Source organism: Oncorhynchus kisutch, linkage group LG2 (genome assembly GCF_002021735.2).
Source record: "Oncorhynchus kisutch isolate 150728-3 linkage group LG2, Okis_V2, whole genome shotgun sequence".
In the NCBI taxonomy this organism is placed as follows: Eukaryota; Metazoa; Chordata; class Actinopteri; order Salmoniformes; family Salmonidae; genus Oncorhynchus; species Oncorhynchus kisutch.
In genome coordinates this window covers 46,911,480-47,199,837 of record NC_034175.2, presented here as the reverse complement: position 1 = coordinate 47,199,837, position 288,358 = coordinate 46,911,480, and the positions used below count along the sequence as shown (strand labels likewise).

The 288,358-nt window shown below is 42.4% G+C and overlaps 2 protein-coding genes and 1 long non-coding RNA gene across 8 annotated transcripts; 2 read left to right on the top strand and 1 right to left on the bottom strand.

Moving 5' to 3' along the window:
* Positions 1–116,723: 116,723 nt before the first annotated feature.
* On the bottom strand, positions 116,724–180,289 carry LOC109867395 (uncharacterized). The gene is made up of 5 exons (XR_002251797.2): positions 179,420–180,289; positions 158,231–158,293; positions 157,899–158,079; positions 117,297–117,547; positions 116,724–117,138 (listed from the first exon to the last, which is right to left on the bottom strand). It is a non-coding gene; the product is annotated as an uncharacterized LOC109867395 (long non-coding RNA).
* Positions 180,290–180,350: 61 nt separating this feature from the next.
* On the top strand, positions 180,351–227,988 carry zeb2a (zinc finger E-box binding homeobox 2a). 3 transcript variants are annotated; one of them, XM_020456516.2, is made up of 10 exons: positions 180,351–180,587; positions 182,201–182,365; positions 214,110–214,385; positions 217,188–217,256; positions 218,383–218,580; positions 218,866–219,080; positions 221,004–221,112; positions 221,472–223,507; positions 223,940–224,117; positions 225,885–227,988. In XM_020456516.2, the coding sequence occupies exons 2-10, from the start codon at positions 182,293–182,295 to the stop codon at positions 226,466–226,468; spliced, it is 3,738 nt and encodes a 1,245-aa protein (XP_020312105.1). In that variant the 5' UTR covers positions 180,351–180,587; positions 182,201–182,292; the 3' UTR covers positions 226,469–227,988. The 3 variants fall into 3 exon arrangements, with proteins under 3 accessions (XP_020312105.1, XP_020312121.1, XP_020312114.1); XM_020456532.2 differs by having other exon boundaries at positions 180,430–180,587; positions 223,940–224,039; XM_020456525.2 differs by lacking the exon at positions 180,351–180,587 and adding an exon at positions 181,276–181,842.
* A 1,404-nt stretch (positions 227,989–229,392) lies between these two features.
* Positions 229,393–275,182, top strand: gtdc1 (glycosyltransferase-like domain containing 1). Of its 4 annotated transcripts, none has more exons than XM_031796095.1 (10): positions 229,393–229,490; positions 234,406–234,602; positions 241,986–242,153; positions 242,909–243,082; positions 261,153–261,410; positions 270,152–270,261; positions 271,366–271,510; positions 273,962–274,032; positions 274,434–274,525; positions 274,721–275,182. In XM_031796095.1, exons 1-10 carry the CDS (start codon positions 229,452–229,454, stop codon positions 274,802–274,804), a joined length of 1,338 nt encoding a protein of 445 aa, XP_031651955.1. In that variant the 5' UTR covers positions 229,393–229,451; the 3' UTR covers positions 274,805–275,182. The 4 variants fall into 4 exon arrangements, with proteins under 4 accessions (XP_031651955.1, XP_020312076.1, XP_031651958.1 ...); XM_020456487.2 differs by having other exon boundaries at positions 229,394–229,490; positions 261,150–261,410; XM_031796098.1 differs by lacking the exon at positions 261,153–261,410 and having other exon boundaries at positions 229,394–229,490.
* The last annotated feature ends 13,176 nt before the right edge of the window (positions 275,183–288,358 follow it).

Sequence of the window (288,358 nt, the reverse complement as noted above, 5' to 3'; positions counted from 1 at the left end):
AAATTAGCGGCTCCCATCACCCAAGACAGCCAGAAGATTTGCATATACCCGGACTGCACAGTTGCAGTCTTGAAGAAGAGGTCTGCAAACCAAGTTTGGCATTCTCAAACTAGCAGTGTTGCAGATCACTACTCCCTTCGGCGAGCAGAAGACATTCATGGACCCAACCAGGGCCAAGGAATACATTGTCGCGCATCTACATCCACAGGACGACAGGCGACATACGACTAACTAGCCATCGTAGGCCCATACTCTGCCCCTGACCCTACACTAGCCATGCTAACGTGACTAAGGACCAACTAGTGAACTCATCTTTTGATTAGAAAAGTGCCTCCACCCTGCTGCCAAAAAAGGACAATTATTCCAGTAACGTTATGAACAATGATGGTATGTACAGGTATATGATGACATGTTCTCACAAGAACATTAAAGTTAGAATAGTATTTTATTTACAGTACTGGGCACGGTTGGCTTTTGCCGACTAGCTGGGGCTGGACATCCTCGGTGCTGGGTGGCGCAGTACTGATTAGCCTAGTCGCTAACTAAGGCTAGCCACTGAGCTCTCTCTTTCCATGCCTTAGTGGGATGCCCTTACTAGCATACTGTGGGCATGTTTAATACCTACAAGTTTGTACTACCAAAGGACCAAGTGTATTATTGTTATATAAATAATTCTAATATCGAGCACTACTAGCAGACCAACACTCTGGTTAAACCGGATGCCCTCAGATAACTCTGAGCCCAGTGTCCTCAGTCAAGTTTAGAGCCTACGTGCAATAACATGAATATCCGAAGGACACACAGCTGCCATCACGCAAATATACTCCCCTGTAAAACTACAAAGAGCAGCCTGAAACACTAACGAGCTTAGAAGTGCCAAGCTAACCCTACATGCACTCCTGCATAAACAGGAAACACCTGAGCCTAAAGCAGACATTACCAGTCCCTAAAATCCACGCTTCCTTGACACGCATACATTTCATGAGCATCTGTACACTCACACTCTACCCCCCCTACTGGTCGGGTGCCAAGAGCAAAGGACTTTGCTGTGCATCAATGGGGCCCGCTCTGGCTAGAGCAAGGCCCGCCTTCAACCCTTTGTGACCAGTCAGAAGACCAACTTTATTCTATGTATAAAAATGATTGTAACCTTTGTATAAGGCCTCTTTTTCACCTGACTCCTTGCCGAGTTGTATGAACTAGATCCGTGCACGTAAAACTGCGGGACAAGATATCTTTTAACTCATTAAAACGGCCTTTTGTTACAACTGAAATCCACTCTGTCCAGCGTCCGTGATTTGGTCTCAACTCTCCAGTATTTAAACACTAACATTATTCTTTACTATTTGACTGGTTGGTCCGCATTGGTGCTTAGTGGCTGCTAGCATGGGATACGTAGGTTGTACAGCTGGTAATTCATACCGCAGGATGGGCGTTAATTACCATGCGTTAGTTAGCCAGTAATTTTTTGGTGTTCTGATGTGTTAGAATGTTTAAATACAAATGTTGGATTTGGTTCGTTTTCCAATAATCTTATATATATATATTTTAAAGTGATCCCAAGTGGATAGGTGGCTCACGGGAGCGGGGAGGGACGAGAAATATACCTCCTTTTTTTAAATATATTTTTTTGTATCCTTCAAATATGCAGTCTCGGAGAGGTAGATGCAGCCTTCCAACAAGGGAAGGCCAGCATAGGGGTCTAAGGTTTTCTTCTGAGTATTTTGTTGTTTTTAGCAGTTTTTTATTTTCTTTATATTTTATTACTCTGACCTTTCAGCACACTGGCCATGTGATTGTACTAACATTCATGTCTAATTACTGTGACTATGCCTAATTAACATACTCTATGCTCCACTTGCTTTATCATCTGGAACTTAAAAGGAATTAACCAGGTGGTCAAGCGTAGCCGAGTGTATGCTCGTCTTAAGTCTAAGTCCGGACATTGATTTTCTCCAAGAGACTCATCTCCGGTCCAGCGACTATGATAAACTAAGGAGAGGATGGGTAGACCAAATATTTCACTCCAACTTTGGTGCTCAGGCCAGAGGGGCACCCTTCCTTATCAAAAAAGGAACCCGTTTGTCTCCTCCAAAGTAATTTCAGATACTAATGGCAGATATATTATAGTGATAGGGAAATTGTTTACCACACAGTTTGTTCTGGTTAACCTCTATGGTCCTAATAGGGATGACACTCAATTTTTCTCAGACCTCATTGCAACACTTCCCGACCTTAACTCTCATCATTTGATACTGGATGGAGATTTCAATTGTGTATTACATCCAAGTCTAGACAGATCCAGACCGAAGCCCAACAATGTAATTTTAAAATCAGGTGCAGTAATCAACTCATTTCTAGAATCCTAGAATTTGTCTGATCCATGGAGGAGGAGCAATACCACTGCTAAACAGTACACCTTTTTCTCTCCAGTCCACCACTCACACTCTATGATTGACTTTTTCCTGCTGGACAACACAATTCTTCTTTTTGTAACTAATAGCTAATATCACAGCATCTTTATCTCAGACCATAGCCCTGTCCACCTAGATGTCCACCTTTCCAGCCCTGTCCATAGCCCTGTCCACCTTTCCAGACAGTACTGCGTCACAAAGCGTGTGGCCGACTTGACCCACTACTACTATCCTGTAGTGCCTTTTAAAAAATACATATCAACTCACATTTATGTATTTATTTTTACAGATCAACGTCACCCCTGACATATCTCATTCTACTATGTGGGAGACGTTAAAAACATGTCTAAGGGGCCAAATTATTTCATACATAGCGTATGACAATAAACAGCGCACTAAGCGCTTATCGGAGCCATCTCAAGTCATTCTAGATGTAGACAACAGATATGCCTCTTCTCCTACTCCTGGACTCTACTAAGAGAGACTACTACAACAATCGGAATTTGACAATCTTTCCACTAAACAAACAGAGCAGCTTCTGTTTAAGTCGAGACAGACATTTTATGAACACAGAGAAAGCTGGCAAGTTGTCTACCAATCCCAAAGAAATCTACAATCAATTTAAGCAATTCTACTCTGCTCTTTACTCGTGCATTCCTAGACAATCTGGACATCCTCTGTCTCAATTCAGATGAACAAACTAACATGGATGCCTCGATGATGAAGCTCCTCTGGCAATCCAGTCCATGCAGAGCAGTAAAGCTCCTGGGCCTGATGGCTTCCCTATTGAATTTTATAAAGCATTCTCCCTATCCGCAGCTCAACTAAATCCTTTCTAGTCAGAAACTGCCCCAGACACTTACCTAGGCAGCTATTTCGGTTTTGCTTAAAAAGGAAAAGAATCCCCTAGACTGTGGCTCATACCACCCTAAGAGCCTTTTGTGCTGCGATTAAAAAATTCTCAATAAGGTCCTCTCGTTGCCGTTTAGAAACAGTAATGCCTAATATAATTAACTCTGACCAAACCGGATTTATCTCAGGTAGGCAATCTTTCTATAATTTGTGCCGGCTATTTAATGTTCTTTATTCTGCCCACTCAATTCAAATCACATACACATGGGCAGTGTGAGTGTTGCGAAATGCTTGTGCTTCTGGTTCCGACAGTGCAGTAACATCTAACAAGTAATCTAACAGTTCCACAACAACTTCCTAATACACACAAATCTAAAAGGGGTGAAATTAGAATATGTACAAATAAATATATGGATGAGCGATGGCTGAGCGGCATAGGCAAGGTGCAATAGTTGGTATAAAATACAGTATATACATATGATATGAGTAATGTAAGATATGCAAATATTATTAAAGTGGCATTGTTTAAAGTGACTAGGGATCCATTTGTTAACGTGCCCAGTGATTCGGTCTCCATCTAGGCAGCAGCCTCTCTGAGTTAGGGATTGCTGTTTAGCAGTCTAATGACCTCGAGATAGAAGAAGGGTTTTGACCGGGTTGAGTAGGAATATCTATTTACAGTACTAGAGAAATGTGAGTTTGCCCCCACATTCCTTTCCTGGATTAAGATTTTGTACTCGTCCCCAATGACTTCTGTTCGCACCAACAATGTTACCTCCAGCTTCTTCCCTCTCCACATGGGGGCCCGGCAGGGTTGCTGTTTGTCCCCTTTCATCTTTGATATGGCTATTGAACCTCTTGCTATTGCCCTGCGAGCAGAAGAGAGTATTAAAGGAATACTAAGCAGCGACATAACTCACAAGGTGTCCTAATATTCAGACAATCTCCTTTTATACATCTCTAACCCTGTGGAGTCCATACCCTAACTCTTGGATCCATGATACAAGGTTTTGGGACATTCTCTGGTTATGTAATGTCTGCTTCCAACTCAAACTCTCAAACACCGAGATCTCCTGAATGCAGCTCACTCTCCAGATCCCAATCTGGATTCTAATCACCTAATCATCTAATCACCTATGTCATTATCACACACTATTTACTTCAGTTCTTTGCACCCCATCACTGTGAGGTATTGTTTGTTTTGAGACACAAGTTGTTCAGAGCACTGGGTTGCCTGTGAATTACACTTCCCGTGTATGATAGTTTTTGCCTGCCTCAGTAACAATGCATTTTGCCTATTCCCTGCCTGTACCTTAGCCTATTGGACTTTCTGTTATCAACCTGTTGCCTGATCACCCGGACAACGTTACTAGCCTTTTCCCTGCCTGTACTGTTGCCTTTTTGGACCCCCTTTGTATGACCTTCTGCTTGCCCCTGGACCCAGTTACCTGCCTCCTCCTGTGGTCCTTTCCAAATTAACACCTTCTGCGCCCTGCGCTTGAAACCAGCTCTCGGTCTCCCATCGTGTTCATTACAGGTTATAAGTTAAACCCCAAAAAATTGTGCTCCTACTCAATACCTCCTGCTGATTTAATGGGGGATGTCAATTTCCCATTTAAGGTGGAGCATCAGGTCTTTACCTATTTGGGGATAAAGGTCAAACACTTATTTAAGGCTCTGTTTAAAGATAGTTCACTCCAGGAGTGTTTTGAAGTTAAGTAGGAGTTAGTTCATTAGCAGGTTGGATTAATTCTGTTATGACTGTACTACCTAGGTTTTGTACTTATTCTGCCAAAGTCAATGTTCAAACAACTGGACAGCTACATTTCCAACTTCATTTGGAATAAGTCAAATCCACAAATTCACATTTGAAAACAAGGATGGTCAAACTTGGGCCATCATGGAGTTACAGTACAGTCAAGACTTTCAACTTCTCCTGTCTCACTCTTGTGCTCCCCACTGCCCATGAACCTTGGTACCCATGTTTTGGATCCCATTGTCAAGAACTCCCTTTCAAATCTGGTCCCAATCCTGAAATTAGCCTTAAATGAGCAAGCTGCTTTTCTCCATTAACATCTAATCATCTCTTCCCAGCGTCGCAGACTGACACAGCATTCCAGTTCTGGCATAAATAGGAATGGTCTGGTGTTTTTTTGTGACATATTTGTTGATAACAATTCGTCTCATTCGATACTCCGAGGGTTGACCATAATATTCCCAATACCCACTTTTTTTATATCTGCAATCTCGCAGTTTTGCCCAAAAAAATATTTCCCTTAATTTCCACTCTAGCCCACTAAGTGTCCAGTCGACAGGTGCTTAGATCTTAACCCGTATCTGAAGGGCACAAACTCCAGATTATACGATATAATACAGAACACTAATCTGCCTTCCTTGGCAAATACAAAATCTGCATGGGAGCAAAACATGGGTGGCGAGCTACCCAATGATATATATAGCAATGCCATATTGAACGTATCCACACCTCATCATTTTGCATAAGGCATGGGCTCATTCAGATCAAAGTTTTTCACCATCTCAATTACTCTAATGACAGATTGTCAAAAATATTTCCACATTTTTACCACAAGTGTTTGAGAGTCCAGCGACTGTGGGACACATGTTTTGGTCATGCCAATCTTTGAGTGGCTTCTGGGACTCAATTCTTGAGGCATTCTCACATATGTGTAATACAACTGTTAGCCCCAACACGATCACTGCCATTTTTAGGGTACTTTCCCTAGACAAGAATGCGACCACGCATCAGGTGAATGCGATAGCATTTACCTTGTTGCTAGCTCACCGCCTTGTCCTCTTTCACTGGAAGTCTGCAAAGCTGTCCTCCTTTATACAGTGGGTTAAGGAAGTTGTGCCATCTCTGCCTCTGGAGAAGGTTAGTGTAACTTGCAAAATGTTAAAAAAGTTAAGTGGTGTGAATACTTCCTGAAGGCACTGTAAGTATTGACAGCCAGTGCCAATATGTAACGTTATAGGCTAGCTACTGTAGTTCTAATGATAAACGCATACAACATTTTGTAAATGTATCAACTTGATTGTTTTGGAATTATATGTGTCATTGTCATTGATATTCCTTGACGGTAGGCTTTCACTATTGTAGCTAACAGACAATTTTTTTTTTTTTTAAATTAGCAAACATTTCTAAAAACCTGTTTTTGCTTTGTCATTATGGGGTATTGTGTGAAGATTGTTCTGAAATTACAATTGAATCCATTTTAGAATAAGGCTGTAACGTAACAAAATGTGGAAAAATTCAAGGGGTCTGAATACTTTCGGAAGGCACAGTATAGATATGGGGGGGGGGGGGAGTCAGTTCTCAACTTACTATTGAGAGTTAGAATAGTAGAATTTCGAAATGTGGTTGTGCAGCAGCAGTTTCTCTTTTTATGTCAATCACTAACAGTCACTCAATTAGCCATTTCAGTTAAATGTGTAGATAGCAGGAAATTGGCTTTTAAACTGAAAACAAATCTCTCCACACATGGCAAAATTGGTAGAATTGCTGGAAATTAGCTGTAACTACAATAGGTTTCTCTCCGCACCATGGCAAAATGTGTAGAACTGCGGGAAATTAACTTCAAAACATACATTTTTCTCTCCACCGTCAAGTAGGTGACCACAAAAAGGGCTATTGCTAGAACTTGCAAAATTCTGAACGGATTTCATAATGAACCAAAACGTCCATTGCTATGCTGATATCTTGGCTCTATTTTACATAGTAGCGATCGCAAAGTAAGGAGGACGTGGGCAGTTCTAGTTCACCTCATACGCGCTCCCCCATCCGCACAAAATTCCTACCTCAGAATTGCTCTCCAAGGATGGTGTTTTTGACGGTGACAACCTGCTGACTACCTGCTGCTTCAGAGGACTGAAAAGACTGGAAAGAGAACACTATTTCTTTACCATATGTTTGTCTTTATATAAGAAACTATTGTTAAATAGGAATAAATGATTTAAGCTGTTTTTAGATAGATTTTATATTGACAATGCTAGCTACTTAATTACCTCAGCCTGCCTAGTCAGTGAGTTAGCTAGCCAGACAGTTTTATTTAGCTAACATTATCTAGCTAGCTAATTGTTATTGTAGCTTTCTGTTTGTATGTAGCTTGCAATTTAATGACATCCCTCAAGGAGATTTCCTTTTATCTTTCCAACCAGGCAAAGTACTATGAAGGCACCACTGATCTCAACAAGAGGCACAACATTCTTAGGGGGGCAGAGAAATTCACAATTCAGGGTAACGTTAAGCAGTTCATTTCTATTAAATAACTGGAAGGATTTATGTACAACCATTTAACAACTATTTTCCATCTAGCTAGTTGGTCATCTACATGTCGCTAGCTATACATTTAGTTATATGTCTGTCATATTGAGTTATCTAGCTAAAAGTTAACCCTGATCAATCAAATTGATAGGTGTAAACAATTATGGTAACTCAAACTGCCAATAAATCAATGTTTTCGCTAGACTGAGAGAGACCCATACAGAGAGAGAGAGAGAGGCAGAAAGTGACCGAGAGAGAGAGGCGGGAAGAGAGTGAAAGACAGAGAGATTGAGATAGAGAAAGACAGCAGTGCAAATTTACTTAAACTTGAGTATTTCTATAACTTGACCATCGACTGTCCGAGCCACCCAGGAGGTATCCCGTCTACCAAAGCCAGTGAGTTTGGATCAGTCTGATTCTCTGTGCTCAGAAAGGGACCAGCTTGAGGTAGGCTATACTTTTTTTTTAAACGGTTGAAAAGTACATATCTCCCCTTCATAACACTGCACAAATCCATCAAAATGTTTTCACAGGTGGCTTGTGTCAGACTGGAGGAACAGGGGCAGGTAAGTCCAGTCACTGGGCTAGAAGACACTAGTGTCCAAAAGGGAAAATTCTGACAGCTAATCTCTGTGGCTGGATAGAGGAGCCTTCGGGGGGTCATTCTTCCGTCACACTCCTGGTTAGACAATTTCACAATTGATCATGCTCAAGCTCTTTTGCAGGTTTAGCATCCAGAAGTAGGTGGCCTCCTCGCGGTGGGTGACATCGCCATGCAGTCAGCAGTACCAACACTGGCCAAGGGATTTGTCCAGATAGTCAATCTCAAGGCTAACCACTGGTTCAGGGTATAAGTAACCTCCGCTGCCATGTAGGTACTGTTATTAAGGTGTATGACTCCAGTGGTCATGACACCACCCCAGAGTTTCTCTCACAACTCACCTCTCTTATCTTTTCCAGGGACCTCTGTGACTGTGGAGTGGCCAGCAGTCCAGGAGCAGAAAGGGGGCACAGATTGTGGGTTGTTTGCTATTGCAAACAGTCTTACTCTCTGCAGAGATTAGGAACCCTCCATGGCACGATATCATCAGAAATCCATGAAAAAATATTTTCAGGCTGGGTGCCTGGCACCATGTCCCAGTCCTGATTCCAGTCTCCGTCCTGGGTCTAGGCCTCCCAAGGTGTCCACACCCTACACAACAGAGGTCAGCGTCCACTGCTTCTGCCGAAAATATGTGAGAGAAGGTAAGGAGGTGGCCCGGTGTAGGAGATGCAGCAAGCATTTTCATGTGTCTTGTTTGTCTCGTGTGAATTTGTCTGTCCATCATCTGTCATCTGTTTTGACTGATGTTTTCCCCACCCTTGTTTTCTCTGCTTGTTCTAAATTGTATGTTATTGTAAATAACCGTAATCATGTTTTAATATTGTTTTTCATTTGTATAATATGTGTTTTCTTGCTGATGTTGACTGTGAAGTTGGTAAGTATATAGCATATGTATCTGTCTTGTATTGCATGTAATGTTTACAAGCATGTAAATATTTTTTCTTTTTCCATTTGTTTGCTGTTCAATTTTTGAAACTTGCTCAAATTGGCTGTAAATGTATATATTAGCATACTAAATGTATTCATTGCAAGTTACATTTTCAATTGACTGTTCAGTTGCCCAGTTCCTTACTGGTCCTTAAACACTAAAAAGCTAGAGTAAGGGTTAAAGGCCTTAATTGAACTGGGTAAAAAAAACGTATCTCGGCCTGTACCTTGACGTGGTGGCTTCCAACTAAACCAGGCCCATGTTATTTAAAATGAAGTATCCTTTATCTCTGCTCTTCTATCCCACCACCCCTGACTGAGACTGGCTGCCTGTCGAGAACAAGTGACAGGAAGAACTAGCTGCAGCACCGGTCTCTTGATTTAGCCTTTTCCCTCTCTCCTCATCCTTTCTCTCCTCTCCCTCCGGACGTTGTTCTGCATCTGTTGAGCAATCAGACGTCACTAATCTGCCCGCTCATCCCATCCCCTCCTGCATCTCATTACATCATCTAAAGCTACTGTTATTGTCATTATCTGCTAATACAGTTTGCTAGCCGTTTCATACTGGGCACATAATATGTGAGATACACAGATGAACTAAAAACACTAGCACTGCAAACACTCAGAACAAAGAGAGCATCAGTGCATGGACTTCGCAATCTCCCTCTTCAAGTCCCCCTTCCAAGACTGGCTGCCTGTTGAGAACAAGTGACAGTCAGAACCTCCCAACCACACAGCACCCACCTCTCTATTCCACACGCCAGAATTAAGTATCTCAGTCTGATTGCCATGTGAGTGTGCAAAAAAAAAAGTGATAATAAATGAATGACATGACAGTATCACAAAAATATGAAAAGTTGATATATTTATATCGTAAATATTGCCAGCTTGGTTTTCACAGCTGTTTCACAAGGTGTTCATTGCTGTAAACTGTAACGTATCCCTTTATGGTATTTGTTAGTTCAATATTATTCATTGTTGTGTACTAGGACCTATAATATGTACATATATATTCAACCACAGGGGTGTACTAATGAGCTATGTGAGATAGAAAATGATCATAATAGAAGACTACTGAAATAATATTAGAAAAAATAAGGGAAGGGAAGCTCAAAATAAAAACATGCCAGCCAGACAAGCCAGTGTCTGAATCAAACTCATTTGCATATGAATGTAGTGGAAATTAGCTGACTTTGATCTGTAAGATGAGTAACAATGTGTCAAGCAGATTACACGTTATCTTTGCTATTTCCCGAAACGTAGCAACGTTTAAGACGTTGATTTCATATTGTTGAAATGTTAACAAGGTACCCAAAAGTGGTTTGAAGTAATGTTTTCATCTTATTAGCTAAACAAAACGAATTTAAAACAACAAGTCTCGCGGGATGAAAATAACAATTTAGGCTGTAATGATCACCAAAAATCGATGCATTAGGTCATCACACTTTTGAAATAGCAATGGATGCTAATAGTTTATCGAATCCCATTGTGACGCAGAGGGGGACGCTTTTTTGCTGGGGGACATTGTTTGTCATGACAGGCCCCCCCAACCAAATCTTGTTTTGGGCCACCAAAAGGCTAGAGGTGTAACTTTACACATCACAACATTCAAGTCAAGTCTATTCCTCATACGCACGGAATACACTGGCTATATTCTGTGCCCAGCCAGTGTATTCTGTGCGTATGAGAAATCGACTTGACTTGAATTACCAGCCTGTTCAACCTCTCTTTCATATCGTCTGAGATCCCCAAGGATTGGAAAGCTGCCGCAGTCATCCCCCTCTTCAAAGGGGGAGACACCCTGGTCCCAAACTGTTACAGACCTATATCCATCCTGCCCTGCCTATCTAAGGTCTTTGAAATCCAGGTCACTGACCATCTCGAATCCCACCGTACCTTCTCTGCTGTGCAATCTGGTTTCCGAGCCGGTCACGGGTGCACCTCAGCCACGCTCAAGGTACTAAATTATATCATAACCGCCATCGATAAAAGACAGTACAGTGCAGCCGTCTTCATCGACCTGGCCAAGGCTTTCGACTCTGTCAATCACCATATCAGCGTTTTCCAGCTATGATTCTCCCATGCCAAATTGATAGATTAGCAGTCAAAGAATAAAATCGACATTTATAGACTAGGAAACAGATCTTGCGCAAAATAATTGGAATTCACCAACTCTGAGAGTCACTTAGACAGTCACACAGACACACAGAATGAGGTCCTTCTTCCAATAGGGCTTCACCAAGTACCATGTTTCACACAGAACACACAGTCACCCTGGCCCCTCACCCTCACAGACCGCACCAATCCCCACTGTGATGAATTCGGTGCTGGGACGGCTCTAAGTCACCCGCAACCGGACAGTGGCAGAGTATCTTTGTGTCCACAAACTCTCAGATTACTCTCCTCTGACTCGGCCCTGTTTACACTTCCAAGGTGTCCTCCTTACAAAGGAATTCACACTCAGAGTATACGTAACAGAGGCATATTTAAAAACTCGACTTCAAGTGTGTGTGGTTCGCTCACCTCTTACTTAAAAAAAAACTCAGTTCGAGATGTGGTATCCACTCGGCTCGCTGCCTCTCAGATCAAAGGTTGGTCCATCTACTTCGTTCCCGAAGTGTGGTTTCCCTGAGATCCCAAGTTTGAGGGATCCCTCGTGCACAATTTATTTACCTAGATCGTCAGGAACGGTCACCGAGTGAAGATTCACATCCTGTTTGTGATGCCAAATGTCGTGGTAATTTCCTGTATTACTAAACATTGAGAGAGCAAACCACACACAAGTCAGAGTTACATTATAAAGTCCATCTTTAATTATATACAGTGCCTTGCGAAAGTATTCGGCCCCCTTGAACTTTGCGACCTTTTGCCACATTTCAGGCTTCAAACATAAAGATATAAAACTGTATTTTTTTGTGAAGAATCAACAACAAGTGGGACACAATCATGAAGTGGAACGACATTTATTGGATATTTCAAACTTTTTTAACAAATCAAAAACTGAAAAATTGGGCGTGCAAAATTATTCAGCCCCCTTAAGTTAATACTTTGTAGCGCCACCTTTTGCTGCGATTACAGCTGTAAGTCGCTTGGGGTATGTCTCTATCAGTTTTGCACATCGAGAGACTGACATTTTTTCCCATTCCTCCTTGCAAAACAGCTCGAGCTCAGTGAGGTTGGATGGAGAGCATTTGTGAACAGCAGTTTTCAGTTCTTTCCACAGATTCTCGATTGGATTCAGGTCTGGACTTTGACTTGGCCATTCTAACACCTGGATATGTTTATTTTTGAACCATTCCATTGTAGATTTTGCTTTATGTTTTGGATCATTGTCTTGTTGGAAGACAAATCTCCGTCCCGGTCTCAGGTCTTTTGCAGACTCCATCAGGTTTTCTTCCAGAATGGTCCTGTATTTGGCTCCATCCATCTTCCCATCTATTTTAACCATCTTCCCTGTCCCTGCTGAAGAAAAGCAGGCCCAAACCATGATGCTGCCACCACCATGTTTGACAGTGGGGATGGTGTGTTCAGGGTGATGAGCTGTGTTGCTTTTACGCCAAACATAACGTTTTGCATTGTTGCCAAAAAGTTCAATTTTGGTTTCATCTGACCAGAGCACCTTCTTCCACATGTTTGGTGTGTCTCCCAGGTGGCTTGTGGCAAACTTTAAACAACACTTTTTATGGATATCTTTAAGAAATGGCTTTCTTCTTGCCACTCTTCCATAAAGGCCAGATTTGTGCAATATACGACTGATTGTTGTCCTATGGACAGAGTCTCCCACCTCAGCTGTAGATCTCTGCAGTTCATCCAGAGTGATCATGGGCCTCTTGGCTGCATCTCTGATCAGTCTTCTCCTTGTACGAGCTGAAAGTTTAGAGGGACGGCCAGGTCTTGGTAGATTTGCAGTGGTCTGATACTCCTTCCATTTCAATATTATCGCTTGCACAGTGCTCCTTGGGATGTTTAAAGCTTGGGAAATCTTTTTGTATCCAAATCCGGCTTTAAACTTCTTCACAACAGTATCTCGGACCTGCCTGGTGTGTTCCTTGTTCTTCATGATGCTCTCTGCGCTTTTAACGGACCTCTGAGACTATCACAGTGCAGGTGCATTTATACGTAGACTTGATTACACACAGGTGGATTGTATTTATCATCATTAGTCATTTAGGTCAACATTGGATCATTCAGAGATCCTCACTGAACTTCTGGAGAGAGTTTGCTGCACTGAAAGTAAAGGGGCTGAATAATTTTGCACGCCCAATTTTTCAGTTTTTGATTTCTTAAAAAAGTTTGAAATATCCAATAAATGTCGTTCCACGTCATGATTGTGTCCCACTTGTTGTTGATTCTTCACAAAAAAATACAGTTTTATATCTTTATGTTTGAAGCCTGAAATGTGGCAAAAGGTCGCAAAGTTCAAGGGGGCCGAATACTTTCGCAAGGCACTGTATGAGCTTCACCATAGCCCTGTGACTCTCAGATGAATTCAGTGTCTACAAATGAATTCTCTGAGAGTCCTTACAAAACAATTCTTAGTATCATTTATAGCCAAGACACACCCCTCTCAACTCACATGACGAATAACAGAGCTTAGGAACATTACAAAGGAAGACTTTACTTGAGAGAGGAGTATCCCATAGCCAGACAGCATTAGCTATAAATTATCGTTCAGTTTGCTCTCTTAGACAAGGTTCTACTTCTCGTTCTTGGTAGTTCATATTACCAAACCATTACCTCATCCAATGTCATATATCAATTGTCAATTCTAGATACTCCCATCTCAAATACAACACTTCCTGGACAAGCTCACAGAGACAGTGAGCCTCTTAGGTCATATACTAGGGCAACATCAGAGGGGACATACAATAGTTCCAGACACTGCCATACTCTTCCCCCAAATGGGAAAAGTAGGGAGTGACTAGCACACAGACATTGTGGAGCCAAGAGATAATTGGTTCCCTCTCAATCATCCCTTCACATGGTTTAAAAGATACGTTCACATATGAAGACAAGCCTGACCTCTCCCCTCTCTGGGCCCAAGTGATTTTTCCCACATAAGTATACTTATGAAAATCGATAAAACATCTTATTTATCAATGTTACCTAACTAATTCTGATTCTGCCACGACACTCCTTTTCTGCAGCAGTAGCTTTGACTGGCGCACGTGGCAACGTGTCTACAGTCCACAGACTCTTTCCAGGGACATGAGCAATCATGTAGGAATATCTCATCCTGAAGCGTTGGATTCGTGGGGGAAGGGTGTCCAAGTGTTGGTTCCCCAGAAGGCTCAGGAGCGGATTGTGATCAGTTTCCAGCTGAAAGTGTTGACCAATGAGAAATTCTCTGAATATTTCACTTGCCCATGTCACCCCAAGAGCGTCTTTTTCCACTTGAATGTATCTCTGCTCAGTCAGTGTGAGAGACCGGGAAGCGTAGGCAACGAGTCTCTATTTCTTGCTCTTCTTCTGCAGCAGCACTCCTCCTAGTCCGTAGGAAGACGCATCGTCTGACACCTTGATCTCTTTGTTTGGGTCATACAGGGCTGGCACAGGTGTGGATGTCAGCTCCTCCTTCAGCTCTTTGAAGGCTCTGACTTGGTCGGCCTCCCAGTACCAGTGGTTTTTCTGAGAGGTTTGTTATTTTCTGCTAACTGAGGGATGAGCTTTCCCAGTTGTTTCACCATTCCAAGAAAACTCTGTAGCTCACTGACGTTGGATCGTTCCGCCATCTCCTTGAAAGCGCTGTCTTTGTCGGGTCGGGCTGTACTCTTTTGTACGTCATCTGCTTTGTCGCCCATATAGTACATGAGAGCTTACATGTTTCTCCAAGGTAGATGTGTGAAGATTACTCGCCTGACAAAAGCGCTCAAACCTCCTGGCTGCTCCATTTCTCCCACGACGTCTACCATGCTGATTAGCCTCCTCAATTTTCTTCCCAAAAGCTAAACTCTGTTAGCAAATACACTTGTTCTATCCCACTTCTGACAACATGTCGTGTAATCAAACTTGTTTGTACGGGAGTAAAATAACTACAAACGGTGTATTCTTTTCTGTAATCTTTGGCAGCGATTACAGCCTCGAGTCTTCTTGGGTATGACGCTACAAGCTTGGCAAACCTGTATTTGGGGAGTTTCTCCAATTCTTCTCTGCAGATCCTCTCAAGGTCTGTCAGGTTGGATGGGGAGCGTTGCTGCACAGCTATTTTCAGGTCTCTCCAGAGATGTTTGATCTGGTTCAAGTCCAGGTTCTGGCTGGGCCACTCAAGGACATTCAGAGACTTGTCCCGAAGCCACTCCTGCGTTGTATTGGCTGTTTAATTAGAGTTGTTGTCCTGTTGGAAGGTCAACCTTTGCCCCAGTCCGAGGTCCTTAGTGCTCGAGAGCAGGATTTAAACTGGTTGTTTGCTCCATTAATCTTTCCCTTGATCCTGGCTGGCATCCTAGTCCCTGCCACCAAAAAAACATCCCCACAGCATGATGCTGCCACCACCATGCTTCACTGCTTGGCATTCAGGCCAAAGAGTTCAATCTTGGTTTCATCAGACCAGAGAATTTTGTTTCTCATGGTCTGAGAGTCCTTTAGATGCCTTTTGGCAAACTCCAAGTGTGCTGTCATGTGCCTTTTACTGATGAGTGGCTTCCGTCTGGCCACTCTACCATAAAGGCCTGATTGGTAGAGTGCTGCAGAGATGGTTCTTCTGGAAGGTTCTCCCATTCCAGAGAGGAACTTTATAGCTCTGTCAGTGACCATTGGGTCTTGGTCAACTCCCTGACCAAGGCCCTTCCCCCCTGATTGCTCAATTTGGCCGGGCGGCCAGCTCTAGGAAGAGTCTTGGTGGTTCCAAATGTCTTCTATTTAAAAATGATTGAGGCCACTGTGTTTCTGGTGACCTTCAATGCTGCAGACATTTTTTGGTACCCTTCCCTAGATCTGTGCCTCGACCCATTCTTGTCTCGGAGATCTATGGATAATTCCTTTGAGTTTATGGTTTGGTTTTGCACTGACATGCACTGGCAACTGTGGGACCTTATATAGACAGGTGTGTCCCTTTCTAAATCATGTCTAATCAATGGAATTTACCACAGGTGGATTCCAATCAAGTTGTAGAAACATCTCAAGGATGATCAAAGGCGGCGCTTCCGGTGACGCAACTTAGAAAATGGCTGCCTAGTTTTTCATACTGCACATCGGTTGGGTATTTCCCCCCCCTAAATTCAAGTATTTACTCTGAGCATTGTAATAACTTACGCAAAATGGAAAAGGGGAAAATAGGAAAAGGTTGCGGAGCTTCAACAACAGCCCGTAGCAAGACAGCAGAAAATATATTAGTTGATGAACCCGAGATGGCTAATGCTAGCGCCAATAAGATAGCAGCAGCAAAATAACCCTCATTTCGTGAGGTGATAAAGGAGGAATTGCGCGAGGCGCTCACAGGCTTATGAGTGGATCTTCGAGAAGATGTAAGAAAATAACTTTATGAGTTCAAGAAGGATATTAACCAGAAACTTGAAGAAGTTCAAGAAGGACATTAACCAGAAACTTAAAGAAAACAAATAAGAACTTCACAGCATATCTACAAGAATGGGGGATGTAGAACAGCGCATTGGGGAAATGGGCACATGGAACTCCGCAGTCAAGGAAATACTTGAACAGTCACTGAAAAACCAGCACGCACTACAGGCAAAAGTGACAGAACTCGATGGTTTCTCACATCGAAACAACATTAGACTTTATAATGTAGTAGAAGGCGCAGAAAAAAACTTGATGCCTAAATTCATGGGAGGGTCTATTCAAAGACATACTTGAAGACGACACTGACCTGGGAATCGAGAGAGCACACCGAGCTCTGGCCCCAAAACCCCCCAGTGGCGCCCCACCAAGATCCATAGTAGTACGGTTCCTAAAATTCTCAGTCAAAGGGAAAGTCTTACATGCAACCTGAAAAAAGCCTGTTAACTTCCAAGGCCAATGAGTGTTCTTTGATCATGACTACATGGGAGAGATACTGAAAAGAAGGAAAAAATACACCCCCATTAAGAAAGCACTTAAAGAGAAGGGTATTCGCTTCCAAACACCACTCCCTGCAAAAATGTGGGTATTTCTGGAAAATGGCACGGTTACTTACGAGCATGCAGACCAGGCAGCCGAGAACCTGAAGTCGAGGGGCATATCAGTGGAGTATACCACCAGGAGAAAGGCGTCATCACCGGCGGAAAGACTCGAGCAGGATCTTCCAGGGATCGTTGTCGACAAGCAGAGTCATGGAGAAAGAGGGAAACAACCTCGGCGAGAGGATGTTCATATCTGAGAGAGACTCAGGCATTTCCAACGGGAAGATGGAAGACACTGAATTGAATTTAACAGAATTAATAGTTACAATAGGTAAAATATCTCCCCTATTTTCCCCCAATGCTGAACAAGGGTGAGTAGCCAAAAGTGTGTTCTTTATGAACACACTAAGTAGTGTCACGTTAATAACATATATATTCGCTATGGATTAATGACACATTGACAACGGGGTGACAGAAGGGCATATTAAGGAGAAAGGATTCATGATATGCACGCATGACAGATATAGTTTTGACTTGTAATTAACCGATGTGTATAAGCGACGAAATAGGCGCCCTTATTATTTTCGGTTCCAACAGGTCTTGTTTGTGACTACGTCACGCAATTTCATATCTGAGCGAGGGGCCCCTCCTGCGCACAGGCAAACCCCAGAGGCAAGAGACAGTCCTCTGACATGGGAGTCCAAAATACCAAAGTATTTTCCCACTTTGGTTTACTTTATTATCATTCTTGATTTTTCGTTAATTTTTAGGCTCAAGATAAGCAGGCAGATATGGTGCACAGGTTTTTTATTTTTTATTTTATATCGATGCATCATCAGGAATTTAAGGTCATAAGTCTCAATGTGAACGGACTGGGGACTGCCATCAAGAGAAGTAAGGTCATAAGTCTCAATGTTAACGGACTGGGGAGTGACATCAAGAGAAGTAAGGTCATAAGTCTCAATGTTAACGGACTGGGGAGTGTCATCAAGAGAAGTAAGGTCATAAGTCTCAATGTTAACGGACTGGGGAGTGCCATCAAGAGAAGTAAGGTAATAGCAAAGATGAAACGGGAGAGAGTTGACATACTATTCTGTCAGGAAACTCACTTATCCACACCTGAACACGAGAAACTCAAGAAAATGGGATATAGGAATATATATTTTTTCTTCTTACAAAATAGGTAGAAGGGGAGTTGCAATCTTGATCCCAAATTCAGTTAATTTAGAGTTTATGTCAGAAATAAAAGACAAGGAGGGTAGATTTATACTTGTTAAATGCAAACTGGATAACAAGGAGGTTACATTATTTATTGTATACGCACCCCCAGGGAGTGACATGGTCTTCTACAGGAAGGTGTTAATATCCACAGAAACCTCTGGCACTCTTTTCTGTGGAGGGGATTTTAACACAATTTTAAACTCAAAATTGGACATCACAAATCAAAATAGGAAAGAGTCTAGTTGCTAAAAAGATCAATAGGATATTGCAGGATCTAGGACTGCTCGATGTATGGCGTGACACCCACAAGACCGATAAGGAATATACTTTTTACTCAGCCCGTCACTCTGAATACTCCAGGTTAGACTACTTTTTCATGTACAGTGCAGATAGACACAGGCTAAAGGATTGTAGGATCGGGCAGAGCGACTTATCAGGTCATAATGGAGTTTACCTTACCAATAAATACTATATGGAGACATAATACAAGCATGCTGAATGATCCAGCATTCAAGGAATCAATAAAGACAGAATTGAACATCTACAGTGCCTTGCGAAAGTATTCGGCCCCCTTGAACTTTGCGACCTTTTGCCACATTTCAGGCTTCAAACATAAAGATATAAAACTGTATTTTTTTGTGAAGAATCAACAACAAGTGCGACACAATCATGAAGTGGAACAACATTTATTGGATATTTCAAACTTTTTTAACAAATCAAAAACGGAAAAATTGGGCGTGCAAAATTATTGAAATATCCAATAAATGTCGTTCCACTTCATGATTGTGTCCCACTTGTTGTTGATTCTTCACAAAAAAATACAGTTTTGTATCTTTATGTTTGAAGCCTGAAATGTGGCAAAAGGTCGCAAAGTTCAAGGGGGCCGAATACTTTCGCAAGGCACTGTATCTGGAGAATAATGATAACGGGGAAGTATTCCCTGCTACATTGTGGGATGCAGCTAAGGCCGTTATTAGAGGAAAGATTATAGCCACATCATCTCTAAAGAAAAAGATTAAAGCACAGGAATCGCTGAAATTACAGGAAACCCTAAGAAATTTAGAACGATCTCATAGTCAATACAAAGACCCTCTTATATTACGAGATTCAAAAGGTAAAACAGGAAATTGACCAGATTTATAGAGAAGAAGTAGAGAAAAAGCTCAGGTTCCTGAAACAACGATATTATGAAGCAGGCTCAAAGGCAACCAAATTGCTAGCATGGAGACTCAGGAAACAACAAGCACAGAATACCATTATCAAAATAAAAGAAGAAGATAACATGCAAAATAGATGAAATACAGAATGTATTTGAATCATATTACACAAATCTATATAAGCAACCAGAGAAGGCAGATGCACAGACAATAGAGCATTTTTTTAACTCACTTGATCTCCCCTCAATTGGGACAGAGCAAAATTATAGACTAGCTTTAGAAATATCCACCGGAGAAATTAATAAAGCAATATCTCACCTAAAAGTTAACAAGTCTCCAGGCACTGATGGCTTCCCGTTCAGAATGGTTCAAGACCTTCAGAGAACAACTAACATCTCTACTTAAGGCTTGTTTTAACGGGACTCTGCAGGAGGGAGTTTTCCCACCGTCATGGAGAGAGGCCATCATATCGGTAATCCCAAAAGAGGGTAAAGATAAGAAGGAATGCAGTTCATATAGACCTATCGCAATTCTTAACACGGATTATAAACTATATGCATCAATAACAGCCAAACGTATGGAGAACATAATCCCAGAATTGATTGACAGAGATCAAACTGGTTTCATACAAAATAGACAGACACAGGACAATATATCGGAGAACACTACATGTCATGGACCACATTACTCAGAATAAGACAAGTGCAATATTAATCAGTCTAGATGCAGAAAAAGCATTTGATTCAGTGGGATGGGATTACCTATTACAAGTTGTGGAAAGATTTGGTTTCAACAAAGAAGTGATACAGTGCATCAAAACACTGTATTCGTGTCCGACCGTTAGAATGAAGATAAATGGACATTTGACACGAATTATAAAATTAGAGCGAGGGGCAAGACAAGGCTGTAATCACGCTCTTCTCCTTGTACCTTGAACCATTATCACAGGCATTAAGACAGGACCCAACCTTAGAGGGAATAACAATACGAGGCAGTGAACATAAGATATATGCATGTATGCTGATGATGTTCTGTTATTCCTTGAAGACCCAGGCTCAAGTGTACCTTAATTGATGGTTATTTTACAAACATTTGGAACATATTCAGGGTATGTGCTTAACGTACACAAGACCCAAGCCCTAGTATATAATTATACCCCACAGGAAGAGCTGAAGAGTAGGTATAACTTCCGCTGGACCTCTTCATCCATTAAATATCTGGGAGTATATCTACCAAAAGATACACCCAAACTTTATTGCATGAATTACGATCACATCAACAAGAAAATAAATCATGACCTAGACAGGTGGAATTCACTTCCCTTAGATCTTAGTAGTAGAATTGAAACAATCAAAATGAACATCCTGCTGAGGTTACTGTATTTGTTCCAATCACTGCTCATAGAAATCCCTCCTAAACAGTTTAGAAAATGGGATAAACCGATATCAAGTTTTATGTGCCCAATTGAGACCTCTGGTGTGTTGGTGCAATCCAGAATATGAATCCAAATGGAAAGAAATCGAGACTACTTTGACAGAGATACACATACAGCCAGTTTTGGGAAATAAGGACATGATAATAGAAAAATACAGTAGACAAAATCAGTGGATTAGTTTCTCTCTGAAGACATGGTTTAGGGTAGTTAAGCAAAATCATTTAGACAGAGCGATTAAACTGCTGAGTTGGCCCTCATACGACCCCAGCTTCATCCATGCAACTCAGGACAGCAGATTTAAACAATGGACGCAGAAAGGCATCACATCATTCAGTACAATTATAAGGAATGGGGACCTGAATAACTTCCAGGACCTAAGTAAAAACATGGTTTGGATAAACAAGATTTCTACAGATACCTACAAGTTCAACACTATTTCTTAAGGGAGATAAAAGTGACTGACCCTCGAACACCTCCAAAATGATTCCAAGTATTCACTAATGCATACAACTAGGGGAGTAACAAAAATACTATCTCAAATCTCTACTTGGGTATTCAATCCTCAAAGAAACATTATACAAACTATATTATAAAGAAATGGGAGGCAGAACTTAACATTGAAATAACTGATGAAACATGGTTGAACATATTAGAGACTCAACAAAGCTCCAACCAACTCAAGGTCATGGAGAGAATTCTGTTGGAAGAATATGGTACGCACACCTAAACTGAAATCAAAACAGACTGGCTCCCTACATCCTTGTTGGAGAAAATGCGGTCTATTGAGGGGGGATCACTCTCATATCCTTTGGACTTGCCCCTCAATCGAAACTTACTGGGGAGAAATAAGATCTAACATTGGAAAAATAATGGGATTTGACAAAGAACAAGCATTAATTTCTTTGTACTTGGGTGAAATACCTGATAATTTACACAATAGAGAAAATTACCTCTTGAAGGTCCTACTGGCAGTCAGTAAAAAGGCTGTCACTGGGAAATGTTGTTTTTATTTTTAATACATTTGCACAAAATATATATATATAATATGATGAAGAGGGCCGTTTCCCTTTGAAATGCAGACCTAACTTACAGTGGGGCAAAAAGTATTTAGTCAGCCACCAATTGTGCAAGTTCTCCCACTTAAAAAGATGAGAGAGGCCTGTAATTTTCATCATAGGTACACTTCAACTATGACAGACAAAATGAGAATTATTTTGTCCAGAAAATCTCATTGTAGGATTTTTTATGAATTTATTAGCAAATTATGGTGGAAAATAAGTATTTGGTCAATAACAAAAGTGTATCTTAATACTTTGTTATATACCCTTTGTTGGGAATGACAGAGGTCAAACATTATCTGTAAGTCTTCAAAAGGTTTTCACACACTGTTGCTGGTATTTTGGCCCATTCCTCAATGCAGATCTCCTCTAGAGCAGTGATTTTTTGGGGCTGTTGCTGGGCAACATGGACTTTCAACTCCCTCCAAAGATTTTCTATGGGGTTGAGATCTGGAGACTGGCTAGGCCACTCCAGGACCTTGAAATGCTTCTTACGAAGCCACTCCTTTGTGGCCCGTGCGGTGTGTTTGGGATCATTGTCATGCTGAATGACCCAGCCACGTTTCATCTTCAATGCCCTTGCTGATGGAAGGAGGTTTTCACTCAAAATCTCACGATACATGGCCCCATTCATTCTTTCCTTTACACGGATCAGTCGTCCTGGTCCCTTTGCAGAAAAACAGCCCCAAAGCATGATGTTTCCACCCCGGCGTAGTGTGTTACTAATGGTAGGCTGTGTTACTCCTGGTCCCAGCTCTCTGCAGGTCATTCACTAGGTCCCCCCGTGTGGTTCTGGGATTTTTGCTCACCATTCTTGTGATCATTTTGACCCCACGGGGTGAGATCTTGCGTGGAGCCCCAGATCGAGGGAGATTATCAGTGATCTTGTGTGTCTTCCATTTCCTAATAATTGCTCCCACAGTTGATTTCTTCAAACCAAGCTGCTTACCTATTGCAGATTCAGTCTTCCCAGCCTGGTGCAGGTCTACAATTTTGTTTCTGGTGTCCTTTGATAGCTCTTTGGTCTTGGCCATAGTGGAGTTTGGAGTGTGACTGTTTGAGGTTGTGGACAGGTGTCTTTTATACTGATAACAAGTTCAAACAGGTGCCATTAATACAGGTAACGAGTGGAGGACAGAGGAGCGTTTTAAAGAAGAAGTTACAGGTCTGTGAGAGCCAGAAATCTTGCTTGCTTGTAGGTGACCAAATACTTATTTTCCACCATAATTAGCAAATAAATTCATAAAAAAATCCTACAATGTGATTTTCTGGATTTTTTTTCTCATTTTGTCTGTCATAGTTGAAGTGTAAGGGGAACCACTACTTCAAGGTCTCAAAGCGAGTGACCTGGAGGTCCGTGGGGCGATGAAACGTCCGGGTTAGGGAGGGTTTGGCCGGTAGGGATATCCTTGTCTCATACTTATTTTCCACCATAATTTGCAAATAAATTCATAAAAAATCCTACAATGTGATTTTCTGGAATTTTTTTCTCATTTTGTCTGTCATAGTTGAAGTGTACCTATGATGAAAATTACAGGCCTCTCATCTTTTTAAGTGGGAGAACTTGCACAATTGGTGGCTGACTAAATACTTTTTTGCCCCAGCAGTGACAGGTTGGCACCTGACAAACTAGGAAAGTAGATCAATCATGATGGTACTACAGTACTATCCCTCTTCAATGCCACTCCATTCAACCCATCCATGCTCACACACAAAGTACACACTTGCAAACACTTAGGAGCGACGCACACACAAACATGCACACACACGCACAATCTCTCTCTATTTTCTAACCACTACTCTGTAAATGTTCTCTTCTTTTAATAATAAAAAATATATCAACAAAACATTCACCAAGCACCATCAAAACAAAGAACAAAACAAAACCACATTGTAGCAATGTCGTTGACTTATGTTCTTCCAGTTGATGAGGCAGCAACCTGCCCGCTGGCCTCCACATATGGGCACCTTGAGTTTATCACCACGGAGACAGAGGGACACAAGTTACAGCACTGCCGGCTCTTGGGGTGGGTCTGGTGGAGCCAGATGCACATTGGGATATTGTATGTGCCACCTGCTTGGACGACATATTATTTTCATGGGTCACTTCAACAGGGGGGGGGGGGGGGGGGGGGGAAGAGTAGTGAAAATGTTCTCAAAATGACAAGTTAGCCTACTAAACAAACAAGTTATTATTAGCATATGCCAGTCGGATTACCATCATGTGAAACAGGAATAATACCAATTTATTATTTTCCTTTTTGGGGAAACCTGTGGTTGTGACAGAAATATAATGTTCAATAGCAACTGACACTAAAAACCCACTTCTCATTTAGAAAACAGCCTGGCATCGATATGAGTCCAAAACAGTTATTCAACTGTCAAAATTGATTACAAAGTGTAAATATGCAAATTTTTGTAAAGAAGTCAGTCTTGTCCAAAACAGAGTTTTGTACTGGAGTTTGTCACAACATGAATTAAGTTTATTTTAAATCCTGCCCACATATGACAGCACACATGTAATCATCAATTTGGAGTTTAGCTGCACACGACCTGATCCCAATGCCCATGGTAAATATGGTTTGACTTTGTTTTGACTAAATGTGGGCTGCGGTCCAAACACTTAAAAGACACACCCTCGTCCACTTACCCTCGCCTTATGGCCTTAGGGGAATCCCCGTCGCCATCTTGGAGGGTGGTCCAAGCAAGGGATGTTTGCAACATAAACCCCTCAGCCCTCGCTTTTAGTTAGCTTTGCGAGTGTACAATTCTGTTCTATCCGGGACCTGAAACTTCCTATAATTCAATTTGCGACGATTGTACTGTACATCTGCTAAGAAAAGTCAGCGAAAACTTAAAAACAACATCAATGGAGAAGTCAACATACAGTTGAAGTCGGAAGTTTACATGCACATAGGTTGGAGTCATTAAAAGTCATTTTTCAACCACTCTACAAATTTCTTGTTAACACACTATAGTTTTGGCAAGTCGGTTAGGACATCTACTTTGTGCAGGACACAAGTAATTTTTCCAACAGTTGTTTACAGACAGATTATTTCACTTATAATTCACTGCATCACAATTCCAGTGGGTCAGAAGTTTAATACACTAAGTTGACTGTGCCTTTAAACAGCTTGGAAAATTCCAGAAAAATGATATCATTGCTTTAGAAGCTTCTGATAGGCTAATTGACATCATTTGAGTCAATTGGAGGTGTACCTGTGGATGTATTTCAAGGCCTACCTTCAAACACAGTGCCTCTTTGTTTGACATCATGGGAAAATCAAAAGATATCAGCCAAGATTTCATCCTTGGGAGCAATTTCCAAACGCCTGAAGGTACCACGTTCATCTGTACAAAAAATAGTACGCAAGTATAAACACCATGGGAGCACACAGCCGTCATACCACTCAGGAAGGAGACTCATTCTGTCTCCTAGAGATGAACTTTGGTGCGAAAAGTGAAAATAAATCCCAGAACAACAGCAAAGGACCTTGTGAAGATGCTGGAGGAAACAGGTACAAAAGTATCTATATCCACAGTAAAATGAGTCCTATATTTACATAACCTGAAATACCACTCAGCAAGGAAGAAGCCACTGCTTCTTATAGTACGCAAGTATAAACACCATGGGAGCACACAGCCGTCATACCACTCAGGAAGGAGACTCATTCTGTCTCCTAGAGATGAACTTTGGTGCGAAAAGTGAAAATAAATCCCAGAACAACAGCAAAGGACCTTGTGAAGATGCTGGAGGAAACAGGTACAAAAGTATCTATATCCACAGTAAAATGAGTCCTATATTTACATAACCTGAAATACCACTCAGCAAGGAAGAAGCCACTGCTTCAAAACCACCATAAAAAAAGCCAAACTACTGTTTGCAACTGCACATGGGGACAAAGATCGTACTTTTTGGAGAAATGTCCTCTGGTCTGATGAAACAAACATAGAACTGTTTGGCCATAATGACCATCGTTATATTTGGAGGAAAAAGGGGGAAGCTCGCAAGCCACGGGGGTGGCAGCATCATGTTGTGGTGGTGCTTTTGTAACCGTATAACTTTTGTCCGTCCCCTCGCCGGGCTCGAACCAGGGACCCTCTGCACACAGACAACAGTCACCCACAAAGCATCGTTACCCATCTCTCCACAAAAGCCACGGCCCTTGCAGGGCAAGGGGAACCACTACTTCAAGGTCTCAGAGCGAGTGACATCACCAATTGAAACGCTATTAGCGCGCACCACCGCTAACTAGCTAGCCATTTCATATCAGTTACACTTTGCTGCAGGGGGGACTGCTGTACTTCACAAAATAGATGGCATCATGAGGTAGGAAAATTATGTGAATATATTGAAGCAACATCTCAAGACATCAGTCAGGAAGTTAAAGCTTGGTTGCAAATGGGTCTTCCAAATGGACAATTACCCAAAGCATACTTCCAAAGTTGTGGCAAAATGGCTTAAGGACAATAAAGTCAAGGTATTGGAGTGGCCATCACAAAGCCCTGACCTCAATCCTATAGACAATTTGTGGGCAGAACTGGAAAAGCTTGTGCAAGCAAGGAGGCATACAAACCTGACTCGGTTACACCAGCTCTGTCAGGAGGAATGGGCCAGAATTCTGCCAACTTATTGTGGGAAGCTTGTGGAATGTTACCCAAAATGTTTGACCCAAGTTAAACAATTTAGAGGCAATGATACCAAATACTAATTGAATGTATGTAAACTTCTGACCCACTGGGTATGTGATGAAGGAAATAAAAGCTGAAATAAATAATTATCTCCTATTATTCTGACATTTCACATTCTTAAAATGAAGTGGTGATCCTAACTGACCTAAGACAGGGAATTTTTACTAGTATCAAATGTCAGGAATTGTGAAAAACTGAGTTTAAATGTATTTGGCTAAGGTGTATGTAAACTTCTGATTTCAACTGTACAAGTGTAAATAAAAACAAATGCAAATTAGTTAGCCAATTAATTAGCTAGCGATCATACAATAGGCGCATATGAATAATTACACAATTACTATAAGTAGATGCAGTTATAATTGAATGTAGTGCATATAAAGCACCCACAATCCACAGGTAGCTGAAAACACAATCATCGCTGGATGAACGAGTGACGATTTTCCGGCGAAGGGTGGTTCATTTAAAAATCCTTCCTTCTTTCCTCCCTCATCCCTTGCCCTGCAAGTGTATTCTCGTCAGATGTCATGATACGTCATCAGAAGTGTTCACTTAATTTGAGGGTTGAGGGGGTAGGGTGTGTCTTTTAAGTGTTTGGATCACAACCTTGGTTTGACTTCAGGGCTAGTTAGGGACCATCGGTAAATTACACAATGTATGTACATGACAATATGTACATTTTTTATTTCATGCTTAAATACCTCAAACCAACTATAAATTGTTAAAATTCATATACAAATATTGAAAGTATTTAATGAGAACTAAAAGGTGTGTAACATTGTGTAATTAATTAATGGTCAGTAACATGCCCCAGAGAAAGGCTATCCAAAGTCAAATCAATTTTGACATAGTCGCCAGCTGAAGCTAATTGCCAAAAGAATTTGGCTAACTCTTCCCACTTGTGAACACGCACACGAGACACCCACATCAAACCACACCCTGAAACCAACTCGTGTTTGAATTCAGTCATGGCCGCTAGTATTTCTTAATGAACCAAATCAAGAATGTCAGCCACCTTTTAAGATTCTGCATAATTTAAGGCATACACAGGGCACTCAAGCTGTAAAACAATGGTCTGGTCCAGAAACAAACCCTACAATACAGCAATTTGCCCACAGGTCTTTGCTTAGCACTAGAACCTCTTCCAGCAAACCTGTCTAATCCACTTTGCTGGTGACTTTAGGTGTCATGACTGATGACCACTACAAAAGTAATGCCACCAAGAACACAGTTTCTAACAGTCTTTCAGAGGGACACAGGATCGATAATAGGACAAATGAAAAAGTCTACATACTGATGCATGTCGCTGTAACATTCTTGATAGCACTGACAACTTCAACAGAGAAGTTGTATTTTCCCTGAAGTGTGAAAAGAGAGAGAGGGGGCATGTAATCAATAATGGCACACTAGCTGTAGTCTTTTGTCTGTAATAGTAGTCATTAGAAAAACGGGTTCCAGCTATTTTAGACATCAGCAAGAAATTTGTGAGTTTGAGCTATGTTGAATATATTTACAGATCATGGATTTATTTGCGATTTATGGTGAATATATATATATATCTATCTATATATATATATTTGTTTACATATTTATGGATTATGGTTTTATTTACAAAATATTTTCATATGTTCACAGATCATAGTTTTATTTGATAGTTATGTTGAATACACGCACGGAATAAAGAAACAACGAAGAAACAAATCTCACTCCATAGATTAGCTGTTATGTTTCCATGTGGGAGCACGGTGTCCCCTGCTACATTAACCAGCGCGGGCCTGGGGGAGAGATGCAGCCCAGCTGATTCTGTGCAGTGCATGAGCAAACACCCCCGCACTCACCCTCCCTCGTTCTCTTACAGCTGGTCACGCTACTCCAATGTGACCAACCAGCCTCCCTCCCTATAGACCTCTCCACATTTCCTCCCATCCCCCACAGGAGCCGCAGCACACACAGCCCCACTGCATTCCAATGTTCTGGGTGTAGTTGCATGCCACACCAGAGCCTAGGTGGAGGACCAACCTGGCTTTTAACCTTATTTTGCCGTGCCATCGTATTCAATAGGCCGCGATCAATAGGAACGAGATTCAATGGGAGAGATCATGGACCCTGTATACAGTGAGAGGGAAAAAATATACACATTCACATTAGACTTCCTTAGAGTGCTGTAGTCACAACTGAGGTTGAATCTATAGAAAATATTTCTGGTATCATAAAGTCCTGGATAACAGGTTTTCTTTCATGTTTGGGAATAAGTCCAAGACTGCCAGTTTAGAAAGCAATAGGGCCAATACACGCACGCACACACACACACACACACAATGAGTGACTGAGTGTGAGAGGCGAGAAGCTGTCCTCTGTGTCAGAAGCAGGTAGCATTAATGTCAGGGCAGATGGCTCAATCCTCTACAACTGAAACTGCAGTCCACCCATGGCTCCTAACCCTCAGACTACATACCCATGGTCGATGTGTGTGACCTAGAAGGCAACTGTCCCTCACACATGTCCTCGGTGAATTTAGAGTGCATTCTCACTTACAGAAATAGCCCAAACGAACACATGCTCTCAAACTCAGGGCACTCTAATCCTTTGACCCAGCATTCATCGAACTGTATTTGCAAACAAGCCCTATTTCCAATTTAGAAACATTACATTTTCACAGGATAGAAATAGATACAATGCCAATTTAAATAGTTGGCAGGCAATACTGTAAACAGCTCATCTTGAGGTCACACAACCTCCATTTACTCTCTACAAGGCCTCAACGTCCATAGGCATAACATGTAGGTAGCAAAACAAGTATGATAGACGATCCTAGATTGGCGAGTAATTAGTCTTTGAATTGTACAGCGAAACACTGATTAATGTGGATTGAGTTGGTTTGGAGGTACAGAACAGTGAGGCGTAGGTATTTGATGTTGGGAGGAGAGATTGTTTGTGTCCCCAGCTGAATGTCAGATACCTTTGACAGAGTGGAAGGTGAGACCAGAAGGACAACTTCCTTTGATCTCCTAAAGGGAGATGTGATGTACAATACCACTCTCACAAAATCTAGATCAAAAAGACATTAAAGGTAGGTTTAAAATGGGAACAGGTGCAAATGTTTCCTCCACCCTCTCCCCATCCCTAAGTATAAACAGTATCAATACAGACAGGTTACCTCACTACCCCTGAATGTCACTGGGTAATAGGGAGACAATCAGATGCTATTACTGAAACAGTAAGGGACAGTTTCCCGGACACAGATTAAGCTTATGATCTTGCATTACAAAGCAGAGAATCTCCATTAAAATGGACGAGGCTGGAAAACCAACCCTAACTTAATACAGAGGGGAACAACAAGCCGGGAAAGTTGATGCTGATATGAAAACAATTATATGACATAACCAACCATATGAAACAACACTTGATGTAGATATAGATATTGTATGAATCATTAGAATGAGCTGCACCCCAATTACAAGGGAAACTGCCCAACCCCCTCTCCACACCACCACTCTCTGGTGTCATCTATGCATAGTCACTTTAATAACTTTACCTACATGTACATACTACCTCAACTAACCGGTGCCCCCGTACATTGACTCTGTACCACCACCCCCCCCCCCCTGTATATATTGTCATTTATTACTGCTGCTCTTTAATTACTTGTTACTTCTATCTTTTATTCTTATCTGTATTTTTTTGAAACAGCACTATTGGTTAGGGGCTCATAAGTAAGCATTTCACTGGAAGGTGAAACACCTGCTGTATTCGGAGCATGTGACTAAATCAAATCAAATCAAATCAAATTTTATTTGTCACATACACACATGCACCTGTACTGACCTCGCCTTCTGGATGACAGCGGGGTGAACAGGCAGTGGCTCGGGTGGTTAGCAGATGTTAATGCGAGTGTAGCGAAATGCTTGTGCTTCTAGTTCCGACAATGCAGTAATAACGAACAAGTAATCTAACTAACAATTCCAAAAAAAAACTACTGTCTTATACACAGTGTAAGGGGATAAAGAATATGTACATAAGGATATATGAATGAGTGATGGTACAGAGCAGCATAGGCAAGATACAGTAGATGATATCGAGTACAGTATATACATATGAGATGAGTATGTAAACCAAGTGGCGTAGTTAAAGTGGCTAGTGATACATGTATTACATAAGGATGCAGTCGATGATATAGAGTACAATATCTACGTATGCATATGAGATGAATAATGTAAGGTAAGTAACATTATATAAGGTAGCATTGTTTAAAGTGGCTAGTGATATATTTACATCATTTCCCATCAATTCCCATTATTAAAGTGGCTGGAGTAGAGTCAGTGTCATTGACAGTGTGTTGGCAGTAGCCACTCAATGTTAGTGGTGGCTGTTTAACAGTCTGATGGCCTTGAGATAGAAGCTGTTTTTCAGTCTCTCGGTCCCAGCTTTGATGCACCTGTACTGACCTCGCCTTCTGGATGACAGCGGGGTGAACAGGCAGTGGCTCGGGTGGTTGATGTCCTTGATGATCTTTATGGCCTTCCTGTAGCATCGGGTGGTGTAGGTGTCCTGGAGGGAAGGTAGTTTGCCCCTGGTGATGCGTTGTGCAGACCTCACTACCCTCTGGAGAGCCTTACGGTTGAGGGCGGTGCAGTTGCCATACCAGGCGATGATACAGCCCGCCAGGATGCTCTCGATTGTGCATCTGTAGAAGTTTGTGAGTGCTTTTGGTGACAAGCCGAATTTCTTCAGCCTCCTGAGGTTGAAGAGGCGCTGCTGCGCCTTCCTCACGATGCTGTCTGTGTGAGTGGACCAATTCAGTTTGTCTGTGATGTGTATGCCGAGGAACTTAAAACTTGCTACCCTCTCCACTACTGTTCCATCGATGTGGATGGGGGGGTGTTCCCTCTGCTGTTTCCTGAAGTCCACAATCATCTCCTTAGTTTTGTTGACGTTGAGTGTGAGGTTATTTTCCTGACACCACACTCCGAGGGCCCTCACCTCCTCCCTGTAGGCCGTCTCGTCGTTATTGGTAATCAAGCCTACCACTGTTGTGTCGTCCGCAAACTTGATGATTGAGTTGGAGGCGTGCATGGCCACGCAGTCGTGGGTGAACAGGGAGTACAGGAGAGGGCTCAGAACGCACCCTTGTGGGGCCCCAGTGTTGAGGATCAGCGGGGAGGAGATGTTGTTGCCTACCCTCACCACCTGGGGGCGGCCCATCAGGAAGTCCAGTACCCAGTTGCACAGGGCGGGGTCGAGACCCAGGGTCTCGAGCTTGATGACGAGCTTGGAGGGTACTATGGTGTTGAATGCCGAGCTGTAGTCGATGAACAGCATTCTCACATAGGTATTCCTCTTGTCCAGATGGGTTAGGGCAGTGTGCAGTGTGGTTGAGATTGCAGACTAATAACATTTGATTTGATTTGAAGTTGCATAACACAAATTCTCTTGAATAGGAGTAATTTTCTTCAAATACAGTATCTCTGAGGCACTCTACTAATAGATTCGAGGCCTTACATATGCTTGCATCATGCATTATATCACAGCTTTGGCAGCAGCAATATAGGAGTACTTTGGCAGTAACTCGTTTTTTATGTGAGAAACAAAGATACCACTGAAACCTCCCTGGTTTGATAGTGGTGGTGGTATGTTATCTACTGCTGCACTCTAGTGGTGAGTTGTATACACTACTACTGTAAGAACAAGGTACTAATGGGATAAACCATTACTCTGTGTGAGTAATGATTGCAATCTCATCTTGAAGGAATTGGGGAGCCGCCTGTACAATTTTGTTCCTTCCTTTCTAGCATTCTAATGTCACAACCTCAACAACCTAAACTATTAGCAGGATAGATAGAACACTAATTATTGACAGATTGATTCTGCTCCACAATGATCGTACATATTATGAAGTGACAATAGTCTATCATCAGTGGAAACCTTTGTTCAGCATGTTGGACAAAGTAAGACAAAATCATTGTTTATAATGTAACCTCTGTGGAATTACATGCTGAGATTAAGATGAATTCTTCACCAGTAAGTGCTTCCTAACTTGATTTTCCTGTTGCAGGTCTATACATTTCTGGAGAACAGAGTTTATTTACTTTAATTGTATAAGATGCAGTAGTAACACGACAGATACAAAGCATGATGTGCTGTTGAATGGTGTCATTCGCTGCCATGATCTTGCTAATGGTTCCATTTGGGAAACACAACTTCTCTTTATTAGATTTTACCTCCTTTAAAATACAAAAACGACATGTGGCATTTGTCACTAATGAAGCCAACTTCTGATTTGTTGGGCATTTAGTTTGCCTTTTTACCTGAGATATTTCTTGCTCACTTCTTGTCACCTCTTACTTGTGATGAATGACTGATGATGAGTGGCTGAACAATGATGTATGAGAATAACAATATAAGGCTTGGGAACCATACTTTCAGTGTCTGCTAAGAACAGAAGCTTTGATTTCTAATCAAATTCATTCCAAACTGTAGCCTATCATGACAAAACCACAGTCCACATCTAAAAATGTTTTACTCGTCTTTGTTTTGTTAATATTTTTAGTATGACACTAGAGGGCGCTATACCACTGTATCACATTTGTATCAGTATCAAATTCTAACATATACTTTTTTTTAATACATTTACAAACAAACATAACTCCAGACTTTCATAACACTTATGATGAAAGCGTGACTCCACTTGGTGTCACATTAACAAGCGCCCTATGGCTGCTTTTCAAATGACAGATGAAAATACTGTACTAGAAAGCCTTATAACCAGCAACATTCTGAATGATTTGTGATATCAGCTGAAATGCCTCCTCAGTAAGACTATGTGCCTACAAAGACATATGTCTAGAAGAATGATAATGGTGTAGTAACTAAGTGTAGTGTCAAGAAGATCAAATTACGTAGATCTACTGTGCTTGAGTAAGTAGGTAGTTACAGACTTGTCCCATCACTGCAACTCCCCAACGGACTCAGGAGAGGCGACGGTCGAGAGCCATGCATCCTCCGAAACACGACCCTGCCAAGCCGCACTGCTTCTTGACACACTGCTCGCGTAACCCGGAAGCCAGCTGCAACAAAGTGTCAGAGGAAACCCTGTCCAACTGGCAACTGCTGTCAGCTTGCAGGCGCCCGGCCCGCCACAAGGAGTCGCTAGAGCGTGATGGTACAAGGAAATCCCAGTCGACCAAACCCTTCCCTTCCCTAACATGGTGGAGAATTGTTAATGATGTTATTTCCTCTTTAGTTCTAGTATGAAAAAGAGCAGAGGTGTCATTCCAATAGGTGGGCCGGCAGGTAGCCTATTGGTTAGAGAGTTGGGCCAATAACCGAAAGGTTGCTGGCTCAAATCCCTGAGCTGACAAGGTAAAATTCTGTTGTTCCACCCCTGAACAAGCCAGTTAACCCACTTCTCCCTGCTAGGCTGTCATTGTAAATAAGAATTTGTTCTTAACTGACTTGCCTAGTTAAATAAAGGTAAAAATGTTGGTGGACTCTAAGACTCACATTCCTTTCCTTTTTTAGCAGTTTCTTAACAAAAATAACCACAGGTCTGGAGGATACAGATAGCTCAAGGGGTATGCTTAGATATGCAGAAAAATAGAATTAACCATAATGATTATGTCTCTAGATTGTATAAAAAAGCTGTTTCAGGTGTTTGAAAAATGCCCAATTCTTAACCACCCCCAGGATATCCTTGCTTACTTTGTGCCCCCTCAAATTTTTGGGGTGCATGACACCCCTGAAAAATAGTAAAATATTCTCATCTCTATTTGAGCTTGGCAGTCTTAGTGTGTGAGCGGTGTCAAGGGATCTACACACCCACTTCCACACACCCACACTTATATACACTGTGAGAAACAGGCTGTACTGTAGGTGTATGGTCATAGTTTCCCATGACTTCTTGGCATGTAAAGTATTATCAGGGCTCAGGATGCCTGCTTAACATTACTCACCATGGATTCTTGTCTGTTGAAAACAACACTTCTCAGGAAATGAATAATAATATGAGCATCCAATTTGAATCCAATTGAGATTGATAAACACAAGATCTTGAGGAATTCATAAGGGCGCTGTAACCAAAAACATGTCTTAAGTAGACAACGCATCTCATCTAACGACTAATAGCTTACAATTAGGCTATGACTTTGGTCTGATTGTTGCAGGTGTGGTTCAAGAGAAACCACTAGAGGGTTTGGCAAGTTATATAATTTGAGGCCTACAGTAAGTGGTCTGTAATTGAGGCAGATGTTTTATACTACAAAATGGTCTCAATTGCTTGTTGATTCCCCACATTAATTTCTGTCATAGAGGGTCAGTTCAGAAAACACAATGAGAGATCAGTGTATGGTCAATGTATTGGTACACAACAAAGGGCCTAAACAATCCTTCGACATCGAAAACTCTTCTGGGCAGTTTTCTTAACATCATTACAGGCTGTCAGGGGAAAACTAGCATGTGTTGCCTCCTCCCCCAGGCTGTTGTGTTGGGTCTGAACGTCAGTGTTCTAGAATGTGTTCTACTGACAGTCGGTTCTAAGCACACCACAAGCTACCACACTTTTCCCCAACACTTATCCAGTCCCAGAAATATGGTAGTCTAGTCTCTAGTCCAGGGCTGTTCAATTCTGGTCCTGGATAGCCGAAACACTTCTGGTTTCTGTTTTTAACCGGTAGTTAATTGCACTCAGCTGCTGTCCCAGGTCTGAATCAGTCCTTGGTTAGAAGGAGAGGATGAAAACCAGAAGTGTTTTCGCCCTCCAGGACCGGAATTGAACAGCCCTGCTCTAGCCTGTGACAGACTAAAATCAATTTTAAATTTGCTGCCAATGTTAGCTAATGCCTGGTCTCCATTGCATAGTGGTCTTTTAGACAAACATAAGGCTCTGTCATTTTAGTTGCTGTAACTGGCTCATAGTTGTTCAAAATCATTGTTTTGCTTTGAAATATTAACATGTTAGAATTAGGGATGAGAATATTATACAAAAATAATACATATTTGAAAATTCATGTCATATGGATACATGTCATACATTTTCCACCGCAGCTAATAGACATGGATAGGCTATACCAGGGGTAATCAATTTATCGGCGTAATAACCCATGTGACCCCAAACTGTTCACACCCCTCTTGTTGGTGGAGAGAAAATCTTGCCGTTTTAAAGCTAATTTCCTGCAATTCTACACATTCTTCCATGTCTTATGTGTGTTTCAACCATGGGTCGAAGCCCAACCGAGTAACAATAAATACAACATTTGGGTCTGGATCCGGTCCACGGTCCGCCAGTTGAGTATGGGGGGGCTATACAGTACTAAACCAAATCATCATTAAAACAGACATGGCATTTATTTTTATTGTATTGTATTTTATTTATTTATTTTACATCTTCCCATTCTAAATCAACGAATATGCTAGCTTAATGACTTTAAGTATTTGTTTTACTGTTATGATAGCACTGTGCCACCAGTAGGAGTAGTAACACCAGTGACGGTAACAACAATGAGACATTATAAGTTAAATAATGATTCATCATTTTGCTATTGCTAATGTTATTCACTTTCATTTAGATTGACTAACACCAAGTGACACTTTGGATTTATAAACACTAAATTATCAATGGAATCCTCACAATTATGACATACTACAAGGGTGTGATTAGCTAATAACAATGCTACTGTACTTGTAGACTTCCTGTCATTGTGCTAACACTAGTTAGTTTTGGCTTGCGAAACTACCGCTAACTTCCTTCATACTGCACGCAGAAACATAACATGGTATCCACAAGTTAATTTGACTCTGGGTAAGTAGAACAATTGTATCTTATAGTATCCTTTTATTATAGACCGGGGCTACGGTTTTGGTCCAGCCCTTTTTTTGGTCCAATAAATAGGGTGTCCAATCAAAAACACATCTTTTGACTAATGGGTAAAATCACATGTTAATTGTGTATATCAGGGATAGGCCGATTCCAGTCCGCGGGCCGGAGTGGTGTCACACTTTTTTCCCATCCCTTGCGAACACAGCTGATTAAACTAATTGCGTTCTAAACTGAAGATCATGATTAGTTGATTATTGGAGTCAGATGTGTTAGCTGGGCTAATGCTAATAAGATAGCGCTCAGCATCTATAAGCTATTGGTTGTCAGTCATTTGTGACTCATTTGTGATAATGAGTGGACTGGACATGCCTTGAGATCGAGTTTTGAAATTATTAGAGTATGATAGCTAAGGAGATGGAGAAAACAACTGTCTCCGGATTACATCTTCAAACTAAGAGCAGCCATGGCATCCATGACAGAGAGGGAGAAGCGTCCATCCATGTATATGGGCAAGATAGTCTAGCTAGCTACATTTTCAGATACTACACGACAGAGGTGGGACCAAGTCATTGTTTTACAAGTCACAAGTAAGTCTCAAGTCTTAGCACTCAAGTCCCAAGTCAAGTCGCAAGTCAAGACAGGCAAGTCCGAGTCAAGTCTCAAGTCAAGACAGACAAGTTTCAAGTCAGGTCTCAAGTCCTAAACTTTGAGTTTCGAGTCCTAAGCAAGTCATAATGTGCTCTTCACCAAATGTAATACCATTTCATATTTTTATCAAGAGTAATAGTTAGTATATTACATTTACGCAAATCATGAATGCTTCTAAAAATATCTATACATTTATTACTTTCTAAATAAACATTATATTTTCATGGAAATACATGGGTAGCCATGAGAAAGACTCCCCCCCCCCCCCCCAACCTCCCATAGTGAACGACTATCGAGGATTGCTATGGGGCGCAATTGGGTGATGTCGGCTTGTACACAATCGCCCGACCTTAACACACACACACACACACACTCGCTGTGTGTGGTTACAGTAGGCTAACATATGTCAATGGTTTTAGGAACAGCAGTAACATCAGGCAGGATTTAGGCTACCAACTGCCTAGCCAGTTGTAGCTCAATCTTGGGTGCAATCATCACGTTCCCGCACTGACTGACTGTGTGGAGGCTCATTGATTTAACGTTACGTTAGCCTACATGCAACACTAGCAAAGTTAGAAATGATATAGCTGTCGGCTATATTAGCCACGACTTACCGTTCTTTGTGCAGCTTCAAATGTCGAACAAAGTTGGAAATTGTTGCATCTCCGTCTGTAATTTTCTTCCTGCATGATTTGCAAGTTGAAAATCAGTTTTTTGTTGTTGATACAGCGTCGTCTTTAAATCCGAAAATAATAATTTGGGGTATCACCTTTCCAAAGGCTCCATCTGACTTCATCTGTTGACGTTCCTCTGCACTGCCACACACAGCTTTTTCTCAGCTGGCACAATTTGATTGGCTGCTGTTCGATTCAAACTGTAGTCCGTTAAATGAAGAGTTGATGCGTTGCACACTTTTAAATAGCATCCTTTTTAATATTTGGGCTTGGGGAGGGTATCAAGTCAGGTCGAGTCAAAAGGTTAAAGTCCAAGTTAAGTCACGAGTCATTGGTGTTAAAGTCAAGTTGCAAGTCATCATATTTGTGACTCAAGTCTGACTCGAGTCCAAGTCATGTGATTTGAGTCCACACCTCTGCTACACGAACAGTGCTGAATGGCTGTTGACAAATAAGAGCTCTCCAGTGGGTGTACCAAAACATTCAAAGGCCATTTTGTGAGGTTACAAGTTTATCAACTTTCAAAGCAGAATTACTTTACCATTGTTCCTCAACTGTAGTGTATGATATACAATTTTCTAGCTCTGAGTCTCTACTTTTATCCAATATAAAAAACACAATTTCAAATAAGACTGCATCGAGCCGGTCGTTCACGTTTGTTTAACAGTATATTTAGTGAATGGGCGAGCTAAGGATGTCGATACAGTGCCTTGCGAAAGTATTCGGCCCCCTTGAACTTTGCGACCTTTTGCCACATTTCAGGCTTCAAACATAAAGATATAAAACTGTTTTTTTTTGTGAAGAATCAACAACAAGTGGGACACAATCATGAAGTGGAACGACATTTATTGGATATTTCAAACTTTTTTAACAAATCAAAAACTGAAAAATTGGGCGTGCAAAATTATTCAGCCCCTTTACTTTCAGTGCAGCAAACTCTCTCTATAGAAGTTCAGTGAGGATCTCTGAATGATCCAATGTTGACCTAAATGACTAATGATGATAAATACTCCATCTGTGTGTAATCAAGTCTCCGTATAAATGCACCTGCACTGTGATAGTCTCAGAGGTCCGTTAAAAGCGCAGAGAGCATCATGAAGAACAAGGAACACACCAGGCAGGTCCGAGATACTGTTGTGAAGAAGTTTAAAGCCGGATTTGGATACAAAAAGATTTCCCAAGCTTTAAACATCCCAAGGAGCACTGTGCAAGCGATAATATTGAAATGGAAGGAGTATCAGACCACTGCAAATCTACCAAGACCTGGCCGTCCCTCTAAACTTTCAGCTCATACAAGGAGAAGACTGATCAGAGATGCAGCCAAGAGGCCCATGATCACTCTGGATGAACTGCAGAGATCTACAGCTGAGGTGGGAGACTCTGTCCATAGGACAACAATCAGTCGTATATTGCACAAATCTGGCCTTTATGGAAGAGTGGCAAGAAGAAAGCCATTTCTTAAAGATATCCATAAAAAGTGTTGTTTAAAGTTTGCCACAAGCCACCTGGGAGACACACCAAGCATGTGGAAGAAGGTGCTCTGGTCAGATGAAACCAAAATTGAACTTTTTGGCAACAATGCAAAACATTATGTTTGGCGTAAAAGCAACACAGCTCATCACCCTGAACACACCATCCCCACTGTCAAACATGGTGGTGGCAGCATCATGGTTTGGGCCTGCTTTTCTTCAGCAGGGACAGGGAAGATGGTTAAAATTGATGGGAAGATGGATGGAGCCAAATACAGGACCATTCTGGAAGAAAACCTGATGGAGTCTGCAAAAGACCTGAGACTGGGACGGAGATTTGTCTTCCAACAAGACAATGATCCAAAACATAAAGCAAAATCTACAATGGAATGGTTCAAAAAGAAACATATCCAGGTGTTAGAATGGCCAATTTAAAGTCCAGACCTGAATCCAATCGAGAATCTATGGAAAGAACTGAAAACTGCTGTTCACAAATGCTCTCCATCCAACCTCACTGAGCTCGAGCTGTTTTGCAAGGAGGAATGGGAAAAAATGTCAGTCTCTCGATGTGCAAAACTGATAGAGACATACCCCAAGCGACTTACAGCTGTAATCGCAGCAAAAGGTGGCGCTACAAAGTATTAACTTAAGGGGGCTGAATAATTTTGCACGCCCCATTTTTCAGTTTTTGATTTGTTAAAAAAGTTTTAAATATCCAATAAATGTCGTTCCACTTCATGATTGTGTCCCACTTGTTGTTGATTCTTCACAAAAAATACAGTTTTATATCTTTATGTTTGAAGCCTGAAATGTGGCAAAAGGTCGCAAATTTCAAGGGGGCGGAATACTTTCGCAAGGCACTGTATATAGTAAGGCATGATATTAGGAAAAGTGTTTATTTCAAGCAAGTGTATTTGATGGGTTTTGTTTCTGTTGTAGCTAGCTTGACTGGCTAGCCACTTTGGTAGCTACTGGCTGAGAAGAAAGAGATGAGAGAAAACATTTCTGACTGAAGTACAGATCTTTTGACGGTGATACCGAACTTTACTACAAATAGATTCTAATTAGTATTATTTATTTGGGCAAATTATAACAGGTGAACTACAGATAGTGAAAAGTAAAACATGGTTTACAAAGAATTTGCAGGTGAGGTGTAAAAGCCTGTTAAATAACTATTGAAACAAATGTTTACTTTTACACTCTTTACAACCAGGACAGGTCGAGGGAGGAGACAAAAAGAGACAGAAACATAGAAGTCTTAACGACAGCAACAGAATAGTGCAAATAAGAGAGACAGCTACTTTCCTGGACCCCAGGAAAAATAACTGCTGCTTCTGCAAAAACAAATGTGGATCAAAATAAACAAAATAATAACAACAGACGATACAGAGCGAGCGATGGAGAGAGGCAGAGGAGGGGTGAGCACACTATAGACTGTATCACTTAAAGCTACTCTATGGATTCTAATTACAGCACTATGTGCATGTGAGAGAGGGTGTTTAGGCACAGTTTGGCTCATTGGACAGGTCCGAATCTTTGTTTGAAGTTGTTGAGTGGTATGGAGGTTTTTGGCAGTACACTGTACTGCCTTCAGAAAGTATTCATACCGCTTGAGTTATTCCACATTTTGTTGTGTTACAGACTGATTTTTTTTTATTGATAATGAAATACAGAAATATGTCATGTCAATATGTCAAGTATTCACACCCCTGAGTCAATACATGTTAGAATCACCTTTAGCAGCGATTACAGCTGTGAATCTTTCTGGGTAAGTCTCTAAGAGTTTTGCACACCTGGATTGTACAATATTTGCACATTATTCTTTAAAAAATTCTTCAAGCTCTGTCAAGTTAGTTGTTGATCATTGCTCGACAGCCATTTTCAAGACTTGCCATAGATGTTCAAGCCGATTTAAATCAAAGCTGTATCTAGACCCCTCAGGAACATTCAATGTTGTCTTGGTAAGCAACTCAAGTGTATATTTGGTCTTGTTTAAGGTTATTGTCCTGCTGAAAGGTGAATTTTGTCTCCCAGTGTCTGTTGGAAAGCAGACTGAATCAGGTTTTCCTCTAGGATTTTTCCTGTGCTTAGTGCTTGCTGATGACAAGCATACCCATAACATGATGAAGTCAACACCATGCTTGAAAATATGAAGAGTGTTACTCAGTGATGTGTTGTATTGGATTTGCCATAACGCTTTGTATTCAGGACATAAAGTTAATTTCTTTGCTACATTTTCGTCAGTTTTACTTTAGTGCCTAATTGCAAACAGGATGCATTTTTTTTAAAAATATTTTTATTCTGTACAGGCATCCTTCTTTTCACTCTGTCATTTAGGCTAGTATTATGGAGTAACTACAATGTTGTTGATCCATCCTTAGTTTTCTCCTATCACAGCCATTAAAATGTGTAATTGTTTTAAAGTCAAATTGAGATAGGAAGGACATCTGTATCTTTGTAGTGACTGGGTGTATTGATACACCATCCAAAATGTAATTAATAACTTCATCATGCTCAAAGGGATATTCAAAGTCTGCTTTTTTAAAATGTTGCCCATCTACCAATACATGTAAGGTGCCCTGGTCCTTGTGGCTGTATCTGTGTTTGAAATTCACTGCTCAACTGAGGAACCGTACAGGTAATTGTATGTGTGGGGTACAGAGATGAGGTAGCCATTCAAAAATCCTGTTAAACACTATTATTGCACACAGAGGTGTGAACACTATCTGAAGGCACTGTATGTGTTCCACAGTAGAGAGTAAGGAGTGATCCAGAGTAAAGAAACCCACAGCAGCTACTGTAATTGAGTACTGGCAGTGTCTGCAGTGTCTGCTATTATTTTGACAAAATTCTTAGATCTTAACTAAAATAAATACGAACTGAAAATATGATAACTGAATATATGAATTGATATCAGTCTAAACATTAAACCAGCACCTGTGTAACACCGCATTGAAAACATTTAAAACTAAATAAAAGGTTGATCTAATCTCTCAATCTTCATCTCAAAGTGCACCAAATTAATGAATTTAGCTGTTTAAATTCCTTATTTATTCAATTTTACAGGGGAGGATGACCCCGGACCCCACTACTGGCTTTGGTCTAAGCCCCAAATGTCTTTAAATCCTAGAAACACCATTAAATGGACCCCTCCACGATAACAGTTTGTCACTGGAGAGAATGCTCCAATGACATAAAACTGAGGGACACACATTATACTCGTAAAAAAACATGCCACAGGTGCATGTTCATTAATGGTTCATGGTTCATTGAACAAGCATGGGAAACAGTGTTAAAACCCTTTACAATGAAGATCTGTGAAGTAATTTGGATTTTTACAAATTATCTTTGAAAGACAGGTTCCTGAAAAGGGGACATATATTTTTTTTTGCTGAGTTTATATATGACTTAGTTCACTGTCTAGCATTCACAATAATGTATACGTCTCTAAATCCTCCCAAACATGTCACTACACCTCTACACATCACCAGTGGGACAAGCCAATTTGCAAGCCCCCAGTAGTTTCTACAATGCATGCAAATATACAGCATGTTTTGCAGTATAAAGAACTTGCATATGTTTTCTTATTAAATATAACAGAAAATGTATGTATGTTTCTGTAATTTAAGTGTTTTTTTCATGATGCCAAAGTCAAGGTACAGCATTTACCTCCACAATTCAATGCCACACATGTAAAGATACCAAAGTGTCTGAAAAGTTGGTGCACTTATAAAAAATTTAAAAAAAAGATTTGTATTCAAACGATGTTCCACAGACCGATACACTTTTCCTTTCAATGAACACTAACTGAATGGGACTGAGGGCCGTCAATGTAAAGAGGCGAGAGGAAAATATATCAGAGAGAGAGTACATTAGAGTCCACTTGTCTTTTCACAGGAGGCTGTAGTTGAGAGCAGACCAGGGCCCTGTAATGACAGGTTGTCACAGCATGCTATGTAGGAGCCCTGCTGGGTAAAACCCTCGGTCCCACCCACATTGAGGACAGACTGGCAACCTGTAATTCCTCCACATGGATCCCGCCCGCCCAGGTCTGGCTTAAACAGCTTTTAGCAGGGAGGGAATGAGGAAATTGGTGAATGATAGTGTTGATTTCCTGTGACATGCAATAGACTGAAGTCAAAGCATTTGGCATGTTCGTTTGCACTCAAGAAAGGCACCCACTCAATTCTCAATTGCATTTGTGTAGTGCAAATTTGGGCATATAAAATAAAGAATTGTATGTTGGGCAATCATGAGATTATGCTTTCATGCAAGCATTTTGTTTCTCAGTTTTGTTATGCTATGAAGTACATTTCAAAATCCCAAATCCACCCACTTTATTTAGTGATATTGAGTAGAATACATTTTTATTCTGTATTTGAAATAGCAGCAAACATTCACTCTACACAATTATTGTAGGTGGAAAACTTGTTTTTAAACTTTCTCTCTCTTCTACATACAGAGCATATTTGCAAGCACTCACATTATCATCACAGCAGTTGAAAATCAGATAGAAAACACCTCTGTTTACAAACTTCTCTGTGATATTGTGAATTGAGATGAAGCCAGAGGATCACCAAATTAATCTAGAACCCTTGGGGAAATTTTTGAAAAATCTGCACAGTTGCAGAAAACTCAGGAAGCCATATATTAAATGTCATCTTCTCTACACAATCTAACAGAGTATCTGTGAGACGCTTGGCAGTGAGGCAGTGATAGTCATTGGCGCACACTGAGGACACCAGTGGGGAGAGACTAGGGAATATTTGTCAAGCAGCATGCGGATTGGATGCATCCTATGGCACATATTACACAGAATATCCCACTCTCACCATGATAAAGGGGTCATCCTCATTTCAGCTATAGCATGAGATGGCAGGTAGCCAAGTGGCCTAGTAGCCTAGTTTCGTTCTGCCCTTGAGCAAGGCAGTTAACCCACTGTTCCCTGGTAGACTGTCATTGTAAAAAAAAAAAATTGTTCTTCACTAACTTGCCTAGTTAAATAAAGGTTTAAAAAAATCTGACATCAAATGGAAAGAAATGTCGTTATTTACGGTAGCTAGTCATGTAAGGATGGGAAAGCACTGCTGTCATTTTTGCACGTACAAAGCAAGTAAAAACGGTCTGAGCAGGGACAGTGGAGTTAGTCAAAGGACTGGAGACAGAGGAGTTGTGATCCTGATCCTGACATTTGGAGAGGAATCCCCTCCAGCAGGCTTTTGTTTTCGAGGTTCCTGTAATTCACCAAGACGATTAGTGGAGGAAGAGAGGCTTGAGTGGCGGTAGAGCAGAGGAGGAATCGCCCGTCCACTGAGAGAGAACTCTGTTCTGAGGTTCTGTTGAAAGAAGCTATAAGCTTTAATGCCTCCTTAGCCTTCGTAAAAGGAGAGTTGTAATTTGTCTCGGAACCCACCACAGTTGATCCAATCCTCCTTTAACAAACCTCAACGAGGAGGACTTAGTGAAATGTCAAACGCCATGTTGGCTAATTTTGTTGGGTACTTTGCCGATGACCAACTCTCCAACAAGGGAGACAACAACCAGTCTTTTGTAGTGTGATAATTCTAAACAACAATTCTATTGGACATTCAAACTCTGACAGTTTTTTTCTATGTTCAATGCTTAACTATTCCATTTCAATGTATCTACATCTAGTTGTCACAGGGCCTAGAACCAGGGTCAGTAGCATACAGTAGGAAGGATGGGATTTCAAATCAGGGTGAATGAACCGGAAACTCACTTCTTTTTTTTTAAACCAATAAATAGAACACTGTAGTCTATATAAATCCCTCTGAATATCCCACCAGTACAGCATGACCTCACTTTCAGATAAAACATGAGGTAGGAATGAGGTTTACTGGGAACAATGCATTGTTATTGCTAAGGCTAAACAGTAGTCCAATTCCGTAGAAATATAGGGTCATTGCCAAGAAAAACGAATGTGAGTTTCTCTGCCGGTACAATGCAATCGTTCCCAAACACAAGGATGCAAGAGTCCTTTCGGAATAAACAGTGGCCAGACATCCAGGCATCTGTTACCGTTAATTTGCTCACTTCTCACTATACAGTTGAACTTTGAACTTTAAACAGTACTCCTTGACCTCCCTTTTGTTCAAACACCCTCTTCTCACGATACCTGCAACAAATATACATTTACTGTTTACAGTAGAACTACATCAAATTCTTTACATGCTGAAAGCCTACTATAGCAGCTATTTGTAGCCAAACGCTAATGGTCCTGTGAATACCTTCATGTGGACAGGAGTCACAGGATGTCGTCCTGGTTGGTTGGTCGCTGATTCCCCCTGTATCAGATAAATAGCAGGTGTGTCTTGTAATTTTGTAATGTGTTTAGTCTCCGTCTAACCCAAACATTTGTGTATCGACCTCAAGCACAATGAAACAGGAAAAGAATCACCATATCTGGACCCATCAAAACGGCCCAACCGACCCCTCCCTTTGCCTCGGTATTCAGTTGTGTAAGCAATGACACCCACCTTAGAACAGAAGGAAGTCGGATTCCAGGGGCACTGAACATCTGTTCACATAGCAGTGAGAAGTAGACTCAGTCCATTATGTCAGAGGTATTAAATGGTCTACCTTCAGGTGGCACAGACAGAAGGTGTAAGCGGTCTATTGATAAGTCATTATTCAGAATGTAATCTGAAACTCATCTACTGAACCCTGTGGATCAGTCAAGTGTGCCCAGGTCTTTGGCAGCAGGCACTGTGACCTATGATATAGTCACAGTATTTGCCATAATGTCATTCTGTAGTAGTGTCTTATGGGAATGCTGGTGAAGGCCCTAAAGGGTGTTTCATATGACCTCAACTTTCTGAAGTTGCATGATGTCATGTACTGTAATTAGGTTGGGATAGAACAGTTCTGTTTTGCCTTGGGTTTTCCCACATTTAGCCTCACTACTCAGTGGTAATGGAGTAATAAGGAGAGTGATGCAGGAACCTATTGAGATGGACCAGATCTGATTTGTCTCAGATAGAGATCAGTGTGTTTCTAAGCCTGTCTAGTGACTCATGTTCTTATCGCTCGATTTGCTCATAATCCATATTTTCTGAGGTAAAAGTCCAATATTCCAACCCGAAGATAAAATAAACATTGTTAATTTATTAATTACAGTTGAACATCAATAGATGCTTCCATCCTTTACAACAGCCAGATGTCTCAATAAGCTTCCTGAAGACCAAAAGACCTCGGCAGAGAGGAAGAAACTCTGAAACTACATAAAACGTCTCCTCCGTTTCAGGCCAATGTCATCTTATCGATCTGTTATATCAAGTCTGAGTAATTGGGAAGCCATTAAAAACAGTGAGAGGGGAAGTTAGGAGGGAAGAGATGCTGCTGATAAAGAAGGTTTCGTCATCTGAACATTCAACTTTCTCTCTCTGTCTCTCCGTTTCTCTGTCTCTGTCTCTGTGTCTATCCCCCCCTAATAAGAAAACTATTCTGTTGAATTTCTGTCACTTTATTTTTAGCCTGCTCCCCACATAGACCCTTTTAAACATACCACAGCTCGCCTCACTCCACAAGGAGCTGCTCTCCAATATTTGTCTACCCCCCAGCAGGAAGAAAAACCTTAACATCCTTTGCAAGAAATGCGCCCCCTCAACTCTAAGATTCCCAGTAGTCAGTCATAAGTAAGTGAGGGTCAGGCCAAGAGCAGCTGGGTAGGGTATGGGAGAAAAGCATTTAGAGCTGCACCAATTATATCATTTCCTGTTCTGTTTCCTGTATAAAAAATAAGTAAATGACCAGAAATCCAGGAGAGACTAAAGTATTCTATTCCCTTCAATAGAATGAATAGAATAGTACCTCATCATTGGGTTCTGGTACAAATCCATTACATAAAGTTGTCATACTATAACTACCATGGCTTGAGAGCAGCTACTGCATAGAATCCATTTAGTTTATGTAACCTGAAAAAGTTCTGAAAAGTGAATGGTAAAAATTAATCGGAACAATTCTCTAAATATAGCTAGATAATATGACTATTTTGCTGTTAATTAATGACCGCAAAATATATGTGTCTTCAGAAGCAAAACCTGTTGTTTTTTAGAGTGAATAAATAATTGTTAACACTAACCGAATTTATAGTATTTGTGTCAAAATATAAATCTGATTGAGCTGGAAAATTATATTCTTTGAACCAACAACAATATCAGCTCAATCGAACTTTCTCGGTGACGCTTTCAGATAAGAAGTACATTTCATGGATTTTGTGTAATTTCGGGTTAAGGAGTCAGCCTTTCTTATTAAAACAGACATCATTTCATTCAAACATTTAATTTCCGCTCTGAAAATACAAACATTTAATGAATTATTGGGACCCACGGTTCTAATTGATTACATATGTAAAGAATCAGCACTTTGACATGATGTGTCAACGATAGCCTTTTCTATTTCACACTCATAAATGAACTTTCATAGATAACAACAAATGCAACTTAGGAGTGGAAGAACTTGGGAAGAAAAAATCCATCAAAGAATTCAAAAAATTGAAATAATAAATGGCAGGCTAATCTTAATGAGGTAAATGCACTATTCATACATTTCAATGTCTATATTTACATACAGTGTAGGAATGAATGCCCAAGTGTGTATATCTGAATAAATATTTCATCAAAGCCATAGACTCCCTTGACGATTGCAGGTTAGTAACTCTGTCTAGCACGCCTCACTTCAAAATGAACCCAGAGCCAACCATTCCTCGAGCAATTTTACATAGTAGTTTGTCAAATCCATAATTATCAAGAGTTTTTCGACAGAGATCCTACTACACCAATGAGGGTTCATGGAGCCTCCATTGGATAACCTGATGAGAAAGTTGAGCATCTTGACTTAAGTTATCTTTGTCCACAACCTGGCTAATTATCCCAGTGGTGGTCCTTAACCTCTGGTTCCTCGTTCCGTTCCATAATCTGGATGGAAGCTCCAATACGAAGTCCAAGGCAACCCCCTCCCCTTTCATTCCTTCACATACCCAAACTCTTTCAGAAAACCTTGAAAACTAATTTCAGAATAATTTGTGCTAATTCTAAACATGTGTACACCTTAGAAATGTCTACCTTACAGCAAAAACGAACAATGATTTAACATAGCCATGAAAACACGTTGACACTGTTTATTTAGGTAACACCATCGTCCACAATATCAAATATTTTGCTTGATTACTTTTTGGCTTGACGATATAGACCCTTTTCCTTTAATCAAATGTGGAATGACATGTTCGCTTTGATTTTCTGCTCAAGTCAAGGTTTCATTCGTTACCCTTTCGACATCTGAGGTGTTTCCTTTGTCCCTTCATGTTTCAACCACATCAGAGAGAAAAAAGTGAAGTCATCTGGCCATGATTGCGATTTTCACCACCCAGATATGGGAGCTTTAAAATAAACAGAGTGCAAATCAAGCTTGGCTCATCACAGAATTAATAATACGAAACACTTTCAACACAATGGTCACACATTTGTGTTGGTTGGTTCCACGCCATACTAATGTGTACGGATCTTTCGTCTCAAAGTTCTCAGAATATAGCTATTGAATAAACATTTCGTGCTGGCGGTTCAAACATCCAGGTATACGTCAGGACACAATGTGAGGCCATTGGCTTGTAACTAAGATACCTTTTATGTAAATTCAATCGTAAATTATTAGCCAGAACTCTTATTGAAAGACATTTCCTTCTATACTTGTTAGTTTCCTGTGCTCCTTATCCTACAGGGAATGTAACATTTTATTGGAGAAAATGCAAGATTCTGTTTCTCTGCCTCTAATCATGGAGGACCTAAGAGTGTTCCATAGGGAGATTCCAAGAATTCCTGTAACATCTTTGCCAGCGAGCGTTCCTCTTTAATTTTCCTCACCAGCATCTCTTATTTTAGCAGGCCTACAGTGATTTCCCCTTAATGTGTAATTTCTAAAGATTAAGAAACTTGATCACTTCAAGATATAGTCTCAAGGAGTTGATTTAAGTGGGTACCCTAACCGGAGAAATACCGTGCCTTCGGAAAGTATTCAGACCCCTTCCCTTTTTCCACATTTTGTTATGTTACAGCCTTACTCTAAAATGTAATAACACATTTTTTTTAAGTCATCAATGTACACACAAATAGCCCATAAGGACAAAGTGAAAACAGGTTTATAGAAATTTGAGTGTGAATTTATACATTTTTATAAAAAAAATAAAACAGAAATACCTTATTTACATAATTTTTCAGACCCTTTGCTATGAGACTCAAAATTGAGCTCAGGTGCATCCTGTTTCCATTTGTCATCCTTGAGATGTTTCAACAACTTGATTGGAGTCCACCTGTGGTGAATTCAATTGATTGGTCCAAATTTGGAAAGGCACACACCTCTCTATATAAGGTCTCACAGTTGACAGTGCATGTCAGCGCAAAAAACAAGCCATGAAGTCGAAGGAATTGTCCGTAAAGCTCTGAGACAGGATTATGTCGAGGCAGTGTACCAAAAAATGTCTGCATCATTGAAGGTCCCCAAGAACACAGTGGCCTCCATAATTCTTAAATGGACGAAGTTTGAAACCACCAAGACTCTTCCTAGAGCAGGCCGCCCGGCTAAACTGAGCAATCAGAGGTGAAAGGTCTTGGTCAGGGAGGTGACCAAGAATCCAATGGCCACTTTGACAGAGCTCCAGAATTCCTCTGTGAAGATGGGAGAACCTTCCAGAAGGACAACCATCTCTGCAGCACTCCACCAATTAGGCCTTTGTGGTAGAGTGGCCAGACGGAAGCAACCCCTCAGGAAAAGGCACATGACAGTCGATTTGGAGTTTGCCAAAAGGCACCTAAAGGACTCTCAGACCATGAGAAACAAGATTCTCTGGTCTGATGAAACCAAGACTGAAATCTTTTGGAGGAAACGTGGCAACATCCCTACGGTGAAGCATGGTGGTGGCAGCATCATACTGTGAGGATGTTTTTCAGCGGCAGGAACTGGGAGACTAGTCAGGATCAAGGCAAAGATGAACAGAGCAGTGTACAGAGAGATGCTTGATGAAAACCTGCTCCAGAGTGCTCAGGACCTCAGACTGGGGTGAAGGTTCACCTTCCAACAGAACATCGACTCTACGTATCCAGCCAAGACAACGCAGGAGTGACTTTGAGACAAGTCTCTGAATGTCCTTGAGTGGCCCTGCCAGAGCCCGGACTTGAACCTGATCAAACATCTCTGGAGGGACCTGAAAATAGCTGTGTAGCAACGCTCCCCATCCAACCTGACAGAGCTTGAGAGGATCTTTAGAGAAGAATGGGAGAAACTCCCCTAATAGAGGTGTGCCAAGCTTGTAACGTCATACCCAAGAAGACTCAAGGCTGTAATCGCTGCCAAAGGTGCTTCAACAAAGTACTGAGCAAAGGGTCTGAATACTTATGTAAATGTAATATTTATGTTTTTCATTTTTAATAGATTTGCAAAAGAAAATCTAAAAACCCTTTTTTTACTTTGTCATTATGGGGTATTGTGTGTAGATTGATGAGGAGAAAAAAATGTTTAATCAATTTTAGAATGAGACTGTAACGTAACAAAATGTGGAAAAAGTGAAGGGGTCTGAATACTTTCCAAATGCACTGTATACCAGGACAACACATCAGAGATATGATAGCAAATCAATGAGCACATCTTGAAGAAATGTGATTTGACCCAGACAGTTCTAGATTACATGACTTCAACTCTAACACAAAGAGATGTTTTAGAGTGTGCCCTAACTAATCCACACCACACCTAGCTCACCCAAGCCTTACTCACTGAGCTGTTCCATCCAAAGCCCCACCTAGCTAATTCTCTTCTGACCATTCTCATGCTTTCCACACGTCACACTAAACCCATTGGGATGTTCCACCTAAACCACACCAGAGTGACCTGTCTGGGAGCTATATTGTACAGTACATTAACTTGATTGATAGGATAAAGCTATGAAAATGTATCTTAAAAGTAGTTATAAACAGGCCAAATTGGCTGCTACAGTGAGGATTGGCCTGACAATAGGTAATAGATAGTAGACATGTGGTGGGTGACATCACAAGCAGCAAACAGCATGGTGAACATTCCAATGATCCTCCATCTCCCAGTCAGTCAGGGCATCTGCCTCCCAACGATCCGAGACGTACGGGGAACAACCATTCGCTCATCTCCCCATGGGGCGGATTGAGCATGCTCACACTGGGGCTGCGTCCCAAATGACAGCCTATTCACTATATACTTTACTATATGCGTTACTTTTGACCAGAGCTCATAGGTAATAGGGTGCCATTTGAGATGCAGACTGGGAGAAGGCAATGCACCCGAATGGGTGAGGTGTTATGAGATACTTCCCACGATGTCTTCATGGCAACATTGTTAAACTTTTCCTGAACCTGCCCTCTGGACTAACTACATATGGTCATCATCTGTTCATCAGGGTTAAGAGGATAACACAACAGGAATTGCTTGACTTGCTTGACTTTATTGCATCCACCCAGTGCAGGATCAAGAAACAAGGATTCAGCCTTCATGTTCCATGTCTATCTCAGCAAGACCAGACTATGTATTTTAGCATGATAGAAATCAGGAAAACACAATTGTCATTGATCAATGTTATATTAACACCAGATACTATATACACTGAGTGTACAAAATATTAGGAACACCTTCCTAATATTGAGTTGCACCCCCTTTTGCCCTCAGAACAGCCTCAATTCGTCAGAGCATGAACTCAAGGTGTCGAAAGCGTTCCACAGGGATGCTGGCCCCTGTTGACTCCAATTCTTCCCGCTGTTGTGTCAAGTTGGCTGGATGTCCTTTGGGTGGTGGACCACTCTTGATGCACACAGGAAACTGTTCAGTGTGAAAAACCCTGCAGCGTTGCAGTTCTTGACAAACTCACCTACTACCATACCCCATTCAAAGGCACTTACATTTTAAGTCTTGCCCTATCACCCTTTGAATGGCACACATACAAAATCCATGTCTCAATTGTCTCAAAATCCTTTAACCTGTTTCATGTACACTGATTTAAGTGGATTTAACTAGTGACATCCATAAGAGATCATAGCTTTCACCTGGATTCACCTGGTCAGTCTATGTCATGGAAAGAGCAGATATTCCTATTGTTTTGTGCACTCAGTGTAAACCAATCGTTTGGCAGACAGGTGTATCACCTCGCCTAATATACCGTGAGGGAAATAACACGTACTGTAGTTAAACATCTGGGACCATGATGCAGGTTCTGTTCTGTAGCAGCACGGTTTAGGAGTGCCAGCCAGTTCTACGTGCATCTGCTGGGAACTCATAGAATCTATTTAATCTGGCATGGAAATATCTGGAATAACTGGTTTTACTGTGAGCTCATCTGGCTTTAGTGGTCCTGACAGGACTTCCAGGCTCGTTCCACACTGCATTCTATCTCACACACACACACACACACACACACACACACACACACACACACACACACACACACACACACACACACACACACACACACACACACACACACACACACACACACACACACACACAGACTCTTGGGCGTAAGCATGCATGGACACACACACCCTCAACCATTCGCTGTCCTTTACAGTAGAAAAAGAAGTAGAAGATTCAAAATCAATGTGAGGAGCACACTTCATTTACACAGGCTTCTCAATAATAAATGCAGTGAATATAATGTTGTCTATATAGTTTTTAGTTATTCACTGTCCAAGCTCAGGGTAAATATTTATTGCAGCAGTTAGTTAGCCAAAAGCTTTCCTAGACATTTCAGGCAATATGGAATGCTTTACAGCTGTTACAGACTCTTGTGAGAAGTGCTTGGTGATTAAACAAGCCCCTGACCCAGAAATGATACCGCTCATTCCGCAGAGACACACACACACACACAGATACCAAAGACAATCTGTTCTTTAAACATCAGGAAGATGAGACCCAGCTCTGGGTTTTCACCCTCTCCTCTGGAGCAACTTGAGTCTTCATTATAGACTAGAAAGCCTCTCTTTTCACCTCTTTTGTTCTGTGTAGAAGTGAGGGATCTTATAGGCTTGTGAACATATTGACAGAGAGAGGAGAGAGGGTTGTACTACTGTAATCCTGGGTGGGAAAGGGACTAGATATAATAAGCTTGGGCTCTTTTTCTGTTTAGATATTTCCCTCTGTCTTGGCTCCAACAGACTAGCCCTCTGATGTTAGCGTGGTGGTCACAAATAATGGTGCATCATGGGACTGTTATCAACTCTGCCAAGGAGATGGCTACAGGGAGTTTGTGGAAAAGCGCCTTTGTAGCCTCTCTTCTTTTACCCTCTTCATGTTGGAGCTATTGGTGAATCTGGTGTCCACTGGGTCGGTCTATAACATTCTGAAGTCCTCTGGAACTGGCATTGTATTAGACCCAATGACATGTCATCCTCAAACAGATCTTGTTTTTAGTTTGAGTGTTAGGACTGCAGAGTGGGCTCACTTTAGCCATTCATGTATTTTCAATGTCAAACAAAAGATCCCTTTTTCTTCAGTGCTAGGGGGTTTGGATTGGAGTTAATATGATTCCAGCCCCGTCTCTTTGATGTAATTGAACCCTACAGGGAGTACATTTTTTCTCTCACTGCGGTCTTCTCTATTAGAGAGCTTCAGATGTCAGACGCTTATTTGAGCTTCATTGCGGGGCTCTCATAGAGAACAAATTGATATGATGGACCTTCTGGTTTTTTCATGACCCCTTTCCACCTGCAAAGTCTTGGATGGCTTTTATTGAGAAGATACATGGGAAGACAATGCATGACTTTTATTGAGAAGATAAATGGGCTGGTAGTGGGTTCAAATACCAGGCATGACACAGCCATGGCACTTTGAAAATTGAAGTCGATATACACATTATTTTGCTAAGGCAATAAAGTGTAAGCAAAATGTGCAGTCTGTCATAAATATTCAGATAGTGTTAAACATTGTTCTGGCACATGCGTTTACATGTTTGTTTACCTGGCTTGTAAATGGAATGGAACAACACTCTCTTGAAGATATAAACAAACAAAAGTAAAGACTGCCCAGTGGAAAAAAATGAAGTGGATGAACCAAAACCATCCATTTACATTCTGCTTCACAGCCTATTATTCTGTCATTATACCATATTTTTACATAATGGTTCATGTCTGTTAGACCACAGAGCATAATATTGAATATCATTTTATATTAAAAGGTAGCATGATTGTCAGAACATTACAGTACATATATATAGACAGAAACATAAAAATAATCAAAGACGATTTTTACTGTTGAGGCAATTCATGGAGTTTTAGTCAGTAAGTACGGTGGTCCTTATAGCCTCTTCTTAGACCCAAATACTTTGTGATAATGAATTCACAAGTATATCTGGACAAATGGTGATTGTTTAGTGGCAGGTTATGAGCCAATTCTCTCTCATAGTTGGCTGAGAAGGCTGCTCTGCTCTCAACAAATGTATTTACTGGATAATCAGTGTGGGTGGGGGGTTAAACAAGCCTAAATGCAAGCCGTCAATCTGATTGTTTAGTAATGTCACTAAAAGAATGTATGGGAACAAAATATTTCTCCCTCGTTTTATTCAAAACCTGTTTGAAATTCTACAATTGGACAAAATGTATGAATTTCATATGAGTTAAACGTTTAAGGTGTAGTCACTTTGCTGATCCTATTGCTCACACCTCTTTCGTGGATTCATTAAAGGGACATTTCACTGCTGCTTTTTCACTGTATATGTCCATTAATGTGTCATTAATATTTATATATCGGGTGGGTCTAGTCTAGTTAAAACTGCATTCCAGCCAGTGTCTATTCCACAAGTTATCACCGGCTAAATCTATGACGTTGAAATGCCTATTTACTCTGTTCCATCTCACTGCGCAATCCACTGTCTCATCAGCCAGCCAGACAATTTAAACTTGATCTCCACTGTAAAAAGCATCTAGACATTATCTCCCATTTCTTTTAGACTTGTAATTGGTTTTCAAACGCCGGAGATTTGTATAAACCTTGCTGTCTGTCTCTCTGACATTTGCAACATTGTTTCAATATTGCAATTGTCCTATAGCTGTCCTATAGTAATGTGGGATTGGGATGTCGATAGCCAGTCGAAATCATGAATCAGCATCCTTTTTTATGGATACATGTCAATAGCAAACAGGTAAAATGAAATGAAATGCTGCTAGTTTGCAGTTTTTCCAGCTTCAGTTTGAAGTGATTGTGTTAGCTGAACAACAGTGTCCTGACAAGAGACCACATTTTCTATGCCAGGTGAAATCGCGCATCATTAGCTCATTGTTATGGATGTATCCAAATAAACATCACTAGAAAACAGCTTAAACAAATGCAAATGTAGCTACTTCTCAGCTTTTCTGGCTGCACTGTTTGACGTGACTGTGTTAGCCACAGTTGGCTAGCTAGCAAAAGGGAAAACAACGTTGCCAGCCATCATGACAACAGAACATTTAGAATGAACAACTTTGTTGCGTCCATCGATTTAGAACAAAAATACTTAACTGGGTCGCGTCTCTGGCAACCAAACCGATAGAACGAACGACCAGCTGGCTTGGGTAGCAAACCCTAGATTTGTGTCGGGACTATATCTCATGGAAGGATGAAATAGTATGAATAAATTCATCAAAATCAAGATTCTGAAAATATGTCAATCATTATTTGAATATGTTTGGGAACCTGTTGTAAAAAAAAGTGATAATGCCCTCGAAGCCAGAGTTTGGAGGATATATTGGCACGGTTTGCCAGCCCTCGACAAACACCCGTGCCAATATATCCTCCAAACTCCAGCTTCGAGGGCACTATCGCTTAAAGATGATGTGTCATAAAAATCGAGAATTTCTACACGCAAATAGAAGTATTTCTGCATCTCACTGGTAGAAACGGTCCATATGCATTTCCTGGTTGTAAGCAAACCAAGGCTAGTGTAATGATGTGCGCTGAGAGTCGGAAAGGAAGTTCAGGGAGTGAGTGTTTTAACCCTTTCATGCGTGAGTTCCAAATATCTCTAACGGTCGGCCCAGAGTTTTTTTATGCACGTGATGTTAGAACGTTCTCTCCATTCCAGAATGTAATTGTTACACAACAGTACATTTAATCCGTGCTGCCCTCAAACCAAGGCACGCAGCCTGTTTTTATTTACAGACTGTTTTAAACTTCTCAATCTCAAATTCTTTTCTAACAAGTTTTTTAATTTTCTAATAACAGTTTAAATTGGAGATGTGTTACGACTCATTCATTCACATAAAAGTAGTCATTTTTGGCCTCCCGGGGGGCGCAGTGGTATATACTGTGTAACAGTATAGCTTCCGTCCCTCTCCTCACCCCAACTTGGGCTCGAACCAGGGACCCTCTGCACACATCAACAACAGTCACCCATGAAGCATCATTACCCATAGCTCCACAAAAGCTCCGGCCCTTGCAGAGGAAGGGGAACCACTACTTCAAGGTCTCAAAGCGAGTGACCTGGAGGTCCGTGGGGCGATGAAACGTCCGGGTTAGGGAGGGTTTGGCCGGTAGGGATATCCTTGTCTCATCGCGCACCAGTGACCAGTGCACCAGTGACTCCTGTGGCGGGCCGGGCGCAGTGCACGCCAACCAAGGTCGCCAGGTGCACGGTGTTTCCTCTGAAACATTGGTAACCTTTAGGGTGTTATATTCAATCGTGCTTATGTACAGTGGGGCAAAAGAGTATTTAGTCAGCCACCAATTGTGCAAGTTTTCCCACTTAAAAAGATGAGAGGCCTGTAATTTTCATCATAGGTACACTTCAACTATGACAGACAAAATGAGGAAAAAAATCCGGAAAATCACATTGTAGGATTTTTTATGAATTTATTTGCAAATTATGGTGGAAAATAAGTATTTGGTCACCTACAAACAAGCAAGATTTCTGGCTCTCACAGGCCTGTAACTTCTTCTTTAATGGCAACTGTTTGAACTTGTTATCAGTATAAAAGACACCTGTCCACAACCTCAAACAGTCACACTCCAAACTCCACTATGGCCAAGACCAAAGAGCCGTCAAAGGACACCAGAAACAAAATTGTAGACCTGCACCAGGCTGGGAAGACTGAATCTGCAATAGGTAAGCAGCTTGGTTTGAAAAAATCAACTGTTGGAACAATTATTATGAAATGGAAGACCTACAAGACCACTGATAATCTCCCTCGATCTGGGGCTCCACGCAAGATCTCACCCAGTGGGGTCAAAATGATCACAAGAACGGTGAGCAAAAATCCCAGAACCACACGGGGGGACCTAGTGAATGACCTGCAGAGAGCTGGGACCAAAGTAACAAAGCCTACCATCAGTAACACACTACGCCGCGTGGGACTCAAATCCTGCAGTGCCAGACGTGTCCCCCTGCTTAAGCCAGTACATGTCCAGGCCCGTCTGAAGTTTGCTAGAGAGCATTTGGATGATCCTGAAGAAGATTGGGCGAATGTCATATGGTCAGATGAAACCAAAATATAACTTTTTGGTAAAAACTCAACTCGTCGTGTTTGGAGGACAAAGAATGCTGAGTTGCATCCAAAGAACACCATACCTACTGTGTTTTTCTGCAAAGGGACCAGGACGACTGATCTGTGTAAAGGAAAGAATGAATGGGGCCATGTATCGTGAGATTTTGAGTGAAAACCTCCTTCCATCAGCAAGGGCATTGAAGATGAAACGTGGCTGGGTCTTTCAGCATGACAATTATCCCAAACACACCGCCCGGGCAATGAAGGCGTGGCTTCGTTAGAAGCATTTCAAGGTCCTGGAGTGGCCTAGCCAGTCTCCAGATCTCAACCCCATAGAAAATGGAGGGAGTTGAAAGTCCGTGTTGCCCAGCAACAGCCCCAAAACATCACTGCTCTAGAGGAGATCTGCATGGAGGAATGGGCCAAAATACCAGCAACAGTGTGTGAAAACCTTGTGAAGACTTACAGAAAACGTCATTGCCAACAAAGGGTATATAACAAAGTATTCAGACACTGTAACGGCTCTCTTCTATCTCCTCCTCTGACGAAGAGGTAGAACAAGGATCGGACCAAAATGCAGCGTGATGATGATTCATATTTATTTAAATGAAGGAAAACCCTATACAAGCAGAAACTACAAAAATAACTAAATGAAATAACGAAAACCGAAACAGCCCTATCTGGTGCAAACACAAAGACAGGAACAATCACCCACAAAATACACAGTGAAACCCCGGCTACCTAAATATGGTTCCCAATCAGAGACAACGAGAATCACCTGACTCTGATTGAGAACCGCCTCAGGCAGCCAAACCTATGCTACACCCCTACTCAGCCGCAATCCCAATGCCTACAAAACCCCAATACGAAACACAACAAAATAAACCCATGTCACACCCTGGCCTGACCAAATATATAACGAAAACACAAAATACTATGACCAAGGCGTGACAGACACATTTGTTATTCACCAAATACTTATTTTCCACCATAATTTGCAAATAAATTCATAAAAAATCCTACAATGTGATTTTCTGGATTTTTTTTCTCATTTTGTCTGTCATGGTTGAAGTGTACCTATGATGAAAATTACAGGCCTCTCCCATCTTTTTAAGTGGGAGAACTTGCACAATTGGTGGCTGACTAAATACTTTTTTGCCCCACTGTAGCTAGTTACATTCTTCTATTAGCTCTGTAAAACAACGCTAATTGCATCAGAGAAGTTTTGGCTTGTTGTATTTTGAAGCTACCCTGGCCTTACGACTCCCAAGTGGGGCAGCCGTCTAAGGCACAGCATCTCAGTGCTAGAGGCGTCACTACAAACACACTGGTTCAAATCCAGACGGCGTTTCTATCAAAGTAAGTGTCTTATTATGTTAATAGTTTCTGTATGTGATTTGCATGTGAACTGTACATCCAATTACAAAAAAATCCCTTGTTCAGTAATCATCTCACCTGTTAGTTGGTGGTGAACTATTTGACCATTGAGGGCTGCGTCAATCAGATGGAAAAATATCTTCTTATACCACTTGGTCGTTTTCTGAGTGCATTCCACACAGCTTTTTATCATGTCCGCTGTATCCACTGCCCCCATTTTGAGGTTATAGTCAAGCACGCAGTCTGGTTAGATTTTTTCCCTCTCCTGTCAGGTGGTCCACCTTCCCTGTGGCCGACATGGTTGCTGTATGGACAGTGGAGACGACATGTACGTCTCGTTTGTCATGCCACTTTACTGCCAGCTGTTGACCGTTCTGCTTGAACTCCGCCTCCCCTCTCAGCATCTTCCAGCATCCTAATGCCGGCATCCCCTTCCTGTTTGACCTGACTGTGCCACAGGCCCCTGTGCTGGTTGAGAGCAGATGCTGGAAGAGTGTGGGACTGCTGTACCAATTGTCCACATACAAAGTGTGTCCCTTGCTGAGATGAGGAGCCAGCATGGTCATCACCACGGACCTGGACACCCCAAGCCCCTCATACTCATCAATGCATAGGTCCTTTTATGGCACAAAGACTCAACCAAATGCTATTGTCAGGCTGGTAAGAACATTTCTTATTTTGTATAACGGGTCATTTAGGATGTCAGTAGCATTGTTGACGAAATGCAGGCATCGCAGCACAACTAGGAAGTGGTCTTGGGAAAAGAGGGTGGCAAAGAAGGGAGTTGCAAACATAGAATCTGTACTCCAGTATTCTTTTAGGAAGTTCTTCTTTTACTATCCCCATGAGAAGGTCTGTCACCAGGAAGATATACATTTAACTTATTTTGGTTGACCCCCCCCCGCTCCTGGCTCTCTCTACTCCTGTAGCTCCAAGGCATAGTGATTGGTCTCTACTATGTCTCCCACCAGCTACTCTGTCAGAAGCAACTTGAAGCACTCTGCCTCAGATGGAAATGGCAAGGGCCGTTGCACTCCAGACTGGGACTCATCAAAGCAAACAGCAGGGCGAGGAGAGGTGAAATGGCTGGCAGCCTTCCAGCTACCACAGAACTCCTGTACCTCATCCACTGTTGGTCTTCCTCCATCACCACCAGCATCTTCAAAGGGAACTGGGACTTTGTCAGTGGACCAGGGGTCCTCAGATTCAGGGTTCTCAATGGCTGGGGGGCAGCTCCTCACTGTCACTGTCAAAATCAGATTTCTGACTTTCATACACAACATATCCAGAATTTCCGCATTTGTGATTTGTCTCCTTTTGAAAGACATTGCTGATGCTACAGCTTAGCTCACTAGCTACATACAAAAACAACACTGAATGGCTCAGAGTGGGAGGTTACGTGATTGACTGCCGGCATGCACCACTTGTATCAACAAATCACTATCAGAAAATGTTTTGTGTGGTAACTATTGATATATTTTCTGTTTTATTCACGTTTTCAAGTAACGGTGATAAATCATGTATTCCGATTCTTGCATAGATTTTAATGGGCACATATGTGTGTAAAATACTTTTTTTAAGGTTGTACTGATTATGATGAGCTAAGGGTATTCAAATCAAATCAAATCAAATTTTATATGTCACATACACATGGTTAGCAGATGTTAATGCGAGTGTAGCGAAATGCTTGTGCTTCTAGTTCCGACAATGCAGTAATAACCAACAAGTAATCTAACTAACAATTTCAAAACTACTGTCTTTTACACAGTGTACGGGTAATGTACATAAAGTGTAAGAATATGTACATAAAGATATATGAATGAGTGATGGTACAGAGCAGCATAGGCAAGATACAGTAGATGGTATCGAGTACAGTATATACATATGAGATGAGTATGTAAACAAAGTGGCATAGTTAAAGTGGCTAGTGATACATGTATTACATAAGGATGCAGTAGATGATATAGAGTACAGTATATACTTATGCATATGAGATGAATAATGTAGGGTATGTAACATTATATTAGGTAGCATTATTTAAAGTGGCTAGTGATATATTTTACATCATTTCCCATCAATTCCCATTATTAAAGTGGCTGGAGTTGAGTCAGTGTCAGTGTGTTGGCAGCAGCCACTCAATGTTAGTTTTGCAGCTATGTGTGTGGAGCCATGTTTGTTGACATACAATGCATTCTGGGTTTCACATAATCGTCTGTCGGACCTAAGATGCTATAACAAAATGAGGTGAGTAAGGGTTCACTAATTTTTTGAGAACTTCAGGATGTCAATGGTGGGATGTGAACGATGTTAGACGACACACCCCTTCAACATGCATACTATAAATCAGACTCATCTTGTCTTCTCTTATTATCTTTGGTTTCTGTGAGGAAAAAAAGCATGGCAGAGTGCTGAAACTAATCATCATCGGGTTCCTTTCGATTTCTAGAAAGTGTTTTACTCAATTATTTCTATGAATGGTGAGCTCACCCGTGATGTGATTAATTCCGCTTGTGTTGCAACAATCTTTCCTCAGTTAGTGAAAGGACAAATGTAGCCTACGTTCTTCCGGTTTGGATGATTGTGTTATGCTATAGATACTTCTGTGAATATCTGAACATTGCATCCAAAAATAAACTGCTCACATTCTGGACATAACTTTGTAAGGACTGTGTTTGTGTAAAAAGTTTCTGAAAAAAGTGTGGCCAGCTCAAATGCTGATTGTTGCGTCATTCGAAACTGGCCGTTCTAAATAAGCGTTGTAATCACACGGCTGTGACACCATGTGATGGTACATGTGAAAGGGTTAATAAATAAACTCAACCTAAAATAAAACAACACAAACAACACACAGACTTAACACTGGAACAGAAACAATAACGCCTGGGGAAGGAACCAAAGAGAGTGACAAATATAGGGAAGGTAATCAGGGAAGTGATGGAGTCCAGATGAGTCTGATGATGCGCGTCACAATGGTGACAGGTGTACGCCATAACGAGCAGCAATGTAATTTGCCAGTTGCTATCTAGCTGTCACGGCTGATTTCCTCCTCTTTGTCTGAAGAGACAGCTGCCTCTAATTGAGAACCAATCTAGGCAACCATAGACTTCCAAAATACATACAAAATACCTAGAAAGGAGACAGCCCATAAACATACAAAACCCCTAGACAAGACAAAAACACATACATCACCCATGTCACAACCTGACCTAACCAAAATAACAAGGAAAACAAAGAATACTAAGGTCAGGGTGTGACACTAGCGAAGTGATTTGTAACTTTACAATTTAATGTTAGCTATAGCCTACCAGAGCGTATCTAAACGTTAGCTAGCTAACTAACTACTGCACAGGGTAACGTGACTGGCGTTAGTGTTCCATTTACAGAGTCAAAGGCATTTAAATCTTTTGTCTTGCCTATTCACCCTCTGAATGGCACACATATCTCAAGGATACAATTCTTCCTTTAACCTGTCTCCTCCCCTTTATCTACATACACAATCCATGTCTCAATTGTCTCAATCTTAACCTGTTTCCTCGCCTTCATGTACACTGATTGAAGTAGATTTAAAAAGTGACATAAATAAGGGATCATAGATTTCATCTGGATTCACCTTGTCAGTCTATGTCATGGAAAGAGCAGGATTTCTGAATTTTTTGTATACTCAGTGTAAGTTGGCTACAACTTCTACGGTAGTCTTGTCTGTCATATGGGGGCTTAGTTGATTGTTTATGCAAAGCTTGAAGTTTAAATTGGAGAAAAGCAGAGTTATTAGTAAGGAGGGGATGGTGTGGGTGACTGTCGGCCTTCTTGCCGCTCCAATTTAGCTCCAGTAGTGCTCACTTCATGAGCTCAGGGCATGCCAGGCCCAGCATGCATTTGTAGTCTACTTGTGTGCTTCTGTAGACCCTTTCATTATCTGCTGTCATGGAGTACGCTAAATATTTTCATAAAGAAATTGTTCAAACACACAGGTGCAAAATCAAGGTGACTTACAAAGTGTCCACAACTAAATAATCATTGTGGAACACTTATCCTGAAAGCATGACGGTTTAGGCCTACGTACTACATGTACATGCTAAAAGAAAGGAACGAGGTGGGTAGATAACTATTTATAAAAATAAATAAAAAACAAATCTCTTAAATTAGTTTATTTTTGTTCTATTACCTTTACCTTAGGCCATAATTGATTTTTGGCCTGATGGGCCATGTCACGTTCTGACCTTTATTTCCTTTGTTTTTGTATTTATTTAGTATGGTCAGGGCGTGAGTTGGGTGGGCAGTCTATGTTTGTTTTTCTATGATTTGGGTATTTCTATGTTTCGGCCTAGTATGGTTCTCAATCAGAGGCAGGTGTCATTAGTTGTCTCTGATTGAGAATCATACTTAGGTAGCCTGGGTTGCACTGTTTGTTGGTGGGTGAAGAGGAGGACGGCCGTGACAGGCCAGGCATATTTCCACTTTCAAGGAGCTTTCTGTTTTGATTGGGTTGTTTTGCCTAAAAACCTTTTAGGACTACCTATATAAAAAAATATTTAAAAAAATACTGCGTCTCTGCCCAGCCTGGCAAGAGTGACCAAAAGGGTGCTTAGTATTCCTATTGGCTCTGCAAGCGAGGAGAGGATATTCTCTGCTGCCGGGCTTCTCTCCAGGCACCATCGCATGAGCCTGAAGCCACAGACTGGCCAAACTCGTGTTTCTAAAAATGTTTTCAAAGGCACTGTAGACAGAGCCTAATAAGGCATTTTTCTTTAATTAAAAGTTACACTGGAAGGGAGTCAGCCCGGTGGAGGAGTGACGTGACAATTTCTGGAAGTACTCCGCTCATGTATAAGGGCTCAAGACAAGACCCATATGCAGACACAGGAGGCAGATGGTTGAGCTCCCTTATAACACAAGGGGTAGGCAAAAGTCCGGTTGGGTACAGGCGAGAGTTCATAAACCAGGATGACATGGAAAAATAGAGACTGGAAAAAATAAGAGCTAGGAGGTAAACACTGGTTGACTTGGCAAACAAGACGAACTGGCACAGAGACAGAAAACACAGGTATAAATACACCGGAGATGAGTGATACCTGGAGGGGGTGGAAACAAGTACATGGACAGGTGAAACAGATCAGGGCTTGACACCATGGAAGGAATCGGGCCCACTCTCTCTGCCGATCCTGGCAGTGACTCCTCAGAAACCTCCCCAGCTCCTGGTTCATCCGTACCACCTGCCCATTGGACTGAGGCCTATACCCGTGAGCGAGACTGACCGTGACCCCAAGCTTCTCCATAAAGGCTCTCCATATCCGTGATGTGAATTGGGGCCCACAGTCGGAGACGATGTCCTCCGCAAGGCCATCATGCCGAAAGACCTGCTTAAATAGTGCCTCAGAGACCTGCAGAGCAGTAGGGAGACTAGAATAAAACGACAGGATTTAGAAAATCTATCCACAACCACCAGAATGGTGGTAAAACCGTCAGAGGGGAGATCAGTGACAAAGTCAATGGATAGATGAGATTAGGGACACTGAGGCACTGGAAGGAGTTTTTCTGCTGGGGCTTCTCGGGGAGATTTAGTTTGGGCACACACAGAACAGGAGTTGACATAGCGAGTAATATCCTGCGCCAAAGTGGGCCATCAATACTTCTTGGAGAGTGATTGTACAGTACGGGTGATCCCAGGATGTCCAGGGACGACAGCTGTGTGTTCCCAGGTCAACAAGCGCTCCCTGTTCCCCGTGGGAACGTAGGACAGGTAGACTCCAGAGACTGGCGAATGTCCACATCTGCGTCCCAGACCACAGGGCCTACAACATGAGAGGGACCAGGGAAACAGGTCCTCCGGCATTCAGGTCCGTGATTCTTATCCTCAACCATGAGATGGTGGGGTTATGGCGTTGGAGCCATGGGAGGCCGAGGATGATCTTGTGAACTGGTGTACTGGTGATGTTTTCCTGATGGCTGGACTCCACCGTGAGGGTGAGTGGTGTGGTACTGTGTGTGATGGTTCCGGATCCTAGTGGCTGATTGTCAAGGGCTTGCACCGGAAACGGAGAGGAGAGTGGGTATGAGGGAATGTTCTGAGAGGAGTCAAGGGTCTGGTCAATAATGTTCCCTGCAGCACAGGAATCCACTAGCGCTGTAGAAACAGCACGAGGGACAGCCAGCTAGTGTGAGCGACACTAAAAAGTGTCTATCAGAAACTGATGAAGATGGGATACTCACACCTGTCCCGGGCGGTGGAAGATCACGTGACCGTTCCTCTGCTCTCGTAGATCCCGAGTTGGGACTTATCGGACACTGCTGGAGCTGGTGCCCTCCTTTAAACACAATAGAGACAGAGCCCCAGCTGTCTCCGTCTGCTTCGCTCCACCGCGGGGAGGCGTGTGAACCCTACCTCCATAGGTTCAGACTCTTCTACAGATTGTTCACTGAGGGAGGGAGAGAAGCGATGTGGGTATTGACGCTCCCCAAGTAGATTGTTCAACTGGATGGTCATCGCAATGAGTGCGCCGAAGGAGAGGTTGTCGTCTCGACATGCCAGTTTTGTTTGGACCTCCTCGCACAGTCCTCTTCAGAATAGCGTACGGAGCGCCGGCTCATTCCATCTGCTGGATGCTGCTACTGTCCGGAAGGTGAGTGCATACTTGGCAGCAGTCTGGTCATCCTGTAGGCACTCACCCCCCTCTATGCCCTCCAGTGGATGATCAAAAATACCTCTGAACAGAGCCATGAACCTTCATACGAGGCCAGCTCCTCCTCTCCTCTCGCCCAGATGGCCCACTCCAATGCCCGCCCAGTCAGCAGAGAAATAACCGTGGCAACCTTGGACCTCTCGGTGGTGGGGACTCCCATCTGATGCGCAAAATAGAGGGAGCATGGCATTTAGATAGGGTTCCGGCGTATTTATCTGGGAGGAACAAACGGGCATCGCTGACCTGGGCGGACTGCTGAACGGACTGATGTGCTGGCTTGCTGGGTTGACTGGTGAAAGAGTATCTTACGCTAGTGGAAGGCAATCTCCTCTGGGCATGTTCGAGACGTTGAAGACGACTGCAAAAAACCTCTTCCATGGCCGTCCCCAGTTGAGCCAGCTGGTTGTGATGTTTACGAAGTAGGTATCTCTGTTCGTCAACTGTCTGGGAGATGTTCTGATTACCTGCTGCTTCCATTTGGTGAGGCAGTATTCTGTAACGTAGACGTTGGGAGTCGAGAAGCAGATGGTAAGTTTAATATAACAACAAACATGGACCGACACATCATCGGAGTAGCGTCTAGACATGAACAAACAGAAACAATACTGCCTGGGGAAGGAACCTAATGGAGTTCCAGATAAAGGGGAGGTAATGAGTGAGGTAATGGAGAACAGGTGTGCTTGATGATGAAGCGCAGGTGCACATAATGATGAAAGCCAGGTGCGCGTAATGATGATTCCCAGGACCGGTGATTAACGTGGAACGCAGGAGGGGAGGAGAGGGAGTAGACGTAACAACATGTAGCCTATTTGAAATGATGAGCATTTTAGGGCCTCCCGCGTGGCGCAGTGATTAAGGGTGCTGTACTGCAGCGCCAGCTGTGCCACCAGAGACTCTGGGTTCGCGTCCAGGCTGTATTGTAACCGGCCGCGACCGGGAGGTCCGTGGGGCGACGCACAATTGGCCTAGCGTCGTCCGGGTTAGGGAGGGTTTGGCCGGTAGGGAAATCCTTGTCTCATCCCGCACCAGTGACTCCTGTGGCGGGCTGGGCGCAGTGCGCCCTAACCAAGGTTGCCAGGTGCACAGTGTTTCCTCCGACACATTGGTGCGGCTGGCTTCCGGGTTCGATGGCGCTGTGTTAAGAAGCAGTGCAGCTTGGTTGGGTTGTGTATCGGAGGACGCTTTACTTCCAACCTTCATCTCTCCCGAGCCCGTACGGGAGTTGTAGCGATGAGACAAGATCGTAGCTACTAAAACAATTGGATACCATGAAATTGGGGAGAAAAAGGGGTAAAATTCAACAACAAAAAAGAAATGATGAGTGCTTCTTACTTGTTTATTTGAATACTTTTCATTCAAATCATATGATTGGTTTCAATTCAATTCAAGTCCAGGTAGTCATAAAAATAGACGGGTATTGGTTAAATTGTGATTTTAATGAGTAGAGCGAATGTTGAGTTTTTCCCCCCTGTGTGTGTGAAGCGGTTTATAGTGGAGTTGTTGGAAAAGACGCAGAGTGCCTGAGCTCCATGAGTGATGAGCAGGATGTCTGACCACCCAACTCCGCTCACATACTCTGGTTGTGGGTGGGTATTGTGTGTGAAGGTTAGTATGCATACTCTATTGACACGAGGGGGGTGGGTGGCTATAGTACCTTGTTTGAGTGTGTATTGATGGGGACAAAGTAGTAAAATGTTGGCCAATCACTGACTAGTGTGTCCTACAGACTACTGCTGCTACTGCTGATGACTTTGACACCAGCTTTAGTAGTACAGATCCTGCAGGCCCATTGGATGAATGCTTTCAGCTGGGAACAAGCTCAAGCTCAACATCATCTGACTCGTTAGAGGAAAAGACTGCACGGGGCTGGCAAGAGTCAAAGTGTATAGTCTATGAGTCCAAGGTCATGGAGCTCATGAAGTTCTGCCAGACCAGCTGCCATTGCCCATAACAAGACTAGGTTCACCAGCTGAAGAACATTCAGGACCCTGCCTGGAACATTCAGCCAACACAACATCCATACTCAGCTAGACTGATGTTGTAGTATGCCTAGCTCACAACTGCATTATGGTATAGATACTGCTAGCTTTTGTACATATGTATATGATGGAGTTTGATAAAATATTTTATCTAATCTTTTTTTACGTGTACTTGCAAGTGACTAAATGATTCCAGCTGCATCAGAAGCCAATAGTGTTCACTTCTAGATCAATTTATTGTGATATTCATGGGATGTATTTGGAAGTAACTAGCTACAATCTTACTGGTATAACAAAACATTTCAACTTTCATTTTGTTGGCAAGTAAACATGTTTTAATGAAATAGTAGATTAGTCTCAATGTAGCAAGTAGACATGGATTGTATTCAAGACAAAGTTAATTTGCTCTTGAGACTGAGGTGAGTTTACACAGCAGTATGCAGGAACAGTTATGGCAATGCATGACATATATACAGTAGAAGAAAAACATACTACTAACGCCTATAATAAATACTACAGTTCTACAAATGGAATACTTGCATATGGTGTGTTTGGGAGGTGAAGGGAGGTGTTCGAAGTCACTTTGATACAAGGGAAGATTGTTATGGACCTTTCACATCTCCTTTTGAGTCATCAGCTTATTTGTATCCAACATACTGTCCATTGTGTGAGGGATAAATTGCTCAAATGGCCCCAACAACACACAACCCTTACGAAAGAAGATTGCAGTCAGAGTGCAGTACACTGCAGTATAGTTACAGTTAGACTGCAGTATGCTGTAAATATTGCGTCCAAAGTAACAGTTTTCTTTTTTACTGCAGTATAACTGCAGTTCAACTGCAGTACACTGCAGTTTATTCTGCATTTACTGCTTCCAAAATACCACAGACGACGGCAGTTACTGCACTTTTACTGCTGTGTCAAAACTGCAGTCTCTTTTTGTAAGGGGCAGGCAAGGGGATTCGGTGTCTTGTGCCTAGCTTTTCCCACGTAGAACAAACTCCAAAAAGAATCTGCAGGCCACCAAGATGTATTGTCTGTAAGAGAATGACAAAAACCACCATTATACTTTCATGGGCAATACATGTGTACTGTCTGTATTCCTACTGTAGCAGCATGGTGTAGAATATTACACATCTCACAGTCACACATTAGCTAGCTAGCTACAACACACAGATAGTTACTCAGAAGACTAATATCAGTTATAAAGCCAAAATTATTCCTTTACTCTTCATCATTATCATCAAAAAAAGTATCCAGTTTTGCTCATAATAAGATGCACTGAGGCTAGCTAGGCTGATATTGCTAGCAAGCTATCGACAGCAAAACAACTTACTCGTTTGTCATTTGCCCTCCTGGTCCAGCTGGTCTAGGCTGTCGCTGCCAGTTGATCTTGATCCTTGAGGTTCTGAAGAACGTCTCCAGCACGTCTCTATCCATATGTCCATTGGAACTTTGGTGGTCACAGATCCATGGGGTCTGCAGTGACCCTCTCCAGTAAGAACTGTCGGTGATCTAATTAGTTGCAGCACAAACATCCCTCTTCGGTCGGCATGGCTGGACAGCACCCGCACAGTCGGAGTCTGACTGGGGCTCCCCATCGCTGGTCTTGCAATTCTTGTTGTCGCTGCCTCAACTCCTCTTCAGTGATTTCCGGCTCAAATTAATTGGGCAATATGCCCCTTATTTTAGTTTGTAAAATAACATTAAAATCTGTTTCGCCATCCAGCAATCGGCGTAACACAAAGGTCACGGTAATCGCTACAAAACTTGACTGAAAACATTTTTAGATCAGACAGCAGGCTCAATCAACCAATGACGTCATTGGTTGAACTCTCCCGGTGTGAAAATTCTAAAATAGCGCTATGGTGCATAATTATGTCTGAAATACCTCTCATCCCTCATAATTATGTAGGGAGACTGGAAAAACACCTCAGATAGTGTCAGTGAAGTTTCCCTTTCAGATCAAAATCACTTTTGTTTGGAGAATATGCAAAACACATTTGAAGAGGATCTATAGCATATCAATAGAGTTCCTATTTCCTAATTGATCCTCTGTATGGATGAAACACTGTGGAAGAGAAGCCTTTAGTGAGTGATTCTGTGAGAGTGATTCTGTGAGCAAACATGTTCAGTTCTGACATCTGGTCTCTGACAGCTTACTGGGTTTGTTCGCTCTGATGAAATGGTGTGTATACCATTGTGCACGGTCTTGCCTGCTTTAATAAACATATCTGCAGTTTTATTTGACAAAAGCCTTTCTGGCATTTTCCTGAACATGTCATGCTCGCTCATGGAGTTTAAAGCTGTCTCCCTGAGCAAAATTCTAGAGGCGAGCTCAGAACTACAATGAAACCATGCCAAGTGTGTGCAGTGAATGAAACAGATCAAGGAAGTCCCACGAGAATGTTCAAGTTAAATATTAATAAACATACCAGTAGAAACTCATTCGCATACATAAAATGGAATTTTATTTGCAATTAGCGACTCTCCGAATTGACTGCGCTTCGGTTCATTGCAGGGATAGTCATGCAATTAGGGGCCAGTCTTTCAAGCTATTATACAATTCATATAATTAAAACTACAGTTTATATAAGATATACAGCCATGAGCCATGATAGTATCATAAACTACTGTGGTGAAGTTTTCCAGTATTTAAGAAAACCAACCCATTACTTATTGATACCAGGGCCGGATTGTATCAAGCCATGAACTGATAGTTGAAATCTGACATTGCCCCTTTATGTTTTTTAACATTTCAAAGAGAAGACAATCCGATAAACAACATCTCGAGTGTCCTTGCTAGTTGTGAAGTGAACACAACACATAGCTCTCAGTTCAACAGCCTTTCAACAGCCTTTTATTCCCCTTTATTAGTCCTCTATCTCCACTATACAACACACACCATGAGGACCAGGAAACAGATTTCCATCTCAGGCCCAATTCAATGCACCTCAGAAAAACATCCCACAATGCGATAACAGCATTATTACAGTATAATTCCCTGTATCTGGTCCTACAAAGCAGAGAGGACCAGACGAACTCTCTGAATGTCCTCAATAATGAGAAGAGATCCAAATAACTTGATCAGTCCACTCTACTGATAAGCCATTTCCTCTGCTTCTTTGAAAGAGAGTCTAATGGTCATTAGCGGTAGTGGCAAATTGTGTCCACCCCAGTACAATGGTGTTTCAGATGGGGGCGATGACATGGCCAATGGAGGCCAATAGCCCTGTCAGAAGGTCAATGATAAACTCCCCATTACTGCGTGAGGTAGTCTTTCCTCTGCTTTAATTAAGTCTGAAGAGAGGTTATCAGGGAGATATATATGAAACAGACGGTGACCTTCAAGGAAACCATATTCAGATCAGGAAGTTGGAGTTGAAGTCCAGGAAGTTAATTGTTTGATATAAGTTTAGACTTTCAGCCCTGTGCAACAGCTTTAATACATTCACTATTTCACCCCGACCTCATATATAACAATGAGGTGAGTTCTCAAAAGTTGTCCTCTGTCTGCAGCACTGTGACTTTAGCTTTATACAGTATTCCATGCATCATTATCACATCCCAGTTGAGCAGTGCATTGTGGGAGGTTCCTGATGCTTACGCTTCCTTGTTCTGTGTTTGTTTACAGAACATTCCCATATGGTTCTTCTCAGGAGGGACTATGGTTGTTTGATAATATAAGTGCTGCCTGAAGACCACCATTCACCACTATGTCCAGCCGATTCTCCTAGCTGCTATTTTCATCAGCTAAGTGTTTATTCATAGTTTTTATGTCATTGGATCGTTGTCACATTGCCATCTGAATTGGACACTGGTACAGTATCTTTGCCAAGTGGGGGAGAATGACATAGCATGATGTCCAAAACTCAAGCCAACAGCTTTCTGATGTGTTAAATGGACACCAGGTCAGTTTTGTAACTGCCTCTTTTCTCCTAAATTTGCTAAGTGTCCATTGATTAGAAGGGAGCAGAAAGGATTAAATGGTGCCCAAAACAAAGCTCTCATTGAGCCGCTACTCTATCAAAGCAGGTTTACATGAAGATGCAGTGTTCTCTAAAGACTTAGAGGAGAAAGCGAACTAAAGCCTCCCTCCCGTGTTTGGACAGTTCAACAGGAAATGTTGTTGATAAAAGTGAATAATTAAATCTTTAGCTTGTTTGGATGCACTTGGCTAGTTTTAGTTTGAGAGGCCAGTAGGAAGGAGAGTGGTTCTAGTGTTGAAGACCAGTCACTTAGCAACGTCACCTTCCTTCCTCTTCCTCTCTCCCCTCTGGCTTCTGAAGCAGTGGGAAGTGATTTCTGTGTTCCTCTTTGACAGAGCTAAGTGGACATTGGCAGAACAAGTAAAACAAATGATGAGTAAACGTTGATTTTACGAAATGTAAACACATGTAGAACCACAACTGGATTGTCTATGCAAGTATTGCAGTAATATAGATGGCAAGCTCTATCGTTGACTTAGTGTAATCAAACTTGCAATAGTAAAGTTTATGGCTATCTTCAACTACTGCCTGTGTTGCTAGCTACTCGTGTCTTATTCTGAATGCTAACAGCATCTACCTGTGAGGGGCTCTATTTGCTTATTCTACAGTATGGATACAAAAAGTGTATGTTATTGAGTCGATATTGTAATAAGAGTTTGAATTGAGCCCTACAGTCTTCTACTATATTCAATCTTGACATCATTGGCAAGGGGAAAACCTTCTTCCTGGAAGGGTTTACAATAAAGAAGAGAGACAACCTTATGAAGAAAGAGCGCCTCATCTTCTTTCCCACCATTTTGACAAGTATTTAAAATGTCTTATTCAGTACTGTAACTCTCTCTGTTGCTCACCGAGTGGAATTTAGCTCCCTATCGGTCCGCTCAGTGGGTCAGGGAACTGTCTTACAAATAGTTATCCCCAGTTCCGGTTCCCATATCGAGCCCCTGTAAGAGAGAACGGAAAACTGTCACCATAGTTTTGACACCAAACATTATGCAAATCAACTCCTGAATGAATGGCCTTCATAATCTCTGCCCTCAGGGCTAAATGGTGAAACAAAGACGAAAAGAAAAACACCCTATCCAAGTTCAGGGTCTGTCTTATATTATATAGAACAAAAAGTGGCTATGATTTAGATAATATTCCTCATTGTGCCTTGGGGATTGCCGTGCCTTAACATCTTTGAGGAAAAATGATTCCAAACCATGATATTAACATAATGTGTTGTGTCTATAGGACGACATAAGCCAGCAGAGAGATGTGACTTCAGAAGGTATTTTGAGAGGCTTGTTCATTTTCAAAGAACTCTGTGTTTAATAGTCCCTTTATTATCAAACAGCCTAAAGACACTTTAAGTGCCACCGTGCCCAGAATTAGAATTAGATATGGTAGACAAATGATCTCTTCGATATGCCATTAGCAAGAGGTCAATTTCTATTTCCAAAGAAGCTACTGTTCTTTACTGCCATTAGTTTGCTGACTCAAATACAGAATGTGAAAGTCTCTCCAAAGAACATCATACACAGAAGGCCTAAAGTGGTTTTGCGAGTGGTTTATAACATTCTAAAGTGCTGTATGAAAAGGTTATTACACCGAACCAAAATAGTCTTAAATTCAAACAAAATAAAGAGGAAACGCTTAAAATGGAAGAAATTGTATACTTATTACAACATGTCCCCTCTGGAAATGTGCCTACTGGAAACGTAGTAGATTCAGACCACAAATCTGATACTCAAATAATTATAATGGCCTCATACTCACATTGATAGGTGTGATGAATTCTTATTTGAAACCAATCAAAGGCTCAAATCAACCTTTTAAATCCTTTCTGAAATACAAAATAGTGGTGGTAATTGTCATGAATCAATTCTTAAAGTTATCAAGATTCTTATCAATGGTGCAATTTTCCACTGCTCAAAGACTTGCCCCAAACCTGCTCATTAAGAATGTGTTACACCAGGGACATGTGTTTGCCATTACATTTTTTCTTATGGCCCTGTCTGTGTGTGTGTGTGTGTGTGTGTGTGTGTGTGTGTGCGTGCGTGCACACATTCACTGTGGATCTCCTTCCCTTCCTCCACAGTGGAGTTCCTCCTGGGCTGAACACTTCAGTAAACCCAACCTACCCTGGCCCTCCCCACCCATGTGACAACATCTTCATTTCCTGCCCATCTGAAATACATTGAAGGTAATGGAGCCCCCACAGGAGATCAAACACTGATATTTCAGCCTGGCATTAAAAGAGATGGTTCTTTGATAGGGAGGTGATTATGTACTCTTTGATTAATTGTTGATGAAAATGTATGGTGCGTCCTTCTCTAAAGACATGCGTTTTCGGGTGATGCTTTGATGTGGTGGTATAGTTTCAGTGCTCTAAGCCTGAATCCTGATATTTTAGTTTTCATTCAGTTTCAGGAATAAAGGAACACCTTGAAAAAAGATTGAACGACAAAACCTGGAAATGTACAGTTTGCTGGTATCTGTGGTCAAATTTGAATTTTGTTGATGGTGGATCTGCCTTAAAAATTGGAAACATATCAACAATAACTCCTGAAAGAAATCTGTTCAGTTTCCACTGCATGGGTATGCAGCCTCCCATCCCAATGTGTTTAGCCCTCCACACAAATATCTCTGAGATCCTCTGCCAATATTTTGGAGGTTTGGCATGTGAATTGCATTTGGGACCATATCTAAATAACTGCAGACACTACGAACATTTGAAGGGCACAGTTTCTGATTTGCCTCACCGAGAGCTGCGGGTCTTTTGTTTTTGCCGCATAGCGTTAATAAGGCTATTATAGTAGAGTTTCAGAGTCTATTTCTGACAGACGACTGTGCCCAGTTGGGGTACAGAAAAGGGGGTGCTGGTGTTGCAAAGACCAAGGCAAGGAGGATAGCGTGGGCCCCTGGCACAGTGGAGTAATGGCTGCCAGGCCTTATTGGATAATCAGACTGGGACCAGCCACAGTCAGAGAAATTGAGGTTGAGATCATACTGGCTTTGTGATGCTGTCCTGGTAGCAGCACCACAGCAGAGAAGCATATGGGGTTTGTGACTACTGCAGCCTAATGCCTAATCTCTGTCTGTGTGCATTTCTTTGTATGATGATATTATATTCTACCAAGGTTGTTGTACTCCAGTCAGTTTGGTTAATACTGCCATTTCTCCTCTTCGACTTAAATAAACGAATCCAAAGACAGTTAGTTCATCTTTCTTATAAAACAGATTAACTATTGGCTCAATAGGGTCAGTTAGTATATGGAGAGCGCAGACTTACTAGACTGATGCATTCTTCAGTAAAGCAGCAACATACTACATGTAGAGTACCAGTCAAAAGTTTGGACACACCTACTCATTCAATGTTTTTCTTTACATTGTAGAATAATAGTGAAGACATGAAAACTATGAAATAACACATATGGAATCATGTAGTAACCAAAAAAGTGTTAAATAAATCTAAATATATTTTAGATTCTTCAAAGTAGCCACCCTTTGCCTTGATGACATCGTTGCCTCACTCTTGGCATTCTCTCAACCAGCTTCACCTGGAATTAATTTCCAACAGTCTTGAAGGAGGTCCCACATATGCTGATCACTTGTCGGGTGATTGAGGAGGCCTGGTCATCCGATGCAGCACTCCATCACTCTCCTTCTTGGTCAAATAGCCCTTACACAGCCTGGAGTTGTGTTGGGTCATTGTCCTGTTGAAAACAAATGATAGTCCCACTAAGTGCAAACCAGATGGTATGGCATATCGCTGCAGAATGCTCTGGTTGCCATGCTGGTTAAGGGTGCTTTGAATTCTAAATAAATCACCTACAGTGTCACCAGCAAAGCACCCCCACACCTTCTCCTCCATGCTTCACTGTGGGAATCACACATGCGGATATCATCCGTTCACCTACTCTGCATCTCACAAAGACACTGTGGTCCAAATCTCAAATTTGGACTCATCAGACCAAAGGAAAGATTTCCACCAGTCTAATGTCCATTGCTTGTGTTTCTTGGCCCAAACAAGTCTCTTATTATTGGTGTCCTTTAGTAGCGGTTTCTTTGCAGCAATTCGACCATGAATGCCTGATTCACGCAGTCTCCTCTGAACAGTTGATTTTGTCTGCAATTTTTGTCTGCAATTTCTGAGGCTAGTAACTCTAATGAACTTAACCTCTGCAGCAGAGGTAACTCTGGGTCTTCCTTTCCTGTGGCGTGAGAGCCAGCATCCTCATGAGAGCCACTTTCATCATAGCGCTGGATGGTTTTTGCGATTTCACTTGAAGGAACATTAAAACTTAAAATTTCCAGCATTGACTGACCTTCATGTCTTAAAGTAATGATGGACTGTCATTTCTCTTTGCTTATTTGAGCTGTTCTTTCCATAATATGGACTCAGTCTTTCACCAAATAGGGCTATCTGTATACCACCCTACCTTGTCACAACACAACTGATTGGCTCAAATGCATTAAGGAAATACATTTAACAAATGAACTTTTAACAAAGGCAGACCTGTTTATTGAAATGCATTCCAGGTGACTACCTCATGAAGCTGGTTGAGAGAATGCCAAGAGTGTGCAAAGCTGTCATCAAGGCAAAGGGTGGCTACTTTGAAGAATCTGAAATATAAAATAGATTTAGATAGATTTAAATAGATTCCATATGTGTTATTTCATATTGCTGATGTCTTCACTATTATTTTACAATGTATAAATTAGTAAAAATAAAGAAAACCCCTGGAATGAGTAGGTGTGTCCAAACTTTTGACTGGTACTGTACATAAATTGGAAATCTACTGTAGCCACCATCCCTGATTACTCCCTCTCCAAGGACAGTGACTGGGCACCAGAATAAATTATTACCACAAGATTAACATCACACCAAATAATCATCTAGAGTGGGTATCAAGAGCCCTGAGTATGATGGGAAAGAATTTGAAGGAGTCAAGTTAGATCACTGATGGATTTGTAATGGGTAATTTTCTGTTTTTTTTGCGCAGTCATTCATGTCAGCCTGTGGTCCAGTGTGGTTATCACTGGGAATTTCAAGATGAGACTTGCTTAAAGAGCCATGGCACTTGCTAGAGAAACCTCACTTAGTCCAGCGCTCTGTCCCCTAACTATAATTGGATCATTTTAAGTGAATTAAACTTTGGCCATCATGAATTACATGTATTTAGAGGATCAAGAAGTAAAAGAAAAACACAAACTGTTTTCCAGTGTGTCTGCTCTTTGCTATGTGTCTATGTACCCTCTTTGTAGCTCAGATTGTAATAATACATCAACTGTAGCCAACTGACCGAAGCCAAGGAAACTAGTACTATGACAAATGGCATGCTTAACAGTTGTTAGGCGTGTGTGATGTGTTTTCCCCTGTTGCCTGGCTCTGGCCTGGGCCTTTAAAAACACAGTATAACATGTTGTGGAAAGGAGGCCAAACGGTGTGCTCCATACACGTACATGTCATTGCAAGTATCAGAATGTTTTTTTTACGATGAAAAGGTAGAGCAGTTTTAGTCTCGATTAGACTGTGTAGCCAAAGCTCTTTAACGATAAACACAAAGCCCTTCGGAGAGGTTTTGGATGGCTACACAACAATAGATCACTAACACTGCAATTTAAACTGGAGTAAAATTGTGCACAAAAGTCACATGGTCTACCTATGTGCTACGTTACTGTATGTATCTATGCCAGTTACATCATATATGGTGTCTAAGTTCTTCTATGGCACCGTGATTCTGCAAATATAAATGTACAGAAGTTACCCTTCTCCTGTTCCCTTCCAATGAAAGAGACAGTTGTTTCATCTGGTTGCATTCCCCCTCCCTGAGGCCATATTGACAGAGACATCTCACACCAGAGAGGAGAAATGCCATACGGTGTCGTACATCTCAGATCACTTGGCAACCCTTTGGGATGGAGCATCCAGATGTGTTAGAACAGAGGTTCTGTTCCCCTGTTCTGTGTTCCGTCTTTAGATACCAGCCTTTGGTCTCCCTCTGCCATTTAGGTTTGATCTTCCCTTGCACATGTTTCTAGTTGACGTAACAGCACACCACGGCAAATACCAGGATTTTGTATTCGTCTCTCATTTTAAAGAATGCCTCTATAGTTGTTGTCCCTTCTGTTGTCTAAATTGTACAACTTGGGAAAAAGGAAAATAGTCTGACTATTACACGTAATGATTAATGTACCAGATTTTAATTACAATCTAATGATCTTTTACCATCTGTTATTCAATATTCCTCCTATAGGTCTTAAAAATGATAATTCCAAATGCATTGTTAGGCTCAATTTCAGTTACATGTTGTACTTCTAAGTTAGAGCAATTGAAGAGAGACTGATACCCTGACCACGCCTCCAGTGACCCCTAGTGATGGTCCAAATGCCAGTTGTCACAGAAGCAGGAAAAAAACATATGCAAGTCAGGCTTGAGTTGAATTCCATCTATAATGGCACTTCACAACCACTCAGCAAAGTGAGGATTGTACAGCTCTATTTTTCAGAACAACACTGTGAAATTCAGAAATCCTCCTAGACAAACGGGCTTGAGATTCAATGAGCAAAAATGTGCATGTGATGGTGATGCATATTTCTGGGTGTCCCTCGGGGGTCCGTGAATAGAGTTATTCAGTAGGCTTAGGGATGTCAGGAGAGGCTTAAATCCCAGGGGGGTGAGGGGGAGGGGGGGGGCGACAGAGTTCTACACTGCTTCACCCAAACGCCATGACCCTACACAAGTCACATGACCATGCTTAACGGGGCTGGGGCCCATGTCCTAGAGTAGTCAGAATAAACAGCTTCCGGCGATGTGGAGACTCCCCTAGACTCCACTGGCTATCCACCACCACTCTCAGCCAGCAGTCAGTCCAGATTATTTGTCTACAGCATGCTGGTGCTCAAAGCTTTCTACACCCTTAGAAATAGGAGCATAGAAATAAGATAACATGACCACAATTCAAGCAGAAAATGTATAGCCTTTTTCATAATGGAATGAATAATAGTAGACTACTGTTTTCTCAATTGTGGTGTGACATGGGCAATTGTCACCTTTATTTAACTAGGCAAGTCAGTTGAGAACAAATTCTTATTTTCAATGACAGCCTAGGAACAGTGGGTAAACTGCCTTATTTAAGGGGCAGAACAACAGATTTTCACCTTGTCAACACAGGGATTTGATCTTACAACCTTTTGGTTACTGGGCCAACACTCTAACCCCTAGGCTACCTGCCACCGCCAAAGTGCCTTGTGCACTTCAAGGCTTTCAAAGTAAACTACTATTAATTGTGCAAATGAGCAGGTTGAAAAACAGACTGGCTGTTCAAAGGTCATAAAATCAACTTCTCACCTTTCAGACATGGCTCTCCAGAACATTCTTCCTTCTTCTTCTTTGTGGTTTAACAGAGGTTGGCATCCAATATGTTGCATTACAGCCCCTAACTGGACTATAATATAAATGCATTATACTTCCTGATCCAAAATGGGGGAAAAATTATAAAAATAAATAAAATAAAAACCACCCTTCCAACTAACCCTACATTCATTAAAGATTCACTACACCATTCCACTACTTTGATCCTATCTGCTCCTCTGCATCCTGCCAACGGTCTGAGAGGACGGGACACCACCACTCAACACACCCTGTAGCTCTGAGGTCAAATCTCATATACCCAAATACTTCTCTGCAGCTGCCACCAACATCTATTTTCTGTGACTTACGTTCCATTTCTGTGGTACAGTTGATAACCAGTTCTGTGAACGCTAAGAAGCCAACCTTACTGAAGCACATATCACTCATTGGCTTATCCCTCTGTGCTGGCCCAAATCTACTACTCACAGGGATCCTCTCAGGATCCCTCACCCTTGACCCATCCTCCTCTACTTTCTTCACTGCCTCAGCATACAACACTTTCTGCACTACTCTGACTCTAGCCACCTCAACCTGCCTCTCTCGCACCGGACACTTCCAATCTGCAGCAACATGAGCACCCCTACAGTTGACACAACTTTATCCACTGAAACTACACAATCCTCTATCCCATGCCCTCTGGCACACTTCCCATATCTTGGAATCTCCCTCCTACAAACTGTTGCAACATGACCATAAACGTTGCACTTGAAACACTGCAGTGGATTCGGCACAAAAGCTCTAACAGGATAACTAAGTATGTCCTAACATGATTTTGTCGGGTAACGACTTTGATTCAAAACTCAAAAGGACTGACAGTGACGCCTCTGTTTCACCACTGTCACACTCTGACCATTATTTGAGTTGTTTGTTTCTATGTTTTGTTTGGTCAGGGTGTGATATGAGTGGACATTCTATGTTGCATGTCTAGTTAGTCTGTTTCTGTGTTTTTGCCTGATATGGTTCTCAATCAGTGGCAGGTGTTTGTCTTTGTTTCTGATTGGGAACCATATTTAGGTAGCCTGTTTTGTATTGTGGTTTGTGGGTTATTGTCTATGTGATGTTGCATGTTAGCACTCAGTTTCTATAGCGGTCACGGTCGTCTGGTTAGTTTATTTTGTTTAGTGTACTTCATGTTTTATTTGTCTATAATTAAAAGTACGCTGCGCTTTGGTCTCCTCAATCCTCAATACGACGATCGTGACAACCACGCTCACCACCGGGTCTACATTGCACTAAACGGCGGGCATCACAAACACCAGGTATCTTTTACTTCAATTGTTCTGATTCAGAGGGGTTGGGTTAAATGCGCTAGACACAATTCAGTTGAATGCATTCAGTTGTACAACTGACTAGGTATCCCAACCCTTTCCACCTCCACATTTTAACGCTGCACAAGAAATCACCCCTTTCAATGGTGCCCTGTTCCTAAGAGCAAAGCAAGAAACAGATCTTGACCCAAGTTGCGTGACACAGAGTGCCCGCTCCCTCAGAAACAAAAACAAATATCACAAGTCCACTACAGGTTACCTTCACTGATTCAACTGCACCCAACTCCTTTCCCACCCACCCTGAAACCACAAATGGATCCGTCAAAAGGCAAGAATCCACTTTCTCCAAGAATTTCCCTCCTACTGGACCATATTCTTCTTTATCATGTCCATTTATGCCAGGCTCAGGTTCCGAGCTCTTCGCCATACCCCCCCCCCATTCCTCCTCAGAAATTCACCTTTCGGTGTCCCTGTCCCAATATTCTTCTTCTCCCGACGTTGCTTGCGGCCCGGTGGCATCCTGAAGTAACTCCATCTCAGAATCGTCCTGCTCATCTCAGAAACGTGTCTTCTCAGGACGCCTACATTTTGAAGTGGTCGGAACCATAAAACACAAAACCTCTCCATTAAACTTCGGAAACCGTGATTGAGGAAAGGTCGCTACCCTTCTTCACCCAGATCTTGTTTTCGCTCCCTACAACAGGCTCAACACAGCTGCTTTATACTGTGGCTTGAGTCATTTACTAATTGGGTAAAGTGACCTGCCTAAAAAACTGAGCCAATCACACATAATTTAAGACATGTGACACGCTTAACCAAACAATGAACTGCTAAGTATTGGGACTGATAGTAAGCACTGAGTTATGCTGAGAAAATTAGGATGAATGAATCAATACAAAACATACAAAACACTAGCTCTATATAATAATTTGCATACACAATTAAGGAGCTTCTCCCTCACAGATGGTAGTTAGCTCCCCTTAATGTTAGAATGTGTATTGTGTGTTTACCATATTTGTATTCCTGCAGGAATGGTAATTGTTTGACTAGTTGTCAGAGGGTATACAGACATTGTGCAGATGTTTTGCAGTAGGCGAAGGTGTAAATACAGTATAAACGCTGCAAGGAGGACTAGCTCCTCTCCACACAGTTCATTTGAGCTGAACACGCCTTGCCGGACCGTAGGCTTTCCAGATGCTGTGGTAGGAAGTGGTAGAACTCCAATAAATACATTTCCACTTTTAAAACTTTGGAGCAGGAAGGAGAACTCGGATCAAAGATATGACACTTGAGCCAGGTACCAATTACACAGAGCTGAGGATACATTCTGGCTCCATAATATTTACTGTGAAGTCATTCCTCGGCTCGTGTCGGTTTCATATCATTAACTCCTGTGAGACAACTATTTTGAAGAGATTGGACACTTTTGTAAACATGCCAGTTCAACCTACAAACACACATTCTGTAGGCCGACTAACACATACACACTCACGGAGCCACATGTGCAAGTAGATAGCGAACAGAGGAATTGAACTGAGCCACACGCTACATCTTGGTTTGACAGTTCGCAAACTTTTCAACAGGCAGCCACCCTCAGTGCTTTGTGTTAGTTAGAGTGAGAGTATAGAGACCTCCAGGGTTGGACTGAGGGGATCCAGGCAACAGCCTCCCTAGCACTCCAGCACTGTCAGTGTGGAGAATACTCATATGTTCACCTGGCTGGTTCTCAATGAAGCTGTTCTTGTGTGGGATTTTGAATGATGGATAGGATGTGCCTTCCTTTAATTTATACTATATACAATTCAGTTATAGGGAGGAGGACACATTCAAGTGGGTCTACTGTAGACCTATTGCATGTGCCTCGATATGGGAGATTTAGTCAGATGATCAGTTACTCTTGAAGACGAAAGGAATGAAATAGATAGAGTACAGGGTCATATTATACCTTATGTCATATGACCATCTGGTGATATTCCCCAGTTGCAACGTGACACCCAACAGCCATGCTATGCTCACATGGTCAACAGTTGGACGATGGGCCCCTCTACCACTCTACCACTCCCCTCACCTCCACATCCATAAACTAGAAGCTTACCCATTGATCTGTTTCTGCAGTATCAACACAGTCTGCAGTTTGGTCCTGATGTTGACCTCCTTAGTGCCCTCTCACAGCTCTTTCACATGAGAGGACAACGTTCCCTAATCCCAACAAGCCATTTGAATGGTTATCAGCTCAAAACTGTCTCGATTTGCTCCCTAATCTGGCCCTTTTATCAGATTATAACAGATTTATCACGCTCTCCCCTCTATCTCCGTTTTGGCTTTGGCATGGCAACGACTCTTAGCAACAAAGTGGTGTGGGGTACTGAACACTTTTTGTTTCATATCCCAACCAGGTTTATTGGTGATTATACAAAAACAAGTGGAATTTATATTCCAGGGGTTTTACGATGGATTTGTGGGCTCATTCCTTTAAGTGGAAGTTCTAATCGGATAAGAGAGGAGATGCTAGATTATGATAAATCCATTCCACACGCAGGTAGATGTCGGCAGCTGTACAGACGATGTTGTTTACTTTTCAATGTAAGCATACTCCTTCTCATCAGAAAAACTTGCTTCAATCTGGAGGGAATGGGCCCGTATTCTGTTAATCGGGTCCAGAAACTGAACCGCCATAGAGTATTACCATAGCAATACAATTATTTTACATCTAGCTACAGTACAAACATGCAGCATACAATCCATATATACAAAAGCCAGGGGACCCCATTTGGTGGTGCTCTCCATCCATTTTCCTCTTAGGGGCAGACTTTTAGTCCTGCTGATCCCTAACTAACTGGCAGACCTCGGGGAGCCCCCACCCCCCTATCCCTCTCCATGGATCACATTCATAGCCATCTGTGCTCTCTACCCATCATGCATCTATCTGAGGGTACAAACATAGCCATGCTAATAGACCCATCGTAAGTGGGGTTGCACTTCATCACAACGGGGGGGGGGGGGACGACAAGATATTGCCCGTGTACTAGATGTTGTATAAATTTGTTGAGCTTTCTTTCCTCTGAATTATTTTCTCTGAACAAGTTTACTTTTACTTGAAACTTAAAAATCAAGTGTACAACAATTGAAGTTTGCATATACTGTACAGTAGCTTACTGTGTATAGGTGATTGTTTACGAATGTATTGGAGATGGCTATCGACAAGGGATATAGGCATACGTGGGGCCAGGAGTTTTCCCGGTCAGGTCACATGGTCAGGAAAAACTCAGGGCCCAAATCATATGTTCTGTACTACCGAGAGGTATGGAGTGAGAGAGAGCTTCACCCCATCGGTGCAGTATGCTCTGAGAGGAGGCGACCATAGTTGCAAGAAGCGCAACACGCAGGGTAAATATTTGCCTCTCTGTGGTAGGCATGCTTCACTGAGGCCAAACGTCTGGGTTCCCTGGGCTTTGTAATTCTCTGTTGTTACAGTTGGTATTGTGGAGAGGGAGGACAAAGTCAGAGGGCTGGGAGACAATGGTGGGAAATGCAATATGATATTGATGACAAATAGCAGGGCACAGCTACAGTATGAGTGTTATTTTTGTAGTTTTATATTAAATATAAAAATATATAAAATGTTTTTGATCACTCACATCTGCTCTCACATAATCATTCTTTGCTCATGCAATGAAACTGTTGAAAACACATACTGAATAAATCATGAATAAACATTCAATTAAATTCTTCAATTTTCAGGGAATAACATTTACAGGGAAAGAATCCAAGAAACGTGACTGTTCCCACCCAGGTAGAATTGGGAATGTCACAAAGAATTTCCTGGTTGGGTAGATCTTTGAGGTGGGAGTAGGAGAGATGGGTGTATTAACTAGAACCAGCAGGTAATGAAACGTAATGGTCCCATATGGCTCAGTTGGTAGAGCATGGCGCTTGTGGTTTCGATTCCCACGTGGGACCAGTATGAAAATGTATGTACTCACTACTGTAAGTCGCTCTGGATAAGAGCGCTGCTAAATGACAAAAAATACACAGGTGGAGAATACTATCATAGCACTTGCCTGATGATAGTAAGACCACAATGGCATTTTACATATATGATAATACACATAGTTCATCACAATAGTGCTTTGTGACATATTTTCTAAATAGTAGTAATGTGATATATTGAACTAAATTATATGAATGGTTGCTTATGTCGAGTTTGACCCATATCTTTTGCCGACTACAAGTTAATCAAATTATAGCAGATGTATTTTGAATTTTTGGAGATTTGGCCTGTAGATGGTGCTGTTCTCTGCAGATCTCTCTCTCTCTCTCTCTCTCTCTCTCTCTCTCTCTTTCTCTGTGTTTCTTTCTTTCTCTCCCTTCATCCCCGCTACACAATCAGCTCATTGTCTCCTCCTCCTTCAGTCTGTCTCTCTCGCTCTCTTCACTGGATCACTCTTTCTGGTGTCACCATTACTTTCTCTCTCTCTTTCTTTCTCTCTGTCCCTATGCCATATTATTGTCTCCCTGCCCCCTCTCTCCTTTTCCTCTATTTTCTCCTAACTGGGGTTCTCCCCTTCTTTCTCTGGCTCTCTCTCTCTATCTCACTCGCTGCCTCCTATTCTCTATCCATCTCACTCTGTTGGCATGTTCTGTTGATTGCAGCGTTTCTGTGGACACTGTCTAGGGCTGCATAGCAACATTGCCTGTAACTATTCTGCAGCAGGGGCAAGAAGTGAGGGCAGGGTATGAGGGGAAAGGGTTTGGGTGCGGTAGTGGGGCACACACTCGCCATTCCCAAGGCACTCTGGGGTATTGGGGGAGCCAAGAATTCTTTCTTCCCTGGAACACCTAATCCTTGGGCAGGGGCCAAGGACCACAATCTCCATGCACAACTGACACTGGCCACCGGGGACATTTTAGGGTTTTAGGCGTGTCCTGTTCTCTCTCAGCCTGACCACAGCCAAAGCATGAGAGAAAGGAACAGAAAAAGAAGAGAAAATACATGGACATTGTGTTTATGCAACTCTAAGGTGTACTATTTGAGGGCTGTTTGAGAAGTTAAATGGACAAAACTGCTTGTCTCATGTTGCTATGCAATATATCAAATGATTTTATGTGAAATGGCAAGCGATCCAGACAAAAATGTATTGTGTAACAATATAAAACTGGCAGTGCTGATATGGAGATAAACACAACGTAATGTAATGTACCTAATCTCCTTAGGTAATGACTGCAAGGGGCGGGGGCCCAATGAATCAGCCATCCTGTAGATTCACCAGATACCATTTGCCTCTGATGGCTGTCATTAATGTCCCCCCAGAGACGGCACAAAGTACACATAAGGGAGGGGGGGGGGGGGGTTCAAAGTGGTAAATACATGTCAAATAAAATCACACCAGGGATAAATACTGTACTTTTACATTCTGAATGTGCCCTGTTAGTGAGTAGAAGCCAAACCATTCTGATTGAGGGAAAACGGGTATCCTATCACACGTCGGTGGCCTGCTAAATTAAACACACTGTTGCAGTTTATGTCAAGCAGGTAAACTTTCGACAGCTGCTGCATCCTGTATGGCAGTGAGGGTTTACACTGCATAAACGCATCACTTCCCTGCTCTGTTTAAGTCGAGTAAACCAAGGATATGGTCGATTACAACGAGCAAAAGCAGGAAATGTCAGGTGCTTACCTCTGGCCCTGCAGGGTCAGTGTAGCTTACGTCTCATGTGTTGAGCGTCTAAAAGTGGCCATACTCACTCCTCTACTTAGAACCAGAGGTTAAAGGGCAGTCATCTAGTAGTGGAAGGGGGAAGAATGTCGGAAACGTACAGAATAAGTCAAACTACCTAAACATGATGGAGACGTATTGTATTATTTGTGTGTGCTAGAAAAGTATGTACTTTGGAATTTTAAAACAAGGTAACATGATTAAGAATTTAATTGCAGAGTATAAGATTGAAATATATATATATAATTGAGTTAGCACTGACCTCTCAATGAGGTGCCTTCCTGTCAAAAAGTAAGAGGAATCTGAAGACAAATGTTCAGGGGTCATTTTTTTCACGGATTTTGGGAATCAAGGAAACCAATCTTGGGAGTAGATGCTAAAGTGAGAAGTCAGTTAAAGATGGAATCCGCAGTAAGGGGAAACAGTGCCACTGGCCACTCCATCACCATTGTTACTGATTTTGTTGCTGAGCTGAGGAGCATCGTGCAGCATGGTAAAAAAATGTTGCAGTACATATTGTGCTCTTCTATCACACGGGCAATGATGTCCGAAGGGGAAAAACGGTGTTCGTGGTTTGGAGTGTTTGTGTGGCTTCTTTGTTGTTGTAATATCGCAAACGGACGTGGCTGTTTCAACATGAAGGATTCCAGCTTTAAGGTTGTAAGTGCAGAGGTGTTTATTCGGGAGAGAAGACTTGAATTGGTCTTAGTCACCTCTTGTGTGACCTGAGGGGAACCTGAAAGGGTGAGGTATTGAACCAGTGGAGTGATTAATGTAGTTCTCCTTACTAAACAGGCAGGGGAACAATGGACAGGACCTGGACTAACCCTCTAACTACACTGATCCTGTTCAGCCCCCTAACCAGAATATGACCCTTGTAGCTGAGTCAGTAGTGCACTGCATTGCCTCTTTGAAGGATTCATGGATATTGTTTGGGGGCAAATGCTTTCTCTCTTTCAAGTCTGACCTCACCCAAGTCAATGGCGAGGCGATTGTTTTGTTGCCTGAGGTGAACATTAAATTAATATCCCCAAATTCAGTTCCCAGAAACAAAGTTCACGTCTTCAATGAATCATTTGAAAGATGATGATGTTTGACGTTTTTAGAAGATTTAGATAGATTTTATTGTCGTGTTAATTGGCAAATCAACCAAAAATAATCTGCGATGAAAAACTGAAATTTCACTGATTTTAAGACTAATTAGCCAAACAAATTGAACAATTTATTTCCCCTGCTGATTGACATGAATCATGTTTGATTGTATGACTATGAAGACTATTTTTTCAAAGAAAGTTGATTGTTTTATAAAGTTGCTATATTGACACGTTAACTGCTGTCTTGTACTGTAAAGCTCTGCTCATCTCACTGAAGGACAATGGAGGCATTCACTTCACCGTGTGATGCAAGGCTCTTTTACTGTTTGGGGTACAAGGGGAGGTCCTAACAGGATGTCATCTCTCCTTCCCTGGGTGTATCCAGTCCTGGACAAGCCCTGTAGGTCTGCCAGAGCTTGTTAGAGAGAAAACAGTGTTCCATTTGCAAGGGCAGCGACAGTGCACCAACTGTCCTGCCTAAACCTTTGAACACACATACACACACGCACGGCCGGTGTAGGGAGACGTCAGGTGATGTTAGCTCAACCTTGGTCCCACAGGGCCAGCTCATGGGTAAGGGAATCGGCAACAGACCTGATTGCGCACTTCAGCTGCTAAGTGCTAACCAGACGCTTCCTATTACAGAGCCAAATACCTCTGCCTCAGGCCCAGGGGAGAGACGAGTCTGGCGGTGAGATGCTTTCCCACCTAGTAGAGTAGAGTAACTGTGGGTAACACACAAAAAATGTCATCGTCATCCTGAAAATCTTCATGACACAGCGGTCATTTCACTAAAGTCAGGAGTTATGAAAACGTCAATGGCCGTTTCGAAAGCGTCATTGGCTGCCTTGTGTTCAAAACAATTTAATTCCACTTGACACAGAATTACGTGCAATGGCAACAACAACATGAATTCCGAATATTTAGATTAGGGGCCTGAAGACAAGGAAAGATGACATTTCAGTTATGTAAATTAATATATTCAAATTGCTGTCAGAACTATGAAATCACGTTGGGGTATTTTGGGCCAAATCACTGTTGTCCCCATGGACATGCCCTGGGTGGTTATAATTTGACAGTAAACATGAATGAATAATGCAGGTGCATCAAGATTATTCCGTTTAATTTATGACATTATTAAGATAAATATATGCTGGGTTTATTATGCTTCAACATGGTTATACAATATCACTTTTTGTAGTCCTGATATTATGTATCGTTTACAAGAAAGAGTTGTAAGAAATGTTCTAACAGTAATCTAGATAGCTATAGCTATTTAAGTAGATGTACACATCCATCTGAGAAGACCAACATATAGGCCTAACTCTGAACTGTATGCCAGGATATGCCCCATTACACACGTTACTGTACATCTGGAACACATTAGATCTGAGTGATTCTCACTTCGAATACATTACCATGTTTTAATAACTCATCAGGAAAACTGTCCATTTCTGCCATGCAGATTTTGAATTCTGTCTGTGTTATAAACAAAGGAGCAGTTCCAGTACTCATCCCAGCATACAGACATCAAAGCTGAGCTGCCAGGAGAGATTCCCACAATGCCTTTTGTGTCAGTGTGAGTGACAGGAGACACATGCCTCTGTCAGGTCCCATCATCAACTCCTGCTTCCGCGTGTGGAATATCTCCTTCTCACAATGATAGATGATACCAGGGCTAAGACTTGTGGATGAGAGTTAAACAAACAAGAATCAAATCTCAGAGAGACATGTCCTTCTTAGTGGTAAACGTTCCCATGAAAATGTTGCCTTAAACAATTCACTTCCACTCCCACTGGCTCCATCAAACTCAGTCCCCTCTCCTTGATGATTTAGGGCAATTAACGATAACAAATACTAGCCAAGCTTTTGGTTTATCAGAGAGAAGTAGCCCTTGGCACTACCTTAATCAGTCCTAATAGAAAATTAAGTGTTTCAAGTACCTCATCTGTTTCTAATCAGAGGATGAGGGGTTACCTTAAAGAGACCAAATTGTACTCTGTAATTCACTTTAATGAGCTAGTTATGTTACAGCGATACTTTTTTCAGATAGGAGGGTCGAGGAGTAACAAAATGTGAGCAATTGATGCTACTCTTAATGGAAACTACAGTCAACCACTTTACATTATATTACACCACCTCTTATTGTGTTTGGGCGATTACTGTCTATGTATCTTATCTTCATAAATAATGGCATATCATGACAAGAAAATGAAGATGCATAATGGTTCTGATTGTGTGCTATTTTTAGTTCTGAAATCTACAAGGTGTGCGGCAGTAAATTGACATATTGTAGTTTAAATATAACAGGGCCAGTTCTCAAATCAGTCAAAGCATTTGTTTATCCACTTTTGTATGCCTCATCTCCTTCTACAATGCCCAAGGTGAAAGTTAACAGATACTTATGTCTAGTCCCTCCTTCCCCTTTCCTTTCCTGGTGAAACTGTGAGAGAGGGGAACTTTGTTGTGTTAGGTCAGGTCAGGTCTTGTCGCAACACTGTTTGTTGGCTACCTGGAAGAGTCCTGTCAGACCATGGGATGATGAAATCTGCAGAGGCTGCACTTTATGTTCACCGGAGTGAAGACTTAGTCATGCAACTTTCCTCTGGTTGCTCAACACTTTAATCACAAGGGAAAGACATTTCACCTCCCCTTTTACCCAGTTCCCCTTTTTCCAGATGCAGTTAAGAGGTTTGAACCGTAACTACAGTTACTGTATGTTACAGGCTAACACCAGTGCAGTTCATGGTAACTAACTAATTAAGCTAACCTTGCATGCACAGTAGGCTGGCTATTTGCAATGTAGCACAGGAACAGGGTGGACTTGGGTGTTTAATTGGGAATCCTGAGTTGAAATACTAGCTGAGAAGTTTAGGAACTGCGTCTACAAGAAAGAGATGTCTACGAGAGCTATAGGAAAGGCAAACAAATAGGACTGGGCATATAGCGGCCTCAAGCAGGGGAAAACTAGAAGGTAGCACTACATGGGATTTGGCTCAGCTGTTAGACTTAACATGAAATACTTCATTGTGCTGTATTGGGAGGGAAATCTGGGGCACCATGAAGGAAAGCTATGCAGTTTCATCTTAGAAATGTAAAAAATATGTGTAATCAAATTTTAAATAAAATTTAATATGCACATATTCAATTGAGCATAGTCCATCTCTTTGACACTGACGTCTTTTACTGAGACACTGCGTCCCATGGAGTTGACTTGGTTGGACTTCAAACAAATAGATTTTCAAACCCAGTTTATCCGGAAGATACGTTTGCTTCGTGTTTTTGAGTGACAGGTGAACGCATGGAAATGATCATAGAGGAGAGAACTGGCTGCGGTAAGGAGATGTTACCATCATCAGCCTATGAAGAGTTTGTTGCAGTTGTCCAGCTGTGTTTTGTACCCAATGGGAGTGCCACCCTTTTAGTGTGTGTGAAATGGTGGGCTGGTCTCTCTACTCAGGAATTATATGCTTCACTTTTTGTCATGCACAGATGCTTTGCTGTGCTTCTGTGCCCTACTGTACCTTGTCTGTCAGGCCCCAAACTGGAATCACTTTTAAGTCTCGGAAAGCTTTAGAACCATCCACATTTTTACAGTCGTTACAGACCCATTTTTTCCTTCAACACTTGTTGGCCTCCTTGGTGAACAATTACAGTATAGTTTCAGGGTGGCAAGAATCTAGGGCTTCCTTACACACAACCATCAAAATGGCCTAATCCAAGTTGCTGTAGTTGAATATCATGTTTCACAGCATATGGAAGTGCTAGTCTACTGGATCATGTCTAATATGACAAGTGTAGTAGCCAATTACAATTGCACCTGTGTAGCAGGATGTGGTTCAGGGGACAGAGACTGGGGGCGGTGGGGAGGGATGGATCGTGGGTGGTTCTGGGAGTACACTGACCCCACTCAGCAGTCCCATTGGCCCAGCTATTTCCTCCATATGCTCCTAGTTATCGTTTTTATTCTGCCTCCCTTCACTTCCCAAGTCATACCAGCTGTCAATGAACTAAGGCTAGGAGCAATCTTTACGTGGGATGGGAAGGGGTCTAGGTCTACTCTGCTGTTTGAAAGACTAACCACACATTGCCAGACTTTGGCTCTGAATTCTCAGGTGACCCCTGGAACTGCCCAGGGGCAGCGGTTGCACTTGTAAACCCAGGCAGGGAAATCAAGATAGTCTCACCATGCCTTCCTCCGGTGCTGCTGTGTGTGAGTTGCTCCATGCACTCCCGTACCGTGGGACTCCTACTGTAATCATACAGATCTGATTTAGATCCTGCCTTTGATCTATGTGACATATAAATATTTACACTCATGTACAGGCATGAGGTTCCCTTATGGAGGTACAGATTAGATAGAAGGTAGTGATATGAAAGAGGAGCCCGTTTCATCAGAATGGAAACTACTGTAACAATAATTCAATTTGAAAAGGATAAGGTTCAGCTACTGTTAACCAGCAATATGAATTGCCCAAAAGGACCATCAAAAATGATACTTTTGCTTGTTCAATGAACGGTACAAGAACAACATGTTTTATAGAGGAAAACCAATAGAAGAGCAGTGTACAGTAGAGCAATGTTCCCAATAAATCTGAAATGATTTGATAATATATTAATGATATGACAAGAAATGCAAGGCTATAAGACTTTGCAGCTGCAAGACTTTGCAAGAGAATTCTCAGAATGTGAAGCCCTTGCCAGATAGAGAACTAAATTGGACTGAACGATCAGGCCTCTCTAGTCTCCTAATTCACCGCAATGCAATATAGGTTACATCCAATTCCCTGCAGAGCGTCAACAATGATACATCAGCCCCTATAAGTAGCTTTTTAGCATGATCTTTTACTCAATTTAATGACATCTTCAATTGGGCAGAATGGGTCCAGAGAAGTATCTTTTCATATTTTATTACAATCTTTGTATAATCTCAAGATAAATGTATTTGTACAGTGTGAGGAAAACCAGCTTTGAGAATGGTGACCCATCATTGGGGGCGGTCAAAATACTGTATGTGCAACTTAGTAGAATTGTGTCGAATCACAAAGTGGACTACCCAACAAAATAAGCAAGTACAGCATCTTTATCTAAGCAAGACTACTCCTCACTCTTGACAGTGCAATAACAAGAATTCTCTATTTAAGTGTATAAAAGTGGACTTACACCCTGTTCCTAGTTCCAGAGCATTATGTAGATGAACGGCCCACCGTGGTAACAACCTTTTGGAAGTATCAATTTTGTTAGCAGAAGCACATGTCTGATGCTTAACTTTTCAAAATGAGCACATTGCTTCCTCCTCAACACATTTAGAAGTGATCCGGAGAGGTGTTTTAAAGGTTTATTAAGGATATGGAGACGCAGGCAGGAGAGTAAGAGTGAGAACAGGAGAGGGATAGAGTGTCCCCTTATTTCCTATCCACAGCTGGGAAAACACTAGCTGGTTTGATTCACTTTGCACATTTGCTACAGGCACAGGTATTCACTCTATCTATGAAGCTCATGTTTGCTTCATGTTTAGGCATAAAGTATTGGGACCTCTAGGAGTGTATTTATTTGAAGGACCTGTGTGGAAAGGAGACCTGTCAAGGTCTGCGTGGCTAAACTATTCCCTACATTTCACATTCCAGGGACTCTGTCTTCTTGTGGTTCCTATTGGAGGATATGGAGGCACAGGTCCAAGGCAGTCTTTACACAGCCCAGAGAGAATTAAATAAATTATGTTTTTGTCACCATGTGGTTTCCTCAGAAATGCCAAACATTGTGAAATCATCTAGGCCTTCGTCTGCCATAAATTAATTTTCACAGGTTTTGGATGGGAGTCATCGAACTTTCTTGATGAAATGGGAAGTCGTAAAATAATTGAAATACCAGACCAGTTCACAATGGTTGTTTACATGTGCAATATGGTGACACACTTTGCTTTTACGTATCTGAGGTAGGATTTTGTACGCTCATGGATAAATAACTTCCATAGAGCACTTAGTTACTCACAGTGATCTTGCATTGCTATCTGTAGAACAGAGAATGCTTTGCTTCGGCTGTCTCTCAAAATCTCCTCCTGTCTTTGTGAGATGGTTAGTTGTCGACACAAGGCTAACCTTGTGTTATCCTACACATACCTCCCCCATAGTGCCACCATGAAGAGATGTCACGCAGGCAGAAACACACCACACACTGTAGCTTCCATTTTGTCTTTTAACAAAGCTGTGGGCATTGAATGCTACTGTGTGTTGTAGGTATTGCCATTGTAAGCAGTGGCGTTGCCATGACTAGAAAGTGAAAAGCAATGGTGGAGATTAGATCTATACAATATCATCGTTGTTATTCGCTGGTCGAATACAATGTTGGTTACTGTGCTTGTACATGTTCATGCCACTTGTGAAAGTATAACTCTAATGATTTGAATCGAAATAACATGGAAAGTAGTCACAGAGCGACCTGGTCCCAATTAAATCAATTAGGTAAATCTTCTCAGAAGAATTCATATGTCCTGACATTATGCTATGAAAGAGACTGTTCATTCACTAGCAACATGCATTGCAACAAAGGCTTGTCAGATACCAAACAGAGACTGAAATCCAAAATTGTCACTTTTTCCAAAAGTCTCCAGTAATCCCTCGGGATGTCAATTTATGACACTTTCACTTTCATACTGTGTTCTATATTCCTCCATGTTTGAACATAAGAAATTATATTCAGCATTGAATTTCACATCACCATCTGAATTGGAGAGGTACATGTTTATCTTGGTGTAACGTGTGTCTCAACAAAATGAGCATTTCACATGTTTGAGCATGACTGTTTTCATGCAATATTTACCAACACTGCCATATTTAACATACTGCTATAAGTACTTTGAATCCTTATTATTAAATATTGATAAGTTATCGACTGTATGCTGAAATGCACGCATCAATATTTCTCTCTTTAGATACTTAACACATAGACTTGATGCACAACTTTCAACTTTAATTACAATCTAAAAAGCGTGACCATATGCAGTCGGGGGCAGCTCTGATCTCCAACTCAACGGCACTCTTTCATTTGAAGAGATCAAATGGTGAATGCAATGGCATGCAAATCAAGACCTGTCAAACATGATGTAATTCGCCTGTAAAGTCATGATGGAGGTCTCAGGCCATCTTAACTCTTCCACTAGTTTATAGGAGGACTAGATAGAGAACTTTAGATGATGTGCCTTTGAAATGTATTGAAAATGACGATCAGATAAATAGACTGTAAATAATCCCTAAAAAAAATGGCCTTTTCAGGTAATGCTTAGTAATCAAAACCTTTGAATGTATAACACTACTCATCTTATTATAACAGCTGTTGATATTAATTCACTGTGGACACCAAATTATGTCTCTGAAAGTGTACTCATTCAACAAAGCCAATGGCATACAGTATTTGGTCTAATTACAATTCTACTGCAGTATGTTTCACACGTTTTCTCATCCCATGTCAACACAACACACACAGTCATCTCAAACATGCAGCAGGGAATCCCCATCCCAGCAGGGAATCTCCATCCCAGCATGCCACAACAACACAAGCCCTGATGCCATACAGCACAAAGGATTATGTCATCGTTCCTCAATTAGTTTCACCTGCCCCGGGACTCACTGTGCCTGGCTGTCAAAGCAGGTATACCCTCGCGGGTGACTCTTGCCTGAATGCAATGTGGTTCAATAAGGGCGAGCTCTCTCTGTACTTTCTCTCTCCTTTCTCTTTCTCTCTCCTTTCTGTTTCTCTCTCTGTCCTCTCTCTGTTTCTCTCTGTCTCTCTTCCTCTCTCTCTCTTACTCTAACCCCTCTCTCTCCTTTCTTTCTATCTTTCTCTCTCTCCCCTCGAATGTATGTGTTCCCCTCTCTCTCTCCCTTTCTCTCTCTCTCTCTCTCTCTCTCTCTCTCTCTCTCTCTCTCTCTCTCTCTCTCTCTCTCTTACTCCAACCCCTCTCTCTCCTTTCTTTCTATCTTTCTCTCTCTCCCCTCATGTATATGTGTTCCCCTCTCTCTCTCTCTCTTTCTCTCTCTCTCTCTCTCTCTCTCTTACTCCAACCCCTCTCTCTCCTTTCTTTCTATCTATCTTTCTCTCTCTCCCCTCAAATGTATATGTGTTCCCCTCTCTCTCTCTCTCTTTCTCTCTCTCTCTCTCTCTCTTCCCCTCGCTCTTTCTTTCTCTCTTTCTCTCTCTTTATCTCCCCCGTCATGGATAAGTGAGTTGCAGTCATCCCAGTAGACACTGAGCACCTGGCACACGCCTGCACCTGGCTGAGGGCCAGATAGCTCACTGAGCATGTTCCTGAGGGTGGCACTGTGCTGCCAGCCTCCCCTTTCCTCTACCTCCACATACAGCTCCTGCCTTCTGATCTCATCTGACTTCCCCTGAGAGGTGCTCGGTGGTTCGGTGCGCTCAATTACCTGTGGCAGGGCTGTTTGTTCAACAACACGTTTACATCACCTCTCATTATACTCATTATAATACTCTCTCTCTCTTTCTCCCCTGTCTCTCGCCCTCTCTCCCACGTGTATTTCTCTCTTGCTATCATGCTCACTGTCTCTCTCTCCTTCACTGCATTACTGTGCTCTAGTGAAAAGCATTTCATATTATTACAAAATGTCAGTAATCTTTTTTTGCAAAATAATGTAATATCCAACTGAAGAAATATTTTGGTTTGAAATTAAATAAAAAACGTCCCAGGCACTAACACTGAACCTGAATCAATCTGTTTACTGTAACATCATAGTGAGCGCCAGTAGCAATGAATGTATGCCTGAACGAACATGCGCATGTGTGGTCTGGTAGTCTTACATACGAAAAAACAAAGGGGGTAGAGGGCCAGCTTACCAGGGCAGCCTGCCCTACGAGCCCCCGCTCTGCTCTGCATGGAGTCCTCCAGCTGTGCAGCACTAGATGAAAAAGGCCTGGGCAGCGAGGGAGTGTGTGTGTGCGGCTGAAGGGATGTTTGTGCCTTAAGCCATCCTCTCCTTTCTGACCATATAATGTAAATGCCCTTATGAAGGAAGCAGAAATGAAATGATGAAGCAGCCAACAACTCACTCTGCAGGGTTTGTGTCTAAAACAGAACAAAAACACAAACAATGAGTACCCAGTATGAATACATTATAAACTGTGGAAATAATCAATATTTAACCTTGCAATTACGTTTTATTATATTTTAGCTTGGGGATAGTTGTGGATACTGTAGGCCTACGTGGGTGGATGAGACCTTACAGAAACAAAGACATTTTACTCACAGATTCCTAGAGCTGGTTGATTATGTATATTTGTAACCTGCATAGAGATACAGTACAGAATTACACATCTCACCACTGAATGTAAAAACTTTTAGGGAGCAGGTGTGGTAAAACTAAGAGGCATTTATTTCATAAATGGATATGCAGTATATGAAGAAGAGTCGGAATCTGCATCATGTGACATACAGTAGCTCAACAGACAAGTGTCATCTTTCCTCTACATCTTCCTTTGCATCTGCTGTCACAGAGACACCTGCCTGAGCACTCACCCAGGACAGATGGCATAGCATAGAAGGCGGGCATGCCCAGGCATGTCTGATGCCATCTGCGCTAGGCAGGTGCCTGAATACACCCAGCACCCACTGTCCCTCGCTTAGGGGCGGGTGGGTAGCGCGCCAAGCCCTACCTGACTAGGGACAAACATCTTCATTTACACCCCCCCATCCCCCCGTACCTCTTGTTGTCTTTAGAGCAAAAAGTTACCCCGATCTGGGAGGTCAGTGAGGACCATGGCGACCCGTCAGAGCAGGGAGGCGCCTCGGCATCACAGGCATGGCATTGTGGGAAAAGAGAGACGGCCACTGTTCGTGGCCGCTGGTCACAGCTGCGTACTGCGAGACCAGGGACAACTGACAACGTATATCAATGTGGACGCTGTAAGGATGTTCCTCAGGGCTAAAAGGCTTAAAGAGGCTCACTGTTTAAGGTTGTACGTCTCGCTAAAAGTATCCCATAAATCACAGAGATGTGCTGCGGCTTTTATTGGTTTCACCCATGAGGGAAGATAGGATACAAATGAAGGCAACAACACTTCTGGGAATTTTCCAGTGTGTGAGGTTTGTGTGTAAGGCACTACCACTACCACTACTACTACGACTACTACTACCATGAATGATTAATTAAAACACTGAGATGTAACAGTTGTTGTAGAATTGTTGAGTTATTATATTGGTTTATAGAAGTCAGTAAAAGCAGCCTTTGAGGCTAAGGCAAGAAGATGAGGCAGATGACTGTATGATACATGGCACTTGGTTGTATACAATATTATAAAAAATCAACAGGAAGTTCAGTCTCTCAAAATGGTTTAAAACTGAGGTCCCAGCAGGTTAGGATTATGGTGAGGCACCACACCTAATAGAGTATTTGTCCCCCTTATTCATATCACAATGAACTTTACCAGTTTAAGGAAGACACAAATATAATACTTTTTTGTATTACAATTTTTCTGAAATATAATAATAATAATTGACAACATATGAGCAATTATCTCTATACAAGTCTGGATAATATATCTAAGGATATCCACACACAATTTGGTGAATGCAGATGTTTCTGAAGCTGAAAAAAAAGTTGACATGTGGGAACGGTCTGACTTTCCGGAAATTACAGTTAAAGAGAAGTACAATGAATTTAGTTTACCAAATGCCAAAGGCCTATTTAGACCCAATCATGATCTCTTCAAAATAAGTTACTATTACAAACGGTCCAGTTTGTAACATTCTCTATGCAATGGGCTTTTAAATGATATATGATTTAAATAGTAGCTTCACAATTATGGATTTCTGTCCATTTGAATGTAGTTCAAATTCATGACATTCGGGCGACGGTAGTACGTCAAGCAAAATAAAATAAAACATACATATGTATTAAGTTTAAAATAAATAAAAAATTACTTTTAGAGGCACCAAAATACCACAAAAAAAATCACAAAATTGAGAAATAGATGAAAAAATGTCATTTCAGCCTGTGGTGCCCCGCCTTAAGACCATCGACATATATGAGCATTTGTCTTCACTGACCCACCGGAAGCATGGCCTGTAAAAAGACCAAAGCCATTAGTTGCTGCTGAATCTTCCACGCGCAGCATGCAGCTCCTCTCCTGTGAAGCATTAAATGACCATCTCATGTTAACTTTCATGCTTTATTCTCAACGTTTGCCTCAAGCATCATCCAAGGGTGAACTCCTTGCCCTCACAACTAGGCCAAAGCAAAACTTTGAAACACTTTAAGAAAGAGAGAAGTTCTAGAGGATGTCAGGTCTTTAAGGTCTTCACTTTTTGTTGTTGATATTCTACATCGGAGATTGCATGCAATGACACTGATTCTCATGGGTTATGTTAAAACAGGTGAATAAGGATAAAAAACAACTTATGTAATCAATCATTTGAGGAAATGTGTACATCGTGATGTACATTCAAATGATTGTGAGGACACCCATGGGTACTAAAGCATTGCCTTATTGGTAAAGCAGCACAAGTGTCAAGTCTCGTCACAGGAAGCTGGATAGTCCCCAAGGCTTCCCTGTTGCTTAAACAGCCTCCTTGCTGTGATTTACTCTTATATTCCTTAGAAGAAAAAACACACATCTCAAGGAGACAAACAAACATGTTTTTCAAAAGCATAGAACAGATAATGATTTGATCCTCTCCTCTCCCCCCGAGGAGACGATTTGGATGTGAAAGGACCGAGGAATGGGGACAGAGGAGAACCACAGGCAGTTATGAATGTGCGTTTGATTTCATAAACGAAGGGGGATCTGTGGAGGCACAGTGGGCTGCTTGTTGAGCTTTCGCCCAGATGTGCGCCCGTTCAGATAGCGCTAATCAATGACGCCCTGTTTGCTGGGTCTGGTCTGGGTGGGCTCTCCTTGTTCTGGGATGGAGAGACACTGAGGGGCCCTGATCCCCACCTCACCCCAGGGGATGGCACACAGCCCTAAGAGACCAGACAGGGCCTTGGAGCGCCCGCAGGGCTGGGCTAAAATGGGAAGGATTTAGCACCATAACAGATCATTGTGAAGCGCTCTCTGCTCTCACTGACTGGAAATGTACTATAGCAAATAACTAGTCCATACCAGACCACGAGGGGTTTTATTTTGTGTATGACATTATGTCACATTATGTACCAATGCCTTTTATTCACAATATATTTAGAATTCTTGGAACATATTTTTTACACAGGCTTTTACAAGTATTCTGCACACGAATGATCGACAGGGATACAACAACATGGCCAACTACATTCCTATACCGTAGTAGCTCCATTTTTCTAAATCTACAACTTTTCAGGACTACCTTGGTAGTGAGGGAAGGACTTTTGAGAACACTTCAAGTTCTGTAGACAGCTTAATATAAGCTGACAAATTCCAAGATATATGGGAATTTGCTGACAAGATTTGCCAGAGTGGGTAAGAGTATGGGCCTGTAACGCTGACAGATAGACACTATAATGGGGGAATCTCTATGTACCACCACTCATTTAAATAGGAGAGGAAACGGTGAGCTGAAGTGATATCTCAGTTTGTATGCTTCTGGTGTCTTAATTAGTGACACAGATATATATAAATCAATTTACTAACTAAAAACAGCATGGTTGCAAACCTATGAGTTACCTCAGTAAATTGTATGCAATGGCCTGAGCATGGCTCATGTGTGTGTGTGTGTGTGTGTGTGCCATTGGACATTAAATGCTACCATTGTTGAATGAAATCAAAGATTTCCTGTGTAGCTCTATGACAAATTCACTCTTAAGGTGTGTTAAGAGGGGAACATCCGTGACATCACAAGCTGTGAACATAGAGCTCAGGCAGAATGTCATTTTATTGAGTGTGTAAGTCTACGTGTACTGTACTTTATTGTCTTTACCCCTTCCTGGTATCTTACAGAATCTCTACATCCTGTATTAAATCACTTCACTTCTCCCTCCTCTCCCTCCATCCAGCTCTCTTCCATTCAAAATCACCACCATCCATCGCTTTTCTTGGTAATCTTCACTAGTAGATGCTAATGCTAAAACACCTGTCACTAAAGCGGAGGGAGCACATCCCGTAATGTCCCCGGTAAGCAGATTACACACTGTAATGCCAGGTATTTGAGAAATATTCATGTAGCTAAGTGCTTATGCAATGTCTCAAAGCCTCCCTGGCTTTTAGTTTTCACCATCCATCCAGCCATCCCTCCCTCCTATCCTCTTCTCCTGACAGAAGCCTGAGGCCTGTCATAAACATCAAAGGCCCATCCCAGACTCGGCTCAGTGTGAAATCACATGCTTGTTCTCTGTTGACAGTACTAGATACACAGAAGAATGAACTCTTTATCAGAATTCTGTCTATGTTGACAAGATCTGGTTATGTGTTTATCTTGTTGATGATCCAGTAGATTTGATCAAATACTGTTAACACTGAGACTAGTTATACAAATAAACCATATAGCCTATAGATCATCTGTCGTATTCAGTATTGCTTATTCCATGCAAAAGTATGCATTACAGTTTAGAATGTCATTTCAGTCATTACAGCGTTATTACATAGGTATAAGAGCAACTTAAATGTTGCAATTTTAAGTGCTACCAAGTAATGTTTATGAATATGTCCAGAAAAACATTGATTGATGGATTGAATCATTTAGGCCTTTCGTATTTAAATACTTTTCAGCAATATTCTGTATATTTTGTTGATATTAACCGCATCCTCTTAGCTGCCAATGAAATTGTAGTGATTCTATATAATTCAGTTGACAGGTAGAGACACAGGAAATAGCTGTAAAACCACAGGGGAGTGCCTCGGCTCCCAGCATGTTGTCTTCACCATTTCAACAAACAGGAGAGAAGAGAGATCAAGGATACACACAAGTATGTCTAACAACTGGAACAGATTTGATCAAATTACTGTAATTAGAGCATTACGGTGAGCCACCGACCGACCGCTTGCTCATTTGCATCCAGCCTACATCTCTCTGGTTGGCTGCACCATTTAATGAGAGGAAAAGATTAGAATCATTCAGGAGACTGCTCCACCTTGCTGCTCCACATCTGAGTCAGGTTAACAGCAACACAGAGGTTTATTAAATAACTGTTGAGACACCATTACAGAATGGTTATGGAGCACGACTGAAACAGTTGTTTGACCGGACAACTTGAGAGAACATGAGAATGGGAGTTGCTTGTTGCAGGAAATGCAGCTCAACATTAAACAGAATGATTAATAAGTTATACAGTACAGTACAGAACTTGGTCTGGCCCTGTTGTTAAGTCAGGTGCAGCTCACCAAACAAGGATTCTAGACAATATTGAATGGACTTTATTGGTAATATTGTTGCCTCCTGTTTTGGGTTAATTTGGAGTTCATAGATGAGAAGCTTTATCAGAGCACTCATTCCAGGAGAGGCCAACAATAGTGTCTTGGCAAGAGCCTAAAAGTAAACATGAATGTACAAAGTGGTGTAACTGTGTTTTGAAAGTGAGTGTCCAGTGAAGCATCCGTTCTTTTTGTCCTCTCCTCCTGCACTCTATTGTGCTAGAGAAGATGAGGTAATGACGTTATCCAAGCCAAGGTGTGTGTTAGTATTCGTGTTTTCTATTTCTCCATTTCCAGGTTTTGTAGCACACTCCTGATAGAGACAAATCATTAACTTCCCTCAACCGGTGAGACTCTCAATGTCATTGGGACACACACATCTTTGCTCACATACTTGACATATTGCCATATCAATGGTTCTTCTTTCTTGTTACGTGACAGTTTCAGCATCCTCTCGTCAGTGTTATTTTATTTGTCTGTGTCCAAATCTAATATTTCCAACTTCCCTACATTTGTTTTACATCTCCGACGATAGCATCCCTTTCTCAGATGTCAGTTTCTTTGAATGACTCCCTGTAGCAGAGCTCTCTGCATTGCATTTTTATCCATGCGTGATAGCCAGGATGTGTTATACCGTTATACTGAAGTCTCTCCCCTCCTCTTCTCTCCTCTACTCTCCTCTCCCCTCCTCTCTTCTTCTCCTCCTCTCTGCTTACCCAGCAGTCTAACTACTGTAACAGTGTGAAGTAAAGTGGCTGTATGGTACGTGTGGATCCCCAGGGTCAGCCCCACGTGTCTCCACATGACAGGGGTCAGGCCGCAATTTGACAGCCAGATTTATGGTCTGCTGACAGGATCATCTGGGACCAATGGGCTGGGGATAAGCTGTGTCTAAATCAGTCATTTGGTCCAGTCATATCAGAGTGGCAGACTCAAGATGTCCTCCGCAGCTAAGCTGACCATCTCCAGCCTCCCTCTGTGAGAGATGGCTGTGTTTGACTGTTGATCTATGGGTGGGTATGTTGATGTATACTCCCCCCAGACTGTAGAGATGTAAAATGAAATGGTTGAGATGCCTTGACTGTGGCAGCAGGGGGCAGGGGTAGAGTGTTGAAGGGCTACAGTATGTCCTATTTGTGCAGGGAGGAGAGGATAAGGTGGAAGAGATATTACATCGAATTTACTTTTCACAAAATCTATTTATGGGATTTTTACATCTGGTCATCTGGTCATCTTCGACCTTTGACCTATTGTATTGAGGATAAACATATGTGCAGAATGCACAGTGAGGACAGTGTGTGTGTGTGTGTGTGTGTGTGTGTGTGTGTGTGTGTGTGTGTGTGTGTGTGTGTGTGGGACAAATAGAGTTTGCACATGCTTTCTCAGGGGCCCAGATAAAGCGAGAGACATTCTGAGGAGTTCATGCAGCCGGTAACAGGAAACTACGAGTGGAAGAAATAAAGAAAGAAAGAGGGAGAAAAAGACTGGTCGGATGATTCCAGAAGGGAGGCAGAGTGTGTGTCATTTTTTACAAGGTAATTATCACTAATGATAGTGAGGGCGGGCGGGGTGCGAGTTGAATATAACTCACTGGTCATTTGAGAAAGTGACAGGGGAAGGGAGCCAATCAGAGCTCTCCAAACACTCATCAGGCTCAGCGAACTCTTGGTTGTTATGTAAACACCGGCCTGTTTCTTCCCTTGGTTCTAGTGATAAAGTAAAGGGGTGAGCCATTAGGCTGTGTCATGTCGCTGGTCTTTGTCTGTTTCCCTCAGAACAGTGAGGAGCAACACTACAGACACCTTAAGTGCTGTTAAGCCATCGGAGTGGGAGCAGACATGGGATAACGTAATTTAGAATGAAAAACTGTTGAGGGGGAGACATTTTGTTTCAGATAATGGGTCTGTAAATGCAGGACATTAATCCACATAAACATTAGTCAGATTCCTGTCCAACACCGGATGTAGCACTACGTTCTGTGGGAGAGGGGTTGTGGCCTGGGGTAAAAAAAAAAAACACCACAACCAGTTTATCTCTTTTAGCAAGAGGGGACGGTTGGGAAGATCCAAGCAGTCAAATTAGTCATCTAACTGTTGTTCATACCCTCAACAGCATTTGTTGTAATTGCAGCAGCTATGTAGGGTACACAGCACTGTACAAACATGTACAGATTTAGGATCATAATTTGAGCCAGTTTGCTAAAGCAGGACAAATATTCTGCAGCCACAGGAAATGTGTAGTATTTTCTGGATTATAATTCATATTCATTTTTTGTAGGGGTTGATACATTTTACATTAGGGCAAATCAAGTTTGACATTTTAAAGTGGAAATTACAAACTTTAGAAGCCTTTTTATACTTGGAATGCACTTTGCATTTCCTGCTGTGCAGGAAACTTCTCATCAAAAAATTAAGATCAAATTAAGATCATACATCTGTACTATAGATTCCTGTAAAGTTCATACTCATTTTGTTTGAATCTAATGGTAATAATGCATAATAATCACAAACAAGCAACATACACATTGCTAACTCTTAATGCCAAGCTTTAGTTAAGCCATTATGTACTATGGATTGACTTCATCAGTTTTCTTTGGCTCAAAGAGGAAAACTTTGTTTGAGTTTGAGTTTGAGTTTATTTTTATTTTTACAGGGACAGTGCACATTAATCAACATTTCAGTAAAAGTGCCGGTTTTAGCCAACCGGCTAATTTTCAACCGCAGTCCCTGGGCAGGTTATTAAAAACAATTACAATGTAGACAATAGCAACATAGAACAAGCAAGACATAGCATACAGACAGAGCAACATAGGACAAGCAAGACGTAGCATACAGACAGAGCAGCATAAAACAAAAAGCAGCAAGACAAAATTCATAAAAGCAACAAAGTGTTTCCAACACCTCACAAGCTACAGACAACAGACAACATGGAGTGGCAACACACAGCTAGGGACCATGTTCACAAATCTGATTGACCTTTAGCCATGTCTTCAAGCATTTTGTGAAATTGTGATATGTGGTGCAGTTATGTGTGTCTGATGGCAGTGTATTCCAGACATGGGAAGCTCTCACAGAGAATGCAGATTTACTAAAGGTGCTTTTCCTTAGGGGAACTATACAGTCACCTCTCATGGCAGACCTTGTGGATCTGCTGCCATATGTCTGGGTTTTCTGTTTAACAAAAATATTGAGTGGAGGGGGAGCCAGGCCATTGAGGATCTTGAATACAAGACATGCGTCGGTGTATTGCACAAGATTTTCCCAACTCAAGAGCTCATGCTTTCTAAGGATGTGACAATGATGATGGCTATTGGGCTTCCTATCAAGCACTTTGAGAGCCTGTTTGTAGACAGACTGAATAGGTTTTAATGTTGTACAGCAAGCTTGGGCCCAACTAGTCAAGCAGTATGTTAAGTGGGGGAGTATCATAGATTTGAAGTACAGTTTTGCTACCTCTGTAGTCAAACAATTTCGTATAAATCGGAAATTAGCTAGGTTGAATTTGGTTATTTGAATTACCTTTTTCACATGCTTTTTAAAAGAGAGGTTGGAATCAAGTATGATGCCAAGGTACTTAAAATCGGAACATGTATTGTGAACATGTATGTGAGACAAAGAATTAGTTGGAAGTGGCGGTCCTCTTTGTATGAAACACTGGGGGTCAAACAGTCAGACTGTAATTGGTACAAAGTGGCGGCCTGTCTACCATTAGCCACTTGAACCCTCAACATCGTCTGTCAGTAGGGGGTCCTACAGGGGTGGGTAAATCTGCAAGTGTGTGTGTGTGTGTGAAGGGGTTGGAGATGAAATGATCCCCCTTCATCCTCTTTTCCCACCAACTACCGATGTACACCTGAGACCCTATTGTTTATGCAGTGAAAAGGTTCTGCCCAGATGTGAGTGAAAGTTGATGGAGGAAGTGTTCCGTATGCCATTTCCTATAAAAGAAAATCTATAATGTTTGGTGATATAGACTTCCCTTATTCTCAAACAAATTTGAGGAACATAGGCCTACTTCTGTTCTAAAGAACACAATTCATCCAAAGAATGTTTAAAAGCCAGTGCGTTAGAGGATAACTTTGTGAAAAAGTAATGTGGACATAGCTAATACCCTTAACAAATGCAATAAATATGTTAACAGAGAACGTTTCTCATCAACTGAGAGTTAAGTGGCGCCGTTATTTTCTGGGCGACAGACTCGCAGATGTTTTTATTGAAATTAGATATTTTTTCTCTAATCTAAGACACTGTATCATTGTGCATTAATCAAATTGTGTGAGAGAGAATGGGCTTGAGAAGGGTTGTGACACAGGTAATGCTTTCATATTGCATGAGAAACCACAGGACTTGACTGGAGGGGCCCTCCTTTAAAAGTATGCCAGAGAATGCTATCAGAGACAGGAAAGGAGAGTTTACTACATCTCCTGCAAATGGTCCAAGTTAAAGGGACATTCCAAAATATTCATAATTTCCAGCACCACCCCAACATCAACATATGTGAAAATGACGGGTTTCTATGTTTTGTAGTAAAAAAGATAAAGGAATGACATCATCAACCAATTGGTTGACAATTGGTAGGGAATTAGTAGGCAATGCATACTCATAATTGGTTAAAATCACATGATGCACAGTGATGATGTGATTGGAAACACCTACTCCCTCTATGTTTTCCACAAAACGTGCCATTGTCATATATGTTGATGTTAGGGTGGTGCTTAAGATGATGAATATGAAGTGAAATGTCGCTTTAAGCAAGAAGGTTAAACTAATGTGATGGTATTTGTGTTGTTATGTTGATACTGTTGGGGCCATTATGTTGCAACCTCCTCACTTTATGCATTTATGCAGATTTAAAGCTACTGTATTAGGGTTGGGTGATATCCAGAACTATCCATACTGTTCCTGTATGGTTTTACCCGCAATACACATAAGGGGCGCTATTTCTTTTTTTTAAAAATGTAATATTACCCCCTTTTTCTCCCCAATTTAAAGATATTCAATTGCGATTCAATTACGATCTTGTCTCGGGAGAGGTGAAAGTCAAGGTATGCGTCCTCTGAAACATGACCCACCAAGCCGCGCTTAACCCGGAAGCCAGCTGCACCAATGTAAAAGAAAGACACAGTTTAACTGACGACCAAAGTCAGATTGCAGGCGCCCGGCCCGCCACAAGGAGTCGCTAGAGCGCGATGAGCTAAGTAAAGCCCCCCCCCCCCGGCCAAACCCTCGCCTAACCCAGATAACGCTGGGCCAATTGTGTGCTGCCTTATGGGACCGAACCCCAGGTTTTACTGATGCCACAACACTGGGATGCAGTGCACTTAGACCACTGCACCACTCAGGAGACAAGAGACGTTATTTCTTTCCAAATACATCTTTGTAATTTATTTGAGATAGCTAAACGAAAAATCAGCTAGCATGAGGCAAGGCAGAAGCAGCTCAGCCAAAGACCTGAGCCAGCTAGTTGTCATCGATGACAGATCAGGTTTGAATAATCTCTCGAGGACAGATTCACTTGTAAAGTGTGACCAAAAACAGCATCTGATATCAGAATAGCGATTACTAACCTTGAACTGGATGAAGATCTTTTCTTTAATGAGTCCGACGCGAAGGATATACTGCTTCTCCGAGACTAGGCACAAATGCCTGTCATTCGCGTGAAGAAAATATGGAAATACAGGGGGCGAAGATCAGGGTGCCATGTGAGAATTTGTCAGTGAGTGGGTAATCTGCCTCTACCATCCATTTTATTGGACAACGTGCAATCACTGGAGAATAAACTGGATGATCTCCATTCAAGACTATCCTACCAACGGGACATTAAAAACTAAAATATCTTGTGTTTCGCCGAGTCATGGCTGAACGATGACTTGGATAGTATACAGTTGGCTGGGTTTTCCATGCATCGGCAGGACAGAACAGCTACGTCTGGTAAGACGAGGTGTGGGGGTGGGTGTCATTTTGTCAATAACAGCTGGTGCGCGATGTCTAATATTAAGGAAGTCTAGAGGTATTGCTCATGATAAGCTGTAGACCACACTATCTACCAAAAGAGTTTTCATCTATATTTTTCGTAGCCGTCTATTTACCACCACAAAATGATGCTGGCACTAAGACCACACTCAACAAGCTGTATAAGGCCATAAGCAAACAAGACAATACTCATCCAGAAGCGGTGCTCCTTAATACAGGCAACCTTAAATCCATTTCACCTCATTTCTACCAGCATGTCACATGTGAAACCAGAAGGAAAAACAATCTAGACCACCTTTACTCCACACACAGAGACACATAAAACGCTCTCCCTCGCCCTCCATTTGGCAAATCTGACCATAATTTTATTATCTTGATTCCTGCTTACAAGGAAAACCTAAAGCAGGAAGTACCAGTGATTTGCTCAATACTTTTAATTTAAATTTTATTTATTTCACCTTTATTTAACCAGGTAGGCCAGTTGAGAACAAGTTCTAATTTACAACTGCGACCTGCCCAAGATAAAGCAAAGCAGTGCGACACAAACACCACAGAGTTACACATGGAATAAACAAACGTACAGTCAGTAACACAATAGAAAAATATATGTACAGTGTGTGCAAATGTAGTAAGATTAGGGAGGTAAGGCAATAAATAGGCCATAGTGGTGAAATAATTAAAATTTAGCAATTAAACACTGGAGTGCTAGATGTGCAGAAGATGAATTGCAAGTAGAGACACTAGGGTGCAAAGGAACAACAAAAAATAACAATATGGGGATGAGGTAATTGGGTGGTCTAATTACAGATGGGCTGTGTACAGGTGCTCTGACAGCTGATGCTTAAAGTTAGTGAGGGAGATATAAGACTCCAGCTTCAGTGATTTTTGCAATTTGTTCCAGTCATTGGCAGCAGAGAACTGGAAGGAAAGACTGCAAAAAGAGGAGTTGGCTTTGGGGATGACCAGTGAAATATACCTGCTGGAGGGCGTGCTACGGGTGGGTGCTGCTATAGTGACCAGTGAGCTGAGATAAAGCGGGGCTTTACCTAGCGAAGACTTATAGATGACCTGGAGCCAGTGGGTTTTGGCAACGAATATGAAGTGAGGGCCAGCCAACGAGAGCATACAGGTCGCACTGGTGGGTAGTATATGGGGCATTGGTGACAAAATGAATGGCACTTTGATAGACTACATCCAATTTGCTGAGTAGAGTGTTGGAGGATATTTTGTAAATGACATCGCCGAAGTCAAGGATCAGTAGGACAGTCAGTTTTACGAGGGTATGTTGGGCAGCATGAGTGAAGGATGCTTTGATGCGATATAGGAAGCCGATTCTAGATTTAATTTTGGATTGGAGATGCTTAATGTGAGTCTGGAAGGAGAATTTACAGTCTAACCAGACACCTAGGTATTTGTAGTTGTCCACGTATTCTAAGCTAGAGTAGTGATGCTGGACGGGCGGGCAGGTGTTGGCAGTGATCGATTGAATAGCATGCATTTAGTTTTATTTGCGTTTAAGAGCAGTTGGAGGCCACGGAAGGAGCGTTGTATGGCATTGAAGCTCGTCTGGAGGTTAGTTAACACAGTGTCCAAGGAGGGGCCAGAAGTATACAGAATGGTGTCGTCTGCGTAGAGGTGGATCAGAGAATCACCAGCAGCAAGAGCAACATCATTGATGTATACAGTAAAGAGAGTCGGACCGAGAATTGAACCCTGTGGCACACCTATAGAGACTATCAGAGGACCGGACAACAGTCCCTCCGATTTGACACAGTGAACTCTATCAGAGAAGTAGTTGGTAAACCAGGCGAGGCAATCATTTGAGAAACCAAGGCTGTCGAGTCTGCCAATAAGAATGTTGTTATTGACAGAGTTGAAAGCCATGACCAGGTCGATGAATACGGCTGCACAGTAATGTCTCTTATCGATGGCGGTTATGATGTTGTTTAGAACCTTGAGCGTGGCTGAGGTGCACCCATGACCAGCTCTGAAACCAGATTGCATAGCGGAGAAGGTATGGTGGGATTCGAAATGGTCAGTAATCTGTTTGTTGACTTGGCTTTCGAAGACCTTAGAAAGACAGGGTAGGATAGATATACTGTAGGTCTGTAGCAGTTTGGGTCTAGAGTGTCACCCCCTTTGAAGAGGTGGATGACCGCGGCAGCTTTCCAATCTTTAGGAATCTCAGACGATACAAAAGAGAGGTTGAACAGGCTAGTAATAGGGTTTGCAACAATTTCAGCAGATATTTTTAGTAAGAGAGGGTCCAGATTGTCTAGCCCGGCTGATTTGTAGCAGTCCAGATTTTGCAGCTCTTTCAGAACATCAGCTATCTGGATTTGGGTAAAAGAGAAATGGTGGGGGCTTTGGCGGGTTGCTGTGGAGGGTGCCGGGCAGTTGACCGGGGTAGGGGTAGCCAAGTGGAAAGCATGGCCAGCCGTAGAGAAATGCTTCTTGAAATTCTCAATTATAGTGGATTTATCGGTGGTGACAGTGTTTCCTAGCCTCAAAGCAGTGGGCAGCTGGGATGAGGTGCTCTTATTCTCCATGGACGTTACAGTGTCCCAGAACTTTTTTAGGTTAGTACTACAGGATGCAAAGTTCTGTTTGAAAAAGCTTGCCTTAGCTTTTCTAACTGCCTGTGTATATTTGTTCCTAACTTCCCTGAAAAGTTGCATATCACGGGGGCTATTCGATGCTAATGCAGAACGCCACAGGATGTTTTTGTGCTGGTCAAAGGCAGACAGGTCTGGAGTGAACCAAGGACTATATCTATTCCTAGTTCTACATTTTTTGAGAGGGGCATGCTTATTGAAGTTGGTGAGGAAGGCACTCAGTTAGCAGGCCAATGCTAACAAGCTAACAGTTAGTAGGTCGGGGCTAAACAAGCTAGCAGCTAGTAGACCGGGGCAAGCTAGCAGTTAGCAGGCTGGGTTAGCAAGCAAGCAGTCCTCGGATGGGGCCACAGTGTCTCCTGACCCCTCCTGTCTCAGTCTCCAGTATTTATGCTGCAGTAGCTTATGTGTCGGGGGGCTAGGGTCAGTTTGTTATATCTGGAGTACTTCTCCTGTCCTATTCGGTGTCCTGTGTGAATTTAAGTGTGCTCTCTCTTATTCTCTCTTTCTCTCGTTCTTTCTCTCTCTCGGAGGACCTGAGCCCTAGGACCATGCCTCAGGACTACCTGACATGATGACTCCTTGCTGTCCCCAGTCCACCTGGCCGTGCTGCTGCTCCAGTTTCAACTGTTCTGCCTTATTATTATTGGACCATGCTGGTCATTTATGAACATTTGAACATCTTGGCCATGTTCTGTTATAATCTCCACCCGGCACAGCCAGAAGAGGACTGGCCACCCCACATAGCCTGGTTCCTCTCTAGGTTTCTTCCTAGGTTTTGGCCTTTCTAGGGAGTTTTTCCTAGCCACCGTGCTTCTACACCTGCATTACTTGCTGTTTGGGTTGTTTTAGGCTGGGTTTCTGTACAGCACTTTGAGATATCAGCTGATGTACAAAGGACTATATAAATAAATTTGATTTGATTTTGAAGCAGTTAGCATGGGATAGCAGTTACAGACCGGGCCATGAAGTTCTTTGAAAGGCTGGTCATAGCTCACATCAACACCATCATTCAGGAAACCCTAAACCCACTCCAATTCGCATAACACCCCAACAGATCCACAGATGATGCAATCTCAATTGCACTCCACACTGCTGTTTCCCACCTGGACAAAAGGAACACGAATGTGAGAATGCTGTTCATTGACTACAGCTCAGCGTTTAACACAATAGTGCCCACAAAGCTCATCACTAAGCGAAGGACCCGGGGACTAAACATCTCCCTCTGCAACTGGATCCTTGACTTCCTGACGTGCCGCCCCCAGCTGGTAAGGATATGCAACAAGAAATCTGCCATGCTGATCTTCAACACTGGGAACCCTCAGGGGTGCGTGCTTAGTCCCCTACTGTACTCCCTGTTCACCCATGACTACGTGGCCCAGCACGACTCTAACACCATCATTAAGTTTGCTGACGACACAACAGTGGTAGGCCTGAACATAGACAACGATGAGACAGCCTATAAGGAGGAGGTCAAAGACCTGGCAGTGTGGTGTCAGGACAACAACCTCTCCCTCAACGTGAGCAAGACAAAGGAGCTGATCATGGACTACAGGAAAAGGAGGGCCGAACACGGCACCATTCACATCGAAGGGGCTGTAGTGGAGCAGGTCAAGAGTTTCAAGTTCCTTGGTGTTCACATCACCAACACACTATCATGGTCCAAACACACCAAGACAGTCGTGAAGAGGGCACGACAACACCTTTCCCCCACAGGAGACTGAATATATTTTCCATGGGTCCCCACATCTTCAAAAGGTTCTACAGCTGCACCATCAACAGCATCCTGACCGGTTGCATCACCATCTGGTCTGGCACCTGCTCGGCATCTTACCATAAGGCGCTACAGAGGGTAATGCGTATGGTCCAGTACATCACTGGGGTAAAGCTTACTGTCATCCAGGACCTATATACTAGGCTGTGTCAGAAGAAGGCCCAAAAATGTGTCAAAGACTCCAGTCACCCAAGTCATAAACTGTTCTTTCTGCGATCGCACGGCAAGCGGTCCCCGAGCACTAAGTCTATCTCCAAAAGGCTTCTTAACAGCTTCTCCCCCAGGCCATAAGACTGCTGAACAATTAAGAAAATAGCCACCTGGACTATTTACATTGACCCCCACCCCCTTGTTTTTACACTGCTGCTACTCACTGTTGATTATCTATGCAGTCACTACAAATGACCTCAACTAACCTGTACCCCCGCACATTGAGTCTGTACCGGTACCCCCTCTTTATAGCCTCATTATTGTTATTTGAATGTTTTACATTTTATTTAATTTTTTACTTTATTTTTCATCTTTATTTCTTGAACTGCATTGTTAGTTAAGGCCTTATAAGTAAGCATTTCACGGTAAGGTCTACACTTGTTGTATTCGACGTGTGACAAATACAATTTTATTTGAATCTGTCAATGCTCACATAGAATTATGAGATTATGAGCATCAGTAGTTCCTGGTTTTGGACTTTCTTAATTTATTATTTGGACAAATCAGGATAATGTGAAGGCGATGCTTAACCTTTCCATGTGTGGAATTCCAAAAGCTTCAACAGTTGCCCCAGCATAAGTTTTTTATGCGCGTGATGTCAGAATGCACTCACTGTTTCAAAATGCGATTGTTAAACAACAGGACAGTTAACCCACACTGCCCTCAAACCAAGGCACGCTGCCTGCTTATCTGTAGGATATTTTTCAACTTGTGAATTTCTTATTATTTTCTAAAAAGTGTTATTTTCTAAAAAAATTAATAATTGTGGTGTGTTCTGCTTCCTCATTAATTCACATAGAAGTAACCCATTTCACTGTTTACGACAATTTGCGTTTGAGGCATTACTGAGCCGGACAAACTTCTGTCTTCGACAAGAGCTGAAGCACTTTCCCAGTGTTTCCCCGGATCAAGTATGCAGACATTTGCACATCTCCAGTCGGAACAGAACTTCAGAATTTGCACAAACATTTCCCTCATGCACATTTTCTGGCTGGTACCCGCATTGCCTTCTTTGTTGTTTTCCTTAATAATAATAACTTTGGACATGTGTGTGTTACTATCAAAGTAAGTGCCTTACTATGTTATCATTTTAGTTTCTGTATATCGTGTTGTCATTTCTACTGTAGTACAGAGTACTTGCTGTTTTATTCACATTTTCAAGTACTGGTGACAAATCGTGCATTCCGATTCTTGCATAGATTGTAATGGACACATATGATGTGTGTCAACTACTGTTTTGAGGTTTGTACTGATTATGATGAGCTAATGCTAAGCTAATTGTCAGCTATGTGTGGCTCCATGTTCGTTGACATACAATGCATTCTGGTTATCACATAAATGTCTGTCAGACCAAAGATGTTTTAACAAAACGAAGTGAAGGGATGGTTCTCTCCTCTTTCGAGTAAACTTTCTAAAGTGAATGGTGGTAGACAATACACCCCCTTCAACATGCATACTGCAAACAGACCCAACTCATCTTGTAACCTCTTTACTTTGGTTGACGAGAAAAAACAAACATGGCGCGCACACAAACTACCCATCATCGGATTACTTTTAGATTTTTTGTGTTTCACTCAATTACTTTGATCACTGGTGAGCTCACCCGTGATCAATGTTCACACTAAGCTGCTTGCATGCGCACAGAACAATTATAAACCCGCACAGAGAAGCACGAGATTGAACTAAACTCAACTTTCTTGAGTTTTCCTGCTTCGTTAACACTATCAACGTTTACCTTTATTGTGGGAATTGTGATCGAATTAACTCAATATTAGCCACTTTCAATGCAACATACCTAAGCAAAACAAACTATGCAACATATTTTGTTGTAGGCAGAACACATTGGAGTAGGATTTTATAGCATTGAAATGCACAACTCAGCACTGGCTCTACACAGACCAGTGCTGCATAACCAATCAGAGCTGCAGTAGGCCAATATGCAAATAGACGATTTCCATATATGAATCTGTGCCATTCACCTTGAACTGGACTGTGTTTACAGCATGAGCGGTCGTGAGTAGATGCGTTTGTTTGGAGATCAAAGTGAGTGCTGCATTTAGCCATGTGTTCATATCCTTTGCTAGTTAGTGAGTTATAGATCATGTGTAGTCAGCCATGGGGGAGTGATTGCTTCCTACAAGAACACAAAATGAGCACATCTTTGAAAGGGAATTGGGTAAAGAGCTTTTTGGATCTTAAAGGGACAGTGTTGCATTTTGAGACATGCTTGAGTAAGCTAAGTAGCCAATAGGCAGAGGATAGCATACTCTGTCTGATTCTCTGTAATAATGGTATTGGGAAAAACAATGCATTTTATTTTGTAGAGTGATTTCTTGCATCAAAAATGCAACATTTTCAGTCACCTCACTGTAATAGCTACTGTAAATTGGACAGTGGAGATAGATTAACAAGATTTTAAGCTTTATGCCCATATCAGATATGTCTATGCCCTGGGAAATGTTCTTGTTACTTTCAACCTCATGCTAATCACATTAGCCTAAGTTAGCTCAACCGTCCTGTGGTGGGGACACCGGTCTTATACAGGTTAATGTCAAGTCCTGCATGTTGTTTTCAAAAGTCTCATGGAATGTAAGCCTACATTGAACACCACACATTGGCTGCTACTGTAGGCTAAATGATAGAACAGCTATGTCCATATTTTTGATAGTAGGCCAACTTTATGATCAAATAGTCAAAGGAGCCTACTTAACCACAGTCTGAAACTATAACTTAAATTTGGTACAGTCTCAGTGTTCACAGTAAACACGTGCTGGAAGTTGCACAGAATTTGTGCTCAGCAGACAATTGTTTTTTAGGGAACATTGCCTGTGATGTGTTGAATATAAATAGTAATTGCTATTAGCTAATTCATATTATGGGAAAGTAACATTATAAAGACTGTGTTTGTGCAAAATATTTATTTTAAAAACAGTGTGGCCAGCTCAAAAGCTGACTGTTGCGTCGATCGTATCTGGACATTCTAAATAAGTGTTCTAATCATACCAGTTTGAGCGTACGCTGCAGGGACCACTGTATAATGATCACACTGTGTGTTCGTATGTGTCAAAGGGTTAAACTGGGGAAGGGATTTCAAGCCCTATGAGCAATAGTTATTGTACCCCTGGAGAAAAGCTAAAGACTGAATGTTCGTTCTACATGTATATTTTCATGAAATGCCATGTTTCACATTAGCCCATAAAAGTCTAACACTGTCTAAGCCGGGGGAGGAGGAGGGGGGGGTACTACTAAGCTATATGGAATTGTTTTAAGAAGGACACAGACTGCTCTATGTTCCTGCTTGTAGCAAGCCTGATCTTGGATGCAGATAAATGTCCTGCCTTGTAGAAAGGTAGCATTTATCTCCAACAAGCTTCAAGAAATCAGATAACAAACCTGCAGCGATTAAGAAAAGAAAATGGTACCTGCATTTAGGATTCATGTACCAGTTTGCCTATTTCATGATTCATGTATCAGTTTGCCTATTTCATGATTCATGTATCAGTTTGCCTATTTCATGATTCATGTCTGTAAATGACAACAATAGAGCTGATAAAAAATATGACATGCCATTCAAGTGAATTATATTATGGCACCAAGTCTCATCTCACAAACAATTGCTACCTCGACTTATTCCAGGTTTGTCATCTGATTTCTTGAAGCCTGGTTGAGATAGATCCCACCTTCCTACAAGCCAGGACTTTTATCTGCATCGAAGTTGAGGCTTGCTACCAGCAGGAACATGGAGCACCCCGTGTCAGTAAGTCATGATATTATTGTTTCCATTTACATTGCATGATACTATCAAGAGTACTAATACTCCATTCATTTAAGGAGTGGAGAAGCCCTCTGCATCATTCTGGAGTAACACCCGGGGTGAGGGCTCTATTTCAAGCACACTCACTACCTCTATCCAGCTCTCTTTTTTTAGGCAAAAGGCTGGAGGCCTTTTGCCTTTTGATAGGCCATCATTGTAAATGAGAATTTGTTCTTAACTGACTTGCCTAGTTAAATAAAGGTTAAATTAAAATAAATCAAATGAAGGTGGTACAGAGACAGAATGGTCCAAGGACCTCCAGAGCCAACTACAGTACCTGCAAGTAATCTCCACTCATAATAGTATACTTGATGCACTCTGTAAATCTCCTTCACTATGGCGGTCTGCCTGTGTGATCGCATAGAATATTATCCAGGGCCACTGGTTGGATTGGATTGCATGTACTCACTCAGACACATGCTCTCTCCTCCCTGTAAAAGTCTTCCAGACTTTTATTAGATTGAACATGTGTCCATCCCCCTATCCCCAGTTGAGTCTTCTGGGTTATGGAACTCTAGAGCAGCACATCAAAAAACCTGCCACCCTGTTTTCAGCTATCCGCAGACAGTTCCCCGAGGAAGGATGTAAACTATCTAACTAACCCTTTCAATGGCCACATTTTGGGGATGGCCAAATGCAAGAAGGTTTTGTATAAACATGTCATTTTACTTTTTCAGTTTGTTGATTACAAGACAATAACTTTTTCATAGCATGTTTGGTACGTTGGTCTTCACTTTTTATTACATTTTTTGTATTTCTGTGGTCATTTCAACATCAAGACAGCACTTACAGCTTATGATTCAAAAGGTCTAAAAATCAGTGCAAGGGTGAATACATTTTTATTCATGTTTATCAGACACATCACAAAGGCGTGAGAACTAAAATATGTATCCCAGTCAAGATTGAAGAATGGTTCAAATAGACTAAGTATATATAAGTCAGTGCTTTCGCCAGTAGTCGTTCATATAAATTTGAGTGGTTACATTCAATACATGTTGACAGAATGGCTGTGAGAGAGACTGTTGCTGTGCTCCCTGGTAAGGCACTTGCTTCCAGTAGCACTGAAGGCCTCAGTATTCAATCAGGCAGCTTGAAGAACATTTGTCATCATCCAGGCCCATGTCACAGCATGCAGTGGCCTGATAGGGAGATGACAATAAATGCATTATGTACCTTTCATCACCAAAGCCATGTTAGCATTTACTGCACATGTTGCTGAAAAATTCAACATATTTGTAAGTGTCATTGATATATGGAAATTTACTTATACTCAATTCATAAGCATTGACTGTAATACCTCTAGGGTCCTGTGGTGAAACGACTGCTGTGCAAGGAATTGGGCAACAGCTTTCATCCAGGGCCCGTATTCACAAAGCGGCTTCAGAGTAGGAATAGCGATCTAGGACCAGCTCCCCCTTGTCATTGCAATCATATTCATTGTGATCTATAAGGCTAAACTGATCCTAAATCAGTACTGCTACTCTGAGATCAGCACTGCTATGGGCCCTGGTCTGTCAGCTGCTTTCTGTGATCCAACTCCCTTTCCCCCTGAAATGCAACAACAACAACATGAATAAGAATAATCCTAGTCAGTCAGTAATTTAGCTAACTAATGAAACTAACTAATGCGCACAAATTATATCAAAACAACACAGCCTATTTGCAGTAAAATCAGGCATTTAGCTATATTTAATGCATCAATAAACCGGAAGGGAAACAAAGTAGTTTGACAAAAAAGTGTTCAGTAGTCAGTTACTAGTCTTTAAAATATTGCTAGCAATTATATAGCTAGTTTTTCTTTTCTAGAAACCTAGCTACAGTCCACTTAGCTAGCTAGCTATGTTGAACTCTAGCTAGTTAGTTAGCTGCAATAGCAATGGCTAGACAGGAGTTCATCTGAAATGTGACAACAGTGTGCACTTAGTCCCCTGCCAGTCCTATCAACCGATGAACACGGTTGTTTGAATAACTTTTCTCCATACATTGCTTGATATGTTAAACTTTTGCCACAGCCAGTTGGCAAGCATTCAAAAAGTCCCCTTTGTCAGTCAACATTTTTGAAGCACAACTGTTGCAGTGGATTGAACGATAAAACAGAATGGACACCGCTATGTTTCGAAATAGCTGTGTTGAAAGAATCCTCAGTCACTTCTTCCATGTTTACTGCTTTGTGCGTGTGTCCACACGGATCATGAACACAGGTGAAATTAGCGGAAGGGAGGGATTTGGCTGAGAGTTTCCTTTTACGAGGGAGGAGACTTTGATTCCTTCCTTCTCACAACGAAAATCATAATTGTTAATATCATTCCCTCCAGAGGTTAAACCTTGAAGTGACAACTTTCACAAAAATGTTACTTCTGGGTAACCGATTGTAGGTTTCAATAACCTAAACATGTGTTTTACAGTTGGGATGGACTGCACAGCCAAAAGTGAGTGATCAAGCTGCTAAGCTGTTGATCATTTTGAACGTGACAACTTTCAAGAAACCTAAAGACCGAAGTGTAACAGTGTAACAGTATAACTTTAGACCGTCCCCTCGCCCATACCCGGGCGCGAACCAGGGACTCTCTGCACACATCAACAACAGTCACCCTCGAAGCATCGTTACCCATTCTCCACAAAAGCCATGGCCCTTGCAGAGCAAGGGGAACTACTACTTCAAGGTCTCAGAGCAAGTGACGTTGAAACGCTATTTAGCGCGCACCGCTAACTAAGCTAGCCGTTTCACATCCGTTACACTCACCCCCCTTTTGACCTTCCTCTTTTTCCGCAGCAACCAGTGATTCGGGTCAACAGCATCAATGCAACAGTATAACTTTAGACCGTCCCCTCGCCCATACCCGGGCGCGAACCAGGGACCCTCTGTACACATCAACAACAGTCACCCACGAAGCATCATTACCCATCGCTCCGCAAATATTCAAATGTATGAAAAATCAGCAAAACATTGTCTTGACAGTATTGAAAATCATACTGTGGGTATTTTGAAATACCTGGTATGTATGGTACATTGCCCAAGCCTATATTTGACCACTCAAAACCTTAAAAGATACTGTAGGCATGGCTCAGCCTTGTCTCAGGATGGTAAGTTGGTGGTTGAAGATATCCCTCTAGTGGTGTGGGGGCTGTGCTTTGGCAAAGTGGGTGGGGTTATATCCTTCCTGTTTGGCCCTGTCCGGGGGTGTCCTCGGATGGGGCCACAGTGTCTCCTGACCCCTCCTGTCTCAGCCTCCAGTATTTATGCTGCAGTAGTTTATGTGTCGGGGGGCTGGGGTCAGTTTGTTATATCTGGAGTACTTCTCCTGTCCTATTCGGTGTCCTGTGTGAATCTAAGTGTGCGTTCTCTAATTCTCTCCTTCTCTCTTTCTTTCTCTCTCTCGGAGGACCTGAGCCCTAGGACCATGCCCCAGGACTACCTGACATGATGACTCCTTGCTGTCCCCAGTCCACCTGGCCATGCTGCTGTTCCAGTTTCAACTGACCTGAGCCCTAGGACCATGCCCCAGGACTACCTGACATGATGACTCCTTGCTGTCCCCAGTCTACCTGGCCATGCTGCTGCTCCAGTTTCAACTTCCACCTGACTGTGCTGCTGCTCTAGTTTCAACTGTTCTGCCTTATTATTATTCGACCATGCTGGTCATTTATGAACATTGAACATCTTGACCATGTTCTGTTATAATCTCCACCCGGCACAGCCAGAAGAGGACTGGCCACCCCACATAGCCTGGTTCCTCTCTAGGTTTCTTCCTAGGTATTGGCCTTTCTAGGGAGTTTTTCCTAGCCACCGTGCTTCTCCACCTGCATTGCTTGCTGTTTGGGGTTTTAGGCTGGGTTTCTGTACAGCACTTTGAGATATCAGCTGATGTACGAAGGGCTATATAAATAAATTTGATTTGATTTGATTCAGGATGTAATTAGGTTTTTAACCCACATTACACATTACATTTGCCAGGATAATGTATAGAGATTCAAAACTACAAGACCACAAACACACTAACTGAGGTCAAATGAGTGGGTTTAAGACAGGGGGTAAATGGTAAATCCAAAAGGGAATATTAAAGCCTATTAAGAGAGAGTGAAACATTTGTATCTATCATATTGCAAATAGAGAAAACAATAGTAAACACCCGGCACATCTGTTACAAGCTTATCTGAGGGTTCAGTGGAGAGAGAGGCAGGCGTATTACAGAGCACTTAACCTGCGCTCACTGTTTTTAATGCATCACCGTTGCCTAAAGTAGTAAAGCCTAATGTCGGTGGGCTTAATAACCAAGGTCCGTAATTTATTGGTCTCTTAACACATCATCTATCTATTGTCATGTTTTTCAACACAAGCCATGCTTAGAGTAGTGTTTGTGAAGGGTTGGTTGAGCTATTGTGGAGTGTGCACAGAGTTACTGCATGTATGTGAGCTCACCTCATTAAGGTTGGTTGTTTGGCATAGCCATAGACATGGGAGACATACGAGAACAGCACAGTACCAGGAGGATAAAAAGAGCTCCGATGAGCTGAGGGGAATTAGGCTTTATCCCTATCCTCACTTCTACATTACATTTATAAACCCCCGGAATGATCCATTTCTGCCCAAAGCTCCCCATTCGCAGAGCCCGTATCAACGCTCCCTGTCGGCATTAAAAACGGCCTGCTCTAATTCATCTCTTTAATTAATTACCACGCATGCCAGGGAGTGTTTGTCCAAACCAGGAGCGCCGCTAGAGTTACTGGAGGTAGGAAGAGAGAGCGAGATATGAGAGGTGGCGATGATGTTTCATCATCGCCTGCAGGGGTTATTGAGCCAACGCTCTGATACCTGAGTATATTTGGCCAGCTTCCTAAGCACTCAAACAGACAGAGGATTTTCATTTTGGTGTGTAAGAGGCTTTTTTTTCTCGCCACCATCTAATGCAGGACTTAAAAGGTAAGCACAATCTGCCAGCGTTCACCTATGTGGCGTGATGCTGCGTGCCCACAATGAAAACAAGTGCCCTGGGTCAACAAAGAGGAGGATCATGGGAAGGCTGAGAGGCATGCAGCAGCAGAAAACTTATGCAAGAGTGCCGTTTTTTGTCTTTTTAATTCATTCTTCATTTGAACAGTACAGTATGAGTGTCTATCAATCTGCTGAAAATGAAATGATACAATATTATGCAATAGTACAGTATGCTTCATTTTTTACATGTATTTTATTTAACAGCAGATTGTACAGTAGGCTGGCCTTCAATATCACAAATAGTTCTCAGGCGTACTCACCCACAGTAACTTGGCTTGTAGAAGCACTTAGAGTTGCGAGCCAGAGCTGAGTCACAGTGAGTATGTTGCTGAGTGATATTTGAATAAATATTTAATAGAGGAGACAAGATGATACACAAGGAGGTCAAAGAGCAGATCTTAGAAGAGGAGAAAGCGTAGAATACTTTTATTTTGAACAAGATGACAGAAATAGTGTCCCACGCTTTTGTTCTAGTTCACATGGAATGACCAGACATTTTTCTTTAATGAGACTGCATCAGATAAAGTTAAATAGCTGTTTGAGGTGATTTAAACAAATGGTCAAATTAAAGAGATCTGGAAAAGAATCAGACAGACAAGCTGCATCAAATACAGATTAGGAAATTGGGGCACAATTTCCATTGAGAGGATACTATTCAGCTGTAGCTTAAAAACTATTATACACTGAGGCCTGCTGTCCAAGACCATTCCAGCTCAGTACTGTTGCCCTAAACCCAGAACACAAAGAAAATACACATTAGCACAGGGTTAGTACTACACATTACTAGTCATGCACACAGAGTTTGGGCTAGAGTAATGTTAAGGGGTTAGTGTTAAGGTTTGGGTTTCACAGGTATGACACAGCACACTGCTTACTAGAGTTAATACATCTTTGAATAATTAAACTTGGGGGAAGGATGTTTGTTACAGTGTAATGTGAATATTCTCAGTGCTTTTATGTATGAATATGTAATAGGCCCCCTGTTGTATTTTTGAGACACTGGGACAACCTCTCTCAGATCTGTCTTTTCCCTCTGGACTGCTCTGGTCTCTCATGTTTGGGGTAAATAGGAAACACACATCTTGGCTGCATGGGGGGAGTTTTTTGGTGTGATACTCACAAAGGTTTAATGTGGCAAATTTAAACAGATTACAATAAAGATATGATCTTACCCCTCTGCTCTCACAGTGCACGTTGAGGCTAAGGATCTGCTGCACTTTCATCTTCTACTCATCTGAGTGTACTTTTTGCCTCTTTAATTTCTGCTCTTAGTTTTCCCTGACTACTAGACTTTGAAACGAAAACGAACACAGCCAGTTGGACTAACATTTCCCCGTACCGTTAAACATACCGAGACACATAAAATTTTAATTACCTAGCTCCCATCTAATTTGCATATCATTCAGAATGAAAGAGGGGGAAAAAACATAGAATTTATTCCCGGCAAGTGGCGACTAAGTCTTTGATGATCATGACAATTAGACTGGATCAAAGTGGACGTTCGACAAGGAGCCAGATCCTTATTAGCATAATGAAATTAACTCTTAGAGAAGAAGAATCGCTTATAGGAACAACTGATTGTACATTATTCATATTGGGGGTGAAATGATGTTTATGCTGGTACTTTAATAATTATAAACCTTGTTTTCAATTAACAGTTTGTTAATTAACTTCTAGTTCACACATAATCAGGGCAGGATTCATTTGTTGGGTTTTCCCCCTTCGTTACTGAAAGCTTTATTTCTCCCTTGGCATATCACCCTGTTGAACTAAGATGTTGCTTTATTGTTTTTTTTATTTCGATTACATCACATCAAATCCTAAATAAAGTTTTCATTTTCATAATCAAATAATTAAAAGAGAATGCTGTCTTTCAGGAAAGATTTCTTCAGCGTTACAGTGGGAATATATGTTGGCCTTGGTTCAATCAGTCAATTAGAGGGCTTTGGGACCTTTGTGTTCAAACACTCTTTTCTACCTCTTTTTTTAAACATCTCTGTCTTCAACATTGCTACAGTTATGATAACGTTTAGTGCCTGAATGAAAGTCCAGAATCTTTCTCAGGATGCTCAAGGTCAGTCAGTAACATGACATGAATGTAGTTAAGGGGCTGTTCAGCTTGTCATCAGTGTTGTCTTCTCCCATGGACCAAACACTGTTTATGGTAGTCGCTCCATCCATCCTAACAGGGCCTGTCAAAACTAATGAGCGGCCACTGCTATCTCTGGGTCTGGGTCTCTAAGAGCACGACCCTGGCTCATCATTCTGGCCAGTGTCTGCCCAGTCTAGTCAGAGTGTCTAACCTCTGCAGACCTTCCCACCGTGGGAACCACGTGCTCTTCGAACACTGATGGACCAAATGCACCGTCATCCTCCGACTCTCAGACACCACCTACTCCTCTCCTCTTGTTCCCCTCCTCTCTCTGTAGCTCGCTCTCTCTCTCTGGAATAAATTATCAGGAGTGCTGGGCAGCTGTCTGAGCCCTGTTTGTAGGCCTTCCTGCTCAGAGTACTTTAGACTGTCCCAGGGGACAGTGGAGGGCAGGGACATGGGGTGTGTGTTTCGCAGTGTGTGTACTGTATATGTGTGTTTATGAAGGGAGGGGGGGCTGTAGTCAAGTCAAGCAACCCTACATAGAAGCGAGGTCTTCGCCCACGCACTTTTTCTCAAGCTCCTTGCGAGTGCCGCTGGGCAGGCTGATAGTGGCGGACGAGGATTTGTCTGTGTGGCGGGGGCAGGGGCAGGAGGGGGGTTTCTCCCGACGGTTAGCTGGCGTTTCAAGCCCGGCCAAAGTATCCTCTTGGGCGAGTGCAATTCCCATGCCCTGCCGCATTCCTGCTTCAGATCCCAGACGTGTTTTTGGGGTTGTATTTATTTTTCCTCCCCCTACGTGGAGTCCAGGATGTAGCCCCAATGTATTCCCACTGACCTACGTGGGAGGAGGAACTACAGAGCCCTCCTGTACACACACACACACACCGCCATTAGGCTGACTCCCGTGAGGCTCTGCTCTCTGTTAAACACAGCAGTGACACTGAAAGCTCTGCTCTCTGAGTTATTTTACATTCATCTTCCTCTTTACAGGACAGGGTCACTTTGGAATGGAAAGTGACACAAATATGTTATATTACAGTGAATTACATCTCAATATCATAGGTTGCACCTCCGTCACTTGGTAGGCATCATGCCATTGTTATCAACGTTCACAAGCCACCCTCTGCTATAGTGGTGGCCAAAAGTTGTGATAAGACCACTCATCCTGAACGGGGGCTAATTAATGTTTAGTCTAAATTACACTATAGTGGCCTGGAAATATGATGACATTGCTAAAGTAGGCAAATATATCATGTCAAATTTACTTTAGACAGATAGCAATGTCGTCATTAGCTAGCAAAGTTCGTCAAAAATAGCTAGCAATACCAATATTAGCTAGCTAAAATCTGATGATCTCCTTCAATCTAGGCTAGCTAGCTAATGTTACACTGCATCTAAAGTCAAAATTATGACAATTATCCTACTAATTATTTGCCTCTAGAAATCTCATTGTATTTCCAAGCTACAGTAGTGTACTTTTGATTAAATCTTTATCAGCGCCAATTGACAATGCATTGAGTAGAATGCTCAGTCGGGCATCAGTCCTAAAATGAATGTTCTAAACAATATTGTGACGAAACGTGCAAACCATAAATAAGAAAATCCATATCTCTGAATGCACCTATACATCCAGCTATTCATTTGCAGGTTCACTTCAAAGCACTAGTTTCTGCAAACAATCAACTGAATCCTTATGACTTAATTAAAAGACAGGAGCTTTCATGTCAGCTCTCATATAGGCTATGTACCGTCTATGATTAGCAAAATGTAGGTGAGTTCCTTAAGATGTTGATCTAAGAGATAATATTGAAACATGAAAATAAACACAGCAATTTCCTTAATTTGCATGTCTTGCACTGGACTTACATGAATTGTTCATCATTTATACATGTGCATATGACTTAAAGAGCAAAGAATGTAGAAATAGTAGTCATGGTTTTGTATGGATGGAACATAAAGGGTGTATAAAAGGATCCCCACTGGCATTTGCTAACGCAGTGGCAGACTCTATGGTACAGAGTAGGTGATACTCAAAGGTGAATGACATAAAATAACACAATTAAGTGACAAAACATTTTGGAGCCATAAGTGTTTGTCTATTTCAAGTAAACCGTATTGTGGGAAAAGAAAAACACAGTAATCAAAGGTATGTGATGTTCTCTTGACAAGAGACCTTGACCTTGAAATAGTGATACATTAATACCCGAGTGATGGAGTGGAGAGGAGGAATGACATCCCTTCTTCCTGGGAAAGAGAGAGTAAAGCCAAACACCCCTGTTTTCTCAGAGCCGTCACAATCTGGCGATCGGACAGGGCAGTTTCCTGTCTGGGACCTTCCCATCCCTCCCCGTGGAGGAACACAGGAAGTAACGACCCCCTAGGTGCTCTGAATGTCAGAATGTGGAGAGGACATTGCCCGGGGGCCTGATTCATGTTATCATAACACTCCTAAGCTTCACAAGTTCCCCTCGCTCGTCTCCCACGCTGGAGCTCTGAGCTCAAGGGGCCTGTGACATCACCGGGAACATGTACAACTCTTCCAGCTTTAGTGTGACTAGTAAGTGACAGCTAATGGCAAAGGAGAGAAAAAGAGGGTAGGGGTGTAGGTTCTGAATAAGTGGAAATCTTGGGGCTTAGAGTAACCAATCAACTCAATTTGATTGATTGGAATCTTGCATGTTTGATGACCTCTCATGCTTGATGATTGCTATATTGTCACTTCTCAGTATGCAAGTAAGGCTTTATAGGCTGACTGGTTTGATTTACAGTATAAAGACAAATCAATACCGAGATCGTTTGTTCAAAGAAAGGGTGTTTCTGCTTTCTTCTTGGACAAATTTCAGCAGTACAAATGTTTGTTTTTTAAAATACGACATTAGCATATGTTTACAAAGGATGTGCAAACAAAGGGATTAAGTGACTCCGATAAATCAACTCGCTGTTGTATCTGCTGAGCCACAGGCCAGTGACCCGAAGTCATCTTTGGAGGGAACATATTACCAAAAAAGTACAATGGGAGTAAAAATGTATTTTGTGCTTGAACACATCTGGGTTTGGTTACCCGCTCCAATGTAGGTATGAAAATCGGAAACACGCTGGATGTTCCATGAGCGTACGCCTTGGTGACTCCAAACAAGGCATAACATTTACGTTTCCCAGCTTTCCTGGGATGTTGAGCCGCATGCGGCCCCTCATAAGTCAGAGTACCTGATGGGATGTTACAGAGGCTGTGTGAGTGACATGAAAACCAGCTGTTGCATTCACCACTCCCAGCTAGCGCAGAGTCATAGAGATCTATAATGTCATCCGGAACGCTCTCATTCTCACTGTGTAAGGAGTTACACAAAGCATCTTTCACGCAATTTAGTTGCAGATTGCAAGTGACATCATCTCAAGCAACTATGCTGTTACATGAATTAACTCAAACACAATTAAAATTGCATGCAACAGCATATCAAATTGAAGCTGCTTCTGTCATATTGTTTGAAAATCCTAAACTCACACCATGTCATCTGCTGCATTACATTGTGATTTCACAAATAATTTGTTTATCCCAACTATCCCAACTATTTCATTATTGAATAACGATTGATTTACAAAAAATACTGGCAGTACAATTTAGCTAGCTAGACAAAATGAAATTGCCAGCACTGTTTGATTAAGCTAGCCAGATAGCTAGCAATGAGCTAACCAAGCTAGTTAACAAAGCTAGTGCAGCTCATGTTGAAGAATTTCAATTGAAACTGATCAGAGAGAGGTCTGGGTTCACTTACAAAATGATATTAATTGATTTCCAAACTATGTACAGTACATAAACCTATACTAGTCCTGATTCCAGTATTTATTTCTATAGCTCCAGTTTAGGTAATGCCTTTTCTGTCCACCTTGATCAAGGTTCATGCAGCACTGACAGCTGGGTTGCAGCACTGACAGACCGGAGTTCCGAACCTTCGAATGGATCATGTGACAAAAGCATTCATTTTGATTGGCTGTTGCTTGCAACTAGTTGCACAAAGTTAAAACATTTGAATTGGATGGAACCAAGTTGCAGATGAGTTGCTTATTATTTGCAGGGGTTGGGGGGGGTTATGGTGCAATCAAGAAGCAAATCAGTTGCAAGCAACTAAAACTGCAGCTTAAAAGAAAGAAGGCTTCTTATTGAAACGTACAAAGTAATTTGTCACTTGTGTGACTTGGAATGTGCACATGCTCCAATTGGGCCCATTTTCTCTGCCCCACAAAAGACAATTGCCCTCAGCACTTGTCATGCTTGTTGGATGATTTTGAAGTCGTCAGTTGACTGCACTTTCATAATCTCAAAATGAGGTACTCTTAAGGGCCTGGTACTTCATTAGAGGGAATGTTCTGTTGGGTGGGGGGGTGTTGGAAGGAAAAAACAAACGACCCATGAACAAACACGCCAGTCATGATACCTATGTCATCCTCAATCAAAGGCATGCTCATAAATTGAAGACAATTTGTCTGTGTCTATAGCGACATGATCATTAGTAACAACAGCCTACGTAGTCATTCTAGCATAGGAATGAAAGGTCTCAGTATTTATTTGTGTCGAAATATTTATGATAATGTGTGCAATGGTAGATTTTCCTTTGTCTTTTTTTGAAATGTTAGTTGGGGGGGATTATATCATTCTTGACAGTTTACATGTCGTCAGAAGCATCTTGGAGGAAATATATTCATCTCTGTGTAGGATAACCTTCTGTACCAATCTATATGGTGTATAGGGAGGAAAAAACTCAAATAACAATAATACAAATAGCATACATCCAACTAATTAACTCTAGGATGTTGTATTCCAGTGTAACGAGACTGTAAGAAAAATGTGATTGTATTACACGGTTATGGAGGAGTGGATAAACGAATGCAGAATACCTGTGGTTGCTTTGAATCAATAGCCTTGAATGATTGCGTTGTAGTTTTTTATTAGCTAGAATACACGCTAATTCCAGTTACTGGTGCAGATGTTACGGCCATAACTTGTACACCTTTGTTGTACCTTGAGGCTCTGTAGTGTTAAGAGCAGATGCTCTCAATGCAGGTTCCAAGTTAAATAAAAGGCTGATATTCTACCGGCTAAAAACCCAATCCACTTAGGAAGACTATAATGGGATTTTGGATATGCAGAGACCTGGAGCGCCTCTGTTTTTAACACTTTTAATGATTCAACACCTTTATCCGGTGGGAACGCATGCTAGTCGTACTGTAACTAACCATGCTCTTATATGAACTCCTGCTCCTTCTGATGCATTTCCTGCCTATGGGGCCTAAGGAGCCGGTTTAAGCGCTCAAGGCGACCTGGAGCATTACAACAACTCTCTCAGGGTCAAATAATGAATAGCTCTGCGCTATGAAACAACCTGCTAGTCTCCTTACAAAGAGGACCTGAGAGAAAACAGCTGGCCTGTAAAGATCAGCTATCCCCCCCTCCAGTCCTCCTCCCGCTCATCTCACTCTCATAGCCTACTCTTTTCCTTTTGGCCTCCTGCCCTCAAACCTCTCACAACGTTCCCAAGAGCTGCCACCTTTTTTCCTGCAGTTTGTTTGTTTCCTTCTGCAGACTTACCTAACATAATCTTGGCAGCAGACCATGGCCCATAATCCTTAGTGTGGGAGAGAGGTGGTGGGTGTACAGTATATCTTCCGCCTACAACTCCTCCACTTCTTCCACTTCTGCCCTGCATAAATTCACACACAAATTTCTCTTTGATATTTGAATTAGTTAAAATATATTATGTTTTCTCAGTTCTGTCCAGCAATTTCCTGACCCATTCCCAAACATAGAAAATGTTGTAAATAATTGGGATATTTGTTTATATGGACTAGCTTTATTTTGTACAGCAATACAGTGCTGGGTGTCAATGTAAAAACACAACCACTTGTTTGGGGGGAGGGGGATCCTCATTATTGGTGGTATTCTTTGCCAACAGAGAGCAAATAAATTATTTTCCCTATCTAGACTGGAGTTATAGTGGTCTTTACTGAATTAAACATGTGACAAATGCACCTCAGAAAACATATATTTGTTGGCATAGGGATAGAGACTTAGGGATTTAGGAAAGGTCTGTTATTCCTATAGGATTTTGCATATCTTTCTGTGTAAATTCTGCCCTGCATCAGGCATCAGGCGATGCTTGGAAACTACTCAGACCGACAAGGTGGGGGATTGGCAACAGAGGCTTTACGCTCGTTAATCAGTCTTACAAAAACGCAATCTCCGGACAGATGTTTTCTCCTTTTTTCCTTTTTTTTCTTGATGGCAGCTGCAAAGCCGTTTAAGGATGAGGGAGATTGGGAACGGGACACCACCTGTGTCTGTGATGTTTTCGCGCGCAGCCATACAGGACCCTGTGACCAGGAGCATCTGAACTAATCTGTTGGAGACAAGAGATACAGAGGCACATTGCGCTACAAATGTAACGTCAGATTGCCCTCAGTCCAGGAGATGCTTTGTGTTCTCCCTAAATTGAACAGCTTGTCCAGGCAAGACAAGTTAATAAGGGAGTTGGTTTCCGGTAATCCTTCCGATATTCTGTAAAACCTATGGTAAACCACATGGAGGGGCGGACACTGCTTTAGCAGAAATACAAGAGTGCTTCTCTATCACTGAAGTGAAGGTTTTTCTCACCACAGCTGACGTACTGTACCACTCCAATGCCCCCTAGCTGGTTAACCCTCGCCCTCACCCAAATCATTCATCGTATTAAGGCATTTCGTTATTTATTTTTTTGGCTTAAATAGTCATCTGGATATTATGAGCATCTTTTTGATCAAGCGTGACTAATCGTGTAGCTGAAGTCATGTGGATGTGGCCCTAAAGCCTCTCTGTCTTTCTTTGACAAAACAAACTCTAGCTTCTGCTCCGTACAGCCGTTTGGCATTTATTGTCTGTGTCTTGTTCTGTTCAAATCAAATTGTATTGGTCACATACACATGGTTATCAGGTGTTATTGCGAGTGTAGCAAAATGCTTATAGGTTAAGCAAGTACAACCTATAAGCATTTCGCTACACTCGCAATAACATCCAGGGGCTGTCCCAGTTCAAACTGAGCATCAAAACCTCTGGACTGAAACCGTGTTGGTCTCTAACCATCACCATAACTTCACAGATTTTATTCAACATCCCAAATCCCTTATGGCTTTTTTCTCTTTAGCAACAGCTTGTTGTTTCAGGTGCTACTACCATCACCAAACAAGGTTGACCTATAGAGCCTAATCCAACCTCAAAATGAAGGACGTAAAGAATTGCAATTTCGTATATAAGTAATATATAACAGCAATATTTCTTAAGGCCCCGGGATACTCTTGGAGTCTCATTAAAGGAAAATAGATCTTCGTCAAAAGACCTTTGATATGTTTTGTTAAACTAGAGGTGAACGACAAATATCGGTTTTAGAGGCATTACTGACATTTCCTTGAAATTGGATAATTGTAGCCTGCCTATGCAAAGCATTCAAAGGAGCCCACACAATTTGGCATGAAATAATTTTTTGGGTGAGGCTTAAATTATATGTTGTCGGTGGAAGCATTTGTGCTGTAATTTTGTGTCTCCCTTTCTTGAGACATGTATAATTTTATATTGGATGTACTCTGTGCCAGCAAATGCATCTTTTTACATTGTTGCTATGTGATAGAGGATGGTGGTTATCAGTGGAGGATGATGGTTAGCTTAGCCTGAAGGTTGAAAAAAATAGAATTTCTTCTGTGAGAGTGGTCTTTAATAGGAAATAGGAAATTATTTCATGAAATGCCAAATTCTTATTTCATTCAACGCTCAGTTTTGTTACACTTACCAGAGTACCGGTAAAAAAAAGTGTAGGTTACATTCTGACCACCTCGATTTTGATAGAGAGGTATACCAATGTGAATTAGACAGAGAAACACTTGAAGATTGCTCTTGAGGCTTTCTACTGTGCATTAATTCAAGTTCAAGAATCAAGTTAATTCACCTTGCCATGTATCAGCTCCACAACCACTTGATCATGCGTGTGACAAAACCGTGTTCTTCAGTCAGAGGTCAAACTAGTGGGCACAATACGATTGAAGAAAAAATGCCATTTCCCTTTCATGTCTCCTTTTTTATTCGATTCTTAACATCTGTTCAGTTAATCTGGCATTCCAGATTTATGGCATTTGTGGCATTAAATCGACTTAAGTCTTCTTTTAACCTTTTTGCAGAAATTGCAACAACAAACAGTTACCTCACAGCATGGGGCCAGGGAAGGCATCTGTGCGCAGTGACGAAATGTCACAATATGGGAGGAGGGAGACACCCGCTTTAGCTGTTAAGCTGCCAGGCTAACACACCGGCTGTGATGTAACAAGCTACCAACGTCAATAAGAAAGCATATCAAAATTATTAATGGACAGTACAGGATATGTACACACCTGCGTTTTGACGCACGTTCCTGATTATTGGGAGGATGAGTTCTACTAAACATGACAAGCACATACACACACACACACACACACACACACACACACACACACACACACACACACACACACACACACACACACACACACACTTGAACACATCACAAACTGGTAACATTCTCTTCAAAAGGATTGCACTAAGCATCCTAAACACACAGCGTTATAAAGAAAAATGTATGCAGTACACGTGTGTATATACAGTTGAAGTCGGAAGTTTACATACACCTTCGCCAACTACATTTAAACTCAGTTTTTCACAATTCCTGACATTTAATCAGAGTAAAAAATGTCCTGTCTTAGGTCAGTTAGGATCACCACTTCATTTTAAGAATGTGAAATGTCAGAACAATAGTAGAGAGAATGATTTATTTCAGCTTTTATTTCCTTCATCACATTCCCAGTGGGTCAGAAGTTTACATACACTCAATTAGTATTTGGTAGCATTGCCTTTAAATTGTTTAACTTGGGTCAAACATTTCGGGTAGCCTACCACAAGCTTCCCACAATAAGTTGGGTGAATTTTGGCCCATTCCTCCTGACAGTGGTATAACTGAGTCAGCTTTGCAGGCTTCCTTGCACACACTTTATCAGTTCTGCCCACAAATTTTCTATGGGATTGAGGTCAGGGCGTTGTGATGGCCACTCCAATACCTTGACTTTGTTGTCCTTAAGACATTTTGCCACAACCAAGTATGCTTGGGGTCATTGTCCTTTTGAAAGACCCATTTGCGAACAAGCTTTAACTTCCTGACTGATGTGCGAGTGCGATCGTGTGACGTGGGGGGGTAGTACAGATGTCAGGAGTAGGTAGTACAGATGTCAAAGCATGGATATATACAGTGAGTGTGTTAGATATTAACCCAGTTTCTATTAATGATTTTAGCTTGCTTGAACTTACATGCCCTCTGTTCGTATCTACAAAATTAGAACCACCATAGGAACAGGATGCAAGATTTCACTGTTTCACAAACTTAGAATAGACTGTTTTTAAAACATGTGGCATTACCAGTTGCATTGGCTCTGTATTGGCTCCATGCGAGCTTGATTCACTTTATACAGCCTCAGTAACTCACGTCAAAATAGTTCCTCTGCTTTTCTTTATTCTAAAATCATAGGGTAGCTGAATTTACTCTTTAATTACGGTTCTATTTTCCCCTCACCGCTCAATTGTTCCATTCAACCACAAATTCCAAAGGGATGCCTGTATCCACATAGGTGACATAAAAGTGTCATGAAACATCAACAAACATCAACAAAGGCGACCCTATCCACAAGCTACACCACTTGTGTTATCGTCAATACATATGTCATTCTGTGGACACCTCAATAAAATATCCATATATGGGGTACCGTTGGGGTATAACTAACAGCATAGCATGATGCCAAGCCACAGGTTTGCTCCTGGGCTGGAGGATCCAGGAGAGAGGGAGGCTAGGCTGAGCTGTGAGCCAGTCACACCCATGCTCTTAGGCCCTGTGGTCGGGTCGAGTGGGCTGAAGCCCTGCCTGCCAAAGCAACAGCAGAAACCTTTTGGTTAGTTACAGAGACAAAAAAAAGAGATGCTGTGTAAATAAACACTGTACTATGGAGAGAGATCTCATCCAAGAAAAATATATTACAGAACTTTTTTTATAAAAGAGTTGCAGAGAAATGAGAAATACCCTTGATATAGAATCCAGTTGTAGATACTTTTTACACTTTTATGGCCTCACAAGCCTTATGTATACAGCTATTTTCTATGTTTACATTGCGGGAAGTGGGATTCCATCTTGAAGAATGTTTCATTTCATCATAGATTCACAAGCTTGTGAGGATTTAGAAAAAATAGCAGGTTGAATTAGAGCATTCCCTGAAGTAATAATGTGGCTTCAAATGTTGCTGTGGTTTTGATAGATGTTATCACAAATAGTTATGAACACATTTATAGCATTGAGGAGCTGTGAGCCTTTTCTCCATAGAAAGGTTCATTTTAGCACTGACCAAATCTGACATTTTTTTTCTGATGAGTTCTCATCTGACATAGAATTTGGACTGTGGTCTGTTTGAATATTGTCCTGTGGCTTGGCTGACATTTAGCAAACCTGTGTGGAGTTGACGGCACTTGTTTGTGGTTTACCTTACTCCAAAGGAGTCTATTTACACTGAAAAATTGTCTGACACACTGCTATGAGAGTTGGGTCCACGTTCACAAATCACACAACAGGAGTTCCCGGTCTGGGCTCTTAGCTCTGATGCCTGGCTAGGTTATTAACTGTTGTCTTTAATCCGTACTTGACAATGGAAATGGGCTCTCTACATTTGGACTTTAAGCCATTTATGTAAAAATGTTTCTTGACTCACTAATTGCCTATAGGTCTACTTTAGAATTACTCTGATGCCCTTGTATTAGTTGACTTCAGTTTTTGTCTTACCCACCGACTCAAAGGTCCAAACTATGTACAGTATTTGAATAATTGGGTCTGGGTCAATTTGCATGACATACACGTGCAGCACAAGCAGCTCTGTGATAGTGGTTCTGGAGTCATTGAAGTACACACACATGAGCAGCGTACATCTGAAATAAATTATTTTATTTCTGGTAATTAGCAAAGTGAAGTAAAAAAAAGAATCACTCATGCTAAGTTAATTTGCAGACACAAACAAAAATGTAAAACAGAGGGGATAAATAGGTCCTCTGACTCCTATGCACAGTGCAGCCAGTCAAGTGTAACAAATCTAATTGGAATATATGAATGTTTGCTTTGTCTATTGGCCTTAACTCTGTGTGGGCAAAATGAAAGGATCAGCTTGATAGGGAATTCCAGCAGTCAATCTTTCAGTTTCGTGGACAGTACAGGTTTTCCCTTCACTCATAGGCCTATACAGTACATACGGTAGAAAGTGGATGAATGCCAAACACATCTCTCTGTGCCAGACTTTGTAATGATCAAACTAGTTCACACTTTTCTCTTGAACTAAATTATATTTGTAAGGCATTACAGGCGTGCACCTGTTTATAATAAATGAAGAATTAAGCCCAAAATAAAGAATGCAGGCTCCTCTATTTTGGGCATCACTTTTAGACAGTTGAAATGGTAGAAAAAAAAGAGATAAAAACAGTTTTGTCTTGTTTATGGATATGTTGTTTACCATCTGCTATCAATCAAAGGGATAGACTGGGAAACGTTTTTGGCGTTGCTCCTTTTCCTCCCACCCTGCACGGCGCGGTACACAGACGCCGGATTCTAGCACTTGGGAAATATAGGATTCCCGAGGGGATATAACTTCAGTCCCACTCAACAGCTCCACTAACAATAATAAAATTGCCTCTGCCCCTAGGTGACATTCTCAATTTACGATTATTTGAGTCTATAAAGTGTATTCCTTGGCTGAGAATCCACCCAGTCTGTCTTTGTGCAAGGGGAATACACGGACTCCCAGGGACAACTCAGAAACTCTCACCCCCCTTTGAATGAAATCCATCAAACAACTACCTCAGCCCCTTGATATGTTCTGTCTGATCGCATGGACTGCCATCTCTTCAACTGCATTGGAATGTTGGAAAAGGTAGTCTGTTTCCATACTCTGTGTGGCACTATAATGTCATGCGAAAGACATAGAGGGTATGAAGGTATATTCAACTGAAGAGGTTGTCACTTTTCATACTCAATATATCCACTGGGAGGTGGGAGATTATTTCATACATCCCTGTTGAAAAAAACATATGGTTAAACACAATAAATAACTGAGTGATGGATATTATTTAGGCAATAAAAACAAAGTGTCTTACGTATTTGATGTGGTTGACATTCTTGTGTGAGTTACAGTCCTTCAGTAATCCTAATGATTTACCCATCCATAAGTACACTTTTTCTTTTAACACATTGTGGAAATGTGTCTGGTTTGTAATCAACAGCAGATGACATTTCTGTATAAACAAAACAACTTACAGTAATTACATTGTGTTAAGTTGAGAACACTTCTTGCACATGTCCTGCACAAATATGAGGATCAGTCCTCTCCTCAACCACCATTTTAAAATGGTTTACACTAAATACGAGGAAAGATTAGCGTATTACCACTGCCGAGCAACGAACGCTGTCAAAACTACGATTTTAATTTGACAATGTGTGAGAAAATACTTTCGAGTGGCTACAGTCAGCTGTGCCCCACAATGTCATATTGAGATCCCAGCAAGACACATCCTGCTTCACCAAACTGACGTTCTTTCTCTCTACAGAATCCAGATTGTTTCCCCCATTCGAGTTGAAGAGGGGAAAATAAAGGGGAAATGAAAGGAAAACCATAAATTGAAATATAATGAATGGTTAGGACTTTTGGCTCTCCTGAAAGAGGTGATTAACAACAATGCACAGTGGAGCCGTATTGGCTGTGCCAACGAGAGTTTGACTGATGTGTCAACTTGAGATGCTATGGCAACATTATTTGACAGGAAGTTTCTTTTTTTCAGGCCTAGTGGGATATTAATAATCAAGTTGTGAGTATTGCCAAGTTTCTTTGGACTATGTTCAAACTCCAAACCCACGCTGTGAACAGGACACACACTCAGGATATAATGTAAGCAATAGATAAATTGCTAATGCTATTTGTGCAGTGGATCATAATTCGCTTTCTTTTAAAACTCTTGATGTGAATGGTCATTGATGGCAGGGCGGATAGTGCCAAGAAGACTTGTTGAGTATCTCTGCCATACAAAGTGTAACATAGGAAGAAGATCTTTTACTCTGCCAACTAGTGAATTCCACTACAGTGCTGGTTGTGATGAAAGTATGGAAGTACAGAGGTCTTCACCCAGTTGGACCGATGATTCAAAAACATTTTTTACATGCAATATCTCGCCACCTATTTACCGCAATGATAGTGAATAGGCTCTAGCCCGTCAAGTTGAGAGCGTTTTCTTTTTTACATAATATGCATAGTAGTCATTTCAAACTCCACCCCTTTCATACTGTATATTCTCATGACAAGAGTTCTGGGGTAGGCCATGCAGCAAAGAACTTCTAACCCTGACTGCCAGTTGCATCTAAAATGTATCAAACAATACAGTTTCTCACATGTTGGACATAGCGCAGGGCAGGCCTTGAGCACTCCCAGAACATACTGTTGAGACGCTGGAGATGTTATGCTTTCTGTTATGCTTTCCCTGGCTTCTAATCATTTTTGGCAGCAGATCCACTTCCTGTCCAGAAACAAAACGGCAAAGGAATGTCAGTCAACCAACAGAGAGCAGGAAGAGAGGCAGAGGAGTCACGCTCTAGGCGCTGATCAGTGATCGGAGAATAGAATACACATGAGCAAACGCACACAAACCCCAAACTGTGCACAGTCGGGCATAGATATATTCAAATTTTTCTGTAGCAAATACAGAATCATACAGAGCACAGGCAATAAACACGAACTCAAGCAAGCGAATGCTCCACTGCTGCACGCACACTGGCTCTCATCTTGACATCAGGCTGGAACACATCAAACAACAAGGAAGGAGAGAGGACAGACCTTTCCCACATTGCAAGCACTACAGGGCAATTTAAAAACAAATCCCTGAAGAAAGACGCCAGCTCCGTGTGAGTCTCAGTCCAACTGTTGTGCAAACAATAACAACAAAAGGATGGCATATAAAACTGATATGTGGCCCCAACCACACACAGACTGCTAGGTTGTTCACATTCTGAAGAGACTTAACTCTGATAGCAGAGTAGGCGAGGTGCAACCTTAGCAAACCCATCACTTTGACCATATGTGACATGGTACAGTAACGCTATGTTAACGCTACTGTTTGATGGAACTCGTATCTCCTGTTTGTCTCTGTATGGAACTGTAAAAAAAAAAAGCATCTGATTTTAAAACAATTTACAATAACTATTTCCTTTCATGTTATTTGATTTGTAAAGATCTTTCCAGCACCCTGTTGCAGCAATAGGTCAGTGAGAGATTGGTCTTGTAAACTTTGAGATCACAAAGTCAAATAAGGGCATATTACATTAACAAAAACAAAGTAGTGTGGGAGACACTGTACACAGTCGCCACAAAATCCCATAGGTTTGACTTATTCTTTCCTCAGACTTTCCACATCAAAGTCATGGCGCCGTCAAAGAGTCCTTGCAACAACGTGACGTCTGATGATAGATTCTAAAGAAAAAACAAAACCCTTCAACAGAAGCACAGCTTTTCTTTTCTTTTTTTTCTGTCTCTTTATTTAGAGGGTTGTTCGAGCGAGGGGAGTTACACTGTGCTTTCCGCTGTGGAATAAAAGGGTGCCTAATTTGGCTCAAACAATGTTTAAATAATCAAGGAGCTGAAAAGCTTTGAACTAATTTCCCAAGGAGGGCACCAGATGTTTTGGTCTCTCTCTCACTGACTGTACAGTACTACCTCTCCTCTGGTGGATGGAAGGAGTCCATGGTCATTTGACTTGTATCTCATTCTCTATCTTGCAGGAGAACATTAAGGTCTACCTGTATCTCATTCTCTATCTTGCAGGAGAACATTAAGGTCTACCTGTATCTCATTCTCTATCTTGCAGGAGAACATTAAGGTCTACCTGTATCTCATTCTCTATCTTGCAGGAGAACATTAAGGTCTACCTGTATCTCAGTGGAAACCTGAAGGTGACAAGAGAAAGGCCTACTGTTGGGTATGAATAATACAGCCTAAATCCACTGTGAATTAGTTCTAACAAACATGTTAGTGCAAACATACAGTACCATTCAAAAGTTTTGACAAAAGTTTTTACTCATTCAAGACTTTAAAAAAAAAAGTTTACTATTTTCTACATTGTAGAATAATAGTGAAGACGTCAAAACTAGGAAATAACACATGTAGTAGCAAAAAAGAGTAGCCACCCTTTGCCTTGATGACAGCTTTGCACACTCTTGGCATTCTCTCAACCAGCTTCATAAGGTAGTCACCTGGAATGCATTTCAATTAACAGGTGTGCCTTGTTAAAAGTTCATTTGTGGAATTTATTTCATTCTTTATGCGTTTGAGCCAATCATCTGTGTTGTGACAAGGTAGGTGTGTGTGGTATACAGAAGATAGCCCTATTTTGTTAAAGACCAAGTCCATATTATGGTCAAGAAACACGGGCAATGGACATTAGAATAGTGGAATGTGTGGTTCACTGCATGTGTGGTTCCCACCGTGAAGCATTGAGGAGGAGGTGTGATGGTATGGAGGTGCTTTGTTCATGACACTGTCTGTGATTTCTTTAGAATTCAAGGCACACTTAACCAGCATGGCTACCACAGCGTTCTGCAGCGATACGCCATCCCATCTGGTTTGCGCTTAGTGGGACTATCATTTGTTTTTCAACAGGACAATGACCCAACACACCCCCAGGCTGTGTAAGGGCTATTTGACCAAGGAGAGTGATGGAATGCTGCATCAGATGACCTGGCTTCAGCAATCACCTGACCTCAACCCAATTGAGATGGTTTGAGATGACTTGGACTGCAGGGTGAAGGAAAAGCAGCCAACTAGATGTTCTTTACTATTTGGCTATCAGATTTACCACCAATGCTCCTCATAGGACACATCACTGCACTCTATACTCCTCTGTAAACTGGTCATCTCTGTATACCCGTCGCAAGACCCACTTGTTGATGCTTATTTATAAAACCCTCTTAGGCCTCCCTCCCCCCTATCTGAGACACTTACTGCAGCCCTCATCCTCCGCATACAACACCCGTTCTGCCAATCACATTCTGTTATAAAGCACACACATCCCTGGGTCACTCCTCTTTTCAGTTCGCTGCAGCTAGCGTATAGAATGAGCTGCAACAAACACTCAAACTGGACAGTTTTATCTCCATCTCTTCATTCAAACTCAATCATAGACACTCTTACTGACAGTTGTGGCTGCTTCGCGTGATGTATTGTTGTCTCTACCTTCTTGCCCTTTGTGCTGTTGTCTGTGCCCAATAATGTTTGGACCACATTTTGTTCTGCTACCAGGTTGTGCTGCTGCCATGTGGTGTTGCTACAGTACTATGTTGTTGTCTTAGGTCTCTCTTTATGTAGTGCTGTGGTGTCTCTCTTATTTTTAATCCCAGCCCCCATCCCAGCAGGAGGCCTTTTACCTTTTGGTAGGCCATCATTGTAAATAAGAATGTGTTCTTAACTGACTTGCCTAGTTAAATCAAGGTTAAATCTTTTTTTTATAAAAACATTTTTTTAAAGGCTGTTGGAAAATAATTATAGGTGAAGCTGGTTGAGAGTGTGCAAGGCTGTCATCAAGGCAAAGGGTGGCTGCTTTGAAGAATCTAAAATCTAAAATATATTTTGATTTGTTTAACACTTTTTTGGTTACTACATGATTCCATGTGTGTTATTTCATAGTTTTGACGTCTTTACTACTATTCTACAATGTAGAAAATAGTAAAAAATAAAGAAACACTCTTGAGTACATGTGTCCAAAATTTTGACTGGTACTGTATATTTCTAGACCATTGGATATTTATATATTTTTAATCATTGTCCATGATTTCTCCTCTGTCTCTCTCAGAAACACAGCACACACACACACACACACACACACACGCTTCGCTGGCGAACTGTGTGTGTGTGCACGCATGCACACACACAGAGTTGATCATCAGAGCAGGCAGGCAGGTACGTTGTGTGGGTAGGCTAAGGATTTTTGAAGACTGCCTGCAATGTGTTGTACATGTTGAGTGATGTACTGAACCTGCCTTTACCCCCAATGGTGCCATGTGTTTGTAATTGCAGTAAATGAACCACAGAAGAAATGTGTGCTCAACATTTTCTTAACTCCTCTTGGGTCTTGGAGAGAAATAAATATGCATATGAAATATTCTGAACAAAGAGTCGAAGATCACCCCGAAAGATCTCATCAAACATTTCATATTTGTGTATATATCTTGAAGGCAAAATTCTAATCAGATTCTCTGCATTTAATTTGTGAATGATGAAAAGGAGAGGCCAGGCCCAAATTACGCTGCCTGCTGGGCCTCCAAAGGAGTAAATTCAGAGGAGCTTTTCAGGCTGTTTTTATTTGAATCCCTGTAATGAAGTTAATTTTACAAGGTTTCCGTTCATTAAGCACAGCTCGCTCAGGTGCTATGCAGACATTTACAGTACGCGTTAGCACACATGCCTGCATGCACACACACACAAACACACAAACACACACATACACTCTCTCTCACACACACGCACAAACACACGCACGCACGCACGCACGCACGCACACACACACACACACACACACACAGAAGTCCATACAAAGCAATCAACTGAACTGAGAACATATGAAACAATAGTAATACAAATGATACAAATGTTTTGAAAATAGATTGATCTTTCGTAAGTGAAACCAGAATAAAGTCAACTGGGAGCGCTCCAGAGTTAGGTGGAGCTACAGAGATGGCACACCACCAATCAATTTCAAAATCTATTGCATGCCTTTATATTTCATATTTTTTTCACATATATGCAATAGAAGAAGACAAGAGAAGAGGTGAATGTATTGGAGAAAACCTCCCCCTAACCAACCACTGAGGGCCTGTATAACCACCATCGCGCTACAGAGGACTGAACCAGTGTGTGTTGAACCTGAAAGGAAAATAAACGTGTCCCTCAGTGCCGCCAGGGCTCTCTCCCAAGCTTTCACATGAGAAAACGCTCAGGAATGTCCAGGAAAAGTTCAGTGTTACAACAGCACATCCTTCTCATTACGCTTCAATAACATACCTTTGATTCGGGCTATTTTTAGCCACTTCCTGTCTATCTCTGGGGCAGTGGAGTAGAGTAGAGTGGGCTTTAGAAGGCCAGGTTTTCCAGTCTCACAGGAAGTTAAGGCTTTACACACCTCACCTGAATGGCTTATATGATATCATATGATACTACATTCTTTTTTAATGACATTAAATTGTCAAATAACTCCAATCAATATAGGTGGTGAATGTTTCTTTTAAAAAATTCTATCCTAGAAATGACTGTTCAGCTACAGTACAGCTGCCTGGAAAGTTGCCACTTTGAACCAGCGGTGCCCACAATGGAAAGATGCAGTTCATTGCACACTCTCAAACAAACAGACTGTGAGTGGTGTCCATATTCTCAGAGAGAGTGTGACGTGCAGAGCTGTTTCCCGGGCCTTGACCACTTCACCACCTTGTAGGTGACATCAGAGACCATTTCATGAACAAAGGCAGTTAGCTGAGAGAGAGAAAGAAAGAGTGAGAGAGAGAGAGAAGGGGGGAACGAGAGAGATGAGGGGAAAGGAGGCGAGAGAAAGGAGAAAGAGAGAAGGTGGCGAAGAATGAGGAGAGAGAGAAGGGGGGAAGAGAGAGAGAGAGAGAGAGAGGGGAGTGTCCTGTTTAAGACGGAATGGCTGAGTTATGTTCCTCTTGGCAGCACGAGGCACATCGGCTGGGCCCGAGGCGTCACGGCGCCACCTCAGGCTCTCAGCAGCGGCCGGGGCGTTCTCCCAGCACATGGCATTCATTTTGGGGGCTGCCGAGGAGTGAGATGGGTCTCCTTTTCCAAAGCCGAGCGGTGCCTGAGCAATTAGGAGCAGCAATTACACAGGGTGGATCTCCTCTCTAAGCATGCCAAGAGTAATGCGCGGGCTGCCAGGGGTCTAATGGAAGTGACAGGGAAGAGAGTCGTAATGATGATCGTATACTTGATTTACACCAGGAAAGGCAGAGTGTTTTTGTGTTGTTTTTACGCTTTGCTTCAGTGTGTCCTGCCAATCAGAATCAGAAAAAATAAAACTGTAACACACATCTGAGAGATGTCCCTGTGGCGGTGATGATGAGAGATTGAATATGTGATTGAACCGCATCCTCGTTTCCTACAAATCACAGAATATCTTTAACTTCCCCCTCCCATGTCTTTTTCATGATGGAGGTATTTCCATAAGTGGTAATAAAGTGTCACCATAGTGTGAGGGTAGTATTGGACTAGGGGTTCATTGTACATTTTAACAACAAATGTGGAATTTCACTTAGGGACCCTGGCCTCCAGAATATTAGGGCTTGGCATCAGTCAGAAACAGATCTGGACTATAACTGATCAAACATTGCTATGCTTTAAAACCACTATGGCTAGCAATTAACAAAAGTATTTTCGTAATAGAAATAACATTTCTCCCTACCACTGTTAGAAACATCTCTTTGGCTACTTACCCTCTACCCCCCAACAGCAATTTTGCATTGGCCTTGGAAGCTTTTTTTTTAACATTATGCTTGTTTCTATTTACATTTGGAATCGGAAGTTTACATGCACTTAGGTTGGAATCATTAAAACTCGTTTTTCAACCACTCCACAAATGTCTTGTTAACAAACTATAGTTTTGGCAAGTCGGTTAGGACATCTACTTTGTGCATGACACAAGTAATTTTCCAACAATTGTTTACAGACAGATCATTTCACTTATAATTCACTATATCACAAGTCCAGTGGGTCAATAGTGGCTTTAGAAGCATCTGATAGGCTAATTGACATCATTTGAGTCTATTGGAGGTGTACCTGTGGATGTATTTCAAGGCCTACCTTCAAACTCAGTGCCTCTTCGCTTGACATCATGGGAAAATCAAAAGAAATAGCCAAGACCTCAGAAAAATATTGTAGACCTCCACAAGTCTGGTTCATCCTTGGGAGCAATTTACAAACGCCTGAAGGTACCACGTTCATCTGTACAAACAATAGTACGCATGTATCAACACCATGGGACCACACAGGCGTCATACAGCTCAAGAGGGAGACAAGTTCTGTCTCCTAGAGATGAACGTACTTTGGTGCGAAAAGTGAAAATAAATCCCAGAACAACAGCAAAGGACCTTGAGAAGATGCTGGAGGAAACAGGTACAAAAGTATCTATATCCACTTTAAAATGAGTTCTATATCGCCATAACCCGAAAGGCCGCTCCGCAAGGAAGAAGCCACCACTACAAAACTGCCGTAAAAAAAGTCAGACTACGGTTTGCAACTGCACATGGGGACAAAGATTATACTTTTTGGAGAAATGTCCTCTGGTCTGATGAAACGAAAATAGAAATGTTTGGCCGTAATGACCATCGTTTTGTTTGGAGGAAAAAGGAGGAGGCTTGCAAGCCGAAGAACACCATCCCAACCGTGAAGCACAGGGGTGGTAGCATCATGTTGTGGGGGTGCTTTGCTGCAGGAGGGACTGGTGCAATAGATAGATGGCATCATGAGGGAGGGAAATTATGTGGACATATTGAAGCAACATCTCAAGACCTAAGTCAGGAAGTTAAAGCTTGGTCGCAAATGGGTCTTCCAAATTGACAAAGACCTCAAGCATACTTCCAACGTTGTGTCAAAATGGCTTAACAAAGTCTAGGTGTTGGAGTGGCCATCACAAAGCCCTGACCTCAATCCTATCGAAAATTTGTGGGCAGAACTGAAAAGGTGTGTGCGAGCAAGGAGGCCTACAAACCTGACTCAGTTACACCAGCTCTGTCAGGAGAAATGGGCCAAAATTCACCCAACCAAGTTAAACAATTTAAAGACAGCGCTACCAAATACTAATTGAGTGTATGTAAACTTCTGATCCACTGGGAATGTGATGAAGGAAATTAAAGCTGAAATAAATAATTATCTCTACTGTTATCCTGACATTTCACATTCTTAAAATAAAGTGGTGATCCTAACTGACCTAAGACAGGGAATCTTTACTCTGATTAAATGTCAGGAATTGTGAAAAACTGAGTTTAAATGTATTTGGCTAAGGTGTATGTAAACTTTCGACTTCCGATTTCTGAGCTATGTAAACATCTGGGCTATGAGAAGAAAGGATTACAACTTTAATTAATGCTGTGATTCGAGGGGTTCACAAGTCTCTGACCATATATTCAGTCTTGTAACTATTAGATGCTCTGGGGGGTACGTTAGTTATTTCTCAGTATACTTTTAACGTTAGCATTGATGGCCTGCTAACATCTACCACTAAGAAGAAACCAAACTCAAACACGTTTTTAGCAACAACACTTGGAGAAATGCTTTGTGCCTAAACGCTAAATAGGAGAGTGATTGAAGATACATTGATGATTGTTGGGTGTGCTGCTCAGAACACGGAGACGTGGCTGAAAGGAAATTCTAAACTGAGAACATTCAATGTGGTTACTGATGTTCTGTGCTCTGCCCAAAGTAGACCGAGCACCTTAGTTATAAAATGGTCCTAATTGATTTCTATGTTATTGCTGTTCTGACAGTGATCCGAAACTATAACCGAGATCTGTGTTAGACCCGTGTTTGGATATACTCAGTGACGTGCAGTCAGGGTAGGCAATGCTTACAATGTGATTAATCTAATTAGAAAAATCTGTTTTGAAAATGAAAATATTAAATAAAATTGTATTTTTAAAAATCCATACTTTTTTTGTTTAGTTGCTTTTAGCCGATTTCATATTTTGCATATGCGTATTGCCTAAACAATTTGTGTGGGTATTAAACCTGGGGTGTGTCTACATAATTTGGCACTCGCAACCCTTGAACAGAATGGCGCTAGCTAGCTAGCAAAAACAAATTGACAAATGGACATTTTACTGCACCTCAAACTATTTTCCAAGTTGGAATAATGTAATGCGTCGTTTGAGGGATTCGAAGAGTGGAACGTCAACTAAAATGAAAGTTAAAACCAGAGAGAGGCAGCATACAGGATCTCTACAAGACGTAACTTTATTCATGACAGGCAACTACCATCTCCTTCACTTCTAGCTGTTGGGCAGTTGAACAGTGAGTAATGAACTGTCCACTTGTCTGAAACGTCATTACCAAATTATACTTTTTACCCCGACTTTTACACATGGGTCTTCTCCTGCCACTCAATGCGGGCCCGAGCTTTGGCTTCTACAAGATAGTTGTGACTAATTACAACAATTCTACGTGCTTGGCTGCATGGGGGCATACTAACCTTGTAGGATTTTGCTCTCCGACTGTCTAGATGCCCAAATGGATGTAGCTGCCTACCTGTATGCCGGGTGGAAGGACTTGGCTACCAGCTTCTGTTTGTGTGTGTCAAATTTTGTGTCAGTGTGAAAATAGAACCGAAGAAGCCCTTGGGGAGGCGTCTCCACGACACTAGGTGTACTGTGCGCATGCAGGATAAAAGGATGGACATGGGATTCTGCTGTGACTTCTACAATCCTGGCGCAGAGAGGTGAACATGAGATAGACAACATCCCTTTGATGTATTTGATATATCAAGCTAGAATGTGGTTTTGATTAGACACTTTTTTACATTTTTTCTGCATTTTTCAGTCATTTCGATTGTGGATGTGGAAATTTTGGGAGCAATGCAAATAGTCTGGGTAGCCATTTCACTAGCTAGGAGTCTTATGGCTTGGGGGTAGAAGCTCATCATCTTTGACCTAGACTTGGCACTCCGGTACTGCTTGCCGTGTGGTTGCAGAGAGAACCGTCTATGACTAGGGTGGCTGGAGTCTTTGACCATTTTTTGGGCCTTCCTCTGACACCGTATAGAGGTCCTTGAAGGCAGGAAGCTTGGCCCCGTTGATGTACTGGATCGTACGCACTACCCTCTGTAGTGCTTTGTGGTCAGAGGCCGAACAGTTGCCATCCCAGGCAGTGATGCAACCCGTCAGGATGCTCTCGATGGTGCAGCTGTAAAACCTTTTGAGGATCTGAGGACCCATGACAAATATTTTCAGTCTCCTGTGGGGGAATAGGTTTTGTCGTGCCCTTTTCATGACTGTCTTGGTGTGCTTGGACCATGTTAGTTTGTTGGTGATGTGGACGCCAAGCTCTCAACCTGCTCCACTACAGCTCTGTCGATGAGAATGGGGGAGTGCCCAGTCCTCCTTTTCCTGTAGTCCACAATCATCTTCTTTGTCTTGATCACGTGGAGGCAGATGTTGATGTCCTTGCACCACACGGTCAGGTCTCTGACCTCCTCCCTATAGGCTGCCTCATCATTGTCCCGCTCCTTGAAAGCGACAGCTCTACCCTTTAGCTCAGTGGGAATGTTGCCTGTAATCCATGGCTTCTGTTTGGGGTATGTACGTACAGTCATTGTGGGGACAACGTCCTCAATGCACTTATTGATATAGCCAGTGACTGATGTGGTGTACTCCTCAATGCCATCAGAAGAATCCCAGAACATATTCCTTTCTGTGCTAGCAAAGCAGTCCTGTAGTTTAGCATCTGCTTCATCTGACCACTTTTTATAGACTGAGTCACTGGTGATTCCTGCTTAAATGTTTTCTTGTCTGCAGGAATCAGAAGGATAGAATTATGGTCAGATTTGCCAGATTTGCCAAATGGGGGGCGAGCTGAGAGCTTTGTACGCGTCTCTGTGTGTGGAGTAAAGGTGGTCTAGAATTTTTTTCCCTCTGGTTGCACATTTAACATGCTGATATAATTGATGTAAAATGGATTTAAGTTTCCCTGCATTAAAGTCCCCGGCCACTAGTAGCACCGCCTCTGAATGAGCGTTTTATTGTTTGCTTATGGCGGTATACAGCTCATTGAGTGCAGTTTTAGTGCCAGCATCGGTCTGTGGTGGTATGTAGACAGCTACGAAAAATACAGATGAAAGCTCTATAGGTAGATAGTGTGGTCTATAGCTTATAATGAGATATTCTACCTCAGGCGAGCAAAACCTTGAGACTTCCTTAGATATCGTGCATCAGCTGTTGTTCACATATATGCCTCATGTCTTACCAAAGGCTGTTGTTCTGTCCTGCCGATGGAGTGTATAATCCGCCAGCTATATGTTCTTAATGGCGTCGTTCAGCCACGACTCCGTGAAACATAAGATATTACAGTTTTAAATGTCCAGTTCGTAGGATATATGTGCTTTGAGCTCGTCCCATTTATTTTCCAGCGATTGAACATTAGCTAGCAGGACGGAAGGCAAGGGCAGATTTGCCACTCGTCGCCTGATCCTCACAAGGCACCCTGATCTTTTTCCACTAAATCTCAGTTTCCTTCTCTAGCGAATCACAGGAATCTGGGCCTGGTCGGGTATTTGTAGTAGTATATCCCTCTGGTCCGACTCATTGAAGAAGAACTCTTCGTCCAGTTTGAGATGAGCAATCGCAGTTCTGATGTCCAGAAGCTCTTTTCGGTCATAAGAGACGGTAGCAGCAACATTATGTACAAAACAAATTACGAACAATGAAAAAATTTATAAATAGCATGGTTGGTTAAGAGCCCTCCCCTCCGACGCCATCATCTTCTAATATAATAATATTATTATGCATGTGTATGTGTTTGCACATACCCCCCACGGTGCAATGGAGGAATTGTAAATTCATTGTGAAGGCTATGGAGTTGAAATGTGAAATGAAGGTGTCCATATTGGTGTTTTAGTGCCACCTATTGGTTTTAACAGTGGATGCTACATCCGTCTATGGCTGAGCTGACTTGAGCATACATTCACATTTGACATTTCAGTCATTTAGCAGACTTACAGGAGCAATTATGGTTGAGTGCCTTGCTCAAGGGCACATTGACAGAGCCTTAAGAAGTGTGTCAATTTTTGGGATGATATGAAATATGCAGGCTATCGCTTGTGTATTTTGCCTATTTTGGTTAATAGCGCAAGTCACTCTGGTTGTGGGAGCTATCTGTTGTTTGGTGAATTTGGGTTTCATCAAGGTTTATTTGTGAGTAAATCTGGCTTTGATAGTAGCCAGTGCCTACCCAGCCACCGATCACACCGCACGTCACTGCATGTATTACCAATCATTAAAGGTCCTCAGGTCTATAAAGCATATTTACCTGACATCTGATTGGGGCTGTCTAAGGTCAGTGTTTATGTGAGTAAGCCTCTTTGTCGCTGTCAGGGCTGAAATGACCTCAAATGGTTAAAAACTGAAGTGTAAAGAAGCCCACACATGTTGACATTTTGCCCCTGTAATCCTTGTCTTTTCATCCAGTTTTTTGAAGCGTAATCCCCATAAAAGCCACAGGGGCTTGGGAGAAAGCAGTGGTAAGGCAGCTTCTTGGGAGCACTTACAATGCCAGATTAAAATGTGCAATAAAATAAAGAGATCAGAGGGTGTGTTGGGAGTTCATTTTCCTGCTTTTTGCTGCTTGAATGCTACAGTAAATAGTCATAGACGCGTTTTGAGACAAAGGCTTCTACGGCAGAGAGCGACAACTCAATTCTGGTATAGGCCGGTGATGCAGCCCAGAATAGGTCACCGTTATACATGCAGGTCACCGTCTGACTTCTAGTAGATTCCCATCAACCAATGTAAAAGGTTTCACACTTGCTACATGTACTGTGAACAATATGCCTTTTCTGTAAATTAATTGGAGAATGCTAACACTCGTCCTTCATGCTCTCAAAACAGTCTCCCATTTTCTGTGCCGCCTGTATTTATGAGAAAATCCGAGCATGTGTCACTGATCTAATTTTGTGATCATATTTTTCATCTGAATTACAAATGCCGGCCTTCATCTCCAAATAGAAGAGACATAATTGGCGCAAATTTGTGAAAATGTGCCAATTTTCAGGTGCATCAAGTGCCCTATTTTTTTTTCTATAAACATAATCCCAAGAAAAAACATTCCAGTATCTGGCCCGAAGAACGAGGTTTTATTCGATTACAGAATTATGAAGAACGTATCAATTATCTATGATCAAACGTTGCTGTTTTTTTTAAAGAATGCATGTTTATTTGTTGATCTTATTTTAGCACAGAGAGGCTTGTGTGTTGTGGCAGAAATAGCGCAGACCTCTTTTGGTGATGAACAGCTGTGTGGTTGTTGGTGTGCGACGCCGTCGGTGTCTCACTCCTTCTCGTTCTATTCAGACCTCTGCCACAAAAGCTGACAATGTGTCGTTTTATGGTACACTGTAGGCTACAAGTCGTAAAGCAAAACTGTAAATGAAGAATAAATCGGTCCATGGCTTGTGTGATGACCTTTCATATTAGAGATGGCATGAGGAGTTGTAACACCACTTGCCGGTTAGACATTATTAGTAATTCATATGATTGCACTCTTCAGAGGGGGATGTCTGCCACTGATGTGAATGCATGAATGTAATAATATTCAAGTGGATTACGCAATTGAACTATGGGGAAAATAATATTTGTTTATTTGTTGCACAGGCCATAACCCTCACCCATCGAGCTCTAAAAGCATGTTCAGTTTTAGAAATATCTAGGATCAGCATTTGTAATTCTTTGCTGTATTTCAGTAAACGTTTCATAATGGCGATTCACAATGTGATGAAACTACTTCACATGTAAATACACACACAAAACAAACATAAACTATTGGGCTAGTTTTCATTATACATAACTACCACACATAGCGACAACCATGAGTTTCATGCTCTAAGTCCATGTCAATTGTCTGTTGCATCCAGGAGAAAATCATCTCATTTCTGTCCCCTCATCAAGATTGAAAGTTTTAATGTTATAACTCTATTATTGTAATTAGGATGTGAGGGAGACTATAGGCCCACGGTGGAGGAGGAAGAGAGTGGGTGGGAGAGAAAGGAATGAAGATAGATAGATTTAGAAAGAGGTGGAAACAGACAAAAGGAGGAAATGTAACATGACATAAAGGCCTCACATAGACAGACTGACGCCGCAGGGTCTACTCCCAGACAATGTTACATTTGCACTGTGTTCACACGTTACTCTGCTGTGCTCTGAGACTGGAGACCCAACTCCTGTTCTTGGGAGCAAGACAAGATGACAGTGATAAAATAAAGAAAATGGGTGGACTTGGTACTGTACTTTGCAGTTAAATCCAAAACGGAAGCTTTTCTGTGCCTACATTTCCAGTTTAGAAAAAGTCCAATCAAAAGTTTAATCAAGCCTGACCATACTCGTTATTATTACTCGTTATTCACTGTGTATTTATTCCTCGTGTCTCTATTTCTATTTGTTTTGTATCTTTAACTCTGTATTGCTGGAGATGGACCCATAAGTAAGCATTTAACTGTTAGTCTACACCTGTTGTTTACCAAGCATGTGACAAATACATTTTGATTTGATTTTGATTTGATTTACTGGTGGCAAACGAGGCACTTTCATATCTAAAGTGGGACACATGGCTGGCTTTCATTGTTTTCTCGTCTCACCAAAGAGATCCCTCCTTTTGTTTTCACAACATGAGCCCATTAAAATACAGTCACGGATAAAGCAAATATAGGCTCCTGCGGTAGATCCCTTTGATCAAACACACTGTGAGACCACCAGTACTTAACATCTCCCTCGCTGGCAGTGGCTGGGCTCCTGAAACACCCCTGGTTTGTGTGTACGTAGCGGTCTGGTTGTTTTTACAGAGTCAGGATGCGGAGAACAAGAGTTTTGGGCCCGGACATGCTTACTTTAATTATGAAAGTCAACTGGCTTCAAGTTGGAAAGTCTTTGTTTCTGTTGCTGTATCTCAGGCATTAACACTGACCTGGCTCTCCTTCCCTAAACAAGTAATTCCCTCTGTGTGTCTACCTCTCTGAACCTCTGTGGTAACAGCTGACTGTTTCTCTCACACAGAGGGGCCTCTCCTCCCCTTCCCTGACCTACCTCCAAGTCCTCCTTTTGTGTGTTCTTTTTCTTCATTATATCTTGGGAAACCAAGCGATATTGCTTGTGGTGCTGAGGCAAATAATCTGGAATTAAAAAATGGATTCCTCTGGCCTTATCCTTAGCAACAGGACCATCGCCATCTGTTCTGACAACGGGGTGGACCCCATCACAGGAGCATGCTCTGTCACCTGTTTGTGTAATCGGTATGTGTTGTCTTTTGTCTCATAAAGTGTCCTTATTGTAGTGTGTCCTGTCACCAAAGGGATCAATGAAACGTAATTGAGTGCAGTGTATAAATTCCTGTCAAGCCAAATATAGTGTAACATGGTCACCACTGTGAAGCCAAAGAAGCCACTTCAAAACCTCCTCAAAGTAAAAGTGCTTATCAGAATTAAAGATGTCAAGAAGAAATCGCGGACCCCCCCATCTTTTTCGCTTTCCCACTCACATTAAGTAAACTCAGAGAGAGAGAGAGAAACCCAAGAAAAGTTTGTTCTCTCAACATATATGTTCCCCCTTTACATTGAATTGGTGATTTTCCTCAATTTATAAATAGATTATGAAAATGTAGAAACAGTGACCAAAGTCTGGAGAGCCTTTCATATATTAAGCTTGATATCCCCGGAGCTGAAGACAATCTTGAGGTTTAATCATTAGACACTCCTCAGTAAGTCGTCCAGTCACAGGGGACGGTCAGAGGAGACAAGACCCGCCTTTATCACAGCACACGGAGGCCAACTCAGACAGCATTTAGCCGCAGGGAGTCCCCCCAAGCCCCCGGGAGAGCCCCAGCCAACATCCAACCAACCAGGGCATCGACAGCTGCTCATCGCCCCCAACTCACCCCATAACCCCACCTATATTAAACTATTAAAGGGATAAGCCCTCTGAGTGTGAGTCCCAAAAAAACGCCTCATCATTATCAAATTTAGAGCATTTAGAATGAGAATGAACCCAAACCAGAGACAGAGGGTAAAATGCCCTTAGGAAATTCAATTTGCTGGTACTATTAGACTAATATACTGTAATAAGTGAGTAAAAATTCTTAATTGCAACTAGAACAATTATAGATTTAATAAAATATGTTTACACGTGTTATTACATGCTACTGTTTAGATGTAGTAACTGTCTGTAAAGACTTGACATCCCAAGCATGACCATGTTGTTGATAAAGTTTGAGTATCTTTTATCATGTAAGTAAACTAATTGGTATTTTATTCATCTGACAGTGTCCTTGGTCCCTGGAACCAAACAGGTCTCGGCAATGAAATTACCTCAGAAAGATAGTCTATAAGCACAAGAGTCGCTTGTGTGTCCGGCTCCTTTCATGTCCATGATTAAATCAATACTGACCAGTGCTTATTAAAATGATATGATCGGCTCCACATTAGCTTTCTCTTTTTCCATCTTCCGTCCCTATACTCTAAATTAGATGGATTCCTGTTTGATTTTCTCCAGACTGTAGTAGGGTAAAAGTCCCTCGTATTTTGTGACTTTCCAACTCAGTTTATAAATATAATCATTTTAGTCCTCTCAAGATATTGAATTGTCGTTTTCATACCAAAGGCAATCATTTGGTAAGCAATTGCTACTATAGTTTGATTTGTAATTCATTTATCCTTGCACTTGGTGATCAAGAGCTGGGATTACCGTCGTTGTTTGTGTGTCGTTGTATGTGTGTGCACGCGTGTGCCGCACAAGCCAGTCTATTGGCGTCTAATTGAAAGCTCAGTGAATTGACTGGAGAGTCATTAAACTTGGTCCCTGAGACACCTGACTGTGGAGGGGACAGTGTGATCCCTGTCAATGGGATCAAAGAAGTCAGTGTGACTAACCGTGCTCACCGTGACAAAGTCCCGGCTCCTGATCCACTTCCAAGACTGAGGTTAATGAGTGGTTTACGACCGGCAGGAGGCATGCAGGAGGCATGCAGGAGACATCACAAGGCAAACAACCTATTAGATCTTTATCACACAAGGCTGTGCATGTGGACAGAGAAGGGTGAATCAATCACTGTCTGGTCCTCAACAAGACCTGAGACCAATGGACAGAGAACTACTAGAGAAACAAGGGATTAGGTATCGCTTTTAGTTTGACTTTAAGTATGAATATATAGAGCTTATCACTCGACAAAAAGGTAGCACCTTTGAGGCAATGTAGCACTTCGGAAATACATGAATTGTTAAAAGATTATCTTTTAGAGTGCTGTCTATTTTATTATCTATGCACCTTTGAAATAATAAGACAAGGTAGCAAAGTTCTGTAACTGCAATATAGAGCTTTTTATTCACGATGGGAAAGTCCTTTGATATTACGAGTTCACAAGTCCATGCGTGCGGACATTGCAGATTACATTCTTTTCACTGGCATGATAAAGGATCGCTGCCCATTCACACAGATTATCTAGGGTCAAACATGGTAAATGGAAGGTCAACCATCTTATTCTGAAGACTCTCGTTCCAAGGAGTGCTTGGTTCTATTCATTAGTTATTGCTTAATTCGTTACTTTAACCAGAGACAGTCCAGAATTAGTGGAGCTATGCACGTCTGTGCATCCAGTCACCTAAAAACCAGACGCAATATGAAAATCTGATCCCTGAGGCGAAACTGGGCTGGAGACTGTGAGCAGACAAAAGGCCTGTCTGTGTTGCTGTGTCACCCCATTGATCTTTGACTTGAGGTTTGTTGTGGAAGCCTTCTCAATAGTACTTATCATTAGCATATCTACTTTAAGTTTGAAGGGAGGGTTGTTAATCTATAAACAAAGTTTCCAACATGACTGATCTCAGCTCCAAGACATGGTGGAGAATGGCAATAATGCCACCAGTGTATTAGGAACATGGAGCAAAGTGTAATTGTACGAAGGAATGTATGACCAACTGCCATCCACAAAGGCCCTCTCTTTTGGAGATGTCATATTTTTAGAATACAGTCCGTCTGTACATGGAGATGGCTTCCATTTGTGTGTTTCCAAGGAGCAAGGTAGTATGGTATGCGATCCTCTGTCCAAATGACTTGAAATCAAAGATGTTCAAATAGTGGCCGAATTAAATAACTAGGTTCACATAACCATGCAATAAACCACGAGGGAGGAGGGGTGATGCGGTTCCAAGGTACAGTCAAGAAGCCATTAGAGGTTGGGTCTGGATCCTTCAAAGAATAGTTTGCCCTGATATCTCAGTTTGAGTCATACAGCAAATGAGATCTGAAGTTAAACTGGCACCATACTCTATATTGTCTTCTGTGTATATGCCACTATATGCACTGGGGGAGATTTGGGGGAATCTGCACGCCTCAACGCAAACAACAAAGCATAGATGTTTTTCTATGTGGAATGCATAAGTCACATGTAGATACAGAAAGAGGAAAACAACATTGGCTGCATTTCACCCCAGAGTGTCTGACTAGCTGCTCCGGTACCAGGCGGGAATCAGGCAGCTCAAAGGGTCCGACAGACGACATGTCCGTTAAGTGACACAGAACTCCCCCTCTCGCTCCCTCCATGTTGCCGCCAGTCCAGACCCAGCCTCGTGGCCCTGTGGCTGTGAATGCCCTCTCTCAGGGGATTGGTTAATGATTCGCCTTATCTGTGGCCAGCAAAGGACCCTCAGGCATATCATTGGACAGACAGAGAGACAGAGAGGGAGAGGGGGACAGAGAAAGAGAATGGCCAGGATGCCGTTGAGGGGTGGGGGTGGGGTGGGCAGCGTGGGGGGGGGGGGAGCTAAATGGCACAGAATTCCACCCCGAGCCTTGGACGATATGAAGTGCAACATTGTGCTTTTGCCACAATGGCCATACTGTCGACACGATCCCGTCTAATTGAATTAGCCTGGGAGATGGTGCATAAATTCCCCAAGAATTCTTCTGTTGCACAGGGGTTGCCCCCTAAGTTGAGGGCCAATGTGAGTGTGTCTGTGTTGGGAGGTTGCAGACTAACCTGCCCCTGGTACAATGGCGTGCCTTTGAGAAGAATGGGGCTTTTACTTCAGGTCAGACCTGAACTTAAATGTGAGGGCCAAGGTCAGGAGTTACCCCGGATACGGTGCTGGTTTGACTGACCACTTCCCTTCAGTCAATGAGCTGGATGGATGACACGCTATGCTGCTTCCGTGACTCTTGGAGAAGAAGCGTGACACTTTGACGGTGCAAATATGGAAATCGTCGTGAAAAACTAAAAACTAAGAATCCCTTTTGAATACTCAGCACGTGATTTGAAACAAGGATGGACTACCACAGATCACTTTTTCATTGTGTTCATTGCATGTTTATTTTAATACCACATAAATATTAGCCATGTTCTCATTGATGATGCAATAAATAGTGGTTTTGAATTAAATGCCACTACAAATATTTTTTGCAATGCGATCATTTTATTGCAGGGTCTGAATTTCTCTAATGTAAACACATTATTAGTATTCAAATGTGATTCTGTACAGACTCAGAGTGGTGTCATTACTGCATTTGAAACATCCCCCAAAAGCAACAAATCTACTGTTTCTAGCCAGTTGGACCTACTTGTTCTGGCTTACCCCTCTCCAAGAATACTACAACAGGGAGTAGGAGGGATTTCACTCATTATTTGGAAAAGAACTGTTTATTTTTTCCAGTGAAATCCCTTTCTAGAATGATTCACGCTGGTTGGCATCCAGTTTGCCAAATAGTGACACCATCTCTCAGCCTCTGCATTGACGTAAAGCGTGTTTTTCCTGGACTCTGAAAAAGGTGTGCACTGGATAGTTGGCAGCAGGTTAGAGGGGCCCCTTGGTATCTCACAACTTGCAACTCACATGGGATGTCTGGTCAGAACCCAACAACCACAATGGGTGGGAGAGTGATTTTTCTTTTCTTTACAGTACATGGAAGTAACTAATATCATGTAGACTCATGAGCTATATGTATTGTTAGTTTTCTGACTATTGAGGTCATTTTTAGACATTTGTCAAATGAGGTTTGTGACAAACTGTCATCGCAGTGAGAGATGCTTTTTAAGTCTTCACAAATGATCATAGAAAGCAATATATTTTAGAGACACACTTACAACCTCAGAATCGTTACTTAGAGACCTACCAGTATTTTCCTTAATTTTTAATAAACTGTGATAATAACTGTATTTGGGATTTTTCGTTCAAGCTCTCTCACAGTCACTAGCTGGACAGATTCCTTTCTAAAGTGGAGCCCTGTAGATGAACTGCCCACCGTGTCTCTGGCTGTATAGGCGACTATACAGTGACTCAAGAGAAGAATGAATTACACGTGTGAAACCATGACTCTTTATACATTCAAAGTGGAATATAATGAGATGTTTCTCCCAATCGAATGATATTAAAATCCAATTAAAGGCCCTCGTAAAAAAAAAATCCAGAGAGGTCAACTCATTCGGTTCAGTGTCATTTCTTGCTGGTGGGGCTCGGGTGTTTGGAGTCTAAATATCCCCTGAGATCAGACATACATAGCTGAGGTTTCCGTTAGCTAAAGCAATGACCACGCTCCATGCTGTGGCATTTACAGTTGTGTCACCAAGCCCAGACAAAGATTCTCATGACGTAATACTGAAAGGGTGTGGCTGTGTGGCAGCACTTAGTGTTGCCAAAGACTCAATATGGTTTAAGGGCAGAGAGCTGTGAACTTAGTCCACAATGGATCATTCTATCGTAACTATGTCATTATCACTAACAGCGAGTTGTCATGTTGAGAAGGCATCATAAAATCAATCACATAATGACGTTCAAGTAACATACCCCCCTATTAAAAACAGACAAACAAACAAATGAACAAAGAACAAAACTAGCATTACCACTGAAGCATAAATACACATCCTGAAGTTAACAAATATTTTATCAATTGAATAGTCTGGAAGCTCCCATAATTGCGGCCCTAACTGACCACATAGTCAATGTGGAGATTTTTGACAAAACACTGTGTTCTTTGTTTGTGGATTTGACACAATTGCCAATCATCTAAATCAGTCAAGATTACATCAGATCAAAATCATGACAATCCATAGATGGCCTCCAGCAGGCTTTAAGAGGTCCATCAGTTGAACTTTACCTCAATTGGCAAGTGTATGTGTTCTTAGAATTCCATAACCTTCATCTCATTCACAGCAGTGTCACATTGCTTCAGACATCATTCCCTCCTGAATTGGGACACACATGCACACACATACAGTAGACACATACAGACACTGAATCCCCCCACACACACACGCACACACACAGTCACAGTCAAATTGCTACGCAGTGGTCTCCTCTGACAGGCTGTAGGTGCGCTTGTTAGGTGCCAGATTGTTACTGTTAACACGGGCACTGACCATGATGTTTCACCTGCGCGTGTCTGGGAAACATGCCAGCTCTCTTCCCTTTTCCCCTCACGTTCCAAGGCCAACAGTCCATAAAGCTGTCAACATGCATGTAGGCCAAATCACCTTTGCCACGATTTAACTCAACAAATGTCCTTTTCCCTCCGGTATGGATACGCAAGCACGCACACATGTACATATGCACACACAGGCGCGTGCACACATACACAAGCACACACACACACACAAAAGCTTTACTTTTGCCTTTGAAAGATAACAGATTGAAAGGGCAAGTGATACATGGTAATTGAATGTAGATGATGTTGTTATAACTAACTGTAATGATATCTTCATAACAAAGCAAATTTGAGCATAATGTCCATTCATTCCAGTCACAGTTTTATCACATTACTTCAATAGTTTACCTTATAGGTATGTATCCATTTGGGTTGGCTGTCTTAATAAAACGTCATCCTGCTTCTCACTGCTGATATAACTTCTCATTATACACTCCCAGCATCTATTCCCAATTTGCACAGTTTGATTTAAGTTACCTTGTGAATCCCTTCCCGTAGAGAGGTGGTTCAATTCATGAGTGACATCAGTGCAACGGGATCTGGCCCGGGCGGTGCGGCCATGGAAACCTGAGAGGAATATATCAAGGCCTCAGACATTTCTCTGGGAGGTGGGGACGCCAGGGAACAGCCCAAAACCAAATGAATTGCTCAACGAAATCTGTTATTAAAAGAGAGGGAGCGGGAGAAAGAGAGAGAAAGGGAAAGAGAGGGATAGTTATTAAATGGACTGCTCTTTGACTAAGGTTCTGAGGAATATAGTTTGGCAGAACAACAGGCTATTATAGTACTTATAAGGGAAATTGACAAACCTGCCATACAGTAACAGTAAGTTGAGAACGTGATGAGGACACCAGCACCCAGCTCTCTTCCTCCTATTAGAGATGCAGAAGTTGCAATCGTTGACTATGGTTAAGGTTTACTTTCTACGTTGTACTTCCTACATATACTGTATAATTCTGTAATTATAGTTTAACTCGCAGTAATTATCATTTGATTTAAAAAATGTTGTTTGATGCTGTTTGAATTAGTATACCTTTTTATAGATAAGTTAAACTGTTGGCAGACACATAAGCATAAATGAGAGTTTGGCTTTTGTAATGACGTCTCGTCAGAGAGCTTGGTGATGGGTATACATGTCCAGATTCAGCACTGCCATTTCACCACAGAATAGCAAATCAATTAAGGAGGTTTAATATGCTAACGTTGAATCACTAGTTAGTGATAATATGAAAACCATGCACGAGTTCCTCTCACGTGACCATTGTCTTCTCTTTCTCTCTCCACAGAAGTGATTGACACAGTCCCTACTTATTTGGCTCTTAATGCATACAAAAACCTGTTTGTCAGTAAACATGTTTTGTGGACCAGATCCACTATCACAGGGCAGGGTGGGTTGGTTGGACTGGCACTAATACCCTTAGCAAAGCTATCAGCTGAGTAATTTGGGTAATTGCTACGATCGGAAACTGTTTATTTCATTTGCATCCTGTATACTCCAGAGCCCTCTATAACAAAAGAAAACGCCTCATCCTTTTTCCTCAACAATTAGGGTTTCTTCTTCTTGTGCCAGCATCAGCAAATAAAACTTGTTTGCATCAGCAAGTAAAGAGGTTTGTGGTATTTTATAACTATTGTTATTCACGGGCAGCGTTTTGGACGCAATAATGGGGTTTTGTTTTTAAGAAATATATTACTTTTCATATCTCTGAAATTCTGTGGAATGGAAAGTGCAAAATTGTCTTGATTCAATGGTGAATAATTGTACTGTTTAGCCATGCCCAGGGTTTAAATAAGTCATGAATATCTCCTAAGGGTCAGGATTTTCTTCACATACAATTGTGCACAGATAAACAATCATGCACACACTTTATAGCCGACAGCCTTTAGTAGCTTTCTTTATTTTTACTGCAGCACTTTATGAGCAGATCAAAAGGGAGATGAATATATTCCACAACTATCAAGTACAATGACATTTCAATGTGTTCATAAAAATAGAATGGTAAATCTATCAGCAATTCAAACTCACAGTTGATAGCAGGGCAATGATCACTAAGTTGCCCCTACTCAGGAACACTAAGGATACACAAACTAGTTCCGTAAGAACCTCCTGACATTGTACTTGCTTGGGGTATTTCTCATCACAAAGACAGTGACAAAAATGACTTGTCAAAGTTCCAGATTGTGATAAGGCACAAGGCCTTCCATTCACACTGTGACTCAGTGAGGTCATCTGTTTGGTAGTAAGCTGAGCTGCCATTTTGTGTATAAGGGAAAATTTTTGTCATGATCCACGTTGTTATGAACTCCCGAAGAACATCCATCATACAGAGTGTGTAGGTCATTTGACCCGGGCTAAGGGAGTACGGCAAGGCAAGAAATAAGTTGCGCATACTACAAAGACACAATTATCTCCTTGGATATGTGAAATATACATAAATTATGCAAAATGTCACAATAGAAATTTGAGCAACATTTTTATTTCACATTTGTATAGGGCACATTACTGAGACCTTTCCATTTACACAAACACATTGTTACATTAGCGAGTCGAGCAATGCTTTGAGAACTCATCACTAACACAATTTAGCTTAACTTTGTATTTGACGTTAGTGTAAACTTTTTAAGAAACCACAGGAAACAAATCAAATTGTCCAATTAAGATGAAAAGCTGCTGATTTTAATTTGTGGAACAAAAAACAATATTGGCACCACAACCCAAGGATGGCACCAGTGTCCCTAATCAAATCAAAATAAAATAAAATGTTATTTGTCACATGCGCTGAATACAACAGGTGTAGGTAGACCTTACTGTGAAATGCTTACTTACAAGCCCTTAACCAACAATGCAGTTCAGGAAATAGAGTTAAGAAAATATTTACTAAATAAACGAAAGTATATAGGTCCTGGATGGCAGGAAGCTTGCCCCAAATGATGTACTGGGCCGTACACACTACCCTCTGTAGCGCCTTATAGTCGGATGCCGAGCAGTTGCCATGCCAGGCGGTTATGCAACCCTCCAGGTGCTCTCGATGGTGCAGCTGTGGAACTTTTTGAGGATCTGGGGACCCATGACAAATCTTTTCAGTCTCCTCAGGGGGAAAAGGTTTTGTTGTTCCTTCTTCATGACTTTCTTGGTGTGTTTGGTATCCCTACTAATGGTACCTAGTACTCATGATCTTTATTGTTCAACTATACTGTAGGTTAACACCATGGGGAAATGGCCTATAATGAGGAAGTGGATAACACCCACAACAGACGGCTGTATTAGATGATACTTGATTGTATGTGCTGTATGTTCTGGCACCAGTGAAGAAATTAAAGTACATTTGATTGCAGGACCTGTGGTAATTCTGGCTCGTCTTTTTGAAGCACCCTTTAAATCTATTTTTGGAACCATATAATTCAGTGACAACTACTGCTATGTTCTTCCCTTAAAATGTGCACTTCTTGCAAAAACCCTACTTATATCACAGTGTGTCTTATGTGTGACTGTTTGTACTGTCTTATAATCTCTTATTAGGCTGGCAAAACTTGTCTCATAAATAATGAATGCCCACAGGCGATCAACCTGATGCAGAATGTTAAAACACACAAAACTGTAAGACTTTGGACACCTTGTGGCATTTGAAATGGGGCAAAACCCAACCTAGTAGGTTTGTCATGTGGCAAACCTCACCTGAGAAAGCTTAAATTGCTATCAAGCGGTAGGTTTGTGTAAGAGGTCTTCAACAACATCCTGCCAAGGCAACTTCCACAAGCCAGACGGCATATTGTCATGACACGACCATGCAATACCATTACAATGTTTTGATTCATTACATTATTGATTATTGGATAACTTCTCAAAAGAGGTCTAGGTAGAAAATAATCCAACAATCCCCATTCAGTCAAACAAACACAACTATCCTCTTTCCGCTGCTGGATAGTGAACTGTTGGACAGATGATTCAGGCAAACTTCTAACTGCAAGTATCTTCAAAGGATCTGTGCTCTGGCTCCCAAAACATAGCATCAGAGACTACAGAGCCACTGGATTTTGGAACTGGGCAAGAGGGTCACTGTAACACGGTCGTACCACCTGCTTCTCTGATGATGATGCATTTAAAAAGGCTCACAGGAACCCAATGTCTCCGGCTTCATTTCTGGTGTGTGTTTGTTCCCCATATTCATTTGTTTGGCCACCTGCTTCATGTGGCATTTCAGAGAGCAGTCAGCAAGCAGGCCTCCTTGGAAGGCCATGAAAGAGAACCTCTGAACTCCTGTGGCCGGTACATTGTTCAGAGCTGCACAGTGACAATCGGTGGCTGACTCTGTATGTCTGTATTTTTGGCAGGACCTTAGATGCTGTCACGTTCTGACCATAGTTCTTTTGTGTTTTCTTTGTTTTAGTGTTGGTCAGGATGTGAGCTGAGTGGGCATTCTATGTTATATGTCTAGTTTGTCTATTTCTATGTTTGGCTTGATATGGTTCTCAATCAGAGGCAGGTGTTAGTCATTGTCTCTGATTGGGAACCATATTTAGGTAGCCTGTTTTGTGTTGGGTTTTGTGGGTGGTTGTCTTCTGTCGTTGTGTCATTGCACCAGATAGGACTGTTTCGGTTTTCACATTTGTTGTTTTGTATTTTCTAGTGTTCTCGTTCATCGTCTATATCAAACATGTTGAACACTAACCACGCTACATTTTGGTCCTCCTCTCCTTCAACGGAAGAAAACCGTTACAGAACCACCCACCAACTAAGGACCAAGCGGCGTGGTAACAGGCAGCAGCAGGAGAGGCAGCGATGTCAGGACTCCTGGAAATTGGAGGACTTTTGAATGGCAAGGGTTGCTACACATGGGAGGAGATCCTGGCTGGAAGGGATCACCTCCCACTGGAACAGGTGGAGGCAGCTAGGAGAGCGGAGGCAGCTGGAGAGAGGAGCCAGCGATATGAGGGAACATGGCTGGCAAGGAAGCCAGAGAGGCAGCCCCAAAAATGTATTGGGGGGGGAAACACAGGGAGTGTGGCGAAGCCAGGTAGGAGACCTGCGCCAACTTCCTGTGCTTACCGGAGAGCGAGAGAGACCGGGCAGGCACCGTGTTATGCACAGCCCAGTGCGGGCTTTTCCACCTTGCAGCACTGGCAGGGCGACCGGGAGCATTCAACCAGGTAAGGTTGGGCAGGCTCGGTGCTCAAGAGCTCCAGTGGGCCTGCACGGTCCGGTCTATCCAGTACCACCTCCACGCACCAGCCCTCCGGTGGCAGCCCCCCGCACCAGGCTGTCTCTCCGTCTCATCCCTACGGGTGCTCCCGCCTGTCCTGAGCTGCTAGAGTCTCCCGTCTGTCCAGAGCTGCTAGAGTCTCCCGTCTGTCCAGAGCTGCTAGAGTCTCCCATCTGTCCAGAGCTGCTAGAGTCTCCCGCCTGTCTAGAGCTGCTAGAGTCTCCCGCCTGTCCAGAGCTGCTAGAGTCTCCTGCCTGTCTAGAACTGCTAGAGTCTCCCGCCTGTCCAGAGCTGCTAGAGACTCCCACCTGTCTAGAGCTGCTAGAGTCTCCCGCCTGCAAGGAGCCGCCAGAGCCGCCAGTCTGCAAGGAGCCGCCAGAGCCGCCAGTCTGCAAGGAGCCACCAGAGCCACCAGTCTGCATGGAGCCGCCAGAGCCGCCAGTCTGCAAGAAGCCGCCAGAGCCGCCAGTCTGCAAGGAGCCGCCAGAGCCACCAGTCTGCAAGGAGCCGCCAGAGCCGCCAGTCTGCAAGGAGCCGCCAGAGCTGCCAGTCAGCCAGGATCCGCCAGAGCCGCCAGTTAGCCAGGATCCGCCAGTCAGCCAGGAACCGCCAAAGCCGCCAGTCAGCCAGGATCCGCCAGAGCCGCGAGTCAGCCAGTCACCCAGGATCCCTCAGAGCCACCATTCAGCCAGGATCCGCCAGAGCCGCCAGTCAGCCAGGATCTGCCAGAGCCATCAGTCAGCCAGAAGCTGCTAGAGCTGTCAGCCAGCCTGAGCTATCTCTCAGTCCTGAGCTACCTCTCAGTCCTGAGCTACCCCTCGGTCCTGAGCTACCCCTCGGTCCTGAGCTACCCCTCGGTCCTGAGCTACCCCTCGGTCCTGAGCTACCCCTCGGTCCTGAGCTACCCCTCGGTCCTGAGCTACCCCTCGGTCCTGAGCTACCCCTCAGTCCGGAGCTGCCCCTCAGTCCAGAGCTGCCCCTCAGTCCGGAGCTGCCCGTCAGTCCGGAGCTGCCCCTCAGTCCGGAGGAGTTTGTTTAGTCCAGTGGGGCCCTTTAGTAGGGTTGCCAATCCAAGGTTGGCGGCGAGGGTCGCCGTTCCTAGCAGGAGACTAAAGCAGACAAAGACTATGTTGGAGCTGCTCCTCAGTCCGGAGGAGTTTGTTTAGTCCAGTGGGGCCCTTTAGTAGGGTTGCCAATCCAAGGTTGGCGGCGAGGGTCGCCGTTCCTAGGAGGAGACTAAAGCAGACAAAGACTATGTTGGAGTGGGGTCCACGTCCTGCGCCAGAGACGCCACCGCAAACAGATGCCCACCCAGACCCTCCCCTATTGGTTCAGGTTTTGCAGCCGGAGTCCACACCTTGGGGGGAGGGGGGGGGGGGGGGTACTGTCACATTCTGACCATAGTTCTTTTGTGTTTTCTTTGTTTTAGTGTTGGTCAGGACGTGAGCTGAGTGGGCATTCTATGTTGTATGTCTAGTTTGTCTATTTCTATGTTTGGCCTGATATGGTTCTAAATCAGAGGCAGGTGCTAGTCATTGTCTCTGATTGGGAACCATATTTAGGTAGCCTGTTTTGTGTTGGGTTTTGTGGGTGGTTGTCTTCTGTCTTTGTGTCATTGCACCAGATAGGACTGTTTCGGTTTTCACATTTGTTGTTTTGTATTTTGCAGTGTTCTCGTTCATCGTCTATATTAAACATGTTGAACACTAACCACGCTACATTTTGGTCCTCCTCTCCTTCAACGGAAGAAAACCGTTACAGATGCCTTCACAACGTTAATTAAAATACAATTGAATCTCTGATAACTCAACAGAATATCAGATCACTGATCACTTATTTTACACAATGCCGCCTGAACGTCTGTGTCCTGAAACGTTTTTGGGATTTACAGTGATATTAACCTTGTGGCTTCTAAAATAGCTTTTTCAATAACCTTTTACTGCAGTGGACTAAATCATGGTCACACAGAGTGTTTCTTGGTAGTCTTAAGCAAATCTATTTTGAAAGAAAAGCAAATACAGTTGAAGTCGGAAGTTTACATACAATTAAGTTGGAGTCATTAAAACTAGTTTTTGAACCACTCCACAAATTTCTTGATAACAAACTATAGTTTTGGCAAGTCGGTTAGGACATCTACTTTGTGCATGACACAAGTAATTTTTACAACAATTGTTTACAGACAGATTATTTCATTTATAATTCACTGTATCACAATTCCAGTGGGTCAGAAGTTTGCATACACTAAGTTGACTGTGACTTTGAATAGCTTGGAATATTCCAGAAAATGATGTCATGGCTTTAGAAGCTTCTGATAGGCTAATTGACATAATTTGAGTCAATTGGAGGTGTACCTATGGATGTATTTCAAGATCTACCTTCAAACTCAGTGCCTCTTTGCTTGACATCATGGGATAATCAAAAGAAATCAGCCAAGACCTCAGAAAGACCTCCACAAGTCTGGTTCATCCTTGGGAGCAATTTCCAAGGTTTCTGAAGGTAACACATTCATCTGTGCAAACAATAGTATGCAAATATAAACACCATGGGACCACACAGTCGTCATACCACTCAGGAAGGAGACACGTTCTGTCTCCTAGAGATGAACGTACTTTGGTGCGAAAAGTACAAATCAATCCCAGAACAACAGCAAAGGACCTTGTGAAGATGCTGGAGGAAACAGGTACAACATTATCTATAAAATTATCTATATGCACAGTTAAACGAGTCCTATATCGAAAGTTAAGGTATTGGAATGGCCATCGCAAAGCCCTGACCTCAATCCCATTGACAATTTGTGGGCAGAACTGAAAAGGTGAGTGGGAAGCTTGAGAAAGGCTACCTGAAACGTTTGACCCAAGTTAAACAATTTAAAGGCAATGCTACCAAATACTAATTGAGTGTATGTAAACTTCTGACCCACTGGGAAGGTGATGAAAGAAATAAAACCTGAAATAAATCATTCTCTCTACTATTATTCTGACATTTCACATTCTTAAAATGAAGTGGTGAATTTTTACTCTGATTAAATGTCAGGAATTGTGAAAAACTGAGTTTAAATATATTTGGCTAAGGTGTATGTCAACTTCTGACTTCAAATGTACCTCACAGACATGGTTATGGGGGGGAAAGAAGACACCTGTACCATGTCAGATATAGAGTTGAAATGTATTCACTCTTGAGTTTGCATCCCAATATTTCACGTTCTATACAACACAGAAGGCTGAAATATAACAAAACTCTTTGACGTAGAAACATTGGATTTTCATATACAGTATATATATTTTTGTTATTAATTGTGAAATTGTGAAAGACATTAGTATCATTCCACCTATGAGGCCACTAGGTTATTTGACTGCAGGAAAGGCCCACGGCAGCAAACTTGCTGTGTTAGAGACACTGATGGGATGGAGCCATCATTTTCTCCCATAACTTTTCTTTTTAGCTTAGATTTTTTTTTAATAATAAAAAGACGACATGATGTTTTATGAGTGGTGCTTGAACACCTTCTACTTTTGGGACTTTTTGGACTTTCCAAGATATAGAAATGACTATATATACATTGTAAATATACAGAGTTGTCCCATGTTGGGTTGAAAAACAATACCTGGAAGCTAAATGTTTTGTCACCACCAGGGGACTTGCATAACATGGTTGATTTATCCCCAACACATACAGTAACAATTACCTTTCGTCTATAGAATGGTATGTCTATTTAATTATGGACTCTTGGCAAAGTCCTCAGTATTTTCCCTCTTTGGTAGATATGGCATAAAGAGGGCTTTAATGGCACAGCATGGTGGCATAAACAACTGACTGTTGATTTGTTTATTCTTTCTGTTCAGTCATTTATCATTCCAGTTGACAAGATAGTTTAGAGATTGCTTGGAAATCTGAGAAGTCCAGCCTGAAAAATATACACATGGGTATTTCTCAATGAAAATGACAAGCAAATTATACTGAAGATAGATTAGTCCCAGTCATGTCCGAAGGAGGATTATTATTACTCTTATTACTCAGTGTTATAGGGTGTGTAATATAACTCTTGCACTGATATTACACATTGACAGCGCTAAGATGTTTAGAAATATCTTGATTCTTCCAATAGCCGTTTACATTTTTTTTTTTCCCGTATGAGTATTACTGGACATACCGAAACCTTTAGTAGTGTGCTTGATATATTCTCTGTGTTTTGATTACAACACTTTCCCCTGGGTTTTGTGTTAGTTTTAAGGTTCTTTGTGTGCTTTCACCCACTCACTGCCTACTGTAGGCCTCAAGCTGGGAGGAGTGTCCTACCAAATACTTTTCTCCTGTTTGAAGATTAAAGGCACAGCCTGAGATGAAGTTCAATACAAACACCTATGAAGCGTAGAATTTATGATGACTTGGTCCTTGTAAGCAGCTTTAATCTTGCAAAAGAAAACAACACTAATAGTTTCCTTTTTACGTACCCTGGCTCTTAGACTGATGTGGACTTTCCAGACACAAAGAGGACTTGGCACTTTGTCAGCTCGCCTCCCTCCATGTCAAGTTTTCACATCCATAATTGTTACTTTAAATATGCCCTCCGTGAGTGAAGGAAAATCACTTTGCTATTATTGTCCTGGTTGGTTCCTGGTTAGGGCCTTTGATTTAGCGTAAGTGTGTTTCCACTTTTAATTCTCAAAATAAAAGTATCTTCCCCCAACTGAAAATATGATCATGATTCTGCCTAATCATCTTATTTGGTCAGTGACAGTTGTCTCCACTAAGTTCATACTCTTCTTACCAGACACATTGCATCACAGCAGTAACACAATACTTGGACTATAAGGTCTCCCCTTCCCTCTGGCTTCTGTGATCTACTATGTTTGCCAGTTTACTGAAGTGTGTTTCACTGTTGCCTGTTACAAGATTAAATGTTTTGAATAAGCCTTCCTCCTCAGGATTTCCTCCACAGCAATGGTTTCTCTAATGTGTATTAGTCATAAACAGTGGCTGGCACCAGATACAGACAGAGTCTCTGCCCACGCATACGATAGCACAGAAGACATCTCATATCACTGCCGCCTGCCTCAGCCCAGCCTGACTGGTGCCTTTTACAAATCAAACAAGCTATTCTATGACTGCACTTGCTGTGCATGACTTCATTAGTAACTCCAAGGCTTTGGGTGATGGTGTCTCCGTGAAGAAGATTTAAAAAAAAAAATATCAGTGGAACCTTTGCTGGTTTGCTCAAGTCCACATTCTAGCATAAAATTCAGCATAACACAGCACTGTCCAATCATAACACATGTGGTCATAGCTCAAGGACGTTACCTTGCAGACGTATTGTGTACTGTTGCAGTCAGAGCAGTGGGGGGATGAGTCAACATTAACTGCTATAGTAAGAAGGACGGGTGGGAGGTAAAGCTTCATAGCACAATGTATCAGAGGTGCTGGGGCAATTTTCCACACAGAGATGTTTATCAAGCAAGAAATATAAAGCGAGAAGTCTAAGTCCCTTCGGTTTTGATTTGTCGTGTCAGTGACCTAGCACCCCGCTACCCCCTTCCAACTCTGTCTGCATTCTTTGTCTGCGGCTGCCAACGCAAACCTAAATCTCTCCCCCTGACACACTACCTACGTCTCCCTCTGTTTTCATGCCTTCTGTCTGCCTGCAAGATCCAAACTCGTCTCGTTCTTTTCACTTCATCTCCCTTTTTTTCCAAAGACACCAGGAATAATGCCTCCACAGAAATCTGAAGAAACAAAAACACATGAGCGGCAACAGGACGACTGCGAGTCACTCCCACACACGGCTTTAAAAAGGCCCATCTGACAGCATTTAGCAGAAGGGAGTGTACCTTTTCTAAAGAACACTTAGCAATAGTTCTAAGAATGTAAGAATGCATTCTCCCTCTGTAGTGGTTTCCTGGTTTTCTGAGTAAGGACACACTCAGTGTTCTCTTGTTCTTGCATTAAATTGTTCTTCTGGCTACAAAGATCAATTCTATAGGTTGACTAGCACAGATTGTAGGTTACTGTATGTGTTTAATGTAGGCCTACATTAAAGACAAGGGAGGACTGAGGTTTACATCGCTTATAGGAGGTCATTTTATGCACCCTAAATGAGTAACGGGAACCTTTAAGGATACCTTAACATATTTTGATATCCTTCAGGGCCTGTTAAGGTCATATTCTTGTTGTATTGTCTAATATTTCTCAATCTCTCATTGCTTGTATCAAATACTTCAAACGCTAAGCTATAAAAGGTATACATGTCTCCCCTCTCGGTAAGGTACCATAACGATACAATTTTGCACAGTACGCTTGATATAATTTGGTCCCCTAACAGTTACAGTGAGATGACCAAAGACAGATAGAACTCCAAGCTGTTGCTGGGGAGTGTCCAAGAACAACAGGCGACGCAGTACACGACCCTGCCAGGACGTCCTGACCCAGCTCTCATTCCTGGGTAAACATCTAGAGCGCAAAAACCGAAAGGACCTAAAGAACAGTCCAAAAGTCACTCTGGAGTATTTTTGCATTGCTGCTAGAATGCTCGAAATATACATTTTGGTGAAGTTCTTGACCACGGTTCTTCCACATTGGTTGCTCTTTCCTTCAAGGATGGCCTGGTTGTTGGTGTCATCCACTGACTTTCAGTCAGTTGAAACTCAATAGAAGCCAAGGATCCTTTCAATCACAGATCTAAATAGGTGACGACATTACTGTCCATCCACATCCGTGGGACAATAAATGTGTGGTGTCTTGCTGAGTGGTAAAAAAATGACTATGACACTTTGACTGGAATTTCTATGAGGCCCCTGTGGAACGTTCGCTCTTTCAAGGTAAGTAATATGGATCAAGAAAAACAACCATAAAGGGAGTCCCCTAGGCTGCCTCTCCCTCCCACTCAAACCTCCCTAGTTACAGAGCTAGTTTACATTGGCTCAGGCTCTCTGTCTTTGGACTTAAGACGGAACACCTGACCTGTGATAGCTGGTAATCTTACTCTCTCAGAGATCTACCACCTACAGTATAGACCAGGCCAATGCCTGGTGATATCATGTGTTGCTTTATGCCTGTGTGGGTCTGAGACGGTTTCCAGGAGGACCTGGTTTTCATGGAGAGAATGGTTATCGTCTGTGTCAATACAACTCTCAGTAGCAGCCTCCATCAATGTTCCCTAGATTTTTTTTTAGAACACTGAGGCTGTACACGATTTAAGTTAGTTTTAACAGTGGGCTAGTAGGCTACTATGGTTATCAGAAATAATGGAGAAAATGCGTCCCATAACATTTAACTTGGAAATAGCTGATCATTCAGCCTACAGTAGCAGCCAATGTGTGGAGTTCAATGTAGGTCTACATTCCATGATACTCTGGAAAAAAAACATGCAGGGCTTGACATTAACCTGTTTGTCCATTTGTCCTTCAGACAAGGAGGTGTCTGAAAATGTTGTTGTGTTGTTTGATGCAAGAAACCACTTTACAAAATAAAATGCATAATTACTCCCATACCATTATTTAAGAGAATCAGACAAATTATGGTGTACTCTGCCCATTGGCTACTTTGCTTATTAAAGCCTGTCTCAAAATACAACACTGCCCCTTTAAGACAAAAAAAAAGCTCTTTACCTGACTAGCTTTTCAAAGATGTCAAGAAATGCACACATTTTGTGCTCTTGTAGGAAGCAATCACTCCACCATTTCTTATTACAAATGATCTATAACTGGGCAAATAACTCACTAAATAGCAATGGATATGAACAAAAGTACAAATGTGCACAGGTCGCTACATTTAGCTTTCTCTTTGATCTCTACTCAGGACCACTCATGCTGTAAAAATAGTCCAGTTCAAAGTGAATGGCATAGATCCTACTGTAGTCAAAGCAATATAATTCTACTCGTATAAGTTCTGCCTACACCGAAATATTTTGGGTTTAGGTATGTTCTGTTTCAGTATGTTCCGTTGAAAGTGGCTAACGTTGCGTTGATTCTATCACAATTCCCGCAGTAAAGGGAAAAGTTGATAGTGTTAACAGGGAAAACTCTGAAACGTTGCGTGAAGTTCAATCTTGTGCTTCTCTGCACACGCTGATATTTCTTCTGCGCCGCAATCCTGGAGAGGGAACATTGTAGCCCATGTGTTTTAATTGAATTTCAGCATTTTTACAAATATCCATTCCTTGAATAGGAGCCACTCACCTCAGCCACCACCATCCAGGTGTTTAATACCTGCCTGCCTATGAGTACTGTGATGTTGATGGATTCATGGATACTAAAGACACTTACCAGATGTAGGCTGTCTCTCACTAGGATTGTGAATGACCCACAAGTCATTATCCCATAGCCTACCTACCAATGCTAAGAGTACTCATGCAGTGCATACAATACACTGTATGGACATACTACACAGGAACAAGCTTTCTATGGCTGGCTTGTAAAATTGCTGCAAACGGCTGTTTTCAATTAGGACAGTTCGAAAGAAGTGGGACGTAACCCAAGCGACTGAAAAAGACCGGGCCGTCGGACAGTAATCCAGTGACTCAAGGTTTAACAACTTCTTGACACGTAATTTCTCAGACATTATAGGGGAGAAATACGTTTTACACCCAGGGGTCAAGGTTACGCAAATGCAGTAGGGGGCCTTGGCTCTGTAGTGCATGTAGTTACACACTGCTCCCAATTAAACATGTTGTACTACCATTAGCATCTGCCACAGCTCATCACCATTGTTAGCAGTTTGAGAGAAATTTGCCACCTTTAATGTGAAGCTGTATTGTCTTGGACAAGTGAGAGGAATCATTACCTCAAATGAGTTATCCCGTCCCTGTTAAGTTCAGACACAGACAGACAGTACGGAGAATACAGTTACACAGAGGAGGGGTGGCGGTCATTTGAAAAGAGAACACATAACATGGAGCCGAGGAGAGAGAGAGTGAGGGACTTGTGAAGGATTAAGTTGACCGGTGCTAGGGAGGGAACTGGGGAGGTGGGAGCTGCCAGGAAGAGGGTTGTAAACATCTGGGGCTGTGACAGCAGTGTTGACATTAACATGACCCACCACTGGCTTCTCCTAATCACTAAGTGGTACGCTGCTTGTCGACTACCTGCTCACCTTCGTTTTTGCACGCAGACACACAGGTTTAGGATGTCTCTATCTACCTTTCTCCCCACTCTCTCGCTCTCTCTCTCTCTCTCTCTTTCTCTCTCTCTCTCTCTCTCTCTCTCTCTCTCTCTCTCTCTCTCTATCTCTTACTCGCTCACCTATATCTCTCTCCCTCCCTCTTATTTCTTCAACGGGTACATTTACTAAAACAGAATTGAAAAAAACTACACATTGTAGATCCAGCTCTCCTTCTGTGTGTCCTGTTATGATTAGTTACCTCGTCCAGTTGTCGTAAGGACATGCTTCCTTTATGCTCAAGAGTGTAACGACCTCTGCCAAAACATGAAGTGCTGCATTTATTGTGGTCACTGTGGAAAAGGTCAACTTACAGAGTTTATTGAATTATTTAAATCCAAACACTCTGACACTTGATCCGAGCTACAAACGGAATTTCCCAAGTACTTGAATGTGTGGTTAAACAAATCTATAGGCCTACCTTGATTATACTTTCCTTGATGTACTGAAAAGGGATGCAAACTGCTATGCACTGTATACAGAAGAAGGTGCAAAAACATTGATCAATGTACCCAATATGTCCAGTTAGGTTATGTTTGAAAGATCAAGATTTTCTGCAACATTTTAGACATCAATCCACAAATTCAGCCATCTTCCCCTCCTTTTAGATGCCACATTCAATAGTATCTCCCTCTTCCTCCTTCCCTCCATCGTTCCACAGAAGGGAGACATAACACAAAACACAGACGGGTGGGAAGCCTTGCTCTGCAGGCATCCTGCGAGGGCCTGGATTACAGAGAAGAAATGGAACTGTTCCTCCTCCGCTCCTCTCGCTTATCCCCCCTCTCCTCCCACTCACTCCTCTCCTTATCATGGCTTCCTGTGAATCTACCTGACAGGCCTTTCACAGGTACAGCTAATCCTCCCTCTGGGGGGAATACTCACTCCCATCCAGCAGCTCACACAGATCGAAAGTCAACCCTTTTTTGTTGTGGCTGCTGTTTGTCGATTAAAGAAAAAACGCCTGGATGTTATTCTATAGAAAGGAGGTGATGAACCAGCTCAAATCCCCCTTTCCTCCATTCAATAGCATGGCAGGTCAGACTTACTGTGAACATGGATGGTGCAGTGTTCAAATAGTGTTTCCGTGTTGTAAAACCATGTGTATGATCAATGCCTGATCTGATGTGAACTTTCGAGGTTATTGGTGGAGGTAGTGTGTGTATGTATGTTACCGTTGTGAATCAGGTCAGTGTGTATTGAGCTTGTGCAGGTGCTGGTAGTGTTACGTGTCGGGCTGTGGAAGTGTTTGTATGATATGGTATGTGTGGCTTATACACAGCTTTTAGATGTTTGGAAAGGCACACACATGCTCATTCCCCATGCTTCGCCTCACATGGAGGATTGGACAGACAGGGGGCCGGAGACCGAGCTGCTTAACTCTGGCCCCCTACATTCCAACACCCTCATTCACTACTGATATGGCCCACTTTGTCTAACTATCATGCCTTGCATTCACTTCCTCCTTGAGCGAGCCTGTCCGATAACACCCTCTACCTCCTTACCCCGTCCGTCACACAGTCACTGACACGCACATGCACGCACAAACACACACACACACAGACACACACACTCTGTGTCATCTGTGGGGGTTGACAGTTCTGTGTTCAGTAATCACTAGCCAGTCATATCCTCCTGGTTTCCTCCTCAGGTATCACCCCACCGCTTCCTCCCCAAGATTAGTTCCCCCTGTCCACTTCCTGTCCTTCGCCTTGGAGGGTTCATATAGCGGCTGGGAAAGCCTGTCAGGGCAGCGGCTGAAACTGGGGTTAGTTCTATATGGTCAGTAAAGCCTATATCTACTGAATATGAAGTGTGTGTCATCTTGCCGGCTTTTAAAGTTTCTCCCACAAATAAAGACTCACTGACACAGTGTGAGACACGCACACACACACACTGACACTCGCACACACACTGACACTCGCACACACACACACACACACACACACACACACACACACACACACACACACACACACACACACACACACACACACACACACACACACACACACACACACACACACTACACTTTCCTACCCACAGTTTCTGTTCTGTCTGTTCTGTCAAGATCCAGCACTCTTTAACAGAACTCCTGAGGGCATCATGACAGCCAAAAGGAAGTGCCAATGACCGCGACCGCCCCATGAGTATATTTAGTCCTGACCTGACAGCCCATCACTCTGACTGTAGAGCTGACAGGACCAAGTCTCACCGCCTTGTATGATTACCATTCACAGCCTCCTATAAGGCCTTGCTTTAGTGACATCAGTTTGGTGAAGATATAACTGCTAAGACACTTAGATATCTATATGTGTCCTGTCCTATTTTCTTGAAAACATTTTGAATAAGATGACACTTGGAGTATGACAGAAACGTTCCAGTATCCAGTTTCGGTATTGTAGGTTTATTACTTAATATTAAGGCTGATTTACAATATGTGCAGAGTTCACAGGTCATGTGCGTAATAAATGCGCTACACACTGGGTTAACAGGATTTGTGGTTAAGACGGGCGTTGGTAATTAATACCTTCCAGTCAATGGTGACTGAGTCTAGACTCACGAACCTCTGATATCAACCTCTGTATTTCAGGTAAAGTGGTGGTGTGTTTCAGATGACTAGTGCCTGTGGCTCCTACTCCTCTGTGCCTCATACTCCACAAGAGCAAATGTATTGACTTACTTTATTCAGTTTGTGTTTTTTTCCTCTCCTCTTTTCTGTTTCTATTCCTCTTTTGGAGTTTCAGCCACAGAGTAGTTCACAAATAGTCTATATTCTTCAAAGTCAGGACCTAAATTGAGGCAAAGCTAAAAAAAATTGGAGGTAACCTCTTTCTAACTCCTTCCATTTAAATTCCTGACAGAGGTTTTCTGCATGATGGCAAGAGATAATTTCATGTTTCAGGTGTTTCAGAGACTTTCCATGGGTGGCATCATGCCTAATCATTCAGTAAAAAGCTGTCCTGTTCAGAATCAGGCTCATACTCAGTGTAACCAAAGCTATCATCACTATTCTCTGTCTGTCAAATACCTTGCCACAGCAACAACAAAAAATCCAGTAGACTATTCACAGCTCTTATGCTCCAACTCTTGTGTAGGAGACAGGATTAACCGCCAAGGTGGATAACCACCCTGTTGGGAGGTGTGTGTTTGTGTGTGTGTTTGCGCGTGCCTATGTGTGCGTGCGTCCTACTTGCTTTGCATGTCTGAGTGACACCACATGGCACTGATCAAAGGGGCTTCCTTGATGATGAAACTGTAACAGGTGTGCACAGGCACGCCAGACTAACCTAGGCAATAACCTATCTTGACAGGTGCTGCAGTCTATGTTTCATGTCCTCCACTATCCACCACTGTGCACGTGATTTAAGTCACTGACCCAATGGCTCCCTCCGACCACTGCCCAGACAGCCATCCGAAGATGGTAATGGCTGTAAAGGTACACTAATCTCTGATGGTAACATTCGGCTTACCTTAATTTGTTTTTTGGGGTGGGGGATGTTGTATTAGGAAAGAAGGTGGGGGTTGATGATGGGGAGGGGGGTGGGGAGGTTAGGGGGAATTACACTAATCAGTTCAAGGCCCTCACTCCCGTACATATAAAACTTCCCATTAGGCTTAGAGCATCATAGCTCACCAGCCTGCTCCCCAGGGGCCTCACATCTGGCTGTCAATTAAGGCCTAAATCCTCCACACAGCACTAAACTGCAAGGTAGGAATTGAAAAAAGGGAGGAACAGGGGGAGGAGGCTGCAAGTGGTGGAGGGAGGGGTCTTTAGGAGAGGGTGAGGGCTGGCAATGGGAGGCGAGGATTTAGGGGTGGGGAGGCAGGGGATTGAGAGTAAGCCATCCCCCAAAATATTTGAGGGTTTCTCAACACATGAGGGCAGCGTAGAAGCATTCAGAGCAGTTGAGGGAATACAGGGACCTGTGACGGACAGGGGAAACCTCACTAGACCCATTCAGTTACTATGCACCAATTACCTGTAAATACCTAACAGATTTGATGAAGAACACATGGAATTAGTGTCATAAGAAGGGTCCTTGCTCCTGGGGGGATAAATAAAGTTATATTTTATCGAATTGAGAAACTCATCTTTTGGGGCAGTGACAGGTTTTTCAAGGCCACCATCGGCCTAGGCCGGCTTTGACAAATACAGCATTTTGGTAACGAGAGACTGAAAAGCCACAGCTAATCGCTGAGGACAGGGCTTTCTAGTCGAGACAGATCTATGCCTCTATAGTTAATAAGGGCATAATGTCACCAAGAATTTAGAGCTTTGCGGCATATATAAAAACAAGTTAAGATACACAAAACCCAAGTACACAAACCCTGGCTGTGAAAAATTAAGATTTCATTTTAAGTCTATCAGATAGCGATGCATTCCATTCCATCTGATTAAAGAACGACTAGTCACGAAATTTCTCTGAAAAACTCAAATGATTTGTTTCACAGTTGCCTCAGCAAAATGACAACATGTACCCGTATTTGAAACATGCTGGTCATCTGTAATTGCTGCAGCATTCCATCCTTTTTATAAAATAAAAGGAGGCCTCTAACAGGAGGCGCCAGGGTCCATGGACCATGCCGAGCTTGGCAGGAGATCAAACCAAACGTTGCTGTGACACTGGTAGAGACACAAGCACCTACTTGTTTAGACAGGGCTTAATGAACGGGCCAGGCAGGGCAGGGAGAGATGGCCGGGTTGGTAGAGGGAGAATGGGACAACAAAAAGCTGGGCTTATCTGACCCCTTGGGATTTTGATTACCTTGACAAAAAAACTGCACAGGGCAGAACTAACTATGATTCACCATAGCAATATCCTAGAATCCAATGTTTTCGTACAGTATAAACTATCATTGCCTTTAAGAATTAAACATGGTCAGTCTAAAATAGTGGTTTTGAACAAAAATAGATTCTAGTGACTTTAATGTCAAATATATACATTTCACAATGCAACAACACAATTGTGTGAACCAGGGTGTAAACTAACCAGGTACATGACCATATAATCCCGAGGTTCCATGAAGTAAACTAACACTGTGGTGAATCATGGAGTTAAGTGAAAGCTCCTCCCGTTTGTGGTTGTGTGTCACATGTTTTAATCACTGGGCGGTCAAAAGGTAAACAGAGATCCACCCACAGCATAACACCGTCAGACTGAACTTGGCCTCTGCCAGAGGGAGGTCAGGAAGTAGCCTTCCATGTATTCCATGCCTCTGAGAAGTCACTTGAACATATACACTAGGCCAGACAAGACACATGTACAGTATATATAGGTCAGGGAGGCAGTCTGTATCTCCCAGTTCAGATCAGACAACACCAGTATGCTAGGAGAGGTATTGGAGATCTCCTGTCCTAAATCCTCTCTACCGAAGACCTTTCCCTCCCCGACCTGGTTCATTTCCAGGCCTCGATATTAATCTGTCGCCCCTCCCACATCCAGGATTAGACCCCCTCTCCCCCTCCCTTACTCCCCTCCTCCTCTCCCCCGGTCTTTATTCTACCCCTCTATTTTCAATTTACACTGGTATTACACAGATATAGACTCAGATTAGTGATGTGTTTATGTTGACGGCAGACGCTGGATTAGGTCATTCATGGGGGCCAAGAGGAAGGGCGGTTATGGGCGGCAGGTAGCCTAGCGCTTAGAGCGTTGGGCCAGTAACCGAAAGGTCACTGGTTCAAATACTCGAGCAGATAAGGTGAAAAATTTGTTGATGTGCCCTTAAGGAAGGAACTTAACCCCATAATTTGCTCCAGGGGAGCTGTACTGCTATGGCTGATCCTGTAAAACAACACATTTCACTGCATCTATCCAGTGTATGTGACAATAATACATTTATTATGGGGAAGGGGGGAGGTCCAAAGGACTATTGAGGCCGTCATGTCCATATAAAACCACTATCACATAAGAATTCATTGGCCAATGACTTCAATAATGATAGTTGCTGAGTGAACCACAGCTAGTTTATCTAGCAGTTTATCAGACAACATTTGTTGTGTCGTTGATGGAAGTTGTTTGCTGTTGGATGCCAGTGGACAACATTCCGATGCTGAACCACATCAGAGAGAACAGCCTTGTGGGTGCTCAATGTCTAGCTGGCATTTTGACGTGACAAGTTCAACCAATTTACATAGTGATAACCGTACTGCAAATGACTGAACATCTTCACTTCATGAAATACATCCAGAATGCTAAAATACAAAACAGTAGAGTTTATACCACATCATTTAGCAAAATCAGAGTGACAGCTTAAACACGTGAGAATAAATAAATGACAACAGCTTCTTTAACAGGCTGAACTGAGGTGAGTGTAACAATGTATTTTCTCCTATATTGTTTTGTATTGTGGAATTTAAATATCAATGTTGCTAGGACATTAACTGTAAGTCACCCTTGCTGTTTCATATCGGCCTGTAAAAAAAGAGGAATGATTAGTGGACATGATTCTCAGTTGCTCAACACATACACTTTCCAGATCCCTCTTTCACCTATTAATGTCAATGACATCCATTTGACTCTAATCTTCCCCCTCAACTGTATCTCTCCCATGTTGCAATAAGACCTCTTGAGCAACATTAGGTTTCTATCTATTTCCCTCTGTGTGTGTGTGTGTGTGTGTGTGTGTGTGTGTGTGTGTGTGTGTGTGTGTGTGTGTGTGTGTGTGTGTGTGTGTGTGTGTGTGTGTGTGTGTGTGTGTGTGTGTGTGCGTGTGCGTGTGTCTGTGTGTGGCAGCTCACATGGTCAGGGTATGACAAACCTTTCCTCAGGTTCGTGGGGTGACTGAGGCTCTCATTTCCCTTTTATTTTTCCTAGAACTTCAGGTGGTTCTACATAAAGACTTATCAGACACTCCAAATAAGCCACAGACAGCAATTCAGCTTTATGCAGCTACAAGTCTCATATTATAAAATATATGTTTGTTATTTTCTTCCCAAAAGCAGTATGCTATGAGTGACAAAACTTAGCCATTAAATGTACTTTCAAAGGTCACAAAAAAAAACATTTTAATAAAATGATAAATTTTTTAACACTGAAAAAAAAAATCCCAATAAGGAGATTATGGTTTTAAAATAAATATGTTTGTCCATTTTCAAAATCAACCATGTTAGTGGAAATGTCATTTTGATAATGGGAGTAGGCCTATATGCTATTCTACATGATCAAATGCTAATTGGAGGACTCATTATGGAACATACTTTGGTCATAAAACGTTGTTCTTGCTCTACACAAGAAGAGAAGATGCCCCACTGACAGTGGATTTCTTAATGCCCAAAGCACTCCGGTATCGAAGTCTGTAATCTCATTTCATGCCATTTTAACAGACGTAGAGACAAAAAAAAGGGGGAGTTACTGGGCGCAACTGTTTGCACCTCACCTCTATGCACCTCTAGATAGGGCCTATTTACAAACGTATTAGAAACTATACTATACTTTTATCAATTTTAGACTTATTGTGATGTCGTGAGGCCTTGGCAAAAATTGTCCCCAATATATATATATATATATATATATATATATATATGCTTATGACATTTGATTAAGATGATAATAATAATAGTTAATAGCCCAATAATAATAATAATAAATATAACGTTATTATTGTTAATAACTTAAAAATAACCATAGATCTCAAAATTACCTGATAACCTGCCATCTTGATCAAGTTTCCATATTCCTGGTTTCGTATGAGCTCCATTCAAATCCAAATGGCTTTGAGTGGGTTCATCATATAGCCGCTTCCATCCATTTGTGAACTTATCATCCATCCATCCAGAAAATAAATAGATACCGAGAAGGGAGGGGAATAGCCTACTTTACCAACCACAAACCATGTGTGTTAGTTACTCTCCGCTGCACATGACTGACTGGAGCCTACAAGTGATGATGATTTATTTTTTATTTTTTTATAACTATGATAAACATGAAACATAATCAAAAATATCCCTATATAGTATGATATGCATATTTGCAGGTTGTAAATTACGCCTTTGCCGCAGCGTGTTTAGTTAATGCCAGTGAGAGCCCGGTAGAAAAATATGTCTGCATCTTCCCCCTTTCGTTTTTGTACAATAAATACAATGCGGAATGGCACAGAAGGATTTTCAATGAGAATATACAGTCACTAAGTCAAGATAAAAAGGCAGAGGTCGGCTACCTATCCGCTGTTGTGCCTCTGGATACACGCATGAAGGGAACTATATGTACAGGTAAACTACCTGTGCGCTCCAATCAGGTACTTCGGCTCTCCTTTCACAGATTTTACTCATATGCCAGTATGGACAGTGCTTATCGCCGAATTATAAAGATATTCTCTCTCACTGCAATTACATTGCTGTTTTATTTAATTTGTGATGTCGCTATTGGAAGTCTGCTTCGTAGGTAATTCCTCTAACCTTTGACTCAAAGCATAGCCTACAAATGATAAATGTAATCTCAAGGGAGACAACAACTTGATCACGTTCTTCTCCAAACGACGCTCACACACATACTCCTCAATTATCCCTCCGCGTGAAGATAGGTGGCGTGTTAAGGGGTCCGGCGCCTTCTACATTGCAGGAAAAGAAAGAGAGCGAAAAAATGTCATTAGAAGAGGCGTAACACGTCAGTGCGCGTCCCCAGGTCTGTTTCGTGAAGTGGCTGAAAGAGATCAGTCCTAACCTGCCCATCAGGAATAACGGTCCCTCGTCAAGCTATTTTCAAGGCTTATTCCCAGTTATTTTCTTTGGATCCACGACGCACCACTTTACCATTTCTCTTTGACGTTCTGTCTTCTAACCAGCTGTTTGAAGGATCACACTGACACTCTGGTAGGTGTATTTTACCACATTGTCATTTTTACATCAGTTTATGACTGTGAAACTTCAACATCTATGTGGTTGAGGTAGCTATGGCATGCAGGTACCTCAGGTATCCGTGCGCTGTTGCGCAATTATAAAAGTTGGACCACTTACCTGAGCAGGTGAGAAAGGTCCGTGCTGCTCCAGGAGTGGGTAGAGCGCTGTAGGTACCTGGGTCAACTGTACTCTGATGCTATCATATTCCCGGTGTCCTTTCCGGGGAATCGAAATGTATTCGATGTTATTCGTTCCTATTCCTTTTGGTAGGAAACGGACGTAGGCTATTCCCGTTGGTTTGCCATCCATCTTATTTGTACATTTTATGTATAGCCTTCTATTAGATGGAGCAACATAGTTTTTTTAATCCACATTCCAAATGTGAACATCTCCTATTCTGCGTAGCTGGGGTTTGTGCAGTGACCACAGACATCCGCACTATTGTGTGTGTTCACTACTGGTGCAAATGCCAAAGCCTTGTGAAAAAAAATGCGATGCGGTGGCAACATTTCTACATTTAAATCTTTAAACTAGGAGATCCTCGTCTGGGCTGTGTTTCAACCATTCTACTTCAGTTGATTTTCCTCGTAAATGTACAATATAAAGCTTTTCCATGTGGGGCAGTAGCCTATTCCGTGTGTTGTCGTGTAAATGTTGGTGACTGTGTGTGTGTTTGTTTTCTCCTTCGCTTCGCTACCGTTTTAATACAAACTCCACTAACACCACGTCCCTACATTTTACACAACATTTGAATGTGGGCCATGATCAGGCTGATTCTCATTTTTATCAATCAGTTTGGATGGTAGATGAAATACATCTTAACATTAATTTATTATAAAAGGGAAGTTTGTCTATTTCCCCACATTTTAAGATTGCACAATTTAGCACGTTTTATTCTTGCTGAATCTTTATCATGAATGGCCTATCAAAATGATTGGCTTTTTACAGAATATTAACACTCATAAACATAGCTTGCAAAAAGGGAAACTAAACTCTAAATGACTGAGACGACCTATGGGCGAGAAAAGGATGTAACATATTATGGCTTATAGGTCTTTGGTTAAGTTTGACATTTTAGTGATTAAAAACTGAACCAATGGGATAGATTTCAGTTTGGAGATGACAGCAAAGTCGCTTTTGACTGACAGTAGGGGATGCCGTCACAATCCCTAAACGTCATCAACAAGGCTCAAGTTTATGTGAAAGTTCAGTAAACTTAAACAAAAAGGTACACCTATTTTTTTTACTTCATACAATTATCGACCTTAGTGGTAATGTATGCCTTAGCTTTCAGTCATCCTTGTAAACTATCGAATGTGTCTGCCTGTCTGTCTGTCCTCCTCCTTCTGCTCGGTTCATTGACGCTCTGCCGGATTAGAGACATATCAACAGATCAGGCGACGGCGGACGCAGTAGCCTACGATCCTACTCAATATCACTCTCCTGGACTCTTTCTTTACACATATGGAGTTTCATTGAAGACTTTAGAGTGAATTTTAACTTTTATATGTCGTGCCCCTGTGGTTGAACAGGATCCATACAGTCATCTTGTCCCAACATTTGTCGCCGTTTTGTTTGGTTATTAGATACCAACCAGAGCCTGCCTGTGTGCTGCTGATTGAAGGAGCCGAGCCCATGCGGAGCGCATGCCATCTGACCTAGCCTACTCGTCTTATCAATGAAGCAGGAGATCATGGCGGAGGGTCCCCGGTGTAAGAGGCGAAAACAATCCAACCCACAAAGAAAGAACGGTAAGAACATTTTCAAAGTAAAATAAAAGGACAGTTCGGGAACATTTGTATGTTTTGCCACCAGTCATATGCGGGACATCCCGCGCGCTGTCTCCTTCCACAGTGCAATTAGGCTACATTCAGTGTAAGCGTTGTGAAGAGGGTAGGCTGCGTAAAAGTAGCCTACATGTTGTTGTAGTTTTGAATTGAATCAGTATGAAAAGCATTTGAATGTTTATTTTGAATGAGATTATGAACACTAAAGTAGACTATCAAAAGTCTGGACTGTGTGAGAAGGGACTTCAGAATGAGGCTCGAATAGCGGTTCAGCGAGATAGTGCCATTATCTAGCAGACATGCAGGAAAACCGTTATATGGGTAGGAGCGCTTCTCGTAGGCTATGAACTGGAAATTTTGGGAAAACCTGTGGATTATGTAGAAATTGCATTGTTTTGGTAACGTTTGTGTGATCATGGAGGAAATGGGCTTTATCTCACGTTTATTCAACGCTGTTTCATTGCTGTGTATATTGTGTTGTGCTGTGTGTATTGTGTTGTGTTGTGCCATTATTGCCATTCAGAAGTGATTTGGTGTCTTTACAGACACTTACCACGTATTAGTTATTATAGGTTGTCAAATTGGAGATAAAGGTCTTGAAATGGTCATTATACGTAAGAGTCATAGTTTCTGAATGTTACATTTGTTGTTTGTTCTGATGCGGCGCGTCACAAGGCTGCCGCACTAAAACGCAACACAACTCATAGGCAAGCTCACAGACTGTATCACACAAAAGTATCCGAGTGCATTTCTGTTATTATCGAACACTTACTTAAGCATTTAGTTATGTGTTACAACGTTTATTTTCGTTTTTAACGATTATGTTATGGGGAAAGCAACAGAGAAAATGGGATATAAAAAACTCCTGAGTTTTGTGTAGCCTAGGAGTTGTGACAGGGATTTTGCGAGGAGGGCATCCCTTTGACGTTTCAGCCATGTGTGTTATGTAAAGTTTGATTTAATGTCAATGTTGAACTGAAGTCGGTTTTGTTGTTACTTTAATATCACATGCTATTACATGTTTGGTGTTAATTATCACAGTGTCTTGTTTTATTTGTTTGTTTGCTGTAGACGTAGACGTAGGCTATTGTAAACATATATTTTTTAAATAAATCTTTGCATTTAAATGACATTGTTTTTTGAACAATTTTCAGTCGACTTCTCGTGGTTATTCGTTTTTATTCGTTCATTGATTGAGTGAAATCAGTAGGTTGTTCAGGGTCTTTACTGCTCGCAAGCACGTTTCTGATCAACAAAGGCAAATAGAGTGAAGTATTGCTGCTCTCTAACTGCACCTTGGTGTTTGTAAGGACCAAGATGAGAAGTGAATTTTAAAATTGAAATGGTATAGATTGAATTTCAAAGACCATTCAGCCAATATGGGCAAACATAACGAAAAAAGTATTGTTGACCAGTTGACATTTGTTTAAGAGTAAACGTATTTATTTAACCAACCTCTTTAGATAGTTTGGAAGCGTTTTTCACCGGCTTACGTCTCGTCAGAGGCTCAACAACGGAGGCCTTCTGTTACTGTTGCTCCTCCCAGATGTTCACTTTTATTATTGATCATTTTATTGAGGAAATCTTTGCGCACCATTTTTCGCGGATTGCTTCTTCCTTGTGGGCGAATTTTATAGCCTATATCTTCATATGCAATTAGTTATTTTGAATATGCTTGTGTTTGCCTTACAGTCCGCTGGATAGGCCCATATTGTCTATGTAAGACTTTTAATTGTGTGGTTTAAGGCAACAGCAAAAAGACATGTGGGCCCACAGTTTTGTTCTGGTGTAAATGTGTGTTATCCAGAATGTCAACTTTTAATTCATAAGACTGAAAGTCTACTACAACTCATGTGTGCCTGAATATACTTTTTGCCTGAGGCCAACTTTCACTCCGATGCAGTAGACTATTCCTCTTGGAATATCTATAAGGCCTGAAGGGTCTTGTTATTTGACCTATGCATTTTATTATCGCAAATCGAGAAACGGAGCACCAGAATATACAGGTTGTGAGGTGGTGTGTTTTTGTTTGATTATAGATTTTTTTCATGATCCTCATATTTTAATTCGAAATATGCGCGATCATTATGTAAATGCTATTAACCCTTTGTTGGAATTGTCCACTTATTGTCTGTTGCATGTATATATATACTTTGACCGTTTCTTGTGTTTATGCCTATACTTCTCTTCTCCCCCCTCCCCACACACATCTCCCCCTACTCTGCCACTCTCGGGTCCCAATGGGAGGTCACATTAGGCCCTGTGTAACTCGATACGCGCAGCCTGCGCAGCTTTGTTGCAGTTCGCAGTCCCCCCTCTGGTGCTATAGGCCTACGTCACATCCAGCTGTGAGGGCTCGTTCGGTTGTGTGAGCGCAGCTGTCAAAAGCGCTCCCTTAACCTCGCCAGCCAGTAAAGTTAAAATAGTCTCTTTTTCTGTTTTTCTTTAAAAGAAAATGGCCACTATTTCAGCTTTCAAAGCCACTCGCCATTAACCAAATTGGTGGACTAAAGTGTGTAGGGTTTCAATATAATTTAGCCTATGATCAAATACCTAATAAACTGGACACAAACCTTGTTTGATTAAATCAGAAGAGTAGGTCCCAGCAGTGTCTTCTGTTATGCTCTTGCTACCCCGACTTAGAGTTATACGACGTTAAATACATTGGTTCCTCTCTGGGTTATGACAACATTCAAATGAAGGCATGGTTTGTATAGCTGTCGTAGCCAGTAGGCTAGTGGGTCCATAACTGTCTCAAGACAATGGGTTGTCATTGGAAGTGTGTCTCATTTAAATGCTCCTATCATCAGCAGTGAGCAGTGTCAGGGTGCCCGCTGTACCATTCATGCCACATTTCTCACAAACGTGCCATTGTCCTAGTTGCTGGAGACAGATACCTTTTCTAATGCCCTCCTGTTTGTGTTTGGATTTTTACCAGACATTTTTTCTCTCACTTTTATTCGGTGTCTGTCAGCTTATTATGGCTAATGGCATATGAGCTCACTCATACGTGTTCATGTGCATGTGTGAATGTACACACACACACACACACACACACACACACACACACACACACACACACACACACACACACACACACACACACACACACACACACACACACACACACACACACACACACACACACACACACACACACACACACACACACACACACACACACACACACACACATCCTCAGTCCGAGAGCTCTCTGGCACTGCTATGGTGGTCCTTCACAACGCCTTTGGTATGATTACCACTCTCGTTCACATCAGTGCTGACCTGAATGCCTTTCATATCTGCTCCGCCATGTCTTACGCACCCCTCCCTCCCTCCCTCCCTTGCTCCCCCCTCCCTCCCCCTCAGTAAACACCCCCTGAGGGCAGAACAAAGAAAAGGAGCTCCTCTCCTCATTCTTAATCACAATTCAGGCCTTTCACCGCCGCCAGGCCGCTCTCGCATTCAGCATCCCAAAGCCCGAGATGAAAAGAGCTCAGGAAAAAATGGAAAGCAGACAGCGAGAGAGTGAGTGAGAGTGAGAGGGGGAATGAAAAAGAGCGATTATGGAAAAGAGGGACAGAAGGTGGTGGTGGGTAGTGACTGAGCGACATAACTTAGGTGTCTCCGGCTGTTTGTCAGGCCTCCCCTGGTTACGTGCCCTATATAGCCCTCCCACTCAGCCCAAGGGCTGGGTCCTACTGGTGGACAGATAGGGTTACGGGATGCCATTCCTGGACTATTCACAGCTGAATGGGAGAGAGCGAGAGAGAGGGATGAGTGGTGTAGGGAGATAGAGAGCGAGAGATGAGTGGTAAGCAGGGAGAAAGTGAGAGAGGGAGGATAGAGAGAAGGAAAGGGAAAGGGAGAGAGAGGAAGAGGTGAGGGGTGTGGATAGAGAGAGCATGGTTGCGAGGGAGGGAACGCAACAGATTGTTTTATGGCTGTAAAAGAAATCTTGCGAGTGCCTGAGACTTTTCAGATTCCATTTTAATCAGCATGACAGAGTTGGGGGCAGGTGGGATTTGTTTTTGTTTTCCCCTGTGGATTGGTTGTGCTAGTCACATTGTGTGTTGCATTGCATTGCACACTCCGCCCCATCCATCCCTCACCCACTCACAACAAACTACCTTCATAATACATATTTCTGTACATTTAAAAGATAGAGCTTGCGATTTGTGCTCCAAGGCCTTAATACTGACTATATAACCCCGAATAGATCCATAAAGCCCAATTCAGAGGCAAAACACTTGTCTTGCGGTGCTGTCTAGCGAGACAAACTTCATTGTGGTAGGCCTCTTCTCTTTTCTCCTGCTGCTTCATAGGTCAGGAATCACACATCCACAGAGGCAGACAGAAAGAGAGAGATAAATAGAAACAGAGCAAGAGAGAGAGAAAGGGGGTGGGATGCTGCAACTTTAAAATACACCATGTGATATGAATTCCTAATTTTTTGTTAAGAAAAGGAGATTATCTTCATTCACCTTCATTCAACTCCCTCCCTCCCTCCCTCCCTCCCTCCCTCCCTCCCTCCCTCCCTCCCTCCCTCCCTCCCTCCCTCCCTCCCTCCCTCCCTCCCTCCCTCCCTCCCTCCCTCCCTCCCTCCCTCCCTCCCTCCCTCCCTCCCTCCCTCCCTTTGCCAGCCCAAGCTGTGCAGGATTTAGGCAGATTTACTTCACCAAACACCTTTGGACATTGGGGAGGAGACAGGCCTGCTTTGGGAAGAAGGGGGCCTTTGTTCCGAGAGGTGCAGGAGAGATAATGCTTCACCAAGTAGCCAGGCGGAGGCAGGGACATTATATTAACCAGTGTGCCGGTGGCCTGGGGAGCCGTGTTAAGTCTCTATGCAGCCACTGCCCCCTCCTCACTCTTTATACATACAGAGACAGAGAGATGGGCTGGCCGGATGCCTCTATGCTCCAGTGTTTTTTCTTTGACTTGGCCCCAATGACTCCCGACTACACACTTATAAACACCCAATAACATACACACTCCCATATTAATGCACTCCCAGTTCAAATGGCCAAAGTCAGTGATTTATTTATAGATGTACAGTTTGGTCTGTATTTGTGTATGATCAAAGTTAAATGTTGTTTTGATCATATTAATGAAATGATCTGGTATCCTGTCTGTCTTGAGAAAGAGAGCGATCTATAGAATTATTGAGGAGTAGCCTAAGTCCTGCTTTACTAATCCACAGCAACACTATACACTTCTCCCACCTCTCTCGTCCCTAGCCGGCCTGCACTACCACCACTCCAGCTACAGCTTTATCCTGCCTGTCCTCCTAACATCTGTCACTACTGAGGGGGACAGGAGAGAATGCCACCGGGGGCGCAGTTACTCTCGCGTCACCGGTGACTAATAGGAACAGGCCATGTACATATTAGTGTGTCTGCTGCCTGCCTGCCTGCCGTGCCCACCCACACCCACCCCCACTCACTCATCATTCTCTTTACCGTACTTCTTTGAGATGCATGGGCCCTGCCTGCCTGCTTGTAAATGCCAAGCCGTCTAACTGTACAAACAAAGCTCATCACTGTGTCAGAAGCACAAAAGTCTTCAGAACAGAGAGCCCGCTTTGACAGCTTCAGAACACCTACAGTACGCCTCCCTACGCTGCTGACTGGAATGGCGGAGACACAGAGAGTGTTGCTTGCTACAGTTTGTACTATAGGGCCACACTGCACTGACTGACTTTGAGGGATACGAATCAGGCTGCTAAAGCGTTACATTCTGCTGGTTATTCGTGTGCCTGACAGTGTTGGTGCATTTCAAGGTGACTGACATGGGTTATTGTATTTTTTCTCTCTGTAACCATGTGCATATTTTCTTCATGAGTGAATACAGAGTTCCCCCGTGACATTTTGTGGCGCCACATCGCCTTTAGCCTAAACAGCTAGGATTTACCAAGGTCAATAATGAGGTATGTCACTGCAGGCTACAGAAACAACAGTCCCCGTGATAATGAATGGAAATAAGGTTCAGTGCAACTATCAGGGGTGGGGGGATGGGGAGAGGGGAGCTCTGTATGATAACCTTACTGAACTATTACACATTTTCCCTAGTTATTTTAAATGGAGCAGCTTTAGACGTTTTTTCTTCATTTGTTTTAAGTGAGCATGAGGTGCTCGCTGATCGAGGCCTGTATACATATCGACTGAACATGTTTGAGCCAGACGACAACATTTTCAGACACACGTATGCGGCATCCCTCACACGGATATGTGGGCTTGATTGGCGCGGTGTGGTGCAGCACCCGGGGCAAGGTCACACACATGGAACAATCAATAACGGATCGGTGGATTAAGGTGTCATGACATCTGTGGGTCCAGACCTCTCCCATACGGGTGAATGCCTCCCACAGAGAGTTCTGTTTGTCTGTCAGAGAGTGCTCCGGTCAGATCTACACAACCAGGACTTAAAGCTTACATACGGGGTCTCTGGCCCGCTGTACTGTCGTCACCTGAGTGGGAAAGTTCTCTCTTGGAAGTAGACACATTGGTTGAATCTGGCTTGTGGTATCTGATGTATATCCCCTGTGGCGTGTTTTCGGTGATAAAGATCAACTGTTCTGTGTAGAAGTAATAGAAATAGATTGATTTTGGAGATTAGTCTCTGTCTCTCTCCAGTCCTCCCTGTTAGCCCTCTTCTGAACTAGATCTGTATGCTTTAGGACCCCTACTACTATAGCAACGGAAAGATCTCAAAGACTGACATCACTGTAATTACATTTGTGTTGTTTTCTAAACGTTCTTTCAACCTATATCTGCCGTGAGTAGTGGGAAGGTGATTAACCTCACCACTCAAACATATCTGGCCATTTACATGACAGCAACCGGGTTAGAAACAACAACAACAAAATGCACTTGAATCCCGTTGATGATCAGCTTTTGGGTAGTGTTGTCCACCACTATGAGGTGGAAGGGCAGACATCAGGATGGGTAGATGTGATGTGATCCTTAAATAGGCTCTGACTGGGGCAGAGGCTCCTCTGAGCCGTAGCCGTTCCCGGCACTGTCACTACCAAATGTCACCCAGACACCTCCCCAGGTAACAAACATAGCCAACTGGGTGAAGGGATTAGTCATGGTGACAGCATCCACCCTCCATCCTGCTCCCTCCATCCTTACCCTCCTTTCCCAAACCCCCTCTTGTGACAGCCAGAAAGGCTCCAGCCAGCGCCTCCTCTCCTCTTCCCGTTGTTCGGATCCACTCTCGTGTCCTGTCTTGGTTTGGAGACAGCCTTTGTTTCCCATGCACCGGTCCTCTCTCTCTGTGCGTTAGGTTAAAACTACCAGTTCACTGTCCTGTCCTCCTATTGGGTCGTCTGTAGTGCTCCTCAGGGTACATCAGCAGGGGTTCCAGTCAGGGATGAAAGGACACAACTTCCTGGTCACAGATCTAGCAATTAAAGTAATGAGGAAGTTCATCACTCATGGAAGCCAGGCCTGAGTTGAGCCTCAGCCCCTATGGTGGGCCTCCCTCCTGATAGTTCCGTACTCTGAGCTGCTCAGTCACAACCTCAGGCGTAGGCTGCCCGTGTCTTATCTGAGGGGGATGTCCTGTCCTTACATTCCACGGCTAAATGATTCCCTTCCTAGTGTTCGTCCAACCACTCAGGGGTATAGGAACGGGCATTCCTGTCAAAGTTTGCCGTATGGTTGGGAGCTATGGCTTCAGAGGTGATGAGGGAGAAGTTTTGTAAAAGGGACAGTTGCGTGAGAGTTTCAGATCAACATCTTTGATTCTGTGTGTCATTTCCGGCGTCATTCATCCGAGGGAAATGCTTGCAGGTGTGCTTCTCTCTTCCATCACTGGGGTGGTGTGTGTATAGTATACTAAAGAGACTTGGCAGTGCCATGTGTGTGCCACTCATCCAGATGGCACGTCTTATCGTACCCTCTAAGCAGACAAATCACAGGGCATCTTAATGTGATGTTGCGTTTGGAGTTTTACAGTACAGGGGGCTGCACTCCTAATGACTTGCATTCACTCTGGTTTTACCATAAAGGAGTGATCCTGTGCAATTAGACTTAATGAAATATTCATGTGCGGCACCTTCTCAGCCGTCCTCCTCGCAAATGAGCGAGCCACGCTTAATGCACCCCCCGTTTGTATTATGGTGGCAGCCTGGCATGTTGGCAATTAGTGCTTTGCTCTGACAAGCGACTGTAGTGCTGGGCGGGGATAGGAGGTAGAGGAGGGTGGGGTGTACTGGGTAGGAAGGGGGAGAGTTTCTTGTTGTTACACATGCAAAGCTCCTCCCCTTGAATGCTCATCTTTTTCGTGAACAACAAAAAGGCACAGAGGGAGTTTGAACCATCCTGAACAAGACAGGAACAGGGAAGTGGTCTTATAGGTAGATGGAGTCTGACATAATAAAATGGAGTCTGACATAATAGCCAGGTCCAGCATAATCTTTTTCACCGGTCAATGAGAAACACCTTTCAATGTTAAGCTTGGCTGTCCCCTTCAGCAGTTTGTTTGTCTTTATCTCGCGTTCTCTCAATGTCAAGTTCTGACATTAAGCATCTGTTCAAACAAACCACATTCACAGATTAAGCATGGCACAATTGCATCAACCACACATTACCAATCTCTTTCTTTGATTTTTTCTTGCCCTCACACATTGTCTGTCTGTCTCTCTCTCTCTCTCTCTCTCTCTCTCTCTCTCTCTCTCTCTCTCTCTCCCTCCCTCTCACGCACGCACACACACACACACACACACACACACACACACACACACACACACACACACACGCACACGCACACGCACACACACACACACACACACGCAGGTTTGCATATGACAAGCAGGGCCTGATGGGGTTACGGCTGTCCACGGTCTTTATTGAGCTAAAACGGCGTGACGGCTGAGTTTTGTTAAGCCGGGAACAAAGGAAAGGAGGGGTGCTGGGATGACATTGTCTGTGTGGATATAAGTGTTGTCACTGTTTGGGTTGGGCTGGTGCAACGCAGCACTCTAGCAGGGTCATATTCATTACATCAGAAAATTATAGTGCGTTTTTTTAAGTCCTCTCTCAAACTTTGCCAGACATTGTTGTTGCTATGAGAGGTAATTATTAGGAGCTATTTTTTTGGTATGACTTCCATTTCCTCTGTTTATAAAACCTTTTTAGTTGCCATTGGTCATATATTTTAAACATTTATAAGAAAAACATAAATATTGTCGTTTTTTTTATCATCATTAGTCGAAAACCTACATCGCTTGTTTCACAGACCTGTCAACCATGAAATCTCTCTCTCACAAAATGACACTTCACAGGCCAGGTTTTTGGGAAAGTCCCCATATGCATTTCAATGAGTTTTTCTTTCACAGATTCTCTCCAAAGTTCCCACGCAATGGGGCCTAATCAGTTGTGCACCTTTAGCTGAGGCCTGAGAAGTCTCGCGCGTTGCATTTGCGCAGGCCTAACCGTGTTTGCAGTGGGATTACGAGGGCTGGGTGGGTTGTATGAGAGCTCGGGGGGGGGGTTTGGGGTGACTGGGTAAAGGTAGCCATGGGAAGGACCCCCTGATGGTGAGGAATGCTGGCCAGGTCACAGAAAATGAGAGGGGGGTGCTGAACGAACACTCCGGGGATGGGGCAGGTGCTTTTGTGGGTCCTGTCAAGCATCAAAGCTGTGACAGAGCTGAAAAGGTTAGTACTACAGCCGAGTACTATACCCCCCCCCCCCCCCCCCCCCCCCCCCCCCCCCCGAGTGGGTGCTAGGGTGACAGCCATTTCATTCTCCTCCTGTAGTCCCCAATTTAAAGGTTGCTAATTTTTCCTAAATGGACAAGAGGTGTTTAGTAGATACATTTTAAAACACAGTGTTATCTGATCTATTTCGAACTCTGATCTATATCTGCACGATTGCAAAGTACCATTTTATTTACAACGTGACAAACACCTTGTAAAAAGGCGATTGTTCCCCTGTTGTGAGAGTAGCCCTCAAAAGGCAACGATAACTTTATAAGATCTGTTTGTTCCAATAGCGTGCTTATGCAGTGAAATGGGCAGTAAATCTAACAGTTTTTCTCCATTGTGTGATGGTTCTATCTGTAATGGTTTGGACTTGACTCATTAAGTATAGGACAACAACATATGTTCCAGAAAATACAAGTATTCAATTGAGCAGCCCTCAATGAGACAATACATCCAAACAGACTCATTTGTCATTTACGATCAAATGGAAAACAGATAAGGAAACAGAGATTGCTTTTATTTCCATTTATATTTTGCGTGATAATTGTGTTAGTTATTAAAGGTGTTACCTATAAAAGCCTACCTCTAACCCTCCCCACCCTACAATGTAACCTGCCCTGCCAACTCTTAAAGCACCAAGCCCTTACAGCCCAGTGACAAATTGTTGTGCTCTTTTCTTTGCGCTTCATTGGGTGCTTTGGTGGCACTGTCCCCTGTACCTCATGTTTGGGTAGAGGTGGGGGGTGTTCGGGGGGTACAGGTTGCGTCATGGGACCCGAGGTGTCCCCTTTTGTGCAGCCCGTCAAACGTGGTTAACATGCGGCCATTTATCTCCAAAGCCCCCTGGGTGCACAATGGTCTGGGTGAGCAGAGCAGGGGCCGACCCATGATGGAGAGAAGGGGGGGGGGGGGGGGGCTTAGCTGTGGTGCGCTCCTATTCTCCCCCACTCTTCTCTTTCTCTCTTTCCCTCCCTCCCTCCTCCCTCCCGTTTCTCCTCTTGGCTGCACACAAGCCCTCTGTCATTGTTTTGTTTCATTATTTTCCCCAGAGGCACTCCTCAGTGTGGGTCAGGCGTTATCTGACAAGGTGCTTCAGAATGTCGGGAGCCCCCGCTAGACGGATTGTACCTTGCAAACGTGCTGTAGCAGAACCAGGGCCCTCAACCAGTGGGCTGTAAACAATAAGGCAGTGTTAGTTACCCCCCCCCCCCCCCCCAGTCCCCTCCTATTTGCCCTGTAAAGTACTAACAGAAACAGTTATACCTGACAATAAAGCTACAGTTTTACAAGCTTCTCTCCCTTTGTTAGGATTTACATAAAGGAGTGATGAGATGTGAAAAGAACCAGTATGAGCAATGCCTCTTCTAAAGAAAGGAAGGAAAGAGAGGTCAGGGAGCCGTTTCTGCTTGGAAAATGCTATTTATTATATCCATTAGATAGTTTCAGATCAACATACATTCATACCCTTCCACAACAATGTTGTACGGTGAGATTCAGAAATACACTTTTCTGTTCAAAATCAGATCAACAAAAAGGTAGCTTACATTTTGAATGATTTTGATTGTATAATGACAAACACATAATGCTATACACCACTGGTTTATGATGACAGTACATAGTCTAGTCTGAATAATAAGCCCTTGAGCCTGGCATGCAGCACCTGCCTACGGGGAGGTATGCAGTCATTTCATCGCTCTAACAGGATTAGGTTGGGCTGTAATTGATTCATTTGCAGTGAAGGGAGGTGACAGAGCTTTGGAAATGAGAGTTTAGGTAGAACAGACACCCCACAATCCAGCTCTGACTCCATGTGTCAATTTTATTACATCAGTCCAGATGAACTTGAAAGGCTCCCTTTGTATTCACTCGTTGGCTGTTTGTGCCTCTCTCTCTCTCTCTCTCTCTCTCTCAAAGAGATGAGATTCAATAGAGGACATTGACAGTGTTTTTCTCTCTCTGTCTTTCTCCTCTCTCTCTCGCTCTCTCTCTCTTACCAGTTACAATGTATCTCCACCATTGTTTAATGCAATGAGCATGGCTAGATATGAGGTATCCATGAATGCAATGGAAACGGTATTATTTAACTAACTTTTTTTATGCATTGAGATACAACTGAGGTTAACAAGGACAATCAATGTCTCCCTGCCTTCAACATCCTACTTGGTAAATTGGGAGTGTGTTGTTTTTAATGAGCACACCAAACCTAAGGGCTAAATTGGTGAGGAGGAGTGTGGGTATCTGTTGTGCATGACTTTGTCATCTTTGTGTGTGTGTGTGTGTGTGTGTGCACACGTGTGCGTGTGCGCATGCGTACGTGTGTGTGTGTGTGTGTGTGTGGTTGTGTGTGTGTGTGTGTGTGTGTGCATGGTCGGTTTGGAGGGGGCATAGGCCTAGCCTACATTGGCGAGTGGAGGCCAGGGCAGGCCAGGCCGGGGGGCTCCTCAGGCTGGATGTCTGAATAGGGAGTTTGGTCCCCATCTAAACCAGTTCACCTGAAAGTAATGGTCCCCGTCCCAGCAGGGCCATGCAGGGCAGACTCCTTCCCTCCTTCCCTTCTTCCCTCCTTCCCTCCCCTAGCCCCCTGTCTCCTGTCTGGTAATGAGCCTGGGAAAGCAAGCCCCCGTGCAGAACTAGGTGACCCACTGGGCAGGGCCCGCCCGTCGTGGGGCGGTGTGGGGGTGAAGGGGTGGAGGAGGGGGGCAGGTCGGGCCCCACGTCTCAGGAGGCTCCTTTGTTTTCACGTCTGGGACATGAGTATAAATGAAATGTGAAGATGGTGATATATGGCTTGGTTAATGCATTTTGGAGTAAGGATGGGAGAGGAGGAGGAACGGTGTTGGGCAGATCTGTATAGGGATGTTTGAGTTTCCACTTTAGGTGGTGTTATCGTATCAGTTGTAAATTATATTGCCAATATGTGTTGGCATAAATGCTAATGATTAGATGTTTTCTTCTCTGGGATTATGTTGAATCAAATGAAAGGGATGTCACAATAATATTGCTCCACATTGATAATTGCTGCCGCTCTCTCCCTGTCATATGTCTGTGTGATAACAACGTGCCACAATCCACTCTTAGTTGAAATCTAGGTTAAATGCAAATTGATCCCAGCGATACCAGACAATAATTACCATGTATCTTATGTGGACGTGCACTAGACCAGAAAATCATTCATTAAGACCAGGATATGTCTATTGTGGAGTGGACTCTCCAGTCAGTCACCATTGAAGTCAATTGACTAAACTAATTATTTGAGCCTCTGCTTGCTGTACAACAACAACACAAACAAAAGGCCATTATTAAAAAAGGCCTGGAAATATTGCAGACGCAACTGAATTCTCCCCGTAGACTGATATAGAATGGGACATGTCATTGAACAATATGCGGTAGTTTGGACGACTATGGAGTCAGCTTTACAAGACGTCCTTTAGATAATACAATAGTTGTTTTTGAAACGTTTGTGTTTGTATTGATGTTATTATCAAAATCACTGTAATAAGCGGTAGTCCGTTTTTCTAATCTCCTTAGTCTTTGAAATTCTTGCACAAAGCTTTACAAATAGGGTCATATTGTGAATATTCTAATGTCCAGCATATTCTTACTTCATGTTTGAAAATGTATGTGTGTTATCAGTGATTATTATGAACTCAAAATGGATCATTATCCTCCTCTCTCTCTCTCTCTCTCTCTCTCTCTCTCTCTCCTTTTCCGGTGCGGCTCTTCTTCGGCTTTGACTGTCTGTGGAAAGCAGGTAAGGAACAAAATGATACACACACATTTTCACGCCCTGAGAAGCATAGGATACACACATACAAACACATTTCCTCTGGCTGTTGATGGTTTTTACACTAAGAGGTGTCCTTGAAACTTGTCTACTTTGTTGATTCTAAGCAAAATGCTGACACTTTGGGGGATTTGTTAACCTTGTCAATATGGTGTTGGTTCTGCTTCCATTTCTCAGTAGTCACTAAAATAGTACATTGTTCAAAGTGCACTGTCTTCCCGTATCTCCTCTTACCCTTTTATATATATCCCCAAGGCTACTTCTCTCTTCCTCCTTTTAACCACCATTTCAGAATACTTTATTTTGAATTAAATAATAGCAACTCTAGAATAAATAGCCTTGTCAAAATGGAAAACCTTTGTTTTTTATTAGTATCTTAAATTAATATACTGTACCTGTACATAGGCAATGCAGTACTTATACATTATAGAATAATATAGTCTCATATTGACGACTGTTTACAAATTCTTTGGAATGCCGTTATAGAAAGCCAGGTGGCCTGAAAGCAAAATGACATGAAAACAATATTTTCGATCATCTTTGAGAGGAAGAATTAATATTTAACTAGTCTAATAAAGTTTCCTGCCTTAGCAGGCGCTCTCAAGCGCAACACTATATCTTTCCACCTGGGGGAATGAAAAGATATCAACCTCCCTCACGTCTCTCTCTCTCTCTCTCTCTCTCTCTCTCTTTCTCTCTCTCTCTCTCTCTCTCTCTCTCTCTCTCTCTCTCTCTCTCTCTCTCTCTCTCTCTCTCTCTCTCTCTGTAGTGCTGTTTATACCTGGTTCTAACATGTGTATTTTGTCTTGTCCTGTACTGTTTCTAGATCCAGATTGTGCCCACATTTGTAGACAGGTGTAGACGATCAGAAGACACATTGTGATCTGATTGTGATTAGATCTTCTTGACCATCTCCGGAGGTAGTAAGGCGCACATTGTGTCTGGATATCTCACAAGTGTAGATGGATCTTGACAGTGAAACCATGTAAATCTGAATTATCAATTTAAAAAAAATCTAAAATCATCAAGGTGTCACCATTAACTTATGTCATGAAAATGTGTCATAAAATAAATAAATAAATATGATTTTGAAAGAGTATTAGTCTAATAATTTGAATACAGGAAGGGACCAGGAAATGTGGTCACAAGGTGGACACAGTGGAGAGATAACAGACACATTTTAATACCATGTGTAGACGCATATCTGAAAATGTGGGCCCAATCAGAATATGGACAAGATCAGGACCAAGGGTGCATGCTAGCGCCAGGTATAAACAAGGCTTCTCTCTCTCTCACTGTGCTCACTTTAATGTTGTGTGGCGCTCCCAGACGTTAACATTTGGACGAGCACACATTCTACCAAACGGAATTCTGGGGTTTTTCATTATTACTTAGAAGAGAAAATGTATTCATCCTGATAAATATGCTGGAATGTGTTTCCTAGTACAGAACTTCAGTCTAGAACTACAACTTTTTGTTATTAATGATGCTACATTGCTATGGGAGCCTGAATGATTCTCCAAATAAAAAAAATATGAGTTGTAAGTGAACATATAGACTTTGGGTTTATATACAGTATCTATAAGTGAGCTCCGTAAAGAAACGGGTTAAACCGTATCTCATAATATGGTTGATACGTAGGAGCATTTAAATCCGAGGAAGTGAAATGAGAGGTGAAGTCAGTTGCTCTCACATTTTAAGGCTTGTTAGAACAACAAGTTCACAATGCATATTAATACAACTTCTCGGCCTATATGACAGTTCCACACCTATGCCACAAGATCTAACATAACTGGCTGTTTCAGAGACGTGCTAATAGTAGTGAAGTGAGCTCTGACAGAGGCAAGGGACACAATGTTCAATTTGAGAGCACTATCAGAATATAAAAGCGATTTATCTCATCAAGGACATTGAGCTAATAGGTAGCTAGCCACAGGATTATTTACTCTCTCAGTCTTTTGCCAGTGAAGAGTGAATTGGTTGAAGGAATGTGATTGTTAAACACTCTTTGGTCTGTTACTCCGGGCCAGTGTGTTTGTGTGAGTATAATGCCACAGCCGTGGTCAACAAGATTCTCTCGTCACCTCTTCACGCTGTTGTTCAATGGCACACAAAGTGTTGAAAACGACAATGTTCTCGAGTTACAGAATTCCATTTTCCTTGAGCCTTTAAGATTTATGTTAAAGTGCCCCCCCCCCCCCCTTTTCACACCTAGGATCAAAGGATCAAGTCTTGAGAAAATTGTAGTCCGAAGAAGGATTGAGGCCGATGAAATTGAAGAGAACGATTTGCTTAATGACTAATTGGTGGAGGAAGCATCGAGAGAGGAAGAGTGTGGGGAAATAAAAGGGTCCTCCTAACACTTATTTTGGAGTGCACCTAGAGTGTGGCTCGAGAGGGAACAGTAAAGGCGTGCTATTAAAGGATTAAAAATGTCCCTGTGGCATCGGGCCTAGTCTACACGCTGGCTGACTGGAGCGGGCTGGTTTTGGTTTTCAAAGTGTTTATCCCCCCTTCGCCCTCCTGGTTTTTCAGTCGGTGAGCGATACATCTTTGAATGGCAGCGAACGCGAGAGGGAATGTTCGATGTAATCGGCTCGTAATAGAACGATTTATTGGCCTATTTACTCCTATCCTGTCACACACACACGCGCACACACACACACACATGCGCACACACATGCGCGTGCGCACACACACACACAGACACGTGCGCGCGCGCACACACACACACACAACCCCACCCAAATAGTTCTGTGACCCCATGGTAACATTCATAACAGTCCCCTAGAAGGAGGAGACCATGTGCAAAGATGGGTGTGTGAAGTTGGGCCTGGCTAAAGGAAGAACCATGCCTGCATGAGTCAGGAATGGGCGACAGTGTGCTTCTATTTGGGTCACACCTATGTGTAGCCGCCCTCCTCATCCCATCTGTCTGGCATCTGGTTCTAATCAGCTGGCCACTTCCTTGGGCCTTTAACAGCCTCCCAACAACTCCTCTCAACACACACACACACACACACACACACACACACACACACACACACACACACACACACACACACACACACACACACACACACACACACACACACACACACACACACACACACACACACACACACACACACACCTCTTCACTGGGTGACCACAGCTGTAACAACACCTGGGACCCCCACAGAGGTGCCTAACACAGATTAGGGTCAGGCCTGAGGAGCGTGGAGATCGGGAACCATGCAGCCTGTCGTTTAGAGAGGAACCCTGGAAGGAGCCTAGTCTAAGCCTGGGAGGAAGTGACTGGGAACAGGGTCTTATCTGGTCATCCATCTCATGGAGGAGGACAAGGGCATCAAACTAGAGTGATCAAAGTGATCATAGCAGATTCTTGAAGTTTTAGTATTAGACTCTGGGAGAGCGGTTACAAGAATACCATTTGAATTGCCGTTAATATCAAACATGATTTGAAGGCAAGGCACATTGATCATCAACAACTTCAAGTAGACCTATTGTTTTGTATAATCTGAATCACTCAGCATTCACAAGAATATCAACAAGGTAACACCATCATAGTGTTTAACATTAAAGTAGTTCACAACCCCCTTTTTTCCTCCAGGCTGAGGTTGAATGTAATGGACAGAGTTAGTACAAGCCTCCCTTGGGAGAAGGCCTTATAGATGCTGTATTGTTTTCCGCCCCCCTGCCAACTGTGGCCTGAACAAAAGGACCAGCGTTTATTACCAGACCCTGCTGGGTCCAAGGAAGCCCGAACTGACCCCCTTTTCCTCAGGATGGACCTTACCGTCCGGCTTGTACTTTCTACCAGAGAAATAGTACACATAATTACTAACACAGAAGCAGGTATACTTACTCACAGTGTATTTCTATTGTTCATTTGATGTGACTTGAAGTAGCTTTTGGGTTATTTTTTTATTTAATCTAGATTCTACTTATTGGTAACCGGGGGGGGGGGGGGTTAGAGAGGTTGGATCTGTCATGTGATGCAATGAGTTGCTACTTTTCAAGTGTGTGCACAATTTATCCCCTCCCTCTGAAATGTTCCCAAAGTGGACAAGCGCTACGAGGGACAGGTGACTCGTGACTCGCTTCCGATTGTCACCTCAATCTAGTCTGGGTGTTGACACACGTCAGGGTGATGCAGGAAGGAGAGAGGAGGACAGGCAAGGTACAACATCAGATTCATATACCGTGTTTGTATGTTGTAACGTGTTACAGACATGCATATTTCATGACAGATGTCTGCCTGCTTGTTCCCATCAATTGTTCATTTTGTCATGAGTAGGATTTAAGTGCCTTGAAGCGGTCTTACCAACGGATCATCCTGTGTGTGTGTGTGTGTGTGTGTGTGTGTGTGTTTGTTGTCATTTTGTGACCAAACGCTGCTATTGTACTACTGAGGAAGGGATGTGGTCCACTTTCAGTCAACATATTCAGCCCCATTGTAAGACAAAAAGAAATGTCTACAATTTACAGCATATATGTAACAACTACCATTTGAGGGCGAGTCACATGCTCTTAGCCACCCATGTCCTTTGCTGGATGTTAGAACACATTTTTGGAGCTTGTCCTTGAAATGATCTCCACCTGGGTTCTGTAGGCGCATGTCCAAATACAATAAGGACATAAAATCCGAGCGTTAAAAATAATAGTGTTCCCCCCATGGGCCCTGTTGCTCTCCTCTATGTTGCCTTGCTGACAGGAAAACCTGTGAGCCAGAAGAAGGAAATGCTACGAAAATGCAAAAAGCATGAGCTGTTGTTACATTCCGCACGTGTGACATGTTGATGTTGCTATAACTCCTAGTTGCTCATTCTGAAATGTTTAGATTTTTCTAGCTGGCCTTGCACAGAATGTGTGGTATTTACCTTGACTCCTCTGCCAGCACAGCTTCACACAACGTAAGACTTTAGACACAAATCCTTCTGGCACCAGGTGTTGGTGAAACAGGAAGTGTGCCAAGATCATCCTGCTTGAACCTTTTAGAAAATGTTGGGATTACTGGGATCAGCAATATTTTATTTAACCAGGAAATCCCATTGGGTTCAGAAGACCTCTTTCCCAAGAGAGAACTGGCCATTATCCACCACCTTTATCCACCTTCTATCTTTTAATTCTATTATTTTATAGTAGTTTGTCTTCAAATGTTATCTGGACCAGTCTGATTCATTCAGTCAGTGTGTCTGTCTTTGTGTCCTTGGCTTTATCAGGCATGCAGCTAGGCAGCTATGGGTAGCTTGGTTCCTGTCCTGGGCGGAAGTGGGATACCTAATAGGAGGGCGAAACAATGGTGAGCACATCGCAGTAACACTGGGCTCATTGTGCTTCCACCACACAGCCCCCCCCCCCCCCCCCCCATCGCCCTCTACCCCACTCCCTGTCCCCCCGGCTCTTATTGTCAGAGAATGATGCACCAGTACTCTCACCTCTCTCCTCTTATTCAGCTAGTTAAGGCTACAGCCCTGCCATGACAATCAAAGGTCATTACACAGGGGACTTGGAACGGGAGTTAGAAGACGGGAATCGTAGTTTAGGTAAGGCGAAACGTTCTGCTAAGGCTGCGGCGAGCTATACCAGTGCTTAACCATGTCATCGTTGTGTTAGCGCCCTTATCATGTATGTCAAAACATGATTTTTAAGGTCAAATGCTATCAGCGTAATCAAAGGCATTTGGATGCTTGCTGTGAGCTGGAGATGGAGAGCCAGCCAAGAGAGGTCTAGATTGTTTGGGAGTGGTAGCGGGAGACCAAATGACTATTCATAAGTCATTTATTAGATTTTTTTTTATCCCCCAGCCTGCCGATCCACTTGACTGGAAAGCTGTGCCCTGGGGACTGAACGCTTGTCAGTTCTCCTCACCTCAGCCTGGCTAGCGCCATCAACGGTGTAGAATGGGAACAGGGGACAAATGACCCGCACTGGGCCCGGCGGTCGTGGCAGTAAAGGGGTCGTTTTCCCACGTCACATGGAGGTTGCACACATCTGTCACTCCAAAGGTGGCACCGCGGGGCAAAGTGTTCTGACCTAGGACAATCCACATCCATTAGAATTGACGTAGCTCATTTCCTGTTTACCCTTCCTCCTTATTGAACAAGTATTACTGTCACAGAGCAGGGGAGAGGAGGGTGTAGTATCAATCGACGTTTTGAGTAAATGAACACCTTGTTATTCTTGTGGTGGCATTCTCAACTACAACAACATAGCCCATGTATACACCGTCCTACACTACATCTGAAAAGGCATTTGTGGTATAGTACTCATGCCTTCCTTGTTGAAGTACTACAGGAGGATAAACCAGGTGACTGGTGTGTCCACCTCAGTGTTTACCTCTTTTCTGGTCTTAATCTGCTTTGGCAGTTAGTTAGGCTCCTCACCTTATCTAACGCAAACAGCATCAGGTCCTCATTAAGGGCGACTTCACGGCCACTTGGCACTGACATTTGCTAATAGCGATGATAAAAGGAGACTGTGTGTGTGTGTGTGCGCGTGCTTGTGTGTGTCAGGGGTAGTAGCGATGATAAAAGGAGTGTGTGTGTGTGTATCAGGGGCGTAAAACAACTGGCTGCCAAGATACAAACTCACTTTCATGCTTGACATTTTATCTAAAAAGAAAACAAGTGTCTTGTTTTCTGTGCGCTTTTCATGGTCGTCACAAGGCTTTTGAGATGTTATACTACATCTCCATTTGTAGGTATTTTAGCATCTAGGATCCTATGCAGGTGTGAAGTGTGTTCAATGCCCAGGCAGAAAGTATGACTGCTGCCTTGGACTGCTCTGTAGACATGATGCCATGTAAAGCTTAAGCAGTGTTTGGTCAAGCAGGTCTCATGAGCTGCTTGACCAAACTGGCCTCATCAGCAAATGCACCAGTTTCACTACTCTAAACCGCGTGTTCCAGGAAGTGGAACAGCCTCGCAACATGCAACAACACTGCCAAATGTGGTGCTTGTCTGGTCGACAGGGAGAGGAACTATACTGTTGATGTGAAGCAATACACAGTATGTGTGTGTGTGTGTGTGTGTGTGTGCGTGTGTGTGCGTGTGCATGCATGTCCCTATGTGTGTGTGACAGTGTGTTTGAGCGTCTTGTGTGTGCACGACTGTGTGTGTGTGTGTGTATGCACCCGTACCCGTGTGTGATGATAAAGTTGAAGCCATCAGTGGTAATTAAAGGCCTGGTCCCTCGTTAGGATCAGGGAGTGGCCAATCTAGAATATTCATGAGACAGGGTGCATGTATTATCTTTGTCATGATTCATCCTGGGATAATTGCAAATTCTGTCATACAAGTAATCTGCTACCACCCCCACCTCAAATCCCTTACACTGGCGGCATCCCAAATGGCACCCTGTTGTCTATAAAGTGCACTCCTTTGACCAGAGCACTATGGGCCCTGGTCAAAAGTAGTGCACTACATAGGGAAAATGGTGCCATTTGAGATACACGCACTGTCTTCACACTGCCTCTTATTGTCCTCCTTCCCTTTATTACTAAACAGATTATTCCTTTTATGGCACTGTGTAAGAGTGATTTTTGTTGTCTGCGTGTCAGAAAGGTCTCAAGTAGCTGAGTAATTTTACGTCTCAAACAGCCTTTTGAAGACCTAGAACAGAAATGGTAATAATGTTGCTTCGAGAACTAAAAGTGTGATGTAAAACTCCCCCTCTCCATCCCACCACTCCTCCTCTTCTCTCTTTTGTTCCACTCCCACCCTACTGAAAGGTGAAAAGTACTAAAAGAAAAACCTAATGTTTTTCTCTAGGGTCCATAAGCAGAACTCATGCTCAAATCCTTCCATATATACCCTTGACGTCCTGCCAAAGAGCTCTTCTCTAACCCACTAAATGGTGCTGAATGAAAATCTGCTCACCTGAGGGAGATGTCTATCAGCCAAGGTTCACAAATAAGATCATCTACAAACAAGATCAGGTTTCACATTTTTTTAGGCCCGGCTGACGATTATGATTCTACAGGGGCCAGTAAAGAGAGACCACTTGGAGCCAACCAGGCCGAGTGCCAGGGAGACAAAGAGGTGGGAAATGGGTTGAGGTGGGAAACCGTCCACTAAGTCTGTTGCAGCCATTCTGAGGGTAACATTACGTTTTGTATATGTAATATTACGTTTTGGAAGGAGAAGGAGTGTAGTTTCATCGGAGGGATTTGAAATGGGAATCTTTGCTTCCTTTTGTAAAAAGGAGTGAAACAAGGACTGAGTCTAGTTCCACCTGGGAAGATGCATAATTCAGCCATTTTGGAAGTAGGCCTCCTTCCATCCCTCCAGAGAGGTGGGCTGCCTGTAAAGCCTGAAACTGCCTCATCATTGCCAAAAGTGTACATGTGCATACATTATTCAGTTCAACTTGAGTTAAGTCAGTCTTCTCTTAGGCAACCTAGATTTCAGTGTTGTGAGGTTAGTGTAGTTCTTTCCAACCTCCCTTTCCAGTAGTTGATGATTAATTGAACGGTTAACACAGATAGATGGATTTTGATGTACTTCAAATGTATGTGGAGCATGTTCAGAAGTTCAAAAGGGACTTTTTTTTACCTTCTCTGTGGTGTGCTCAATTCCTTATGTATATATTACTTGTTCTATCTCTTGTTTTCACCCACACACCCACACTGGAGTTCCTAGAACAGCTGTAACATCTCTTGTGCGCTTAAAAAATAGCTGAAGGCCTGACTAATTGTGTTTCGCAACAAATAGACAAAGAGAGAAAAGAGCATTTCACACCTTTGACCTTCCCCTTGGCTCCTTTACACTGACACTCACACACACTCACACACTCACACTCTGACACACACTCACACACTGACACACACACTCACACACTCACACACTGACACACACTCACACACACACACACACACACACAAACACACACTCACGAGTCTGTTTGGTATCTATCTCAGAGAGTCTTATCAGGGAGACACAGCAGTGTTTTATGTAATCAGCGACTCACCGTTGTAGAAATGTTACCGGCCTCTTGAGGTGAGAGGGCTGGTTTTTGTAACTGTCACACAGCCTATGAATACAGAACTGATATGAGCTTTCAAACACATGGCTTTATTGAATATGGCTTGGTTTTTAGGTCGTTACAATGACATTCATAACACATTAAGAACACATTACACAGTAACAGAGAATATTGCTGTAATATCTAACAGCTTATTCTAGACAATGGCTCTCCAACCCTGTTCCTGAGAGCTACCCTCCTGTAGGTTTTCGCTCCAACCCCAGTTATAACTAACCTGGTCCAGCTTATCAACCAGCTAATTATTAGAATCAGGTGTGCTAGATGAGGTTGGAATGAAAACCTACAGGACAGTAGCTCTCCAGGAACAGGGTTGGAAAGCCCTGTCCCTGTTCTAGACTCTGAATACAGTTGTTTTGTTGTAGTTTTTTGTACTCTTCAATGTATTATGTATTATGAGAGGGCCTTGTGTATGTTGGTGGTTGGGGTGGTAAGGAGAAAATGGGCGAGGGGCACTACAGTTAACGCTCTCTCTTGAACAGCCAGCCCAGCTCAAGGTGCCAAAACCTGATTAAGTTCCCCTGAGAAGTGTTTCATGCTACATGGCACTTGCCCAGTGACACGTTCAAGGAGGAACTAACTTTTTCACTGTCACACCTTGCACACAGGCAGCAGGGCTGATAAGAACACACACACACACACACACACAGAGGCACACAAAAACAGGACAGGGTGAAACTAGGCGGAACAAGAGAGCACAACAGAAAAGGACAAAAGTGTGGGGCAAAATACACTTCTCTTTCTCTCTCTTCTAAGCTATGATGTTTTCACACACCTATTCCTGCGAGGGGCTAATTTGTTGCCTGCCAGACTGTAATAGCAGAGGACCACCAGCGCCGGCCAGTTTCTCTAAACCCTGGTGAGGTATACTGTTACTCAAAGGGGCTCTCCTCAGAAATAAGGAGCCACCTACAAGATAAAGCACGCCCATGGTCTTGCTTTTAATAGGGAGCTCTGAGACATTTTTCTTGGCATGTTTGAAGTGGAGAGCAGCACCCCAAACCCCCCCCACACACACTCCACCCTCCCCCCAGAAGGACTGTTCACAGGCTGTTGAATTTTTAAGAAAACAGAACTCATTGGCTGCGGTCAGCGTCTGGTCTGGACTGCTCCATCGTCCTGCCGTTTCAGCCCCGTCGGGATGAATTACAGAGCGACTCTTCTTTTTGTTTTCAAAATGGTGGACCGCATCGGGGAAAGACTGGGTATGGCTGCCATAATAATAGATCAGCCTGCCAACAGGTTGGTTGGCGATGGAAACCAATGGCATCGCTACTGCTCTGCTCTCCTCTGCTCTCTCCTGAAGCCTGCTCCTTCCTCTACAGAGATTTTCTCCATTCTTAGATTCTCCGTCTGCATAGTTGAGAAATGATCAGGTTAAGCGTGCCAAGACATCTCCACAAGGTTAGGTTTCTAGCAGAGCCCGTCATCTTTGACTTTCATAAGAAATGTCGTCGACAAACGATAAACGTACCGAGCAACTTTGTTAATGCTGTAATTTATTCCGGAGTGTTCTGTGATCCCTAGTGCTCACCAAACTACTTTTTGCAATGGGGGTTCCTATCACATTAGAACAGATGAGGCCAGAGTTAATGCATGTCTTTCCGGTCCTGAAAAGCCCACTCCCCTCCTCCAGTCTGTAGCCATGCTCATGATGATGCCTGAGAGAGCAGCAATGGGGTCGGCGGAATTGATACGACTTCCGCCTGGGATGGTCATTTGATCTGCGGCTCGCTCCCTGGAGGAACGCCCAAGTGGAAAAAGCAAGTCTTCATGGTCTCTCAGAGGAAGTGGCAGGAACAATGGTGTTTCAAATATTTACTGGAGCTCAGCTCATAATCGTCCATCCTGAAGCACTGTTTCTGGCTTGTGCAGGCAGTGTGTGTGTTCACGGTACAAGGGGATTCCATAGCTTAGCAGTGTGCGAGCCAGAGCCATGTTTAAGTGGCTAAAGCTGCTTCCTAATTATCCACTTGCTCTATTTATCACCTTTCCAGGTATCCTAAGAACTCACACAGTCTGACTAAAAGACAAACTAATGTCCTAAATTGTAGTGTCTCTTTTACAACAGATATCCTGGCCAGGATTGATAGATAGCATGACAGTGTGGGGCCTGGTGGATGTAGCCTCTCAGAGAGGTCATAGGTCACAAGCATTTGGGGGTAACTAAAGGGGAGGGGGCAGGGGGTTAGGGGACAGAAGGGAAGCCTGCTCTCTTGTTTGGTACCTGGTGGGGATGCTATTCAGGTGACAGGGATCCTGGCATGGTATATGTGTGGGTGGCTGGGAGAGCAGATGTGGTTTACAATCTCATTAACATGTGAAAGAGGTGCTGAAATGCAGGGGCCTAAACGGTGCTGGGATTGAGTTGCTGTTGCTCATCAGTGGGCAGTTGCTATCAGTGGGACCTCCAATAACAACTAACACACACACACACACACACACACACACACACACACACACACACACACAAACTGACCCCATTGAAAGCCTCCCGCCTACACTGCCAGCTGGTGACTGGCAGGGTATTACTGCAGTCACCACAGACCAGACCACAGATGCCCCTCATGCCCACTGCTACATCTCTCTCTCTCTCTCTCTCTCTGTCTCTCCCTCTCTCATCACTCTCTCTCTCTCTCTCTCTCTCTCTCTCTCTCTCTCTCTCTCTCTCTCTCTCTCTCTCCCCCTCTCTCTCTCCCCCCTCTCTCTCTCTCTCTCTCTCTCTCTCTCTCTCTCTCTCTCTCTCTCTCTCTCTCTCCCTCTCTCTCTCCCTCTCTCATCACTCTCTCCCTCTCTCTCCCTCTCTCTCTCCCTCTCTCATCACTCTCTTATATTACGGAGACAGAAAACAGCTAGCTACAAACGGACTCGGGTGCAATACTTAATTGCAATTTAGGTTTTGCTTAGCTTTTCATAAAAGAGAAGAGGGCTTACAGTAATCTGTACCAGCAGTACCGTATGTTATTGTAGCGTCCTAATTAATCTTACAGGAAGTGTAAGGCAATATCAGATGGAAGCAGCACCGCGGATAGATTTATTAATGCTCCTAATCAGCTTCAGCTAAATTAATTTCACACTGATTGCATGTATTCATCCAAATTTGCATACATTTAGCCCAGGTGATTTATTTTTCGCTTGTCTCATCCATACTCATGCATGCACGTACACACACACGCACACACACACACACACACACACACACACACACACACACACACACACACACACACACACACACACACACACACACACACACACACACACACACACACACACACACACACACACACACACACACACTGTGAGTGTGATCAACAAAGCTCCCCAATGCAGTTCTTGTAATTGATGATGGCAGGGAAAAACTGCAGGCTGAACAGAGGCCCAGCAGTAGAGAGGACAGTTGCTCAGTTAAAAGAGCCTTGGTTAATCCATGGAGCGACAGGGTACTGAGGCAGGTGGTGGAGGGCTGGAAGGGCTGGAAGGGCTGGAACAGGCAGCAGAAGGAACCTGGCACAGACCGTCACCACAACCTGCAACACATAGTTAGACACGCATTGTTGCTGTCACCAGCTTCCTGTGTGTGTGTGTGTGTCTGTGTGTGTGTGTCTGTGTGTGTGTGTGTGTGTGTGTGTGTGTGTGTGTGTGTGTGTGTGTGTGTGTGTGTGTGTGTGTGTGTGTGTGTGTGTGTGTAAAGGTAGAAGTTGGGACAGTGTGTGAGGGAACAATTAGGCTTTATAAGAGGAATAAAAAGGATACAGTCTAACGAAAGAACACGAGAGAGAAGCCATCTCTGCTCGCTGTCATTTCCAGGGTTTGTGGAAAAGTATTGCTTTTAGGATTTAACCCCAGCGCCAACATACCAAATAGGTTATGCTAAATTAAACAGCTCCTCAATATTTACGAGACTCTATGAGATTTATACTTTGCACAAACAAGACTAGCTAAATTCATAGCTGAGTGGAGCTATGATTATTAAGTGTGTTATTTTGTCTTGACTTGCTACCCTGACAGCAGGGCACTCATATTAGGCAGAAATACCACTCCTCCTTCCTCCTGCCTGAATATTTGATGAGCAACCTGTCTTCCTGATTGTAGAACGTGGTTTAAAACCCTCCTAATGTCCTAATGGCCCCTTCTGTGGCCATCTGCACCACACAGTCTACAAAGGTGAAAATCACAATTGGCCTCGGTACAAGTAGCAAGGCAAAATCTAGATAGATAGAGTCCAGGTTCACTTTAATATACGGATGTACTCAAATCGAGGATCATTTATCCTATTGGGTTTGATTTTCCGCTGAAATCAATGCAAAATATGGAGCACCTCGTCGTCGTACAAAAAATTGAATTAGTGTAAAATCGATGGCTAACCTGCAGCCAAGAGCAAAATCCATTTAGTTAAGTGAATTCAGGTCAACATCACAGAGAAAATGAAAAGCCTAAATTGATCTGCACAGTTATGTTGGCAGTTTATTATATCACAGAACATAGCCACATTGAGAGGAATGGCTCAAAAAGCCAATGGAATAAAGAGTATGAACAGTGTGGTTGTCTTTATATGGCAGAAGGGCACTAGTTTCAGTTCAGGTTCGTAACTCGTAGCGTTGTTAGTTTTGTGAACAGCCTCTGTGGCGTGTGTGTGTTGTTTTGTAAAAATGCTAACCGCTAGTGATGGACAAGCCAGAATCACACAGGAGGTGGCTAGCTGCCGAGCATCTGCTCCTAGATTTGCATATTAATTGACCCGTATTAACTCCAAAAAGAAAAATAATCTAGCAAGTTTATGACTCTACAGAATTAGCAATCTCTCTCACCCCCCTTTTTCCTCTCAGGGCCTCTTCTTTCACCTGTTCTAAGGTCCTTTATCATATGGGTTGAGCATCAGGTTAGTCAGTCCTTTGTTTTTCACTTGTAATCCTTGCAGTGTGAGGACATCACACTTCTGTCTATTTTGGCCTTTGTTTCTGAAGGCTTTGGCTTGTCTTCAGCCACCATGTGAAGGAACCATTTTGAGGGTTTTTCTATCTTTAACTTCCTCCAGTCTTGTGTGTCGGCTATCCAAAGTGATCCTAGTTGGCTATTTTGTTTGTACGCCATGTATGTGTAAAAGTGTGTGTGTAAGTGTGTGGGGCCGGTGGGGGTCTTGAACATTTGTCGAGAGGAGTAACATGTGCGCAGGCAGGGCACAGATGGCTCCGTAACGGGAGGGAGGGAGAGAGGGTGGAAAGGAGGGGGGGAGAGAGGGTGGAAAGGAGGGGGTGGGGGTGGGGGGGGCCGTCTGGGCGCTTGAGTAAAACTCTGAGATCTTTCTCTTGCACCCTCTCTCTTTTTTTCTCTCTCCTTTTTTTCCAGCCTGTTGCTCAGGACCCCGTAGATAAATGGGAGTTTAATTCAATTAGAGGCAGGCTACTGGAACCACCCCTTCTCTCCTGGCTGGCACTCCCCAGACGTGCATGAATACACACACACATGCACACACGCACAGGCACATATACACACACACAAACATTCAGTTATATAGGCCCACACAACAACACAAATATTGACACACACTCTTTGGTTGATTCGTTTCATGTCCCTCCGAGTATTTGTACTATTATGGCAAATAATTCATGCTGTGGGCTATTTCTTTCTAAAACTTTTTGCATTAGTACACCTTTATTCCCCACCTCCCTGTGTGAATCCCCCTACCTGTCTGTGTACGCATATCATTAGATGGATGTTGGACCACTTCCAGTCTGTAGCCGCTAGGCAGCGACCTCATTTCCACAGCATTCATGCAGTGCTTCCTTACCTACTCACTCACCTCCCCCTCCCCCTCCCCCTCCAGTTGTTCGCTCAGGTGATCTGCACCACTCACAGGCAGCGAGAGAGAGAGCAAAGAGAGAGAGGTAGAACAGAGAGAGAGGTTTTTCTCCGGTAGCTTCCCCATCTCATCTCTCATTACCCAGGCAGTCGTAGCGGCGGACAAGAGAGACAGGACGCAGCAGAGGATCACCTGGAGCAAGCAGTAGACCTGAAACCTGTGTTGTTTTTTATTATCATATCAAACACCATGGTGTGTGTGTTTGAATATGGAACTGGCTTTTTCATTGAGCTGCACAGAGAAAGAAAGAGAGAGAGAGAGAGAAAGAGACTGTGTGGGTGTGGATACTAGCCCCTCATGGCATACGTGCAGGCAATGGCTCTGTCTGATTAATCTGTTCCACTGTGGGGCGGTTTAAAATGGACGACGTGGAAGGAAGCCTCCCTCATGCGAGGAGAGGGCAGGTGTGGTCTCTGCAGAGCCTGGGGATGCACTGTGGGATAGGCGATGATGTGGAGTGGGTTCCGTTGTTTTACAGAATCCATATGATATGTGGCAGGTATGGTATGCACCTGTTAGTTGCAGTTACACACCTCAATGGGCACGCTCATTCTAAGGCAGTTAGATCTTTTTTTGTTTGTTGCTGTTGTAGCTAATGGTTGCGTTACTGGAATGTCTGTTTCATAAGATTTAGTGGATTTGTTCTATATTCAAATGATGATGGGGTTAACTGTAATATATCATGTAGACTGAGTATTATTCTGTCATAATTTGATATGAACGGTGCTCTGCACTGCAAGAAAGCTCCACCTCCTAACCCCAACTATTGATTTTCTTGAATATAAAGTAGATACAGTGGAAGGGGTTGGGCATCGGATGGCGATAATCCACCAACAAACCAACCATTCTACATCATCCTCGGAGAGACTCAGAAGGGATTCTCAGTAAGGAAGTGTACTCCTACCCTGCACCACCTTCACCATTGTAGACAAATACTGTGATCAATATAGCCTACCTTTTTAAAGCCACCTGCCTGGAACTTGTGGCTAGAGTTGGAGGCATTAAGTCCTTCACTGAAACAGCTGGAGGCATTAGTGACATAAAAAAGGTCATTCTTCTTACTGAGAATCTGCTTGGAGTAAATATACCAGAGGAGATGACCAAACCAGCTAGGGAGGGTCAAGATTAATGTCTTTGTGGAACGACCTTAGTTGAGCAGTGAGAGAGAGCAGCAGAGGGAGAGAGAGAGAGAGAGAGAGAGAGAGAGAGAGAGAGAGAGAGAGAGAGAGAGAGCGGGAGAGGGAGAGGGAGAGAGCGTTCAGAGGAGAATAGCAAGCGTTGTCGCTGCTTTGTCTCTGGCTCCTTGAATGAGCACAAAGGATCGATCGGTGGAGAGGTGACGGGCCGAGACAATGGATCTCCATGAGATCAGCAGGTCGGAACGGCGGCGCTTCCACACACAATAGAGGTGCGGCAAGACAGAGCGAAGGGTGGCGCTCCATCAAAGATGTCACTGGAGACAAAGCGCACTCACTCTCCGGGTTCTGAGTTGTTATATCTCGCTTTATCCTGACTAAACCTACTGAAAAACAGTTTGCTAACTGCTATCTAGATTAATGACAGATTGTACATACAGGTGGTGTGTCTGAAGTCATTTCCAACCAGAACTATTGATTTGGAGACACAGAGCAACTAAGATCCCAGCCTGTAGCTTTAGTCCAACCCTCTGTGACATCTGCCACACTACTAGACCCATGTGACCTGGGAGGCAAACAGTCTCATGAATTGCTTTTGTTTGGGAGGTCACTGGCTTTTCTCCGTCTGCCTACCGCAACACAGATACAAAACAGCCACACACTGGCCAAGTATCTGAGTAACATAAGTAAAGTAACAAACAGTTGTCTTCGTGTTTTTCCACCAAAACATTTATCTTTGTCAGTTGGTGAGTGATTCTATAACTGTGAGACATGTATCTTTCTCTCTCTTTTTCCTGGAAAAAATTAGTTGAATAATATAATTTCCTAAAGTAAATGTGCCTACATATTTTCTATGGCATAATAACATACGCAAGTCTTGATAGAGAAAACTCACTTTCTATAAACTGGACAGGATGCTAGCTGGTCTTTTCACTGGTCTGTTCCAAACTGCTCTTAGCTCAGAGTTAAAAAGGGTCAGATATTTCATTCAGCGAAAAGGCAAAACCACTATTGTTGCTGGTCTAGCGAGACTAAAGAGGGGAGGGTGTGTGAGAGCGAGCACAAGGTTAAGACGTTGAATGAAATCATATTATATCCAACATATACCTAGACCACACAACGTGTTTTCACGTCTCACTTTTCAGCCTTTTCTTTCTCTCTGTCTCTCACTCTCTCTCTCTCTTTCTTTCTTTCTTTCTTTTTTTTTGATCAGAGAGGGCATTACCCTGTCTGAACTCCCCCTAAATCCTTGTGGTCACACCTTTTATTAAAGAGGGTTTTGTCCCACGCCCTCCACCCCCCTCTGCTGCTCTTGGTATTCAGCCCAGGTCAGCAGATTTCAGCCCACCCCACCGTGGCTCCCCTTTTTAATTTGCACCTGTTGCGCAGTTGTCCGGGAGGCAAGTGCCGAACCATACAGTCAGACAAAGATCATATTATGAACAGATATGCAAAGCCTAATCTCGATGTACCCAAAGGGGAAGAGTGAAAAAAGAGACGAGTGAGGGAATGGTATGCCGTTAGGATGTAAAGGTTTATGGGTTTGAAAAACTGTCGAGGGGAACCAAATAATATCCCCAAACAAGCAATTGACTTCAAAACGCGTCGTTTTTAGCCACGTCCCTCTCGCTTTCTGGAGTTGGCAGCGGCCTCCAGAGATAACGCGCATGAGAGCTTGGCGAAATATTGCTTTATTAGGCATACACAGAACTCAAAATGAACCTGAAAATTGTGTTCTATTTTCCACCCCCGAGGGCCCCCTTTCCTGCGCCTAGTTCCCATGATGTCATGGCTTTTACATTTTTTTTGTGTTATTCCCCCCCCTCCCTTTTTCTCTTTTGGGTCTATGCCTGCCTTTCTCATGCACCTTTTTCAGAGTATTTTTCTTCAACACCGAAGTGGACATATTTATAGGTTGGCGTGAAGGCCCTTGGGTTCAGCCTGAATCAAATCAACCACATTTTATCAAAGTTCAGGGATGTAATATTTACAAGCTGTCCATTTCCACTTGGTCCCTAGAGTGTCTGGGATGTATAAAAAGCTCCCCAAACTATTCAACGCAGGAATGTGACTTTCAGCTTTTGCCTCTTTAGTCTTTACCTCTAGAGCCAAGTTAGTTGGATGTTGTTTTAGAAACCTAACAGCGTCTCTTTGTTTGTGTTTTGCAGTGCTGAACTATGAGAATGTGGTGGAGACGGGCTCCGAGACAGACGAGGATGACAGGACTCTAGTCTCAGAGGAGAATGGTCTAACCAATGGGGAGGAGGGTAGCAGCCCCATTGGGGCCGGCGTGCCCAACCTGGAGGCATCACCCAGGGTGGGCCACGCCCTGCTGTCCTACAGGGCTGGAGCAGAGGAGGGGTCAGAGGGCAGGGATGGGCGGCAGAGCCACAACCACGCCTGGCGCCTGGCAGACAACCCGCACGGACACCTCAACGGGACTGGTGAGTGATCTGCTCAAGATACACGTAGAACGTAAATCAGTGAGTAGGCAACACACCTCACTGTTGTAAATCAATTACACAGCACAACAACATCAGCACAACACCTCCAGAACGACAGACACTAAAATAATATCACTGATGTTATTCAATTACACATCTTATAATAATACAGTACCTATTCACCTTTTTTCAGTTTCTGCTAAAAATAGCTTGAGCCTGGGAAGTGGCTCTGTTCGATACTCTGTCTATTTTCCTATTTTTCGGGGCCCTGTGAGGTTGACAGAAGATTGTAGAGTATGACATGGTGCTCTACTCTAGTGGGACGTGTTGCTGCTGAAGCACAGTCAGCACTTTAGCTGCTTCACAGGATCACGTCGGCAAAACCACCTCCCTCCCTGAGGTGTGTCCAACTCACCCTCCCTCTCACACATACTCTGCTGTGTGACTGTTCACACCCTGTAGCACGTCTGTCCTCTCAATGTTCTCCCTCCCCTCTTTTCTCTCCTTCTCTCTTTCTCTTGGGTCTGTAAAAGCATGTCATCTGTCTCCTCATTTTCACATACTTTCATAGGAATAAAGTCAAACCCCGAAAAGGTCAATGTACTCAAGGTCTCGGCAGAGCAGAATATGTCACAATACTTCAGTTTAACATATGAAGCGCCACCTTTCATTCTCGTTGACCCATAATTTTAACCCTGTTTATATTTAGGAAAACAACCTGATATAAAATTCTTTATAATTAGACTCAGTTTAGTGGGCCATGACCAACTCAGCCTCTAACTCCCCCATATTGCTATATTGTACAGGCAGAGCTATCAACAATGAGCAAGTAGCGCATGCGAAACCTGTCAAACCCCCACCCCCCTTCTCTCTTCCCCCTCTCTCTCTTTATATTTCTCCATCCACTCCTCCCCCTCCAACTCATCTGCATCAGTGACAGGACAACCGGTGTCGCCAGGACCTCAAAGACAAATACTTTTAATTAGGAGCCAAACGGGATCGTTAAGAGGGAGCCAGGCTTTAGCAGGACTCATTAACAGGCCTAAATTAAATTTGGAGCTTTATGATGGCAATTTACATGCATAATAGGCCCACCATTCTAGTGCCACCTGACAGATACAGAGTGCAGAGTGAACTCATGTAAGACGCCCAGTTTTAAAAAACGGACTGGCGTCGGCTATCCGTCTCTGGTAATGACTTGGTGGCGCGCTGCCCCGCTGAACTGGGAAATAGAAAGTACTAGGAAGAAGTTTTTGATTTTGAACGCGGTCCAAAACTAAATGTAAATGAAAAGAGCCTTGATGCGGCGAGCATAGATGTTATCATTATCATGGCCATCATGAGAAAGCTGTAAAAGAAATCAATGCCAGATTAGCACATCTGCTACAGTCTGTTATAGCTAATGCTAAACTGGTGGATGATTTTCATTGAGCTGGTATTTTACATTTATAGGTAAACTGACGAAAGATAGACAACTCACATATTTTTCATATCAATTTGACTCAGGCAACATATGTAAAGGACTCGGGTGTCACTTCACGGTACTGAAAAGAAGAAGCAATCTTGAACTGTGGAGGTTTGAGTCACATCGAGAATGTGCATGGTCAAAACAGAATTACCACAAACAGAACTGAAATGCTAATTTACTTTAAACGCCATCTTGCCTCTGCCTCTCTAGGAAAAAAAGACTACTGAAAACACAATGAGCCTCCATTTTATATTTGAGATTTCATATTCAGTGCAAGTATACTGTAAGTGTAGTGAAGGAGGGGCCTACTGAAAATAGAGTGACACTTGAGTACAGTGTCTAAATTCTACGACAGTGGCACAGGGCGTGACTCACATGCCTTTGTCCTTACTCTGAGGCCTGGAACCCACAAAAAGCCCCATGTTGGCTGAATGAAACTCATTCTAAAAAGTCTGGCAATGATTCTCTTCCCAATGAACCAAAAGTTGAGGCGAAGGGAAGCAACAATGCTTTCCCCATCAGAAAAGGCAGCATTTTTGCAGTTGTTTTCTGAAGCGTACAGTACCACCATTTTATCTGTGTGGTGCAGGGGGAAACTTCAGTGGTAGGGAGAAGGGTGAGACCTCGCTTCTTATTTACATGGATTCATAGTCTTGGAACTATGACAAAGAAAATAGTTTTCATCTACATTATTTATGAATTAATTAAGGGAAACTAGCAGATGATTTCCATGCAACCTTCTTCAACCTTCTTTTTACTCTTGTGGGCCACAAAATGTGTAATTCGACTATAAATATATGATATAAATCGTGCACAGTACCTTGTGACTCCTTTGACTCATAGCAAGACTATTTTGTTATAAAAAGCACAGCATCAGGTTCCTGTTTGACACTCATTGCTCATGAGGAAGGAAGTTTTGAAAAGTAACCTGCTGCAATGAAGAGGGGAGAGGGGGGAGAAAAGGAGACTGTGCTCTTGCTTTCTTCCCCATCCTCTATTGCTACAGGCAGGGGTGTTGTATATCCCTCTTTTGAAGGGAAGCTTATGATACTTGTGACTCCTGTTGAGGAGTCACATGACTGGGACCAGGAGAAACAAACACAATAGGCACAGTATACGTACACCCCTCGCCTGCCTGTCCTTCATTATCTGGACAATACATTCACATTATGAGCTGGGGCTGAATGGAAAGAGGTACTTGTTAACTGAATTGTCAGGGTAGCATGTAGCATGCGCATTCCAGTTGACTTTGCCTCGAGTGTTGAGTTTATTGAGAGCTGTGTTAGCCACAGTTGATTGTCCGATTTTAAACGCATTTCTCCTTTCCTTCACAGATGAAAGGAAGGAGGAATATGAATCCTTGGGGCCAGAGGGTTCTCTTCACTCTGTAGGAAATGGTACAGGTGAGCTCCACTCTCACCCTCTTCACTGTAACACCATGTTTACTAAAAATCCCCGTTCCAGCTTTAAATCCTCAGCAGCAAGACACTAGGAAGAGACTTGATTATAATATCCCCGTGCAGCAGGTGATTTATACCTAATAGGAAACACACACAGTCAACAGCCATGCAAGATAATATCCCTCCATGTGCAGCAAAGCAAGAGGGGAAAGCAAAGCAGTTTTAGGTTGAGTGAGAGTGCAGCGCAAATCACATCTTGCTGCAAAATTGAGTTTTGACCTAAATCTCATTTGTTTGGTTCATGTACTTTCAAATTGGTTTACAAGCAGAAAATAAAATGCTAGTTTGTCCTTGCAGTGAGTCACAAGGTCTTTGCAATTGAGCGTTTTATCAACAAAACCTTGCCTAGAGTGACTACAAGGGATCCAGGCCTCTTGGCGACAGTTTGGTGTCCTTTGTTTTAAGGATATTGTTAACAGTTCAACGAAAAATATACACAGCAGCGTATAACTCTCAAGCCAATAGCCAACAGTAATAATTCAAAGGCATAAAGGCCACATGACTGTAATTGCCCTGATTTGTTAAATCAGCTGATGAATGCATTAGATACCTGATATACCATTATGCCTACACTGACTGTTAAGTAGATGTAACCCTACATTATCTTACTTATAATCACATCTCTGCTTTAAATTATGTAGAGAGAGAATTCTAAGTGAGATCTGTAAACCCCGCAAATCTAATTGCAACTTAAACCAATTACCCGTTATACTAGGACATATTTAAGTTCAAATGTTTAAAAGCTTTTTTTCTCCACCATTTAAGATGGGTTGTGAACATCACTTAATGATGGAATTGTCTCTGATTTTTCTTTGTAGAAGCCATTACATGACAGCATTAACGGTAACTTAAATGTATACTCCCCTCTAAGTAGTGGCTTAGTGCTTTCTTCCCTCAGTTCATCACATTTAGAGACCAGTCTGTTTCCTGTGTGGCCAATATACTGTAGCTTTGCAGCACATCTCTCAAGTTGGGGGAAGGACGAATGAGACTGACAATTTTTTTTTCTTTGTCTCCATTTCTCTTCTTCTCTACATGCCCTTCTCCTCCTCTTCCTTGTCTTATACAGTGAAGGGTATGGATGGAGTGTCGGGGCTTGACGAGTACTTCACTAAGCGTAATAAACTGGAGGAGAGTGACAGCCACTCAGCCAGCATCGCTGAGTACCTGCAGCGTGGAGACACTGCCATAATTTACCCAGAAGCCCCAGAGGAAGTGACACGACTCGGAACTCCCGAGGCCGTTGGGCAAGATGAAAACGAAAACGGTAAGAATCCAGAAAATAAATAGCCCTACAGTAAATCCAGGACTATTATAGCGTTATAGGTCTACCACTTTTATGACTTTGTCCCCAATAGTGTTACTGAGTGACTTTTATGGGTAGTGTGTGTTTAAGTGTAAGCTGCTGGCGACTGAGGCTTTGTGAAGCAGAGATAATTATGTAGCTTGCTACACTTCCTCCGTTTACAACCTTGGCATGCTGCCCATCAGTGTCTATTAGCTGACCTTATGAGCCCTCCCCCTCCTCTTCCTCCCTTTTTCTTCTACACAGACCTGCCACCTGGGACTCCAGATGCTTTCGCCCAACTGTTGACCTGCCCTTACTGCGACCGGGGCTACAAGCGGCTGACATCGCTCAAGGAGCACATCAAGTACCGCCATGAGAAGAACGAGGAGAGCGTGCCCTGCCCGCTGTGCAGTGAGACCTTCTCCCACCGCACACAGCTGGAGAGGCATATGGCCACGCACAAGCCAGGGAGAGATCAGGTAAGACTGGCAGACAGACAGGGGATGATCATTTTCTCTTTTTCTTCTCTACCTTCTCATCCCCTTTTCTTTCCTCATCTGATCTCCTTCACACATTCGGTTGTGTCGTTTGATGGGTCGGCCAGTGCTCTGTGTGAAACAGTATCATTTGAGCTCAATGCCCGTCACTCTTTTTTCCCCCCATCTAAGATTGTTGTTAATTGCAAGGGCTTTAATGGCTTCCTCGTGGTTACTGCATGCACTTGTCTTCTGCATCGAGAATCCTATTCTCTTGAGTGAATGATTATTCTAATTTCCTCTTCCTATCGTCCTCTACTCCTCTCACATTACAACAAGTTACTTTTGAGCTCTTGTTCTTTAAAAAAAATCAGACCCCGCACTGCTTGTTCGCAGCTGTATTTTGTTGTGCTCCCCCAAGCTTCCGCCTACAGTGAGGCATGCGTGGGATGTGCTAGCATATTGCCTTCCTCAGGCCATCTGACTTTTTGCATCAGCTGTTGCTGGAACTGGAACAGATTTGATTAGAAATTAGCACTCGTAAAGATAGTGCTAGAGATATGGACAATTTCCTATGGTTTAATAAACAGCGATAAGAAGTGCTTTCGTTGAGTGTAGAATCTAAAATGTACCTATTGTGTAAGTACAACCAGGGAATCAGTACAAGCACAACCAAAAGTGTAGACCTTTTCTCTGTCCTATAACTGAGTCTACAACTGTCTCATAACGGACCATGCAAATAAGCAGTGGAATCATTCAATTTTCCAATTATACTGTAATTATAATGAGATTTCCTGAATTAAGCATGTCAGATTCAAACCTCAAATTTGCCCTGAGCCCAATGTGACAAAAGCAGTGAAGCAGCACCCCCATTCTACCGCCTCAACCCCCTCACCTGACTCCCCCTTTCCCCCTCCAGACTGACTTAAATAGGAGCAGATGGTCTTTTCCCCAGTGATCTGGAGTATCATAATCCTCAAATGACTAAGTGTTTGTTTATTTTTGTACTTCCTCTCCAGTTAAAATAGTTAAATAAAGGATCTTATGGAAGGTCATTATGGGTTACCTTAGTGCACCGGACTGTGGAGGGATTTTGATTTGAGTGATACTGAGTGCTATTGGTGTAAATGTGTGAATTGTGCTACTTTGCTTATCTTTGGTGTGCCTAGAGCACATGTTTATCGTGGGTTAATTGTTCACACATTTGGTTATGATGGCAGGTTCCACATCGTTCATTGCCCCAATTTCCCGGATAGCTTTTTCACAAAGTAGTCCCCTTCAAGCCACATTCAGTAGGCTAACCCTAATCACATGTCCTAACCTAAAATGTCACCTGCCTTAGGAATGTCTTAACTCCATACACAATCACACACACACTTTCGCACATACCGGTACATAGACTCCTCAGCAAGCATTAGCGAAAAGGGATTTTTTTGGTATTGAAAATGTAACAATGTACACCTCCCACATCATTCTCATGAAGTTCTTTGTGGGGGCTTCATCTCCCTAGACATTGATTTTGTTTGTTATCTGCACTCATTTGAATTTCAAATGCAGGAAATGCACCTACACTAAACAGTTACCTTTGAACAGAACACAAAAACTCAACCCACACTGTATTCTCGAAATCGATTAGAGTTGCTTGTGTGCTTCATCATTTTGTTTACGCAATTTAGGATGTAAACCCCCCCCCCCCCCCCCCCAAAAAAAACGTGCTAGATATAGGCTAGTTAACTTGTGTGAGGGAGTGTTATTGTGTTGCAAAGTAGCCTACCGTTGAAGCTATGAAGAACTCATTACATTCCTTCTCAAGACCAGCTACCTTGAAATCTTCCCTAGTGTCTTGTACATTTGTGACCTCCCTCTCTTACACACCACGTTTAGGTGGCACTGATGTGAAAACTCCCTTTTCTATCTCCTCCACAGCCCCAGCTTCTGAATGAAGGGGCCGGCAACCGGAAGTTCAAATGCACCGAGTGTGGAAAAGCCTTCAAATACAAGCATCATTTGAAGGAGCATCTCCGAATTCACAGCGGTAGGTACTAAGCCGAGTCAAGCTGGCTTTAACCCACCATTTTTAAATGTATTAATGTGACTGTAGCTAGATGACTGAGAGGGCTTATGCCATAAAATTAAAATTGATAATGTTCCTTTTTGGCCTCTGTCAGTAAATGAGTCATTCTGTTTTATAATAGCTCACTGTTTCAGACCTGTTTCATAACTGACTAATTCAGCCATATGGATGAGGCCATAGCTCAAGAAAATGAGAGTTGAATAGAAATAGAGATTCTCATTTTCACACTGAAAGAAATCTTCAGCTATTTCACTACCAGCCAAATTCAAGTATTCAAAATGGAGTAACTTGAAATACATGTTGTTGTTTCCCGTTTACAGGGGAGAAACCATATGAGTGTTCCAACTGCAAGAAGCGCTTCTCCCACTCCGGCTCCTACAGCTCCCACATCAGCAGCAAGAAGTGCATCGGTCTGATCTCTGTCAACGGACGAGTACGTAACGGAGGAGGTAACACCAAGGCTGGCTCCTCCCCTAACTCCACTGCCTCCTCTCCGGGAAGCCCCGCCCTGGCCCAGCTCCGCCACAAGCTGGAGAACGGCCGCCCCATGGGCTCCCAAGACCAGCAAAGCCACCTGGACATCAAGGCAGAGCCCATGGACTTCAATGACTACAGGCTACTGATGGCCTCCCAGTATGGCGTCGGAGGGCCAGGGGGCTATATGAACGGAGCCGGCCGAGGAGGCAGCCCTCTGGGGATCCACAGCTCCTCCCAGAGTCCCCTGCAGCACCTGAGTGGGATGGGCTTGGACCTGCCCCTGCTGGGCTACGGTTCCCTGGGGAACAACCTGAGCGAGGTGCAGAAGGTCCTCCAGATCGTGGACAACACTGTGTGCAGGCAGAAGATGGATGGGAACCCGGAGGAGATCTCCAAGCTCAGGGCCTATATGAAGGAGCTGGGGGCCCAGATGGAGGAGCAGAAGTTGGCTTTGTCCTCCCCGCGTGCTGGCTTCCAGGTGGTGGGCCACGGCAGCCCCACAAAAAGCATAATCGACTACACTCTGGAGAAGGTGAATGAGGCCAAGAGCCTGATCGACGATTCCAAGAGGCAGATCAACATGGACATCAAGAAGGAGAGGCTAAACCACTCGATGGATCCTGAGGAGAAGTCGCACCACGAGAGCCACCAGGTTCCATTCCTGCCTTTCTCCTGCCAGTTCTGCAAGGAGAACTTCCCAGGGCCCATCCCACTACACCAGCACGAGCGCTATCTGTGTAAGAAGAACGAGGAGATCAACCACCTCCAGCCCAGTGAGGGTGTGCCTCCTAGCCGCAGGGGGGTGTTCCCCTCAGAGCAGCAGGCCGCTCTGCAATCCTCTCTGTCAGAGAGGGGCGCCACCAGCCCCATCAACCCTTTCAAGGACCACGTGTCAGTGCTCAAGGCCTACTTCGCCATGAACATGGAGCCCAACTCAGAGGAGCTGCTGAAGATCTCCATCGCAGTCGGCCTCCCACAGGAGTTTGTCAAGGAGTGGTTCTCCCAGTGGAAGAATCAGCAGCAACAACAACAACACAACAACGGTAATGCTAACTCCAGGAAGCGGTCGCCACCGCCAGACCGGAGCAGTGCAGAGGAGCGCAACCACCACGGCCTGGCCAGGTCACCGATGTCCATGGCGCAACACGTGGATCGCATTATGGCACTCGCGGATTTACACGGCGGCAACACCAACGGTGACCGTGACACTTCCCACAGACATTTAAAGGCCAACCAGTTTACAGCCAACAGGCAGATGGGTGACAAACCACTAGAGACCTTGGACCACCTTAGGAGCAGCACGTCATCTCCTCTCAATCTCTCCTCCACTTCTTCTAAAAACTCCCAGAGCAGCTCATACACTCCAAACAGCCTGGCCTCTGAAGGGGATGGCCATGGGGGGGACGCACCATTGGACCTTTCTCTACCAAAACACATGATGAGCAACAGCATCTCACTGGGAGAAAAGAGGTCCAAACCAAACGGCTATGTCTCAGACCGCAATGGTGACCACCACCAATCCAACCGGGAGCAGGGGACTGAGCCCATGGACTTGGCCCACATCAAAAAAGAGTTCCTGGGCTCAGGGAGAGACAACGGAGGGAACAGTGGCCACCAGATGGAAAAAAGTGCCAGCCCCATCTTTGGCATCAACCCCTTTGGTGGGGGTCACATGTACACACCTTTGCCCCCACATGGAGCATTCCCCCCGCACAGCTTCATGCAGGCCCAGGCCAGCATCCCAGGCCTGAGGCCGTACCCAGGGCTGGATCCAATGAGCTTCCTGCCCCACATGGCCTACACTTATGCAACTGGGGCGGCCACATTTGCTGAAATGCAACACAGGTCGAGGAAGTACCAACGGAAACCAGGTTTCCAGGTAAGCATGCCCTTTTGTGGTTTTAGATCCATTCACTAAAGTACATTATTAGTAAGAGGTTTGCAATAAACATTTTGCCCTTTTAAATGAGTGCATAATGGATATAGTTACACTCAACACAAAACAAGTAAAATGATTTAGATTTTACATTTTTGTAATGTCATTTTTTCCCGTGAAATAGTATTTTGTCTGTTTTGTTAATACTTCCACTACACCCGTAAAATCCACAACACAGAATTAGAAAGCCCATATGTTCCCCTTTTTATGTCTCCTCTCCTGGCCAGTAAGAAGGGTCTTACACAGGTTGCACGGATCGACGGCTAAGCCCTGTCCAGACTTGGGATCAAACTCAGAGCAGAAGGTGTCTATGTTTAGGTGACAGGTGTGGGTTACTTACAAATAATTGAAAAATCTGCCCCTCTCATCTCATAGGGGGAGCTACTGGACGGCACTGCGGACTATCTGTCAGGCTTGGAGGACCTGACAGACGAATCGCTCCTCTCCCGGAAGAAGATTAAAAAGACAGAAAGTGGTATGTACGCGTGTGACTTGTGCGACAAAACATTCCAGAAGACCAGTTCCCTCCTAAGACACAAATATGAGCACACAGGTATATAACATTTGGACACTTCTTTTTTACCCCACCCCCCCTCTTCGCCTTTGTGCCCACCCCCTCCATGTTTTGTGTCTTTTGAAAGCTATCTTTTTGATGATCTTTTTTGATTATCTTTTCTCGTTCTTGATCACATAGCTTTTTCTCCCATCTCAGTTCTTATTTTCTCTCTTGTCTTTCACATATTTTTATGTTGAATGTGTTCAGATCCATGACCTAACATGTTCCTTTCTTTTTGACAGGGGTGGGTAATAGTGACATGTTTTGATATGACAGGGGTTACATAAACGTTCAGTAAAGTAGACATAAGCTTCATTGCATTTATCGCTGCAGACATTCTCCAGAAGTTAACAGGACCAGTGGCCATTTTGGAAACAAACTTGCCGCTTCAAGAGGGACTGTCTTTTTAAAGTTCATACAGTACATACACAGTGCCTTCAGTGACAGGGACAAGAATGACTGCTTTGACCCTGGTGGTATTTAACAGAATGCCAGGTCGTATAGAAGGCTTGCCTGTATGGCATTTCTGGTTCTTTTTGAAATAATCTTCAAAGATGTGACCTCTCCTCCTGGGGACTCCTCTCTTTCATCAGGTTGCATCACCTCCTGTCACTCTGTGCAGGAATGCTCCACGAGGAATTCGCTGTCTCGTCTATTTTTGCCACACTGTGAGGGTGGTGGGGAGGGCGAGTAGGTGGGGGGGGGGGGGGGGGGGTGTACACTTCAAGAATGCCAACTATGGAAGATGTTGCAGACATTCCAAGGCTATTTGTGGCTAGGAATTGCCTGTGTGTGTGCGTGCATTCCGTTGCGTGGCTGCTCGCATGTGTGTGCTGTATGTGTATTGGCATTCGTAGGATGGGAGGTGTTTGTGCATGTGTGCGTGGGATGTGAGCTTTGGAAGGGTGCTATTATATGGGCCGATTGAACTGGCATTAGAGAGGCCCATCTTGTCTAATAGAAGTCAGATGGAAGGGAATATATTTCCGGTAGCGCCACTGAGTTGTAGTAAACCTTTAATGCGAGGAGCTGCATGGTGCGGGGGTGGGGCAGGGAAGGGGAGCGAAGGGGTGTGAAGTTACTCCTCCTACAAATATAACCATCACACTATCACGCGAAGGATGCCTAATCCTAGTCATTTTATTCTGGACCAATGATGTCATGACAACACACTCTGTCACTGGTGCCAGGCTGCTTCAGTTTCACCTTGCTTGGTGTTCTAAACATCTGAGCTCACTGGCTTAGCTCGCTGCTCACTCGCCCCGCCGCAGTCACAGACGACCCCATCATAGAGTGTTTGGGTTCTTATTTCCACCTGCCTCCCCCCAGTGTTATCTAGCAGCAACTGAAAATGTCTCTAAGGTTAGGTGGTCAACCATAAATGTCGGGTTACTTTCAACACTTTATTTTGTTTTGTTTTCAGAAATGTATTTGAGAAATGTACTTGAGTTTATTTATACAATCACAACATTACTCATTCCTATCATTATTTTCTTGTGTTAATTATTTTCACCATGATGGGAGGGAATGAAGAAATCCTGACATATGATATAAATGCTTTTACACTCAAGATGCACTTAACATGATCAATACATTCTGTGCCAAAGTCAGATCAAAGTCACTCTAACATTGCATGTCTACTGTATGTCTGTTCTCCTGAATAACCGTTTATCTTCCTTTTGTACTGCTCTGTGTTTCTAGAGAAGGGGACCACAGTAACACCATAGTAACACTTTCTCTCCCCTGTCTCCTGTGTCTCTGCAGGCAAGCGGCCACACCAGTGCACGATCTGTAAGAAGGCCTTCAAACATAAGCACCACCTCATCGAGCACTCGCGTCTGCACTCGGGTGAAAAGCCATACCAATGCGACAAGTGTGGCAAGCGCTTCTCTCACTCAGGCTCCTACTCCCAGCACATGAACCACCGGTACTCCTACTGCAAGAGGGAGGCAGAGGAAAGGGAGGCGGCTGAAAGGGAGGCCCGGGATAAGGGCCCCCTGGAACCCACAGAGTTGCTGATGAGGAGGGCCTACCTGCAGGGTCTGGGGCCTCTGGGCTACTCTGACACCGAGGACCAGCCGGAGGATGGGGGTGGCACCATTCTGAGGGACGGCACTGAAGGAGGGATGAGAGGAGGACGAGGAGAGAGGGAAGTGGACGAGACGTATGAGAAGGTGACAGACAGGCGAGAGACGGGAACATTCAGGGAGGGAGAGGATGAGGAAGAGGATGACAGCAGGATGGACACGGCGAGGAATGATGAGGGGAAAGATGCGGAGCATTCAATGGATGAGAGTTCAAGAGAAGGGAAAACAGACACCAAGTCGGACCAGGAAGAAGCAGATTAAGTCAATACTGCAGTCATTTGAAAAAAAGCTTTCAGCAAATATTTGTCATGTTGGGTTGTTTCATTTCCTTTTTCCATTCTTCCAACAAACATGAAACTTGCTTTGTTTTCAGATAGGCACTGCGGTGGCTCAGTCAAGCAAGCGCGAGCGCTTGCCTCTAGCTTCTCAGAAGCTCATAATGATGGACTCATGCAATGTGGTGACTGCCAACATCAGAGTTGTGACGACAAGCTGGGTGGGATTGTTTAAGAATCCACATTATGCAACAAAAAAAATGAAGTAATAATGATTATCATTATAATTAAAAATGAAATGAAGCTGTTTTTAATGTACAGTGTTAAATAAGGCCTAAAAGCTGTGTGGTGCTATAATGTTCTTAACCCTTGTGTTTCATTGTGTTAATACCCCAAACTAGGAAATTGCACTCTGCCCCTTTAATCACTACAAAAACATTTTTTGAAAAAAAAAAGCCTATGTATATTTATACCGTGCTTGAAGACTCGGTAGCAGTCCGTCAGTGTTGTACTTTGTCTACCACTTACTGTGATGTCCTTGGTTCTACCACCCTTTTTGCCAGGCAAACTAACCACACAATTTTGGGCCTCACAAATTTCTTTATGTGAAGGAAACTTTAAACCTGTGTGAATTTGATATGTTGTGAGTCTTAAATTGGACCGGAATGGAGTGACAGAATGAAGGAGGGAACAATGAAATATGGAGGGCTCCATACGTAAGACAGAGCCTTTGTATGTTTTATTTTCTCAACAGAAAGCCTTATATGCAAACCTTTTCACCTGTGCGTTTCTGCAAGTGCCATCCTTGTACAGTGTAAATCAGAGTTGATTTGTGTTATCTTTGCTCTGGCTTCAGTATTAAATAAATATTTCACCTTGTTTTCCATGTACCTATGTCAGTATTAGCATAGATTGAGACAGCAGTTCATTAGTTTACTTATGTTTGTGCAATTTTCTGTATTTTTTTTCATGACCTTTTGTCAGTATTACTTCTTGTTGATTTTTTTCCAAGCATAAATTACGTTTCGTTTTTATTTTAAAATTACCATTTTATTTATGTGACTCATTTTATATTTCCTAATTTTATTTATTTCATACTGTAGTGTACAGTATTATAGTTCCTCAAAAAATAGATATATTTTAGTAAAGGATTCTGTCATTGACTATTGGAGCAAATTATAAATAGAGAGCATTCTATGGTATTTGGAAAAACATTCATTGTTAAAATTTGAAATTTTGTTCTCAATGTTTTATTTCCTTTCAACTACTGGAAATTCTAAATTTGGGGAACTTTTGATACAATATTGTGAAAACACTGTATTTTTTGACAATAAAAATCCACTTTATTCATCCAGGTAAAGAGATGAAGATAGAGGGACTGTTGATAATGAAAAATTCCTGAAATGTCTGAAGTATTATTGAATTTTTAATTTCTCTTGGAAATGACCATGCTCGAATAAATGTAGCCAAATAAAATTTTAATAAAGCTGTGTTATTCTTCTTGTACTTGAACTACTTCTATTTATTAACAATCTAACAGTGATCATGTGTATGTGAGGTATAGCAGTCTCATGTTTATTCAATTTTTATTAAGGTCATTATTGTCTAGATTATTGGTTGTTTTCCAATGTCCTAACTAGACAGCACATGAAATTGTGAAATGTCACAGTTCAGTGTATGGAAACGTTCTATCTTAGCATGTGAAAGTAGGAAGTGTTACTGTGTTGTGTTTTTGTTTAACTTTACAGTTGAATTATAATTGAATTTGTACATGCCAATATAATAGAACATTCAATAAACATGTACTAACACTTTCAAAGGGAAACATTTTCAAAAGTACTGTAGACATTTTCCAAGCTTTAGTTTCATGTTCTACTCAGGGAAAGTTCCTAATTAACATAAACTCATTAGTACAGTCTTTTACTTTACTATAAAATTAGGAAAAATAATCTCAAGCCTCTCAAATATAATTTATTGCTATCTTTATCTTCTGATGTGGATGTTACTTTATGTACCAGATTTCTTAGAGGCTGTGTGTGATAGACTTTAAAATTACTTTGCCTTCTTAAAGTTTGAAAAGAAAAACTAGGCTTGAGCTAAAATTGTCACCAGCAGCGGACAGTCAAACTTGCCATGAACTGTTTGTACAGGAACTCAGAAGAATGACATTATCCATGACCTTACTAATTGAACTCACGTAATGAAATGCAAATAGAAGCAGGTGAAGAGTTCATCGAGTTAGACACACACACACACACACACACGCACGGACACACACACACACACACACACACACACACACACACACACACACATAGTAGGAAGATAGTCTATTGTATGATCGATCAGATGTTGGGTAAGAGAAATACACATTTCATCACTGAGTCAACTAAAACATGGAAGATCAGTTATTGGCAGAGAATATGCTCACAAGTAGCCTAGCAAAATTCCCCCTTGACAGAATTGTCAAAATACTGTGTGAGAAAGCTCTATCGCTCAAGCCACTGAAGACCTATGCAAACAGGGTCTTTGCTATCTGGGTCATCAATACCCCGTTGAAGTTGACATTTAAAATGGTTAAGGTAAATGTAAAGGTTAGGTAAGGGTTATGGTTAAGCTTAGGGTAGGGTAGGAGTTAAGGTTAGAGTTTGGAGTAGGGACGTCCCAAGGATCCCGGAATGCTCTGATCATGCAACCAGCAAGGTCAGAGGGTTTCCACTAGTGACCACAGCCACATAGTCAAAATAGGCTATATCGTAAAAATTCATGAAAACAAAACCGATTTTTTATTTATTTAAAGGTTAGGGTTAGGCATAAGGTTAGCAGTGTTTTTAAGGTTAGGTTTAAAAACACATTTTAAGAAACAAAATTGTAGAAATAGGCGGGGTGTATGACTTTGTGGCTGTGGTAAATAGTGTACATCGGGTGAGAGGCGTTCCTAAAATGACGGTATCACGCATGGACGAAATATGTGCGTCCTTTTTTCTAGCAAACATATTCAGGAAGAGGTGAGTTTTCATTCCACATGCAGACACAAAAGAACACTGCCACGCATAGCACGTTGTTTCAAACACTTTACCTTTATATCTACATTCATTTGTATTTAGGGAAGATGATTGTTATTTTTTTTTTTTTTGGGGGGGGGGCATATCGAGACTAGGCTATATGTATTCGATGGCGGATATGGTTACGGATTAAATTAGTGTGTCAAACGAGATGTTGGATACTGTACAATCTAGCTCTGGTCCAGCACGGCGTTAGTGCAGCTTGCTAAAGATGAGTTTTCTGGATCTTTGAGCGGTAAAGGCCATAGACGAAATCCTTGAACAGTTTGTTTAGTGACTGGATTTAATGTACGTTACTCAACTCACCAAAGTAAAGATGATGTTAGAGTGCTGAAGAACTGTTCTCTCTTATGTGACAGCTGCTATTTCTCCAAAATACGAAATAAAGTAGTTATTTTGAGAACATTTTGTTTACCGCCTTTTTTTGTTGTATGGCTAGCTTACTACGAGTTGTCATCCGCACACACAGCTAGTATTTGGTTTAGTATTACATGCATAGCCAGACAGTCTTAATTGTTGCAATAATGTTGAACATTTTAAAGAATTAAGGGAAAGACTGATTCTCCATTCAGTAGGTTAGATAGTTCCCCATACTACTGCCTTACATTTCATACGAAATCTAAATAGACCTCTACCCATTTCAAGCCCTGGTCACAACTGATGACACAATTTTTCTGCCTACATCTGATCAGTCAGTTCATGCTAAAATACAGAGAATAGTATTGCTGTTTATGACAGTTTGCTTACTGTGTTACTCAAGAAAATATGTTTTTTTCTCACTACAGTAGCTCAACAGTGAAATACTCACCAGTGATGTGGTTTTAAATGAGTAAGCTTCTTGAGGCCTACTTCAAAGGGATGCTCTAAATTTACAAGGCCACCCAAAAGTAGTGAAAATTGCCTACACAATGTAAAGGAAAAAAAGCATTATTTCATTCAGTGGCCTAGACTGCCTGAAAGTGTGATCCGTCATCTGAATGAGATATCATATGTTGACAAATACAGTATGGTTTTAATAACCGATAAAAGTACATAGTAGCACACTCATGGCTCATAGGTAGTTTCATTTACCAAAGGAGATCTGATGTCATTGAGTGTGGTAGATGGAACATTTCATTTTAGTTTGTCATTTGAAGTCTGTAAAGTTCTGCATTGGACTGCTGTGCTGCCTGCCTGTCTTTTCATTTTCCTGGCTATTGTGCGTATCACTGTGCCTTCTCCTTCTCCCCATCCAAGGCAGCACAGAGAGATTAGCACATGTCCATGTGCCTATAATTATAGCTGTAGTCCCTTTCAGTGGATCCTTAAATGATTCGCTTTTACGTAAAGCCTGCGCTTGTGAAGTACAAGGGCACGACTTCCTCAATTAAAAGAAGGAAAAGTCACTTCTCACTCATTTCACCGCTTTGAAACCTTAATCCGTGGAAAATGGGAGCTTCCTCCCCTTTTCTAATATGAGATCAAAGGAGTTATGAATAGCATTACACGTTCCTTGCTCGATGTGCGAAGCTGCTTAAATTTGCATTGTCAAACTGAAAGGCCTGTCATGAGAACACTGAATGAAAAGGTTTTTAGGACACAATATTACCCTCTGTTTTGCTGGTTGAGCACTGATCCTAATGTAATCATAGTTTTTAGAAATATCTGCGAATATTATTGCCATTTACACCAATGGTGGAAAATAGGAAATGCTTCTATGACCTATAACTCAGTTATAGCCCACAGATAAAATCATGGTGAACAATTCAATACACTAGGAATGTAGTCTTTCAAGTATGTCATCTTTCAAAACATTTCAATCATAAGACATTTGCTCTCGAATACATTTGGTTCCAGGAATTTTATTCAGATTAAAGGAACATAAAATGACAGAGGCTAAACTATTTTCCCAGATGTCAGACTACAGTTAATTTTTATGTCTAGTAATTCTTCAAATTTTTATGTATTATGTAGCCCGTATCTTATATGTGTTAGTATTTACTACATTTGCCACCTAGCTGGTTGGTCAAGTGGGCCCTGAACCCTAACTACCTTCTGGACAGTGCTCAATAACTTTGGTTAGCCTTACATGCTGACCAGACCGGACAAAAAAACATGCTGACCAGACCGGACATGTCGCGAGCGTCGCAAAATACATTTAGAAATCCATGTTATTCAATTATTGCACCCACACTGCTCGCACGCGCCAACGAGCGTGCGAGCAGATCGTGCTGAAAGTCATCTCCTCATTGGTTTATAGAAGCAGATACCTATCTCCTCATTGGTTATACCCACGTGGGTGATTGAAAGATGAACTTTGTTGCCGGTTGTCGTGGTAATACAATGAAAGTTTAGATGCGATCACCATATAAGTTAAAAAATGAAAAAGCCTGGAAGGAGGAGAGATGACTAGAAACTATTCGGTTGGCCGTTTTATGTGTGGATTAATTGTCGGAGTAGAGGTCTTTGTGCATTTCAGGTAAAATAACAACTCAATGTTTATATCCCAGGACAAATTAGCTAGCAACAGCAAGCTAGCTAAATAGGAACAATTTATGTTAGCTAGCTAGCTAAATTGCCATACATGTTTAATGCTTTTCGACCTGTCCCCAAATTAATGTAATTGGTTCAGAGTTTGTTTTGATATTTTACCCTGCGTGTCGTGATCGCGTTTGGTGTGGGGGGGCAAAATACATTTATGCACGATAGCGCACGATGGCGCACGCGTGCTGCCGGTTTGGGTTCCGTGTTAGCCTCAATCTGCCATGTTCTCAGCTGCTACAGTATCTGAGGGGGATCTCTCATCTGATCCCATGTTTAGGAGAAATAAATCCTCCAAAAAAAGGAATCAGAGCTATCCTCCTCCCTGTCAGCCACCATCTAAGATGATTCCCACACACACACAGACAGACACACACTCACAGACAGAATGCATGCTTAAACCCTGCATGGCCGAAGGGAGCAAAAGGGAGGTGTCGGAATCTGGCACGCACGCTCCAGCGATCTGTGTTTGCCGCCGGTCCCTGCAATCCCATCCAACCCTGTGCCTGCTACCCCCAAGGGCACGATGGGGGTAGTGCTTCTGGTGATGACTTTAATGGTCACGATTGGTCCTCACAGTGACGTTTTTATGCATTTTTATATGGAAATGCTGGCTGCCTCACCCCACCCCACCCTTGCTAAATAATCCTGTATTTCTGCATGAAATCCCTTTGCACCTCAGGGTGATGTGTGTGTGGTGAGGGGAGTGTTATGCACTTCAGTGTGTTTTTCCGGGATACACACAGGATTTATAAAGCTGTGGTGGTGATTTTCCACTTAGATTTCGGAGAGAATGAATATGTGCTGTAGTCGCCCTATACTCTGGCAATGTTGTCAGTGACGTTGAGGATGTAAAGTTAAATTCTACATGTAAGGGCGTTGTGCTAAATATTAGAAAAGCCAACAACAACAATGAGCCAGGGGAAAAAATTACCTTCCAATATGTACCTTCTTATTATGTTCCAATATTCACTTTTTGTCATGTTGTTTTGTTTCCAGGCTGAAATGGTGTTTCGGTTTAATGACAAAGCCTATCTGAGAGTCTCCAGTCAGACATGTCAGGTCGTGAAATGACTTGTCAACATTCACAGTGTCATTACTGTGTTATTAATTCCTGAGTGGTTTGGTGCGTTGGGGATTCCCTGTCACATCAGTGTGTGGGGGAGAGAATGGTGACATTAACCCTTTCAGTTAATGTCTGCCATTGAGGTGGAATGGTGTCAATAACCTGAATACTCTGAAAGGGTGGGCGAAAGGTATAGATGAGGAGAGATTTGATCGTCAATGGGTCCATTTTGCAATGCATGGCGGTAAGATTGGAAATCCCCCCCGGAGATGTGGTTGAAAATGTGTTGTTTCGTGTTCTAATCCAGATGAGATGTTTGTCTTCTGTTAGCTGTTGTTATGCCATACAGTAATGGTCCATTGTCTATCCACATAATTGTTTAAAATTCTGTGAAAGCTTGAATAATGCTCGGTGCTTGGCAAGAGTCACACACTAGGTCAGAGATGTCAATATGTCATCTAAACATTTAGGATTTGTTTACAAATTTAATGTTGCCAATATATATTGGTTTTCCATTAAATGTTTTGTTACAATGGGTCACAATTTTGCTTTCAGGAAGATGCATTTTTGTCATTGGTCTAAACTTCTGTTTGCCTTTCTAAAACATTTACTTCCTACTGAACTCCATATCTACCGTCTTTTACTTTTTTTTAAAGGTTTTATGGTGTTAAAAAAATGACATAGCACGTTTTCTGCTTAAGATATGACTTGTATTTAAGAACGAGAGAGGGACCAAGATATTGACTGATTGGAAAGTCTGTGGGCGAATGATGAGTGTGGCAAATAACTTACTACCCATTGTGGGCAGCTTAATGGAAGAATGAGATGGAGGACATAACATTTACTGTAATAAACTGGAAATAATGGGGAGGAAATTTGTTGGAAAAGAAATTGCACGGGAACACAGTTATATTATATCAATGTATCCTCAGCATTTTAGGCTGCAATTTCCTTCCATCATCATCACTCATATTCTTCCTTGCTTCTGCCATTCATTTACACTACCAGATAGTTTGTGATGACTATTTTACAAAAAACCTACTGGTATGTCGTCAGGTCAGTTTATCATAACTGATACAACTGGTCAGATTTATTTTGTTCCACAGGAAATGAATTGACTACACTTCCCAAAATCCAACTGGTCTTTTCCTCTTTCCCTGCCAAGGAGGCCTTCATTGTCAATCTCTGAAAGCAATGATTTCCCCCTAATTTCCCTATTCTTACTGCAGTTATCTTGTCCTTGATTATTATCATTCATTTTTCTCTCCTCAGATTCAGAATAGCCTATCCATGAGTGTGCTACTCGTAGAGGCGTTCTACGGTGGCTCCCACAAACAGCTGATAGACCTGCTTAGAGAGAATGTGGACGACTGCGTGTCCTACACACTGCCGGCTAAGAAATGGCACTGGAGGGCCAGGACAGCAGCCCTGTACTTCATGCAGGCTATCCCGGCTAGCCCCTCATACAGGTATACATAGAAACATGACTGTTGGAATTGATACAGTGCTGATTAAGATTGCTAGATCATTGTTTTTGTGAAATATACAGTACCAGTCATTGCGATGTTTTGAGTGCAGTTGGATTGGAAAGGGAAGGAAAAGCAGCCAACAAGTGCTCAGCATATGTGAGAACTCCTTCAAGACTGTTGGAAAAGCATTCCAGGTGAAGCTGGTTGAGAGAATGCCAAGAGTGTGCAAAGGGTGGATCATTTAGAATCTAAAATATATTTGATTTAACACTTTTTTTTGGTTACTACATGATTCCATATGTGTTCTTCTCATAGTTTTGATGTCTTCACTATTATTCTACAATGTAAAAACTAAGAAAAGCCCTTGAATGAGTAGGTGTGTCCAAACGTTTGACTGGTACTGTACACTGCTTTTTTTTGTTGGTCTTTCCAACATGTTGTTTGTGAGCTCTGTAAAGGGGAAATCCAATTCCTCTGTTTTGGCACAGTGAGATGGAAAGTGGGCCATGTGGTTGTCAGCCATTTTTCAGGTACCCTTGTATCACTCACTCGTGGACTTCTGAGATTGGGATTCCATTAGGTCATTGACTTCCACAGAGAGGATTTAGGTCATATGTAATGAGACACAGCTGCTTGAAATGTCCCCAACCTTTCACTCTCTATTTTTCGGTGTCAATTTGTTTTCCGTTTTATCTTGCACATTACTTTTAGGGGAATAACCCAATGTGTAAAAGTACTTAGCTATCTTTTCTTTTTGCTTTGGAATTACTTTGTAAGTTTTATTAGGGAAACCCAGTTCAATTAGATACTATCCTGCCATTAAACCAGAGGGTGCACTATGATTATTATTCATCATTTTATTTGATGATAATTTCTGCTTTGCAGAAATGGGTTTGATTCAGGACTTGGTGAGTACTTCACAGATGATTGGCAAATATAGGGCGATTTACTATACGTTTGGTGAAGCGATGCATGATGCTGCGGCTCACCCACACACAGGGCTAACGCTCAGATGGATGTGTACTTGTCTGGTTTTGATCCCTCTCTGTCATCTCTGCAACACCGCAGTAACAGTCGTTACTGGAGAACACAGTGGGCGAGCCATGTCACATATAGAGTAGAATTCCAACTTCAAAAAGGTCATCAGTCAAAATGAAGACAGGTAGTCAAATCGATAGTGGCTAGCAGAGGTGTGCATTCAAGTCTGACTGTTGTTACAAATGTCATGACTTGAGACTCAACTTGATAGAAAGTACAATAATTTCAGATTTGACTTGGAGCTTCAAAACTCGACTTTGATTTGAGACTGATGACTTGAAATCATCTCGCCAGGTTTTGTAACTTTTTGTCACATATTCTGCGGACAGAGTCTCCTTGGATTGTTCTCCACGTAGCCAGAGACAGTATTGCAGTTGCAAAAAAATGATTGGCTGGTGAAACACACTCAGCCCTCTGATTGGACCAGCAAACTGTCAATCAAAACAGGTCGGGTGAGCTAGCGCAATGGGAAGGTTTTGGGTGGTGCAAGTGGGAAGTTTTTTCATACATATTTTAATAGGCTACATAATATTATAGCCTACCATTTGTATTTGATATTTATACCTTTGCTTATTTGATCTGGTCACTAACATTGGGCTACGGCATTGCATCAAATGATTGTTTCAAAAACATCAAATTTGTGCTTCAGAAAGAAAAGTTTGCGTGCAAAGGCGGCTGCACATATCCAGATAGACCAGAAAGCGCTTGTTTATTTTCTTCCGGTTTTGCCTGGCAAAAACAGAGTAGCCTACCTACAGTTGAAGTCGGAAGTTTACATACACTTATGTTGGAGTCATTAAAACTCGTTTTTCAAACACTTCACAAATGTATTGTTAACAAACTATAGTTTTGACAGGTCGGTTAGGACATCTGCTTTGTGCATGACACAAGTAATTTTTCCAACAATTGTCTATAGACAGATAATTTCACTTATAATTCGCTGTATCACAATTCCAGTGGGTCAGAAGTTTACATACACTAAGTAGACTGTGCCTTTAAACAGCGTGGAAAATTCCAGAAAATGATGTCATGGCTTTAGAAGCTTCTGATAGGCTAATTGACATAATTTGAGTCAATTGGAGGCGTACCTATGGATGTATTTCAAGGCCTACCTTCAAACTCAGTGCCTCTTTGCTTGACATCATGGGAAAATCAAAAGAAATCAGCCAAGATCTCAGAAAAATAATTGGAGACTTCCATAAGTCTGGTTCATCCTTGGGAGCAATTTCCAAATGCCCGAAGGTACCATGTTCATCTGTACAAACAATAGTGCGCATGTATAAACAACATGGGACCACACAGACGTTATTCCGCTCAGGAAGGAGATGCATTCTGTCTCCTAGAGATGAACGTACTTTGGTGCGAAAAGTGGAAATCAATCCCAGAACAACAGCAAAAGACCTTGTGAAGATGCTGGAGGAAACAGGTACAAAAGTATCTATATCCACAGGAAAACGAGTCCTATATCGACATAACCTGAAAGGCCGCTCAGCAAGGAAGAAGCCACTGCTCCAAAACCGCTATAAAAAAGCCAGGCTACGGTTTGCAACTGCACATGGGGACAGAGATCGTACTTTTTGGAGAAATGTCCTCTGGTCTGATGAAACAAAAGTAGAACTGTTTGGCCATAATTACCATCGTTATGTTTGGAGGAAAAAGGGGGAGGCTTGCAAGCCGAAGAACACCATCCCAACCGTGAAGCACGGGGGTGACAGCATCATGTTGGTGTTTTGTTGCAGGAGGGACTGGTGCACTTCACAAAATACATGGTAGCATGAGGAAGGAAAATGATGTGGAAATATTGAAGCAACATCTCAAGACATCAGTTAAAGCTTGTTCGCAAATGGGTCTTCCAAATGGACAATGACCCCAAGCATACTTCCAAATATGTGGCAAAATGGCTTAAGGACAACAAAGTCAAGGTATTGGAGTGGCCATCACAAAGCCCTGACCTCAATCCCATAGAAGATTTGTGGGCAGAACTGAAAAAACGTGTGCGAGCAAGGAGGCCTATAAACCTGACTCCGTTACACCAGCTCTGTCAGGAGGAATGGGCCAAAATTCACCCAACTTATTGTGGAAAGCTTGTGGAAGGCTACCCAAAACGTTTGACCCAAGTTAATAAGCAATTTATGTAATCTTCTGACCCACTGTGAATGTGATGAAAGAAATAAAAGCTGAAATAAATCACTCTCTACTATTATTCTGACATTTCACATTCTTAAAATAAAGTGGTGATCCTAACTGATCTAAGACAGGGAATTTTTTACTAGGATTAAATGTCAGGAATTGTGAAAAACTGAGTTGAAATGTATTTGGCTAAGGTGAATGTAAACTTCCGACTTCAACTGTACATTAATATTATTCATGTAAAGTGCTAATAAGCAATCTTCTACTGACGCATCTTTGCCACAACAATGGGGTACCTGGTGATGTCATAGATCATGTTCATATTTAAAATGGGCCTAGTTTTGGTGGATTGTAATTCTTTACCTCAGTGGTTGTACTGGCTATGACTAAAGATAGCTAGCTGTAACATCGCACTACCTTTAATATTTATGCGATGAAAATGTAACATTCTGGCAAATTAATTATGATATTTATTAGGAAGAAAAAGGCTACATGCTTTCTATTCCGATCATTCAACCCCCGCTGCATGCTGGGGGGTCGTATGATCCTGCTTGCTATTGACTCCAAAAAGTGACAGTATGACTTGATAACGTTATACCTAATTGATATTGATTGCTATCATGAATGACTCAGCTCAAAATGCAGATGTAAAACACAGTTTATTTCTGTATCTTGCACTTTGAAAATGCATCACCGTTTATGGCTGTAATGACAGGCTACATTTGTGTGTGTGTTCGCCGTGTGGGCATGGGCGTGTGCGGGGTTGCAAACTTTAAGTTTGAACCACTCATTTTTGGGGGTCGCGGGTCAAAAACTTTGAAAACCACTGGACTAGAGAACAGATTTGCTGTGCATCGCAAACTTCAAATTGTAGCGAGATTGTAGGATTGCCATAACTTAATATGCAGCTCCAAATTTGTTTGGTCAATAACAGTTGTAGAAAAAGTACCCAATTGTCATACTTGAGTAAAAGGAAAGATACCTTAATAGAAAATGACTCTCAGTAAAATACTACTTGAGTAATAGTCTATAAGTATTTGGTTAAATATACTTATGTATAAAAAGGAAATGTATTTCCTAAAATATACTTAAGTATCAAAACTAAAAGTATACATTATTTTAAATATCTTATATTAAGAAAATCAGACGGCACAATTTTTTATTTAAAAAAATAAATGTATGGATAGCCAGGGGCACACTCCAAACACATAATTTACGAACAAAGCATTTGTGTTTAGTGAGATCAGAGGCAGTGGATAACCAGGGATGTTCTCTTGATACGTGTGTGAATTGGACCATTTTACTGTCCTGTTAAGCATTCAAAATGTAACGAGTACTTTTGTGTGTCAGGGGAAATGTATGAAGTAAAAAGTACATGATTCTCTTTAGAAATGTAGTGCAGTAAAAGTTCTCAAAAATATATATAGTAAAGTACAGATACCAAAAAACTACTAAAGTTGTACTTTAAAGTATTTTTACTTAAGTACTTTACACCATTGGTCAATAATATGAACAGTTAACTTTGCAAGATCACCAGCAATGGGGTGATCAAGCAACAATTACTAGCATTGACATACTGGTCTTTTGGTAAGTCAACATTGCCTGAAATGGATAATTTACTTATGAAGCTCCCATTTGGAATTTGTTGTTCAAATCAATTATTACGTAGGTCTAATCAAAATGCATTGTAGACAAAATAACTTGTTCTCTGGTAATCTCAATAAATAAACTTAGATTTGTATTTGAACAACTCATTGCCTTTTATTTTTCTTTATTTTTTTTACTTGACTTGAAAAAACCTGCGACTTGACTTGCTCTTTGAATGCACGACTTGGACTTGACTCAAGACTTAACAGTTCTATTTGGGACTTGACTTGGATCTTGTGACTTGAGACTTGAATAATTGTGTCTTGTCCCACCTCTGGTGGCTAAGTAATAGCTCATACAGTAAGTAACTAAGCATAACCCCCTTTCTCCGTTGTGCTGTTTTGGATTTTGGAGAATGGGATATTTGCTGTTCCCTCTATGGGATGACAAGTGGTAATTCAGCACATAACAAATCAAAATGTTCTACTTATTTATATGAAAAAGGTAAATATATATATTTTTTAAATCCATCTCCCACTAAAGGGATACTTTAGCCCTGCAGTTTCAGTGCGTCTAATTCTTTACTACACAGGATGTCCCTGTGGAATATTCTTGGCATGAAAAAGGTAAAAAATAGAGAACTCTCATCTGGTTTGAGTCAGAGCCCCCACATTACCGACAGAGTTTAGGGGGTGAGGGTGATTTCTGTAACATGCAGTCCTGTAGGCCTCTTTTAGTTTTGATCGAAGGCCCAAACAGGCTAGGAAATTGGGCTAATCCCATGTCTGAGAGGCACACGGGGACGTGATCTTAGCGATGGCTCGTGGACTCAACCACATCAAAGATTCCTCGCTCATGGGTTAAGGGGACTGACTGACTGATGAAGGGATGGGCCAAGGCTTGAAGTGGAGGATGAGGTCACATAGGGAGATGATGGAGCTTCAAAGCCTCATCGCTGAGCACGCAACAGATACAGAGATGCCGCAGAGGGAGACGGAGAGAGAGATATGCTTTTAGAGACAGGGCTGCGGTGGAAATGCTGCATTGTCTGAGAGGCTGCAGCAGAGCTGGGCAGGGCTGGGTGGATTATCCTGCTTGGGAAATTATTAGATTTGGGTGATGTTACTATTTTACCTGCTGGTTACGATAAATGGGTCATATTTAGCAGGATTTATCCCTTTGATGGATAAAAGGCATTTTAGTGGTTGGCATTGGAAGCAGTGGGGACATTCAAGTCTGATATGGCTCGGCTAAAAAGAGAGCTATCCCTCACCTCCCAGGGTTTCATTTTAGTCCGACATTAGTAAGCACGAAGATATGGTAGTAAGGCCCAGCGTTTGTTAGACATAATTGTTCAGTGCATTCTGATGTATTCAGACCCCTTGACCTTTTCCCCATTTTGTTACATTACAGCCTTATTCTAAAATGTATGAAATAGATTTCCCCCCTCATCAATCTACACACAATACCTCAAAATGACAAAGCAAAAATACGTTTTTTGACATTTTTGCAAATTAATAAAAAATTAAAAACTGAAATCACATTTACATAAGTATTCAGACCCTTTACTCAGTACTTTGTTGCGCTGTTCATTTTTCCCTCGATCCTGACTAGTCTCCCAGTCCCTGCCGCAGAAAACATTCCCACAGCATGATGCTGCCACCACCATGCTTCATCGTAGGGATGGTGCCAGGTTTCCTCCATAGGTGCCGCTTGGAATTCAGGCCAAAGAGTTCAATCTTTGTTTCATCAGACCAGAGAATCTTGTTACTCATGGTCCGAGAGTCCTTTAGGTGCCCTTTGGCAAACTTCAAGCAGGCTGTCGTGTCTTCTCCTGAGGAGTGGCTTTCGTCTGGCCACTACCATAAAGGCCTCATGGTGTAGTGCTGCAGAGATGGTTGTCCTAGAAGGTTCTCACATTTCCACAGAGGTGCTCTGGAGCTCTGTCCGAGTGATTATCGGGTCTTGGTCACCTCCCTGACCAAGGCCCTTCTCCCCCGATTGCTCAGTTTGGCCGGGCAGACAGCTCTAGGAAGAGTATTGGTGGTTCTTTCAATTTAGAATGATGGTGGCCATTGTGTTCTTGGGGACCTTCAATGCTGCAGACATTTTTTGGTACCCTTCCCCAGATCTGTGCCTTGACTTGTCTCGGAGCTCAACAGACAATTCCTTCGACCTCATGGCTTGGTTTTTGCTCGACATGCACTGTCAACTGTGGGACCTTATATAGACAGATGTCTACCTGTCCAAATCATGTCCAATCAATTTAATTTACCACAGGTGAACTCCAATCAAGTTGTAGAAACATCTGAAGGACAGACAGGAAGCACCTGAGCTCAATTTTGAGTCTCATAGCAAAGCATCTGAATACTTATGTAAATAAGCTATTTCAGTTTTTATACATTTGCAGCATTTCTAAAAAACTGTTTTCGCTTTGTCATTATGGGGTATTGTGTGTAGATTGATGATGATTTTTTGTTATTTAATCCATTTTAGAATAAGGTTGTAATGTAACAAAATGTGGGGAAAAAATCAAGGGGTCTGAATACTTTCTGAATGCACTGTATTTGCAGATAGATTAACTCACCCTCACCATCCTAACCCCCTGTGCTGTGTTCTGGTCCTCAGGGTCCTGTTTGCCAGTTCTGTGCTGAACCTGTCTGAACTGGTGGCCCTGCGTCCTGACCTGGCCACACTGAAGAAGGTGCTCTACTTCCACGAGAACCAGCTGGTCTATCCAGTCCGCAAGAGCCAGGACAGAGACTTCCAGTACGGATACAACCAGGTTCTCTCATGGTAAAGACCAGCCCGGCCTTGAGTGTGCCGTACACAATGTATAATACAGTACACAATCTATCTGGTGCACAGTGAGTGCACGTTATTATCCCAGTTAACATTAGGAACAAGAGGTCGTAACAAGCAAAGACGATGAGCAACGAGCATAATTGCTCTGTTTGTTTGTGTATTTAAAATAAACAAACAACACACTATTCATACGGTAATAGTTTGTCTTAATGAGCATGTCTGGGGCGCAACATGATTGGTTAATTACGGCAGGCCGACATGATGCTCTCTGGGTAATTGAAGTCACTCTTGTCGAGCGACTGGGCTGTCATTAATCAGAAGGCAAACAGTAAAGAGAGGGGCACTCTAAAGAAAAGTGATTGTTGTTGATCTGCATAGGGCAACGCGTCAATAAGTCAGTTCTGCAAGGCCCACTCAATCTACTTTAATGGCATTAACCCAGTCAAATATGGCAGCATTAAATAATACGCTACTCAAAGGGAATGGATCATTAAGAGATGTTTGATTGGATTCAAGCCAGATTGCTTTGCTAATTTGAATTATAATGCATGGCTTTCGTTCTAATGAAAGAGAATAGGAGCCATTTAAGACTGTACTGATAAATGCAGACTATGCTGAACTGTTCCATGTGGCACACACTGAATCTGCAAATGAAGTAGTGTCACTTTGTGTGTGTACGTACGCGTGTGTGTGTGTGTGTGTGTGTCACTGACTGTGTGTGTACCCTTCTTTTCCTTTCCCCCCAGCTTGGTGGCAGATGTGGTGGCGTTCAACTCTTCTTTCAACATGGAGTCTTTCCTGTCCTCCATTTCGTCCTTCATGAAGATGATCCCCGACCACAGGCCCAAAGACCTGGACAAGCTCATACGCCCAAAGTGTCGGGTCCTCCACTTCCCCATCCAATTCCCCCATGTCACAAGGTCAGTGTCATCATCCCTGGCTACAGTAATTTGCCTTCTAGGGATAACCAGGCCACTGATTAAATAAAGCAGAGTGGAGAGAGAAAGAGAAAGAGAGTTGCAGGCTTTTAATCCGGCCCAGAGAGCTGATAGGGTTTGGGAGCATGGTTAATAGCAATCTGACTGACTGGAGAGAAGTTAGTTGTGTAAGAGTCAAGATTAGTAGTGTCTACGGAGCTTTAATATCCAGTTTCGTGTTTTCGCTAAGGCCTATCTATTACTCTCGCACGTACCGTAGCCTATGTATACATTACAGATGTTGATGTATTCATTACAGATGTTGATGCGTCTATGTGAAGTGTTTGGGTGAGATGGAAAGAGGTGGCAACCTTTTTAGGAGGAGAGGGGTTTTTCTCTTATCTCTTTGGATTGACTTATTGCTTCATCAGTATAGGTAACATATCAAAATAAAATAATTATTATTTAATTTGAACATTGCGGTTAAGGATATATCGAATGTATTATGAATTATTTCAACTAAAGCCCCAGAAAATATCCATTGTTACCTCAAATTGTACTTAGAAATTCACTTCAGCTAATACCAAACAATGAGTTTACATTTGTAAGTAAAATAACATGCATATAGATTAGAGAACTGTCATTGTGGATCGATTGGATCCAGGCGTCTCTATATAAGCTGTTGTCTCGGCTCAGTGATGAGGGGTGGTTCTTTTTTATTGCTCTGTTCCAAAACAATGCGCTAGCTGCTAAGTGCTCCAAACCTCGACGCAACAGAGCGGGTCTGCTTCCTATTACAGACCAAATCAACAGCAGCCACTTCTTCACATGAAAACGACGGCATCATAGCCGTTTAAATTTGAATATTAACGTTGAAACACCAAAGGTATTTAGACAAAAGTCCTTTTTTCTAAGTGTTGACCACACACGTGTGTGCTTGTCAATCCAATGTTGGTGTTGCTGCTTGAACATTTCTCTCATGTATCACAGCGGGAATTTCTTCCTTGATATTCCATTTTAAGCGAAACCATAATGCCCATATTTTCATGAGGGCGGCATGGCATTTATTGAATAGAAATTCATAAACATATGATGCAGTTTTTTTTTTGCGATTCCTGTGCTTCCTTTCAAGCCTTGCCATTCTTCGGGGGTGACCGAACACAGTGGAAAAGATGAAAGCAGTCTCCGCCGCTCACCCAAGTGCACATATTGTTCTGAGCATACTCTTGTGGCATATTATAGCTAATTATTTAAGCCTACGTCTCCCTGTCCATGAAAGTTGTGTGTGAGAGTGTTTGTGTGACCCTGCCTGCAGTAATTGTGTCACGCAGACTTTATTTTATGGCCTTCCCAATTAGAGCGAGTGTATTATGTGATTTGAGTCCACTTTATGCTGGAAGCGCATATTCCCTCACAGTGACAAGTTTAACATTCAACATCATCATAATGCATTACCACACAACTAGACAGATTCTGTGCCAAGATTAAGAGTAAGGTTTGTTTCTATAGTATTTAGAGAGTATTTTTTTTTCTCTTAAATTTGAAGTACATTGAAAGCAATGATGCAACTACAGTTTCTGAGAAGTGTGCATGTTTGTGTGCATCTCCACATGTTTCCCTGTATATTCGCTGCAGTAAGAAATACTGAAAGTGAACTGCCATGGATGACGCAGGCCTCTCGCCCAGAGTGTTTTTCAGCTCATTTTCAGATGGTAATTTGCCTGATCCAAAGCAAACTCACAGAGTGTAAGTAAGCGATTATATGCATGGCCGACAATCCCCCAACATGCCCGCGGTCCTTTTCCAAACACAGTTAGTCCAGCTCTTTGAAAATATAAAACGCTCAGAGAAACAAATAGAGTAGAAATACCAGAAGGTTTTTCTGTATAGGTATTTTTCTGTCGCTCTCAGAAATGTCCACTCGGTCCAAGCTCTGGAGAGTTTATGGTGTTACTGAGAGCCCAAATGAATTTGCAAATGCACAAGTAAAAAATCTCAACAACCTAAAAGCCCTTTTTTCAGGCTGCACAACTGGTGGGTTTGTGAAAGCAACGGAGGGCTCTTTGTGGTTTGTGTGTTTGCAGTATCCATCTATCAATCGGCTTTTGAGAGGTGGACTTTTGTAATTTAATAGCGATTGACCTGAGCCTGCAGGAACCTGCGGTGAGATACAAAGCCATCACATTTATCATCGTGGAACAGCGGGGCATTGACTTTCTTTGAGTATTGTCAATCCGCTGGTGTGTGTGTGTGTGTGTGTGTGTGTGTGTTGCGTATTGACAATATTCAAATATATATTATATATACTGTGGGTGGGGAATGGAGAGGAGGTCATAAAATGTGCACGTGATCAGCAGGTGCCAAGTTCTGGCAGGCCTTGCCCGGGACCCCACTGCAGTTTCCCCCATTCACCCCAGTTCTTTCTGAGGCCTTTGTGTGGCTGTCAGGTTGTCAGACAGCGTGTGTTCCTTTTCCTCTTGAGAACAGAATGCCGTCAGGTGTTCAAGGGGGAGGGAAACCAGATTGATCATGATTAGTATATTGTTAATTCATTTTCTCACATGTAATATCTGCATTAAAAAAGGAATGTGGAAGGAATCAAGGGAATGTAGGCTTATATGGAACAGGTTCTCCATTGTTAATGTTAAGAGACAAAAGGAGGGATTCCTTTAATGTTCTTCCATGAAAAGATATTAATGCAGGTTTCAACTCCGCTTGAAAGCGTTGTACATTCTTTAGGACCTCCCCACTGATGGCCGGTTTTCATTAAGTCCCTTAACTCGCTACAGATAACTGAAGATACTTTTAAGTTGATTGGGAAAAGGTTGTTCTTTTTTGGCTACTTTTAAAAGACATTGATGTGGCTCTGTGTGAAGAAGCAGGCAGTCAACTCAGGTCTCAAGTGACTGACTCCTGGAATGAGTCTTCTGGAGGAGCAGATGGCAGGATATCCTGTTTGAAACGTTCCTTTGACAAAGTTCAAATGCAACTGGACGTTTTCGCAACTGATTGAAGATGGTAAAAGGAGGACACATATAATCTGTTTAGTCCAACACGATCCATAATAACCTCATCAGATATATTCTATTATACAGTTCATTTTGTGTTTCACTGTTTAAAGGACTGATGAGACAGAAAAATGTAGACTTTTGGATGAATACTGTTTGTGTGAAAAATGGGGGAGGTTAACCGGTTTGCTTTGGTTTCTGATTTGTGACTAAGGGCAGAGAGAGATTGTTGTTGTATCATCCACCCCACATAGAAAACCTATGAAGAACAAACAACCCCAAGGAGTGTCGAAGGTTTTCTAGATTATCGACATCCGAAGGCATTTGTTGCCACGAGCCTTGGTAAAGCTTGGTGAGACTGTTTAGCCATGGGACTGTGGGGACTAATTGGAAACATTAAAGCGATGGAGCAGAGGAATTTGAAAGGCATTGCCGTCTGGGTCGACTGGCTTGAGGAGACTGTTAAACAGGTGTGTTGTAGACAGAAACAAGGATTGATTGATGTTTGGAATTGATTTACCATTAGATCAACAGGGTGATCATTTTGCAATAATTTAACAAACATCTACCAAATAGAGACGGAAAGAAAGAAAAATGCTGTAGTACAGTCCTTCATGTGGTTATTTAGTCTCTTTATGATATGTAGAAAAGTGTAAAGAATTCATGCTACATTGTCTGCTTGATTCCATTATTTGTATTATCAAATTGATGATACATACCCCCTCTCTGTGAGTTTAGTTCCGATGATTCACCACGTTCTCTCTGACTTTGTTCATGGATAGACTTTCAACTGATCCCAGATATTTATCCCCTTGTTTACCACTAATGAAAATCTAGAACAATATGTTGTGTTCAACAGATTTATATGACCATGTAATCTGTTGTGTACTCCAATCTAACCTCTAATCTTGATCATGACACCGTTTAGATACAGCCTGAGATGATGAGGTAAATCTCCCTAAACCTCACTCACCCAGCCACCCAGCCCAGCCAGCAAGCCCTGCTCTGCTCTGGCCCGCGGGGGTCAAATCCGTTGTCACCCTTTGCCTCCTGAGTCTGTCATCCTCAGATGACCTGACACTCATCCCACAATCTCCTCTTTGACTACTCTCCAGTCAGCGACCGGCGGTCACCCTGCCTGTGAGGCGGAGGGGGAAGCCTAGCTCTCCTAATCAAACCACCCCTGTATAAGCTCATCTGTGACGTGATGAAAACAGCTTTTGGTCGGTGGGCACCTTTTTTCTATTTACCTTGATTCGACTTCTGTCCTCCTTTATCCTCTTATATCTTCCAACTCCCCATCCTTTCATTCTACCCCCCCCCCCCCCCCCCCCAAAAAAAAAACTCCAGTTTAGTTCACCTGACATGTAGCTTGAGTACAGAACAGTATGCAATAAATGCTCAGCACAAAGTATGATGACAGTGCACAGCGAAACTGGAGGTACGGTAGTGCCTCAGCTTTCAGTCGCTCATGTGCCAGGAACGACCACAATTGGGTCCATATGGTGGCTTTGAAGTTCGGGGAACTAACCGTGATGAATAGGAACGAATTAAGGATCAAACCCGGCATTGGTGATTTATCCTTAATACCAAACTTTAGCTAACACACATTGGCATCTGTTCAGTGGTGACATAATCAAGAAAAATGGGTGTTTTCAAAACAAGCTACACAATGCAATAATCTCCTAACTAGGGGAGCTTTGCCTCAGCCAAAGCTGATAGAGGAGGATATTGAAAATGATCACCTATTTATTTCTACATTTAGCACATGGCTCGTCTGCAATGTGCGTCACACATTCTCAATAACAAAATTGTTACTGAGAATGTGTCCATGACAAACCCTCCAAATACTGATATATCTGAACTAATCCCAATAACACTAACAATAAGTACTGTTATGTTACTTTCATGTTCATTTTAGTTATACATCTACAACCTGTAGTCCCACAGACTACATCTACAACCCGTGAATTAAACTTGGATCTCACACAGACAACTTCCTTTCACCAGAAACTGTCATAGTTTGACACTAACCATTTCTACTTTTCAAACTTTAGCTAACTTCAATATACACAGATAGATTAATCAAATGTCCACCGGACCATTTACAATGCCCCCCCCCCCCCCCATTTATTTTGTACACTGCTGCTACTCGCAGTTTATTATCTATGCATAGTCACTTCATCCCTAACTATATGTACAAATTACCTCGACTAACCTGTACCCCTGCACATTGGCTCAGTACCGGTACCCCCGTATATAGCCTCGTTATTGTTATTTTATGGTGTTACTTTTTATACTTTTTTAAAACTTTAGTTTATTTGGTAAATATTTTCTTAACTCTTCTTGAACTACACTGTTGGTTCAGGGGTTGTAAGTAAGCATTTCACGGTAAGGTCTACACTTGTATTCGGCACATGTGACAAAAGTTAGATTTGATATCTGTCCTGTGCCATATTGTTCTGAATGTTTATCCCATTACACAAATGAGATTTATACCCCATACTTTACATTTAGAAGGACAATGACAAGCATTTGACCATGATGGGTCCACAGAGCATGACATCACGGTACACACAGAGTGTTTTAATTGGAACAGAATGACTTCTGAGTCTTGTCCCCTTGGGATGGATGGTGCTTGCGTGTCACAATGAAAGGCGCTTATTTTGGTCTGTGTTTCAACTAGGGTTGCAAAGCTACCAGTAATTGACATAAGTTACCGGAATCTTCAGTCATTTTGGTAAATTACCAGAGCTACTGCCCGTTCACCCCGCTATCATCCAGAAGGCGAGGTCAGTAAAGGTGCATCAAAGCTGGGACCGAGAGACTGAAAAACAGCTTCTGTCTTAAGGCCATCAGGCTGTTAAACAGCCATCACTAGCACATTAAAGGCTGCTGCCTGTAGGCATAGACTAGAAATCACTGGCCACTTTAAGGAATGGAACACAAGGCACTAATAATGTTTACAAATCTGGCTTTACTCATCTCATATGTGTATATACTGTATTCTATACTATTCTACGGTATCTTAAGTCACTTAATGTTTACATATCTTGCATTTCTCATATGTACAGTTGAAGTTGGAAGTTTACATACACTTATGTTGGAGTCATTAAAACTCATTTTTCACCACTCCACAAATTTCTTGTTACCAAACTATAGTTTTGGCAAGTCGGTTAGGACATCTACTTTGTGCATGACAAAAGTAATTTTTCCAACAATTGTTTACAGACAGATTATTTCACTTATAATTCACTGTATCACAATTCCAGTGGGTCAGAAGTAGAGGTCGACCGATTAATCGGAATGGCCGATTTCAAGTTTTCATAACAATCGGCAATCGGCATTTTTGGACACCGATCATGGCCGATTACATTGCACTCCACGAGGAGACTGCGTGGCAGGCTGACTACCTGCTATGCGAGTGCAGCAAGGAGCCAAGGTAAGGTGCTAGCTAACATTAAACTTATCTTAGAAAAAACAATCAATCTTAACATAATCACTAGTTAACTACAAATGGTTGATGATATTACTAGTTTATCTAGCTTGTCATGCGTTGCATACAATCGATTCGGTGCCTGTTTATTTATCATTGAACCACAGCCCACTTTGCCAAACGGGTGATTTAACAAGCGCATTCGCGAAAAAAGCACTGTCGTTGCACCAATGTGTACCCAACCCATCCTTTCTTAAAATCAATACACAAGTATATATTTTTAAACTTGCATATTTAGTTAATATTGCCTGCTAACATGAATTTCTTTTAACTAGGGAAATTGTGTCACTTCTCTTGCGTTCTGTGCAACAGAATTGGGGTATACAGTGGGGCAAAAAAGTATTTAGTCAGCCACCAATTGTGCAAGTTCTCCCACTTAAAAAGATGAGAGAGGCCTGTAATTTTCATCACACTTCAACTATGACAGACAAAATTAGAAAAGAAATCCAGAAAATCACATTGTAGGATTTTTAATGAATTTATTTGCAAATTATGGTGGAAAATAAGTATTTGGTCACCTACAAACATGCAAGATTTCTGGCTCTCACAGAACTGTAACTTCTGCTTTAAGAGGATCCTCTGTCCTCCACTTGTTACCTGTATTAATGGCACCTGTTTGAACTTGTTATCAGTATAAAAGACACCTGTCCACAACCTCAAACAGTCACACTCCAAACTCCACTATGGCCAAGAACAAAGAGCTGTCAAAGGACACCAGAAACAAAATTGTACACCTGCACCAGGCTGGGAAGACTGAATCTGCAATAGGTAAGCAGCTTGGTTTGAAGAAATCAACTGTGGGAGCAATTATTACGAAATGGAAGACATACAAGACCACTGATAATCTCCCTCGATCTGGGGCTCCAGGCAAGATCTCACCACGTGGGGTCAAAATGATCACAAGAACGGTGAGCAAAAATCCCAGAACCACACGGGGGGACCTGGTGAATGACCTGCAGAGAGCTGGGACCAAAGTAACAAAGCCTACCATCAGTAACACACTACGCCGCCAGGGACTCAAATCCTGCAGTGCCAGACGTGTCCCCCTGCTTAAGCCAGTACATGTCCAGGCCCGTCTGAAGTTTGCTAGAGAGCATTTGGATGATCCAGAAGAAGATTGGGAGAATGTCATATGGTCAGATGAAACCAAAATATAACTTTTTGGTAAAAACTCAACTCGTCGTGTTTGGAGGACAAAGAATGCTGAGTTGCATCCAAAGAACACCATACCTACTGTGAAGCATGGGGGTGGAAACATCATGCTTTGAGGCTGTTTTTCTGCAAAGGAACCAGGACAACTGATCTGTGTAAAGGAAAGAATGAATGGGGCCATGTATCGTGAGATTTTGAGTGAAAACCTCCTTCCATCAGCAAGGGCATTGAAGATGAAACGTGGCTCGGTCTTTCAGCATGACAATGATCCCAAACACACCGCCCGGGCAACGAAGGAGTGGCTTCGTAAGAAGCATTTCAAGGTCCTGGAGTGGCCTAGTCAGTCTCCAGATCCCTCTTTGGAGGGAGTTGAAAGTCTGTGTTGCCCAGCAACAGCCCCAAAACATCACTGCTCTAGAGGAGATCTGCATGGAGGAATGGGCCAAAATACCAGCAACAGTGTGTGAAAACCTTGTGAAGACTTACAGAAAACGTTTGACCTCTGTCATTGCCAACAAAGGGTATATAACAAAGTATTGAGAAACTTTTGTTATTGATCAAATACTTATTTTCCACCATAATTTGCAAATAAATTCCTTAAAAATCCTACAATGTGGATTTTTTTTTTTTTAAGTGTACCTATGATGAAAATTACAGGCCTCATCTTTTTAAGTGGGAGAACTTGCACAATTGATGGCTGACTAAATACTTTTTTGTCCCACTGTATACAGCAGTTTAGGCCGCCTGGCTCGTTGTGAACTGTGAAGACTATTTCTTCCTAACAAAGACAGCCAACTTCGCCAAATGGGGGATGATTTAACAAAAGCGCATTTGCAAAAGAGCACAATCATTGCACGAATGTACCTAACCATAAACATCAATGCCTTTCTTAAAATCAATACACAGAAGTATATTTTAATAAACCTGCATATTTAGTTAAAATAAATCCAGGTTAGCAGGCAATATTAAACTAGGGAAATTGTCACTTCTCTTGCATTCAATGAACGTAGAGTCGGGATATATGCAACAGCTTGGGCAGCCTGGCTCGTTGCAAACTTATTTGCCAGACTTTTATGTAATTATGACATAACATTGAAGGTTGTGCAATGTAACAGGAATATTTAGATTCATGGATGCCACCCGTTAGATAAAATATGGAACGGTTTTTTCACTGAAATAATAAATGTATTTTTTTCTCGAAATGATAGTTTCCGGATTTGACCATATTAATGACCTAAGGCTCATATTTTTGTGTGTTATTATGTTATAATTAAGTCTATGATTTGATAGAGCAGTCTGACTGAGCGGTGGTAGGCAGCAGCAGGCTCGTAAGCAGTCATTCAAACAGCACTTTCATGCGTTTGCCAGCAGCTCTTCGTTGTGCTTCAAGCATTGAGCTGTTTATGACTTCAAGTCTATCAACTCCCGAGCTAGTTAGCTGGGTGCGCGCTAATAGAGTTTCAATCGGTGACGTCACTCGCTCTGAGACCTAGAAGTAGTTGTTCCCCTTGCTCTGCAAGGGCCGCGGCATTTGTGGAGCGATGGGTAACGATGCTTTGTGGGTAACTTTTGTCAATGTGTTCCTGGTTCGAGCCCAGGTAGAGGCGAGGAGAGGGATGGAAGCTATACTGTTACACTGGTAATACTAAAGTGCTTATAAGAACATCCAATAGTCAAAGGAAATACAAATGGTATAGAGAGAAAAAGTCCCATAATTCCTATAATAACTACAACCTAAAACTTCTTACCTGGGAATATTGAAGACTCAAGTTAAAAGGAACCACCAGCTTTCATATGTTCTCATGTTCTGAGCAAGGAACTTAAACTTTAGCTTTTCTACATGGCACATATTGCATTTTTACTTTCTTCTCCAACACTTTGTTTTTGCATTATTTAAACCAAATTGAACATGTTTGATGATTTTATTTGAGGCTAAATTGATTTTATTGATGTATTATATTAAGTTTTTTAAAAAGTGTTCATTCTATATTGTTGTAATTGTCATTATTACAAATAAATAAATCAATTTAAAATATCAGCCGATTAATCGGTATTGGCTTTTTTTGGGTCCTCCAATAATCAGTATTGAAAAATCATAATCGGTCGACCTCTAGTCAGAAGTTTACATACACTAAGTTGACTGTGCCTTTTAAACAGCTTGGAAAATTCCAGAAAATTATGTCATGGCTTTAGAAGTTTCTGATAGGCTATTTGAGTCAATTGGAGGTGTACCTGTGGATGTATTTCAAGGCCTACCTTCAAACTCAGTGCTTATTTGCTTGACATCATGGGAAAATCAAAAGAAATCAGCCAAGACCTCCACAAGTCTGGTTCATCCTTGGGAGCAATTTCCAAACGCCTGAAGCTACCACATTCATCTGTACAAACAATAGTACGCAAGTATAAACACTATGGGACCACACGGCCGTCATACCGCTCAGGAAGGAGACGCATTCTGTCTCCTAGAGATGAACGTACTTTGGTGCGTAAAGTGCAAATCAATCCCAGAACAACAGCAAAGGACCTTGTGAAGATGCTGGAGGAAACGGGTACAAAAGTATCTATATCCATAGTAAAACGAGTCCTATATCGACATAACGTGAAAGGCCGCTCAGCAAGGAAGAAGCCACTGCTCCAAAACCGCCATTAAAAGACAGACTACAGTTTACAACTGCACATGGGGACAAAAATCATACTTTTTGGAGAAAAGTCCTCTGGTCTGATGAAACAAAAATAGAACTGTTTGGCCATAATGACCATCGCTATGTTTGGAGAAAAAAGGGGGAGGCTTGCAAGTCGAAGAACACCATCCCAACCGTGAAGCACGGTGATGGCAGCATCATGTTGTGGGGGTGCTTTGTTGCAGGAGGGACTGGTGCACTTCAGAAAATAGATGGCATCATGAGGTTGGAAAATGATGTGGATACATTGAAGCAACATCTCAAGACATCAGTCAGGAAGTTAAAGCTTGGTCGCAAATGGGTCTTCCAAATGGACAATGACCCCAAGTGTACTTCCAAATTTGTGGGAAAATGGCTTAAGGACAACAAAGTCAAGGAATTGTAGTGGCCATCACAAAGCCCTGACCTCAATCATATAGAAAATGTGTGGGCAGAACTGAAAAAGCGAGTGCGAGCAAAGGGGCATACAAACCTGACTGAGTTACACCAGCTCTGTCAGGAGGAATGGGCCAAAATACACCCAAATTATTGTGGGAAGCTTGTGGAAGGCTACCCGAAACGTTTGACCCAAGTTAAACAATTTAAAGGCAATGCTACCAAATATTAATTGAGTGTATGTAAACTTCTGACCCACTGGGAATGTGATGAAGGAAATAAAAGCTGAAATAAATAATTCTCTCTACTATTATCTTGACATTTCACATTCTTAATATAAAGTGGTGACCCTAATTGACCTAAAACAGGGAATTTTTACTCGGATTAAATGTCAGGAATGTTGAACAACTGAGTTTAAATGTATTTGGTGTATGTAAACTTCAGACTACAACTGTATATACTGTATTCTATACTATTCTATGGTCTCTTAGTCACTTGATGTTTATAATTTTGCTATTACTCATCTCATGTGTATATACTGTTTTCTATACTGTTCTACGTCATCTCATTCACCTAATAATGCTTACATATTTGCATTGCTCATCTCATGTGTATATACTGTTTTCTATTCTATTCTACTGTGTCTTAGTCTGTTCCGCTCTGATATTGCTCGTCCTTATGTTTATAGTTTTAATTAATTCCTACTAACATATATGTGTGTAGTTTGTTAGATATTACTGCACTGTCGGAGCTAGAAGCACAAGCATTTCGCTACACCCGCAATAACATCTGCTAATAACGTGTGTGTGTGACCAATACAATTTGATTAATTAACAGGTAATCTATGGCACTCTTAATTTTGGTAACTGGTAAATGTTTCAATGTATAGTTTATATTTTATCTGCGTCCATTCTGTTCATGAGTTTCTAGTAGATATACAATATGGTTCAAGAGAAAATAGCCTCATTAATGAAAAAAGCATCTTAACAAAAATGTCATTATTTTCAATTAACTCAAACTATTGGCTTTTTTCACAACTGGCACCAACATTTTTACAACATACATTTTGACAGTAAAATAAACAAAAGTGTGTAAGAAAATACGTAAAGGATATTTATATTTTAGCAGGTGCTCTTATCCAGAGCAATTTACACGAGCAATTCGGGTTAAGTGCCTTGCTCAAGGGCACAGCGACAGATTTTTCACCTAGTCAGCTCGGGGATTCGAGACAGCAACCTTTCTGTTACTGGCCCACCCTCTTAACCGCTAGCCTACCAGCTGCCCTGTTTCATGCTGAAACCCCTAAATGCTATTCACTAAGTTAATGTTTTATATTTATACAGCTTTGTCATACACGTTTTTATAAAACATTTTTATTAAATATAACAATCGTGTATTGTACATGTAATAAGGCCACACGAAGTGCCAGATATAATTAGACGCTTATGATAATCTGAAGTACCCAGAAAGGCCACTAGATGTCATCTTATACAATTTTCCCCCCAAAACATAACTTAATTTACCCAAATTCTGGTAATTTACTGGTCAACATTGAAAGTTTCCAGTAATAAACCCTCCCTTTGCAATCCTATTTCCAACCCAGTAAAAGATAATGGTTTACTGCCACAGAGGAAAACGGTCACTAGTATTGTGAGGATGGAGGTCAGTTGGATATTTCTGAGGGATCTATGCTTTACGTTGTACTTTTTTCTCGCTCTTGTTTGCAATGCCTTATGGAACTTCCATATCCCTCTCTGTGTTTGTGACAACAAATCAAATCCTAACATGGGGATTTTCATGTCCGAAGCTCAACCTGGATGAAAAACATTGAGCGGACAGGTTATATTTTGTGTATCGGAGGGTATTACCGCACGATCTGCGCTCCACAGCAGATGTCTGGGCTTCTGTGCCTTTGGTGTAAGCTGCTTGTTCCCGATGTCACATTTTGCAAGCCATATGCGTGTTACATAATGGTATAATTTTCCCACAATAACCACCACAAAAAACTCCCTATTATTTTATGACTTTTGGGTCTCTCAGGCTCTGAGCTCTACAGTCATCCATGATACTCAAGGCAAAACGTCCTCCATCCTCCTCTGTCCTCCTCGCTCCCCTTCCACCTTAATCTCTGTCTAAGTCAGAACACTCGTGGGGAATTCCCCCCCTGGGCCCTCTCGCTGACCGTAGCCTCCGTTCGCCATGCCATATCGAGTAGACCAGCATCCCTCATAGGAGTGCTGCAGAGTGGACTGCACCGATAGTTTCTGACTAAAGGGTCAGCTCGCCAGCCTCATAATGACTGTAATGTAGATCTTAATGGGCTTTAATGACCTGCTCTGTCCGTGCCACGGAGGCTGAGGCTTCTCCCAGTGCTCTGGCTGCCTCAGGAACGGCTAAAGAGTAGCTGACTGGCCTGGCCGTCTCTCATCAAGCCACTATTAGATGGGCTAAATGGCTAGTTTCGGGGATTATGCTGATGAGATTGTTTTGAAGTGATGCCCTCAGGACAGTAACCTCGATGCTAAACCTTTGGATGGTTCCGTGCCCTGTATTCTGTCCTACTCTGAACACTCACTCCTACTTGGTCAAGTCAGATTCATCCTGGAAGGACCAGGAGTGTCCTTAGATCACCTCAACAGTGGTGTCTGTTGTCGTTAAAAACAGGACTCTGTGTTTAGTTCTAACTCAATGACTTATTGGGAACCTATGTTGATCAACTCCTGGTACCACATGTGCTATAGATTTGACCTCAACCTCACAAACAAAGAAGAAACCCCATCACCTAAAATGAATCATTGTCATAGCTAATACTTATCATATTAGCAAGCAGCACTTTGGTCTTCTTTGGGTACGTGTTTCATGTGAGGTTGTACATTATTTATGTACCAAACAGTCCTTGGCTAGCCTGTGTAATGCTACTGTGTGAGTGTACAGCCCAGAGGCCTCCGTTTTCCTCCCTCCGCAGAGCACAGCCCATTCTCACCGTGGCTCAAGATCACTGCCGTTTTTCATTACCCAGTGGGAGAGACACTTGTGATTATTGCCAATAAAGGAAATTAGATCAAATGATTTTTGACTTTGACTCCCCCCTTCATCCTTTCACATTTAATCAAATGCAGAGGTAAAGCCATCACAGAAATTGCTGTTGATTTATAAATAAGCTAATTGGCGGCATTCTCCCTAAGTACCGCTCTCTCTCCCTCTTTTTTCCTCTCTCTCTCTCGCTCTCTGCCGGTAGATACGGCAGCGTTTTTATTGCCCCTAGTCTAAACCCCTTCATCCAATTTTTAAAATGGCTTATCGAATAAAATATTCCCAGGGGGCTGTGAGGCAGCCTCATTGGTCATACCTAACCACAAGTGGCTCTTTGTCAGCTCCACAGTCCAGCTGTACAGCAGAGGCCATCCCATGTCCATATCGGTTAGGTTCTTTATCCATCTGCCCACTCTATCCCACTTTGTCAGGTTTATCAATGCCTTGTCAAGGTAACGTCTTGCTGCTTGATTTCAGCAACACCGTTCTGAAAAGAAAGGCTTTATGGATTCTAATAACTCAAGTGCATTGCTAGAGACGGACAGCGCTTAACATTTGTCCTCTAGCCCAGCCATATGTTTTCATGCATTCTTTATGCTAATCTTTCCACACCTAAGGCAATATTATCACCCTCTCTTCAGTCTCTTTCCTCAAGAAGGATTCATTATGTGAAAGACCGTAGTGCTGGAGGTAGATGATTAAGGAAGTTGATGTTAAGAAACTGGTTTTACCCAATGAAGTGCAGTGGAACCATATACGGTAGCCTATAGGCTACCACACCCATTGCTTAATTGTAGATGACTTTTCCAGAAATGAACATCTTATGGTAACGTTGCTAAATCTGTTAGCGGAGATTCGTCACGCCGTGATGTCATTCTCACCACAGGATTCTTCTGGCATCAGTAACAAGCTTTTAATGAAAATCAGGATGGGCCTAAACTCCACTGTATTGCTACAATAGTTGCTGCTTCATTCAGGTGTGGATGCTAAGAAAGAACAAGGCTGTGGGCGGTATGCTCTGAGATAAAGATACAGTATCTTCCTCACCCACTGGAAAAATGCAGGTATTTATAAAGCCAATGACAATTCCTCTGTGACCCAGCAATTCTTGACTAAATACTTATTGGCCTAATCTTGGTCTGGACTTGTGGTATCATCCAGAAGTAATAAGAAGACTGGATCTCTAGATTGACTAGAACAGTAACAAGACCCTCGGTCTATGCCACTCTGTAGCATGAAAAGCAGTGGCTCCTGCCGTCATAAATTTACCCTAGCCACGAACACTTGCCTTGGTGCCAGCACTTTAAATGTGTTTCCCATTCCTTCGTCAATGACATCAGCATCTTTCCGTGCTTGTTCTCTTCCTCATCCAAGTCTGCCTCTCCAAGCAAAGCAACCTGACAAAGACTGAGGATTTCTGTAGTGTCGGACGATCTTCTCCGTTTTTTGTTTTCATTAGTGAAGCAAACCATTCACAATGCACGCGATGGATACAGTTCTATGAGGAGAATTTCATATCTACTTCGAGTGCTGTGAAATTGAACGGTGTGTGTGCATGGGTAAATGCCTTTAAACAATATTCCTAGAACACAAGCTCCATCTCCATCACAGGCCAGCATCATGTTGATGACCTCAGAGCCCCACAAGCCTTGCAGTGTTAACCTATGTCTCCAGGCAGGCCAGAGGCCCCACGGTAATACAGCAGTGATAGAACAGACTAAGTGGAGGCTATGAGAAATGGCTGACATGTTTATTTATTTTTTATTAAACCCTTTATTGTAAACAAAAGCGTCATAATACACTCAACAAAAATACAGTTGAAGTCGGAAGTTTACATACACCTTAGCCAAATACATTTAAACTCCGTTTTTTTAAAAACAATTTCTGACATTTAATTCTAGTAAAAAATTCACTGTCTTAGGTCAGTTAGGATCACCACTTTATATTAAGAATGTGAAATGTCAGAATAATAGTGGAGAGAATGATTTATTTCAGCTTTTATTTATTTCATCACATTCCTAGTGGGTCAGAAGCTTACATAAACTCAATTAGTATTTGCTAGCATTGCCTTTAAATTGTTTAACTTGGGTCAAACATTTCGGGTAGCCTTCCACAAGTTTCCCACAATAAGTTAGCAGAATTTTGGCCCATTCCTCCTGACAGAGCTTGTGTAACTGAGTCAGGTTTGTAGGCCTCCTTGCTCACATGCGTTTTCAGTTCTGCCCACAATTTTTCAATGGGGTTGAGGTCAGGGCTTTGTGATGGCCACTCCAATACCTTGACTTTGTTGTCCTTAAGCCATTTTGCTACAAAATGCGAACAAGCTTTAACTTCCTGACTGATGTCTTGAGATGTTGCATCAATATATCCACATCATTTTCCAACCTCATGATGCCATGTATTTTGTGAAGTGCACCAGTCCCTCCTTCAGCAAAGCACCCCCACAACATGGTGCTGCCAACCCCGTGCTTCATGGTTGGGATGGTGTTCTTTGACTTGCAAGCCTCCCCTTTTTCCTCCTCCTTTTCTCCAAACATAGCGATGGTCATTATGGCCAAACAGTTCTATTTTTGTATGATTTTGTACAAAAAGTACGGTCTTTGTCCCCATGTGCAGTTGCAAATCATAGTCTGGCTTTTTTATGGTGGATTTGGAGCAGTGGCTTCTTCTTTGCTGAGCAGCCTTTCAGGTTATGTCGATATAGGACTTGTTTTACTGTGGATATAGATACTTTTGTATCTTTTTCCTCCAGCATCTTCACCAGGTTCTTTGCTGTTGTTCTGGGATTGATTTGCACTTTTCGCACCAAAGTACGTTCATCTCTAGGAGACAGAACGCGTCTCCTTACTGAGCGATATGACTCGAGCTGTTTTGCAAGGAGGAATGGGAAAAAATGTCAGTCTCTCGATGTGCAAAACTGATAGAGACATACCCCAAGCGACTTACAGCTGTAATCGCAGCAAAAGGTGGCGCTACAAAGTATTAACTTAAGGGGGCTGAATAATTTTGCACGCCCAATTTTTCAGTTTTTGATTTGTTTAAAAAGTTTGAAATATCCAATAAATGTCGTTCCACTTCATGATTGTGTCCCACTTGTTGTTGATTCTTCACATAAAAATACAGTTTTATATCTTTATGTTTGAAGCCTGAAATGTGGCAAAAGGTCGCAAAGTTCAAGGGGGCCGAATACTTTCGCAAGGCACTGTACATCCACAGGTACACCTCCAATTGACTCAAATCAATTAGCCTATTAGAAGCTTCTAAAGCCATGACATAATTTTCTGGGATTTTCCTAGCTGTTTAAAGGCACAGTCAACTTAGTGTATGTAAACTTCTGACCCACTGGAATTGTGATACAGTGAATTATAAGTGAAATAATCTGTCTGTAAACAATTGTTGGAAAAATGACTTATGTCATGCACAAGGTAGATGTTCTAACCGACTTGCCAAAACTAGTTTGTGGAGTGGTTAAAAAACTAGTTTTAATGACTCCAACCTAAGTGTATGTAAACTTCTGACTTCAACTGTATATAAACGCAACATGCAACAATTTCAGTTACAGTTCATATAAGTAAATCAGCCAAACTGTAGTCAGGTCAAGACCTTGGTGAGGACGACGAGCACACAGATGAGCTTCCCTGAGACAGTTCCTGACAGTTTGTGCAGGAATTCTTCGGTTGTGACACAATTTCATCAGCTGTCCGGGTGGCTGGTCTCAGACGATCCCGCGGGGGAAGAAGCCGGATGTGGAGGCTGCCGTGGTTACACGTGGTCAGCGCTTGTGAGGACAGTTGGACGTTCTGCCAATTTACTCTAAAATGACGTTGGAGGCGGCTTATGGTAGAGAAATGATCTGGCGGGCATTCCTGCAGTCAGCATGCCAAATGTATGCTCCCTCAATTCGAGACATCTTTGACATTGTGTTGTGAAAACTGCACATTTTAGTGGCCTTTTTTATTGTTCCCTTCACTAGGTGCACCTGAGTAATGAACATGCTGTTTAATCAGCTTCTTGATATGCCACACCTGTCGGGTGGATCGATTATCTTGGCAAATGAGCAATGCTCACTAACAGGAATGTAAATATACTGTACCCAAATGTTAGCGAAATAAGAATTTTGTGCCTATGGAAAAGTCATGTGAACTTTTATTTCAGCTCATGAAACACTTTTTAAATGTTGCGTTTATATTTCTGTTCAGTATATAATAATATACTGCCGGATCATCATCAAGGGTCATACCATAGTGTATTTATGTACTTATCACTTTATGAAGTGGCGCAGTACAGCATGTATGTCTTCACGAGTCACTTTGATTTAACCACAGCAGACCTGAAGTACTACTCAGTCCAGTAGAAGAGGAAAAGGAGGGACTTCTCAGTCTCAGCTCCCCTCCGGCTCCCAAAGCGCTCTGCTTGAGCCCAGAGCCAGAGGCTGCCATCCTGGATCAGAGGGAAGGCACCGGGCAGGCCGAGGCTCCTTCTCACCCCAGGGAAGAGCGAGGGCCTGGGGGAGGGAAGGAAGAGGGGGATGGAGGAGGAGAAGAGAGCCACGTCAGACCTCTTCATATCGTCTGGCCTCATAGGTGGTGAGTTGATGGCTTGTCATCTCTACACTTGAGATAGATACACACACAAGAACACACATACAGTGCCTTCAGAAAGTATTCACACCGATTGACTTTCTACAGAATTTGTTGTGTTACAGCCTGAATGGATTCAATTGAGAAGTTGTGTCACTGGCCTGCACACAATACCCCATAATGTCAAAGTGGAATTATGCTTTTAGAAATGTTTATAAATTAATACAAAAATGAAAATCTGAAATGTCTTAAGTCAATAAGTATTCAACCCTTTTGTTATAGCAAGCCTATATAAGTTCAGGAGTAATAATGTGCTTAACAAGTCACATAATAAGTTGCATGTGTGCAATAATAGTGTTTACCATGATTTTGAATGACTTCCTAATCTCTGTACCCCACACATATATTATCTGTAAGGTACCTCAGTCAAGCAGTAAATTTCAAACACAGGTTCAACCACAAAGACCATGGACGAATTTCCAATGGCTCGCAAAGAAGAGCATCTATTGGTAGATGGGCTCAAATAAAAGAAGCGGGCATTGAATATCCCTTTGAGCATAATGAAGTTACTAATTACACTTTTGATGGTGTATCAAAACACCCAGTCACTACAAAGATACAGACGTCCTTCCTAACTCAGTTGCCGGAGAGGAAGGAAACCACTCGTGGATTTCACCATGAGGCCAATGGTGACTTTAAAACGGTTACAGAGTAATGGATGTGATAGGAGAAAAAAACAGAGGATGGATCAACAACATTGTAGTTACACCACAATCTTAACCTAAATGACAGAGAGAAAATAAGGAACCTGTACAGAATAAAAAATATTCCAAAACATGCATCCTGTTTGCAGTAAGGCACTAAAGTAAAACTGCTAAACATGTGGCAAAGAAATGAACTTTATGTCCTGAATACAAAGCATTACTTTGGGGGCAAATCCAACACACTGATTACCGTTTTTTATATTTTCAAGTATGGTGGGGGCTGCATCATGTTATGGGTATGCTTGTCATTGGCAAGGGAGTTTTTTTTGTTGATAAAAATAAATAGAATAGAGCTAAGTACAGGCACAATCCTAGAGGAAAACCTGGTCTGCTTTCCAAGAGGCACTGAGATACATTCATCTTTCAGCAGGATAATAACCTAAAAGTCCAAATATACAGTGGAGTTGCTTACCAAGTCATTGAATGTTCCTGAGTGGCCTAGTTACAGTTTTGACTTAAATCAGAATGAAAAACCTATGGCAAGACTTGAAAATGTCTGTCTAGCAATGATCAACAACCAATTTGACAGAGCTTGAAGAATAAAATAAAAAAAACAGTTGTGGAAATACTGCACAATCCAGGTGTGCAAAGCTCCTATAGACTTACCCAGAAAGATTCACAGCTGTAATCGCTGCCAACGGTGATTCTAACATGTATTCACTCAGGGGTGTCAATTTTTGTATATGTATTCCATTTAATCAATTTTGAATTTGGGGCGGTAACACAACAAAAATGTGGAACAGGTCAAGGGTTGAAGTAATGTTCAATGTTAACCATATATGGTTATATTTTGTAAGGACTCTAGGAAAATCCTATGGATAGAGGTTGTTTGTTTCAGAACTAAGAAACATGAAGAAAGTGTTTGGAACCTACCGTGAAGGCTAGCGTGTTAGCGTATCAAAACACCTGTCATGATTTACAAAAACAGCAAACACGTTTGGCAACTGGGTTGTTGTTACCTTGCTTGATTTTCTGTGTTTGCCGCTCCTGGCATCGCATGGCATGTCTTATAGAACAAAGCAGTCATGCAAACCATAATCCAAAGATCATGTCGTAGGTCTCTTCTGGAACTAGAATGACCTGGAAATACCTCTCTAACAGCAATGTACGTATGTACCAACCCTGCGGAGAGTTATTTGCTTTGGATCATCAGAGTGTTGTTTGACAACAAACCGAGGGCATGGAAAATTACTAACACGTTTTTGTGTAACAATGTCATAAAAAAGAGTGGAAACTAGCTACATAGTATTGGTTGTGTTTTGAGTTTAAGCTTTAAGGCCTTTGCTAAGGATTTCTATAAACAGGTATGCTCTTACTGTGTGGTTTCCCAGTCAACATTAGCCATAGAATGTAAAAACACAAGTTAAATGAAATGGCATATTAAAACATGACTTGTGTAACAGCTAGGGGAAAGTTTAAAGATACTCTGGGTGGATTTGTGAATGTTTTTCTTTTACATAAGCAGAAATATCCTTTACATTGTTCAGAGTAGTGTAGGCCCCTTTTTTGGCACACCGTTTCTCTATCTCTGGCTCATCTGTGTTGGAGAGGAAAGACAACAGCTTTTCTGTGGATTCACATTTTTCTCCTCTGACTCCATTCTCCTTTCGGCAGCGAGGCTTAGTTTCCTCACCAAAACATGTCCGTAAATCAGATTAACAACCGCAAAGACCACCAGTGCCGTAGTTCCTCGCTGGCGTCGCGATTTGCCATTGTCGGCATCATTGCCATTCTCCATTATCCCTCCCTCTCTGTGTTTGCATGGGTCGGGTGTCTGTTTTTCACCTACTCTTATATCAATAACAAAAGCACCCATCATGTAATCTCCTCTAAACTGAGCAAAACACAGATGGATTATCGCTCCCAACATCCAGGCTTCATAAACCTTGGCTTATTCTGGGGTAAATTAGGATTTACAGTGGGCGAGAGAGGGAGAGAGAGAGAGAGAGAGAGGAAAGAGAGAGAGAGAGAGCAGCCCAGATAATCTCCTCGATTGATGCTGCTCACAGTTTGTTGCATTTCATTCTCCTACATTTTTACTATCTCTGCCCTCACTTTTTTGTGCTCATCATTGGTTGCAGATTGTTAATCTGTGTGTGGCCTGGATAGGCGTTCATCCTCAGATTACAGGACTGTCTTATTGCAGGCAATGACCCGGGCAGCCAGGCCAGGCCAGTGGGATCAGATCAGCCCCACCAGAGGACAGGACAGCTGTTTTACAGGTGAAGATGGCTTCGTGCCACAGTAGTGATGATAATAACCAGCGGGAGAGAAGAGCATAGCAGGACGGAGGCTAAATCTCTGCTACAAGGGGCTTTAACTCCGTCTAAGGTTCATCAGGATCAGCTTTTACCTCAAGAGGATTGTCCTCCTGGAGTATTTCTGATTGCAAAACAAACAACGCAATCAAGATGTGTAAGTCACGTAGGCACACAGCAGGCAATCGAGAAAAAGAAACACATTGCGGCAGTGTGAGACCCTCAGAATGTTATGGAGTATATGACGTATTCTTGATTCCTGATTTATAGGACACCCTGCGAGAGGGGCTAGCCTAACGTTACTGAGGTGCCTGGGTGTATTGTTTGTTGTTTTTCTGCTAATCCCTGTCCAGACGGGCCACTGGTCATTAAGTGCTGACGCACAGACTCGTCCAGTGATGTGCCAACAGAGTCTATCAGTATTGACCCCCACCCATCCTGCTCTGGGCTTTCCCCTGGCATGGCCTCAGGCCGCCAACCTGACCTCAACCAACCCTCAGGACTGACTGACTTCGGACCAGGAAATAGAAGTTAAATACAGGGGTGTGAGCTGATTGACTCGCTTATTTTTTGTGTTTAAGTGACAGTTCTGTTTTCCAGAGTCATCACTACAATGTGTTGTTTGTTATGCTTTATGGCCATTCTTCAGCATTTGTGAGTCTGAACCTAGAGGCATTATACTCCAATGAGACTGTGTCATGTGGGGCCAGTACATTGCAGTAGGCAGCAGGCACCGAAGGATATGTATTTGTGTGTGAAGATGCAGCCTGTTGCTGTTCCCAAAGTTAGTTCTATTTTAAGAAATGTCGAACCCTTTGTAGTTCTCCTAGACGTATGATTTGAAAATCACCACTATCTACAGTGGTGCATGTTGTCAGGCCTTTGAATGGAAAAATCTCCTCGGTCCGCTCCTGCTGCATGTTGGTCTATCTTCAACAACCAACTCTTTGTCTTTCAAGTGTCCCCTTAATTAGTGCGCAGTCCTTTGGTTTCTGGTGATTGGGCTCATTTCACATTGTGCATTGGAGTAAATAGTATTTGAATTTTAAAACGCACCTCTTGGGTGCAACATAAAGGAGAATATTTAATCATAGATTTCCAAATGAGAGGATCTTATTTTCTTTTGGCTGCTACGTGATACATATTAATGAGGTTTCTCTGGGTAGTACGGAACATACTTTTTACTTGATCATTTTACCCGGCTTCATCTGCATTCATCTGTGAGGTCACAGGGGTGATAAGACACCACAAAGGACTCATATAAAGTAAGAGCAGATAGAGAAAAAATTGTGTTAGTCGGAGCTGTAAACTTAGGAGGGAGAATTAAGCAAACGGAAGATGTACCAACCTCGTATCTCTCGAGACCAGACGAGCAGAATATAGGGTGACTGTTGATGTTGGAAGATATCATACCTGATGGGAATGGGATAGTTGGAGGGAAACATCCGTTCAGTTGACTTGGGGGAGTTCCGACTGTAAACTGTACTGTACCTTAGAAAATGTCCTTGATGTGCCTTAGCAGCAGATTAGTGGTGTGTATTGGCAGTGTGGCTGATTTTGTGAAGATGCCAGATAGCCTTTGTTTGTCACTCTCCCTCTAATCAGTGGGATGACAGTTCCCTCCGACTTGGTTGACTGTCGCTGGGGGTTAACGGTCCTCATTAACAGATCTAGGGCATCAGTGGGGAGTCAGGGCTCGCACTGTGATACGCTGCCGAGGTGCGTGTGTGTTTTCGAGAGAGAGGTTCTTCCTGATAGTCATATCCCACACATTAATTAACACTCATTTTCCTACAGAGGGGGATGGTAGCCTAGTGCACAGAGCATTATTATCACCGTCTCATTCACTCATTGTCCTCCTCTCTATCTGTAATGGGGGAATAGGGATTCATGCCTCGCATAAGGAGTTAAAAAGGGTAGGAAATAAGGGAATTAGCTTTTATCCACAGGGGAAGCCAATGAATATGAGAGCCGAAAATGAGAATAAATAAGCTCCTATAATACCTCACCTAAGGAGATCCTGTGGAGGTAGCATTAGGAGGGATCTGTCTGAATGATGCTGCTTTGTAGAAGGCGTTTGACCTTCACACACTATCCACTGTTAGACAAATCCTGCGTCTTTTATCACAAACATGTTATAGAGTACAGTCGATTATTACAATTCGGAGATCTGTTGGTGATCAAATACAATGTGTGATGTTTCGAAGGGTATGTATATTGTGGTGCTTTGCGGGGTGCAACTCAAAAATCTGAAACTGTCAACCATCCATTAATGGGGCGGCAGGATAGCCTAGTGGTTAGAGTGTTGGACTAGTAACCGAAAGGTTGCAAGTTCAAACCCCCGAGCTGACGAGGTACAAATCTGTCGTTCTGCCCCTGAACCGGCAGTTAACCCACTGTTCCTAGGCCGTCATTGAAAATAAGAATTTGTTCTTAACTGACTTGCCTAGTTAAATAAAGGTAAAATACATTTTTTTAAATAAAATAAAAAAATGTGTAGAGTCATGCATGGCAGCCATTTTACACCAGAATACTCAACACACAGTGATTGTAAGTGGCGAGAGGACCGTGATTGTAAGTGGAGAGAGGGCAGTGATTGTAAGTGGAGAGAGGACAGTGATTGTAAGTGGAGAGAGGGCAGTGATTGTAAGTGGAGAGAGGGCAGTGATTGTAAGTGGAGAGAGGACAGTGATTGTAAGTGGAGAGAGGACAGTGATTGTAAGTGGAGAGAGGACCGTGATTGTAAGTGGAGAGAGGGCATTGATTGTAAGTGGAGAGAGGACAGTGATTGTAAGTGGAGAGAGGACAGTGATTGTAAGTGGAGACAGTGATTGTAAGTGGCGAGAGGACGGTGATTGTAAGTGGAGAGAGGACGGTGATTGTAAGTGGAGAGAGGACGGTGATTGTAAGTGGAGAGAGGACAGTGATTGTAAGTGCAGAGAGGACGGTGATTGTAAGTGGAGAGAGGACGGTGATTGTAAGTGCAGAGAGGACGGTGATTGTAAGTGCAGAGAGGACGGTGATTGTAAGTGGAGAGAGGACCGTGATTGTAAGTGGAGAGAGGACCGTGATTGTAAGTGGAGACAGTGATTGTAAGTGGAGAGAGGGCAGTGATTGTAATAGCAGAGAGGACAGTGATTGTAAGTGGAGAGAGGGCAGTGATTGTAAGGGCAGTGATTGTAAGTGGAGAGAGGGCAGTGATTGTAAGTGGAGAGAGGGCAGTGATTGTAAGTGGAGAGAGGGCAGTGATTGTAAGTGGAGAGAGGGCAGTGATTGTAAGTGGAGAGAGGGAAGTGATTGTAAGTGGAGAGAGGGCAGTGATTGTAAGTGCAGAGAGGGCAGTGATTGTAAGTGGAGAGAGGGCAGTGATTGTAAGTGGAGAGAGGGCAGTGATTGTAAGTGGAGAGAGGGCAGTGATTGTAAGTGGAGAGAGGGCAGTGATTGTAAGTGGAGAGAGGGCAGTGATTGTAAGTGCAGAGAGGGCAGTGATTGTAAGTGGAGAGAGGGCAGTGATTGTAAGTGGAGAGAGGGCAGTGATTGTAAGTGGAGAGAGGGCAGTGATTGTAAGTGGAGAGAGGGCAGTGATTGTAAGTGGAGAGAGGACAGTGATTCTTTACATCTGAAGCTACTGGGCATGTAATAGTCCCTACTCTTGCTTGAAATCAAATCACATTTTATTAGTCACAAGCGTCGAATACAACAGGTGTAGGTAGACCTTACAGTGAAATTCTTACTTACAAGCCCTTAACCAACAATGCAGCTTTAAGAAAAATAAGTGTTAAGGAAGTATTTACTAAAATAAAAATAAACTTATTTTTTATTTTTTAGAAAAGTAACAAATAATCAAATATTATTTTATCAAATATTATTAAACAAATAATATAAACAGAGAGTAGCAGCAACGTAAAAATGGGGGGGGGGTAAATGAAAATAGTCCGGGTAGCCATTTGATTAGCTGTTCAGGAGTCTTATGGCTTGGGGGTAGAAGCTGTTTAGAAGCCTTTTGGACCTAGACTTGGCGCTCCGGTACCGCTTGCTGTGCGGTAGCAGAGAGAACAGTCTTGACTAGGGTGGCTGGTGTCTTTGGGAATTTTTAGGGGCTTCCTCTGACATCACCTGGTATAGAGGTCCTGGATGGCAGGAAGCTTGGCCCCAGTGATGTACTGGGCTGTACGCACTACCCTCTGCAGCGCCTTGCGGTCAGAGGCCGAGCAGTTGCCATACCAGGCGGTGATGCAACCAGTCGGGATTCTCTCGATGATGCAGCTGTAGAACCTTTTGAGGATCTGAGGACCATGCCAAATCTTTTCAGTCTCCTGATGGGGAGTCGGTGTTGTCTTGCTCTCTTCACGACTGTCTTGGCATGTTTGAATCATGTTAGTTTGTGATGTGGACACCAAGAAACTTGAAGCTTTCAACCTGCTCCACTACAGCCACGTCGATGAGAATGGGGGCGTATTCAGTCCTCCTTTTCCTGTAGTCCACAATCATCTCCTTAGTCTTGATCACTTTGAGGGAGAGGTTGTTATCCTGGCACCACACTGCCAGGTCTCTGACCTCCTCCCTATAGGCTGTCTCATTGTTGTCAGTGATCAGGCCTACCACTGTTGTGTTGTCGGCAAACTTAATGATGGCGTTGGAGTTGTGCTTGGCCATGCAGTCATGGGTGAACAGGGAGTACAGGAAGGGACTGATCACACACCCCTGAGCTGCCTGCGTGTTGAGGAGCAGAGTGTCAGATGTGTTTTTACCTGCCTTACCACCCATGGGCGGCCCGGTACGTTTAGTAAGCGCCAGTGACCAGAGAGAGCCAGAACAAACATTTTATTGTCACATCCAGGGGACGGCACCTTTTGCAGGTCACTAGCCCTCGGCCTTGAGGGCTCTATTACACCAGACGGAAGAGTGCCCCCTACTGGCCCTCCAACACCACTTCCCAGTCACAACCCTTATAGTCTCAGGTGCGGACCCCCTCACTACAGCTCCAGAGGGAAACCATCAGAGATATACAGCCATTTGCATGTAGTCAACCTTCATTCATTTTCTACTGTTTAAGCTAGTGACAAACCGTAAATGACAGTGCACTAGTAAGGGCACAAGGCTACTCTCTCAACACATTTGTGTCATCGACCTTCACTGATTCCCTGTTTTGTCATCTCTAAAAGGCAGGTGTGAGCTAATGCTAGCTGCTGTTAATGATAATGTGCAGACGCTCCTGTTAGATCAGTTGACTGTACTCCCTGTTCCCTCCTTCAGATTAACATGGTGAGTGACAGGCCACTTGCACAGTATGACATCTGCTCCACAGCTGAACACAGCACCTGTGTTAACTAGAAGCAGGGCCTTCCAGGCACCGAACACATCAAGGATGACTGGCTGCTTCTCTCTCTGAGCCAACAGGGATCTCTGTCTCTCTGTCTGTCAGCTTGTTAAATCCCCCACCTGGCGTACTGCACACCGCATCGATACCACAGTCAAGTGTCCTCTGGGGAGTGCTATGATCTTTCTCTTTTTCTGGCTGCTGCCTTGCCTTGTGTAACCTGGCCTCTGTGTGTGTGTGTGTTTCTGTGTGAATAAATCACAGAGCAGAATGGTACTGAGAGGGGTAAGCCTTTGGACGCCCGGCGCACACCAGAGCAGAGCCTTTCCTGAGCCTGTCCTGTGTGTGTTGTTGTGTGTGTGTACGTAGCACCATCAAGGCCCTGAATTCTGTTTGTGGTTGAAGGGAACACGACAAAGACCCCGAGCTCTTCTTCAAGATGCTGCTGAAGCTGAAAGAGAGAGGCCTGGGCTTTCAACTGTCTGTCCTGGGGGAGACCTTCACTGACGTACCAGGTACACACACACTCATTTTACAAGCAAAGGATTAAGTGGGCTCTGGTTTCGCGATAACACTTGTTTTCAAAGCAGTGGGTGTTTGGTTTCAAAACTTTGAGTAGAAAACTTTGCACAACTTCTCGAAAGGTGAGTGAAAAGCTATACTTTGTTTTTTACGATGTAGAATAAGTTTGTGCACCCAAGGCATACTGTATGTAATTGTTATGGCTTTCAATGTAATTGGTAATTTGACTAAGTGTGGGGTTAAGGTCGTCTGACAGGCCAGTTTTTTTTTAAGCCCTCAGGACAGTGTTTAATTGATCAAATCCGCTCCCCATTAGTAGATGATGATGCTATAATGACTTTAGTACACTCCAATGTATTCACCACTGAGTGTTAAGTAAATTAATACACATTCTGGCCCCATGGCTGGAAGCAAAGACATCCTTACAGGAAACACACTCTCTCATATTGGGATGTAAACTTTTATAGGAGCATAAACAGATGGAAAGAGAGACTGTAAATTTTTCTCATATTTAGTAATTACGTTTATGATTGCTCGGAAGGCAATCGCATTAGAACAATTTTAATCTACTTTGATTTTCTTAATAGGGTCACAGTATTGATTATGTTCACCCCTCACCTGTTTCTCCCGATCTCATGTTGTATATCATTTTTAGTCCAAAGTTTATACCTCGGCTTCAGTTCTGACCTCTGTTTTTCATAGGTTGTTTTTTTCCTCTGTTTTCCTGGATTCAGTCCATTCCCTGTTTCACTGATCTGCTCTCCAAACACTTTTTGGTCACTGAAACATCTTCCTGATGTCATCACTATTCTGTGAATACACAGCAGCATGGAACTCATTATGAATCCAGAATGTCACGGACAGATGGCTTTTCAATGACATGCATTTTGTTGCATTATTTCATTTAATTTATCCTCCATTAAACTCAAGTCCTTTATGTGGGAATCTAATCGGTTAGAAAGAGTTTACGAAACGAGCAACTGGACAAAGTCAATCAGTCCACTCTGGCATTTTACTCAATCAAATGAATGCATTCATATAGTAACAGATATGGTTATTGTGAATAATATACATCAGTCCCCCCCCCCCCCATTCAGACATCTTTGCAGAAGCCAGAGTGGACCTGAATGCCCATGTCCTCCACTGGGGGTTCATGCCCAGTAAAGAGGACTACCTCCATGTCCTCTGCCAGGCAGACGTGGTGGTCTCCACAGCCAAGCATGAGTTTTTTGGAGTGGCCATGTAAGTAACTCACTCTCCTGGTTTGTTTCTTTAATATCTACTTAAGACACAACAAAACATGAACTGCTGAAAGAGTGAATGAAAAGTAATGTGGTTGGTTTTCATGTGAAGTAAATGTTTGAATTTGACATGGAAAAATGTGGTGACCGTTCATTAAAACTAAACTAAAAACTCTTACTTCTAAGTGTTTTTACCTCTAGGGAGGTAGAGTCCAAAGTGTATGATGAGACTTGCTACCGTATGAAGCCAAACTTCAGTCACCTGTGCTGTGCATTTGAAGGGTTTCGTCAGATCCCGCCTAAAGCTAAGGTAGAGCAGGACTGGAGCCAGAGTAGTGCTGCTTCAGTAGAGAGGAAGGTTGTGATCTTACAAAACACCAGCCTGGTGGTGTGTTAATTCTATGGATTGCTTCATGCAGTCAGTGTGGGAATGTATTTTTAGATAGATTGGCTGAAAACACGTTAGAAGCTTGGCTGTGCACAATAAAGAAGCCATGTGCTAATTATGGTTGTGAAAAACACTGTCCTGAGTTTGAGGAAGGGATGTCCCTCTGGGGGAGTCTTGTACAATGATGTTTTATACTTCCTTTGATCCAAACCAGGGGGATCTGAGACGCACACGACCACCCACTAAGCTCTATTGATAGTAAACCTTGTGGATGCGCTGGTGGTGGAGGCCCTTTGTGTGTGTTTTCGGCAACAGAGAAACACACACTGAATGGGGGAATATCAACACTGGGTTCTCCTAAGAGACATGCTCAGGTGGATGAGGATGTTAAATGTTTCCTCCAGCTTCCAATCGGCTTCACTCACCTGTTTTGAAAGTAAACAAAATAGACATCGGTGCTCGTTGAGTGTTCCATTACAAACCTTTCAAGTTAGCAAGTGATTTAGAATACCTGTTCAATTTCATCAGCTTCACATAGCGTTCAAAACAGGAAGATAGTTAAGGGTTTCTCATTTCCACACTCTGTGTAAGGATAAACAGACACGGAGGCTTCTGATGAGCACAATAAACAAAAAAGAGCAGTCCAGTCTTATTGCCCGACAGAGGTGTCACCAATGTGTTTCATCCTCATTATTGTGGAATTTGGCCCTAATCTGATTAATTATGGTCTGGCGATGTGAGCAGACGCCTATTCATGCCCTGCAGTGAAGAAGTCATTTACCCCAGCAAAATGATCGGCTAATTATATTTGAGATGGAAAGCCTTATAACCATTTGCGCGCTTACACATTACGCCACTGAAATGGAACTGACCTTAATAATCGGTTTCATAGATTTTGCTGTCATAGGCTAGGGGGCTATCATCTTGCTACCTTTAAATTAGCTTGATTAGCCATGCTATTCTTTGGAATGCAGGAAAAGGCAATTAGACTATTAGAAAGCATTAACCACTTTCATACGGTGCCAAAAGTTAGTTCGACTTATTCAACCCCTGTTTCCCTGGAACAAACTGTTGCCTGTCAAACCTACTAGGGCGACAGAAGAGCAATATTGCTGTTATTCTTGTCGTTTCAAAAATTGCCGTTTGATAAATAGTAAGATGCAGTAGATGTTGTAGATAGAATTTCCAACCAGTTTGAGGATATTGGGTACATTTTAGAGTGCAGACTAGTGAATGGTGTCATTGCATACGTGTGAGGATTTCACCCATCATTTTAGTCTTAACATGAAATTAAACTCCCGAGAACTAATCCCATGTTTAAAAATGTACGTCTGTTGCATGAGGAATGATGTAATAAAGTGATGGAAAGGAGTGAAATTGAGGTGTCATCAATATTGATGCACATTCTAATTTAAATAGGCAGGTTTCTGCAATGGTCAGTGAGGTTCAGATAAGTTCTGTGAACGCGGAGGGAAGCTCTATGTACCATAACAACAGGCTTTTCGATCTCTACGTTTTGTTCAGGAGATGGACGTTTCACAAATAACTTATTCACATTTGAAAACCATTTGGATGGATTTTTAGGTTCTCTCTTTTGTGATGGTTTTGGACATCCTGTAACATTGCAGATGATGTGAGTTCACAGTGAAAGAGATTATTTTCTCTCCCCATCGTTTTGAGAATGGGATGAGATCCACTGCGTTGCTGGGAAATGTGCTATGTCCGGATGCATTCTTTCCCCAGCTAGTCTGTGGGACTTCATTTATTCTGAACTGTGCATCAAAAGATACCAATGTCAACAAAGACACAATGGGGACCCATTTTGACAACGCTGTTCAGCTCATGCAGTTATTAGGGGCAAATATTGTGTTCACTCTCCAATCTTGGGGACAGAGTAAACCAACATTTGTCTATATTTTGCATGACCAGAGCACACTTTTTCAGCAAATGGACTTCTGAGACAATGATTATGTTATACAACTGGTGCCCAAATGTGTTTCACGCTTGTTGTTTTTAAGCCAATACTTTTGACAGGAAGCTAAACTATAAAATGTTATATTGCAGGCTAGAAGCTGTTCATTGTGGCTGCTATCCACTCTGCCCCAAGGCTTTGGTGTATCCTGAAATATTCCCAGGTATTACTACACAAATACGCTAATACACCATTGCATTGCAAGATGTTTAATTCTCAGATTTTTGCATCTCTAGAAATGTGTTGTATTTAGATGTTCAAGGTGTAAATCTGAAAAATAAATCACTAAAATAGAACGCTGAAGTCAAAGCTACGATTACTGAGCACAACAAAAAAAATCTAATTTACCTGATTCTTAACACCGTAGCTGTGCCTCTTCCTTGAATTAGATTTGCATAAATAATATGAATCTTTAAAAAGAATACTAGTTTAATTATGTAAAACCTGTCCCAGTTCAGTGTAATATGTATTTTTAATTATAAAGAAAGTGCGCTGTATCTAGCCTGTGCTTTGAGGTTTTTCTTTCATGAAAATACGTTTTCCTTTCCTCGCTCTGTCCTACAGAGGAGTATCTGTACTCTACACCTGAGCAGCTTTATAAGAAACTACAGGGACTGTGCAGAAGGCCATACGTGGTGAGGAGACATCACGTTAAGGTAATTAACACTGACATGACAGGAACGGGATTAGCTAACACACGCTTCATTCAGGTCACAATTAATTTCTCTCTTTACGGTTTCTCCTCACCCTTCACCCTGCCTGTGTGCCTTGCTTTCTTCTGTACTGTAAGTTGACAGTTGACACCAGAGCTTAATCCTGCCTTTCATTCTTTCCTCTGTATTGTACTGTAGGTTGACACCAGTTCCTATTCCTGGGCTGCGCTGAAGGAGGACTTCAGGAGTCTGCTGGCATACAAAGAGGACCACCATCCCTGACGGACAGACTACAACTGGGCCAATGCGAGTCCGCGGATCTGCTCAGAAGTGGGCACACTTAGTTCACTCGATTAGTGGCAGAATGAGATGGATTTAAAGGTTGATGGAAAGTCTGCAGCGTAGCGAGGGAGGGAGAGTCTCAAGGGCTGTCGTCATAGCTGCCTGACATGGAGCCACGGGCAACAAACCTGTGGTGGCCTCAGACAGCCTGTCCCCACCACCTCTCTCTCTCCACTCAGCTCCACTCTGCTCAAATCAAAGCCATGCCTTTGAGACATTGTGCCTGTTGTAAACGTCCCCATCTTCACGTGCGAGAGGGAGAGGTCTTTTATGTCTACTGTGGTTTGAATTTGAAATAAAGAGAAAAGAACGTGTAAACTCTTTCAAAGGTTTCTCAAAGGCGGTGCCACCTCATATATCCGGTTGTGTTCATTTTGATCCTGTACTGGAGAGGACCTGGAGCTTGAATTGCTCCCCACCCCACGACTCCCGACAGAGTGGCAGCCAAGTTGTGGCTTGAAATGCTGTTCTCTCAACACCTGGGTTGCCAGGGGCCTCATTTATAAATTGTGCGTACGTACAAATATACCCCAAAATGTGCCTGCTCCAGTTCACACAAAAGTTGGCATTTATAAAAAATGTACTTGACATGAGAATTTGCTCACCTCCCCGCAACTTGTAGACGATGCGTACGCACATCTCTGCTAGTGTATGAAATATTGTATTGCAATCTGGCAAGTAAGTATTTTGTGCAAATGGGGGATATGATGAAACGCTTATTCATAAAACATATTAACCAGAATGCAGCCATTTCCCATTAAAGTGGAACTGACAGCATTTTAGCAACAAAAAAATCTTATTAAAATATACACCCCCAGGAAGAATGACACTTCTTTTTACATTTTCTGACAAGCAAGCACTTAGATATGGTCATTTTCATGTTTTCATACATTCTTAGAATACATACTTCCCAAACATTCCAAAGAATTTGTAAAAATTCTATAGCGATATAGAGTGGGAAAGCAGCTGTGCATTTGGACAATTAATAGACACTGCAGTAAATTAAACCTAATAAAAACATCTGTCTTGTCCAGGACTAAAGTCTACGCAGACCGGTGCGGTACACCGATCAGGTACACTAGGTCTATATGCCAACAAGCCATTTGCCACAAGGGCCTGCCATCATTCACTTTGAACTGGACCGCGTGTTTACAGGCAGTTGCAACAGCGCGACTTTAGATCATTAGAACGCATTAGGCAAAATAGATTTCTGCAAATATGTACAGTTGAAGTCGGAAGTTTACATACATCCTTAGCCAAATACATTTCAACTCAGTTTTTCACAATTCCTGACATTTAATCCTAGTAAAAATTCTCTGTCTTAGGATCACCACTTTATTTTAAGAATGTGAAACATCTGAATAATGTTAGAGAGAGTGATTTATTTCAGCTTTTATTTTGCCACAACTTTGGAAGTATGCTTGGAGTCATTGTCCATTTGGAAGACCCATTTGCGACCAAGCTTTAACTTCCTGGCTGATGTCTTGGGATGTTGCTTAAATATATCCACATAATTTTCCTGCCTCACGATGCCATCTATTTTGTGAAGTGCACCAGTCTCTCCTGCAGCAAAGCACCCCCACAACATGATGCTGCCACCCTTGTGCTTCACGGTTGGGATGGTGTTCTTCGGCTTGCAAGCCTCCCATTTTTTCCCTCCAAACATAACGATGGTCATTATGGCCAAACAGTTATATTTTTGTTTCATCAGACCAAAAAGTACTATCTTTGTCCCCATGTGTAGTTGCAATCCGTAGTCTGACTTTTTTATGGTGGTTTTGGAGCAGTGGCTTCTTCCTTGCTGAGCGGCCTTTCAGGTTATGTCGATATAGGACTCGTTTTACTGTGGATATAGATACTTTATCTTTTTCCTCCAGCATCTTCACAAGGTCCTTTGCTGTTGTTCTGGGGATTAATTTGCACTTTTCACACCAAAGTACGTTCATCTCTAGGAGACAGAACGCATCTCCTTCCTGAGCGGTTTGACATCAAATGTGTTTATGCTAGCGTACTATTGTTTGTACAGATGAACGTGGTTCCTTCAGGCTTTGGAAATTGCTCCCAAGGATGAACCAGACTTGTGGAGGTCTACAATTGTTTTTTTGAGGTCTTGCCTGATTTATTATGATTTTCTCATGATGTCAAGCAGAGGCACTGAGTTTGAAGGTAGGCCTTGAAATACATCCACAGATACACCTCCAATTGACTCAAATTATGTAAATTAGCCTATCAGAAGCTTCTAAAGCCATTACATAATCTTCTGGAATTTTCCAAGCTGTTCAAAGGCACAGTCAACTTGTGTATGTAGACTTCTGACCCACTGGAATTGTGATACAGTGAGTTATAAGTTAAATAATCTGTCTGTAAACAATTGTTGGAAAAATTACTTTGTGTTACATTGTGTCATGCACAATGCATATGTCCTAACCGACTTGCCAAAACTAGTTTGTTAACAAGAAATTGTGGAGTGGTTGAAAAACAAGTTTTAATGACTCTTAACATAAGTGTATGTAATCTTCCGACTTCAACTGTAAATAAATACAGAGGGAACCCTATTACATTTGGGAAGTTTACAGTCCTATTGATCAAACAATCATAAAAAGGTAGGCTATCTTTCCCCACAGTACCAGTCAAAAGTTTGGATCTAACTCATTCAAGGGTTTTTCATTATTTGTACTATTTTCTACGTTGTAGAATAGTAGTGTAGACATCAACTATGAAATAACATATGGAATCATTTAGTAACCAAAAAAGTGTTAACCTTTTGAAAGTAATGATGAACTGTCATTTTTCTTTGCTTATTTGAGCTGTTCTTGCCATATTATCTTAGTCTTTTACCAAATAGGGCTATCTTCTGTATACCACCCATACCTTGTCCAAACACAACTGATTGGTTCAAACGCATTAAGAAGGAAAGAAATACCTCAAATGAACTTTTAACAAGGCACACCTGTTAATGTAAATGCATTCCAGGTGACTACCTCATGAAGCTGATTTGAGGGAATGCCAAGAGTGTGCAAAGCTCTCATCAAGGCAAAGGGTGGCTACTTTGAAAGATCAAAAAATTTCACACTTTTTTTGGTTACTACATGATTCCATATGTGCTATTTCATTGTCTGATGTCTTTACTATTATTCTACAATGGAGAAAATAGTTTTAAAAAACAAACAAACAAAAAAAATGTCTGTCCAAACTTTTGACTGGTACTGTATATGCACATTAACAACAACAAGATCAACAACTAATGCTAGCCAGAGCAAGATGAGCTCAAATCTAACGAAGGAACATTTTGACAAACCCTCTCAAACTTTTTCAGCTAGTTGGCCATCAAAATTGAAATGATAAACAATGGCTAATTGCCTGCTTGTCCTTCTGTAGCTTGTCTGCCAATGTCCCAACAGAGCACCCAAGCTAACTGGCTAAAGTTTCCTAGCTTGCTAGCTACTTCCAGACACAAATGAGGGAACACCTCACTCACCATTTTACTCGCCCGAGCAGAGCTGGTTAGGCTGTTTACATGTTATATAGAGCGTACGTGACTATTATGTTTTTTTTTTGCGCTCTGGCACACTCAGACAAGATTTCAGAGTACATAGCTAGCCAGAGTGATTTAGCGAATGCAAGAGATATGCTAATTGGATAACAGTCATTCTGCATAGCTAGCTAGCTAGCAAAGTGATTCACATTTCTTGCTAGCTAACCATATGACACGTGCATCTTTAGCTGTGTAGCCACCGAAAAACAATACCAGGGAAAAATTTGCGACCATGACCTCTCCAATGACACAGTGTCCTCCTAGCAGCTATCTAGCTAGCTAACGTTAGGCTCTGCGTTTTTAGCTTGCTACATAAATAGATACTCTAGCATATTAGCCATGTTATGACTGACTGGTGATCATTGCCCTTGCTAGTTTGATGGGTATTGACATTCCCAGCCTTAGTTACATTTGTCAGTTTTTTGTCAACATTTTGAGTAATTGAAACTGAAACGGTGCGTCCTGAATGGAGGCAGCAAACAATGTACCAGGCCAGCTGTGATTTACAACCATAAAGTCATATTTTTGGACTACTAAGAAATGTATTAGTGAATTAATTTAATCATGCATTGAACTGATCTATTCTGCCAACAATGCCTTAGTGCACATCATGGAATGTCAAATAGAACCTATTTTTAAAACCTCTTATGAAGTTGGTTTTGTAGCATAAACTGTAGCATAAACTGGGAATTTGATATTTTTGACTGATATGATTCTGTTTCGTATCTGCAAAGTAGTTAAAATGCTGTCAGTTCCACTTTAACGAGAAGAGAACATCTGTGTTTTATTTTTAGAATCTAAAATATAGACATAGGAATCTTTCCTATTTTTCCTTCTTGGATGGCCGCGTACCAGCGGAATTAGGTTATGACGTCGAAAAGCAGTCAGGTTAAGACTCTGGTGAGGACGACGAGCAACCAGATGAGCTTCCATGAGACGGTTTCTGACAGTTTGTGCAGAAATTCTTCCGTTGTGCAAACCCACAGTTTCATAAGTTGTCTGGGTGGCTGGTCTCAGACGATCCCGCAGGTGAAGAAGCAAAATGTGGAGGTCCTGGGCTGGCTTGGTTACTACACATGGTCTGCGGTTGGACATACTGCCAAATTCTCTAAAATGACGTTGGAGGCGGCTTATGGTAGAGGCCCCAGGAGACTGAAGTACCTCATCAGACTTGGGCTGACTTGGGCTAGGTACTTGTCTGCTGGTATCAATGCAGGTCTCTCTGTCTATGCTCTGTCTTGTAAAGTTCTACAAATAAACATTGTTTTGTAGAATATAGTGGTTTTTTTTGAGAATGTTCAACATATTACAATACTAGAATCCATATCTGACAAGCAAATATCTTTGGTATATGTATTTTCAGGTGGAGCTCTCAATGTGTCATGCCCAGACTGCCAGTACTAACAATGCAATCATATACTACCATGGTTTAAATAATTGTTCAGCCCCTTTAGAGAATACCTTATAACTAGGTATTCAAGGTAGAACAGACACTTTCATTAGCGGAGGGTGAAAAGGTTAAACGTTAACCATATCATCAGGAATTAACCATATAGGCCTAACCGCAGCATTGTTTGGCCGCCTTCCCCTTTTAAATCTCTACCCCCTATTCAAAGCATGTTCCCCTTTAGTGTTGCTAGCAGCAACCTGAATCCCTTGCCTTCTTATATACCCTTGATCTTTTATGAAGTAAAATCAGGCCAAGAAAACAGAATTAGTCAAACGGGCTCATACGACACCGAGGAGGAAAAGATGTTTTAAACCGATAGAGTTAATATTTGAATTAAACCTTTTCATTATGCACACGTACTTTAGGGCTGCTGTGTTGTAGGGCTAGGCTGCATAGGGACTGGAGAGGCGCCCATAGTGGTTATTAATGGACTTTGAGGTAACACAGGCCTCAGGGTGCATCATCAAACTGTCCACCCACACAACTGAGCGCGACACTCGGCTCTAGCCCCGGGCATACCTACCCACAATCCCCTTCCAATGCATTTTACATTCTCAAAGATGATATAAAAGGAAGAGGGGGTGGAGGGGCTTGGGGACCCCTCCTCTCCTACCCCTCTGGCCCCCCACCTTCAGCCAGCACAGAGAGTGGCTCACAGAGGTTTTGTATGCAGCTAATGTGTGAGTAGGAGTGGTGAGTACACAGGGGGCCCTCAGCATGGTGGCTGTATTTTCTATTGACATAATGCGTAAGGTATTATCAAGTACCACGGTAGTCGATGGGTTACTAGGAGATAATGACGTCTTTGATGCTTTGAATCTCATTCAAATCCTAGATTGCCCAGTTTGGAGCCCTGTTGTAGTCCCTTGGGATTCGTTTGTTTGGTGTATGCCATATTGGTATCGTTTGTGACAAGAAAAGTAATCCATTTGGGCTTCACACATATCTCCATAAAGCAATTGACCTGATATTTGTCCCAATCCTACCCATGATGACACCCTCTCATTTCCAATATTCAGCTCCGTAGAGAGCGGAACATAATGCAATGTGGATCCGTCGGTATCATAAACTAAATGGCCACTAAACACGACATGACACATCACTGCAATTTACTGCTAACACATATTCAATCTGTACAACTAGAAAAATGGCATTCCATGTTTTAAACACTGAACAATTTTGCCCTGTGGTTATGCTCTTCCACCTGGTAGTCACAGGGAGAAACGGGAGAATTAATGCGATCTCTCGAGCTAAGCAAAGTGTGTCAGACTGACTCTGCTGTTCACGTCGTGGCGCGGTATTGTAGAGGCAACAAACAGCACAGCCCACTCAGTTTGTCAACAATAGTACGGTTAGAACAGAATTGAAATCAAGACCTTTGAACATAATAAACATGTACTGTTGTGTAGACAGTATTAAAGACTGGCTGCATGTACTGTTGTGTAGACAGTATTAAAGACTGGCTGCATGTACTGTTGTGTAGACAGTATTAAAGACTGGCTGCATTGGATATTGAGAATGAAGAGATTCTTTGTTTGAAAATGTGTGAAGATTAGTCTTAAAATTTAACCAAAAAGTAGATGCATTTGGTCACAGGTGGAAGGCTATCTTTCCTTACTCCTCCACTGATTGTATAAGGTATTATTACTATGAAATTTGAATAGATGTCACCCCTCTTTACAGACCAATTGGGAGAGACGATAGGATAACCAACAGTTATGAAGCTATGAATCACTGCGTGCCTCTGATAGAACAGTTAAAGTCATGGCAGAGATTAGGTAATATTGTTACATCTTAGTTTATTCTGTGACAACCTTTAGATTGTCCACATCACTCTTACTTTTGTTCCAATATTCACACGGGGAACATCTAGCATCCTTCCATCAGTGGATTCATTGAGTTATCATTCACTAACACCTGATTTAATATTATCCATAACCGTGGACAGGGTTTCTATTCCCTCCTGATTATGAATAACCCCAACCCTAGCTTGATGACCACATCCCGCTTCAACCCTAACCCTCAACCACAACTCCAACCCTAGCTTCATGTCCACATCCCGGTTCAACCCCAACCCTCAACTCCAACCTTAGCTTTATGTCCACATCCCGGTTCAACCCCAACCCTCAACTCCAACCCTAGCTTCATGTCCACATCCCGGTTCAACCCCAACCCTCAACTCCAACCTTAGCTTTATGTCCACATCCCGGTTCAACCCCAACCCTCAACTCCAACCTTAGCTTCATGTCCACATCCCGGTTCAACCCCAACCCTCAACTCCAACCTTAGCTTTATGTCCACATCCCGGTTCAACCTCAACTCCAACCTTAGCTTTATGTCCACATCCCGGTTCAACCTCAACCCTCAACTGCAACCTTAGCTTTATGTCCACATCCCGGTTCAACCCCAACCCTCAACTCCAACCTTAGCTTTATGTCCATAACTTCATTCACCCCTAGAATCAATTACAACCCTATTCTGTCTACTCCACATCCACCATTCCTCTACCCATGCCCTATGTACCATGCTCCTAGTAGCTGTAGACTAGCAGAGCAGCCACAACAGACCCAGGTCGCGACCTGACGACGCCGTAAAGCCCATAACAATGCCTTCCGTCTACCCCGTCGCAAAATGCCACCCCACTGTAAAAGGTTTTATAGCAGAGTCCATAAAATACTGAATGCATTAAACGTTTTCATTGGCCTGTTAAGACACGTTGCTTTGAACAGTTGGTGTCGTGTGTACTGCATGTGTGTGTTTACTGTATTAGTTGTGTGTTCTGAAAGTGTGTGCGTGTTTGATTTGTACATGACTGTTGATCTAGGACTGTGTTACTCAAAAACAGCCGACTTGTGACCACTTTCCCTGTTTTGATTTAGGAAAATTCGCAATATTCCCAATTTAAGTCAGATGGAAACATGAATGAGATGTTTGTTTGCCCCTCCCTTTATTTTGATCATCTATCATATTTGTTATTAGTTTCTGATAAGAGCAGAATCATTAAATCCCTTTTATAGCTAGGTTACAGTATATTTCCAGAGATTACGGTTTATGAAAGTTTTTAAGGAGTTGACATTCAGTATACTTTGTAATAAGGTGAAGAAGGAAAAGGCTACACAACCTAACCCATGAGAATCAATGTACCGTGATCTCTCGCTATGTCTTGGTGTTACATTTGGAGTCTGTTGTCACTCCCTATCCTATCCCCTCCACTCATGCGTACAGCCAAGTGAGAATAATTCTCTCACTGGTAATTAAAGTATTTTATTTTTGCCACGGGTCAAATAAAGGGAAACAGTTCATTCCTTAATGTGTAGGTCGACTTAATGTGTAGGTCGGCTAGACTGTTGCTGGAGGTTCTGAATGACTAGATTGTGGCCCTGAGCACAGGGCTTGTTCACTCGTCTTAGCCTCACAATGAAATATACTTCCATACATCCATGAACTATGGCGATATCACTTTACCTCATGTCTAAGGCTAATACCATTTTTCAAGAAATAACTGAATCCTGCAGATAGTTTCCCTATATGACGGACAGTATTATTGTGAATATTAAAATTAGAATTCACTTTTTTTGTAATAAGAAACTCATAAGAGAGATGGAAGACAGAGAAAAAGGCTCTGCTATTTGAATTTGAAAGTAAGAAATGTTGGTTTGGGGCATTTTGAAACTGGTGGATTATCAACAAAGAACAGCAACATTAATTTCACGCATCAGAAAAAAGCCTGGTTCCGTCCTCTTGGTTCTGAGGCTGTCTGATTCTAGACTGAAACAACACCTCCAGCATGGAATGACAAACTCAAAGAAAGACAAAAACAAAGACTGGTCTGGGGAAATGTGTTTATGCAAATGTACATGTGCACATGTGGATATGGATAAGGCACAACTGTTTTCCTCATTACATCTGATAGAGGTTTCTATGTGGGAAAGACCTGTTATTCCACTCTTGAGACTCAGTGAGATGCTGAATAAAGATGTTGATCATCTCTCCAATGGCTTTATTATAACTGTCAAGGTCTTTGAAAATAATACATTTCCTACATGCAAACCGTCAGTTATAAATCAGGTATTTTCTGAAACATTGCAGGCTAAGTGCTAATTATGCAGTATTAACCTATGAATAATAACCACTGTTTAATACCATTTAATATCAGGCAATTGGGAATAATGATTTGTGAATTGAAAAGTTTGTGAAATGTAAAGTTTTGGTCCCGTGTTTCATGAGCTGAAATAAAAGATCCCAGACTTTTTTTCCGTACATACAAAAAGCTTATTTGTCTCATTCTGTGCACAACTTTGTTTACCTCCCTGTTAGTGAGCATTTCTCTTTTGCCAAGATAATCCATCCACCTTATCAAGAAGCTGATTAAACAGCATGATCATTACACAGGTGCACCTTGTGCTGGGGACAATAAAAGTCCACTCTAAAATGTGCAGTTTTGTCACACAGCACAATGGCAAATATGTCTCAAGATTTGAGGGAGCGTGCAATTGACATGCTGACTGCACCAGAGCTGTTGCCATTGGGTTATGGTATGGGCAAGCATAAGCTATGGACAACGAACACAATTGCATTTTATCGATGGCATTTTGAATGCACAGAGATACCGTGACGAAATCCTGAGGCCCATTGTCGTGCCATTCATCCGCTGCCATCACCTCATGTTTCAGCATGATAATGCACGGCCCATGTCGCAAAGCTCTGTACACAATTCCTGGAATCTAAAAATGTCCCAGTTGTTCCATGGCCTGCATATTCACCAGCCATGTCACCCATTGAGCATGTTTGGGACGCTCTGGATCGACATGTACGACAGCGTGTTTCAATTCCCGCCAATATCCAACAATTTTGCACAGCCATTGAAGTGGAGTGGGACAACATGCCACAGGCCACAATCAACAGCCTGATCAAATCTATGCAAACCTATGTGTCGTGCTGCGGTGGTCACACCAGATACTGACTGGTTTTCTGATCCATGCCCTACTTTTTTTAAAGGTGTCTGTGACCAACAGGGGCAGGGGCGCACCTTCGCTGGTGACGATTCTGAAATTGCATTTTTGTCCCCCATAGTTTTATCATTGCACTGTGTTACAAAACGCATCTCCGGTTTGCTTTAGGACCATGCGGATGCCTCAGAGCAGTCGGGTAGGCTGTTTTCTGGTTTCAGCTTGCTGCATTTAGGACCGCAGAGACACCACAGAGCAGACAGGCTGTTTAAAGGCAAAGCTTCTGGAAGGCTGGCGTATAAGACCAGCACAGGAGAGATGAACAGAGGTAGCTGCTGTCTGTGTTGCACTTTTTCTCTGAGTTGTAAAAGCAAGCAAGCAGAGCAGAAACTGGCTACTCTTTAGTTGTCTGATCTAGCTGGCAAGGCAACTACTGTTTGACAGAAGAAAAGTATATATATTCCCAGTACTGAGCTACTAGTGTAACTGACATGTTACCTTAGCTAATGTTTCATCCCCCCTCCACTGAGGTGAATGAACTACCAGCAGCTAGTTAGCTAGCTAGTAGCTACCACAGCCAGCTCAGCTCTAGCTGGCAACCTAACTATCTGTCAGAAAGCAGTATCTAACAGCTGTTGTGTGTATGGAAATGTTTTGTAGCCTTTGCTTTGTCCCTTTTCAACAGAGGTACATTTGATGATGTACCATTGTACCATTAGCTAGCAGAGCTAGCCAAAAGCTGGCTAACATTAGCTAGTTAGTTAGCTAGCTCGCTAACTTTAGCTATTATTTTTGCCTCAATCACACCAGACCTGAATCAAACGATGAAACCAGTGGCCAAATGATTGAAGACCGATATTCTGATGTTTTTTCAGCACAATGTGAGTTTTTATTAGTCAGTATAGCAATATAATGTTTTTCAACTGTCCGTTTCCCTAGCTAATTCCCTACTTTTCACACTGACACAGTATATACAGCTCTACAGGCTTCACTGTCATGGTGCACAGTCAGTACACAACACTATGCTCATCATGTCTTAGCAGGATCAGATGGTGACAGGTGTCCCTGCAGTGTCAGACAGCCAAGGAAGACCGGTCTACATAGCTCAGGTCAATTTTCCATTATATTATAACTATGAGTGAATGGATACAAAGTTCCATCTTGAGTTGATGGGTAGGCTACAGTCTGGGATCTGGGAATAATGGTAATTTCAATTGTTGAACCATTGATTCTATTCATGGAAAATATAATGTATACTAATGTCATTCTTTGTCATGCCTCATCTGAGCAGGGTCAGACGGTGACAGGGGTCTCATCAGGGTCAGGCAGCCAGGGAAGACCAGTCTGTGGCAGAGCTGCAGATACAACACTTTATTTTCTCTGTACAGAAAACATGGGACAAGCAAGAAGCTTAAAAGATTTAAACTATTTTAAAGCAGTCTGACAAACCTCTAAAGTTGATTTCCAAACTGTACCAAGGGTTGATAGAGGCTTTTCCCGATGACACAAAACATGTGAAACAAAAATGTGAGGAAGAACTGGGAGATGCTATTGATGATGATGAATGGATACAGATATGTTTGAATGTCCAGTCATGCTCATATAATCTCCAACATAAATTATTACAGTTTAAGACCATCCATAGAATGTACTATATGCCAGTGAAACTGAATATAATGCACACAGAAATGTAATTATTCTGCTGGTAAATTCTGGTAAAGAGTATGTTATTTTATCTCAGCATGTCTACAGATTCTCCCTTCGTCCTGTTTTTGTTTGCTTGGAAATGTTGATACTGGAAACTTATCAGAAGAAACAGTGTAACCTAGTATTTATAGTGGCTAAGAAATGCATTGCAATTCATTCAAAATCAAATTGTATTGGTCACATACAGTGCCTTGCGAAAGTATTCGGCCCCCTTGAACTTTGCGACCTTTTGCCACATTTCAGGCTTCAAACATAAAGATATAAAACTGTATTTTTTTGTGAAGAATCAACAAGTGGGACACAATCATGAAGTGGAACGACATTTATTGGATATTTCAAACTTTTTTAACAAATCAAAAACTGAAAAATTGGGCGTGCAAAATTATTCAGCCCCCCTAAGTTAATACTTTGTAGCGCCACCTTTTGCTGCGATTACAGCTGTAAGTCGCTTGGGGTATGTCTCTATCAGTTTTGCACATCGAGAGACCGACATTTTTTCCCATTCCTCCTTGCAAAACAGCTCGAGCTCAGTGAGGTTGGATGGAGAGCATTTGTGAACAGCAATTTTCAGTTCTTTCCACAGATTCTCGATTGGATTCAGGTCTGGACTTTGACTTGGCCATTCTAAAACCTGGATATGTTTATTTTTGAACCATTCCATTGTAGATTTTGCTTTATGTTTTGGATCATTGTCTTGTTGGAAGACAAATCTCTGTCCCAGTCTCAGGTCTTTTGCAGACTCCATCAGGTTTTCTTCCAGAATGGTCCTGTATTTGGCTCCATCCATCTTCCCATCAATTTTAACCATCTTCCCTGTCCCTGCTGAAGAAAAGCAGGCCCAAACCATGATGCTGCCACCACCATGTTTGACAGTGGGGATGGTGTGTTCAGGGTGATGAGCTGTGTTGCTTTGAGCCAAAAAGTTCAATTTTGGTTTCATCTGACCAGAGCACCTTCTTCCACATGTTTGGTGTGTCTCCCAGGTGGCTTGTGGCAAACTTTAAACAACACTTTTTATGGATATCTTTAAGAAATGGCTTTCTTCTTGCAACTCTTCCATAAAGGCCAGATTTGTGCAATATACGACTGATTGTTGTCCTATGGACAGAGTCTCCCACCTCAGCTGTAGATCTCTGCAGTTCATCCAGAGTGATCATGGGCCTCTTGGCTGCATCTCTGATCAGTCTTCTCCTTGTATGAGCTGAAAGTTTAGAGGGACGGCCAGGTCTTGGTAGATTTGCAGTGGTCTGATACTCCTTCCATTTCAATATTACCGCTTGCACAGTGCTCCTTGGGATGTTTAAAGCTTGGGAAATCTTTTTGTATCCAAATCCGGCTTTAAACTTCTTCACAACAGTATCTCGGACCTACCTGGTGTGTTCCTTGTTCTTCATGATGCTCTCTGCCCTTTTAACAGACCTCTGAGACTATCACAGTGCAGGTGCAATGCTCTCCATCCAACCTCACTGAGCTCGAGCTGTTTTGCAAGGAGGAATGGGAAAAAATGTCAGTCTCTCGATGTGCAAAACTGATAGAGACATACCCCAAGCAACTTACAGCTGTAATCGCAGCAAAAGGTGGCGCTACAAAGTATTAACTTAAGGGGGCAGAATAATTTTGCACGCCCAATTTTTCAGTTTTTGATTTGTTAAAAAAGTTTGAAATATCCAATAAATGTCGTTCCACTTCATGATTGTGTCCCACTTGTTGTTGATTCTTCACAAAAAAATACAGTTTTATATCTTTATGTTTGAAGCCTGAAATGTGGCAAAAGGTCGCAAAGTTCAAGGGGGCCGAATACTTTCGCAAGGCACTGTATCTAACAATTTCACAACATATACCCAATACACACA

What these genes read in the sequence shown, in the direction of transcription:
- zeb2a (XM_020456516.2), top strand. Translation starts at nt 182,293, where the DNA reads ATGAAGCAGGAGATCATGGCGGAGGGTCCCCGGTGTAAGAGGCGAAAA. An exon ending in CAACCCACAAAGAAAGAACG is followed by an intron (nt 182,366 to 214,109) that starts GTAAGAACATTT and finishes TGTGTTTTGCAG; the next exon opens with TGCTGAACTATGAGAATGTG. An exon ending in ACACAAATATGAGCACACAG is followed by an intron (nt 224,118 to 225,884) that starts GTATATAACATT and finishes GTGTCTCTGCAG; the next exon opens with GCAAGCGGCCACACCAGTGC.
- gtdc1 (XM_020456487.2), top strand. Translation starts at nt 229,452, where the DNA reads ATGTGCGTCCTTTTTTCTAGCAAACATATTCAGGAAGAG. An exon ending in TACAACCAGGTTCTCTCATG is followed by an intron (nt 242,154 to 242,908) that starts GTAAAGACCAGC and finishes CTTTCCCCCCAG; the next exon opens with CTTGGTGGCAGATGTGGTGG. An exon ending in GACCTTCACTGACGTACCAG is followed by an intron (nt 270,262 to 271,365) that starts GTACACACACAC and finishes CCCCCCATTCAG; the next exon opens with ACATCTTTGCAGAAGCCAGA.